Source organism: Artemia franciscana, chromosome 13 (genome assembly GCF_032884065.1).
Source record: "Artemia franciscana chromosome 13, ASM3288406v1, whole genome shotgun sequence".
Lineage (NCBI taxonomy): Eukaryota > Metazoa > Arthropoda > Branchiopoda > Anostraca > Artemiidae > Artemia > Artemia franciscana.
Genome location: NC_088875.1, coordinates 35,399,429 through 35,687,786, shown reverse-complemented (window position 1 = coordinate 35,687,786; position 288,358 = coordinate 35,399,429). Strand labels below are relative to the sequence as shown.

At 35.0% G+C, this 288,358-nt stretch overlaps 4 protein-coding genes and 4 long non-coding RNA genes across 15 annotated transcripts in view; 2 read left to right on the top strand and 6 right to left on the bottom strand.

Annotated features, from left to right (window-relative positions):
* The window catches only part of LOC136034308 (protein anon-73B1-like), a 15,071-nt gene extending 5,574 nt beyond the window's left edge, over positions 1 to 9,497 (bottom strand). Inside the window, exon 1 of the mRNA XM_065715444.1 lies at positions 9,299 to 9,497. Coding sequence (XP_065571516.1) covers positions 9,299 to 9,430 — 132 coding nt within the window. The 5' untranslated portion in view covers positions 9,431 to 9,497. The remainder of the gene's footprint in view (positions 1 to 9,298) is intronic.
* Positions 9,498 to 18,136: 8,639 nt separating this feature from the next.
* LOC136034866 (uncharacterized) lies at positions 18,137 to 93,966 on the top strand. Its single transcript, XM_065716339.1, has 16 exons — positions 18,137 to 18,161; positions 26,373 to 26,526; positions 29,180 to 29,273; positions 31,730 to 32,209; positions 34,232 to 34,422; positions 44,943 to 45,248; positions 48,894 to 49,161; positions 58,522 to 58,683; positions 63,026 to 63,268; positions 71,903 to 72,075; positions 76,219 to 76,570; positions 77,655 to 77,972; positions 83,502 to 83,807; positions 85,527 to 87,281; positions 89,851 to 90,028; positions 93,158 to 93,966. The coding sequence occupies exons 2-16, from the start codon at positions 26,426 to 26,428 to the stop codon at positions 93,574 to 93,576; spliced, it is 5,346 nt and encodes a 1,781-aa protein (XP_065572411.1). The 5' UTR covers positions 18,137 to 18,161; positions 26,373 to 26,425; the 3' UTR covers positions 93,577 to 93,966.
* A 15,209-nt stretch (positions 93,967 to 109,175) lies between these two features.
* LOC136034865 (uncharacterized) lies at positions 109,176 to 118,239 on the bottom strand. The gene is made up of 2 exons (XM_065716338.1): positions 118,083 to 118,239; positions 109,176 to 109,644 (listed from the first exon to the last, which is right to left on the bottom strand). Exons 1-2 carry the CDS (start codon positions 118,095 to 118,097, stop codon positions 109,267 to 109,269), a joined length of 393 nt encoding a protein of 130 aa, XP_065572410.1. The 5' UTR covers positions 118,098 to 118,239; the 3' UTR covers positions 109,176 to 109,266.
* A 6,546-nt stretch (positions 118,240 to 124,785) lies between these two features.
* Positions 124,786 to 192,701, top strand: LOC136034864 (uncharacterized). Of its 2 annotated transcripts, none has more exons than XR_010619261.1 (3): positions 124,786 to 124,872; positions 180,812 to 180,916; positions 191,545 to 192,701. It is a non-coding gene; the product is annotated as an uncharacterized LOC136034864 (long non-coding RNA). The 2 variants fall into 2 exon arrangements; XR_010619262.1 differs by having other exon boundaries at positions 124,822 to 124,897.
* Positions 133,986 to 137,561, bottom strand: LOC136034860 (uncharacterized). The gene is made up of 2 exons (XR_010619256.1): positions 137,269 to 137,561; positions 133,986 to 134,282 (listed from the first exon to the last, which is right to left on the bottom strand). It is a non-coding gene; the product is annotated as an uncharacterized LOC136034860 (long non-coding RNA).
* LOC136034862 (uncharacterized) lies at positions 158,043 to 161,691 on the bottom strand. The gene is made up of 2 exons (XR_010619259.1): positions 161,530 to 161,691; positions 158,043 to 158,316 (listed from the first exon to the last, which is right to left on the bottom strand). It is a non-coding gene; the product is annotated as an uncharacterized LOC136034862 (long non-coding RNA).
* Positions 172,915 to 178,261, bottom strand: LOC136034863 (uncharacterized). The gene is made up of 2 exons (XR_010619260.1): positions 177,662 to 178,261; positions 172,915 to 173,206 (listed from the first exon to the last, which is right to left on the bottom strand). It is a non-coding gene; the product is annotated as an uncharacterized LOC136034863 (long non-coding RNA).
* Positions 185,679 to 266,635, bottom strand: LOC136034861 (calpain-A-like). 7 transcript variants are annotated; one of them, XM_065716336.1, is made up of 6 exons: positions 266,218 to 266,635; positions 263,710 to 263,888; positions 260,150 to 260,240; positions 254,516 to 254,675; positions 232,769 to 232,882; positions 224,714 to 224,942 (listed from the first exon to the last, which is right to left on the bottom strand). In XM_065716336.1, exons 1-5 carry the CDS (start codon positions 266,335 to 266,337, stop codon positions 232,788 to 232,790), a joined length of 645 nt encoding a protein of 214 aa, XP_065572408.1. In that variant the 5' UTR covers positions 266,338 to 266,635; the 3' UTR covers positions 224,714 to 224,942; positions 232,769 to 232,787. The 7 variants fall into 7 exon arrangements, 5 of the variants coding, with proteins under 5 accessions (XP_065572406.1, XP_065572405.1, XP_065572408.1 ...); XM_065716337.1 differs by having other exon boundaries at positions 224,714 to 224,939; XR_010619257.1 differs by lacking the exons at positions 224,714 to 224,942; positions 254,516 to 254,675; positions 260,150 to 260,240; positions 263,710 to 263,888; positions 266,218 to 266,635 and adding exons at positions 185,844 to 185,955; positions 186,803 to 186,894; positions 193,334 to 193,613; positions 207,804 to 208,086 and having other exon boundaries at positions 232,769 to 236,887.
* Between the last annotated feature and the right edge of the window lie 21,723 nt (positions 266,636 to 288,358).

Sequence of the window (288,358 nt, the reverse complement as noted above, 5' to 3'; positions counted from 1 at the left end):
ATCATCTCTTTGAACTGGTCTGTAGAACAAGTATTGTGGTTACAGGAACTATCCAAGACTAGATCACCTTCTATTTTAAAATATACATAATTTCTTTGAAGATGTTTTGTTAGATTTAAGGGGAGAAATGGTGATTAATAACCGCAAAGAAGTTTTCTTAGATTTTTATACTTCAGCAATTATGTTTCACAGCATTAGAATATCATCAAGTACTATCACAAATACAACATGCTGATTTTTTTTTTCTTGAGACTAATAGAAATTATGGTAGAGAGAACGGTGATGTAAGTCCAGCTAAAAAATCATTTTGGCCCCCAAACTCGTTTTAAGATAAGTAGGAATTAAGAAATCTTATATTAGAATTACAGAATCAACAATGGATTGTATGAAGACGGAAATTTTCAGCTTTTATCATCTGAGATGTATGTTTTTCAAAATTTAGCTGAGTCAATAGTAGAAAAAATCTAGGTTAATAGTGGAAAACACTTTAGTTTAGCTTTGTGCAGGTGGAAGAGTTGACTGGGAACCTCTTTTGTACCATATTTTTATCCTATTTGGTGTAGGTATGGATCCAGAATTGTTGGAGGGGCAGAGAATAAAATTTGAAATGTCATTTTCTTTTGCTTGAGAGATTTAGGCTAAAATTTGGATGATTTTTTTTTTTTTTAGATGGGTGATCTCGACTTTTGAGTACTAAAGGGACGTTGATAATTCATGGGACAATGGATTTGAACTATGAAACGATGAAAAATTTAGAAGGGCCATACAAAAACTGCTGGGACATGCTGGCTTCAAGTGTAGTGTTGTCAAACATACTGGCTGAGATGGATGAGACCCCTCTAACCCTAAACTGTGGTCATATCTAAGGAATCCAGTCATTATAACACCTCTACTCAATAGTAAACCCTGCTGGGAAACCTCAGATCAGATCTGAAGCCACACATTGTCAGCTAGAATGTCTTCTTTCTGCTACAGAGGGTTTTCTGGAAGTGGAGCGGAATCCCAACATGGAGGAAGCTCAAAGTGCATGAAGCTATGGTTCTCTCTGTTCTCCTGTATGGATGTGAAACGTGGTCACTGAGAGCAACCAAAGCACTGATCTTGAATACAGTAAACCATAAATGCTTGCATTATATCCTGAGTATCCTCTTCTCAGATAAATTTCGAACAATAAAGTCAGGAGAAGACATGGGGATCACCTACTTGTCTCTAATATTAACAAGCAGAAGAGACTAAGATGGTTTGGCCACACAATGCACAAACCAGATGATCAAATAAGCAAAAGATGCTTCAAATGTGAACCACAATCAGTATCCAAGAAGACAACAGGAGGCCAAAGGAAGACATGAAGCTTCATCTGCAGCCAATCAGAGGGTTTGGAAAATGTTGCCATCATTGAGATTGTCAGTGGCTGGAGAATGTAGAGCTTGCTACCTTCAAGCAAAGCCTCTGGAAGGAGACATGTCGTTGTATGCTGGGCGCCATGATGAGTCTGGATGTGGCTTCAATTTACAACAAGTGAGCAAGCAAGTAAGTTGTCATACCTTAGTGATTGACCTCATACTCTCCAAGTGGATAAGGACCTTCTTGAACAGTTCAATAAAATTGTATAACAAATTTTCCAGTAAAAAAAAAATTTAATGCCCGGCATAATGTAAAAAATCCCATCATAATGTAAAAAAGCACAAAATTGACAGAGTAAGGAAAAAAAATACAACGAATATAAAATCAAAACTTGACCAATGACAAGCCTATAGAAAGTTCAGAAAACTAGAATCAAAATTTAGCCGCTTTTGAAATGACCCAGTTCTTCTTCTTTTTTTTATAGCATCTAAGAGGCAAGTAACTCTGTATCTGGCCAACACAATGTTGTAGCTATTCCAAAGGGGCAGCCAAAGTAGGTATTTTACATATTTGTAAGAATGCTTTCAAATATCAGCAATACCACTTTGAGAACTCCCTTTCCGAAACCGTTCTTAATTGTTTTGTTTTTTTATTAAGTTCAATAAAACCAGGCAATATAGCAATCTTAACTCTAGCATTCAGCTTCCTATGCATATCACAAAGAGCCTCTAAAACTGAAGAGTTCGCACCATGTTTGTAAGCAATCAGTAAAATATGGGTATGCATACCAGAGTTCATGCTGAGTTCATGGGTATACATACCAGCAGAATAAAGCCTTTCATCCTTTTCAGCTGCACATGCCAACAAATTAGCAATAAAATAAAGGGCATAACCATGGCTAATACCTTTCGTAAACACAAACTGATTATCTGGTGTATAACACTCAATTGTAATTTCATTAATAACATTTTACAAAGTACAGGGAAAACAGTAATCAGTCTCAACAAAGAGCAGGGGTTGGATGGTTTGCCCTTTTTCAGGACAGGACTAATTATACCAGTACTAAATAAATCTGGTACCATATCAAAAATGATTTGACAAGGTAGTTTAAAGTACTGAACTCAAAAAGAGGAGCCGGGTTCAAGATGCTTAACAACATATACCATCAATACCATGTAAATTCTTTTTACAAAACTTAGAAATACAGTAAATCACCAAAGAACAAGTGGCAATAAAACTGAGGTTATTGCTAGACTTGAGGAAACATTTATCAAGCTCATTTCCATAATTGCTTTTCAAAACCACATCATGTTCCAAAAATTCAGTGCTGAAGTAAATACAGTAGGCTACTGGTTACTTGTACTAACAGATTGCGACAAGACTTGGATTTCCCAACATTAATATTTTCCACAAAAAGTTTGGGTCGTTACGTGCCTTTTAGGAGATCACAGCTATAGAATGTGCTGGATTTTGTTTCAGATCTTCTGTGATGCATCTCTTTATATAAAACAAGGCATTAAATAGCAGCATATCAGATACCTTTAAGCTGGTGCCATGAATATAGCAATAAAAAAAAGCAGACATTGTTCACTGCACCAATACATGGCACACCACACTCTTTCCAAATATTAAATCAAAATTTTGGCTTTTCATTTGACTTGGTGAGCTCCAGATTACTGATCCATCCTGGCTTTTCTGCACCAGCCTAGACTCTACAGGCTAGGACACTTGCCTTTTCAGCAACATGTTGGGCATAAAAATTTCAGCATTTTACATTTTGAGCTAAATCTGACTTTCAGAAACACTTATTCCAGGCTTCTGAGACAAGAGCCAGAATGGTACTTCATTTTTTTTCAAGGATACCATCCCTTATGCTTTGAAAAGCAGGCAGGTTAATTTTACCCCAGCCACAGATTTCATGCCACTTGCTTGTAAAACTTGATGTGAAGGGCTCAATTGGAACTAATATGATGAGAAAAAGTGTTCCTAAGTACCAGATGATCTAAAGTTTGGAATGTAGCAATAACCAATGTGTTTTAGTTTGACAGCATTTCAGATCAGCAAAACCTGAAATCAAGAGAAGTATGCTGCCAGAGTTGTGGTTGTATTTGAAGCTAAGTTCATTTTCTACTGGAACAAGCTGTAGACAGGTGCTACACAAAATATTTGCTCTACAGCTTGAATCATCAAACATATTGCAGTTCAAGTCACTGGCCAAGTGCTCAATTCGCAATCAGCAGCAAGAGTGCTAAGAGCCTGGCACATTTTATCAAAAAGCACATCAGACCTAGAATTGTAATAATTGATGGGAAAGTAAACTGAAACCAGGAAAGGCAACAAATGCAGTTCTGTATTTAGACTACCACAAAATAGTCCAAGCCCTAGAAGGGCTCTGGCAACCACTTGTTTTACAAAAGAATGACAGTTGCCACTGCTAGATTGACCAACACCAGAGTGTTTGGTGGCATGGCAGTAAGTAGCAGTAGGTGTCAATGTTCAATAGGTTAGATTGTTCATAATTAGCAAGTGCTCTTGCAAACATGCCACACCATTTGGTTCACATAGTGTTTGTATAAATAAGTGTTTCAGATTTACATCTCTGTTTATAATCTGTGATGCTATTTTAAGTCACATATTCAATTAGCAGGAGGCAAAAGGTTCTGTGCTAAAGAACATTTATAACTACAAGATGGGTGATCAGCTTGAGAGCAGAGAGCACATTTGAGTCTTTTGGCAAGGGAAGTTATGGTTATCAAAAGCCCCCTTTTGCACAGTGGGATAACACTAAGTATTTATCAGACTTTCTTTAGAAGTGGTCACCCAAAAAGTGATACCAAGCCTTACTATGGCATAAAACCCAGCCGAAATATGTTTTTTTTTAAATTCAAATAAGTATAGACATATCATATATGCAATCTTCTAAGCCCTAAAAAAACGGAAAGGGCAGACAGTAGGCTGGCAACACCTTCCAAGGGTATATTTTAGGTCCTTAATTCATTCCTGAAAGTTTAATTTACATTAAACTCTCTAGTGGAAACTAGACTAGGAAGCTCCTAAATCAGTATGTGGATGGTATTGGGCAAAGCTAAACTAGTTGTGATGTGCTGCAACTTGTCATACTCTATCATCTAGTAATGGTCAATCCAAAGTTTCTGAAGCCTAGCTTCAAATTTAGACCATTAGAGTATGCCTAGTGCAGACCTGGCAGACACATTTGATGGTAGCTGCTAATAATGGAATAAATTGTGGAGCCCAATAAATGTCTAGCTAACGCCATTCATAATTGTAGACATGTTTCAAGCCAATCTTGTGTTTAGTTTATTTATTCATTGTGTCCTGGTCATTACCTAGTGTAGTGTCTATAGATACCTTGTATGCTTTACAGGTACAGTTTCACTATGTAATTTGCAAGTGCAATTTAAGGTAATAACTTAAAGTAGGGTTAGTTATGCTACTTTCTAAGACACCAGGAAGCCCCTCAACCAGAACTTTACAAATGTGTCAGTAAAGTATAAGAATTGGACCTCTGTGGAAAGAGACATGCTAGAACAGAAGGAGACATTTTTAGGTTGCTAATTTTTTGCTTATTTTCATGGTTTGGTTTGCATTTATGACAATGGTAAAAAAAAACATGGTCTTATGGCAATGGTCTCATATAGCCCTAGGCTATGTAAAGAGAGTAACCAAAAAGAGGATAACTGCAAAAAGATCTGGAGGTGTTGGTTGATGATAAGATCAAATTCAATTCACACACACAGTCTGTTGTACCCGAAGCCAACTAAACTTTTGGCATAATAATGGAAACATTCTGCAGTAGATCCCCAGCAGTGATTACTAAGCTCCTAAAGGGTCTAATTCAACCTAAATTAGATTTCCTGATTCCAGTTAACAGCAAAATCTATCAATTCTGGAATCTGTACAGCAGTGACTAACTTAATACATAATGGTTTTAAGAAACTCGTCATATTCTACATAACTCCAAAGGCTCAAAATATGATCTCTCACATACCAATGTATACATGAGGATGTTTTAATGGCATCTAGATTGATCTGAAACCATATCATCCAAAACCTGGTCCAGATAGACAATTTTTCAAGAACAAGAGGGTACCCCCTGAAGTTCGTTCTTTCATATATTCAATAGTTGTATCCAGAGTAAATTCCATTTTGACCCCTTAATGGGGCCCCAAAAGGTAAAACAGTCTATAGTAACCAAAAGCTTAAAAATACAATTCTTAAAAAAACTGTCTAGAGATAAAAATATTAGAGCAAATATTATTTTGAAAACAAATTTGTAGGAATTTTTTAAACAGACTGAAATCCCACAAAAATGATGTCACTACAAAACTGACATTATTTTTGAGGTGTTTCTAGCTCTTTCCAAAAATCTATGTAAATTTGTTTTCAGAGTAGGATTTCACTGTTAAGACTAGGGGAAATAAAAATTACTATTGCTGAATCAACAACAAATGACAAATTTTCTTACTAGGTAGTTCTTTAGAAACATGGTTTTAAACTCTGACAACTATGGGCTGTTTTGAGCCCTTTAAGTACAGTGGAATTGCAGTAAAAATGTGCTAACTACATTTTTCTCCATATAATGAAGTAACAATCCTTTTTTTAACATGTTACTTTATCAGTAGCCCAATTCTAGGATTATACTACTCACTAAGCTGCCTAGTTCTTGATTTAAGCACACAGGGCCTAGACTGAATCAATTTAGGACTCTTATGAGCCTTTTTTAAAAGCTTTTTTTTAGTTAAGCTGATTCAGGAATGGTAGTTATTATTTTCATTATTCTAAATAGAAAACTGTTATATTGAAAACAAACTTGCAGGCATTTTAAAAAGGGCTAAAAGCCCCTAAAAAATGATATTAGTTTTGTTGCAATGTCATTTTCAAGGGGTTTCATACTCTTTTTAAAATTCCTAAAAAATTTGTTTCAAAATAGCATTCTTTTTTTTTATTAAGACTTAGAAAATAATAATCAAACAGTTTGTGATAACAATCTGTAAATAAGAAGTAATGCAGCTCAATGGTAACCAACATTCTAAAAAACGGAATTTTGATATCAATATATATATATCAAAACAATTGACTTATTATACTGATTCCAACTATATATGAGATTCATCAAGTTTAGTGTTACTTGTCAGAAGCTACAAGCCTGTAAAAATTTGCCCGATTTTCAAAAAAGGAGGAGGAGCACCACTAGAATCAAAGGTATCCTAATGGAAATCAGATCCAGTATATCCAAGAACCCTATAGTGGAAGTCTCTAACTCCATCTGCAAAAATTTGGAATTCTGCATTTTTTGCCAGAAGAAAGATCATGGATGCATGTTTATTTGTTTTTCTAGAGGTGATTACATCAAACCAATAATCCTCGAATATTGGGAAAGGGCTCATTTGAAATTCTAGTTACTTTTTTAAGTTACCAAAAAGATTGGAGGACAACTAATCCCCCTTCCACCCCTTTTTTCCTCAAGGTTGTCTAATCAAATTTTTTTTTCAGCATAGCTAAAAAGTCCAGTAACAATGCTTTTGGGGATAACGTGACACTACAGCCCCTGAGGAAAGGTCTGTAAGTCATCAAACATTCCCATTGCTTTCAGCATTTGTTATTTGGAGGCAAACCATACCTTCATCCATTTGAGAGCTTTAAGGTCTTCTTGACCTGTAGTGCTCAGACATTTTTGATGGGGGGGGGGGTGAATTTTCTACTGGGGCAATTTTCCATTGGGAGAATGTTTCAGGGAAAATTTTGCACTAGGAGAATTTACCAGAATTCATATACAAAATTATTTTTATTTGTTTTACTTTCTCTTTGTCAACTCAATTTTACATGTGGACATGTTATGGAAGAGGGGATTTCTGACAGGGTTTTAGAAACAAATTAGTCTTTTTTAAATGAAAGTGCAGTAAAAAAAAATTCACCTGGAATTGGGTGTAAGAAATTTTCATGGGGAATTTTCAGCTAGAATGGAATTGTCTGGGGGGAATTTTTCTGGTGAGGTGGGGGGTGTATTTTACATGCAAAGAACTTTTCATGGAGAGATTTTCTGTAGGGGGGAAGAAATTTTCTATTGAAGGGGAGCTGGATTCCCTGACATTATTTAAAAACAATAAGAAATTATACAGAAAAGAGAAATGTTTTTTTCCTGAAACTAAGCAGCAACAACAAAACACACAAAAATTATTATGTATATGAGGAGAGTTCCCCTCTCTTCAATACATCACTAATTACACTAAAGTTTGACTTTTTGTTCTAATTCCTCAACAACAACTTCTGAAACACAAGGGCAATTTAATTAGAATGACAAGCCTTTTTAAAACTCCTAAAAGAAACTTTAGCATAAAGAGCAAGGTATTGAAGAGGGGTCATTTACACTGGGTAAAAGACCTCTTTGGATAGACCATTTTTCTTAGGCATTCCAGAAAAATAGAGATGGGTTTTTGGATGACCCCTATTTTACTATAGCATAATGCAATGGGAGGGTAGTAAAAAGAGCCCTGCCCCTCTTGGTGAAATTTTCACCAACAATTTGTCAGCATAAATTAAAAATGTGGTATCTGTTTTGATAAGCAATGAAAAAGAAAACGAAAATAATGTTTAACATTTATTATTGATTCAATAAATATTAAGCAATAGAAGTTACATTTTCATTATCAGAAGAAGTGATATATATATATATATATATATATATATATATATATATATATATATATATATATATATATATATATATATATATATATATATATATATATATATATATATATATATATATATATATATATATATATATATATATATATATCAAAATTGGTATTTCCAAAAAGAGGTCCTTGTAGGTCAGTCAATGAACTAGTAATTTTAAGTTTTTCATCTTAAATAACTTTAATCATAACCATATTGATGCATAGCTTAGGTTTTAAGCTATTCATTGATGTATTCAATTCTTTGCAATTTTTCTTTGGTAATTAGTATTACATAATGCTCAATTGGATACTGAATTTTTACCCTACTTAATAATTTTGGTAAAATTGGTGCTAATAGTATTACTGGCTTTCATATAAAGTAAATATACCACTCAATGCCTTTTTTTGTGCTCTTTACAAATATAATAATCACTTCTACTGCAAATTCAGATTTAAGTACTTTTTGACCTTTTAAAAATGACCTATATATGGGTTCATTACAAATCTGTAAGGTTTAGAAACAAATTTGGGCTAGCCTATATATTTACACATCAGGGGGGTGGGGGTAAAGCATAGCATATACTAAATACGTAAACTAACCATTTTTTTAATGTGTTTGTGCACATCAAATTTTGATGAGAAGAGAGATCACCAGTGCAACAGCACCAACAAAAAAAAAGCAATGGTTAGTTTACATAGGCTATTTAATATATGCTATTCTTTACCCCCCTGATGTGCAAATATATAGCCCAAATTTGTTTCTAAACTATTACAGATTTGTAATGACCCCATATATAGGTCATTTTTGAGAGGTCAAAAAGTACTTAAATCTGAATTTGCAGTAGAAGCAATTGTAAAGAGCATAAAAAAGGCATCGAGTTGTATATTTACTTTATATGAAAGCCAGTAATACTATTAGCACCAATTTTACCATAATTTCTGTTTGTTTTAAGTTTATATGTACTGTCAGATGAAACTTTTGGTTACTATGTAACTTTTTATCTTATGATATGGCATTAGGGGTTTAAAATGGAATTTACTCCAAAAAATGATCATTGAACAATAAAAGAGCATAGCCTAAGAAAAGCCATCAAATGATAGGACTACCTCTTCCATCCTAGCTAAATTTATGTTGTAAACTGCAAATTTGCCCTATTACCTTTGTTAAATACTTTGTATATGCAAAACTGTCAAAATCAATAATATTCAAGCTGCAAATTACCGATGATGCAAGTTAACATAAAACAGCCTACCCTACTGCCTTGCAATACTGGTTCACTATTTCCCACAAAAACTGCGCCAATACAAGCCAGTTGAAATGCTGCACCCAAGTACAGACCATAACGCAGAATCATTTCCATGGTAGTTTCGGTTGTATCTATCATGGTCAAAGTGGCCTGCTATGAAAAGAATCAAAAGGGTAAGTTTCAATTTTTGTGTTAAACTAGGAAACTGCCATCTATTTGATTTGTAAACATTCAACATAGATAGCGCTGAAATCTAATCTTTCTGCCTAGTCATTTTATTTGTTATTTTTTCAGAGAAATTCGCTGAGTAATTCTCAAATACAAGAGGTTGTTCAAGCTCATTAAGAATTCAAAATAAAAATACCGTGTAGAAATCTAGAATACTCCACTTCTCCATGATGTAAACTTGAGATTATGGCTGAGATTTCATTGGTGAGTCTTCATTTTTGCCCAAGGTATGGAGATGAATAGAATGATTTATTCCTTTTATTTGGGTTTTTGTAAGGAATCAAATGATTGAGTATGACAATTTTCGGCGTTTCTGGAAAGGTGGAATTAGTAAGCATTTTACAAAGTGATGTACAAGTGATGTAGATTTATATAGGAAAATTTACAAAGTGATGAAAATTTATATAGGATAAAAAAGTGAATCCGACAGTGAGTCTTCAGTTTTGCCCAATATGTGTAGATTGGTAGAATGTTTTAATTTATTTTTTCAGTTTTTGTAAAGAATTAAAAGGATTGGGGGTGGCTGAAAAAGTGAAATTAGCAGGTATTAAATGAAATGGGGAAAATTTATTTTGGACAAAGAAATTCTACAGGTTGGCTGGTTTGGTGTGGCAGAGAAAGATCCTTTTCTTTAATTTATCTATTTAGATTGGAACTAAGTGCCTGTTTTTACTTAAAAACTTATTTCAAAAAAAGTTAGTATATTCATTGTGATAATTTTTTAGAACTGGAACTGGCGACCCATAAATGAAATACAGCCGAAACACGATTAGAAATATTAAAACTCTCATATAAACAAAAGTACTAGAACAATAATAGCTTTCCCTAAGCATTATTCATTTGTTCAAGATTTCTTATTTTTCATATATTTGACTCTTCCATTTTCAAAATTCAGAGCTATTATTTTTCATTTTTCCTTCTTTTGTTTTCCTACATTTATTTTTTCCTGATTTCTAGGCAAAACCCATAATTTCATCTGTTACTGCTTTTATAAGATTACGGCTTTGAAATTTGTGCTCCCCAAAAAATTTCTGGACAGGTTCTTAGAAATTATGTCGTAAGGTCGACAAAGTAAATTGTCGTACAGAGCTCAGAAGAAATGAAAAAAACATAAAAATTCTTATAAAAAATGATTTTATGCTACATGGGAAAAACTAAATTTATCCTATTAACTTTCTCTATTTATTTTGACGTTTATTATTTTATTCCAAGTACTGTATTTTGCTACGGAATATATGTTACATTTAAATTAAATACTCCTGAGTTCAACATTGTTGCTAAGTTTTAAAAAACCCTTTATTTAGAGCTTCTTAGCCAATTTCTCAGAAAATTATACAAACCGAAAATGGCTCAGCACAGTATTTTATTTTTTCTAAACGAAAAAAAATTCCTGAGTAGCTTCTTCAGAAAATTGGAGTGGAACTCAAAATATCTCTTCCAAAATCGTAAAACTAGTAAAAATGGATTATATTTTTTATTTTTCATTTTTCTTCCGAAACTGTCTGAAAGAAATGGTAAGGTTCGTAGTCATAACCAATAATCATCTTTAAAAAAAGGACTGATAATACAAAAACGATTTTAATTCTAATCTGAAACGACGATTATTTATGCTTAAAAGAAATTATCAATTAGAAATTTATATGACAAGGATTAGATCTCGTAGGTCCTTAAATTTTTTTCAGCTTTGTTTTCTATTTTTTTCTAGAAAATTTTGATATCATGCCTGATGCTTTTATCTTCCATCTCCAAAATACATTTATATGTAACCCCTTCCTGCCCACTAGATTATACATTAACTATGGCTCTAAAGATGACATGAACCCCAGGAGCCACCAGAGGAAGGGCCGCAAGTTATGAAATTTGCCCATTATTTATATGTCGTTTGTTACAATGAATTATAGTGTCATTTCACAGAGTGGGGGTATTTTCCACGGGGAGAACTTCCCATATGGATGAAAGTTTCTAGGGGCAAACTTTCCCAGAGAAATTTACGCGGAAGGGGGTGGGTGGGGTGGGGTTTAATCACCAGAATTTGTATACAAAATTTGCTTTATTTGTCTTACTTTCTCGTTAGTGACCCCAATTTACATGTGGAGATGATTCAGGGGAATAGTCTGGGGAAAAATTTCCAGTTTAGTTGAATTGTCTGGGGAATTTTTACGTGGTAAGACTCCCCATGGGAAACATTCTTCATTGGGAGAATTATCACCTGGAGAAATTTTTCATGGATAAGTTTTCTGTGGGAGAAACTTTCCATCGGGGGGAAGGGATTTACCGTAATGTTTTCCACACAAGATGATTCCCCCATGATCTTCAAAAATGTCAGATTTTAAATAAAAACAAGTTCTTGTTCAAATTAAAGTAAGGAGTAGGGCAAAGTATACCAGGGAAGTTATTATGTTGGTAGACTCCAAGAGGAGAACTTGAGAGAAACTTTCCAATAACAGTTTAATACTAAACTGGAGAGTTCAAAATTTGACAATGTGGAAGATAGATAGAATCATTTCTATCCATCTTCTACATCGACCAAAAACTTATTGACCCAAAGCACTTGGGTAATCAACGTGGCCTTTCTACTACTCATGATCTTGTAAGCTTACTTGATACAATCTATAAAAATTTGGAAAACCCTGATGTTTGGCTAAATCTACTTCTAATAGACCTCCAAAAAGCTTTTGATCTGATTAACCACAATGTTTTAGTTGAAAAACGCCTAAAAGGGTTTCATGTTAACCCAAACCTTGTTAGAATATTAACGTCTTTCCTCTCCAGTAGAAATCAATGTGTAAACTATAAAAATGTCTATTCACATCTCCTTCCACAGTAGGCTGTACGAGAGGTGTGGTTCAATTCCACTTTCTAGGGCTCAAATGAGACAAGGTTGAGATTGTCTGGGCACGTTTTGCGGATGAAAGATGACAGATATCCGAAGATTGTCATTTTTGGCCAGCCATAACGGGCTAAACGGAAAGCAGGTCGTCCACAGTTTGGGTGGGAGGATATAATTAAGAAATATTTAAAGAAAAAGAGAACTTCCTTGGAAGGTGTAAAGAGGGGGATTTGAATAGATTGGAGGAGGAGTGAGCCTATCTACGTTAGTCTCAAGTGGCCTGGTGTTGCGTTGAGTTGTTAGTAGTAGCATTAAGGAGCAGGACCATATCCAGGATATGGGGGAAGAGGCTTCGAAAATACTCAAAAACGCATAAAAGTATGTTTATGTTCATTTTTTTACGTTATTGCGAGTCGAACAAACATTTCTGGCGGGGCCCTCTTCAATACCCTACTCTTTACGCTAACGTTCGCCCTTTTGTCTCAATTTTCCAAGAACAATTCCTGAAATGCTAGGACCATATAATAACAATTCGAAAATTTTTAAGCATTCTTAGAAAACTTCAGCGTGAAGAGAGGGGTATTGCGGAAGGGGAAGCATCCCTTTTTTACGAAATAAATTCTGTTCGTTTAAAATTTTAGCATTGCTCCTTACTTCCAGTAGAAAAAAACTTGTTTTTTTATTTAATCAGTTAGTAAAGGAATAGAGCTGCTGCAAGTATTTATTATATTTTGAGGATGCATTTGACGAAACTTTTACATAAAGGTTATATTGAAGCTATTGTAGAATTGAAGAAATTGGACAAAAAATCCAAAGAAAAGAGGAGAGGCATCATTCCCCTCCTACATAAGTAAAGTCATGGAAATGATAGCTGTCAACGGTTGGCCTCGCATTTTATTTCAATATGTTGAATATTTGGAAAAAGAAACAATAAGTACTCTCAAAGCATTTGTATTTTCGGAAGTATTTTAGCTTCTTTTAAGTAAAACTTAAGAGAAAAGATCATGCTATTTTAAGAGAAATAAACACTAATAGACCCATTTCTTGTCAGGAAAGTGTAATATTTTTTACTGTTAAAGCAAGTTTGCTATTTCTTATAAATTTCTTTTGTGCTACAAATTGTCCCAATCATTTAATATAGGTCATTTAGCTGTGCACAAAAAGGATTCTAATATCTGTTTTTGCTTTGACAGAAAAGATTAATGTAACGTAAATAGAAGATCAGAAACACTCCTTTTTACTTCAGCCATCCAAGCCTCATCTAAATTTTCTTAAATCACTTTGTTTGACAAGATAAAAATGATCCTGCAAAATCGCTGGTCATTTATCGACCAGTTTTTGACCTATTTTTATTAGTTTGAGACCATGGTTTGAACACCAGCTCTTGTCTACGATAATCTTGAGTTTATCAATAGAGGGAGAGTAACAACTTTGTTGACGTGAGGTTTGTTAATCCCAAAAAAAATCAAACATCAAATACCCTCCCTCTGGCTATCAGCCCTGTTTTTTTATTGTTTTCCCATAATTTTTTTTCTTTTCCAAAATAAATGTTTGCTCTGCTTCATTATCGTCGGGAATTCATAAAACCAGAGGGGCTTTTCACTTAAGAAAACAGTATTCGGAAGCTTATAAGCCAATCGAAATGGGTAATCGAGATTCTTGCATCCATCGGCAAATTTTATTACCCGTCTTATAGAAGAATCTTATTTTGCTTATCCCTTATGTTCAGCGAAGTGGCAGCACACATCCTAAATCTTAGCAATGGTCTCACAGGACCTCTATTTAGGTTAGTTATTACTTTAAATGGTCTTTTGAGTACTCTGTGCTAGAAATACTAAAGGTCTGTGAAGTTTTGACAACCATCGTTTGTGAGCGTTTATGGAATTTTGATTTGGGGTCAAAGATCGCTCCTAAGCCTTTTACAGCCACTATAGAGTCAGTTAGTTATAAAAGGGTATCATCTTCGCTCACAAGGACATGGCCTTATGAGTTACGAGTTTACCAATTTTAGCAACATCGAAAATGAATTCAATCTTTTGTCTCCAAACTCCTTGAATATCTGTGTTCTTCATAGATTAACTGGGACATCGTGGCTGAATAGATTGGTGATGTATTGATAATGAAAAGATATGCTGTTGACATTTGTGGGTTATAGCAATATGCCACTTTTTTGTGCAAAATTTTTGTTGTCTGGTTGTTTAAAGAAAAAAATTATTCCCAAGTGCTTTTAAAAGAGCAAAAATTGCACCATTATTTAAACAGGGAACCCAAATGATTTTAATGATTATAGACCGACTTCACTACTACCAACCTTTTCAAGAGTGGCGGAGAAGTTAATATTTGTGATATTTGATAGTTCTTTGTGTAAGAAAGGATTTCTGTTTTAAATCAGCTTGGTTTTCGTAGAGGCTATTGTGCAGAGGATTCTATCCACTTTCTGACTACAGCAGTAAATCATGACCTTGATAATAAATACAAAGCTGGTTCAGTGTTTCTAGATATATTAAAGGCGCTTGATACTTGTGACCATTTGATCTTATTGGAAAAATTAAAAATAGAGGCATTCGCGGGAAAGCACTGCAAATTTTTGCTGTTTATCTTAAAGATCAAGTCCTTTTTTGAAATAAGAGGTCCATCAATATATCATAAAGTAAGATAAGGAGTCCCCATAGGTCCCTTTTGGGACCACTATTGTCTGCGATATATGCAAATGTCCTATACTTAGCAGTTGGTGGGCTGCATATTAAAGTTGGGAGCGCCCAAAGACAACGAGACCCTGATCAATCGTTAGTCTCAAGTAGTGATTTTTAGCTTGTTTTTGTGTTATTTTTTATTTTTAGGGGAATTCATTGATAAGTGATTTTTTTGTGGTTTCGAGAATGGGTACACAAGATTTTTGACATTTTTTATATTGTGTTTTAAAAGAATAGCGGCCAAGTTTACAGAGTCAAAACAATGACTCCCATTCGTAGCAAAGGATTCCCTGCGCGACGAATTTAACTCTCGTCCTTCACAAGCAAGGGTTTGGAGGAATACTGCTTTCACATGATACTTCGGAAGTATTTTTAAGGCAAAAATAATTATTAGAACAGAGATTTGTGGGGTATTTCATTAGATTAGTGAATAAATTTAGACCATTATTGTGTAAGCTATTTTTTATTCCTAGCTGCAATGTTTGGCCATTGCGTTAGTAGTCCTGTTAAGTAGCGTCATCTATTTGAAAAAAATGAAGAAATTTCTTTATATGACAACGTCCTTCCTCCATAGTTAAAATGGCCGATACCTTCAAAAGGTAAACAAAGAACTAAATTTAAAATTTATTGATTTTCAGGCTTTTTCCTATTGGTATGAATTGTAAATTTTAGATTTGTGTATTCGTTAAAAATGTATGACTGTGAAGCTTTCCCGTATTTCTTGTTGTATTTCATATTTTCCATCAAAACAGTTGGCGTGCACTTATAATCCGCTTTTCTGTGTGAATTTAGCTCAGTTGTATACCTTAGGCAACCATCAATAGTGTAGAATACCTTTTGCCGCTCATTTTCATAAATAAGTTTGGAAATATCCCAATTTCAGGCAAATCCCTCTTCTGAAGCAAGCTATAGCCCAGTAAGAAAATAGGCTAGTATAGATGTTTTTTTTTTTTTTAAATCTATGCTAAGATTTGCTAATCAAACATCACAGTACAATGCTCCCTGCTTCCACCTTATGGTCCCTGAAACAGCCCTAGGCTAGGTTGTATGCTAAACTTAAGAAAACATGCTTAGAATATTACCCCCCAATGCTCAGACTGATTGTAATCTTGTACAATATTTGGTAAAGCTCTTGGCTTAGTTGAGGGGCTTCTAATTACCATGAAAAGCAGAATTAAAAAGTATCCAATTAAACTCCCACACCTTGTTACCAAAGAAGAATTATAAATAGGCTATCAACAAATAGCTAAAAATATAAGCTAAGCATCAACATTGTTATTAGTAAAATTATTAGCCTAAGATCAAACACTTGAAATTATTAATCTATTGACTTCTACAAGGACCTCTTTGAAAATATCAATTACCCTATTTTGATATATGCATCCTTATAGTGTTTCAGTTTTATTTAAATGTTAACAGAAAGCTGATTTTCTTCTGATTTAAAAATGTGATTCTTATTGGTAAAATTCTACTGTAGCTACTTTTGGCGATCTTGGAAAGGGATTAGTAAAATGAAACTTTCAGGGTAGTCTAGAGGGTGAAGTATGTCCTGGGAAGATTTTTTGAAGTACCTACCTCTGCCCCTTCCTCTAGAGGATCCTGACCTTTAGAAATCTGTGTTTATAAAAGTGAGACCATGCAAAATAGGTCTTCTGCTGAAATGAAGTACAGCAAAATTATTTTCAGCTTCACAACTTTGCTCATTCCCTAATAATAAGGTTTTTAAAGATATGCAAATACACTTCATAAATTAGAAAAAAACAAACAAAAAACACTAATGTGGCTTAAAATTCTACTCACATAACAGGAATTGTATTTTCAGAACCAAAGCATAAGAAAAAGAAATTGATAATTAAAATTAAGGTAAAATGTTGTTATGTCAAAATTTCAATAGGTACAGACCTGTCATGCAAGCAAATTTAGGATCCTTTAGAGGGAGAACAAGTAGAGATAGGTACTTCACAACACCTTCCCAGGACATACATTAGCCTGTAGATGTATCCCTGAAAGTTTGTTTCCTAATCTAACCTTTTTCCATGATAGTCAAAAGTAGTTAAAGTGAAATTTTACCCTTTTATTGCTTGATATACGCTATGTTATAAATCAGAAATATTAAATATTATTTTTCTGTTCAATTGCTTATCAAAACTGAGACAACTTATTTAATTTATGCTGACAAATTATTGGTGAAAATCTCACAAATAAGGCAGGGCTCCTATTACTACCCTCACATTGCATCATGCTGTAGTAAAATAGGGATGGTCAAAAACCCATCTCTTTTTTTCTGGAATAGGGCTTTTCCTGAAATGAGTTCTTTTGCCCTACCTGACTTGGGAATGGATCCAGGGCCTAAAATAATAATTAGAAGGTGTTGCCAAGCCACCATCTATCCTCTTCTTAGTCTTGGGGACATGGCTAGATAAAGGGCAATTGGGTCCAATTATTCCTTGCAATTGAAAGGGCCCCATGTTACCATCAAAATGAATATATTTTTTTAGTTTAAAGCAAATTATTTTTTATGGTAAGGGATAAATTGCAAGTTAAGTTTACATTACTAGATAAGATTTATTAATCTATTTATTATTATACATACTTTTCAATATAGTTGACTGATACCCACAGAAGCTCATGTTAAATCTGTTGAAGTTAATAAGGATAGATTTTAGACTATGTCCTTGAACTACTTTATATGCATAAACCTCTATATATGTACAGGGTAAAAGACCTCATTTTGGGAAATACCACTTTTCTTTAATATTCTGGAAAAAGGAATGTGTTTTTGGACAGCCCCTATTTTACTACAGCTTGACACAAAGCAAGTATAGACCCAATCATCTCTCTCTAGAGCCAGCCTAGTGGGAGTAATTGGTCATTGTAAATTCAAAATGTGGTCTTTGTTTTGCCAAGTAATTAGAAAGAAGAAACATATGTAATATTTGTGATTTATACAAAATAAATATCAAGCAATAATGGTTGCATTTTTAGAATCAGAAGACTATCAGCTTTCTTTTAATATACAAATAAAATTGAAGAACTGAATGGGACAATTCAGTACATACATCAGAATACATATACATCAAATAGGACAATTGGTATTTCCTAAAAGAGGTCCTTCTAGGTAAGTCAATAAACTAATAATTTCAAGTGTTTGGCCTTAAATAATTTTAACAATAACCATAACCATATTGATGCATAGCTTAGATTTCATTTTGCTATTCATTGTCATATACAATTCTTCTCAATTCCTATTTGCTGACAAGATGTGAAGGTTTGAGTTTTACATAATTTTGCTTAGTTGAATACTTGATTTTCCATATTTTGTTTAAATATTTTAATTTATAGAGAGGGTCCTGCAAAAAAGATTCTCTTGGGCCTAGCACATATTCAATTTGGTTATGTTTAGGCATTAGGAGATTGCTTAGATAGCAAGTTTCTCATAAGACTGTCTAGATTCTGGCAAAAGATGAATTTTTTAGTTCAGTAAGATAGCTAATACATGGACATACCCTACATCTAGAATGACAATCTTGTCCTGAATCCAAAAATATAATTCATCTGTAAATTATCCTGAAGATTGTCTTGATGGACAAATTACTGTTAAACCAATTTGAAGAAAAACATATGTATAGGAATTTTTGTGTATTTATTTATGGTTCAGAGTGTATATTTGACTGGGGAGAATGAAGTACATTTACAACAGAAATGAATATTATATTTAGATTCGCAATTAGACTGGTTCTATAGGTATGCCTATTTCTGGCTTTCTCAATAATCAGTGAATTACCTTAAATTGCAGCTTGGAGAGAAATCTGAGGATTCTTCCTTGTGAAGCTCCAGAGCTGACAATTGAAGCTGTTTTGATTATTGTTCAGTAACCAAATGGAGTTGGATGATCAAAAGTTTCTCAGTCAAATTTCCATTCCCTTGATGACTGCTCAGCATCCCACTCATGTTTGAAAATGTCAATGGATTCAGCAGTTATTGTCCAGAAAGTTTATTCCAGTTGTTGACAATTCTTGATAAAAAGGAGTGATTGTGGACTCTGGTTAGGGTAGATGGCTTTATGAGTTTCAGTGCATGACCTATGGTTCTTGAATTAGGACCAGCAGTAGGAAATAGTTCTGGAAGTATATTGGCCTTCATTAGCCTGTAGATTAGAAGGAAATTGCCTCTTCTTCTATATACAAGTGTTCAGAATTTCAGTTCAGCTGGTCTTTTAGGGTAAGAAAGTCTCCACATGCTGGATATCATTCTGGTAGCACATGTCTTTATGTCTTCTAAAACTTAAATGATTTTTTTTAAATATTGGGAGACTGAGACATTCTATCTTCAATATTTGGTTGAACTAGTCCATTGTACAGAAGAGTAATTGCTTTGGGGGAGCAAGTGGAAAGGCTATGCTTCATCAGCCCTTGAGCTAAACTAGCTGTAGGTTTCTTAGCATTGGTATTGAATTTTAATTCATTGTCTATAGTGAAATCAAGATTTTGCTCATCATTTATGAAGGAAATGTGATTAGATGACTACAATCTTCACATGAGATTTTTAACATTTGAATTGGACAGAGTTTACATTTAAAACATAGTCTATTTAAATATAATTATTCTATTTCACATCAATTGTTATTGTAAATATGTCCAAGATGGAGTCTGTATATGACATAGGTACAGTATCAGTGTATATAAAATATTCAGCATTGTATATTGCTAAAATATTCAAGCTTACCAGATTCTTATTAAGGCAATTTTTGGCATATTCAATGGTGAAAGTCTAATTTCTAAGGGGTGCAATAGAGATTTTACAATGATTTAAATATTGAAATGATGATTAGTTGTCTGACTATTGTATGTTTTCCCCTTATACTTTTATTAGGATGTTTTCTTCAGAAGAGGCTAACCACTAAACATTACCATTTAAGGATATATTTTCAAATCTGTACAACTTAACACTTATCATCTGCCTTATTTGGGTATTGCTTGTATTTTTCAAGGTTATGCTTTCATAACACAAAGCTTGTAAAACGTTGGTGCCATATGGAGAGTTAAGGGGTGGAGGTAGCTATTTCTAAATGTCTTCACAGGGAATAATTGATGGTCTGGATTTGTTCCTGAGAATTTCAGTCACCTAACTCAATTGCTATCCAAGAAAGATAACAACCTCTCATTACCTTATATAATCTTAAACATTTGCCAGAAACATGGTGTGGGTGATCCTCATGTAGAACATTGCTGGATGGGTGATATTATGGTGTTGCTTTCTTTGTGTGGACTCAGGGGCATCCCTGCTGAATTTCACTGCATGTCTCTATAGTCACCATCCACTGACTTTGTGAATGATTTAGTGGATTTTGCCTGGAATCTTACTTCACTAGGAGAGTTCAACAGGGGGACACCTCAAGCAGTGTTTGTGGGTAATCCATTACAGCTTCTGAGAGTGTCCCCTGGTGATTTCAGATTCAGCTGGATAGAAAGAGGCATTTCTTGCATCAAAAGTTTTTTTTTTGTCTTTACTGCATCTCTATGCTTTCTCTTGTTGGTCAAAATTGACCATTTCAGTTTTCTTTAGGCATTTTTCATACTCTAGGCTTTTAAAGTTGTTCAGTTGTAAAGGATCTTAGTAGCTCGCCTTTGGACTTTTCTACAGTGCAGGATTTTCCACTTTATAGTGAGAATGGGCCACTATAGAGCCAAATTCAAGTAATGAACATACTAATGCTAGGTACAGCTTCTATATAATTTTAAGTTTTCTAGTGGTGATGGTTCTTTTATCAGTTCAAATGCCATTTTTGTCTCTGTGTGAACATGTCTGTAGAACTTAAATGTGCTATCTACAATAACACCAAGATCATGCTCTTATTTGACACTTTGAATAATTGTTCTGGTGCATGTGCTGGACAGCATGGAATATTTGTGTTATAAGTCACTTGGACCAAGGTGAATGACTTAACTAAATATTTTAATTTTGCTTTTTGCAAAGAATAAAAGATTATAAATTCCTTTTATTTGGTGGGATTGTGACTTAAAATTAGCCAAATTGCACATTGCTTTCAAGCAACAGAATTTGAAAAATAGCTGAAAATAAGTAAAATTAATAATTGAAAAAAGTCAAAACATCTTTCTGAAAATATGCCAAGTTGTACAATGTCTTTAAGCAACAAAGGTAAATTTATTGTGTTGGAAAGAAATTGAATAGAAATCATATACCATTCAATGGTCCATTCATTATCTGGAAAGATGTAGTCCTATATTATTCACAATAGCTTGGTGTTTTTTTTTGTACTATGAACCAACTATTGGAGAAATAAGACCATAAAATTATACAAACCCACAAACTAGCAAACTTTTGTGTGTAGCCAAGGGCAAGAACTGGCTCTATTAGAGGAGTGGGGGTAGAATAGAATTGCAGCAGCAGTGACTGTTATGTTTGGAAAAAGTATTGGACAGGAAATGAATGGTATATGTTTTTTCTCTCTGATTTCTGTTTTACAGCATAAATTTATTATTGCAAAATTGAGTATAATGGAAAAAAAAGTTGAAAAAGACTGAGCAAAATGGAGTTAAAAGCTCCTTTTGGGGCTCAAAATGGAATATGCAATGGTAGCAATTGGTAAATTTGGAAAGGGGGTCAAAGGGTGCATTACCTAATGTGTCCATCTGTTAGCTATAGCAAATTCATCAGAACAGTCCCTTATTCATCTGATTGCCTCAGCTATAGCTAAAATGTTTTTTCCTTAATTTCGGTTTGAGTCTGCTTCTCCTTTAATGTAAGTTTTGGATGCAAAACTGAAATAATTTAGATAGGGTGTTCTTATTAAATCATGAGACATTAAAATGATTTGTCTATTTCTCAAAGTATGACCTGATGCCAGAAATTCCTACAAATCTCATTTGTTGTAAATAGAGGCAGCATTGTGACAGACAATTCCCTCTAAATGTCTGACACAACTGTCTTCTAAGGTAGAAGACCTTGTATGAAAAAAAAAACAGATATGGCAATGCAAAGACCAGACTGATATACATAATAATGTAGCTGTAGAGGGTTTGTTTTCATGGCTAAGCTATTCTTACCTCTAGTGCTGTTCTGCAAGGAAACAACATACATTTAAAAAGTATATGGGTTCTGCTAAATTAAGAAAAAAAGGTCACCAGATAAGATTTTATTGTTGGAGATCAATTGAAAAAACAGCATAATTAGCTTTTATCCTCTCCATTTTTAGCATAATCTAGGTAATAAATCCAGGATGCCAAAAAAACGAGAAAAGTACTACTCTAACTGCATAAATGTACAAAATATGTACATTTTCACTCTTATTTCAAATCCCAACCGGATCCAGTGACATTGGGGGGAGTTGGGGGGGACCTAAAACCTCGGAAAGTGCTTAGAGTGGAGGGATCGGGATGAAACTTGGTGGAAAAACTAAACACAAGTCCTAGATACGTGATTGACATAACCGGAACGGATCCGCTCTCTTTGGGGGAGTTGGGGGGAGGGTTAGTTCTGAAAAATTAGAAAAATGAGGTATTTTTAACTCACAAAGGAGTGATCGGATCTTAATGAAATTTCATATTTAGAAGGACCTCGTAACTCAGATCTCTTATTTTAAATCCTGACCGGATCCAGTGTCTTTGGGGGGAGTTGGGGGGGGGACTGGAAATCTTGGAAATGGCTTAGTGGAGGGATTGGGATGAAACTTGGTGGGAAAATAAACACAAACCCCAAATACGTGATTGATATAACTGGAATGGGTCCGCTATCTTTGGGGGAGTTGGGGGGTATTTGAAAAAAAATAGAAAATATGAGTCATTTTTAACTTATGAAAGGGTAATCAGATCTTAATGAAATTTGATATCTAGAAGGATCTTGTGCTTCAGAGCTCTTATGTTAAATCACGGCCAGATCTGGTGACATTGGTGGGAGTTGGAGGGGGAAACTGGAAATCTTGGAAAACGTGAAAATTGATGTTTCTTTTTCTTACAAATGGGTGATCGGATCTTAAAGAAACTTGATATATAGAAAGGTCTTATGTCTCAGATGCTCCATTTCATTTCGAATCGGATCCGGGGACATAGGAAGTTGGAGGGGGAAACAGAAATCTTGGAAAACACTTAGAGTGGAGAGATGGAGAGAATAAGCACAAGTTCTAGATACGTGATTGACATAATTGAAACGGATCCGCTCTCTTTGGGGGAGTTGGGGTGGGGTGTTAATTTGGAAAAATTAGAAAAATTGAGGTGTTTTAACTTAAGAACTGGTGACCACATCTTAATGAAATTTGATATTTAGAAGGAACTCATGTCTCAGAGCTCTTATTTTAAATCTCGACCAGATCTGGTGACATTGGGGGGAGTTGGATGGGGAAACCAGGAATCTTGGAAAACACTTAGAGTGGATAGATTGGGATGAAACTTGGTGGGTAGAATAAGCAAATGTCGTAGATACATGATTGACGTAACCGGAGTGGATCCGCTCTTTTTGGGGGAGTTTGGGGGGTCCAGTGCTTTGGTGAGTTTGGTGCTTCTGGATGTGCTCGGACGATGAAAATTGGTAGGTGTGTCAAGGACCTGCACAAATTGACTTGAGAAAGTTGTTTTCCCCGATTCAACCATCTGGGGGCGTTGAAAGGAGAGGGAAAATTAAAAAAAGAGGTATTTTTAATTTACGAGTGGGTTATGAATTTTGATATTTAGAAGGACCTTGTGTCTCAGAGTTCTTATTTTAAATCCCGACCAGCATTCAGCCTCTGATTTTCAAATCTATTGATTCTTAGAATTTTGCTAGAAGTCATGCCATATGAGCTCTTGGCTCTTCTGACCTCGTCACAAGTGCCATATTAGCTCTTAGCTCTTCTTTTCCCTTTAAGTCCCAAATTTCTAAGATGTATGATTTTTTGCTTTTTTTATGACATTGTGTCCTGGTACATGGGAATGCGTCCTTTTGATGTAAAAAGTTTCCGATTGGCAACCTTGTCTGCAACCACGATATTGATCTATGTCACGCAGGAACAAGCCTTCGGTTTTCCAAAAGATATTTGTGTTTCGGGTACCCAAGATCCGACTTTAGTTATACTGTATCAGTAAATCTCTTAAGTTATTTTTCTTGTTGCTCTAGATAGGGGACTGTAATTTAGGTTTTCTCCTATAGTTTTTCCAATGATCCTGTTTTAATTTTGATCTGACACATTTTTTTGGTGTGTCAGACTATTTTTGTAAATTCCTATAAATTTGCTTTCACAATAAGCTATTACCATTAAGACTATTCGAATTAAAAGCTGCCACTTCTGAGTCATCTTCCCATGATAATGCTTCCCCGCTGGACATTTTTTTCAAACGCGTTTTTAAATTTTCGGTTACTATGAGCTAAGGTTAGCTTTACTAGTTTCCCCTAAGGAGACAACACAAATGTCCGGGACTGTTGATTTTAATTACGTGTTCAACATGTATTAGTTTCTCCTTATATCTTGTGACCAATTGCAGCACCCTCGTTGGATTCAGCCACCAACTACACTGAGTTTCAGAATAGAAGAAAGAAGATAGGGAGTCAAAAAACTCTTTCAAAATGTCAGCTTGAATCGACGATTCCCTGCTCTCTGGAATAAGATAAATGGAAGAAAAAAATTCATTTTTTGTCAAGAAAATGACATACAGTAAAGGCAAAAGAAGACGTAAAGGCCGAGTGAAACGTCACCTTGTTAAAAATATCTCATTTTCTGAACTTGTCATAAAATTCTAACAGAGGTATTAGTAATTATATTAGGCTTTCTGAAAAAGAACCTTTCAAGGCTTTGAAAGCTGCTACAGAAAACTCACTTCAGCAGTGACGGGAACTTTTACTGCATTTGATCCCAATATGGTCAATAACATAGTCATAAATGGAACAGGCCCTAAAAAATTATATTTTATCACGCTTTGATGGCTGGGTTATAATGCCAATTTATATAATGTTTTCAGTGATAATTGCAGCCTAGCAATGAGCGAATCCCAGCCCGTTGTACGGTAACCAGAATTTTAATAACGCACTTTCAAAAAAGGTGTCTAGTGAGGAATCATTGCCCTTGAAGCTAACAGATTTTGGTTAAAAGCGTGTAACATTAACAGGCCTACTAATTCCATTATTATCCCCTGTTTTCCAACTACTGGACAAAGCTGCTGAACAAAATAAAGTTTTTTTTTTTACTCAATTTTTGCTTCTAAATAGTGGTCATCAATATAATAACACTACCTGATGTTTGTTTGACTTGCTCAATTTTGTTCTTCTTTGCTACCTTTTTATGTTTTACAATATTTTTTCTTTTTTCCTTACTCATCTTTTCTCTCTCCTTGCGTTGATATTCCTTTGAAGATGAACTAGCTTGCTGATTGGTTCTGTTATTGTCCACTTTAACCTTGATTAATTTTACAAGCCCAAAAAGCCTAAGGGGTTTTCTTCGAAGGAACTACAAAAAAACGAACTACGATGTCACCCAAGACACCCTTTTAAGTATACCATCATCTTGTAAATGAAAATGCAGTTTTTCTGTAAAAATTATTTTATTTTAAATATTATTTTTGTTAATTATAAAAACGACTATATGTAGCAATTACCTTTAAAATTAGTCATTAAATAACTCACTATTATGTTCCAGTCCCCAGCTAGCTGCAGAAAAGAAATAACCAAAAACAGATGCTTATCATGGAGAGTTTGGTAGGTTGCAGTGGCTTTCCTTGTTTTTCAAACCAATTTATCAGCCAGTGCAATTCTAATGTGGTCCTTTGGGTTTTGATTCGTAACCCTTTTTAGGGGTTATTTACAAGTGTATTAGTGCTTATTTACAAGGTGTCTCAATGGTTTGCTCCCATCTCCTTTTTCCAATAAGCTGGAATTCTGTTATGTTGTTATTGCTCCAGCTTTAAGGAATTCAGGCGTCTTTCCAGTAAGAAAATCTCAACATTTATGTCTCATCTTAGTCTCTCTTGTATATGCATTAGAGCAGAAATTGTGTTATTAAGGTCTTAAAATGTTTATGGACTTTGTACCAAGAAACAGTTAAATGTTTTCTGAAGAGGGGAGGGGGTACACAGTAACTCCTTTTTTATATTCTGCAGTTTTAAATCATAATTTTACTTTTTAGACTTTGTAGTTTCAATTTTTTTCAGTCTCCTCTAAATAAGTGTTTATGTAATAGGTTAACCTCCTCATCACCCAGAACTGAAGTACAGTTAAGACTCTGTGCAATAATAGGCCTGTTTCGTTCGTATTATTACCTTTGTGGACTAAATAAATTGTGCGTTATCTTTGCATACACAGCTGATCAAGTAAATAGCTTTGCATAATAATTGCTACTTTATTTTAGGTTTGCATAACATAATAAAGAGTAATGGTGTGGAGGAGTTTCAAGTTATAAAAATGTACCGTCAGCCTGTTAGCCTGAACAGGCCAGCATCCATTTCAGTTATGGATGCTGGGCCTGTTATTGAAGTACATGCATCCCACCAATTGGACAAACAGTAAGTGTTTTAGTCTTAATATTAGTGGGTTTTCCTTTTAACTATTTTTCTTTTTAACACCAAGGATTCGTCTCTATTATAATTTTTCTTTTTTTTTTGTAGCAAGATTTTTTTCCGAACAGTAATGCTACCTCTAAGCTAGCCATAATATTGGCAATATATCAGCCAGTTCATTGATAACATGCATAGTACTGTTGGTAATATTGTGGTTGCAGCAGTAGCTGCAGCCTAGTAAATATAAGTCTAGAACAGTAGGGGGGAGGGTTTACATATCTACCAAGAGCAAATATAGACTGAAATATTGAAAATATTATTTTTTTTACTTGCATAAGCTTACACGGGTCTGACCCTCTTGGGGGGGGGAGGGGGCTCTATTTTTTGCTGTAAATAAAATACTTTAGCATCTCTGTTTGGGTACATTCACCTCTTTCTGTTATATTGAAAGTAAGAGTATTGGTTGTATTGGACTTAAAGTATGCAAAGGGCAAGTTAAGGCTAAATAATGACAATATTATGATTAGGTGCTTGCGTAGCTGCACACAGATCTGACCCTTAGGGTGGGGTGGTTCAATAATTTTTAGTGGGGGAGGGGGCTGTGGCCAACCTGAGCTGAAACTGCCCCTCTTCCCTTAAATGTAGGTATGGCCGCTTGGACTTTCTAATATTATTTGCATTTCTGGTTTTAGGCTTTTAATTAATGGCAAAATGCATGTATACGGAGGGAGAGATGTGGTCCGCATAAGACTTATAGATCGTGATTTGATCATCTGAGATGTCACTATAATCTTTTAACCAATATCTTGTCATAATACGTTTTTTTTCCCACTAGAATGTCTTAAAATGTAAACGTACAGATTGTATCGTTGATCCTTTTAAGTTGTTGCGCCTCAGATAGGGGCGCTAGGGCCTTTTAAGGATTATAAAAGAAACAAACTCTTATTCATTTGATTGTGAATAATGAGAACCACATTTTGTAAAAAAAAGGATACATGAGAACACCCACTTTACAAAGCTATGATGCATGCATTCCCTGGGTTTAGTCTAAAGAAAGGTTTAAAAGGACTATTGGGGTAAGTATATATTCAGGGGGTGTCCAATGGTGGTGCAGTGGGTTTGACCCCAGCTTGGTAATGTGGGACCCAGAGACCTGTAGATAAGTAAGTATGACGACCCTTAAGGTCCAAACCGGCGGTGCTGATCTCTGTTTCGTGCCCTTCAGCCAGGAAGTTGGGGCCAGCCATCCTGTGCTTTCGCACACCTTAGATATTGAACCTGACTCAAGCTACACACTTTAGGGCTGACACAAGGACCTGGGCAGTCAAGATGCGTGGTAAATTCAATGTAAAACAGTACCATATTTTGGGGGATGACAGCACCCATTTTATTGCAGACAATTTTTGTTGCACGCTTGTCATGTCTCTTATTATATATTTTTTGTCTAAAATCGCGTTTATTTTAATATTTCGGTCATTATGTTTCGCGTTTATTTCAATGTTTTGGTCGTTCTTTACTGTGAATTTCACTTTTGGTTTAATAATTGAGAGGTGCCTGTAATGTATATTGTTCACTGGAAAAAGTCTTCGGCCTTTTATTTAGCAGGACTAGTAAAGAACGAACTACCTTGTCATCGGTACCCAGGACACCCTTTAAAGTATGACTTTGTTTATCGTCTTGTATACGAAGATGGAGCTTTTTTGTCAAAAAATTGATTTTGTTTTAAATATTGTTTTTTTATTGATTACAAAAGGAGTAGATGTAGCAATTTGCTCTATCATGACCCCTTATGCAGCTTTCTATGATGTTACAGTGCCCTGCTAGCAGCAGAGAAGGAAAGAAAATAAGGCCACATAAGTGCTTACCATGCAAAAAATGATTTTCCTTATTGTTCAAGTTTCATGTATAGGGTTTTCGGCCATAATTCCAATGGTGTATCCTGTATTTCGATCTGATATGGTTTCAACGTAATTAATTTTGGGTTTCTATTGGACGAGCTTCGCCGCTTTCTAGACTGCATTTACTGCTGCAACCACGATTGAATATGTCTTCTGATGGCGTTATGCAATTAGCATGACACCATTATAGGCTTAAGGTATGAGTTGCCAACAATAGCCAGTAAAATGCAGAAGGAGCTTGCAAAGAACCTTTAAAATAGGCTTTGCTAGCCAGAGTGGGCTTAGGGAGGAGATCTCACTCTGAAAACTTCCAATAGAAAAATTGAATGGTTCTAGTAATCCAGTGGGATGTTTAGTCATTTTCAGTTATAACCGTCATTAAAATGATTCATAGCTAAACAAAATATATAATCCGCACCTATTAAGGCCTATTGTAGTGATAGATTCCCTTAATTGTTGGGCTGGACAAAACGGGAAAAAGTTTTTTCTTTTAAGAGGTATAGTTTCCTTTATATTTGTACCTTAAAACGTTTTTAGCTCTATCTTGTGTCAAAAGCAGCAAAGGCTTTATAAACTAATACAAAGGAAATACAATTTTGTTTCATGTTTTTCAGACCTTGGGTTAGGGGTAAGTTATTAGGGTACTGACACTATGGGAAAGTACCTTTATTTAGGTTTGTTCTATAGAAAACCAGATCTGGCTATTTTAATGCATACTTTTTTCTGATATATGATTTACTGAGCCACATTTTCTCTTTCAGACTAGCTGCAGCCAGAGATCCATTTGGAAAAGATGGCTTTATTGGTCAACAAATTGTTTCCAATCGAGGGATCTACACCCCACCAGAGTTTCAGGTATGATATTGTCTCATTGCAGTTTAGTTTTTATAGCTTTCTTGCTAGGTTTTTGAAAAGGGCCAAACCAGGGAGTACAGGGGAGGTATTTCCGTGGTTGAAGAATCTCCTTTTCGAGAGTAGTCTAATGACTCCCAAGGAAGCATGTAGTAGCCTACCTTGAAATGTGTTTTTTTTTTCTGTAAATACGCAATGCAGAAACTGGTTTTGGCATTCTGATTTTTAATAAATATTATGGAATAAAATTATTATAAAGATGTGTATATTTTTCTAATTAATTCAGTAATTTATTTAGAAACCCGTCAAAAAGCCATAAAAAGAACAGAGCACAAATGAAAAAAAGACCAAAAAATGGACAATTCAATTTTAAATCAATCAAGAACACTAAAGCAGTTTTGTCTTAGTGATGATGCCAGATCTTTTGGTTTTAGATTATATGCAAGATTACATACCATATGTATTAAATATTTATTATGTTAATTTTTCTTTTTTTAAATGAAAGTCAGTGGGGGGGGGGGGGCAAAATTGGAGTGAATTTTCTCAAATCAAGTGAAATGACAGTGGAAGCTGAAAAATGAGACATATAGTACCATAAGAGCAAAGATATATTAGAGGAAACTGACCCATTTCTCTGGATGCTGGAATTATGCTGGCTTATCCTAGTTTTGACAAGATTTTTGAAGAAACCAAATTTCAGCGGGGGGGGGGGGGTGGACAGTTGGCCCCCTTTCCCCTGCCCAATAACAAAATACGCCCCAGATGAAATTTAACTCTTCTTGAAAATTGGAGACGTTATTTCATGTTGCACAAATGCTATTGACAGTGCCTTTTTCCCGATTTTAAATTTGGCTGAGAAGAGTCTTTTAAACTAGCCTACTGAGTCAATTGATTACCCTCCCCATTACCCAAAAGGGTACCATTTAAAATGGTGCCCTTTTAAAATGACAACAAATGGTTACCCTTTACCAAGAATATCCTTTTTCCAACTTGTAAGCTTGGCTGAGAAGAATTGTTTATAGACTAGTTTACTAAGTTTATTGATTACCATTAAAATGATCACATCTCAAAATGACAACAAATGGTGGCAATTAACCATCCTTTTTCTAACTTGTAAATTGTTGTTTATAAACTAGCCTACTAAGTGAAATGGTAACCATTACAGTGGTTAAATTTAAAATGGTAACAAATTGTAAACCATTAATGTTTTTTTTATCTATTTAAATTTGGCTGACAAAGACTAATTTTGTAGACTAGCCAACATAGGGGATAGGTAATCATTAAAATGATAAAAAATTGTGCTGAAGAAAAATAAGAATAATTCTAGCCAATGAAATAAGGAATGATAAATATGCAGTTTTTGAGGTTTGTTTTGTTTTCATTTTGCCTTGGGTTTTTATCCATATATTTTTTATTCTTTATTTACTTTTGGGCATTGAGGACGGTCAAGTGGAGTTCTCGACCAAAAAATCTCCACGTTTATCTCTTCTTTTTTTTATCTGGCTGGAATTATCCTCGTTTTTTTTCGGCTTCACAATCTGAAATGATTTAAAATGGCAGCACTTAACCATTAATGCCTTTTTTCCCATTTGTAAATTTGGCCTAGAAGAGCTATTTATAAACGACTCTTTTATAAAATGCAAAACTTACTCTTTTATGTCTTACTCTGTCCTCTTTTACTTATAAACCACTAAATATTTCAACCATCCTAGCCAAGTGGTTAGCACGATAGAATTGAAGTTCTTTGTCTGTGAGAGCAGGGGTTCGAGTCCTGGCGTCGCTGATTATCTAGTTTGGAAGGGGGGTCAGTGGGGTGACTGTAAACTCAGCCAGAGTCGACCCAGCTCTAAATGGATGTCTGGAGAAATCTGGCGAAGGTAAACAGCAATGGTGTGTGAAAGAACAGGATGGCTGGCCCCCAACCCCCCATTGCACTTCCTGGCTGAAGGGGCATGAAAGGAGATCAGCACCGCCGGTAGGGACTGTAAGCTCCAATTCTGTATTTTTTATCTCGTTTCAATACTCTATTCTTTATCTCAAGTCAAATGGTACCATTAAAATAGTAAAAAATGGTAAGAATTTACCGTCCATGCCTTCTTTTCCACTTGCAATTTTAGCCAAAAAGAGTTATTTATGAACTAACCAAGTCAAATGGTAATAATTAAAACTGCCAAAACAAAGGACAAATTCTGTAAAACAGAAATATTTCTAAATTATATCACAATATATCACTTAATAATGTACGATTGTCAAAATTAATGAAAGTAACAAAATCTACTTGAAAATGTTGTTTTTTAGTATTGATATTTGTCTTGCTTTCCTAATCAAATATTTTAGGCGTTTCTTCGTTCTGTCATTAAGCTTTGGGTTGAAATTCAAAGAAATCTCGAGTTGGTAAACTGGTTTATTGTGTCTGAGATGTATGGAAACTAAGTTTTCTAAATGAGCTTCTTTTTCAGTTCGTTCTTCAAGACCACAATTACGTGGCACCCTATCCAGCAACTTCTCCATGCTCTCCCAAAAGAGAGCGCCTATATGATGACCACAGCTACGATGAAGATTGGACAAAAACTTATTTAAATACCAGTGCTATGCAAACGTCAAGAAAGCCACCGCCCCTTCCAGTACAAACAAATGCAGTACCACCGCTACGAGATTCCAGCCGTGGACGAGGTTCATCCCGTGGTGGTACACGTGGCAAAAGAAGTGCTTCATCGTCTGAGGGAAGAAAGTTGCCTCCTCTCCCAAATATGAAAAATTCTGGCACTACAAAGTTAATGCCACAAGGAAAGGTTTCAAATAGTCGCATGCCGCCAATCAAAGCTGATTTACCATCACCAGGTCTTCCTTCGCCAGATATATTGAGTCAAAGTGAAATGTTTGCTTCGTATAAAACTCCAAGTCCTGAGCCGTCACCCCTCCAAAATGGTGGATTGAAGGTAAGTTTAGGAAGAGGGCTTTAATTTAATTAGGTTAACCATTTTTTTTTTCTTTTAACAAAAACTAATATCCAGCAGAATGAATGAATACCTGAACTATTGCATCGTAAAAGAATCATGAGGTTTTGAAACTGTATCTTTTCAATTTTATGATGCTTAAAATTTTAATTTGTATTAAAAGTGAGTCTGCACCAACAGTAGTGCAGCTTGACCAATAAAGGCAAAGCTTTTTTTTGCAATGCAAAGGGAACATGAAAATACAGAATCAAATGTGCCTATTCAGATAAAAGTTTGCTAGTGGGTATTCAAAGGGGAACGTTGATATAGAAAAGCCAAGAGAGAAAGGTAAGAGACGTAAGTTTCTTTTCTCTAAAAACTAAAGTTTCGGCTTTTGGTCCTGTTCAATGGAGGGCACGATAACTTTTGAACCAGGACAATAGAAGTCATAATTTTCAGTTGAAAAAAAAAAACAACTTGTTTTTCTATTTAATTTCTGATCGTTTTTCAAATAATGCCGGTAAATCTGACTCACCCTTCACGAAAAATTCCCTCTTCTTATGAGAAGCTCCTCCTTGGATAGTTCATCACAACTAAAATACACCCCCCTAAAAATTCCTCCTTGACAACTTTATCGCCGCTGAACCTCTCCTCCTTAAGATTTCTTGCAGAAGATTCAGCCTTAAAAATTCTCCTTTGTGTGCTTTAATTTGAAAAAGAATTTCAGCTCTAATCTTTTTTCCGATCACTCTGGATATCCCATAAAAACTAAAGTTTCGACTTTTTGATCCTGTTCAATAAAGGGGAAGACAAGATGGCTTTTGAACCAGGGCAATAGAGGTCATAATGTTTTGTGCTACTATCCTAAAAAAATTGTAATTCAGAAAAAGAAAAGATTTTTTCTCTGACGACGAAAATTCAATTTTTGCTTATTTTGAAAATAATCAATCGGTTTTAAGGTGTTATTTATTTCTCAGGTTCTTTCTGCATTTTAGCTATGGGGGCTTTATAAATCTCAGTACATTGATTTAGTGCGAACAGTTGAGCGGTTTATCTGTATATTTTGCGCTCTAATGCTGATAACATAGACAAGTCTAGTCCAAAACTGAAAGATAGTTAATATATCAATTAAGCAGGAATTTTGTTCAGGAGTAGAACTGTGTGATCTTTCAAAAGACCAATTCCACACATTCTGAGTGTATGTTTCTTTTTACTTTGGATTGGCATATCATACAATCATGACATTACATTTCCTAAACAGGATTTTTTTTACCAGCTTTTTGGGTCTATTTCTCGTGTACGATGTTTTGTGTCCTCAATTTCTTTTACGGTTCAAGATCATTTATACTTTTTTTTTTACCAAAAAAAAATATAATAATATCCCAAAAAAAATTATATCCTTCAGTAGCTGATATATGTTCAAGCTCTTAGACTGAAGACCTCTAAGATATTTAAATCATTTTCCCCCTAAAAACGCTCATTCAAAAAACCTAAATTTTATAAAGGTGTCTATGGGCATAACAAGTACTGAATTCCTTAAAAGGAGCTAGTGTCTTCACTTTGTGCTAGATTTTGGCGAGGGTTTGCTAACCTCAAGAAATGAGGTGTACCTGACACGTAAATGCGATTTGACTTTCGGGATCGAGAGCGAAAGAGTCGGAGTCTAAAACCTATAGCCTCGATTCTCGATTTCTTAAATCCCTAGTAAGGACATCAGGGAACATGTATTTAGTGCTAAAACCCTATCGCCCCGACTCTCGACTTTTAAAGTCCCTAGTATGTACATCAGGGAACATGTATTTAGTTCAACTAAATCGGAACTTAACAACATGTTACTTTGTAACTCCACGAACTTTTTTTTTATTTAAACTAGTATTTTTCTAATTTAAGTTCGTATTTTCATGATTTTATTTTCAAGATATAAAAACAGTATATACCATACGCCTGTCATATTTTTAATTGTAGTTCACGTGGCTTCATCGTAGCCCCGGTTTGGAAACTCTGGTTTAGATACTAATTTTATAGGATACTCATCGCCTATGGGAAAGGAAGTCTTCAGTTTTGCCATCAGCTCTTCACGAACCAATTTCTTCAAAGATGTCAGATGACGATGATAATTCTAGTAGAACTTGCAGTGCTCCAGAGAGGGATGATGATGATACGGAAACCGCACCAGAGGCTGAAAATTATTCTGATGCGATCACGCGATGTGTTTGGTATGTTGACTGCTATTAAATCATCTTTTTGCTAGTTTTATAGAGCATTTCATCGATCAAAATATTGTTTATTTGCCCTGAATCAAAATTAAACATCATGATTTTTTGCCTAACCTATTGAATTTAAGCTGGAGTTTCTCAGAACATTTTTATGTAGAATATCTTTTAATGTCAAACTATTGGGTTCTGATTTAAATAATAAATTAAAACACATTTTTGATCATAGATTTTGTTCTTTGTTGTTAACCTGATAGTCTTTTTTCATCTTTCATTAATGGTGAAAATTATCCTATTTTAGATATAGATTTAGCCATAAATATAATCCCCATAAATAAAGACGATTCAGTGGTATAAATAAAGCTTTGAATAAGTAGACTATCTACAGCAACATCCCAGAATCGATTATTGGTAGTCTGTTTGGGCTTTATCATAAGGGAAGCTCCCTTGGATCTAACAGTGTGTAGTACCTGGCTCTCATCCAGGGATATTACTCTACTAAACTTTTCCTCTGGTAGGAAACTTTTTCCTCTTTGCTGTGGAGTTGCTTCCAGATTAGGCCACCACAACTGCTCTAACAATTCAGGGCTTTTGAAATTTCATTTCCTGCAATAAATATAACTTGCCTCTCTCGGGACTATAAGGTCACAAGTTCTATGCAAAATCAAAATTATATTTATCAAGAAATTCAATTGCGTAACTTCTGGGTACATAACTTCAGTAGTACCTTTTTTATATTTTTTAGTACTTCAATTCTGACGTTTATATTTTTTTTAATTTTTCTATATCGTATGAATTTTGGTTCTATCTCTTGACTTGGCCTTATTTATACTTGTGCCATGTTTTGACAGTTTCCTTTGGCGTTCGTTTTAACGAAAAATTTTGAATTCGGTCCGTCAGAGCTTGTGAAAGTCGATTATACAATAAATTGTGTCGTGCGACTCCTAGAATAAAACCATGTCTTCTTTTTCTTCGTCCTAGCCTAGTGGTTAGCGCGCTGAACTTGGAATCCTTAGTCTTTTAGGGCTGGAGTTTGAGCCCTGGTGTTGCTGATTATTTGATTCGGGATGGGATTCAGCGGCGTGATAAGCTCAGGTAGAGTCGAGCGTGGATGTTTACGCGGAGAAAACTGAGAGAGCAAAACAGTAAGGATGTTCGAAAGGACAGGATTGCCTGCCCCCAAACCCCATTGCGCTACCTGGCCGAAGGACTATTACATGGAGACCAGTACTGCCGATTTGGACTATGGACATCTGGACAAGAGCTGCTTCTTTAAAAAAAAAAATTCCCCGTCTCTTCCTCATCGAAACGATTCAAGCAAATTTACTCAAAAGATATTTTTAGAAATATTTATGTTTATGCAATCGCATAACTTTTTCACATGGTAACAAGGTCTGTTAGGAGATCTACCAGAAAAGTATCTATCCACCTCTAGTGCTACTTTTAAATGCTTAATTATTAGCTCTTCTTTCATTTGAAATCTGAGATTGTGCTAGTGGTAATATTGCATCTTCAGGAATTTGATCATCATGCTATAAGATATTGCTTATGAACATAAGGGTTGTGGGTAGTTGACGAGGGCCTAGGGTTGACTTCGTCAACTTTGCTTGGGTGTTAGCATGTCATCTTGAAATGTGTTCTGTCAAAAAGATTCTTACTCAGCTGTATAGATACCTTAACGTTTCGTATTCTAGTAGCTAGAGTTGGAGTCGCATTGCTATCTCCAAATCGAAGGAGTTGATTCGTCATCTTTGAAGGAGTTGAAATCGGAATAAGAAATGATAAAATTCTATAAGCCATACTAGGAGTCGTTGCGTTGTATTTGCTGACTTTGTTGTATCTTGGTCGTATCAAATAGTCAGGAAATTAGGTTGTAGTAGTAAACTTGCTTTGATGTTTCTTTTTTTGACATTTTTGGATATTTTTCAATCATTAGAAGATAAGCATCTATTTACTTTGCATTTGTGTGGTTACGGATATTCCCAAATATGTGTTTTCTTTGCTGCATATTCCTAAATTTAATTACTATATGGTTCATGTTATCGATTCAAGGACCAGTAATATATTACGGCGTCAAATGATGCACGACTCTTAAGCTGATTATAGAAGTTTATCAGTCAGAAGACTTGCACTCGAAGAAAAACTTGTTATGCATTTTATCAGCCAATTTCCAATTTCTTCTGAAGGGGAAGGCTGGACCCCCTATTTAAAAAGATCTGCTGTAAGACTGATGCTCTAGCCTTAGTTTATAATGCAGAGTAATTTAATCTTTAGTTTGAAGGGAGGAGTCGCAAGTGGAGGACGAAGAGTATTTGCTCACTATATGATTAAATCCCTAGAAATTGAAGTACTCGTATGCATTGCAGGAGAGAGTTTTCCTGCCTTATCAACCAGATAATCCGCCTTCTCATCACGTTAAATTCCCTTATGGGTAATGATTAGGGTTGCCTCCTGTAGTATATAAGTGCTACTTTAGCGCTATTTCATCATGCGTAGCACTGTAGCACTTCTTCTCTTATATGGCCAAATTGAAAACATAGACGTATAAAATGCAATTACATTATGTGTCTCACATTAAAATATATATCAGAACATTTTTTATGCATGGCAATAATTTAAACATATTTCAGGGCTTCAGGGCTCTGATCAGCTACATTTTTATTTCTCTTCATTAAAAAAGATAAAAACATGACCTAAAAACTAATCTAAGTACGCTTAAACAGACCACCATGGCGAAAGTCAGCAAAACATTTTTTTACTCTAGCACCGAGAATTGCTGTTTCGCACACAAATTTGGACAATTTTAGCATTTTAGGAACTAACCGTGGTGGCAACACTGGTAATGATATATAAGTAGCAATGTATTCTTGTTGTGGCCTCAAAGCCTTGATCGTCATCAAGGGAATCTATTTTACTTGAAGAATGAATTGGCGGAAAGAATTTTGATGAAAAGAAGATATTCATTGAAAAAGTTTTGGTACCTTTAAAACCGTGGTGTACTCCATATAATTTTGCTAAAAGCAGAGATAAACTCTTGTTGTGATAATCATATATATTCGGATCCAGGATGGGGGTATAAGTAATAGAAAGGTTGGTTGACTTTTGCCCGGCCATTCATGAAAACATGTAAATAGTTCGGAAAGTTATTTTAACACAAGCTTCGAAAAGTGTCTGGACTTCTTGACTGATACCATTTCCTGTGACAGAGAATCTACAAAGGATAAATTGTCTATAAAAAGACGATCTGGGAAATCTTGAAATCTTCATTAATTGTTCAGAGAAGATACTGAACAATTTGACAGAATATAGTGATTTCATGGTTGGATGTTTATCAGTGACGTTTTGGTATTGAACTTGTCAGCTACCATGTGCTTGTATTTTAGAGAAGTAGCGTCTTCTCTGAAGCAAAACCGGGTCAGTCACTGGGGCAATCCACAATAAGAATTTCAGTTTATTTGTTGGAGCGTGTTTATTAATTCCCAACCAGGGTTGCCTCCAAGGTTCTTTCCTAAAGTGGTATAATTGCTCGAATGTGCTTTCTGCACAGCGATTTTGGGTGCTACAGTCAAAAAGATTTTTGCCGGCTTGCGCCACGGCACTCGCGTGGTCTGTTTAAGCGTGCTTGGATTAGCTGCTATGTCCATTTTTTAATAATTTATAATGTAGACGAATAACAATTTCGCTGATTAGAGTACTGAATGAGAAATTGTATGTGCACTTGTATATCCCATATATAAATATATTTAGATTATTGCCATGCATAAAAAATGTTCTGGTATATATTTTGATGTGAGACACATTCTATAATTGTATTTTACTTGTCTTATGTTTTCAATTTGGTCATATAAGAGAAAAAATTGCTACGGTGTTACACATAATGAAATAGTGCTAAAATAGCACTCTCGTGCCACAGGTGGTAAACCTGGTCCCAAGCAATTTGGATTGCTGACTGTCGCAATGTCTCCTAAGTGGTTCCTAAGTGGATAACTGTGAAGAAGTATTAACAAAGACCTGAATGACTTGTTATATTTTTGGCTTAATCTACACTTCACAATTTACATAAAACATTAAGCAACACAATTTTGAGTTGGGCCATTTATTTAACAAAATGATTAACAACTGAGAATGATAATGGGCAATGACTATTAGTTTTGTAGTTGCACTATGAAGCGAAGCTTGCGCGCCATAGGGTTCTATTGGATTAGGCTATTTTAAGCATTCCACTTATTTAGTGTGATTTTGTCATGCAGAGGGAGAGTTGCAATCAGTTTTAAAAACGAAACAGTACACTTTTAGAAGTACATTTGACATAATTGAAATGATTGTTAGCCAATTTTTGGAAAGAATGCTGTGAGAATAAGGGAAGGCCTGTAAGCCAAGGCTACCTGAGATATGAGGAGAATAACCATGGACTGGGCCATTTTGCTCTGCTGTAGGTAGCTTGCTCACTGGAGAGGGTCATTTTTATTGATCGAGGATAGGTGGCTTCACGGGATAATGGTATCTATATAGTAGCAGTAGGAATCTTTGTATTAAAGGGAATGATCTCAAACAGAGTGCAAATTACTTAGTGTTAATGTATTTTATGAAAATCTTTTCCGTATATAGCTTTTATGAAAGCTCTTCAATACATATTATATAGAAAACATATATTTATAAATTAAACAGTCTTCCAAATGACGGTTTAACAATTAAGTTGCTATTGAATAATATATTCAGATATAATGGCTTTACTGATAAATTATCGCTATGGTAGGACTTCAGAGTCCACATCAGAGTCCACATCAGAGTCCACATCATAAGGAGAAAGATGTTAAGAGAACATTTTATGACAGTATCTGTCGATTTTTTTCTTCTATTTTTAACTCAGCTAATTGGACGAATATAGACAAATAGGACTTCTGTAATCAATTCAGCGTGTAAAAATCTGATCCAAAAAGTGTTTATAACCAATTTCCCATTTTTGGATTTCTTCCCCTATTAGCATTGATTAGGCGATATATTTGCAAAGCTATAGACTTACTCAACAACAACAACAAAAAATATTTGATGTTTGTCTTATGGTTATTATTTATTTTCGGTACTCATTTATTATTGAGAACACACTCAGTAAGTGAAGTTAGGCTCTTTCGTGAAACAAACTACGATGCGGGTACATTTTAAAAATATTTCATATATAAAGGTGGTTAGGTTAAGGTAGGTATTTGATATAATGCACCCCCCCCCCTTTAGTGTACAAATATATTGCCCAAACTTTTGATAAAGCTAATGAAATAAAACAAAATATGATGAAAATGTAATACTTTATTAGGAAAATTATAACTTAGAATTCTAACCTAACCTTTTGTCTTTGTGGCTATGAAACCGGATTTTCTCATAAAATGTACCTGCATCGTAGTTTGTTTCACAAAAGAACCTAACTTAACTAATTGAGTGTGTTTTGAATAATACATAAGTACCTTATTTTCTGATGATAAAATATGTCTGAACTACACCAGTAAATAGCTTCAACTGGCCTCGTTGATAATTCCACGATCTCTCAACCATTAGTGGGAATCCACTGTATAATTCTTTTATTTTGCCCTTTTTTATTTGTCGTATTTGTATAAGTTTTGAACATATATTTGAACTCAGCGTTAAAGATATACAGAATGAAAGCATAAATTTTCCAATTGCATTCGTAGAAGAAAAATAATCAGCAATAAAAGCGTTTGCAAATTTTGCAAAAAAAGCCAAGCTGAAAAAGAAGATACTATTCTTTTGAAAATACTTGAATAAAGTTTAATTTTCTTGATTTATGATGTTTCATAAGATATCGTAAGAAAATGCAGTCGATAGGATTGTTCTGAGCATGCATTTTAATAGTGTTTTTCTTCTGCGGCAATTTATGTATTTGTCAGTGTAATTTGTCTCGACTGAGCATGCCAAAAAAGATCCAAGCAATTTGTATCAGTCCAAGGTCAGTTGCGTAATCCAAGATGTGCTTTTTTGTAATATTGCTCACTGTATTGTCTAAAATATTTTGGCAAATGAAACAGTGAACATGTTGAGCATGGAAATGCAACTTTTTCAGCGTTTTGATTAACGACTCCGTATTGGTTCAAATTAATGTTTATATGATTCGATTTTACCACTGACAGGGGTGCCAATTTGGAGGGAACAGGCGGGTGAGGGGCAGTTGCCCTCTAGTTTTTGAAAAAACAATCATTTCCAGTAAAAAAAATCGTAGAAAAACTAAAAAGCCCCCCCCCCCCCCCGCGCTAGGTTTTGGAAAATATCTATTTTATATCTTCATAACCCCCCCCCCCCCCATGAATTGGTGTATCAGAGCCCAGACCTGATACATATTTTTGTTATAAAAGTATCTCGTAAAACGTTGAAATTTTTGTTACATGGCTTCTAAAATTTAGGTCTTGTGTTGAATGCGTAAAATCTTCAAAATTGGTATATTTTCTATACCAAATTTAATTTGAAAAACAAAAACGCCACCTTTTTGCTTCTATTGCCGGGTGATCTTTGTTCTCACAAAATCTTTGATTTACCGTTACATTGCTTCTAGAATTTGTGGTCTTGCATTGAATGCTTTCAATTTGAAAATCGGTGCATTTACAGTTGGATTTTAGTTTGCGAGAGAAAGAAAGAATCGCCATTTAAACCTTATTCAAAAATAGTAACTCATTTAGACCTTAATGATAGAAGTTACCTGTAAAAAAAAATCTATGAAAATGTTGTAAAATAGCCTGAAACTCCTCAAAAATTATGTTAAATCGTAATGATAACTGGCACCATTTGAGTCACTATAGCCGACAACCTCACGTAGAAAAATTGCAATCCCCTATCTTGACCAACTGAGTGACTCCGCTGCCTGAATTTTTGGGGTTCGTTCTTTTTTAGATCCAGCTAAGAATAAGCCGAAGGTATTTTCAACGGTGTTGTGTGTTACCAGAAAAGATTGCGTCGATACAGAGCAGCATTTTATGCGATGTGGCATGAAACGACAATTTTAGCCCAAATGGTGCCAAAAAGCCATCAAGTGAAAATTATGAGATATACAATCATATTTTTTTTATTTATAAGATGAAAATGTATAATATATTTTAAATGAACTATCTTGATGGACATAAAATAAATCTAAAATTTACGGATAGTTAGTCACAATTAACAGCTAAACTAATTCAGAAAAAAAGATGTACAATGCTATTACATTATGGAGTATCGCAACTTTTTTGCATTTTTTTCTTTTCTATTATTTCGTAGTTAGTGTTCTGTAGCCTGGTAAGTGAAAGAGATGGGGATTTGAAACTTGTTTTGTATGGGGATTTGAAACTTGTTTTGTATGGGGATTATGAAACAGAAGAGACTAGTCTACCAATTAGTATAAACAAGCAGCAGCACGAAAGTATTGCTGCTTGACTATTGTGGAACTTTTGTGGAACGCGGAATATCTATTTAAGACAAGGAATGAAAAATTAAGTGTCTAATCTAGATTTCTTAGAAGTAATTCTTGAAGCATCATTTTTGAATTCCTAAATTCAGAGTTTTTTTTTTTGAAATTTGTGATTTCGGTTTTTCCTAGTTCTTGTTATTTGTGTCTCTACCAGAAACAGTTGTCGCACCTTAGCCAATCTTGACAGGAGTTAGAAGCTAGTATTATATCTATGCTTTGGGGTGTCCGGCTCTCTAGGGTAGGGGTCCTGGAATTCCAACAGAAGATATTGTTGGATCTCTACTGGATTTAGTTGGAAGTAATAGCAGACATCCTAGTTTTACTTTTTATCAACTTAGAACACACTCTAATTTCTAGAGGATGAAAGGAGAGAGTAGGCTTACGATTTTGGCATCTGAAACATGTTTCGGGACAGCAATGAGAAGGGTCGACTAAATCAACTAAACTTAGTCAGAAGTAACGATGTGTTAGTTTTGTCTTTTGAAGCCAGGGATTTATTTCACCTCTGTGGGGAAAGAGGAAGGATGATTCTAGTTGTTCTATTTTGTCCTTCTGGGTGTATGTACCTGATCCGATCTTTCTGAGGGATGAGTCTCTCAAATCTTGTTGTAACATCTACAAACACAGTTTTGACAGATATAAATAAAGATTGAAGGGAAGTGCTTCTTGTGAGTCTTGAGTCAATACTACCTCTTTGGTAAATAGGTGAGGGTGGGGGGGGGCAAATTTTAATGATCAGGACATATACCACAGTGGATTGTTTGGTTTCAAAAAAAAGAAGGAAAGTGGAGCTTTATTTCCACGTTATGCCGTTTGGGGTTAACCACGATCAGGGTTACCACCTGTAGCACAAAATTTCTATTTTAGCACTATTTCATTATGTTTAGCACATATTTTGATGTGTCTCACATCAAAATATATGCCAGAATATTTTTTAATGCATTACAACAATCTGAATACATTTAAATACGGGATATGCGTGTGCGCGTACATTTTCCCATTCAACCCTCTTGATTAGCTACAATTTTTTTCTTCTACATTTAAAAAAAATTAAAAAATTGACCTAAAAACTTGGACCAGAAACGGACCATGCACTTGTCACGGCGAGAGTCAGCTAAATTTGTTTAATCATAGCATCGAAAATCGCGGTGTAACACACAAATTTGGGCAATTATGGCAGTTTAGACTGTGGTGACAACCCCGACTTCTGTTAGAGGAAGGGGCCTTAAATTGCTATAATCAGGACATTACATGCACCTCAGTTACAATCCGAATTTGATGAGGGCTATTAGTGTAAGTCCTAGTTTTGACTCTCGGGACCTGGCTCCTGGATAGGAGAAGATATAAATTCTTGTCATCAATGTATCTAGCAAAATAAGTTAGGGGATCTCAAGTCAACCCAGTCAGAAATAATTGCGAATGCCATACCAATACTTTTTCAGAGTTCAGGATCAATTTAACCTCTGTGGAGAGGAGAAAGGGGAGGGGTGCGTGTTTAAATTCCTTTGTTATAAGCACCTTGGGCGGCTGAAAACCGTCCAAGTGTATTAAATCCTCTAACTGCAGTGTAAAATGTACCTGTTACTTCCACATCGTATTTCGAGTTCATATAAACTGTTTTTTTCTTGAAGGATACGTTTAATTAACAAAAATGTAATAGTATAGAGGGGTGGGTTGAAAACCATCTGAGGCTATTGGAACTTTATAACTGCATTGCAAAATGCACTTGTTATCGTTACTCATATTATGTTGAGTTTAAATACTTCATCATTCTAATGTGAATGGTGCACAGTTTTTCTGTGGCCGTTTTTTTTTTTAAAGAAAGGAGATCATTTTAATAGTGCATCTCAATTTATACTTAGACATGCCAAACGGAAGTTTTCATAATATTGCGGACGAAACATGCGGACCTAACAACAATTAAATATCCTATCGCTGTGAATACAACCTAGTTGGACCTTTTCATGGATACGAGGAACCATAATTTCTATCAACAAAAATGGTTCGTAGTTTGGCTAAGAGTCATACTACCATAATGAATATTGTCTCAGCTAAATTATGAACCATCCCTGTTCATTGAAATTATTAAAGGCCGTATATACTCTATTTACGTATTTTTCTACGTATTGCTCATGATAAAAGGTAAAATAGCTAAAAAGATTCTATTCTACTAGGTTTTAGTAATTAATGTTTTTATTAGATAAAAAGAGACATAGAGAATAATGAGTAACACATCTAAAATTTTGTGTGGATGTCCGACTACGAAAAAAGTAGGAATGAAGAATAAATGTGCCCCGCCCCTTAAAAAAAAGTCAAATTACTCACAGCAATGCATAGCTGGTTATAGGCACATACGTACGGTAGCGTCTTCGAGCCTATGCCCTATCTGTAATCTCATATATATTTCTGTAATCTCAGTATATTTTCTATATAACACATGTTTTTTCCTCTTTGCCGACATGCAAGTCCCGTACAAAATAATTTTCAGCGTCTGTTCCCGGAGGGATTGTAAGAAGATAGTACAAATTTTTTAAGCATTCAAAAATTATTTCCAATTCTTTTTTTTACATGGTCTTTTCAATGATGTTAAATGGTGACTTGAGAGCGAGCTTGTACTACAGCTCAAAATCTTACCCGAAAAAAAACTAAAACGATTAAAGATTTGAACGGTCCATACTCCAGTTAACACGTCTGTATTAGGTCATTTTTTTTCGGCCGTTAAAATGAAATCGAATAAGCAGGATGGGATAATTTTACTATTAGGAAAAGAGCAGAAGTGTCGATCGGAATAAAATTAAATTTTCTGTTGCTTAGCGACAGAAGATCGTACTTAGTCCCAAAATAGCGCATTCGAAGGAGTAAGTGATGTTACATCGTAGAATATCTGCAAAATTCTGACTACTTAAGGAATAGAATAGTTATGTTGTCAGGTGGGATATGTTGTTTAGGTTTTTATGGTTTTGGATCACAGAAGTCTAGGTAATACCATCCCGCCTTTTTTCAAAGGTTTTCCTGGTCTTTGACATTGACTAATGTAAATGTAATATTTGAAATCAAAGGAACGTTTTCTTTTTAGTAATTTTGACCATGATGATGGCTACATGATCTGTTGCGATCGATGTTCGGTGTGGCAACATGTCGACTGCATGGGTCTCAGCCGAAATAATATACCAGAGGAATACCTTTGTGAATTGTGTGCGCCGCGCCGCATTGATAGAGCTCGTGCGAGGGCGCTTCAACAACGAAAGAGGATTGAATTTCGTCTCAATTCATCTGCTTCTAGCTCAAGTGACTCTGGTGATGAAAGTGATGCAGAATCCCGAAAAGGGAAAGTAACAGCTCCGAAGACCGTTGCAAGGGTCCCTGGAAGAAAAATGAAAAAGTAATTTTACTAATTATTTTTATTTGTTTTAATACAGTGTAGAATCTGAGTTCCAGATCAAGTGGACAAGAGAAGATTATTGGGGATGATTTTAAATAGGATTTCTTTACAGGCCTCCAACATGATGGACATATGAAGTACTGTCTAGCAAAAATCTTGTAGCCGACTTTCAAGGGGAAATTAGATTTTGTTACGACTAAAATGGGAACAAATTTTTAAAATGACTAGGAGTTATTCCTAGTGTTGATTGCCTTACAGAAAGGGTTAGGCTAGTTGTTTTTTGCAGCTATACAGAAGCCAAATTCAAGATATTCTTTTTTTGTCAGGTTTTAGCATCAAAGTACCAGCAACTTGTACGTTTGTTCTGTAAGCTCCTCAAAAATAAAAGTTTAACGAAGAAATTGAATAGGCCCTTAGTAACACACACTAAAACTTATTCTCCTTGCCCATTCACAAACACACAAAAAAAGAAGATCTTTCTAAATATTTTTCCGTCAAAAAAGTTAATCAATTTGGATTCTGGATGTCTCACTTTTGACTAAGGTCATAAGATAACATCTTATGGTATATTTTGCTGCACCATTCAAATAGTAAGGGCAACCTTGTTATGAAAAGCTTATCCGATTATTGATTTTTAGTTTCTTTAGCTCTACAATGATGTGTTTTTAAATATCCTCTGTTAATAAGTTTAATTTCCCTGTGTATTTTTTTCTTTATTTATTTTATTTTTGTAGCACTTTTTATTACAACAGTGAACTTTGGATTTTCTCTCTCGACATGTTACCTGACCGCCAGGCCTACCATGATTTCCCAATATCCAACTAGGCTTCTGTCCAGTTCAATCACTGTGTTTTTGAATTTGTTGAACCTTTGCCTAAAGGAATCGCTAGATGGTTTTGATGGAATAACTATCTTAGGGAGACAGTTCAAGATAGAAATGCCACGTTGGGTAGATTTTTTCAAGGATTTCTTCGTAGATGTTTCCTCCTTTAAATAACCAGAAAGAGGATTATGCCTACGTTTTTGCCTTGTGGCCTTGATAAATGGTGGAGCAAGAAGAGAAAACTCCTGAAGGAGGTGAATGGATGTTCGTTGATGGTAAATCGTATTTTTTGAATTGATCGTTGGCATTGAGAGGAATAGAGGTTTTATGGTCTTGAATTTATGCTCAGCAAAGGTGGCATAATGGTTTGGACTCATGATTTTGAGCTTATGCTCAGCAAAGGTGACATGGTTACCTATAGCCTACACTCTGCAGTATCTACAGTGGTGAAGCAATGCAGACAGGGTCGTCAACCTGCTTGCGTGTGACCAATGCCATGCTTGAAAATAACGATCGATATTATGTATGTGCAAAATGGGTATATGGGTCCATAAGTCAGTCACAGACTCTGACATAGAAATTTAAACAAATTAATATGGGTCATTCAGGAAAAACTTTATTCAGCTTTATTTCCAACACCTTTAAAGTCACCAAGGAATTCAGTACAAGGGGGAGGCTGTTTTACATGCTAACAAAAACAGCAGTTATGTATATTTGACCTCACAAAGAAGTCAAAATCCCACATGGTATGATTCAGAGAAGATTTCCTTACAAGCATTTACCACAGCGGGTTCTTATTTTTCAAGTCTTTTCACATTTTTCACGAGAAAAAACGTACTCTTTCAGAATTGGAAGCGATTTGTTGATATTCAGGGAAGAAGGGTGCGATTTAAAAGGAGGTAACCCAGATTATAAATTCTTTTACTCAGTACATGAGATCCTGCAATCTCATCTTTAGCTGCATTAGTATTGGAAAGTCAGCAAACACAACAAGAACAATCTTGTCAAGATTAGATTTAAATCCTGACACGAGTTAACTACTTAATATTAAGCTTTTACAAAAAGAAGAAAAGTATTAGTTCGCAAGATTGTTCACCTGATAAGATATGATGATTTTAGTTCAACTACATGATTGCTCTGACTCTAACTACCTTAGCTTGATTAACTGTTACAAAAAAAAAAAGAAGATGAAAAGTAAAGTGTTGACAGCAAAATTCCTCTGAACTCGAAGGAGGGCTGTGTTAGATTCTAATGCAGTTTTTAGTAGAAGAAGGAGATAATTATAACTTTTTGAAAGAGGTTCACTCAGGTTTGGAGTGGAGTGGAGTAAGCATAAAAAATATGAGACATACTGACCTATCAGAGTTGGTGCATGAGTTGATGTCTCATTTCTGGTATATCAAAATCACAAGTCTTCACGTCTAGCGGAGAAATTTTACAATAAAACTAAACAATTCGCAATATCAAAGGCATAGGAGGCAGAAGTGATCTGGGCATAATTAAATGGTACCCATTTCTTTCAGAAATGGACTATTGCATTATCAGAGAAATCTACAGTTTGAAAGTACAGTAATAGCTTTTTTTTCTTCCATTTATAATTCGTTTTAGCTGCTTTAGTCGACTGCATTGGTATAGTTAAACGTTCGGGTTTGTGTTAGAACCCGTCAGTATGACCTTAAACTTAAGATGGCTTCTTGAGTTTGAGTTAGTTCAAACGCTTATGTTTTGCATTCATTGTGGTTGTAGTTATTTGAGAATTCCTTGTGGTGGGTAATTTCCATTTAACCTATTTTATTATATACTTTCTGGCTTTTTAGAGTATTAGTGTTGAAATTACTATAATTTATCTTCCAGAAACATTTCACATTGTATCACTTATAGCAGGGAGATTCTGGGCCGATAGGCTACTGTGATGAAAGTGGTCAAGTATGGCCCTAAACGTGGTCGCTTTTAAAGATGGAGGAGGGTTCTGTTAAATGTTTTCCAAGAAACATCTTAGAGACCTTTGAGTCTCTAGTTGCACTTGTCTGACTGACTGTATTTCAAACAGTAAGCTGTGCAAAAACTGGGCTTCTATCCCGCTTTTTAAGGCTATAATGAGAAAAGTTGAGGTGGTTAAGACATGTTTTGCGTTGAAGGATGACAGATTGCCAAAGATCGTCCTTTTCGGCCAACCATCTAGGGCCAAACGAATAGCTGGTCGTCCCTGAGTAGGCCTGGAAGAGGGGGTAAGAAAGGAAGTATAATATTCATTTTGCTGCTAAAAATTTGATATAGGAAAAATATTAAACTTCTTTTTCTTGTTATTATTAACTTTAGTTTTTCTACATATCAAAAATAGTCTACATTGCAAACATATTCTAATGATATAATGTATATAACCAAATGTGCACCCATCTGGAATCTTAGACAAATGTTGTGTTAGAAGTTTTTCGGTGGGATTAGACTTCCTCATCCCTACGAGATTGGAATCTTATGCCGAAATGATTCTCTGTAGCTATGTCAAGGGAAGCTGTGTAAGTCACTATCTGGTTATATACCTTTTAAGAAGAGTGTGATGTGGATAAGCGATTTTTCCATTTCCTAAGTTTGCATCTCTTCTCTAAAGAAGAAGGAAAAAATTTGTTAGAATATGTGAAAAATCAGATATTTGTGTTTTAATACGCCTTTCTTGGAGTATCAAATCTTATGTTTGGAAATAATCTATGACTCCCCTTCGTGTCTACCATAAACATAAATTAGGATGGATGCCAATCTTAATAATTTCATCTACTTAAAACATTATCTAATTCGGTCTTCAAAAAATTGTATTTTTCTTTTAGACAAAGGCCAAAGAAAATGCAGAAAAAGCCAATGAAGAAAAAGCCAGAACCAAAGAGAAGCGTTTTAGATGTTGAGAGGATAATAAATGTAAGAAAACGTCGAAAGAGTCAACCTTCTAAAGCGCCAGAAGATATACCTGAACCGATACCACTTCCTGAATTGAGTGAGGAAGAGGACAATATCCCGGGAGATATAAACTCTACTTTGTCGGAAAATGGGTTGTCTCCTTCACAAAATAACTCCCCTGCCAAGTCGCCACTTGCTTCAGTAAGTTTTTATTAATCATTAACATGTATTTATTAATTTTTAATCTATAAATGCTAATAATAAACTTATTATTCAGAAAATCAACTGTTATTAGACAGCGTAAATAAATCAAATGCAGAAAAAAAATGTTAACATCCCGTCTTTTTTTGTGCAACGACTACTTTATTTATTATTTCACCAAATGTAACCATGTTCATCACACAAAATGTAGCTTTTTTAAACTATTGACTAATTTTAGTTATTTTAATTGATAAAATAATAGATTTATTAGTTTAAACTATTTCATTATCTTGATTTAGAATTATGGATTAGTTATAGAAGGAGGATCAAAGGAAACAATGTAAAAACTGTAATATCCCATTCCTCTTATGTTTTTTTTAAAAAAAAAAAACGCGCCCAAAAATGACAATTTTAAATATTTAAATTTTGAGACTGGTTCAGTGTTACTACAATAAATTAGACAAGCCAGATAAAATTTATTATATTTGAAATAATAATCGCGAATTGGTTCTGTTGGTTTTTGTTATTATGGTTAGATACAGTCTTTAGGGAATAGGCATCCTTCCGAAAATTTTTCACGTTTTTTAATTACAGAAAATATTAGTATTCAGGAGAAGATTATGTATAAAATGTATTGCAGAAAAAATTTTGGTATAATGGACTTTTTTTTCATAATTTTACATTGTCGTCAGGGGATGATCATCCTACCAAATTTTTTTTTTGTCAGAATATATTAGTATTAAGGGGTAGATTAGGTACAAAATATATTGCAGGAAAATTATGGTATAATGGAATTTTTTGTATTATCATCATACAATAATAAAAATATAATCCGTAATTCAAATCAGTTGATTTTGAATTAAAATCAAGTAGTTTTGGGCATCAAGTCATGGCTAATTGTGGAAATAGCAAAGACAGATAGTCCGAGTGAGTGAAAGGCAAATCTGGCTTAAGCCCTTATTAGGATTGTATAAAAACGATGTCCGTTTATTTGTTGATATACAAGTCTATCTATCATCCGTCCATGCGTCATTCCTATCTGACATTGTCGTCAGGGAATGGGCATACTATTAAAAATTTCACTTCTTTATGACAGAAAATATTTGCATTTAGGACAAGACTATGGATAAAATATGTTGCAGGAAATGGTTGTTTTCTAAAAAAAGAAACATTTGAAAACAGGATAAATATGCGCACCTGCAAAAAATCAACCGTTTTAAAATATGGTTGTAGTTCCATAAATGATTTTTATTCATTGTATGATGCTGATTTCAGAAATAACGTCGTTTTACTTTTTTATCACGTTAAGTTTGTCTACAAAATAGGGTAAAGGTTTGAGAAAATCATAAAATGGACATGTTTCCTAGGAAGGCTCATTTTGGCTACTTTTCAAACTATTTTCTAGGTGACAAATATGTCATGTGGTTTCTTTAGTTATCACAAGCTACTATTTTATTCTGACAAAAATTGGTATGACGTGTACGTTTTTTTTTAACCCTTTTAAGAGCTCTCCAAATTCATCTTTCAATTAAGTTGACGTTCGTTAATCTTCGTAGTCAAATGGTATATTTTTATAAGAAAAATAAAAAGTAGCACATAAAAAAGCACTTAAAATCGTTTTTTTTTTTAATTTCTTTATTTTTTTATGCTCAAGACGTCCTAGCTTTACATATATAATACTCGAAAGATGTGAGTCCTAATGGCTGGAAAAAGGTTTCTCTTGCCTGAAAGCGATAACACTCTTTCCTGAATTTTTTCATTATTCATGTGTTAAAATGACCCATTCTCTTACGGCACCTAAGACCTAGTCCACATACTTCAAGAGTGTTCATGCTTATCATGGTTTATATTTACCTTAAGATGATGAAAGTGACGCTCCTTCATTTTTCAATAATAAAGAGACGTTATTCGTTTGTTTGCTTATTTATGGTTGATTGATTTATTTTGAGTTGTTTACAATAAATTATAAACTAATTATTATTAATTGCGTATTACAGTCAACTCTCGGTAACTCGAACCTTGATATCTCAAAATCGTCGATATTTTGAATTTTTTTAGTCACTTGGGAAAAACCTGTCTAAGTTGAAGATAAAACCATGTAATTCGAATAATTTTGCTGTTATATTTTACCTCCGTAAGTTGAAGAGACCAAAAAATTACCTCTTCAGTATATAATTATCTTCATTATTCAATTCCTTCCTTCAATTACTCTTCAGAAAATTTCCTTCTCAGTATATAACTCGAAATTCAGTATAGAAATTGTCGTTTAATTTTTACTTTACCTACACAAATCTAAGTTTACTTCTGTTTCTCGAAGTTTTTTCAATCGACCTCTGTTAGTCGAAACCTCGGTATACAAGTTGTAACATGTAAACTTTGATATGTATTTTTTTTTTAACATGTTTTAGTATCAGATTCTGTTAATGTTCGGGTGTCTATTTCCTAGCAAACTAAATTTATTATTGATGTTTGAAAGTTAATCCGTAATATGTCGAGTCTATAATATACTAATAAAGTTATTCTTAAGTGGCTGTTGGGAGTAAATTTAGTAATTTTGTACCTCGATAATTCGAATTGTATGTAGAATGCCCTCTAACTCGAACTATGCATAAGTCGAACTATACGTAATTTGAAGAAAATTCGTGGTCTGGTGAATTTCGAGTTAGCGAAAGCCAATTGTATTATTTTTATTTTTATTTTTTAATAAATGTTAATTTTTTTTCTTCGGTGACATAAAATTTTATAAGCATGGATTAAAAGAAGATTGAAAACTTCATGTGTCGTAAATCTATCTTAAACAATCCCCTCTTGCAGGTTTTACAAGTGTGGAGAAAGACAAGTTGTCAGTTCTATTCTGGAAATTATTTGGTGTTGAATACGCATACTGTGCTCTTCTAACTTAATATTACACATTTTAAATGGGACATAATATAATGTCGTATAATGGAATTTATAGATAATTCTATGAATTTTGCTGAGCCAACTCATTTCTATTCTTGACACTAATTATTAGCCTAGCAGCATAGTCTAATATAACCACATCTTTTAGTGTGCCTAGAGCAAGATTGCTAACTTGCACACTTTTCGTCTGCAATGCATTCCTTTTTTTTCGTTTCACTCTTTCCATCCACGGACCGAATTTTTTTTCCAGGCCACTCAGCGCGTCCCCAGGTGGCGGATTGGGGAACATCCTGCAGATATGTAGGGTACCTCCATAGGAGGCGTGGACCAAGGGGGACCTTGTCCCTCAGGGTCCATAATAGAAACTGGGACACCCTCGCCTGGGGGCCGTAAGTACAGGTGGAGGAGGAGGAAGGCCCCTCAAATGTACACTCAGCAGGGCCCACCGGCGTGTGGACACGTCCCGTGAGTTACAAACCTTCTTCCAGCAACGGGTTAAATTGCATGGTGATGCAGAACACCATCGTGGGAGGATCCTTTATGGGAGGACAAGTGCGGCAGGGTGTAAGATCCAGATCTATGGACAACGGCATCTGCAAAGGGCTGCCTCGCACCTTGGTGTTACCCGCAAGACTGGGGAGCTTACGGTTAACTCTATTCCCACCTAGAAAACATTATGAATACGGCTACGGTGTTCCCGACAAGCGACGCAGTCCCCTCGGCGCGAGTGTCGAGAAGTAAGCAAGCCAACTATACTACGGCGTTCCCGGCAGGCGACGCGACTTCGAATATGGCGACGAAGTCGAAAAATATACAAGCCATATCCTTGGGAAAACCAACTACAGTCATAAAAAAACTAAGTCAAGAATAACTATTGGTTGTTGGAAGTCAGATCTGTTAAACAAGAAGCTACACAAGCTCTACTTGTCCATGACATGGAGAAGTACACTATTGACATATTATGTGTTTCTGAGACCAGAATCTCCGGCTCTGGCTCTACAGTAATTACAGAGCCCGAAACAACAGTTCAACTTTTTCTACTCTGGAGTAAACGATAACTCGGGACTCCATGGCGTTGATTTCTTCATGAACCAAAGAACCAGAAACGCACTTCTTGAGTGGGATCTTATTACTAACCGACTGGCTAGGACTAGGCTTAAAGGAAGCCCTTCAAACGTATCCATTCTCTCCGCATACGTCCTTACTCATGATGCCACAGTCAAACAGTTCGTGGTAACGAACTGTAGTAAGGAGCGACCCGGCTCAATAGTAACCAAAACTCTAAAAAATGGAATTTTGGTACCAATAGCTACATCAAAAGAATAGCATTTTAATGCTGATTTTAAATATATAAGTTTCATCAAGTTTAGTCTTACCCATCAAAATTTACGAGCCTGAGAAAAATAGGGGAAAACACCCCCTAAAAGTCATAGAATCTTAACGAAAATCACATCATCAGATTCAGCGTATCAGAGAACCCTACTGTAGAAGTTTCAAGCTCCTATCTACAAAAATGTAAAATTTTATATTTTTTTGCCAGAAGGCAGATCACGGATGCGTGTTTATTTGTTTGTTTTTTTTTTTTTTTTCCAGGGGTGATCGTATCGAACCAGTTGTCCTAGAATATTGCGAGAGGGCTCATTCTAACGGAAATGAAAAGTTCTATTGCCCTTTTTAAGTGACCAAAAAAATTGGAGGGCACCTAGGCCCCCTCCCACGCTAATTATTTTCCCTAATCCACGCTAATTCTGAGATAGCCATTTTATTCAGCGTAGTCGAAAAACCTTATAACTATGTCTTTGGGGACGACTTACTCCCCCCCAGTCCCCGTGAGAGGGGTTACAAGTTCAAAAACTTTGACCAGTGCTTACATATAGTAATGGTTATTGGGAAGTGTACAGGCGTTTTCAGGAGGATTTTTTGGTTGGAGGCAGGGGTTGAGAAGAGGGGAATATGCTGGGGGAGCTTTCCATCGAGGAATTTGTCATGGGGGAAGAAAATTTCCATGAAGGGAGTGCAGGATTTACTAGCATTACTTAAAAAAACAATGAAAAAATAAATATGAAAAAGTTTTTTTTTCAGCTGGAAGTAAGCAGCAGCATTAAAACTTAAAACGAACAGAAATTATTACCTATATGAGGGGCTCACCTCCTCCTAATACCTCGCTCTTTACGCTAAAGTATTTTTAGTAATTTCAACTATTTATTCTGCGGCTTTTGTGATTCAGGGGTCATTCTTAATGAATTGGGACAAAATTTACGCTTTAGTGTAAAGAGCGAGGTACTGACGAGGGGGCAAACCCCCTCATATATGTAATAAAAACATGAGAATACAAAAGTTCTTTACGTAAGCTAATTTATAAGTTACGTATATCTTTTACTTATAAAAAGATTAAAAAATTACAAGTTCTAGTTGCCTTTTTAATTAACCGAAAATCGGAGGGCAACTAGGCTTCCTCCCCCGTTCTTTTTTCTCCAAAAAATTCGATCAAAATTATGAGAAAGCCATTTAGCCAAAAAAAATAAATATACAAATTTCGTTTTAATTATTCCTCTGCGGAGAGCCAAAATCAAAACATGCATTGATTCAAAAACGCTCAGAAATTAAATGAAAAAACAAGTTTTTTTAAATGAAAGTAAGGAGCGACATTAAAACTTAAAACGAACAGAAATTACTCCGTATATGAAAGGGGCTTTTCCTTCTCAACGCCCTGCTCTTTACGCTAAAGTTTTTTACTGTTTTTAAATGTAGAGTTAAGAGAAAGAGTCAAACTTTAGCGTAAAGAGCGGGGCGTTGAGAAGGAAAAGCCCCTTTCATATACGGAGTAATTTCTGTTCGTTTTAAGTTTTAATGTCGCTCCTTACTTTCATTTAAAAAACTTGTTTTTATTTATTTAATTACTGGTAAGGATGAATTCTATTCGGAATTGCAGCAACTGTCTTCTTCAGTTGCTGCACGAGACTACCTGATTATTGGAGGAGACTTCAACGCGAGAGTTATTCTATCTGATACCTCCACATAAGTCCTTGAGAAGTTCGGACTTGCGTATAGATGCGAAAATGGGCAAAGGCTGGTAGACTATGCTTCGATGAAATATCTTGTCGTAACCAACACCATATCTCATCACGAGTCAAGCCATATACTGACGTGGCATACCAACGATTGTGGTACTAAGGCCCAAATTGACTTCATTCTCGCCCGCCCACGTTGAAGAAGTTCAGTAATAGACTCCCGCTCTTATACCGGTGCAGCCACAGGCTCTAAATCAGGGTCTGATCACAAGCTAGTGCTTGCAAAATACTACTTCGTCTTGCATCTCGGAGTAAGAATAAACCGAAAGCCCGAATCGACATTGGTAAGCTGCAAGATAAAGAAGTTCGGCAAACTCTAAATATGGAGCTAACAAACCGCTTTGATGCCGCTAACTTGAATACTCTAAACTTGAACGAAGAGGAAAACTGCGACCTCTGCGCAAAGATGGGAGACCTTCAAAACAGTGATGAGAGAGACCACTGAAGAGATCCTAGGCCAAACGAAAGTAAAACGACAGCATTGGATTACCACCAGAACTCTGTCACTAGTCGAAGAACGTAGATGAGCGGCCCTAAACATATCACGAAAGAGTAGCGCACACAGGTTAAGTGCTCTGCTCGTCTAGACCGCCGCGAAATATGGGAAGAGACTGCTTTGTCTTTAGACAAATCAGCACGCGTTCATGACACCCACAGACTCTACCAGGTTCTTAAGGAATCGACTGGTAAGTAAGCTGCTGTGTCTGATTTTGTCAGAGACAGGGCAGGAAAAGTCATTAGGTGTCTAAAGGAACCATTGATCAGATTGAAAGACTTCAAACACTACTTAACCAATCCCCGTCATCAGTCCCTGGTTGTTTCCCGCCTGGTGTTAAAAAAGAACCTTACAGTATTGAGCTGACCGCCCCAATGAGAGCGGAAATACTCAAAGTGATTAAGGTCCTGAAAAACCACAAAGCCCCAGGCCAAGATAATCTCCCCCCGGAGCACAAACAGTGATCCGAGATCACAGCAGAGCAGCTCCACGGTATCCTTGGGGAAGTATGGAGGATCAACATTTTCCCAAAGGATTGGAAGACATCAGTTATTCTCCCTTTTTACAAGAAAGCTGATAAAATCGAGTGCAAAAATATCGGGGAATAAATTTAATTGACATTGCAGTAAAAATTATCAGAATTATCCTCCTTAACCGCTTCAAGGGGGCAAGGGAGAAAAGAACTCGTGAAAATCAAGCCGGTTTCCGTCCTGGTAGAGGCTGCACTGTCAATATTTTTGCACTCCGCCTCATTATCCAGCAGTTTGAAAGGTAAAATTTGCCCCTAATTCTGATATTTCTGGACTCCGTTTCCTTCTTCATTCGATCACTCACCAAACGCTTTGGAAGATTCTTGAAAATGATTGAATGCATCTGAAATTTGTCGAACTACTTAAAGCATACTACATGGGCTCTGTGAGCCAAAGTCAAGTTTACGGAGCAGACTGAAATTCCTTTTCAGTCTGCGAGTTTGGAGTAAAGCAAAACTGCTGCCTGTCTCCGACTCTGTTTAACTACTTTATTGATTGGGTACTTATACTATCTGCACTGAAAATGCACTATCTTTTCATCCAGGAGTTCATATTGGACAGAACCTTTCGCTTGGAGACCTTAAGTACGCTGACGATGACGCAATCCTCTCAGACCCAGAGAAAGCTTAAACTATACTCGATGAGGTAGTTGCTTGGGCAGGTTGTATTGGCTTGAAAGTCAGTACAGGGAAGACTTTGCTTCCCTTAGAAAACCGTTGTGGAACCGGCGTGAAATTAGTATAAAAGCTAAAGTTCGAGTCTACCTGGCTTTGGTTCGAACAATCCCTCTTTTTTTGATGCCAAACTGGGTCAGTAAAGCGACTACATGAAAATGCACTGAAGGTGTTTGAGTATAACTATCAGCGTAGCATCCTTAGGTTGAATCTGAATGATTGCATATCAAACGTACATATACGACGAATCTGTGGTATTAAGAGATGCGTTGCCATCACGCTCAAGGAGCGTCGTCTGAAATGGCTGGGCCATGTCTTAATGAGGCCAACAGAGTACTTGCCTCGCCGAATTCTTCTAGCTGAGCCACTTAACTCATGGAAGAGAAGCCAAGGAGGACAGCAGAAAAGCTGGTGGAACTTGGTTAAATTAGACCTTGAACCTATTGGGGGGCTCGGAAAGTTTGGTCACAGATGTGCAACTCAATCGTTCCCATTTGCAAAGCAGCTGACAGTAGACCACACTACATGGTTCAAACAGGTCTCGAAGATCCTTGATACCGGGCAAGGTGGAAACGCCTGATTCCCGCAAGTACAAGTACGGACCGGATTTACACTTCTTTTTGCCAATTATTTGCTCTATGCACTCTTTTACGGAATGATGATTAGCGAAATAAAAAACTTCAAATTAAATTATTCTATTTCAAAAGATAGAACAGCTAGCCGGTGTGATCTCTCTTGTCTCTTCCTATGCCGCCTCCTAGTCGTCTTTCCGGTATTTTCAACCATTTACGAAGAAGTATATCAAAGACTAAATAACAAGTGAAAACGTGGTAATTCAAAACAAAGCTTTCAATGTCTACTCTCAAACTGATAAAATTCTGCAGACTGTAGGCCTATGCACAGTTTTATAGTGGGAATGGCCCATCTCTGCTTGTGATAACCAATTTTCTCCTGGGTAAAAGTCTCATCTTACCTGGCAGGGGCCCAGGAAGTTGCTTTGGGTGGGACCCATACTATCAAAATGACAGAAAAGGACACATTATAAAATTATGGGGTAGCCTAAAGCTGTAATTAAGGCACTTCTTGCTATCTTGGAAAGCAGGTGAGTTACGTGAATGACGCTTTCAGAAATGGATCCAGGGTCAAAAGTAGCCTTTTGATCCTGGATTCAGGGTCAAAGGAGCCAAAGGGACCTTTACCAGGGTCAAAGGAGCCAATTGAAAATGACAATGAAAAATGACCCATATAGTACCAAAAAGACGAAGGTATACTTAAAAAACTGATCTTTTTCTGTGGATGGTTGAATTATGTTGGGCTATCTTAGTTTTGACAAAAAATTAGAAATTTCAGCTGGGGAAGAGTGGAGGGGGGGGCAAAATGTGACCAGGTATTGAATCATCCATATTCTTTACACTTGCTGAATTTTAAGCTGGAATGATCGTAAAATAGCTTTGTCTTTGCCAAGCTTTGTCTATGGACAAAACTCATAATATGTTGATTGACCGAATGGTCAAAGAATAACTGATTGTAAATGATGTAAGAGTGGTCAGAAAAGCATAGAGTTTTTATTTTAATTTTCTATTTTTCTGCTGTTGCGTTTATCAGAAAGAACGAAATGAAGTCCAATAGAAGTAAGTTATATTGTAATTGGTTTTAATTTTTTTATATATTTTTTTTTTATTTTGAAGTGGATTGAACGATATGAAGAAGCTGTGACCAACCATTATTCACCTGAGTTAAGAGCCCGAATAGCAACAATGAAAAACACTGGACATCAACAGGATTTCAAAGGACTATCTTCTTCACTTCCACAAAAATGTCGAGTTGTACTCATGACCTTGAATAAAAAGGTAAAAAAAATAAATGTAATAATTGGCTTCAGCTTGTTATAGTTTTCTTTAAAGTGAATGTTGCCAAAGAGTGCTCTACTCAGGGCCATGTGGGTGGGTGGTTCGTTATGTGCCATAACAGTTTTTATCTGTGCTTGAGTCGGGGGGAGGAATTAGTTTTTCACTAGGTGCCACCAATCCTAGTAACGGCTCTGGACACTAGGTTTGGTATCCCCCCCTCCCCATGGAACAATCTTTGGCCAATTTATGTTTGAACGCCGGATTTTCGAAGGTTTTTCTGTTGGTTGTTTCAAAATTTCGATGATTTTAGAGTAGTGTGAATTTTTGTCAGTTTGCCTATTGAACTGAAAATTAAAGAGAGAGAAAAAAAAATGTTTACTAAGTTTGACAACACTCTTTGTAAAAGTTCTAACATGAAATTAAATCAATAAGTTAAACAAATCAACAAGTTAATTAAAAATTAATATATAAAGTTTGACAACGCTTTTTGTCTATGAAGGTTCAACATGAAATTAAATCAATAAGTTAAGCAAATCAACAAGTTAATTACAGAGTAATTTTTTAAGTTTGACAACACTCTTCGTCTGTAAAAGTTCCAACGTGAAATTAATTCAACAAGTTAATTAAAAATGAATTTATCAAGTTTGACAACAATCTTTGTCTGTAAAAGTTCAAACATGAGATTAAATCAACAATTTAAACAAACCAACAAGTCAATTACAAATCAATTTCTAAGTTCCACCGTTAAAAATCTGTTCATCCCCCAAGAGATGTGTACCTTCAAGGAAAAGCTGTACCTTTCACGTCTGTTTGTTGCCAGATGATTTTAGCTTTTTTACTAATTTTTTCCAACATTAAAAATCTTTTCATCTCCAAGAGATGTGCACCTTTAAGGGAAAGCTGTACGTTTCTCGCTGTATGGTGCCAGATGATTTTAGCTTTTTTACTAATTTTTTCCAACATTAAAAATCTTTTCATCTTCAAAAGATGTGCACCTTCAAGGGAAAGCTGTACCTTTCACGTCTGTTTGTTGCCAGATGATTTTAGCTTTTTTACTAATTTTTCTCAACATTAAAATCTTATCATCTCCAAGATATGTGCACCTTTAAGGGAAATCTGTACTTTTTACGTCTGTTTGGTGCCAGGTGATATTAGCTTTTTTACTAATTTTTTCCAACATTAAAAAATCCTTTTGTCCCCCAAGAGATGTGTACCTTGAAGAAAAAGCTGTAGCTTTCACGTCTGTTTGGTGTCAGATGATTTTAGCTTTTTTACCAATTTTTTCCAACACTAAGAATCTTTTTGTCTCCAAGATATGTGCACTTTTAAGGGAAAGCCGTACGTCTCACGTCTGTTTGTTGCCAGATGATTTTAGGTTTTTACTAATTTTTTCCAACATTAAAAATCTGTTCATCCCCAAGAGATGTGCACCTTTAAGGGAAAGCTGTACCTTTCACGTCTACTTGGTGCCAGATGATTTTAGCTTTTTTACTAATTTTTTCCAACATTAAAAATCTTCTTGTCAAGGAGGCACACTCGTGCCTCTATAAAGAGGCGACACAGACAATGTTAAGCGATCTTCGGTTCCAGTGGTCGCAGAGGGATGGGGAGGGATGCATTTCGTAGCCCGAGCTCCAACTAAGAAACCTGCAAAATTTCATCCCCCTCCAACTTTTCCTTCATGGGGAAAATCTGGCCGAAAGTTTCGACCCGTCAACCCCAGCCCTCCTTTAACGTTGTCCGATCGGGCTGAAATTCACAAGTTAAGGTCCCCTAGGGCCCAGGAGCTTATCCGCGAAATTTCAGCGTGATCCGATAACTCCTTCCCTGTTTTCCAGAAACCACGCATAGCCACTTAAAATTCATTTACTTTTTTTTCCTAGACGCCTACAGGTCACATCCGACATCGGATCTGGGTGTACGAAGACTCATTCGATGCGGAATTCTCCGAGTAATTTTCCTGGAAAGTTTCGTAGGAAAATCTTAACCCCCCGAAAGTTTCGACCCTCCAACCCCCCCTCCTCTTTTAACGTTGTCCGATCGGGCTGAAATTCACAAGTTAAGGTCCCCTATGGCCCAGGAGCTTATCCGCGAAATTTCAGCTCGATCCGATAACTCCTTCCATGTTTTCCAGAAACCACGCATTAGCTATTTAATTAACGGATTTCTGTCCATAAGAGCCCATGTTAATTTGAAATTTTTAAAATTTATTGAGAAGTTATATTTACACACATGCAAGTTATTAGCTCAGTTGGTAGAGCGTAAGACTTTTAATCCTCGGGTCAAGGGTTCAAGTCCTTACGGGCGGATTTTTTTAACAACATCAAAATAAAAGTGTATAATTTTGATAACACCCGGACAGCTTATCAATTGAGAGATAACAGAATATTAGCTTCTTATGAGCAAAAGAAACATTTCGGTCATTCTATCTATTTTTTTTTCTATTTTATACAATGATTTAAAAGCGGGGGGGGGGCGGCAACCATTGCGCCGAAACTAGTAATTAGTAACAATGAAGTCCCCCCACAAAAAAACCTGTACAAAAGAGTCTTTAAAAGCTGGGAGTTTGGGGGGCGGCAGCCCCCCAACTGCCTCTTCTAATTCCTGTACGTTTTAAGGTTCGACTTTGGGACGCAGCCTCTTTAACTCTTTAAGAAAACGAAGTTTTTTTCATATTATCTCCAAGATGTGTGCACCTTTAAGGGAAAGATGTACCTTTCACGTCTGTTTGATGCTTGATGTTTTTAGCTTTCTTACTATTTTTTTCCAACTTTAAAGAATCTGTTTATCCCCCAAGAAATGTGTACCTTCAAGGGAAAGTTGTACGTTTCACCCTGTTTGTTGCCAGATGATTTTAGCTTTTTTACTATATTTTTTCAACATTAAAATCTTTTCCTCTCCAAGATATGTGCACCTTTAAGGGAAAGCTGTAACTTTCACGTCTGTTTGGTGTCAGATGGTTTTAGCTTTTTTACTAATTTTTTCCAACATTAAAAATATGTTCATACCGAAGGGATATGCACTTTTAAGGGAAAGCTGCACCTTTCACTTCTGTTTGGTGCCAGATGTTTTTTGCTTTTTTACTATTTCTTTGCAACATTAAAAATCTTTGATCCCCCAAGGGATGTGTACCTTCAAGGAAAAGCTATACCTATCACGTCTGTCTGATGCCAGATGATTTTCGCTTTTTTACTAATTTTTTTTCCAACATAAAAAATCTTTTCATCTCCAAGAGATGTGCATCTTTAAGGGAAAGCTGTACCTTTCACGTCTGCCAGATATTTTTAGCTTTTTAACTAATTTTTTCTAACATTAAAAATCTTCTTGTCTCCAAGATATGTGCACCTTCAAGGGAAAGATGTACCTTTCACGTCTGTTTGATGCTAGATGTTTTTAGCTTTCTTACTAATTTTTTCCAACATTAAAGAATCTTTTTATCCCCCAAGAGATGTGTACCTTCAAGGGAAAGCTGTACCTTTCACATGTGTTTGGTGCCAGAAGTTTTTAGCTTTTTTTTAAAAAATCTGTTCATCCCCAAGAGATGTGCACCTTTATTCTTTCTTAATTTTGTAAGATACTGTTAATAACCCCACTCTGACATGAAACATTCAAACAGTCAGATTTTGTTTTCTCTATCCGAGGTACATTAAGAAGATTGTATGCTCTTGTTTACTATTAAAACGTTAATATTGTCAAATTATTATTTAAATTATTTATTTAAAATTTATTTAAAGTTGATTGTACCAATTTACTTCCAAAGGATTCAATAATGACTGCATCCAATGCCGTTAATTCGCTGAAATGTAGAGGGGAATGTTTTTTCTAAAATTTAGGGGGGGGGGAGGACCCTTCCCAATTGTCGCAACTGACACCATCAGCAGTATTTGATGGGAGTAATTTCAATGTAATTTTTAGTAAAATAAAAAAAAATTTATTCCATCCATAGACTTTTTATTATTATTATTATTATTATTGTTGGGCTTAAGAGTTTTGGCTTAACTGACAAATAAAACATGTTTTATTGGTGGTTTTCATGGCAAATTATATACAACACCGTCTAGCGTCTAGCGTTTCTTAGAACTTTTACAGTGTAATAAAAAGCAGAATTTGTGTAATCTAGGAAGATTAGTATTAAAAAGAAAACAATTAAGAAGCTTGAAAATTTACCAAGAAATGCCAAATCCTAGATGGCGTATTTTTGTCAGCACTAGCCTTACTCTCGAATCTTACAAGTCGCCCATTTTTTGGTCTAATCTAATATACTATTTAGTACTGAGTTCCAATATTGCTATGTGCTTTTGACATTCTTACTCTGTAAACTAATATAACATTTACTTTTTAGGGATTAGTGTGCAATGCTTCAATAACAGCCAATACTGCTTTAATAGAATTCCGTGGGAAGATGATGCTATCTGCACAATTTCAGCATAAAACTAGCCCCAAAGCAGGTCGGCCAGGGGTGAATGGCTTTATTCCATATGTCTCATTTTATCAGTTGTCAAGAGACATGGAAGTTTGTATTGACTCACGAACGTACGGTAATGATGCTCGTTATGTACAACAATCCTGCTCGCCAAACTCTGAGGTATCTTTCTTTTCTTTTACTCTCTAATTTTCGCTTTCCTTTCTTTTCATTTACTTGACCTTTACTTTTGTGTTACCCTCAATTTACAGATATAACTATTTATCAGTTATGATGAAATCAAACTATTGAGGTCTCTTGGGGTTATCTCTTGAAAAAAATCAAAAAATATTGATTAAGGTAGCTTGGCGCGATCAGTAAGTATAATTGAACCCAGAATGTGCATTTGTAAAATGTGCAGTTAGACCTACAGCCCGCTGAAGAATATAGAAATAAAAATTAGGTAATTTCTGTTCGTTTGAATCTAAAGTTTAACTTTTGTATGCATAGAGTAAGCTCGTTTGTTTAAGCAGATTTTATATTATTTACACAAGTACCAATTGCGAATAGAGATATGGTCGTAAAATTTAGGTTGTGATTGCTGGAAATGGGGTACTTGTAAAATTTAGATTTTCTATTGCTTGGACTCAAGCCCACAGTCTTATTGACACTAGACAGACAATCTGCCTCAGAGCTACAAAGGCATTTTTCACACTTTAACTTAGTATCAAACTCTAAGCCTGGCCAAGAGACTCCTCATAATACACCTCTTCCTAATGTAATTCTGCTGCTCATAGTTTTGCATATAAATTGAATGCATTGCAGCCAAATGGACAACCATATGTCGGTGTGCTGTGCTGCACAACCAGAAAAACATGTTTAATTTTTTCAGACGCAAACATTAAAATGTAAAAGGATTTAGTTAAAATTTTTCAAGGTTCTAATCAGATCAATTGGTTTACTCAACTTCCTACAGTCACAGGAATATCCCCCAAGATAAAGAATAGTACTAGAAATGACTATTTATTTTGACATCCAAGTCAAAATTAACCGACGCCAAATTAAAATGTCATTGGAGAAGGATAAAGAATCCTTCTGAGGTCTTAAGGTATTTAATTCCTCTTGCACAAGACTAATAAATTCCGCTAGGAAGTGCTGATCAAACTTTTAAAAATTTCACCCCATTTTCCTTATTGGTCAAAGTTAAAATGTAAGGCGGGTCTAAATCAACCAATGAAATTCATTCGTAGCTAAAGCTTAGCTAAAGACATAACAAGTGAATTTTATATTTTTACCGACGGGAAAAGAACCCGACGGGTTAATGTGATTATAATTTATGCTAAAAAGAATCTACAAAAAAACTTAAGTTACTTTTTTTCATTGTAGTCAGTGGTCTTTAGATAAATAACCGCAAGAGATTTTTTTCTCTCTTAAACTTACAATTTCTTCTCGGAAATTTACATATGTTCCAATACTCCCCTCCCCCTTCCAGTATTCATAGGCAGACTTTTCTTGCTTACTAAATGGCCAATGGAAAGTAACAAAAAAAGATTCTATTTCTATTTCTCAAATTTTAGAATAATATTAGATATATTTTCCAGTTCAGGGTGTTCAGGGTGCTAAAATAGGCTTGAAAATTAATGTTAAGAAGACTAAGTCACTAAGGTTAGGAATAAGTGAAGATGAACAGGTGACCTTAGGTAACGAAAAGATTGATCAGGTTGGGAGCTTCAGTTACCTTGGTAGTATTATTAGTAAAGATGGTGGGAGCAGTGAAGATGTTAAAAGTAGAATAGCTAAAGCTCAGGGTGTTTTTTCACAGTTAAAAAAAGTTTGGAAGAATAGAAAGATAAGCCTACAAACCAAGATTAGAATATTGGAAGCTACAGTGATGACAGTGGTCAAATATGGCTCTGAAGCATGGACACTCCGAAAAGCAGATGAAAATTTACTAGATGTTTTCCAGAGAAATTGCCTACGGATTGTTCTGGGTACCCGGCTGACTGACCGTATTTCAAACAGTAGGTTGTACGAAAAGTGTGGTTCAATCCCGCTTTCTGGGGCTATAATGAAAGAAAGGTTGAGATGGCTAGGCCACGTTCTACGGATGAAGGATGACAGATTACCGAAGATTGTCCTTTTTGGCCAACCGTCTGGGGCTACACGGAAAGCAGGTCGTCCTTGTCTGGGTTGGGAGGATGTCATAAATAAGGATTTAAAGGAAATGGGAACTTCCTGGGAGGGTGTAAAGAGGGAGGCTTTAAATAGATTAGGTTGAAGGAGGAGCGTGCGTAGCTGTGTTGGCCTCAGGCGGCTTGGTGCTGCAGTGAGTTATTAGTAGTAGTAGTAGTAGTATATTTTCCAGTAAAAAATTACAAATATCATCAACACAACATAATTCACTAATCCATAAAGGCTTTACGTCCTGAAAAGGGGAAAGAATATGAATACTCGTAAAACACTAATAAGAATTAAGTAAAAAATTATAATAATTCAATAAGAGAAAGAGAGGGAAGGATAGATATTGTTGAAAACGTTCGTTTCCCGACGGCTTTTGATAAGACAAACATCAAAAGGCTGTTAGAATTGGAACCGATGACTATTGGGAGACAAGTTAAAAAGATACAAATTTTCTTCTGAAATTTATATAAAGTGTATAATATTCCTGCTCCCTCTCATGGAATATTTTTCATGTCTATTAAATAGCAGGGGGAGCAGTGAAGATGTTAAAAGTACAATAGCTAAGGCTCGAGTGTTTTTTCACAGTTAAAAAAAAAGTTTGGAAGAATAAAAAGATAAATCTGCAAACCAAGATTAGAATATTGGAAGCTACAGTGATGACAGTTGTAAATATGGCTCTGAAGCATGGGTGCTCCGAAAAGCAGATGAAAATTTACTAGATATTCTCCAGAGAAATTGCCTACGGATTTTTCTGGTACCCGGCTGACTGACTGTATTTCAAACAGTAGGTTGTACGAAAAATCTAGTTCAATCCCACTTTCTAGGGCTATAATAAAAGAAAGATTGAGATGGCTAGGCCACGTTCTACGGATGAAGGATGGCAGATTACCTAAGATTTCCCTTTTTGGTCAATCGTGTGGGGCTACACAGAAAGCAGGTCGTCCTTGTCTGGGTTGAGAGGATGTCATAAATAAAGATTTAAAGGAAATGGGAACTTCCTGGGAGGGTGTAAAGACCGAGGCTTTAAATAGATTAGATTGGAGGAGGAGCACGCGTAGCTGTGTTGGCCTCGGGTGGCTTGGTGCTGCAGTGTGTTATTAGTAGCAGTAGTATTAAATAGCAAATTGGAAGCAAAAAGTGTATATTGTACTTCCTGTGTCGAATCATAGAATAAGGAGAAAATATTTAAAAAAAACAAGCAAATATAATTCACTGATACCCATAGAAACTCTATCACCTTATGCCACAAATAATTATAAACAGCAGCTCATAAACATTCAATGGTTGTAATAAATAAATAAAAGAGAGCTAATAGAGAATTTTAGATCCATGGCGAGTTTATAATTCAAACAAAGAGCAAAAAGATTGTCTTATCGTTTTTTTCAATTATTGACCATTAAAACACTAGGTGGAGATATGCGCTGTTGGAAAACGGTTAGAGTTCATGATAACGAACTGTAAGTAAGGAGGTGCTCGGCTAAATAGTAATCAAAACTAAAATGACATTTTGATATTAATAGATACATTAAAAAGTCGACTTATGCTGATTTCAAATAAATACGATTTATTGATACTCATCAAAAGTTATTAGCCTGAGAAAATTCAATTGATTCCTGAAAAAGGGGAAACACTGAAAAATCAAGAAGTCTTATTGAAATTCACAACATCAGATTCAGCGTATCAGAAAACCAGAATCTGATACTGCATTGATTTCAAGCTTCCATCTGCAGAAATATGGATTTTTTTTGCCACAAGAAAGATCACGGATGCGTGTTTTATTTTATATATTTTTTTTTCCCAGGGTTGATCGCATAGGACCAATGGTCCAGAAAAATCAAAGAGGGTTCATTTCAACAAAAATTAAAAACCCTAGTACTCCTTTTAATTGACCAAAAAAATTGGAGGGCGCTTAATAATAATTTATTTTTAACCCATTATAAATAGCAAGAAAAAAAATGGAGTAATGAATTACAAAAAGAAAGAGATGAAAATAAATAAAAACTATCACTTAGAAAAAAACACGGGATCTTACTAATCCCATTTAAATCAATAGGCTTCGATTTCAGTTGCAAAATTGTATTCCACACCGCGTCAACAGAAATAGGCATAACTTGGGGCTTAGATAAACTCTTCTGAATGACATTTGATTACAACTTTGATAATGATCAAACAAATGTGTAAAATTATCATTTCAGATGCGTAAAAATAGAAGTAAAATGGACAACCTACATAGACTCAATAATCAAACTAACCAAATTATTGCTAGCATCTTATCTGAATTCTACTAATTAATAACATTTCTCAATTAACTTTACCGCGAGAAAAAATTTAAACCCTTATAGCACAAATGTAAAATTACCATACGTAATTTTTTTTCAAATGAATACACAAACATAAATTGGGAAGTGATTAATATCATTCTTATGTAACCGGGTTAAACAGAGTCCGGAGAATTAACTAGAGTTAGAGTAGCGTGCAGACATAAAACTCTTCTGGTTATAATTATATATGAATACCAAAATAAACAAATAAGAAGAATCCCCAGAAATTACCTGTACCTAATACTCGAGATACAATTAACACAACATCAGGGTTAAAAAAAGAGCATATGTTTTATTTCTATAAGAATTATTGTTTTCTGGTTTTTATTTACCTCTAAAAGAATTTCATAGAAATTTATAATATAAATTTAAATTACTCAATCCCCCACAGGCCCAGGGGGGAGAGGCTGCAAGTTACAAACTTTGACGATTGTTTACATATAGTAATTGTTATTGCAAAGGGTACAGCCGTCTTTTCAGGGGAATTTTTCACAGTGGGGTTGGGGTGGGTCGGATCTTTCCAAGGAAGAATGTATCATGAGGGAATAAAATTTCCATTAAGAGAGAGGGGTGGCAGGATTTTCTAGCATTATTAAAAAAATAAGGTAAAAATAGATAAAAAAAAAAATGTTTTCGGCTGGAATTAAGGAGCAGCATGAAAACTTAAAACGAACAGAAAATATTATGTATATAAGGGGGTTCGTCTCCTCCACAATAACTTGCTCTTTAAAGTATTTTTAGTAATTTCTACTATTTATATCGAGGTCTTTGTGATTCAGGGGTTATTATTCAAGAATTGGGATGAAATTCGAGCTTTAGTGTTAAGACAAAGGTATTGAAGATTGGGCGACCCTCCTCATATACGTAATAAAAATATACCAAAATAGAAGTTCGTTAATTTAGTTAATTCGCAAGTTGCGTATATTATTACTAATAAAAACGTTCGAAAAAAAAACAGTTCTAGTTGTATTTTTAAGTAACCACAATTGGAGGGCAACTAGGCCGCCCCCACCCCTTTTTTTAAAAGTATCCATGTCAAAACATGTATTAATGCAAAAACATTCCGAATTAAATTAACAAACATTTTTTTTTAACTGCAAGTAAGGTTAAGTTTTAAGAAAACTTAAAACGAACAGAAACTATTCCGTGAATGAAAGGGGTTTTCCCCTCTTCAGGCAATTAAATAAAAAAAAAAGTTTTTCCAACTGAAAGTAAGGAGCGACATTAAAACATAAAAAGAACAGAAATTATTCCGTATATGAAAGGGGCTGTTCCCTCCTCAACACCTAGCTCTTTACGCTTAAGTTTTTTTTCAAGTTCTCTTTCTCGCAACTCTACTTTTTAAAACAGTAAAAAACTTTAGCGTAAAGAGTGGGGCGCTGAGGAGGGAACGGCCCCTTTCATATACGGAATAATTTCTGTTCTTTTTAAGTTTTAATGTCGCTCCTTACTTTCAGTTGGAAAAACTTTTTTTTTTTTATTTAATTGCCTGAAAGAACTATCAATTGGTCTAAATTGATCTAAAATAATTTATTAGGCCTGCCATTGGCATTGCTCAGCAGTTTTTCGAACTAATCACGCACATGATCAATAGAGTAAGTACATTAGAGTATCCTCTCGTATGAATAACACTGTTCTATGCAAAACTTTTCTAACCGTTTAAGAAAGTAGCCTTATTCTATGGAAATACACAAGTCTGTGACATAAAAAGATTTTCTTGTGCAAAATGCTCGAATGTAGCAAAAAAGAATAGTTATTAAAATTTACAGGGGAGAATTTTATACAGTAGGAACTTTCTCTAATAGGGGTTTTAATACGAGGGGGGGGGGGTGCTCCAAGGAAGCCCCTTGAAAAAGAGGTGGCAAATTTCTTAACAATATTTGGAAAAATGACAAGAAATTAATTAAAAAAAGTAGTTTTTTAAACTGAAAATAAGGAGCAACATAAAAATATAAGATAAACAAAAGTTGGTGTTTTAATAAAATCCTTATCTTAGGCTTGCTCTTTACGCTAAGTTTAACTTTTTGTTCCTATTCTAAAGAACGAATACTACTACTACTACTACTAATAACTCACTGCAGCACCAAGCCGCCTGAGGCCAACACAGCTACGCACGCTCCTCCTCCAACCTAATCTATTTAAAGCCTCCCTCTTTACACCCTCCCAGGAAGTTCCCATTTCCTTTAAATCCTTATTTATGACATCCTCCCAACCCAGACCAAGGACGACCTGCTTTCCGTGTAGCCCCAGACGGTTGGCCAAAAAGGGACAATCTTCCGTAATCTGTCATCCTTCATCCGTAGAACGTGGCCTAGCCATCTCAACCTTTCTTTCATTATAGCCCCAGAAAGCGGGATTGAACCACACTTTAAAGAACGAATCCTGGAACATAAGGGATGTTTATTCGAATAAGAAGCTTTTTCTAAAAATCTTTAGCATGAACAGCAAGGAATTATTATTAACATTGGATTTACCTTTAACAGGATAGACTGAATAATAAAATTATACTACGTACATAATTATAAAACAATAGAGGAGGAAATTAACTTGCCTTCGGAACTGTCCCAACTTTCTCCTTTTATTTAACGCTACTGCTTTCTTATTACCCATTATCTTCTCATAGAACAATATTAGATACAATGTAAAGAAACTTCTTTACAATATTAGATTTAGATACGACCCAGAGATATCAACAGGCAGTTTACAGCTCTGATGAGTAACACCCAATCATATGTGTTCTCTCCCCAAAACCACCCACTGCATTGAATCTCCTGACGATAAACCCAAATTCAGCACTTGTGCGCCCTCTTGGATTCATTGAATATTCTCAATTTTCTGTTTTTTATAGAACTTTAAACTGCGTTTTTAAGACAAATTTAAGCAATATTGTAATTTTAACCACGCAAGTAAATAGATCAAGAAGTTCTGAATACAACGGTGTGTAAATTGTTTTATTTTGATCGAAAATAAAGATATACAAGATTTTTAATGAGACCCTACTTTTCAAAAGTATTTACAAGGTTTTTTAAAGATAAAAAAAAATAAGGAAAACTAAAAAAAAATCTAAGATTGAGATTTTCAAGAACACAGTCTTCGCTATCGAATGGTATCTCTATCTTAATCTTGTGGTGAAGTACAAAGAAATAGAAGCTTCCAGAAATTTAACATGGGAAATCGGAACAGGCATCATAAACCTTAAGGTCTTCTTAATTGAATTTCTAAATTTACAGTTTCGTCAAATCGATCCTCTTCTGTTGTTGCAGCTAGGAAATCTAAGTAGCAGCATTAAGTAGCGCTGCTTACAACTCAGCGCAGCATCTAGCAAAGCCTCCCTCTTTACACCCTCCAAGAAAGTTCCAATATCCCATAAATCTTTACTTATGATATTTTCCGCCCTAACGGAGGACGACCTGCTTTTCGTTTAACCCTAGACGGTTGGTTGAAAAGAACAATCTTCGGCAATCTGTCATCCTTCACCCGCTGAACGTGCCTTAGCCACGTCAACCTTTCTCTCATAATAGCCCTAGAAAGCCTTGATTAAACCGCATTTCTTACAGCCTACTGTTATACACTCAGTCAGTGGGACACCTAAAATAATCCGTAGACAATTTCAATGAAAAATATCTTGCCAATCTTCCTTTTCGTTACCCAACGTCACTTTTTCATCTTCACTTATTCCTAGCATTACCGACTTAGTCTTCTTAGCATTAGCTTTCAAACCTAGTCTAGTGCTATGACCAAATTCTCAGGGAAATTGGAACTTGATGGGAGGAATTAAGGAATAAAGCTTTTAGTTGATTTGGGTGGGTGTTGAATATTCAGTGAAAAAGGCAGCTTTTTGTAAACATTTTGAGTTTGCTAAACATGGAAAGTAAAAATATGAAAATCTGTTTAGTCAAACTATCAAGCAGCACATTGAGTGAGATTTGGTGTGGTTAAACCTGTGTTGTAAACTGTTAACTATGAGGTTGTGTGTAAACTCTTGAGGTGAAGCCTAAGGCTAAACCCATATTGTAAATATTTCTTAAAGTCTTGTATTTCTTAAAATGTTTCAAAACATTCATTTTGATAGTGTCAAACTCTCCAACTTAAATATGTTCACAAAAAAATAACCTCAAAATTGGCATTTATTTACAAATAATTCTTAGTTCAAAAGCTGGTATAAAATATACCCGTAGGTTTTTTGAGTGAATACGGCTGTTCTTACCTTAAAAAACGCGGCTTCTGTGCAGCCCTTTATGACAATGCATACATATAGCTAACATTCTATTAGACGTCTTTTTCGGCACACTTTTTGAAGATTTTTTTTTTCTAGGTCCGTCACGTTATTGAAAAGGGACTTCTGCATTTGTATATAGTATCAACTCGCTCTTTGGATAAAAATGAGGAGGTCACGATCTGCCACGATGCAAAGAACGCTTTGTCCTGTTCTGATTATAATTGCCGGTATAATTCGGTTAAAGAACCCATCATTAATAACAATGTCGAGTAAGTTTCTTCTTCTTCTTCTTTGTCATATTGTAGTCATCGTGTGCATGCCTGCTTTGTTACTTCTGTTTGTACTCCATCATTAAAACACAATAAAAAATACTAATGGATTTTGTAGATTGGCGTAAGAACCCCCAAACTTGGTCCGCGAAGGAAACTGACGAATGATGTCAAATTATGGGAAAATATGATAGCCATCTTAAACATTTTTATAAACCCTTTTTTGGTAGGGAGAAAGGGGGAGGGTAGGCTTCGTCCGCTGCGTGTGGATTTTTGTTTGTCGAAATTTGATCACATCAATCTAGCTTCTCGTTGTTCTTTGCGTGAGACCTTCTTCTTGTCATATTGTAGTCATCGTGTGCATGCCTGATTTTTAAAAATGTGTCCCTAACGGTTTGCGAAAATAGAAAAGAATTAAGCACTATTTTTGAAAAAAGGAAAAAATCTGGAAGCAGTTCGGGTCACTTATATGTAACCAAAAAAAAGCCTTTTAACTAAACTGTCAATAGGCGCCCTAAAAAAGGTACAAAAAGTACGCGTGACTACAACTAATATTCTAACTATTAACTAAAAAGAAAAATCATGACCGATTTCTCATCTTCTCATCGTCATAATAATAATAAAAAAAGGAGTAATAATAAATTAAAAAAAAAAAAAAAAAAAGAAAAAACAGCTAAATATGAGCCTCGATATACAAAATACTTTTTCAGCTTACTTTTAAACGAAAGAAAAAATTTGACCTTGTTTTCAATTTTAGCAATACCAATTATCCCAATCCAAGAATGACTACAGCTATTCATGTCGAGATTGGACAAAGATAAGGTTTATCAAATTGCTCCGTGAATTTGGACAGTCAAAATATTCTCTATTTTACCGTTACGGAAACGCAGAAGAGTTTAGAAGTTCTTAAAACGATATTGCTACTATAGTTGTTGCTCAACTTATGGAAAACTAACTAAACTACTAAAAACAACTCACTGCAGCACCAAGCCGCCTGAGGACAATACAGCTACGCACGCTCCTCCTCCATTTCAATCTATTCAAAGCCTATATCTTTACACACACACCCCAGGAAGTTTGCATTTCCTTTAAATCTTTCTTTATGACATTCTCCCTCCCCAACCGCGGACGACATTCTTTCCGTTTAACCCTTGACGGTTGGCCAGTAAGGACACACTTTGGAAATTTACCATCCTTCATCCGCAGAATGTGCCCTAGCCCTCTCAACTTTTATCTCCGTATAGCCCTAGAAAGCGGGATTAAACCATTCGTACAGCCTACTCTTCAAAATTCGGTTGGTCATCCGGGTATCCAGAACAATCCGTAGGCAATTTCTCTGGGAAACATCTAGTAAATTTTCATCCGCTTTTTGGAGCGCACATGCTTCAGAGCCATGTTTGACTACTATCATCACTGTAGCTTCCAATATTCTAATCTTGGTTTGCAGACTTATCTTCCTATTCTGCCAAACTTTTTTTTAACTGTTCAAAAACGCCCCGAGCCTTGGCTATTCCACTTTTAACATCTTCACTGCTCCCACCGTCTTTACTAATAATGCTACCAAGGTAAGTGAAGCTTTCCACCTGATCAATCGTTTCGTTACCAAACGTTGCCTTTTCATCTTCACTTATTCCTAGCCTTCATCTTCTAAACATTTATTTTCAAGCATATTCTAGCACCTTGAACTCGCAAAACCTCTTAAAAGTTCATTCATTTTCCTCACACTTTCATCTAGGATGCTTAAATCATCAGCGTAATCCAGGTCCAGGAGAGTTCCTCCTCCCCACTTGATTCCAGGGTCCTCCATTGACTTTTCTGTGCTTCTTAAGACAATATCCATCAAAATAATCCATATTAAGGGGATAGAAATCAACCATGCTTAACTGCTGATTAATACGAAACCAGCTGCTAACCTCATTTCCTACCTTCCGCATCAGTATTATTCTCGTACATAGCACTAATTACTTTAATCTATTTTTCTTGTATACCATAGGGCAAGACCTTTGCTAAAGCTCTTCTATCAACAGAATCGAACGCTTGCTCATAATCTATAAACTGAGCCCCAAAGCTGTTTGATAACTCAGACGCTTCTCAATTATTAACCTAAGAGTGAAATTTTGGTTGACACATCCTCTACCTTTTCAAAAACCGCACTGTTCTTCTCTTATAACTCTGTCTTCAGTATCTCTCAGTCTAAAAAGTATCATATTACTAAGTAATTTGCTACCTACAGAGACCAGACTAATGCCTCGATAATTACCACACTCACTCTTATGCCTTTCTTATCCAGTGGTTTAATTAAGGTTCTCCTAAAATCGCTAGGTACTTTCCCTTTTTCAAAAATCATTTTCCTAATCTTCATTAACTTATTTTTAACCTCAGAGCCGCCATATTTAAGAAAACTTATGAAAAACTTATGGATAAACACAACCAAAAGATTTCAAGACGTGCTTGGAGCCGACTTTTCAACTCTACTTACGTTTTTTATAGTTGTATAATAATATTTTGCTTTTTTTGTAGTGCTCTATCATTTTCTTTTTGTATGAAGACGTGTTTTCAGTAAATATTAATAACAATAACATCTGAGGAAGTCCATTTTTGTTCTTTGCTTCCCGTGAAATTAATAAAAAGGGAATTTTTTTTTCATTTTTATGAATAAACACGTGTATAAACAGTATACGAATAAACAGTATACGAGCTGTGCACGTGACATTTTTGTTCATGGAGGCGGGGGTGGACTTTGGGTATGCCTTATAATATTTTCTGCTATTTACTCCATAATATTTTGTGTTTTGTATAGTATTTTTCTATGTTCTTGAAGTCAATGGTAACTCAGATGTATCAATGAGAATTATTGTTCTTTCTATTTATGCCCATAGATTAATTAGGAATGTAGACATCCTTTTGCATTAGGATTGCAAATTAAAAAAAGATATAAATGGGCAGACACAAGAATTGTTTTGGAAAACTTTGCAAACTCAGTCTTTTTTTCCATTTTAAGACCACCCTTGGATACTCTAAAGCCCAAAAAGTAGTTGAACTTTGATGACTTCTGATTTGGGTTCTTATAGTGGTGAAAGCAGGCACGTACAAGGAATTGGGAGGGTTTGGCGATAACAAATGAATTTTATTTGACAATTTGTACAAGAAGTGCCCAGATGTTGGGGGATTAAGTAATTTCTTCAACATGTCTTAGTTTTTTTTATCATATTCATTACTAATATCAGTTTACCTAGCATAGTTGTTTCAACTAGTAGCGATCTCATTAGTAGTTACGTTCGCAGGATTTTTTTTTTGCAGAGAAGATTGATTTTTTAAGGGGGGTGGGCAAATTGAAAGTTAGATGGGTAACACCTTGTTTAATGTCTAAAATGTAATATAGTAGTAAGTATATTAGTAAAATATGTATATACATAGTTCCTTTAAAAAAAAAATCGTTAAGTATTATTATAGGTGCGCATAAATATGTTAATACAAAATATACATTACTTAAAAAAAAGAAATTTATATTTTCAAAATTAAAGATTTATGCAATAAAATGGTCAAGAACATCTTGACCATTGAGAACTTTGCTCTTTTTGAAAACTCATTTCGAATACAATTAGGCAGATTTTTAGTTCTGAAACGCTCCAAAAGGAATATGAATATTTTTCCCATTATATTATTGGTATGTTAATGCTAATATATTAATATCTGAAAGAACTATATATCCTCAATTTTAGTATTCTTTGTATTTTTTCTGTAGACTTGAGTAGATGGACATTTGAATGATTTGGTTTGGGTATTTGAGATATACAATTATTTAAAAACGAATCTTGAATCGTATTAGCTAAAAGGCTTCTATTGTTTTTTTTTTCCCCATAGGATGAGTCTCGCTCAACTTGATAGAACCAGCATCACTGTTATTACAATTAAGGTTTTGTAAAACAATAAACCTCCATGTAACTCTCTTCACTTCTAATATTGACTGCTATCGAAAATAATTCACTGCAACACATATTTACAAAGGTCTGAACCTTGGTGGTTATAAGAGGGTAACCCTTTATTTATAGCTCTGTGTTACAAAAAAAGTGAACGTAAAAGGTTAAGGAAGCAAATAAATAAGCTCATAGAAATAGACTAACGGTAAATTTCCTTTTCTAGGATCGCATCCCAACGTGCCGAGCGTGCTCGTCGCCGTCGAAGGCACACTGTTACTACGGATGAGGAGACCGAATCTGCCCCACCAGCACCACCACCACCGCCACCTCCTCTCATTGCTAAAAAAGAATCTGAGCCTGTTGTAAAGAAAGCTTCGGTTAAAGTGGCTTCTGGGCCTCCGCCTCTCCCCGCTCAAGGATCTAAGCGAAGGAGGAAGACGACAGAAGTGGAAAGTGAGGAGGAGCCAGTGGAGGATAGGCGGCGAAGACGTAATACAGAGTCGGATCAGAGTGATGGAAGGACAAGAACAAAGTCAGAAGCAAATGATTTCCCTACTGAATCTGATAAGAAAAAGGTGTGTTGCGTTTTACCGTAGATCTCCTAAGGCTGGGTCCAGACCATGCTGGTCAACTACCTTTCTGAAGTTTTTTTTTTTTTTTTTTTTTTTTTTTTTTTTTTTTTTTTTTTTTTTTTTCTGCTTTTAACTTTAAGCTAAGTAGCCTTTCTTCCATTCTCAGTAATTTTTTCTAAGTTTGTCAAAAATTTTTTTTAATCTGATCAGAGTGTTTGATCGGCAAACAACATAATGAGGCGATAGTACAGGAATCTATATATATATGTGTGTGGGGGGAGGGGGATGGGGAGATTGGGCCTCAGACTTTCCCTCTAAAGTTCTATATTTCTTTTTTGGTTCATAGATATCCACTGATGGCAGATTTTACAATTTTGTTGAAAGAATTGAAATGAAAGCATTGAAAATTCTAATGGGAGATATTTATGTTATTGAAGTGAATACATGAAGAAGGGTAGCGTCTATTGTATGTCCTTTTGCTGAATGCTTTTAAGTCGACAGATAATCTGTTAAAATAGGGGGGGGGGTAAATTTTGCCTATCCGAAAGATGGTTTGTTAGCTGTGTGATCATTTTCAATACATTATAATTATCAAAACGCCGTAAAAATACTGAATTCTTCTAACTTCTGTACCAATCTTCCTGTCTTATTTAGTTTTTTTCCTTTTACTTTTTTTTGGGCTTTTGAAAGTACCCCCTTGACAATGATTGAACTGTTGTGTGGTGCACCGTACGGGTATGTAGTCTCAATGAATCTTAATCGACCTTAAGCATCAACCCTAGAAGGGTACCATTTCACAAGTACTAAATTTATGTTTTTCTTGTACCAGGAGAGCACCGCAACTAATTAACTCGCTGTGCATATTCCTTCCCTTCTCCAAATTAAAATCATTCCAAAATAAAATTGGTCAAGGCAACCTTACAACCCACCGTAGTGTATACTGAAATAACTTCAGTAAATAAGCAAAAAGGTGAAGAATTTTGTACTAGACTTTATAGTCAAAACCTGGCGGTCCTGAAACCTGTTGCATGGCCCTTTACACATAAAATGTAATGGGACTTATAAATGAGCCTACGTATTTTTTCAGTCACGGGAAGATAGAAAAATGGAGGCCATTATGAAAGCTTTTGAGCGCATGGAAAAACTTCAAGCGAAACATAAAATGCCTTGTCCCGCTAGTTCCCAACTGAACTCGACCAAAAATGAACTCAAAAGTGAGGTTAATGAGAGTCGATCACCACCTGCTGTAAGAGGAAGACGAGGTCGCCGAGGTGGGAGGCAGAGGAGGCCAAGTGAAAAGGCGCGATTTGTCTCTGGTAGTGATGCCACGTCTCATGATGAAAATGAAGAAGATGGAATATCCTCAAAAGATGGTAGTGATTTTAAGCTTCCAGAGAAAAAACAGGTATGGTTTTAATTTCCATAAACCGAAAAATTAAAGGGAGCTTTGTAATTAAAAGTCACCCGTCATGCAGTAAGCGACTTGCAGCGACGTATAGCAGCTTTTAATCGATGTCGATGTTTAGCCATATTCAATTTTTAATTATAAAGTAATCAACATTTAATATTAAGGCACCAATTTCTGTATTTTTTGGTTCAAATATTTTCGGTTTTCTTATGAGGGTGGTCGTATATACTAGTTTTTCTGGCACTGTAGAGATAATTTTTTTTTGTTATTGTTGTTTTTGTTATTTGTTATTTTGGGTCTTCATTATTTACTGTCATCGGACAAATAAGCTGGATTTACAAAAAAATATCTTGTTTGTTTTGAACCGTGTTTTTGTCATTTAGCCCTAAAAATATAAATATAATGTGACCAGTGAAAGGTCTATGAAATAAGGTACATATTTTGTAGAGTATTCATTGTACCTTTTTGTACGGTATTCTTACCAACAACCGTTTCACACACTTGATACCTACTTAAGATTAAAAACGGTTTTACCAAAAGGAGACAAAATATAGACTAGACAGGGAGGCAAGTAGGCTAACCTAAGTGCTAACTGTCAAAGCTAGGCAAACTATCCTTATGAGATTTTCAAAATTAGAGATTTTTTATCTTTAAGAGCAATATTGCTGTATTAAAAAGTGGCAAGATAAAGATAAATGGACTAATTGCATTCATCACTCATTTATTTTATCATCACTCACTCAGAGAGTGAGTGCCGAAGGGCTTCCTTCTCAGACATCCATCTAGGGCGAAGCGAAAAGCAGTTGTCCCCGAATGGAGTGGGAAGAGATCGTAAAGAGGGGATATAGAGGGCAGCTTTGAACAGATTGGGGTGTAGGAGGAGCTTGAGCAGCTGTGTTCGACTTGGTCGGCTTGGTGCCTCAGTGAGTTGTTAGTAGTAGTTGTAGTGACAGTAGTGAGTGATTCAAGAATGGTATCAGTTTTTAATCAGTGTAAGATTGTGAATGTTTAGGTGTGTTTGGTGATTATAGGCGTGGGCTTCAAGTTCCCTTTTAAGCCCTTTGTTGATTGTTTGGCTGGTTTTTATTCTGTGGAGTTGGGTTGGGAAAAGGATGAAGAGGAAAAGAAGATTTTTTTCCTGTTTCGGAAGGAAGAATCATATTATCTTATTAATAAATGTGGTATCTGGATTTATTAAGCGAGATTCCTAAGAAGCTTTTGCTTTAAGAAGCGAGGATATGTTTTTGTCTCATTATTCTTTTTTTATTTTTTATTTCCGTTTATGAGTAAAAAAAGAAAAAAAAACTAAAGATTTACTGTTACGCAGCGTAAACCACTCATGTTTTTTTTCTCCCTGTTACATAACCAGATTCAGGTATTTTTCATTATATTGTTTTCATTTTGGAGAGAGGGGATGAATTGGGGAGAGTGAATTGCTCATAAGGACCCCCCCCCCACACCTATTTCTTGGATATGGCCACTGACATAACTAAAATGCCTAAAGCCTGATAAAACTGACAAGCGGTACAGCGTTTGAGGAGGGTTGTTCGTTTTATTATATCTGAAGAAATGTCTATCTAAATAAAATTTAGCATCCTAAACCATCATTTGGTGAGAAAGAAGTATCAAAAGAATTCAAATCAACAAAATCTGCAGCTTTTGTTACATTTGTTTAGTGACATGTAGCCTTGGAGAAAAAAGGCATTGGCTATTCCCCCTGGACATATGAGTAGCTTGTGTTTTCTAGTGTATTCTTCAAACTCTGTGTAAACAGGTCTGTAGTCCGAACGGTATGTTAATTTTAAATTCTTACGAAAAGTTCTTAAAGCTAATATTCTGTTTATTATTAGTAATAGGGAAAGTGAACTTTTCATTTTTTATTATGTTTTAGTTTATTCTTGTTTTTTTTGAAACTTGATTCTAGCAACATCGTAAAAAGAAAAACCCTTCGATTGCGGAGTAAGAGCTATGTTGTATTGATTGTAAGAAAAAATGACTAATAGAAGTCAATATATATAAATCCACCAATACACAGTGAGCGGAATTTTGCGGCGGTTTTTATGGCACTTGGTATTAACCAAGTGACATATAGCAATCGCCAATTCTGTCGGTCCCGGTTTTGCTACTTTAGACACTTCCAGGTAAGCTAGGACGCTGAAATTTGGCAGGCGTATCAGGGACGCGACAAGCTTAAATTAGAAATAGTCGTTTTCCCAATTTGACCATCTGGGGGGGGGGGGGAGTGGGGGGCCGGTTAATTCGAAAAAAATAGAAAAAATGAAGTATTTTTAACTTATAAATGGGTGATGGGATCTTAATGAAATTTGATGTTTGGAATGATATTTTTTCTCAGAGCTCTTATTTTAAATCCCGACCGGATCTGATGACATTGGGGGGAGTTGGAGGGGGGAACCTAAAATCTTGGAAAACACTTAGAGTGGAGGGATCGGGATGAAACTTGGTGGGAAAAATAAACACAAGTGCTAGATACATGATTGACATAAACGGAACGGATCCGCTCTCTTTGGGAGAGTGGGGGGGGGGTTATTTATGAAAAATTAGAAAAAATGAGGTATTTTTAACTTATGAACAGGTGATCAGATCTCAATGAAATTTGATATTTAGAAGGATATCGTGGCTCAGAGCTCTTATTTTAAACCCGACCAGATCTGGTGACATTGGGGGGGGAGTTGGGAGGGGGAAACCTAAAACTTGAAAAACACTTAGAGTGGAGGGATCGGGATGAAACTTGGTGGAAAAAACAATCACGAGTCCTAGATACATGATTGACATAACCGGAACGGATCCGCTCTCTTTGGGGTAGTTGGGGGAGGGGTTAATTCTGAAAAATTAGAAAAAATGAGGTATTTTTAACTTACGAACGGGTTATCGGATCTCAATGAAATTTGATATTTAGAAGGATATCGTGTCTCAAAGCTCTTATTTTAAATCCTGACTGGATCTGGTGACGTTGGGGGAAGTTTGGGGTGGGGGAACCTAAAATCATGGAAAACGCTTAGATTGGAGGGATCGGGATGAAACTTGGTGGGAAAAATAATCAGAAGTCTTACATACGTGATTTACATAATTGGAACGGATCCGATCTATGGGGAGGGGGTTAATTCTGAAAAATAAGAAAAAATGACGTATTTTTAACTTACGAAGGAGTGATCGGATCTTCATGAAACTTCATATTTAGAAGGACCTCGTAACTCAGATCTCTTATTTTAAATCTCAACCGGATCAAGCGTAATTGGGGGGGGGGGGGGGGGAAATCTTAGAAAGTACTTAAAGCGGTGAGATCAGGATGAAACTGGATGGGACGAATAAAAACCTGTCTAAGATACGTGACTGATATAACCGGACCGGATCTGCTCTCTTTGGTGGCATTGGAGGGGGGGGGGGGGGTAATTTTGAAAATTGAGGTATTTGTAACTTACGAAAGGGTGACCAGATCTTAATGAAATTTGATATTTAGAAGGATCTTGTGCTTTAAAATTCTTATTTTAAATTCCGACCAGATCCTGTGACGTTGGGGGGAGTTGGAGGGGGAAATCGTGAAAATTGGGGTATTTTTATCTTAAAAATAGATGATCGGATCTTAATGAAATTTGATTTTTAGAAAGAATTCATGTCTCAGAGCTCTTATTTCAAATCCCGACCAGATCGTTTGACATTGGGGGGAGTTGGAGGGGGAAATCTTGGAAAAACACTTGGAGTGTAGGAATCGGGATGAAGCTTGGTGGATAGAATAAACAAATGTCCTTGATACGTGATTGACAGAATCGTACTGGATTCGCTCTCTTTGGGGGATTTGGGGGGATGGGTTCAGTGATTTGGCGAGTTTGGTGCTTCTGGACGTGCTAGGACGATGAAAATTGTTAGGCGTGTTAGGGAGCTGCACAATTTGACTTGATAAAGTCGTTTTCCCAGATTCGACCATCTGGGGGGCTAAAGGGAGAGGAAAAATTAGAAAAAATTAGGTATTTATAACTTGCGAGTGGGTGATCGGATCTTAGTGAGTTTTGATATTTAGAAGGACATCGTGACTCAGAGCTCTTATTTTAAATCCTGACCGGCATTAAGCCTCTTATTTTCCTTTTTAAATCAATCTATTGATTCATAGAATTTTATTAGAGCTCATACCATATGATCTCTTGGCTCTTAGCTCTTCTCGCCTCGTCACAAGTGCCATATGAGCTCTTAGCTCCTGTCTTGTTTGCTTGTTCTAGTATACAAATTTTCTTCTGAAAAGCCACTTTTCATGATGAAAATAGAAATTAGTGAAAACTATATATCGGAAATTACCTTTTCACTTTAATTTCTTATAAAATTCATTTACTTTGAAAATATAAGAAAATCTATAAGAGAATAGAGAATCAATTTCGTAACGGTTTATTTTGTCTGAATGTGTGATGAAATTTTTAACCAACTCGGAGTATGGTGTCGAATTTTTCGACTTGATAGCGATCGATTTTTGGAAATTAATATATTGCGACCCTCATCTTGGTAAGTTTTACAAGTACTATGAGAATAGTTCGATATTTTCTTCAAGACGTTTTTCTCGACAACCAGGAAACCAAAACTAACTGAGAAAAAAATTACCAGCCATCCTTTAGGAAGAGTTAATTTATGCTAAAAAAAAAAAAGAAATTGAATCTATAAAGCATATCATAGTCCCCTTCTTTAATATTATCGTAGAATAAAAATACATTTTGATAGTAAAATAAAATATTCGAATTTTTAAATAGCAGTAAAGCAAAATCTTATAAAGAAACAAAGAAAATAAAAAAATGATGAGGAAAGAACATCGGCAAAGCCAACATACAAAGCCATTCAGGTAAAATGAAAAAATTATATTATCTTCCTAATGTAGAGCTATTCTAAAAACAGTAATTTGGAACCTATTCCAAAAACACAGTTAATGGATCAGTGTCGAAGGTGAAGATGAAAGAGAATGAATAAAAATCCACAAAGTAGACTTAAACTAAAGAAAGTAAACAAAGTAAACTAATCTTCTGCCTGTTCTTTTGCACTAACTTCGCAGACTCGGCCTCATATTCAACATGAATATATGTCAACCTTTCAAAGGTGGAGAATAGTAAGTATTCCTTCTGTTTTTCTGTTATTATCAAGGTGAGCCAGCGCTTTACCATGAATCCCAGGGGCCCATACGTTGTTCTGATTAGAAACCTTCTGACCAGCTATTACTTAACGGACAATAATGATTATTTTAGTATATTTACTGTATATATAATAATTGACTACATAATGATTCTCATAATAGATACCAGAGGTGAAGTTGATGAGTTTAACTATTTCAGAACAGACAAGCAAGTTGCAAAGCTTACTGTAAGAAAAAGTGAGTACAGGCTTTTGTACGAGCCATTTACTATCTCTGGGTTGAAGTTCGCTTAGAATCTACACAACTTGTCCTTATCAGTGGCTTTTTATTCTGGGATTTATTCGCTTTTTTGTGCATATATTTTATTATTATTAGAAATTAGATTAGGAGTTTCTTTTTAGGATGAAAATGAACTGGGTCGAAGTGAAACTAATACTGCCAACAATGGGACTTCGTTACCATCGCAATACATCCGAGCTGCCAAAAGCCCAACTAGATCTGGACAGGCAAAAAGGCCATCATTTTCCAATATCCTATCGATACCAGTATCAGAGGGTGAATCGGCAAAAAAGCGATGGCTTCGCCAGGCTATTAGCGAAGAAGCAGATGATAATTCTAGCCAACCTACTGGCATTGGTAGCAGTGCAGGGAGTCCCTCTGTTGGCGATGGGCTTGGGGAACCCTTTGATTACCAGACACCACTGAAGGTAACTTTCTTCTAATAGCGATCATTAAGATTTAACAGGTAGAAAACATACATATTAGAAGAAAATAGAAATAGTCTGATCATAAAGTAGTCGGAACCTTTTTATATATAAAAGAAGAATACTGCTACGAGTATGATTGATGCTACACATCTATGCTACAACAAGTATGTATAGGAATAACCTGCTCTTAGATGATTGCTAAGGGCGAAAGAAACAGCCAAAAACTTGACTGTATCTGCCAAAGAGCCAATGGGAGCCAAGACTACCGCTCAAAACTAATTTACTGGCAAACTTTTTTTTAAGGAATTTGATTATATTGCGGAATAAATATAGTTGCTTATTTGTAAAAAGTGGCAATAGAGAGCTTAGAGAAGAATAATTGAGAGGTCGAACTATAAAGCTATTTTTTATCTTAAGCCATGTCCTGGATAAGTGTGTTTACAGGCATTATTTGCTTATTTGTAAAGAGTGGGAATAGAGAGCTTAGAGAAGAAAAGTTGAGAGGTCGAAATATAAAACTATTTTTTTTATCTTAAAAGAACTGTAATTTTTTTAATTTTAAATGTAAAAATTTAATTTTTTTTAATGTAAACTGTGTTTACATTATATGCTTATTTTTAAAGAGTGGCAATAGAGCTGAGAAGAAAAATTGAGAGGTCGAACTATAAAACAATTTTTTTTATCTTAAGCCATATACTGGATAGGTGTGTACAGTTATTATATGCGAATTTATAGTTCGAAGAGTTAGGTATTTACAGAATATAGATGTTTGTCACATCCTCCCCCCCCCCCAAAAAAAACTGACCAATTAGAAACCTTTGGGAACTTGCTGTTCAAAAATTATTTAAAGGCGTGTCGGGTTTTCTTTTTATTAACAACTTTTTGGCTTTTATGAGAATGGTAAATTTCCCTTGTGCCTATGATAACCAAGTCTTTAGTATTTAAATAACTAAAAAAGAAATCAAAATGAAAAAGGAAGAAAAAAAAAGAAAACAAGTAGGTTAGGGGAATAAAAATGTTTCTGGTAAAGAAGATTTTTTTTTGATATTTTGGTTTAGAGTTCTTGATACTTTCACCTTACTGTTGGTCTCTTGATCTTTACTCTTGGTTTTTTAAATCTTTTTTTATTTGTGTTGTTTTTTGGAATTTGTTTTTCTGTTTTTTGTTCTCAATGTGGACGTGTTATTTTGCTTAGTGTAAATATTTTATTTATTTTTTCAGTGTTTTATTCCCATAGATGTTTTCCGAACTTATTTTGTTTTTTGTTTATCTTAGATTCATTTTTTAGCCTTCTCCCCTCCCCATATATATATCATTTCTAATAATTCGTTTTTTTTCGTTTTTTTTTGTTTTTTTTTTTATAAAACATGCCAGTTTTCGGTCATCTGTGTTCAAACTCTGACATCTTCTTTTTAATGAATGTTTGCACTTTGGATGTCTGGCCAGTGGTACATTATACCGCCTACACATTTGGGGAACCAGCAGACTTTCCAATAAAGGGAAGGAGGGGGAGTAGGCGACAGTAAAGCCTTCTCTGTTGGTTCACATTTTGCTAGAATACAGGTGACCAATCTTAGTGGCATTCTACATCTGTGTAGATGTGTGCTGCATTATGTTTTTTTCTTTGTCTAAGAATAATCAGTGCCAAACTGGGAGGTTTTTGCGCCTTGCTAGTGTCTCGTCATAATTCTTGTGCTTAAAGTCTTTTCTTCATTTCAGAAACGAAGATTTGCATTAAAATCCGTGACTCAGCCAGCATCAGAGTCACCTGCATCTCCTGATATTCTCAAAACTCGGTCTGTAACAACAGAATTGTCTCCAGCATCCAAGGCAATGGCTTTTTTGGACGCTATCTCTAGTGTTAATATGGACGAAGTTAAAAGTGTCAAGAAAGAAATACGCTTTGACATTGAAGAACCCAATTCAATAGTGCCTGAAGCTCTTCTTGAAAAAGATGATGCCAAGGATGACGATGAACTGGAGGAAAAAAAGAAGCATGAAGCGAGCTCGAATGAAGCTGAAGAAGAAATAAGAAAAACCGCCGAAGGAGACATTAAAAATAATGATAATTATAAAAAAGCAGAAAAGGTTGAAGATAAAAACGAATATGTGGATGTAGAAGGGGATGAAGAGAAGCAGGAGATTGACGTGGAAGGTATAAACGATGAGGAGAAACAAGAAATCGATGTCGAGAGAGTTTCTGACAGTAACTTTCTAGGGCAAGTTAGACTTGAAAAAGCAATAACAGATGAAAATGTTGATGTGGAAAACGATCTGGAGGAACCTGATGGCAAGCCACCAAAAAGTGAAAGTGTAATTGATTCAACTGTAAATATTACTTTAAGTGATGGTGGTGACAAAATGGCTCCAGAGCAAGCAAAAGTGGAAGTGTATAGTTCTGATTCTTTGGCAAACGCTATTGAAATTAGTAATAAAGGTTCTTCAAATCTAGAGTTTGTGGAAATTAGTAACAAATTTGTTTCCCAGAAGGACGAGACTGAAGAAGAATCAAGTTTTGAAGTAATATCGAACACCCATGATGTTAGTAAAAAGGTCTTCCCAGATCCCGGTCAGACAAAAAAGGAATTTACAATTTTTAAATCCACTGTGGATACCATTGATATTTGTAACGAAGTTGTTCCTCAAAATGATGTGACTGAAAAGGAGATCATCAGTTCTGATTCTTCTTTGAATACCGGTAATTCTAGTAACATTTGCTCCTCTGTTTTGAGTCAGACACAAAAGGAACTTAATAGCTGTGAGCTTTCTGAAGTTACTACTCATATTAGTAACGAAATTGCCATGGAAGGGGATCAAGAAAAAAGGGAATCTGACATTTTTGAGTCTGTGCAAGACACGGCCGTTATTTCCAAAAAGTTTGCTCCAGATGAGGACGAGGCGAGAAGGGAATCAACTAGCTTCGAATCTGATAAAGAAAATATTGAAGGGCCCGGATCTGCCACTGAAGGAGGTGAATTTGAAAACGAACATGCCTTTGAAAAAAGTAACGAAGTTGGAGCCTCCGAAAGACATGAAGGAGAATTATCAGTTGATAGTAATGCTGATAGCGAAGTAAATAAGCCCGAAGTAGGTAATAGTGTGAATAGCACAAACGATGTACCTGATAGTGGAGTAGAATTTTCTTTAGAGCGAGCTGCCAGTTTAGAGCCATCAATGTCTCCTATTTCAGAAGAAAATAATTCTTTTTCTTCCTCAACTGCCGTTAGTGACCCTCAAACGCCTATACAAGATGAGCCTGATGAGTTGAGTGCTCTGTCATCAAGTTTGGGGATAAAAGTGATGGATTTCAGCCTTCCTCCCAGTCCTCCTCCCCCTGATTTCAGTTTTATGAAGAATGTACAAGAATGGGAGGATACGTTTCAAAGACACGATGGGGAGCCTCTATCAGTGACTCCTGAGCCACCTATATTAGAAAAGCAAGTTGAAGCTGAAGAGCAAAAGCCAAAGAAGAAGGTAATTTAATATTTACCTATTTAGACACGTTTTTAAAATCTATATTTCTGAAGAGAATGGGTATATCGACGTGTTTATAACTACAAGGGTAAAATCTATATTCTTAATGGGGGTGGGGGTCTAGATATTTCTGGGACGTCTCATCCTTGAAAGTGTATTTTTTTCGGGCCAAAGTGCATTTTTTGGGCCACTCACGCATTATAGCATTTTGTTCTCCATCAACCTGCTTATGTTATTTACTGTCCAATCATTGATATAATCATCGATCATTTGATCATTGATCCATCAATCGTGTGATCAGTCATTGTGTTGATCAATTACGCCCAAGACAGCTAAAATTTCAAGCTTTAAAGAACTAATATTGAAATTAAAATGACTGGTTTAATTCAAAATAGGTTAAGATCATTATTAAGCTTTTTATCCCAGCACTCTCGGTTGATCGGTCGAACTTGCTTTTTGCTTAGAAAATAAGCATTTCTTAAAGCCACTTCGAAAAAGTGTTCACTCTAGAATGCACTTCACACACTTGGTTGTTCCAAAGACTTTGTTATGGAAGAAAGAAAAATGTATAATTACCAAATAAGGTCATGGAAAGGAGTTTTAAACCTCCTCTCCTCCCTAAGGATGGATGCAGATTTGTGCAGTTAATAACGTATTCTGTAAAAATAAGGTTTAAGTTCATTTGCCTAATTACTGCCTAAAAATTTACAGTACTCACAAAGTCACAAATCCCACACACACACACACGCACGAACACAATCAAAAATAAACATTTGATCACAAGGACATAAACATACAAATATTCGATTTTATTCGTACTTTTTTTATTTTATGTAATTCACCTTATTCTAATTAATTTAACTTATTTTATGCCAGAGGGCTGGTGCATTAAAATAAGAATCAGTAAATGAACTTTGTTTTGATCCTTATTTTGAATAGTTAATAAGATATTCTGTAAAATTAAGGTTTAATTTCAATTGCCTAATTACAGAGTCAAAAATACCACACACACACGAACACAATCATAAATAAACATTTGATCACAAGGAAACACACAAACATTCTATTTATTCGTTTATTTTTACTTTTTTTATTTTATGTAATTCACCTTATTCTAATTATTTTAACTTATTTTATGCCAGAGGGCTGGTGCATTAAAATAAGAATCAGTAAATGAACTTTGTTTTTATCTTTGTTTTGTATAGTTAATAAGATATTCTGTAAAATTAAGGTTTAATTTCAATTGCCTAATTAAAAAGTCACAAATATCCCACACACACACGAACACAATCATAAACAAACATTTGATCTCAAGGACTTAAATACAACCACTTTTTATTTTATTTGTTTATTTTTTACTTTTTTCAATTTATGTAATTTACCTTATTCTATTTAATTTAACTTTTATTTTATGCCATAGGGCTGGTGCATTAAGATTAGAGTCAGTAAATGAACTTTTTTTTTGGTAGTCAGAACGCACCCATTAGAAGTGTTGAAATTTTCCCTTTTTCTTCTCATTTGTCTCTTTCCCTTTTTTTTTCACTTGCCTAAATTTTTTATATTTTTGAATGCAATAACTTTTTCCCACTGTTTTCTTTAATGGCTTTCATCAAATTGGCCCGTGAGTACAGAGAATGGTCCAGCTGACCTGATTAAATAAATTAAAGCTGATTGTTATCAGAATAGTGTGTATAGTTTACTTTAAACCTGACGTTTAATTCATTGTCTTCTGTCTGGGAAATGGTGCAACTGAACTAATTCAGTAAAATTTTATTTGCACCATTGTAGAGCGTATTAATTTAATTCTGCTAGAAAAATGGTGCAACTTACCCTTTTGAATTAATGAAATATTGAGACTATCATTGTTGATATTAGTTTATCTTAATGCCATAATTAATTTCATTTAGTTCTGTGGGTATAATTATGCAATTGGCCTGGTTAAATCAACAACACTTTATTACCTCCATTCTAGAGCATATATTACTTTCATTTAATCATTTATTTGATTTTAGTCAAGAAAAAGACACAATCCCCTCCCCTAAATTTTGAAAAATACTTTGGGGAAAGGGGGGTCATTAAAAATACCTCTTTTTTGTATTGTTACTTTAATATGCCTTTTTTTGGTATGTGCATAAGAAGAAAAAAAGAAGAGACGAAAAATGGTCCAACTGACCTGATTAATTGAATGAAATATTGTTGATATAATATGAATGAAATATAATTTTGATATAACATAATATCAAATATAATTTTATAATATAAAACGCAATGTTGATAAAATTGAATGTTAGGATTTGTCAGCCAATCCGAGATTTCTATGATAAATCCAATTGGCTAAAATTAGTGCTGACCAAATCTCAACATTACTAAGCCCGGTACTAAGATTTACACCGACACACCGTCTAAAACAACACTGCACCGATCAAGACAGGGTCCAGTAAGCGTCAAGTAAGTCTGACCTACAACGCTTAGGGACTAATCAATACAATATCAATTTTCCTTCGCTCTTTTCTTTTATATTTGAATAATTTATATTCTACTGAAATAATTCTTAATTTTTATTTTATAGTTGTCAATTAGCGAATATCGAAGACGGAAGCATGCAAGTGCGTCTGAAGAATCTGGGCCTGCTATTGACGAATCTCCGCCACTTTTGACTCCTCCTACACTTTCTGATGAATCTGTTAAAGAAGGAAATACGCCGATTTCAATCTCAGATATTTTAGAAGCTGCTGAGGAGCCAGCAGGTTTGTTTTTATGTTGAAATTTGTTGAATTTTTTTTTGAAATTTTTATGTTGAAATTTTCTTATTTGGAAAGGAATATTGCACCTCTAGTAATAAACTGTAGTTTTTTAAATTTGGTACAATATTTCATTCACTTTAAGTCGGTCATTTAAGATTAAGTTCAACTCAACTATAGTATTAAGTATAGTGTTCAGGATTTGTATAATACTTCATTCAGCTAAAAATAAAATATGTTTGTAATTTAGTCTTTTAAATTCATTTCAGTGGATTTTCGCTTTTAACCTAACCTGAAACTTTCTTATTTGGAAAGGGTTATTGTACCTCTAGTAATAAACTGTAGTTTTTAAATTTGGTACAAAATTTCATTCATTTTAAGTTGGTCATTTAAGATTAAGTTCAACTCAACTATAGTATTAAGTATATTTGTCAGGATTATACTTAATACTTCATTCAGCTAAAAAAAAATCTGTTTGTAATTTAGTCTTTTAAATTATTTTCAGTGAATTTTAGCTTTTAAATTTTGTAAAACTATTTCACTCGGTTTGAAGTTGAATATCAGTCCAAGTCAGCCATTTAAAATTAAGTCTTAGTCAGCTGTAGTTTCAAATAAAGTTTATATATAATGCTTCATTTATTTCAAAATAAATGTAACATTAATCTTATAATTTAAATTCATTTTCAGTGAATTGTAGCTGTTAAATTTTGTAAAACTATTTCATTGGGTTTGAAGTTAAATATCAATTTCAGCCAATTATTTAAAATCAAGTTTAAGTCAGCTGTAGTTTCAAATCGATTGTTCGAAACTTCAATCAGTTCAAAATAAATGTGATTTTAATTTTATGATTTAAATTCGTTTTCAGTGAATTATAGCTTTTAATTTTGTATAACTTTCATTCGGTTTGAAGTTAAATATCGGTTTACACCAGTCATTTAAAATTCAGTTCAAGTCAGCTATAGTTTCAAATACAGGCCTAGTCTTCAAAATTTATATAATATGTCATTCATCTTAAAATAAAATGTAAGTGTATTTGAGTCATTTATATTCATTTTCAGCCAACTATATTTTTTTAATGTTGTAAAATGTTTCATTCAGTTTAAAACTAAATGTTAGTTCAATCAATCTTTTTCGTCAAATGACAGTTTTCCAGTTTTGTAAAATACTTCATTCGGTTTAAAGTTAAATTTCAGTTGAATAGTTTTCAAAATTTATATAATATTTCATTCAATTTAAAATAAAATTTGAGCATAACTTAGTCGCTTAAATTCATTTTCAGTCTAAATTTTGGAAACATGTTTCATTTGGTTTAAAACTATGTCAGTTCAGTCAATCTCTCATCAAAGTATAGTTTTGCAATTTTGAAATATTTCGTTCGGTTTGAAGTTTTATCAGTTTTAAGTCATTTATTTAAAATTCAGTTTAAATCACCTATAGTTTCAAGTATAATTTTCAAAATTTGTACAGTATTTCGTTCAGTTTAAAATAAAATGTATGTGTAATTTAGTCATTTAAATTTAATTTCAGTCAATTTAACTTTTTTAGAAATAGTTCTTTTGTTTTAAAGCTAAATGTCAGTTCAATTAATCCTCTTCGTCAAACTACAGTTTTCCAATTTTGGAAAATATTTTATTCAATTTATAATTAAATGTCTGCTTAGGAACGGAGATCAGCACTGCCGGTAGGGACTGTAAAGTCTAATGCCGTATCCTTTACCTTTTACCTTTACCGCCGTATCCTTTACCTTTTACCTTTACCTTTAATTGAGTCATTCATATTCATTCATCATCTAAAGATCAATTTGACATATAATGCCAATTTAAAGTTGTCAAACCAGTTTCTTTCAGTTTAATTAGCTAAAAGCATTAGTTAATAGTTCTTAGGGTATTAAAAATAGCTAATTAATAATTGTCCCAGTTAATGTCAGTAAAGTGGTATTGTTAGTTTGGCAAGAATTTTGCATTCATGATGTAGTCTCTAGTTTTGGCTGTGATATTAGGCCAAGTCTTACCGCTTCTCGGGTCATTAGTGTCTTAATATAAGTTAAGACAAGTCAACTCAACAGTCAAAACCGGGACAAAAATTGCGCCTAGACATTTTATGCCAAAACAATCACAAAAATACGAATTAATTATCCAGTAAAAACTTAACAAAATTTTCTTGCTTGTTCTAACATATAAATAAAACCGTGCTATATAATATTTAAGTTCTGGGTTGAAGTTTGAATCAAGGCAGTGAACAATAAACTAAAAACATTTAAAGCCGGGAAACTTCAATCAGCAAAAAATAAAAAAAAAGCTAAACTAAGCAGCTAAAACATACAAGAAAATAATGTATAGAGATGAATAATGCAAAATACAAATAAAGGGGGGGGGGAGAAAATCTGAAAAACTAGCATTTGAAAAAGCTATTATTCTTGTTTTAGATTTTTCTTTTTCCTTAGCTTGATACTTAGCATTTCTCATCTTTTATGTCATTCTCTTTTATATTTTAGCATTTTACCTTAGTGGTTTTCTTGCTTTTTTTTTATTTTTACTAATATCAATTTTTGGCTATTCAGGTGTATTTTTATACTGCTTTTCATTGTCTTATATAAAAGTTTTTCAAGTTTTAGTCCATTTTTTGTACAAATACCTCTCACTGCGAAAATACAAATAGGTAATTATATAGTATAGCTCTGATCGGCTGAAGGATATGATGCCCTGACAAGACATAAAAAAAATGAGCTCTGATCAATGTTTTAATTTTGCAAAAAGTATTCGACCCACGATTTGTTTGTCAAATCGTGTAATAATAATATTACATTATTAATAATAATATTATTAGTAATAATAATATAACTCATGGTGGGGATTTGTGGGCTGGAAATTGTAAGCGGAGCTAATGAATAAGAGCTTAAATGAGAGACATACTTGCACATAAGAAATCGGGTAGAGGAAAAGTAGATCTAACCAAAGGAGCTCATCCCCTTCGAGAAAGATCATGGTCAAAGATGCAATTTTTCCATAAATTTTTTATTTTACGTAATTCAAATTTACCTAATCACTGATAATTTGGTGGTTTTTTTTTGCTGGTCTTTTTTCGTGTAATTTTTCTTTTATCTTTGTTCCTATATTAAATCGATTGAACTATTAGGTGAAGTTGCTGCACCACCTATCATTGAGTCACCAAAGCCAGTTAGTCAAGAGCGTGTGAAGCGCAGTGGCTTTTTCCTGCGAATGCGAGACTCAACACCTTCCCTGGCATCAAAGTCTACCAAAGGCCCAGTTCCCCAGCCTGTTCCGAAGGGAAAGTGGTTCACATCAACACCTAGGACAGTACTAACAGCACCTCCTCCAAAGGCACCAACAATATCTGTACCAGGTGGTCAAAGGTTAAACCTCCCATTTCCTGTGAGATTTAATTCACCCGATGGTGGAAAAGGGGGAATAAAAGGATTCCATTCTCCGGTAACACCAATGAAGCTTTTAAAATTTCCCTCGTTAAGGTCACAAAACGGTTTAGACTCGTCTAGAGGGTTAGCCAAAGACGTTAAAAGTGGAAAACCGAGCTAGCTGTTTTTTCCCTCTGGTGACCAAAAAAAAGAGAAAAATGTGTAAATATAAAGTGTAAATAATACCTGTGACCGTTGTACCTGTTAATTAGTTCATCACTAGTGAGGCAATGGAAAGTTGTTTTTTCTTGTAAATGAAAAAAGGAATTCAGTTAATAATAAAAGTGCTTTGGGAGGAATTTCGGATCTCTTGTTTTTGGAAGTGAATAGAAAAAAAAATTAATTGGCTGAAATGCGTTACCCCCTCCTCCGTTTTATATTTCTTCTTTTAAAGTTTCGTTTTGTCTTATTAAAGAGTTGTTTAGCAAAGGTCTTAATGTTGTTATTTCAATTTTTATTAATTATATTGATATTAAAAATAATATTAATTATTAAAGCTGTGTTATTTCAATTTTTTTCAGTATTCTGTTTAATATTGAATTGTCTAGAAAGACCCGTGTTCAAACTATAATTTATGAGTGTCGAAATTAATGACATATTTTGCTCAAGTAAAAACCACTGCCACATTGAGGCTCTGTCTAGATGGTTATTTAAAAACAATTTTTATTTTGGAGTGTTGGAGTAGTTTTTATGTTGGCAAATGGACATGTAGTTTCCAGAGGGGAAAACTACACGTGAAACACGTGGACATTCTGTTTCTCTGAATTTGAACACTTGGATAAACATAGTGAAGGCAGCTGAGTTGAAAAAAATAAAAAATAAATGATGAATCAGAGTTAAAAAAAAAGGTCTTACTTAACAATTTTGTTGTCCAACGGTTTTTTGTTTGTCTATTAACTTGTCATCTAGGTATTCAGCCGTCTAGAAGAATAGTTTTCCTCACAAAATATTTGCTGATGTTTTTATATTAGTACTAAAAAAATGCTCTATGTACTTTAAAAAAGGTGAAATATCGAAACGAACCGAATAATTTTATACAACGTTAACTACTTAAAAGCCTCTCTGTACATTGAAAAGAGTATATATATATATATATATATATATATATATATATATATATATATATATATATATATATATATATATATATATATATATATATATATATATATATATATATATATATATATATATATATATATATATATATATATATATATATATATATATATATATATATATATATATATATATATATATATATTTATATATATATATATATATATATATATATATATATATATATATATATATATATATATATATATATATATATATATATATATATATATATATATATATATATATATATATATTATAAAGGCTGGCTTATTCTTTATAATATAAAATGAATATCTATGTGTTTGTTCTGTATACACTGTTTCTCGGAGTGCTGGGAAATTTTAACGAATTGTTGAGAAAAGACTACGAAGGTTTTTGGTATGAATTTTTCGCTCCCCCTTCCCTCGAAAGTCCTCTTAAAAATTTTCGCCCTAACTGAAATTAGGGATCCCTCAATACAAATAATTAACCGTTCCTTTCGTTTATGTTATTCATATTTTTTGGATATTCAATTCAACCTATTTAAATTTTGTTATTAAAATTTATTTAAATTTAAATAAATTTTGGTCATTTAAATTTTTAAATTTTGTTATTTAAATTTTGGATTTTGTCATCTAACATACTTCCGAAATTATTAATTCCCTTTCAAATGATTCTCTTAATTTGGTGTTCAGTCTAATGATTTTGGTGTTCAAAATAATATCAAGAGGGAACAATTTTTCGGGGTTAGTGGAAAATTTTCCCGGCTGGGTATACTGTAGAATTTAAATTTCTTTACTAATCCCCGGGAAACTTTCCACGGCAAAGTTTTTCTTAAATTTCCTTTCTTTTGAGATCGCAGCAACGAGTATGCTGGTTTTTTCGTGATTCAGAGTTTAAACAATCTACATTCTATGGTCATCAGTGGTAGAGATTAATTCAGAAGGGAGGAGCTCAAGCATGAAAAAAAATATACGGTAGATCGCATTATAATCGATATGCTGGATGCTATTGGATAAACAATTGAGATTTAATTGAAGCCTATAGTGGAACACCCTGCTTGTATCTATTAACGTGTTTTATTTCTTTCTTTTTCCTTTTAAAGATGTTCACATTTCAACTTCATTTCTTAAATCATATCCTATTTTTTCTTAAATCAAATCCCTCCCCCTCTGACTGTTCCGAACGCCCCTTCGGAGAAATCCTGACCTGAAAATGCAGCTTCTTTTATATTTTGACGGCTGGGGGAGAAAGAACTGCCAGTTTGGGGGACGGATTCTGGGATTGTTTCCTACATTCTAAGAAAAATCATTTGATTCCCTTGCTTAGAAGGGTTTTACCATCAACGTATGACTGCAAACAGGGGGGAGGTGGAAGTCCACGATTTGTTTATTAGCAATCATACTCTTATGAACTTGGACATAAAATAATCCTGTGTTTTAGTTCCATAATTTCTTACCTTTTTTATTCTGTTTGTCCCTTTTTTTCTTATCTCTCGAAAAACTATATAGCAGCTACGTAGACAAAATTATTGTAAGAGCAGCTCAGAGGCCAAGAGGCCAGTCGACTTTTTTTTAGATTTTCGACTGATTTTCAGCTTTATGGTGATAAGACAAGTTATACCACAATAATGAAAAATATAGACAATTGCCTACTGTTATTAATTTTATGTTGCGGTAGTAATCCCACTACAATAATTTTATGCTGCGACAAAAAAAAAAATGACAACAAAAATATAGAAAATGAAATTAAATAAATACAACGAAGCGAATTTTCAAAAAGTATTTTAAGAATTCGGGGATGAAACCATATACCGAATTGAACAGAAAAAAAACTAACATGCAAAGCTCTTCGTATTTTGTTGGAGAGCTTATTTTTCAGAAGAATAATTTGTAAGATGGAACTCTATCTATCTATTCGGACTCTATTTGTGAGATGGTAACGCATTTTTAGTCTTGAAGTACAAATTTTTCAATGAAATTATTTCTTGGTGTTTTCATGTTTAGCTCCTTAACATGTATATATGTATTATTTTCTCTACGGTTTTCTTGATTTTTCGTTTTCAACATTATTTCTGCGGAAGTATATGCCATAATAAGCTCTTATTATATGATATCTAACAATAGTTAACGTTTATCATGTCTAATGGTAAAGTTATCATTGTTTGGCAACGTATCTTTTTTCAACCGACTTCAGTGTTAGGAATGGCTCGTTTCTTTAGACTTCGGATGCAAAAAGTGTGGCTAATCTATAAGAATGGAAGTTGATGTATTGTCAAAAAGAAAAATCACCAACACCATCTAGCGTTTGGTGAGATTTTTCAACCCAAAACTGCTGCATACTTGTCTTTTCGGGTATTTTGAGGTGCTGGGAGAGTAAGGAAAGTAGAATTTTCCCATTAAGCCTCCCAGCTGAATTTTAACTACCCTACTTGCTATGATTTTCTCAAGCTAACCTAGGCCTGTTTTGTGGAGACTCTTAGTCAAATTTCAGCTTTGATCTTATTGCAATTTGGGTTAATCATGTCAAATACTAAATTTTCTTTGAAAATATCTTCTTTTTTAATGGATTATGTGACACTAGTGGCTTTTAATCTCTATCTGTCTGTATTAAATCGCGGAAGATCCAGCTCTTGTAACTTTTCAGATCTATTTGTTCGGAGGTAGGTTGGTATCGGAGGTGTGTTTATGCTTCCATTCTATTTGTATGGAGGTAGTTTCCCAAATTTGTATCCTCTGGATATCTGTTTTAGAATTACAATTTCAGTTTTAAAGCTTTTCTTTGTCACAAAACTTAATCACTGTTTTGGGAAAAATAGGTGAATTCTGCTTTTCAATGGATAGGTCAAGCAGGCAAATGGCCAGGAATCTATTTCTCGGGTGGGAGGATTTCAAATAAGTACAAAAAAATAGGATACCTATTTGGAAATTATTGTTAAAATATCCAAATCTTCAAAAGGTCCAACCTCCTAGCGTGGTTGGCTAAAGGACACCAGCAATCATCGATATTTTGCCCTTATTTTTGTCTATGTTTGATTGGTTTGTATTTATATTGTGCTCCCTATTATACGTTCAAATATGTGCTTATACCTTTTATGGTGTAAAATTGTGTTAAAGTGTAATTAACCTTGGCAGTTCCTTTATCTTTTAGGGAAGACTGTCTCAGATATATTTTTTTTTCGAGAAAACAAAAAAAAAATTTTTTCTTAGAGTTGAATGATTTTTCTATTGAATGTATAATTAAGTGATTGACGCATAAATATTATCACTTGTTTTATCTTTTATTTCCTTTATTTAGTTTTATGTGTGTGGAATCACGTTTGTCAATAGGAATCAAGACAAAGCTTTAAAGGTGGGAATTTGAATTTCTAACGCTTTTTATTAAGGTTTCCCTTTTAATACTTCTCAAATTTCTTGTTTTCTTGCCTTCATTTTCATCATCTTAATTTTTTCTTTATTAACTTCCTTGGAAAATGAGGATTTTGGCCATTCTGAACTAAATCGGAAGTAGTTGCAGAGAAAGCATCAAAACTACGATAAAAGAGAAAACGGATAAAGACTGTCTTAATCCCCACTCGCTCCCGCCTGCAAAAAATTTAATTATACAATAATCATCTAATTGCTATCTTATTTAAGATGTATCGAAAAGGAATTCATAAGACTGTTTGGTTATACTTGATTTCGGAGGCAGCGGGTCTGTGCTTCGACCCTACATGGCTCCACCCCACAATAAAATATAGTTTATGTAATGTCTCAAATTTATATTGAAACTGTATAAATCATTTATTTTTCAACGTCATTTTTATGTTCTACCGAATGCATTGAACAAACGTCCATGATGACAGTTTTATAAAGGAATCCCTCAATTAGTCAGGTATTTGGGAAAATTGTATTTAACAAAGCCTTATAGCGTTACCTATTTAAATCATGTTTTATTGTATGAGCCATTTTGTACATTTAATAAGAAGATTTTTTAATAAGCGACAAGACAGATTGATTAATATAAAGATTTAATTTATTTTCAAATGATAAACCATGGACCAATAAAATGTTTAACTCGCCTAAATGAGGAGACAATCTCAAATAATTGGTTCAACGTAAAATAAGAAATTATGGAACTAAATTTTAAAAGAATAAATTGATTAGTTATCTAGGCTCATTAGAGAATAAGTCTGAAACAAAACCAGACAATCTTAAATACTGGACAAGGACATTAATGCTGAATTTCTTTTTTTTTTATGAACACGCTTTTTTGCAAGTTGGAGAGAAAAAAAGATCCCAGATAATTCAGATAATTCTTGAGGTTCTCCACTTCTAAAACCTTGTACACCTGGTGGTGCATTCCTTGTGTAGTGAAAGTATGATGGGTGCTTCGAAGTATGGTTGAGTGGGATTTTGCTGCGTGTGGTGAAACGAATAACGCTCAGAGCATCACACCAGGTAACGAAGAATGAGTGACCCCTCGGGTGGAATGGGGCTTTCGGAAAAGCTTATTAGAGTTAGATTTTTGGTACTGCAATATTGTCTATGGTTGTGTCCACGACCGGTTTTAAACTAACGTGCTTGAAATGTCATTGGCTGGAATTTGTAATAGTCTCTTATTTTGGAAAACTGATGCTCCAGTAGCAATAGGGGAAAATGTACATATAGACAATGTCGCTCCGATTGGAAAATTTTGCCTTAGGAATTAAGTGTTTAGACACAATATTATGTTGTATGCCCTTTGAACTTAAAAATGAGTCTGGTCCTTGCACATTGACGGTAAACTGGCACTAAATAATTTCCAAAGCATTTTTCATTTAATTTATATTGCGCAAGTCCTTTAGCCCAGTTTTATTATACATACGTTTACATCTTTTAATACAAGTGTTAACGGAGTCTTTTTGTTATTCGATATTTGCGTGTATTTCTGATCGTTTTATTAGAATATGTATATTTTTCCCCACACGATGTTGAACTTGTAATTTTATTTCTTTCTAATAAACTTAAGGATTTGACGTTCGTTTTCATATCATAGCTCGCATGAGTATAATGTAGAAGTGGTGCTACTTACTGAACTGGTATCTACTTTGAGTAAATGTCTAGTTTTTATGAGAGTACCAGTGTATACTCACTCGGCCATTTATAGGCTTATTTTTGAGTCTGCTTTGTTGAATTCGAGCTAGGTAGCCTTTTGAATTAACGCGGACAATGTCGAGTGGAATAAACCGTAGTAAGGTTAAAACTGCATAATTTAAAAAAACTTAGTGACTGCCCCGCCCCTAAATAAAAGTCGGGATTGAACTGAGGCTCTTTTGTTTTTATTTCTATTCGTAATTCATAACTCTTTGCGCTAAGTTCCTTTTACTGCCTAGACAGATAGATACATTTATTAAACAGCTAGAAATTTAAATAGTAAAAGACAAATAAGTTGCTGTATTCGCCTCTTTAGGGAATGTGGGGTCGCAACTTTCGGTTAGTTCTCTCTCAATGTTTAGGATTTAAAATTCCCCTCCTTGTTATTACGAAATGAAGATTTTCGTCCCCCAGTTGACATTTGTGGTAATACGGGCATATTCCCTTGATAAACCTAAATTTAGTTAAATACTTTTTGGTGGTATGCGTCATTAGTAAAATCTAACAGAAATCGCACGAAGTAACTGAAACCTTGTTTCAAACTTGTTTGCAAAAAGAAATAGTCTTAATAATTAAAAATTCATTAAAAACTCAACTATTAAAAACCAATTACAAAAATAATAACTTTCGTCCCAAACCAGAGCAGAGCAATCGGTACCAACCACAAATCCACTACCACTCAGGGGGGCACATGCCCCCACCCCCTGGATCCGCCACTGTCACTGGGTTTACTGACAGTGTTCTGGTGGAATACCTCCAAAAAAATAGTGATTCAGCCTCAAATTGGTTTTATTGTGACTTCATTTTATAACGGAACACCTGTCTTAAATATGTTGGCTCTTTAGCCAAGGATGAACCTAAAGGTGCCTGCTCATGCTAAAACGCTTCATCAACTTGAAAACACTGACGTGTGAACGAAAAAGAAAATGTTAATGGGGTTTATATAGTTCTTTATGGCATTGAATTGGATATGACATTGCCATTAACCCTGCTGTATCAATTATTGGCATCAGAGATGCATTTGGATTTATCCGGTTCAAGAGACTCGTAAGCTAAATGTCACCGCAAAAATTAAAGTTGTTATCGAAGGACGCATGTGATCGTGATTAACAAAGATTAAACTAAGAAATTTTTTATTACAAGACCACAAAATAATCAGTTAATGCACCGTATGGAGCAATTAAGAGCTAAATATGAAAAGGTCTCTTGGTTGCACCAAAAAAAAGATGATCAGTAATTTTTTTTTAATGGCCAGGAGACTGCCGAGGCCTTGATACCTTTATAAATACCCGATTCAGGGCAGTATCCAGGATTTTGTTCGGGGAGGGTTATTTTTTCGGAGGTAGGGGGGTGGAAAACTTTAAAAAACATATTCGCTTATATGCTTTTTTATTAAATTTTTACAAGTCACCCTCTCCTGGATAAGGCATTGACCAGATTCCTGAACCTTTTTTTTTAGCAACTAAGAGCAAAAAGAATTAGCTTCGATACTCCTAGCCATTAGCTTTCAGAAACAATTAGGTAAGTCTACCCTTCTAGCACTGTAAGTGGACCATGATAACGACATAGATGTCCTCATTAAATTCGACTTGTGAAGAAAAAGAACAAATTAGTTCCATAGAAGTTCAACAATGCCAAAACACCAACGCTTTAGTCCTTAGGTGAGCTATTAAATAAAAATAAAAACAAGTTTTTTTTAACGAAAAGTAAGGAGCGACATTAAAACTTAAAACGAACAGAAATTACTTCGTATATGAAAGGGGCTGCTTCCTCATCAACGCCCCGCTCTTTACGCTAAAGTTTGACTCTTTCCCTTAACTCTGCTTTTTAAAACAGTAAAAAACTTTAGCGTAAAGAGCGGGGTGTTGATGAGGAAGCAGCCCCTTTCATATACGAAGTAATTTCTGTTCGTTTTAAGTTTTAATGTCGCTCCTTACTTTCCGTTAAAACAACTTGTTTTTTTTTGTTTTTTTTTTTTTATTTCTGAACGTTTTTGAATCAATGCATGTTTTGATTTTGGCTCTTCGCAGATGAATAATTAAAACGAAATTTGCATATTTATTTTTTTGGCTAAACGGCTTTCTCATAGTTTTGATCGAATGATTTTGAGAAAAAAGGAGCGGGGGAGGAGACCTAGTTGCCCTCCGATTTTTTGGTTTCTTAAAAAGGCAACTAGAACTTTTAATTTTTTACGAACGTTTTATTAGTAAATGATGTACGTAACTTACAAATTAGCTTACATAACGAACTTCTGTATTCTCTTGTTTTTATTACGTATATAGAGAGGTTCACCCCCTCGCTCTTTACACTAAAGCTTAAATGTTGTCCCAATTTCGTAAGAATGACCCCTGAATCACAAAAACCGTAGAATAAATAGTTGAAATTACTAAAAATACTCTAGAGTAAAGAGCGAGGTATTTGGAGGAGGTGAGCCCAACACATGCGTAATTATTTTTGTTCGTTTTAAGTTTTAATGCTTCTCCTTACTTTCAGTTGAAAAACTTCTTCATATTTATTTTTTCATTGTTTTTTTTTTTTTTTAATAATGCTAGAAAATCCGGCGCTCCCTTCATGAAAATTTTCTTCCCCCATGACAAATTCCTCCAAGGAAAGTTCCCCCAACATATCCACCTCTTATCAACCCCCCACAACCAAAAAAAAACCTGAAAACGTCTGTACACTTCCAAATAACCATCACTATATGTAAGCACTGGTCAAAGTTTGTAACTTGTGGCCCCTCCCACGGGGAGTGTGGGGGAGTAAGTCGTCCCCAAAGACATAGTTAAAAGGTTTTTTGACTACGCTGAATAAAATGGCTATCTCAGAATTTTGATTTGGTGACTTTGGGAAAATAATTAGCGTGGGAGGGGGCCTAGGTGCCCTCCAATTTTTTGGTCACTTAAAAAGGGCACTGGAACTTTTCATTTCTGTTAGAATGAGCCCTCGCAAAATTCTACGACCACTGGGTCGATAAGATCACCCCTGGAAAAAAAAAATAAAATAAACACACATCCGTGATCTGCCTTCTGGCAAAAAATACAAAATTCCACATTTTGTAGATAGGAGCTTGAAACTTCTACAATAGGGTTGTCTGATACGCTTCTATGACTTTTAGGGGTTGTTTCCCCCTATTTTCTAAAATAAGGCAAATTTTCTCAGGCTCGTAACTTTTGGTGGTTAAGATTAAACTTGAATAAACATATATTTAAAATCAGCATTAAAATGCGATTCTCTTGATGTAGCTATTGATATCAAAATTCCATTTTTTAGAGCTTTGGTTACTATTGAGCCGGGTCGCTCCTCACTACAGTTCGTTACCACGAACTGTTTGATGAATGACAGGAACTTGCTTCAAAGAATGTATAAATGGTTTTGGATACAGTAATAATAAAAGATATTATACAAAGTGTCCTAGTGTCCCAAAAAACATTTCGTGAATTCAGGGTTCCCTCTATCAATTAACTCAATTGGTACTTGCTCAGGGTGATAATAGGGCCTGTTTTAATATTTATATCCTAAGTGACTTCTAACACATAGGAAATTAAGAAGAAGGTTTCAACTCTGGTTTTCTGAAGGATTTCTCAACCAGAAGGTTTTCTAGTTGAAGTTAACCCGAGGCGTATCTCACTATCCCCCATCTAAGATGTGTATCTCGCAGCCCCACGTGTGCCTTGGAGTTGTGCCGTTAAACCGTGCCCACATGTGCAAACGACTGGTACAGTTTAGCCACGATTTGCACGTAAGAGGGCTCATTCTAACGGAAATTAGAAGTTCTAGTGCCAAAATAATTGGAGGGCACCTAGGCCTCTCATACGCTCATTTATTCCAAAGTCACTGGATCAAAATTTTGAGATAACTGTTTTGTTCAGCATAGTCTAAAAACTTAGTAACTATGTCTTTTCGGATGACTTAATCCTCCACAATCCCCGGGGGAGGGGCAACAACTTACAAACTTTGACCATTGTTTACATATAGTAATGGTTATTGCGAAGTGTACAGACGTTTTCAGCGGGATTTTTTCACGTTAAGGAGGGGCAAAGGGTCGAGGGGAGGGGTTACGTTTGAGGATCTTTCCATGGAGGAATTTATCACGAGGGAAGAGAATTTACATGAAGGGAATGCAGGATTCTCTCATCATTTAAGCAAAACAATGAGAAAATAAGTAAAAAAAGTGTTTTTCAGCTGAAAGTAAGGGGTTGAATTGAAACCTAAAACGAACAGAATTTATTACCTATATAAGCGGGTCCGTCTCTCCCACAATACCTCGCTCTTTACGCTAAAGTATTTTTAGTAATTAAAAAAAACAAGTTTTTAACTGCAAGTAAGGAGCGACATTAAAACTTAAAACAAACAGAAATTATTCCGTAAATGAAACGGGTTGTCCCCTCCTTAACGCCTCACTTTTCACTGTAAACTTCTTATTGTTTTAAAAAGCAGAGTTGGGAGAAAGAGTCAAACTTTAGCATAAAGAGTGAGGCGTTGAGGTGGGGACAGCCCCTGTCATATATGGAATAATTTCTGTTCGTTTTAAGTTTTAATGTCACTCCTTACTTGCAGTTTAAAACAAAAACTATTGTATCTTGTTCCATTTAATACTATCATTTATATTATTTTAGGTGGCACAGTTGATACTTGGGCATTGTAGATTTATCAATAATTTCTTGTTGCTTTAATGGGCTATTAATCTAGTGACAGATTCGTCATTACGGCCAATATCAATTCAATATAGCGACTGCAGTTACTATAGCCAAATAAATGGGGTTATAAATGATAATTTTGGTATTGATATTATAATAGTAAAATATATTAATGAGGAGGTGTTTATTCTTTGGTCTTGTCTACATGAAACTAGTTGGTGATTTTTCCCAACAATCAAGAAATAGCTCTAAAAGCGGAAAGAAACAACCCATTTTAGCCTATAAAATTTGCTAATATTCTATCCTGGTAAATGTGCTTCTTTGGCTGACTAAAATCTATTTTTGAATATTTTTCCCTAGATTACGTTTTTGGAACAGAACGTGGTGACTTTCACAGCTAAAGTGTTTATATTTACAGTAATCAGCAATTTACAAGTAATTGAAAAAATCATTTCGTGACTATTACTGGCAAAAATATGGCTAGAGTAAATAATGCTTTGGATTTTTCTAAAATGCACCGAAAAGATTAATTGTAAAATAATGACAATTATATGTTTAATGTGTTTCAATGGCTTAACATACTAAAACACGGCAATACGGCTTAAGCAGTCGGCAAAATCATTGTTCAGCTGTTTTTTAAAGTCTTCTACGACCCGGCTCAATCCGTCTTACAGCAGCTAAGTCCCTGAGTATGGACGGCCGTTGTATTCTGCTCCGAAGACGATCCACAATAGGAGTAATAGGTAGCCCCCGGTGCTGTACTGATATTAGAAGGCCAGTGGCGGTGGATGCCAAAAATAGAACCAGTGGCGTGCCAACACCGTGCCACAGGTAACTTTTCCGTGCCGCAACCGATGAGATGTCGGCGGCACGCCACCGGTACGATCACTGTTGACCGAAAACATTTATGTTTTGATGAATCTTTCTCAAATCCCATCTTTAATTTACAACAGATTTGGACCTATTTATAAGTTAGTTAGAAATATTTAAACTAATGAAATACTTACCAAGAAAATTTAGACAGACTTAGTAGAGAAAAATTTATTTTCTTGGTGGTATAATAGATATAACTATTGACATGGTGATTGGGGACTGCTGCATTTGTAGTTTCCTCCTTATTCATTTCTGTCGATGTCTGAAATATGTCTCCCTCTTGTATCTAGACACCTTCTAATCTGCTCCTAGTTATTACACCTCCAGTGCTCTTATGACAAATAAGAAAACAAATTAATTGTCCCTGATGTTAAATTCAGAATTCAACAGTAAGATACGTGAGTATTTTCAGAACCTCCTGTTTCAAGTAACGCTGCTATGTCACGGAATTAAAACCTCAGTATTCATAAACACCTACCTATGGAAAAGACTCAAGGAATATTGGTTCTTTGCTGTACCAAGGTGTCTTGAAATAGAGGTCCTTAAGTATCAATTTCCTACCTTGAATTTAATCTGGTGTCTATTCGAAAGACAATTGTCTATTCAATGGATGTGCTACAAGAATTAGTACTGAGTTAAAACTCACCCTGGAAGCATAAGGAATTCTTGCTAACTATTCGTGTGCGCACTTTTTTGTTTAATTTTGACAGCCTGATTTCTAAGCAGGAAAATCAAAATCCCTAACCACACGATAAAAGAGAAGCTCAAACATTGCCGTTGACGCAATAAACATTTGGTGCAAATTAATTCAAAGCAAGCAGAACACTGCCACCTCGGCCAGTGGTGGCCTGCCGATGTCGGTCAACCAAGCCTCTCGTCAGTGGCGTTCGATGCCTGCACCGGCGTGGTACCGGGATTTAGTAATAGGCCATGTTCAGTCGTTACAGCATGCAACTCTCTACAGTCTCTTAGTGAAAGATTCAGCACAACGCTGATTGTACAAGAACATGAATTGTATATGAACAAGAACTGAACAAGAACTGATTGTACAATACTGAACAAGAACTGAACAAGAACTGAATGAACAAGAACTGATTGTACATGAACAAGAACATGAACATGAAGAACAACGCTGATCCTACAAGAACATGAATTCAGCTTCTTCTATAGAGCTTGAAGTATTGTGCCACTTCTGTCCAGCCAACAATACAGACACGAAGGCGCAAGATTTGGTTCAATTATTTAAACATTGACATGCCAAAAACTGTTTAGTTGAAGAACAGCTTCGTTTGACAGTGTACTTTGATTTAGAGCGGTCGTTCTGGGGATGTTTACCCTAAAAGTTTCTCTATTGATTCCTTCAAACGAAGATTAAACAGTAACTTACAACCTGGTGAAGGAACGAGGTACAAGAATAGTTGCATATCAGGTAATGGGACTAGTGGCGCCACTACTTAAGAGGCTTCGAGAATGTATTCATGGTCTTTTAGTTGATGTGTATAACACAACCAATCTTTTTTTATATGTTCTAAGTAAAACTCCATGCCTCTCATGCGTGTCTGTACGGTGCTCAGACAGTTTGGCACAAAACCATTTTTTTTTATCAGTTTTCTTGTATTTGCCGAAAGTGTCATTGCAAAAAGCCTCACTTTTTGTCGTTGGACAAAATTCTGCTGTATTTTTTCAACCATTTCAAAAAATATCCCCAGACAAAGCGCTGCTGTTTATTCCGTCACTACAAGAAGTCTCAGCATTTTTTTTCTGTCGTCAGCCATAGTGTCATTGCGAAAACTGCCATTGCATCAGGATCTCTACTTCAAAGCGTACTAAATTTTACCACTCTCAGCTGATAGAGTCCTCTAGCTTTATTTTGTGTGATCTATAGTAGGAAAGCTAAGGTGCCATATTCGTAGACCTATTAGTAAATCTTACTATGAAAGGTGGGAAGCATGTAATAGCCCATATTCCTGTATTTAGATTAAATAAAAAACAAGTTTTATTAGCTGGAAGCAAGGAGCAACATTAAAACTTAAAACGAACTGAATTTATTGCGTATATGAAAGGGGTTGTCCCCTCCTCAAAACCTCGCTCTTTACGCTAAAGTTTGACTCTTTGTCTTAACTCCACTTTTTGAAACAATAGAAAAGCTTTAGCGGAAAGAACGAGGTGCTGAGGAGGGGACAACCCCTTTCATATACGGAATAATTTCTGTTCGTTTTAAGTTTTAATGTCGCTTCTTGCTTGCAGTTAAGAAAACTAGTTTTTTTTTATATTTAATTTCTGAACCTTTTTGAATTAATGAATGTTTTGATTTTGACTCACCCCACATGACTAATTATATTGAAACTTGCATGTTAATTTTGTTTTGCTAAATGGATTTTTTATAGTTTTGATTGGACGATTTTGATAAAAAGAGGGGGTGGGGGAGGAGGCCTAGTTGCCAATTTTTGGTTACATAAAAATACAACCAGATTTTTCTTACGAACGTTTTTGTTAGTAATAAACTTGCATACCTTACGAATTAACTTACACAACGAATTTCTATATTTGTGCATTTTTTTGACGTATATGATAAGAGATAAGAGATAATATTTATTTCAACAAAGCGACTATCACAAGCCCAAAAGGGCCGAATTCGCACTTCAGCGTCAGTACAACATCATAAATTGCAATCAATAAAAAGTCAAACGATAAAAACTCGTAAAGTTAAAACAGGGAAAACAAATTTAAACAAAAATGTAGCTAGCAAGAATTACAAAGTTTGCAATTGCAAAATAAACACTCTAACTATAAGATAAGAGTGGAGTGAGAAAAAAAAAGGGGGGGGGGGTATTAATTTAAAATTTCAACTATGTGAGGGATTAATGTTCTTAGATAAGATAAGATAAGATATTTAATTTCAAAAAATAACTATCACAAGCCCCGAGGGACGCATTCCGGAATCATTTGTAAGCAGGATACGCGGGGGGTGCACTAAAGCTTGAATTTTGTCCCAAATCTTTAAGAATGACCCCTGAATCACCAAGGCTGTAGAATAAATAGTTGAAATTACTAAAAATAGTTTAGCGTAAAAAGCAAGGTATTGTGGAGGAAACGAACCCCCTTATGTACGTAATATTTTATGCTCGTTTTAGGGTTTAATGCTGCTCATTACTTCTAGTTGAAAAAAATGACTTATTTTCTCATTTTTTTTAATGATGCTAGAAAATCCTGCGCCCCCTTCATGGGAATTCTATTCTTCATGATAAATTCCTCCATGGAAAGATACTCCCATGTGACCCACTCCCCCAGCCCACCCCCACCCTAACGCGAAAAAGTCCACCTGAAAACGTCTGTACATTTCATAATAACCATTACTAAATGTAAAAAAAGGTCAAAGTTTGTAACTTGAAGCCCCTCCCGCGGGGACTCTGGAGGATTAAGTCGTTCCCAAAGACATAGTGATTAGGTTTTCGACTAAGTTGAAGAGAATGGCTATCTAAAAATTTTGAATCGGTGACATTAGGGAAAAAATATGCGTGGGAGGGGGCCTAGGTGCCCTCCATTTTTTCGGTCACTTAAAAAGGGAACTAGAACTTTTAATTTCCTTTAGAATGAGCACTCTCGCCACATTCTAGGATCACTGGGTCGATATGATCACCCCTGGGAAAAAACATAAACAAAGAAAACAAACAAATAAGCACGCATTCGCGATCTGTTTTCTTGGAAAAAAAATACGAAATTCCACGTTTTTGTAGATAAGAGCTTGAAACTTCTACAGTAGGGTTCTCTGATGAATCTTATATATTTAAAATCAACATTAAAATGTGATTCTTTTGATGTAACTATTGGTATCAAAATTCCGTTATTTAGAGTTTCGGTTACTAATGAGCCGGGTCCCTCCTTACTAAAGTTCGTTACCACGAACTGTTTGACTAAAAAATATTGCCAATTCATCAAGAATAAATGTCACTCTGGCCTTTTTTCTCTATACTTATTATAAACTCAACTAAAAGTACAGTAAAACATAATAATTTATTATCTTATTTCTAACAAAAAAAATTAAAACACAACAGCAATAATATACATCATTATCTTTCTGAATTGTTATCTTCCATACCCTCCATATCCGCCTTGGTTGTACCCTCCTCCATAGCCGCCTTGGCCATATCCTCCTCCTTGGCCGTGTCCTCCTCCATATCCACCTTGGCTGTATCCTCCTCCTTGGCCATATCCTCCTCCATGGCCATATCCTCCTCCAGACTGATATCCCTGATGTCCCTTTTTATATCCTTTTTTGTGTCCTTTTTTATGACCTTTGTATTTCTTTTTATGTTTGTATTTCTTATGTTTCGTCTCTGACATTTCTAAATCTGGACTTGATAGGTTTAATGCTGTAATTTCTCCTTTTGTACCAACAGCATGGTTGGGGACCTGCTCATAAGCAGCTGCAAGCAAAATAGTTGAAACCAAAGTCAAAATCGCCTGAAAAAAACAAAAAATGTTTTAAATATATTCTTGACTCTAAAATGTTTTAAGGCTTATTTGTAGGTTACGTGCCTAGAAAGAGCTTTGTTTGCTCATATTCATAGCATATTTTGATGTACAGGGTTCATGTTTGACAAAATTGGGTTGTTGACAAAATTGGCTACCAAATTTGATATTCGTATTAGTGCTTCCCAAAAACACCTTGTTTGAAAAGTGACAATACCATCTACATATATAACTGTACTTGTCAGTAACTCCCAGTCAATAGCTGTTCTTCTTTGGAAACAATCTTTTGAGATTTTACATGGGTACTTGAAGCCTCAAGCCAAGCGAGTACTTTTTATTTTACAGTCTGTAGGTTTCATTAAAATAGTTATGGATTTTATGCGTAGTTGAAATAAGTTCACGTTTTTGGTCTTAGAGATGTCGTCATAGGAAACTATACAGGTAAATGCATTTGCCACTTATGTTTTCGGAAGCCATAGCAAAAACTATAATTTTTTTTACAAATTGCCGAAAAATTTCAGTGATTTCAATGAAAGTGTGTTCAATTTATCGTTACTGACTCCTCCCCCCCTCCACAGTGAAACTTGTCAATTATTGGAATCATTAACCATTGGAAACTTAACCTCGTCCATCATAATTTGAAAAATTAATGTAAAAATTTCTACTTTTGAGTCATTTTATGTTTTAAAAGACTACTAACACAATTGGATCAAACTTATGCTCCCCTCCTTTAAAGAAGAACCATCTTGCGGTCTATTTAAAAGACCTATTTTAGGTGTATGGTGTTTTTCCATTAATAAGACGTTGCGTAGGCCTCCTATGCTATTCTTTTCTCATAAACATACTGAATGGAGACCAAATAATGTTGGGACTCATAATAAAGGACTGGGTTTTGTGCCTTATCACAAAGCCTTATATCTAGGGTGTAATCCAGAATTCAATTATAATTCATGACAAAATCATTATTTGTTATTATTTTTGTTAGAAGAAAATGGATACCATGAAATTGTAAGCAATCTTTATTACCGTATTTGAAAAACGTAATGCCTTCGATGGAATAACAAGCCTAAATCAGCTCAAAGGTACCACTTGTTTAGTTTATTTAAACACTACGAAAATATTTTAGTTTCTTCGATTTTTTCTTTTCTTTTTTTCGCTTTTCTTTTTCCTTTTTCTGTTTCCGTGTGTAGGATTTGTTGGAGCCGAATTAATTTATTTAGTAGATTTGACTTTTTCTAATTCTCTTCATTTTTTTGGTAAGTGAAATTTTAATCTTTATAATCTTTTTTTGCTTTTGATTTATCTCTTAATTGAAACATATGCCTTTTGATAGGCCTAGGAGCTTTTGGGGGGTAAGCACCATGTATTCATTGTATGCTCAGTTAATAATGAATGAATCTTATCTCTTGATCTAAAATATAAGCATTTTATAAGTTATTTCGGGCTAAAGACAATAATAAACAAGTAAGGAATTTTTATGATAATTGAGTCCTGGAACACCCCTTAAAATTGTTGTGAGCGATTTTTTTTAGTTACATCTAGTACAATCTCCTTCTTATTTTGAGTGCCAAATCCTATATGTCGCATTTCGTCCCGCTTATCAAACCAAATATATCAATTAATCAAGCATTCCAGTAGGAAACACAGAAGAAAGGAAAAACCAATAGTAATTCCTGCCTAGTTTCTGAATTGAAATACTAAAGATGGTTAGAATTTGGTTTTATTAATGATTGATTATATAAGAAATAAAATATACCCGTTTTGCAATGGGATACATTTTAATTTCATTGAATGAAAATATATTCTTGACTTCATCCAATTATATCTGGTCAAATATTCTTCGGTTATATCCATTATATAATTTGTAATACCAAGCAGGTCAATTAGAAGGTTGAGGGGCTCCCCAACCAGATTTTGAAAAAAGACTTTTATTGTTATTTCTGTTGAGAAATACCTCCCTTGACTATTTTCATTGATAAATAACGAAACTCCCCGCCTTGTTCTTGAAAAGTTCATCTCCCCCTACATTTTCATGACTTGACATACTAAGTGACATACTTGGCATGTGGCATACCAAGCTAATCAGTTAATCACTTTAATTACTGGTTCTAATGCACATGCTGGATCTATACTTGAAAAAAATCCAAAGATGGCTTTGATGAAAAGCCATCCGTCAGGAAGGTAATGGGACCCGTCACTTTCCTTTAATGGAATCTTAAAGAACTATATCGTGATCTCTACACTAGATTAGAGACCTAAAAAGAGATATGTTAAAGAATAAAATAGCAACTAGAATAAATAGCAACAAAATGATTTTCATGGCACAAAATGGCTGAAGTTGGTATTTTTAGGGGCAGTATCTTAAATCGTAATCAGAAGAGTCACTAGAACTTTAACTTTTCTTTCTATTGGGCCTCATCTAGACATTATACGACGACTAACTCAATAAGACCAAACCCAATAAAAAAATATGTGAAAGGTAAAATAATACGAAAAATAAGAGCTAAGAGCTCATATAGCATTTGTGACGAGGTCGGAAAAGCCAAGAGCCAAGAGCTCATATGGTATGAGCTCTAGCAAAATTCTAAGAATCAATAGATAGATTTAAAAGGAAAATCAGAGGCTTAATGCCGGTTGGGATTTAAAATAAGAGCTCTGAGTCACGAGATCTTTCTAAATATCAAAATTCATTAAGATCTGATCACCCTCGCAAGTTAAAAATACCTCAATTTTTCTAATTTTTCCTCTCCCTTCAGGCCCCCAGATGGTCGAATCGGGAAAAAACGACTTTATCAAGTCAATTTGTGCAGCTCCCTGACACGCCCACCAATTTTCATCATCCTAGCCGTACAGAAGCACCAAACTCGCCAAAGCCCTTAACCCCACCCCCTAATTTCCCCAAAGAGAGCGGATGATTTCTGCCCCCCCCCCCAATGACACTGGATCCGGTAGGAATTTGAAATAAGAGATCTAAGTTATGCTGTCCTTCTAAATATGAAATTTCATTAAGATCCGATCACTTCTTCGTAAGTTAAAAGTACCTCATTTTTTCTAATTTTTTAGAATGAACCCTTCCCCCCCAACTCCACCAAAGAGAGCGAATCCGTTCCGGTTATGTCAATCATGTATCCAGGACATGTGATTATTTTTCCCACCAAGTTTCATCCCGATCTCTCCACTTTAAGTGTTTTTCAAGATTTTAGGCCCCCCAACTCCCCCCAATGTCACCGGATACACTCAGGATTTAAAATAAGAGCTCTGAGGCACGATATCCTTCCAAACATCAAATTTTACTAAGATCCGATCACTGCTTCGTAAGTTAAAAAACCTCATTTTTCTAATTTTTCAGAATGTACCCTCCTCCCCCAAATCCCCCCAAAGAGAGTGGATCCGTTCCGGTTATGTCAATCACGTATCTAGGACTTGTTATTATTTTTCCCACCAAGTTTCATCCCGATCCCTCTATTCTAAGCGTTTTCCAAGATTCTAGGTTCCCCCCAATGTCACCAGATCCGGTCGGGATTTAAAATAAGAGCTCTGAGACACAATATCCTTCGAAATGTCAAATTTCAATAAGATCCCATCATTCTTTCATAAGTTAAAAAATATCTCATTTTTTCTAATTTTTCAGAATTAACGCTCATCCTCCCCCTCAACTCCCCCAAAGAAAGCGGATCCGTTCCAGTTATGTAAATCACGTATCTAGGACTTGTGCTTATTTTTACCATCAAGTTTCATCCCGATCCCTCCACTCTAAGCGTTTTCCAATATTTTTGGTTTCCCCACCCTAATGCCCCCCCAATGTCACCTGATCCGGTCGGGATTTAAAATAAGAGCTCTGAAACATGGTATCCTTCCAAACATCGAATTTCATTAAGATCCAATCACCCGTTCGTAAGTTAAAAATACCTCCTTTTTTCTTATTTTTCCGTTTTAACCGTCCCCCCACTCCCTCCGCCAGATGGTCAAATCGGGGGAATGACAGTTTCTAATTCAATCTGGTCTGGTCCCTCGTACGCCTGCCAAATTTTATCGTCCTAGCTTACATGGAAGTGCCTAAAGTAGCAAAACCGGGAAAGACAGACAGACCGACAGACAGACCGACAGACCGACAGAATTCGCGATCGCTATATGTCACTTGGTAGATACCAAGTGACATAACAAGAAAAACAAAAAAATAGATAAAAACACATCTATGACTATTTTCCAGAGGAAATTTGGTTAAATTTTTGTTTCCTCAGATATGTAACTGAACCTTTAGCTCGAGACTACCGACTTGATTTGATGGTGCATTTTCTTCAAGGTTGAACTTTTTTTTCGTAAACAATTTTTAAACAAAACTAAAACGATGTGAAAAATATAGAAATACCAGAGAAAACTTTTAATTGAGACACTTAAAACTGTTTGTAGGGTAAGGCAGTTTCCACTGACTCAATCACTAGTTTTGTTTGTTACTAATGTGTTTTTATTTAATCGTGATTTGGTAAGGGTGTTTTCTCCTTGCTATAAAATCTTGTACATATTTCTTATGCTGATAAACTTCGATGGTAGCCTTGAAGCTTATTTTACATGTTCGGCAAGTGTTGGAAAATGGACGAAATTTTGGAGGTTTTGTGAGTTCAGAGGGCAAAAATAGTTTTGAAAGTTAATGTTACGAAGACTAAGTCGTTTTAAAGGGTTTAAAAGACTTTTAAACAGACTGAATTATTTTAAAATTAATTCATACGTGTCACTTGACTTACAAAAGCTGAAAATTAATACTGCAAGAATATTATCAGTATTATTAATATTATTACTAATATTAATGAACATTATTATCGCTAATACTATTACTTTATAAGAGTATTATACTACTATTATTATCATCTTAGCTGAACAGTATCTCGCATGTGATAATTCAAAAGGTGGTATTTGACGCTCATTGTCATGGTGATAGTCATAACTGTTTCAGTTGCTCTCTACCTACACAATCTATTTCTTTTTTTTGCAAGATTGACATCAGAGAGTGAAAAATGCTGTTCAGTCTTTCATTTTCTCTATTTTTAAAAATTACGCTTTAGATCTTAACTCTGATTGGTCAATTATATATTTGCTCTTGAAAGTTGGACATTTCCCAACTCGAGAATTGGCCCTGAAGCGATCCATCATCTGAGTGTTATTCACAAGTGTGACTTTAATATAGCCTGAACATCATAGAAGACGGGAACTTGGTTGTACTTTTGGCAGGAATAATTTCTTCAGTTCTCTCGTGATTTATTCCATTTTCTGTTTTTTGAGGCATGGGGCTTTAATATTCGGCTCTTGCTTCAAATTTTTTTTTTGTTTTTTCTATTCTGCTTTACTCATTTTCTATACATTTCTTCGCTATTGAAAGGTATTTGAGGTGTATTGGATATGATCCATGCCGTCTCTATACATTCACTTTTTGACCTCCATTGCAGTTCCAGGCTGAAGGACCATCAAAAGGAGGCTAGCACCGCCGGTAGGGACTGTAAAAATCCAATGTCGTATATTTTTTACCTTTTTCTTCACAAATTTGTGTTGATAAAAACGGCATTTCAAGTAGAGATTGAATAAAAAAAAAGAAAAAAAAAACTGGCCATAGAGTTTAGAGCAGTGACGATTCATGCTTTGGAGCGCTGATGTAATCATCACCAACCAACGCTGATTCAACCTAACCCGATTCAATCATTATCAGTATTACCAAGGATCCTTTTGTTGACTGGTGTTCAAGGTTCAAGAGCCATAAGACTACAAAATTACCCGAAATGGTGCTTCAATGAAACGATCCATCTAGTCGTGGAGAATTGGCTCTTTGAACTTGCTGTGGCATTGGCACCTTTGTCGTATCCCCCTCCCCAGATCTTTCTCATAGGCACCCTTGTCAAATTGGGCATACCCGAAATTTCGCTCTAGATCAACCCCTGTCGTCCAATTCGACACAAGTCAAGATTTATCTTTTAACGAACGCTACAGGTATTCACTGAGTCATTTCGTTAAACCGGAGGAAGCCCTAGAGTCAAAGGTGTTGCACCAGAATATAACAGAGGAGGGAGGGAGAGGGAAGTTTGCGGGTTGACCAGTTTATCCATATATATGTTGATATCTTAAAACCTATTTAGTTTATAATTATAATCTCTTCTAAAACTTTGGTGCAATTATAATCTAATAGAAGTTAATTAAGGGATGAAAGATAACGATCCTCCAGAGCCACTGGTAGCGTATACGGTCTTGGGTCAAAATTTTACTAGCTTGGTCGCCCAGGAAGCTTGTTTGCCCAGCCTTGCCCTGCAGCAGGGGGGATCTATCCTTGGTCCCTGTATTCCGACGCAGAGCATTAATCCACTGTGCTGCCACGGGGATGGAATCCAATTGCGTATAATCAAACAGTTCGTGGTAACGAACTGTAGTAAGGAGCGACCCGGCTCAATAGTAACCAAAACTCTAAAAAATTAAATTTTGATATCAATAGCAACATCAAAAGAATCGAATTTTAATGCTGATTTTAAATATATAAGTTTCATCAAGTTTAGTCTCACCCATCAAAAGTTACGAGCCTCAGAAAATTTGACTTATTTAGGAAAATAGGGGGAAACACCCCCTAAAAGTCGTAGGATCTTAACGAAAATGACACCATCAGATTCAGCGTATCAGAGAACCCTACTGTAGAAGTTTCAAGCTCCTATATACAAAAATTTGGAATTTTGTATTTTTTGCCAGAAGACAAATCACGGGTGCGTGTTTATTTGTTTGTTTGTTTGTTTATTTGTTTTTGTTTTTTCCCAGGGGTCATCGTATCGACCAAGTGGTCCTAGAATGTCGCAAGAGGGCTCATTCTAACGGAAATGAAAAGTTCTGTGCCCTTTTTAAGTGACCAAAAAAATTGGTGGGCATCTAGGTCCCCTCCCACGCTCATTTTATCCCAAAGTCAACAGATAAAAATTTTGAGATAGCCATTTTGTTCAGCATAGTCGAAAACCATAATAACTATGTCTTTGGGGATGACTTATTCCCCTACAATCCCTGGGGGAGGGGCTGCAAGTTACAAACTTTGACCAGTGTTTACATATAGTAATGGTTATTGGGAAGTGTACAGATGTTTTCAGGGGGATTTTATTTTGTTTGGGGGTGGGGCTGAGGAGAGGGGGCTATGTTGGAGGATCTTTCCTTGGAGGAATCTGTCATGGGGGAAGAAAAATTCAATGACAAGGGCGCAGGATTCTCTAACATTACTATAAGAAAACAATGAAAAATAAATATGAAAACGTTTTTTCAAATTAAAGGAAGAAGTAGCATTGAAACTTAAAACGAACAGAGATTATTACGCATATGAGGGCTTCTAAAAATACTTTAGCATAAAGAGCGAGGTATTTAGGAGGAGATAAATACCTTGCTCTTTATGCTAAAGTATTTTTAGTAATTTCAACTATTTATTCTACGGCCTTTCTGATTCAGGGGTCATTCTTAAAGAATTGGGACAAAACTTACGATTTAGTGTAAAGAGCGAGGTATTAACGAGGGTACAAACCCCCTCGTATACATAATAAAAATATAAGGTTATGAAAGTTTGTTACGTTTTTACTAATAAAAACGTTCGTTAAAAATTAAAATTCTAGTTGCCTTTTTAGTAACCGAAAAATTGGAGGGCAACTAGGCCTCCTTCTCCACCCCTTATTTCTCAAAATCGTCTGATCAAAACTAAGAGAAAGCCATTTAGCCAAAAAAAGAATTAATATACAAATTTCATTTTAATAATTTATGTGTGGAGAGCCAAAACCAAACATGCATTAATTCAAAAACGTTCAGAAATTAAATAAAAAAAAACTAATTTTTTTAGCTGAAAGTAAGGAGCGACATTAAAACTTAAAACGAACAGAAATTACTCCGTATATGAAATGAGTTGTCCCCTCCGCAATCCCTCGCTCTTTACGCTAAAGTTTGACTCTTTGCCAAAATTCTACTTTTTAAAACAATTAAAAGCTTCAGCGTAAAGAGTGAGGGATTGCGGAGGGGACAACTCATTTCATATACGGGGTAATTTCTGTTCGTTTTAAGTTTTAATGTCGCTCCTTACTTTCAGCTAAAAAAATTAGTTTTTTTTATTTAAATAAAGATAACCAGGCCGAAGTTCCATGTATTTTGGAGATGAAAATTATTTATTTTGAAAAACTAAGAAACAGATGGTGTTTTAGATTATAAGACGAAGTCTGTTAGAATTGAAGCATTTTACCCAGAAATAACATCTTTTCTGAACGGATCTTAATAGTGAATAAATACAGACTATAGGAAGAAAAAAGGCTTGAAGAAAAAGATTTTTTTAAAACATTTAATGACTAAAGTACATTCATTCAGATATTTGAAAAAAGAATAGTGATTGCTTATAAATCAGTTTATTACTTTTGTTATCAAATAATAAAAGAAATTCTTACCAAAATAAAGCGCATTTTATACTATATCCTCATTGAAGGTTTTTAAATGACTGACTCAATTTTCATACTTGGTTACTATTTATGTCAATCTGTAAGTCCTCCGGTGGTGTTTGCCCATGCTTATAAGCAATATTAATTGCTTAAACAAAATGCTCGTGGCAGATTATGAAAATATAGTTTTATTACTACACGCTACCTTGATTTCAGTTCGTAAAACGTTCAATTGTCAGCGTTATAATTTATAACTGCGTATTAGGCTACTACCCGGACATCAATCAGTCATATCTGTCTGTTTGGATTAATTCTAAGTCCTATACTTCTTTTCAGAGTGTATTGCAGAAGGGAGGGCGGGTTGGTACTCCCTTTCCTACCTCTGTTTTATAATCATTTCGGTCACGTCTAAAGGACATATCTAACATTTCAACACTTTTAAGATATTTGCTAAAAATTGTCAGTAGTGTAACACATTTTCAATAACCCATAGATCCTCCTTACCTGAACTGACCTTCTGGTCCTCCTTTTGAGAACAGCTTAACGAACAGGTTTGTGTTAATTATGTCATAAGTATAGTACTTCACGTATAACATTTGGGCAAAACAGAGACTAAATATTTTTTTCAGATAAAACTTATAGTTTGAGCTAGCTTTCACTTTCCAGAAGTTCTTATTTAATCACGTTTACCTGTGTCTTATGTGACGGCGTTAAGTACAAAAGATATTTGTCATTTTTGTTGGTTTTTATGTGGAGAGTGATCGACTCTTCTGAATTGCTGAGTGCTCTATCAGTATCAACCGTATCAACCGTAGCCTTCACAGACTCGCGATGGATGAGCCTGTCGATTCACAACAGAGAGTCCCATCCCAAGCGAGTAAAAACTATACCTACGTTGCCTGAGCAACGTGAAGTGTTGCGGCAACCTTTGTCCGGCTTCGCCGAATAAAGTGTTGCGAGACTTTATTTTTACTTTTACTTAGATTTTTTTCACTGAAAATTTTTCAACTGGTTTTTTCTTTCGAGAATTTCAATAATGATGCGTTATTTTGTAGTGCGTAGGGATTCATGTTGTCGGTGAAACAATTCATCAGATACAAGCGAGCGCATATCTTGATTTCCGAGGATTTCTTCGCATGTTTTTGAGAATTTCAAGAATGATACGTTATCTGGTATCGCTTAATCATTCATGTTGTCAGTGAAAAATACAATAAGTTATGTGACAGCCCTCACATCTGGTCCTTTAAGGTAACAACTGAGCAGCCAACTATATTTTTTACACTATTGATCCAACAAGTCATCGAAGATATTATGTTCTTAAAAGTACATTCCAGGCAATGAATTTATCGTTTCTGGGATGCTGGCCAACTGGTATTAAGCGTTACTACATCGTAAAAAATTATTTGTGTAACCGATTTTTCGATTGGATATTTGGTAAGTGCAACCAATGATTTGTTTCCGGTCACCTTTTCGGCATCATTCCGAGAATATGCATACCACGGCGATTTGAGAAGATTGCGGGATAGAAATATTCTTTTGATGGTTAATGAAACTTGTTTCAATCTACAAAATTATAATTACTTTTCGTAATATGATGGTCCTGAGCATATCGGTTTTTCATTACCGGGGCTTGCACATAAGTTTGGGTCCCAGATTCCCATTTAGGATCTCATGACCACCTCCAAGGTCACATTCAGGATCCCATGTCCCCCACAAGGGCCCCAACTCTTCCCCTCAACCATTTTTACATATCTTAAAATCACATTAAAGCTCTTAGAAATACATTCTAAACCAACAATGTATTGTTCTGGGAGGCTGACCAACTGATGCTAAGAGTCACAATATCGTAACAATTTAATTGCGCAATCGATTTTCTCAAAAAAAAGAACAAATTTGAAGTCCTTCTCTGAAATTCTCCCTTGAAGAGAAAAGGTTACAGTTCGACCCTGTATATTTTCAAAAGAAGAGAGAAAAAAAGTTACTCTTACGTTCTGATTTTCCCAAAAGAAGAAAAACAGTTCCACTTCAGTCTTGAAATTCTACAAAGAAGAGAAAAAGTTTCACTTCGAACCTGAATTTTTCCAAAGAGAAAAAAGTTATACTTCTGTTGAGAATTTTGCCGAAGAAGAAGAAAATATCAAATTTCACTTCTGAGTTTCCCTAAAGAAGAGAAAAAGTTACACTTCAGTTCTGAGTTCCCCAAAAGAAGAAAAATAAGTTGCACTTCGGTTCTGAATTTTCTCAAAGAAGAGAAAACAAGAGCTAAGAGCTCATGTGGCACCTGTGGCGAGGTTAGAAGAGCCAAGAGCTCATATGGTATGAGCTCTAGGAAAATTCTAAGAATCAATAGATTGCTTTAAAAGGAAAATTTCGATATATCGGTTATCGAAAGTAAAAATATCGATATATCGATCTATTGTTTAATCAAAATATCGCCCAAGTCTAGTTATATAACCAGTTAAGACCTTCATTTTTGTCATTCTTTGTGTACTAATCATTGAAATTTATTAGAATTTCCTTCCATTTGGGAGCCATAAATGTATAATTAGAGCAAAACTCGAAATATCCAGAGAAATGGGAACCGGGTTTTCCTCCCAGAAAATTCTCCAATAAAAAAAAGAAACCCTCCCTCTGCAGATATTTCCCCCGCACGCAAATTGAGTAGCCACAGAGAAAATACAAAATAGACGCCTAAAAATATCAGTCAGATATCGTAAGGTGCAACAAAAGCGCCAAATATAAAAAAGAAATGGTAGGAAAGGGGCTGGCTAGTCTCCAATCACTTCCAATTAAGAAAAGACTTGAACTTGCATTTCCTGTTCAAATGAGAATCCTCCAAAGTTTCTACGGCCACGATTGAGGGGGTTAAGATTAAGGAAGGATAAAAACCTGTAATAATCTATTTTATAGGCACTTGACCACATAGGTTAGAATTTTTTTTACTATTCTAAAAAGGTGTATTTTCTTCTGACTGTTAAGCAAATTTTCCCTTTTTGTTGTATACTTAGAGAAGGAGGGTGGATTAGAGAAGGAGGGAGTGTCAATTTTTCGAAGAAGCCAGTCATACTCATGTCCTTCACCTTTCACGTTTAATTGTTAAATTGAAAAAAAAAAGGAAAAGTCATTGCACACAAAAGAGTCCTTACGTACACGAAAATCTTATTAAGGTTAAATTTGTTGACAGCAAAATAACACAAGCGGAAAGCACAAGAATGTTTAATAAAGGACATATTAATTAGTCCAACATTTTGGCTTAATTAACGATATATGCGGCAGTTGTTATATAACAAATAGAAGTCATTTTAAGGTTAAGCTTCTTATTAAGTGTAAAGCGACAAAACTTCAGTATAAACTGTAGCGCAGCCCATTGTATATAAAATCTAAGAATTCAATTCCAGAAAAAAGTAGACAGTAAAATAATTGTCGGTATTTCTGGTTGAGAAAAAATGATGCTCGTTATCATTAGCTGTATCTCAAGCCTTCCAGAAGCAAACTAGTTTTTAAGTTAAAAAATCTTCATATGAGGGTTTCCTTACCCTACAGCCATGTACCACTAAACATCATGTTTTATACAGGGTAACAGAAATCCAATTCTTTTGCGCGTATTAGCGTATATTAAACCACAGTGGTGATTGAAGAAATCACGGTTGCAGCTATAACCATGGCCAAGAGTAACCAAAATTTTAAAACATGCTTTGATAAAAACCGTTAGAAAACCGTTAGTAACCGTTTGTTAGAAAAAGCTACCATTTAAAGCTACATGAGGAACGGTGACTATTAGTTTGAATAGTCCTCACCGTAGATGAATAGTTTGAATCACCGTAGATGAGTAGATGAATCACCGTAGTATAGATGAATAGATGAATCATAGTTTGAATAGTCCTCACCGTAGATGAATAGTTTGAATCACCGTAGATGAATAGATGAATCACCGTAGTATAGATGAATAGATGAATCACCGTAGTTTGAATAGTCCTCACCGTAGATGAATAGTTTGAATCACCGTAGATGAATAGATGAATAGATGAATCACCGTAGTTTGAATAGTCCTCACCGTAGAAGTTTAATGCAAAAACAAATCTATGAGGGTTCCATAAAAGATTTCGGAGCTCCTTGAAAATGGCATAGGATCAAAATAAAATTTGCACCGTTGGAAATATGATCGAATACTCTTTATAGGTGAATTAATCTCCCCACCCCTTGAAAGAAGAGGAAAATAACTTTTTGCATGGGAAGAACTCAAAAAGGAGGATTCGCTCTTTTGCATTGGGAAGTACTGTCAGGGTACCTTACTATTCCCCACGGCTGAAAACTCTCTATTGGAGGCTTAAAATCCACTCTTTTGTACACTCATCCTCCCAGTCCCTTAGCAAGCCAAAACTCAAAAACAAGTTTTTGAAGAAACTGCCTAATGAAAAAGATGTCGTTTATTTATTTTAGATTCACGAAAAAAATGGAGTTTCTTCTGTAGAAATATTAAAAGATAGTTTACCGGTGACAACCTACGATTTGTTCTCTTTAGTTGATCGACAAAGTTGCACATTTCTTGAGAGAGAGTTTCAAAAGGATACGAAGTAAATCTATACTTAGTGTCATATTTTATCAAAAAATTATTTTGATCTCCCTTGTTTCAAAGCCGAAATTAAACGAAGAAGGCTTTAATATAGCTTTTATATGATTTATAATAATGTTAATAAATCATTTTGTAAGGTTTATTGGGTATACTAAAACAGCCCAAATAAACTGATTCGTGGTATTTCCTAATATTTGTAGAATTTGGAAAACTAGCCATTTCATGAAAACTAAGCTTGCGTGAGCCTTTTAGAGAACTAAATTTGTATAAAAAAAATTTATCAATACCATGATCGCTGAAAGACTAATCAGAGGTTCATAAAATAATATTACTTTCTTTTCTGCAGGTCAATCATGAAATTTTTGGCTCCAAAGTGAATATCCTGTTTGTGAGTTTGAATTTGTGTTTTCAGCAAAGCGCACATTTCAGAGGTACCACACCTGGTACATTTAACTCACCTGGTACTAACTAAGCATTTGCTTTGCTGGGAATGTCTTCGGGGTTTTTGCTGCCATAGTGCAATTAGCTCAACTTTTGAGGAAGGTTATGATATGTTTCTTAAGGATTTCTGATTACATTAAAACCTTTATTTTCATATTAAAATATCAGGATTTTTCTTACCATTCCAATCTTCATGGATGAAAACTCTTCAGTGGATGTTTACAATCCTTTCTCTTATATGCTCCCTGTCCCAGCCCCTTAGTAAGCGAAAATTAAAAAAACAGCTTTTGGAAATAAAACTGCACGAGGAGCTTTTAGGATTGTTTTCAGTACATCACTAGAATTTCATGAATTTCCTGAGTTTAATAGAGTTTCCTGAAATCTTGTATGAATACAAACATTGGCCTTAGAAACTAGGCTGGAACAAATCTCAATGCTATCTGACTCTCAGGCACGATGGAGAGGCCCCAGAACATCTTTTTTTATCTACCGGGAGGGATTGCTGAAGTTCATCAAAACTTGATAAGTAGTAAGCACTAGTATCTTTGTTTTGCCTGGGTGTCAAGTGACAATCCTACATGTATGAGAAAAGAGAGGGAGGTCCTTCAATCCTTGTCCTTTGTACATTTATGAAAAATGGTTGTTGAATCTTGACCAAAATTGTCAAAAATATTTTTGGCTGTCCTTGCTGTGTATTTTCCGAAACTAGTACCAATTATGTATCCGAGGGAGAAGAGAAAGTGTTTAAATTTTCCTTGTCAGCACATCCATCAGAAGTGGACGTAACATCTCCACAAAACTTGAAGGGAAACATAGGTTTGGCTCTTGGTTTTGCCTTTCTTAATATTGTACGCCAAGGCTCTAGGCTGGTTTGTGGTCCATAGTCAGAAGAAAACTATTCAGGGGAGTTATATAGACAATCAAAGCAGAAAATTTGCAGACACAAGTATCTTGCAGACAAAGTAGATATTGATATTTAATCCCTCTTGATTTCTGGGTGTGTTTCTGGTCTATCTTGTTGTTATGAAAGTAAAGAGCAGGATTAAATTCTAAAATAAGTGGAAATTCTTCCATATAGGAGGAGGCCTCCCCTTCCCTATTCTTAATCCACTTCATCGTGGCCGTAGAAACTTTGGAGGATTCTCATTTGAACAAAAAATGAAAGTTCTAGTCTTCTCTTAGTTGGAAGTGATTGGAGACTAGCCAGCCCCTGTCCTAGTATTTCTTTTTGATATTTGGTACTTTTGTTACACCTTACGACATCTAACTGACATTTTTAGGCGTCTATTGTATTTTGTCTGTGGCTGCTCAATTTGCATTTGGGGGAATTATCTGCGGAAGGAGGGTTTCTTTTTTTTACTGGAACATTTTCTGGGAGGAAAACCTGGTTCCCATTTCTCTGGACATTTCGAGTTTTGCTCTAAGTATACATGTATGGTCCCCAAACGGTAGGAAATGCTAATATATTTCATTAGCACAAAAAGAATGACAAAAATGAAGGTCTAAACTGGTTGTCTAACTAGTTTGGGCGATAATTTGATCAAAGGATAGATCGATATGCCGATATTTTTACTTTCGATAATCGATATATCGATTTCGATATTTCTGATCAGTTTTCTATTTAGATTAACTCTTGGCTTTGCCGAAGTTAAATAAAGAAATTGGGCACTAGTCTCTTAGCCAGTACACACTCGAATATTTGGATCTATAAAATCAGACAGTTGCCAGTTTTATTGCTGTTTGTGTACGGAGACAATTCGCTTCGGCTCAGTAGAAAACTACATTGTAGCTATATTTTAATAAATATTCAGTTGGTATTTATTTAGATAATGTTACCTTTTGCATGCAGCCCCTCTATACTTAACCCTTACCCCCCCCATAATGTCCAAATATACAGCCCAAATTATATATCCTATCTAGCATCTCAGTTGTTTCAACTCCCTACCAGTAGATCCAAGTTCTCGAGAGTGTACTGGCTAACAGATAAGTAAGAAAAATTTTAATAAAAGTGTATTTGTAAAAAAATATATCTCCAACTTTGAAAAATATAAAATCAAGCAATAAAGATAATTTTCGATTACATAATTGAATATAATAAAAATCTAGATTTGAAGTTTCTCGGGCTCAGGATAAAGAAAGATAATCTACTGGCCCCTCTTGGCTGATCACTGGCCACTCTTGGCTGTTCAAACTCAGGAACATGTCTATGGCCACTCTTGGCTGTTCTAACTCAGGAACATGTCAATGCTTACCCCTGAGAATTGATTCTACCTCTCAATGATTAAATAAAAAAATACAAAAAAAACAACAAGTTTTTCCAACTGAAGCATCAAAACTTCAAACGAATAGAAATTATTCCGTATATGAGAGGGATGCCCATCTTATACGTTTTTTTCTAGTATTAAAAAAAAAAAAACTTTCTTATTCTAATTAAATAGCCCTTGTGTTTCAGGATTTTTTCTTAAAGATTTGGGACAAAAAGTCAAATTTTAGCGTTTACAGCGAGATATTGAGGAGGGGGTATTTCCCCTCAAATACGGTATGATATCTTTTTGTTTTAAGTTTCAATATTCCTCCATAGTTTCAGTTAAAAAAAACCTTTTTTATTTAATTTTTGATCGTTGTCAAATAATGCCGGGAAACCTGCCTCTCTCCTCCATGTAAAATTCTCCTCCCTGTAAAGTTGCTCCATGGAAAGTTCCTTCTGCGTAAAATCTCCCTCTCTCTCGATAAATCTGTCTAGGTTGTAAATTCCATCCAGAAATTTCCTTGTTGACAATATCGCCTAGAAAATTCTTTTTAGTCTGCTTTCATTTGAAAAATAAGACTTGTTTTTCATTTGCTTTCTATTTTTTTTTAAATGATGCCTGAAAAACCCCTCAGTGGGATTTTCTTCCTTAAAATCCCATCCTCCGAGTCGAAAGTTTCTCCCACAAAAAATTCTCCCTTGAAGAATTTTTCCAATGGAGAATATTTCTTGTGGAAAATTCCCCCATGACGAATTTTTTCCACTGAAAACTTCCCCATGGAGAATTTCTCCCGTGGGAAATCCCACCCTCAAACGAAAATATCTCCAAAACAGTTTTAACCTTTCTGAAAATTTCCCCCAGACAATTTCTCCGGTATATTTCTAGATGTAAAATTGAATCGGCAAAGAGAAAGTAAGATAAATGTCATATAGGAGTTCTGGAAAATTCTCCCGTATAATATTTCAACTTGTAGGTTCATCTCCGGAAACTTCCTTGCTCATGGAAGAATCTCCCCGTGAAGAATCCCCCTGTGGAAAATTTCCCTTACTAAAAAATGTCTGATTACTTCCAAATAACAAATACCACATGTAAACAATAGACAACATTCATAACTTATAACCGTTCCCCCTGGTACTGAGGGGGGATCGTGACAATTTCCTCAGAACATCTCTACATGAAGCATTGAATCGGCAAAGAAAAAGTATGACAAATTTCGTTCAGGAGTTCCGACAAATTCACCCGTGTAAAATTGGGCTTCCATTATATGCTGAATCTGATGGTGCACTTTTCATTGAGATTCCTTGACTCTTTTGGCTGTTTCTCCCCTTTCTCGAAAATCACGCAAATTTTCTCAAGCTCGTATCTTTTGATGGGAACAATAAACTGAATGGTTTTTATATCTTATCAGCATAAAAAGGCAATTCTCTGTTATATGAGCAAGGCCTATAAGCCTAGAAGGCATTTTATACAGCCGAGCCCTTTTGGAGGTCCTCAGCAACATTTGAAAGTGCCCCCTCCCTAATCGTATTTTCAGTTTGAGAACAGGCTATACCAACTTAAGGATATAGGTATGTATGCTGTATATCAGCATGTATGAGTCAATGGATTAATTACATCATTTTTCTTCTTGTCTGCCATTTCCGAAACACCTATGTTAGATTTTTTCTGCATGACGTTTACCAGTAGATAGCAGAAAAAGCCTAAAATAGACAAAAATTTTCACATATTGTTTAGATATCGATATTTGCTCTGATATATCGATATATCAATATCGATATTGAATACCGCCAAACAATATGTCTAACTAATTTAGCAACCTTGAGAAATGCCTTCTGCATCATCATGCTCGAAAAAAATTGATTGGCATATCTCTATACCAGTCTTGTTCATTGCGGGCAAACCATTCACATTTATAACAAGTTTTTTTGCTGGCATGCTGAACAATTCAAAACGTAGTTTTAAAAGTCTTGCCAAAACGCTTTTGGATTCTTCAAATTAACTTTAATATGGATGCGATCGGGATTTCCAAATTTACAACATTTTGTGCGTTCACAAGAACGGAACTAGAAAGTGTAGTTCTGCGGCTGAATCATTCTTAAAGACAGCAAGAGGAGGGGCGTCTCTCTCTTCTGACGGATGTTATCGTCAACAAGAAGATGAAGAATAATATGAAATTTAAACATCGACTAGTTGTTAAACATAAACTCATGCTAATTTTCTTTTTCGGGAGGGAAGGAAGTACAACTTTAAAGAGAATACCAAAAAATAGGAGTTACGTAGAAAATACAAGGAATGATATATAAAAATCTAGATTTTGGGGAGGGAACCGGGCTCAAAAGTTCCCCATTTCTTCTATGCCTGCTGGTATTCATTATGTAATGGAATCCCCTCAAGATATTATAGTTAGTTATTAAAGAAATGGCGTGTGCTTCCTTGCAATGTTAGCCAAAATTAGGACCTTCTCCGTCATGCATATACCCTTCATCAAGATCCTTTGTCATTGCATCTCCGGTGTACATATACCATATATTTAAGTTATTCATCTACTTAACTCGATGAAAATCTCAGAAGGACTTTATTGTTGTTAGTTTCTTCGACCAAGAGTACATGAAAGTGAAATTTTTACTAAAAGGGACATTTAGGTGACCACCGGTTAGGTTAAAAAGGGGCCTATTTTCACGGAGATGTGAGTTGGACAAATGTTCACCCCGCATTCTCGTGAAAACAACCGTTAATTCACCAAAATATGGATTTGTTCATCCAGTTCTACTGTGGTCGAAAGGCAGAGTTGAACTATGGCTCTTTATCAGGTTCAACATCATTGTTGCCACCCTGGTCAGGAAGAATTTACTAAATCTGAGAGAAAAAATTTACTAAATCACATCTGTTTTTACTAAATCCCCCAAAAATTTTTTGCGTGCGTGGCGTTAAGCCGCGCACACACCATCAGTCTTTCATTTATGCTATAGTAGAATAATCAATTGGAGTCTCACAATCTTTTTTCCTCTTATCCTCTTTTCTCTGTCTGGTTCTTTTTCCTTTCGCTTTCCTTAAAATAAACCTACTGCTGTCTCTTGTCACTCGAATTTTATTTAGTTTTTTTTACTAAAACTACAGATTTGGCTACATAGACTGACAACAACGATTCGTTGGAGTTACAGGAAGTGGAATATTTCTTTACCCTAAAAAGTGTGGAGCTGCTTCTGATTGGTTGGGGATATGAGCACGCTTGCAGAGTACAAAAGCCAAACTCTACTTTCAAGGGTCTTTTTTTATGACTCCTTCGTACGTCTGTTAATAGACTATTTTCGTCCAATGGGGGTCATTCACGACAGTCAGAGAAGGAGAAACAACAACCTGCTGCAAATTTTCACCAGTCATTAAACAACTGTCCTGTTTGTTCAAATCACTTCTTGCAGACTTGACTGAGTCGGACAACAGTTGTCCATTTGCACCAGAAAGAAGTAAATTCAAAAGGGCAACAATTGCCTTACCGCTCCCATGGTATATTGTTGGGAGGAAAGATTCCATCGGAAACGGATTGCGAGCGTCACCCCACTTAGTAAGCCTTGTCTGTCCTTGACGGCTTTTTTCTTGCCACCTCCTTACTGGATGCAGTCCTGGCACCAATGAAGGACCTCGAATACATGAGTCCTTCTGTTGAGTTTTGCAGTTCTGTATATTAGACAGTAATTTACTGCCTGAGTAGACTGCAGTTTAGTGCAATTGGTAGTTTTGGTGCCCTGCAAACAAGAAACTGGCATCAAGGCAAAGCTTCAGATGATTCTAGCACTGTCTTGAGGCGGATACTTCTTTTCAATGATGAGCTTCCGGCAAGAAAATATTAATTTTACTACCTAGAGATCACCATCGTTACAGGAACTTTATTCATTAAAATGATTACCTTTTCAAGATTAATTGTTAGAACGAATCAAAATCAAATTTAGCAAACATAGGAAAATCTTCGAATCCAGGATAAAAAGAGAAGAAAAAAAAGACATGTCCCTTCTGGTAGTTTCCATGAAGACGAAATAAATCCAAAAAACTCCAATAAAAGAATTCCATCTGAGAAAAAAATCTCAGATGATATGATATAGGCGCATCCAGACACCAGATGGAAACAGGGGCAAAGTAGGAAATGTGGGAACTATTTCCTGGTAACCTCGAATGGAAAGGTGGTCGATACTTTTAAATACAGTTGCATCCCTGGACGAACCTCCATCCACATTGGCTATTTTAACAGGGCTGTTCGCTTCGCAAAGGCTCCAAGAAACGATCAGAGGAAAAGAAAAATCTGAACTATTCCTCAATGTTCACAAAATCTATAAACTCTTTCTGAATAGTTAAAGAAATGCGTTATTTACCTACACTGGGAGGAAACAACCATTAGGAAAAACCCATCAAAAGAGTTTTTGGAGGACTCAAGTTTGCGGTTTCTTTCCACCCATTAGAAACACAAAACGCGTCATGGGCCAGTTTTTTCCTCCCCGTGAAGACTTACCAAACCAGTGGGCGCTCTACATCTTTTTTGTTCAGTTTTTCACCACATTTGAAAAAAAAACTGACCTTGCACCCTTGTGCACCGAAAACACGTATTATTGTATTAAAAACTGTCATTAAAAATAGCTTACTAGCTGCAGAATTGATTCCTCAATAAAAATGAAACTTGTTGGTCGTACCCCCGATTCAGGTTTTCAAGACTTTACGCGATGTACTGAAGGTGATGAAGAGGTGGGAGGGACTGAAATTGAAGCCAAAGAATAAAAAATATTAATTCAGACAGAGAAAATGTTCAAATTATGGTCGACAGAATGAAACTTGGCACAAAAATCATTAAGCTTTTTTTTTCATATTTCTGGTAAATTTACTAAGAAACTTACTAAATTTGCAAAATTTGCAAAATGTAGTAAATCTAATCTCGATTTACTAAATTTGCAAACTCTTGTCCGTTTTTGCTAAATTTAGTGAAGTTTTACCAAGGGTGGCTACACAGTTCAAAATACTTAAAAAAACATGCAGTCATTCAAACCCAAGAACACAGATTCACGTTGGTTTGAATCATCGTGAAAATGACCTCTGGATATCGACACGAATTAATTTGTATTCACAGCACTCACATTCCAGTGCGTTGTTCACTTCTACAGGTATCTACTAGACGAAGAAGGTTCATAATCAAACATGTCGTGGTAACGAATTGTAAGTAAGGAGCAATGCGGCTCTATAATAACTGAAACTATATGAAACAGTCTTGATAACAATATGCACATCAAAAGAATCGCTTTTGATGATTATTCAAAATATGTAAAATTCATCAAATTTCATGGTTCCCATCAAAAGTTATGAGCCTGAGAAAATTTGCCCAATTTTTGTAAAAGGGGTAAAACACCCCCAAAGCATCAAGCGATCTTAATAAAAATCACTCCATAAGATTCAGCATACCAAATAGCCCTGCTGTAGAGATTTCAAGCTCCTATATACAAAAATGTGGATTTTTTTTCCAGAAGAAAGATCACGGATTTTTGTTTATCATTTTTTTTCTTCTCTTCATGGGTGATCATATCGAACCAGTGATCGTAGAAAGAGCACCTAGCTTCCCTCCCACGTTCATTTTTCCCAAAGTTACACGGTCAAAATTTTGAAATAGTCGTTTTGTTCAGCATAGTTGAAAAATCTAATAATATTTCTTTAAGGATGACTTAAATCCCCACAGTCCCCTGGGGAACGGCTGCAAGTTATGAACTTCGCTCATTGTAAACATATAGTGTTGGTTATTGGGAAGTATACAACCGTATTCAGGTGAGATTTTTCTGTCGGGAGAGGGGTGTAGTGAGAGGATCTTTCCATGAAGGAATTTTTCATGGGGGAAACGGATTTCCCATGAAGGGGGAGCCAGATTTCCTGACATTATTAAAACAAGATGAGAAATTAAATTTACAAAAAATTAGTTTTTTTCAACTGAAAGTAAGGACCAACATTAAAACTCAAAACGAACAGAAATTATTACGTATATGAGTGGGGTCTCCCCCCTCTCTATACTTCGCGCTTTACGCTAAAATTTGAATTTCGTCCCGTTTTTTTAAGATCGAATGCTGTTACGCAAGGCTCGTTAATGTAGAACAATAAGAAGTTTTTTTTTCTAAATATTAAAAAACTTTAGTGTAAAGAGTAAGGTGTTGATGAGGAGGCAACCTCACTCATATACATAATAATTTCTGTTGTTCGTTTTAAGTTTTAATGCTGCTCCTTACTTTCAGTTGAAAAAAAACTTTTTTTTTAATTGAATACAAAACAGATAGACTCCGAAGAGCAAAGAACAGGTGGCTCCGCCCAAATAACAGGACTGGCTCAGCCTGCCCGTTGCTGCGAGACTAGCTTGTCGCATAGGAATAGATAACGATAATCCAAGTCTATGCACGCATTCTTTTACTTAATTAAATAAAAAAAACGGGGTTTTTAAACGGAAAGTAAGTAGCGACATTAAAACTTAAAACGAACAGAAATTACTTCGTATATGAAAGGGGCTGCTTCCTCATCAACGCCCCACTCTTTACGCTCAAGTTTGACTCTTTCTCTTAACTCTAGTTTTTAAAACAGTAAAAAACTTTAGCGTAAAGAGTGGGGCGTTGATGAGGAAGCAGCCCCTTTCATATACGAAGTAATTTCTGTTCGTTTTAAGTTTTAATGTCGCTCCTTACTTTCCGTTTAAAAAACCAGTTGTTTTTTTTTTTATTTAATTTCTGAACGTTTTTGAATCAATGCATGTTTTGATTTTGGCTCTCCGCAGATGAATAATTAAAACGAAATTTGCATATTTATTTTTTTTGGCTAAATAGCATTCTCATCGTTTAGATCGAATAATTCTAAGAAAAAAGGGATCGGGGGAGGAGGCCTAGTAGCCCTCCGATTTTTCGGTTACTTAAAAAGGCAACTAGAACTTTTAATTTGTTACGAATGTTTTTATTAGGAAAAGATGTACGTAACTTACAAATTAGCCTACGTAACGAACTTCTGTATTCTCATGTTTTTATTATGTATATGAGGGGGTTCGCCCCCTCGTCAGTACCTCGCTCTTTTCACTAAAGCTTAAATTCGGTCCCAATTTCTTAAGATTAACCCCTGAATCACAAAAGCCGTAGAATAAATAGTTGAAATTACTAAAAATACTTTAGCGTAAAGAGCGAGGTATTAGGAGGAGGTGAGCCCATCATATGCGTAATAATTTCTGTTCGTTTTAAGTTTTAATACTGCTCCTTACTTTCAGTTGAAAAAACTTTTTCATATTTATTTTTTCATTGTTTTATTTTTTAAATAATGCTAGAAAATCCTGCGCTCCCTTCACGGAAATTTTCTTCCCCCATGACAAATTCCTCCAAGGAAAGTTCCCCCAACATATCCCCCTCTTCTCAACCCCCCCCCTAACTAAAGAATCCCCCTGAAAACGTCTGTATACTTCCAAATGACCATTACTATATGTAAGCACTGGTCAAAGTTTGTAACTTGTAGCCCCTCCCACGAGGACTGTGGGGAGTAAGTCGTCCCCAAAGACATGGCTATAAAGTTTTTTGACTACGCTGAATAAAATGGTAATCTCAGAATTTTGATCCGGTGAGTTTGGGAAAATAATTAGCGTGGGAGGGGGCCTAGGTGCCCTCCAATTTTTTGGTCACTTAAAAAGGACACTGGATCTTTTCATTTCCGTTATAATGAGCCCTCTTGCAAAATTCTAGGGCCACTGGGTCGATACGATCACCCATGAAAAAAAAAACAAGAAACAAATAAACTCGCATCCGTGATCTGCCTTCTGGCTAAAATACAAAATTCCACATTTTTGTAGATTGGAACTTGAAACTTCTGCAATAGTGTCCTCTGATACGCTGAATCTGATGGTGTGATTTTCGTTAAGATTCTATGACTGTTAGGGGTTGGTTTCCCCTATTTTCTAAAATAAGGCAAAATTTCTCAGGCTCATAACTTTTGATGGGTAAAACTAGACTTGATGAAATTTATATGTTTAAAATCAGCAATAAAATGCAATTCTTTTTGTGTAGCTATATGTATCAAAATTCCATTTTTTAGAATTTTGGTTACTATTGGGCTGGGTCGCTCCTTAATTCGTTACCACGAACTGTTTGATCCACGAGCAAACGATTAAAAATTACATTTTAAATACTAGCACACGTATAACGAAAACAAATCTATTCTTCTAAAAATGTCTACAGTGACCCTTATAATTTCTAAATTGATTGGCTTTATCTTCCGTAAAAATGATTTTTCTTCTTCTTGAAAGTATAAAATCAAGAAAAATGGCCAATGGTATCTGCATGGTGTGAAAAAAAATTGACAAGACAAAGAACGATTATAAAATGACCCAGGGAATTCAAAAAAAAAAAAAGAAGGTCATTGAAGAAACACCTCGACAAAACACATGTGCGGGAGCTCGTTTTGAGAAGTGAAGGGGGATAAGTTCACGGTGGAAGGATGAAACTTCTCTAAAACACCATAAATGGTATAACTATATGGAAATACTTTAAATTGATTTTGGGTTTTCAGGAGGGCAGGGGATACAGTTGGCACGTCTTCTCTTAATTAGCTGCGCATATTTGGAAAGCGATGAATAAATCAGTTCTTTACATAGATCTCGTTCAATAATTAAGATTAAGAGGATCAATGTATTTGAATGAAATATAAATTGTGTATAAAAAAAAAAACAGGAAAAAGACAGGACTTAAAATCAACTGACAACTATAAAATTCATCCCCATTTGTGTCCTTTCTTGTATGATTTGTACGCCTTTTTATAATATTTCTTGTGCTTGCTTTGGGCAGTTTCAAGGTCAGCAGTTGGCTGCTCAAATGGCGCAGTTTCTCCTCTGATGCCCATATCTTGACCTGCAGCGGAGGGCACGAATGTAGCCATCAAAAACGTTGAAATAAAAAGACACGACAACTGGAAAAAAGTCATTTATTTCTATATATCTGCGTATCCTTACTTTATATTTGCTTCGCAAGGACATTTAGTCATGAGTAAACTAGTAATAGAACCTGTTAAATGAAAGGCATAGAAAAAGCATGGGGTGAAACACCGTGGCACATAAATTTTTCTTTGGAATAGTGAAAAAAATAACGCAACTTTTGAGGTCCCCTTAATTCTCCTGTCCTAAAAAAATATTTTCCGGAAGTTTTAACTCAGGTCACCAGCCATGAGATAAAACAAAACTGCCACACAATTTTTGTGGTGGACACACAAAGGCTGCCAATAAAATTCTTCCCCATTTTATTTAAACCTTCTCACTATAGGTAGAATGAGAAATAGTTGATTATCACCAGGCTTCAGGTGTCCGCTGAATAAAGTCACTTGATTGTTATTAGAGCAAAATATTAGTGATTTAGTGGGAGTGGAAACTTACCGATTATTTTCATAATTTTAGTTTTAAACTTACACACATGTGTGAAAAGTGCTAAGCTATAAATTCATTTAATTTATTAACGCTAGTATCAAGTAGGCTTCATTCGTACTATTTCTCGGGAAAAAATCTGTGAGAGAAAATCCGTTTTTTTTGCGAAATTAGTAGTTTCATTATTAATTATTGTATTTGATTACTTATCGTAGCAACTGATGTAGCAACTATGTACTATGTACTATGTACTATGTACTCAGTATGATACTCAGTATGTACTATGTATGATACTCAGAGCCCTTCCTAGGGTCAGTGGTGCCATGAGAAAAATAAATTCCAGCACCCCCTTCAGACTCAGAAGTGTAAGTAAAAAGCTAAATCAAAGTGAAAAATTTTATCAAAGTGGGTGATCCCCCAACTGTGCCACACAGCTAAGGTGTTTGGGGCAGCTGACTCACTTGCCAACCCCCAGCAGGGTGGGCTCTGCTAACGCTATGTACTCTTTGCAAAATAACTTGCGTAATACATAACGAAGTTATTTTTGTCACATTTTTGGTCAGGAGTTTATTTACGTCAATAAATATAATTATTTTTCAGGTTATCTTCTTGTAATATAACCAGCTTTCTATATATAACATTATGCTATGTTTAGTTCAATTCTTTTTACAAAATCACATTTCACAATTATATTGTTTTAACTTCGTTACATATTGCTTTTAAGTGAAAAGTTATAAAGATCTACATATTCACAGAGAGGATGAAAAAATGAAGAAATATTAAAAAAAAATTTCACCCCACTCGTACCAAAAGAACTAGCAAACTGATGAATTACTCATTTATTATGGTGTGAGAAGCAACGAAGTTTCGATATTCAAGGATTCTGTTGATATGACCAATCTTCAGCAACATTTTCTTATAGCCATGAGGGCTGCACATAGTTATTTTCTTAAAAAGGGGATAGGGCGAACTTATTTCAGTCAGGATTTAAAAGTGGGTACAGACCTAGGCGTGGCCTTTTTCGATTTGAAGCATAGACATTACCATATGTCACCCAGTTTAGAGAGTAGTTAGACATCCTAAACTGACCTCTAAGCCTAGTCTTGAGAAAAGAGTTAAGGATTTAAGAGTTACTGACAGGGAAGTTTTTGTAGAGGCGAACGAAAAAGGATGGCAGGAAATAAGTGTCCTCTATACTCCCCCCTATAGCAGTATAACCATTATTTTATTAATAAATATATAACTATTTGACACTAGTTTGGTGAGGTTATATTTTGAAATTTTGTTTTTATGGCGGCTAGCCTTCAACAGGTTGGAATCCCCTTTCCAGGAAGTCTTTAAGTCCTTGCGGTCTTCCTATAATATCCAAGTGTTTTACGTAACTATGCCTCTGAACTTTTTAGAAATTGTTATTACTATTTTTAGTTTTTTTTTTGAATTTTAATTTGTTTAGTTTGCCCATGCAATAGTATGGGCTGCACAAACCACCCAGTTAGACAAAATGCCAAAAACCTAAATTTCTTAGCATTAAATAGGGGTGTCGTTTTTTTTTTGGGGGGGGGGGCAAGGGGGGCGGTCGGTATCCTAATGATATGGAGAAATGATTAGTATGTACCCCATACCCCTTGACTATGCAGATATGGACTTCTCTTGCCCCCCCCCTTAGTAAAAATACTGGAGATTCGCCCCTCATATTAAACTATAGCTCAAAATAGAGTGAAGATTCTGAATTTACAATATGAAGCAATGAAATAAATCCTTATGGGCTATGCAGAGACTATGAGGTTATGGATTCTTCAGAAATCGTTATTACTTATTATGGTTTGTTTAACATTGCATAGGCTGCACAAAACAATTAGTTAGATGGAACGCCAAAAACATAAATGTCTTCGTTTCAACTATAGCCCAGAATAGAGGAAAGATTTTTAATCAGTGTTATGAAACTACGAAATAAATGCTAATGAGGTATGCAGAAACTATGATGTTGTGCATAAGCATAGTGGTGCAGAAACTATGATGTTATGCAGAAACACAGTTGTGTAGAAACTAGGATGAACTGATGTACGCGCACACAATTCAAATCTTTACAAAGAATCGTAAATATTTCTAAAAAGATATATTTTAAAGTGGATAATCCTGATTCATACGTTTACACATATTTACTCAAAATATTCTTGAGTGGAGTAAACCATCAGATCCTAGTTACAGAAAAAAAAAAAATCTTCTTGCTCTATGTATTATTCCTCCATTCAAGAGCATGGTAGGTGCACGCGCAAAAGGGTTTTGAAACCGTTAATTCCAGATCTCTTGATTCTTTGCGTATCTCCCGTTATGTCTTAAAATAATCCTGTTTTTCTGTTCTTACAAACCTACTCCCCCCTCTAGAATGTGAGCTCCCCTTCTCCAAATAGTTTACAGAACACATGTCAAGAATATATATGTTGTTGGTAAGAGGCTATTCTTTTGAACGGTGATTTTACTTATCTATACATCAGTAAGAAGAGTATTGATTGTGCATTTTAAGAAGAATTTTCTTACCAGAATCCAGCGCATTTTTTCGTATTATTTGTTAAACACTTGAACGTCTAACTCAAACTGACAGTTTTACAAGATATTTTACATCTTTTATATTTAGAATGAAAATTCAACATATTGTTCCGCATAGTAGTTTTGAGGATGGCGAAAAAAATCTATGTACAAAGGTGCTGATTGCTGGTCGCTGAACTATATTATTATATAATCGAAGCTTTCGTGACAGTGCAATTCGTCCTGGTGTTTTTGATGATTAAATTTGGCTCATTAAGATATTTTGAACCTTTGGGATATGAATGATCCCGGAATTCCAGAAATTGTGAATGTCATAAATGATATATTGCTTCTTCTTTTTCCACAGTGTAGGTTTTTCATATATATATATATATATATATATATATATATATATATATATATATATATATATATATATATATATATATATCTTCTATATATATAAAAATAAGTTGTCTGTGTGTGGATCTGTGGATGGATCAGGTGACGTCATGTTTCGGCTGACGTCATGAAATTAGTTGCCATCATTTTTGCTTTGAAGGTGACGTCATTCAAGTTATATAAGACATATGTTCGCCGTCATGTTTCGGCTGACGTCATGAAATTAGTTGCCATCATTTTTGCTTTGAAGGCGTGACGTCATTCAAGTTATATAAGACGTATGTTCGCGTAGAATTCTATTAATGCTTAAGTTTATAATGACTGATGAAGATGCTCAAAGAGTCTATGCCAAAAAACTTGCTGCTGATAGAGAAAGTCAGAAAAGAAAGCGTGCCGAGGAACTACCAGAGCAACGCGAAAGCAGACTTGCTGCTAAAAGAGAAAGTGAAAAAAGAAGGCGTGCCGAGGAACTACTAGAGCAACGCAGAAGCAGACTTGCTGCTAAAAGAGAAAGTGAAAAAAGAAGGCGTGCCGAGGAATCAAAAGACCAGCAGGGAAACAGGCTTGAGGCTGATAGAGAAAGAAAGAACAGAAAGCATGCCGAGGAACTACCAGAGCAACGCAGAAGCAGACTTGCTGCTAAAAGAGAAAGTGAAAAAAGAAGGCGTGCCGAGGAACTACTAGAGCAACGCAGAAGCAGACTTGCTGCTAAAAGAGAAAGTGAAAAAAGAAGGCGTGCCGAGGAATCAAAAGACCAGCAGGGAAACAGGCTTGCTGCTGATAGAGAAAGTAAGAAAAGAAAGCGTGCCGAGGAATCAGAGCAATCTGAAAGTTATCGCCTGGCATTCAGGTACAACCCAGTCGATGATTATAGCTTGAGTAGATGTGTTCAAATCGGGACAATGTCTAAAATTTGTCCCTATTGCAAGGCCTTGAAATTCAATGGTGAAACAATGGGAATGTGTTGCGCCTCAGGAAAAGTTAAACTTCCTCTATTGGCTGCACCACCAGAGCCATTGAAGTCTTTCCTTACTGGAACTACGTCAGAATCTAAGCGTTTTTTGTCAAAAATCAGACAATACAACTCATGTTTCCAAATGACGTCGTTTGGAGCCCAAATCGAAAATCCAGATCAATTTATGTCTACTTTCAAAGTAAAAGGGCAAATTTATCATAAAGCAGGGTCCCTTCTACCATTCTCAGGCGAGAATCATAAATTTTTACAATTGTACTTCATCAGTGATAGAAATTCTGAATTGAATGCACGTTGCGAAATTTCTCCCAACGTTGAAAGGACAATCGTTTCCCAATTGCAACATCTTTTCCACGAAAATAATAAGTTAGTGCGTCTGTTCAAAACAGCCATCGATTTGATGCCTACTGATACTCATAAAATTGTTATTTCCGCTGACAAAACGCCTCCTGGCCAACATGTGCGTAGATACAATGCTCCGACTATCGACGAAGTGGCAATCGTTATGGTCGGTGATCAGTTTTTACCTCGAGATATTATTCTACATAAGCGAAACGCTCAGTTGTTAAGAATTGCTGAAACTCATCGATGCTACGATGCCCTACAATATCCTATCATTTTTTGGGATGGAGCCGACGGCTATCACTTTAATATTAAATTGATGAATCCAGCCACTAACAAAGAAACGAATAAGAAATGAAGTGCAATGCATTATTATTCCTATAGACTAATGATTCGGCAGGATGAAGAAAATTATATTTTAAAATGCCGTGAATTGTTTCACCAATTTATGGTTGATATGTATGCTAAAATTGAATCAGAACGTTTGCTATATATCCGCCTGAATCAGACCAAGCTCCGCTCTGAACAATACATTCATTTGCGAGATGCAGTTATAAATGACGGTAATACCACAAACGTTGGAAGATTAACAATTTTACCTTCGTCATATGTTGGCAGTCCCCGTCATATGCATGAATATGCTCAAGATGCTATTGCGTATGTTCGTCTCTATGGTCGTCCAGATTTATTTATTACATTTACATGTAATCAATCTTGGGACGAGATACTGCAGCTTTTACTTCAAGGACAATCGGCGGTTCATAGGCATGACATTACGGCACGTGTCTTCCGGCAAAAGTTGAAATCACTGATAAACTACCTTGTAAAACATGAAGTGTTTGGGTCAGTGCGATGCTGGATGTACTCAGTGGGATGTACACATAAAAAAATTACTTCAAACGAAATTGATGATGTGATTTCCGCTGAAATACCTGATAAAAATGTCGATAAGGGGTTACATGATATTATTGTAAAAAATATGATACATGGACCTTGCGGTGCACTGAACGAAAATTCACCATGCATGGCCAAAGGAAGGTGCACAAAGCAATATCCTCGACTTTTAGTACCCAAAACAATTACTGGCAATGATGGTTACCCACAATATAGAAGAAGATCTACTGAAGATGGCGGTAAAACAGCAATAATAAAGAAGCGTAACGGTACCACCATCGAAGTAGATAACCAGTGGGTTGTTCCATATTCCCCTTTATTATCAAAAACATTTAATGCACACATAAACGTTGAATACTGTAACTCCGTAAAGGCAATCAAATACATATGTAAATACGTCAACAAAGGCAGTGACATGGCAGTTTTTGGCTTGCAGTCCGAAATCAAAGATTTCGATGAAATCGTAGAATATCAGGCTGGAAGATACATAAGCAGTAATGAAGCTGTTTGGCGAATTCTTTCATTTCCGATACATGAACGTAGTCCAGCTGTTGTTCACTTAGCGGTACATTTACAGAATGGTCAACGTGTTTATTTCACGGAAACCAACGTGCAACAAAGAGTCCTGAATCCACCGGATACAACATTAACAGCTTTTTTTTCGCTTTGCAAAAATGATTCTTTTGCGAAAAAACTGCTGTATACTGAAGTGCCTTCGTATTACACGTGGAATACTAAAAATAAAGTATTTGAACGTCGAAAACAGGGTAAGTCAGTCGACGGCCAACCTACCATCTTCAAAGATACCACGATAGGAAGACTCTACACCGTTCACCCCAATCAACATGAATGCTTCTTTCTACGCCTGCTTTTGGTGAATGTACCCGGTCCGACATCCTTTGAGTATTTGAGGACTGTAAATGGTACTATACATGACACTTACCGTAGTGCATGCCAAGCTCTGAATTTATTGGAGAATGACCAACACTGGGATAACTGCATCAATGACGCGTGCGAAACGTCAACCCCAAGTCAAATTCGTGCATTGTTTGGCATCATTTTAACAACTTGCTCTCCATCAGCTCCTACAGATTTATGGGAAAAATATAAGTCAAAAATGTCCGAAGATATACTTCATCGAAAACAGTTAGAGACGTCAGACATGACTTTTGATTTTACACCAGAAATTTATAACTACACTTTAGTTGTTATAGAAGATTTTTGCATAAGTATGGCAAACAAACCTCTTCAGGGTTTGGGAATGTCTTCACCTAACCGTATCGCTGCTGTTTCGACATGTGTAGAATTGGATCGTGAACAAAGTTACAGTACGAGTGATCTATTGTCGTATGTACAAAATAACATTTCCAAGTTAACGTCGGAACAAAAAGACATTTATGATACGATAATGCATTGTGTCGATAACAACGTTGGAGAAATTTTCTTTTTGGATGCGCCAGGAGGTACTGGTAAAACGTTTGTGATAAAACTGATTCTGGCATCAATTCGATCTAAAAATGATATAGCGTTGGCAATTGCGTCGTCCGGAATAGCCGCAACATTGCTGCCTGGTGGAAGAACTGCTCATTCCGCTTTGAAATTGCCTCTGAACTTGCATTCTACAGAAACTCCCACGTGCAATATTTCCAAATCATCTGGGATGGGTAAAGTATTGCAGCAATGCAAACTTATTATTTGGGATGAGTGCACAATGGCACACAAAAAATCGCTCGAGGCTCTGGATCAATGCTTGAAAGATTTGCGAGGGAAGTCGAAACCCTTTGGCAGCACCTTAATATTGCTTGCGGGAGATTTCAGGCAAACATTACCTATAATACCTAGATCAACTCCTGCAGACGAAATGAATGCTTGCCTGAAAAATTCTAATTTATGGGCACACGTAAAAACATTAAAATTAACTACAAATATGCGTGTCCGATTGCAAAACGATGACTCTGGTCAAACATTTTCAGATCAATTGCTGGTAATGGGAAACGGAAAGCTCCCAGTAGACTCAATTTCAGGACGTATACAACTACCTGCTGATTTCTGTAATTTAGTGACGTCCAAAAATGAATTGATTGAAAAAGTATTTCCGAATATTCTAAAAAATTATAAAAATAATAAATGGCTAAGTGAAAGAGCGATTCTCGCACCCAAAAATATAGACGTCCACGAAATCAACAATATTGTTTTGACCAAGATTCAAGACCAGGCAGTCCTTTACAAGTCAGTCGACACAGTTTTGGAACCAAATGAAGCGGTTAATTATCCATCTGAATTTTTAAATTCCATAGATCTTTCAGGGTTTCCACCACACGTGCTACAACTAAAAATAGGCGTACCAATAATATTGTTACGTAACATAAACCCACCAAAGCTTTGCAATGGCACTCGACTTGCCGTAAAAAAAACAATGGAAAACCTAATAGAGGCCACAATCCTGACAGGGCCTTTTGAGGGTGAGGCTGTTCTTATTCCTCGCATTCCCATGATTCCAACAGATCTGCCTTTTCAATTTAAAAGATTGCAATTCCCAATTCGATTAGCATTTGCAATCACCATTAACAAAGCTCAAGGTCAATCATTAGAAAAATGTGGTATTGATCTTAATACTGATTGTTTTTCCCATGGACAATTGTACGTTGCATGTTCGAGGGTCGGTAAACCTGACAATCTATTTATATGCAGCGAGAATTGGACAGCGAAGAATGTTGTATATTCGCAAGTTTTACGCAGTTAATTTGTATTTCGGAACCAAATGAAGCGGTTAATTATCCATCTGAATTTTTAAATTCCATAGATCCTTCAGGGTGTCCACCACACCTGCTACAACTAAAAATAGGCGTACCAATAATACTTTTAAGAAATATCAACCCACCAAAGCTTTGCAATGGCACGCGACTTGCCGTAAAAAAAAAACAATGGAAAACCTAATAGATGCCACAATCTTGACAGGGCCTTATGAGGGTGAGGCTGTTCTTATTCCTCGCATTCCCATGATTCCAACGGATCTGCTTTTTCAATTTAAAAGATTGCAATTCCCAATTCGATTAGCATTTGCAACCACCATCAACAAAGCTCAAGGGCAATCACTAGAAAAATGCGGTATAGATCTTAATACAGATTGCTTTACCAATGTACAATTGTATGTTGCATCTTTGAGGGTCGGTAAACCTGACAATCTATTTATACGCACAGACAATGGGACAGCGAAGACTGTTGTATATTCACAAGTTTTACGTAGTTAATTTGTATTGTATCTATCTATCTATCTATCTATATAAAAACGAGTTGTGTGTATGCATGTTTGTTTGTTTGTAAAAAGAGCGTTTGCATATGACGTCATTATTAGTACATACGGCTTTGTATATGGACAGACAATGGGAAAGCCAAGAATGTTGTATATTCGCAATTTTTACGTAGTTTGAAACACATATATAAATCTATCTATATTCACAGGTGGGACACAGGGACACAACTACAATGGCGCGTAACTAATATGGCGCGTAACTAATATGGCGCGTAACGACTTACGCGCGCGGGGGGGCTTGGGGGGGGCGCGAAGCGCCCCCACCAACTAGGTGTTGGGGTGGTGCGAAGCGCCACCCCAACAGCTAGTATATATATATATATATATATCTTCTATATATATAAAAATAAGTTGTCTGTGTGTGTGTCTGTCGAGTGACGTCATGTTTGTGTGTCGACTGACGTCATGTTTTCGACTGACGAAATTACAGACCGGGACATCGGGACACAAATGACGACCGGGACACCGGCACATAGGGAATATAAATGACGACCGGGACACTCAAAGAGAAAGCGACCGGGACACAAGGAATGTTCGATTAGCAATCACCATCAACAAAGCACCGGGACACAAATGACGACCGGGACACAGGGAGTATAAATGACGACCAGGACATAAGTAAAAAAAAAGTAAAAAAAAGGTAAAAACTAAAAAGAAAAAAAAAACTAAAAACTAATAAAAAACTAAAAAAGCTAAAAAACTAAAAAAACTAAAAAAGAGAAAAAAATAAAAAAAGGAAAAGAAAATGAAAAATAAAGGAGAAAAACAAAACTAAAAAAAAAAAATAAAAAAAACTAAAAAGAAAAAAGAAAAAAACTAAAAAAACTAAAAAAAAGTAAAAACCAAAAAAAAACTAAAAAGAAAAAAAGGGGAAAAATACAAAAATTTATTTCATCATATACCATTTCAAAAACGAATGTATATACAGACCGGGACACCGGGATACAAATGACGACCGGGACACAGGGAATATAAATGACGACCGGGACACAGGGACACAACTACAACGGGGACGCCAGGGGGCACAGGGGGATATATAAATGACGACGGGGACACAGGGAATGTTCGATTAGCAATCACCATCAACAAAGCTCAAGGGCAATCATTAGAATCATGAGGTATAACTAAAAAAAAACTAAAAAAAAGGTAAAAAACTAAAAACTAAAAAAAAGACCAATTCAAAAACGAATGTATATACAGACCGGGACACCGGGACACAAATGACGACCGGGACACCGAGACACAAGGAATATAAATGACGCCCGGGACACTCAAAGAGAAATCACAGACTGGGACACCGGGACACAAATGACGACCGGGACACAGGGAATATAAATGACAACCGGGACACAGGGACACAACTACAACGAGGACGCCGGGGGGCACAGGGGGATATATAAATGACGACGGCGACACAGGGAATGGTCGATTAGCAATCACCATCAACAAAGCTCAAGGGCAATCATTAGAATCATGAGGTATAGATCTGAATACGGATTGTTTTCCCATGGACCATTATATGTTGCATGTTCAAGAGTCGGTAAACCTGACAATCTATTTATATGCACAGACAATGGGACAGCAAAGAATGTTGTATATTCGCAAGTTTTACGTAGTTAAAAACATATATATATATATATCAATCTATATTCACAGGTGGGACATAGGGACACAACTACAATGGCGCGTAACTAATATGGTGCCTAACGACTTAAGTGCGCGGGGGGGCTTGGGGGGGGCGCGAAGCGCCCCCACCAACTAGGTGTTGGGGTGGCGCGAAGCGCCACCCCAACAGCTAGTATATATATATATATATAGATTTATATTGAATTAAAATAATCTTATGATTTTAGAATTAAAATGGAATGGTTGTGGGCATCAAGTCATGGCTAATTGTAGAAAAAGCCTAGACAGATAGATCCAATTGAGCGAGAAGCAAACCTGGCATTAATCCCTCCTTATTAGGACTGTATAAAAATGATGTTAGGTCATTTGTTAATAGACATATCTATCTATTATCCGTCCATGCGTCATTACTAGGGCAGTAGAACCAAGGGAGATAGTCATAGAGCTAGGATAGTGATAGAACCTATAGTTTTCCAAGTGTTTGGTTAATTTGGCTTGGGTAAACGGCGGGAGTAAGTGTGCTCTCTTATTGGACCAATATTTTGTTTGTTATCTTTTAGCAAGTGTATCTTTATGCCTGCCTAGAGCCTTCCTGGAATTCCAGAGATTGTGAATGTCTATTGCTTCTTCTTTTTCCACAGTGTAGGTTTTTCACATTTACTATTGACGCAGACCAAGTTTCAAGTAAAAAATCAGTTCTAATCAAAATGCTGTTCTGTTCGGGGTCCGAAAAGAACCCAACCTCTTTAGGGAGAGAAGTTACTCGCATTCTTGTTATTTACCAGAATAGAATAGATCATTTATCTACCAGAATAGATTGTTGTAACTCAACCAAATTTGATGAGAGAGCAAATAATATCCCAGGGTTAAATTTCAAGTGTCCAGAATCAGTGTAAGCCATGCGTTTTGGAGTAGGAAGAGAGACTGTAAGAGTACTTAAGTTGTTCTGATCAGGGAATTTATAAGACAGGCTGCTGAATATAAGAAACAACAGTTCAGAAGCAAATTCTGATATCCTAGTTATGTATATTAGTGTCACGGATTGACTTGACCTCTGTGGAAAATTTAAAGAAATTTAGGCTCATGATGTTGCAGTAAAATGAAAAAACAGTTATTTGATAAAATTAGCCAGTATTTTTTTTTTTTTGAATTGAGTGGATGAAAAAGTTGAGTCACTATATTTTCTATGATATTTAAACTATCCCAATTTTCCTTATCGAATAGTGGTAATCAAACTGTAAGTAAGAAGTGACGTGACTCAATAGAAACCAAAACTCTAAAATGTAAAATTTTGATATAATTAAATACATCAAAATATTTGACTTATGCTGATTCAAAAAATATAAACGTCAATAACCTTAATGTTACCCGTCATAAGCTACAACCCTAATATTTGTCTTATTTTCATAAAGGGGCACAAAATACACCCTAAACTTCAGTAAACTCTGATGAAAATCAGATTCAGCGTAACAGGGAACGCTAGAGGTTTTAAACTGCCGTCTGCAAAAATGCCGAATATCTTAATGTTTTGTAGGAAGAAAGATCACGGATGGGTGTCTGTTTGTTTCTTTTGTTTGTTTTTCCCATGAGGGATTTTATCGAACCAGTAGTCCTAGAATATCGGGAGTGGGCTCATTCGAGTGGAAATCAAAAGTTTGAAGTGCGTCCTTTAAGTGATCAAAACAGGGCTACTAGCTCCTTTCCCAGTTTCCATTTTTTCCAAAGTTATTTTATAAAATTTTGTTCAGAATTTAGTTCAACATACAAAGATCCAATAACTATGCCTTTGAGGATAAAATGACCCCTTATAGCCCCTGAGGAAAGGTCTGTTTGTCTCGAAATTTGTCCATGGTTTATAGGTGTAATATTTGTTATCTGGAACTGTAGAGATATTTTTCGGTGGGGGCGGGGTGATAATTTTCTGTTGGAGAATTTTACTCAGGAAGAATTTTATGTAGGGTGGAAAATTTTTGATGGGTGGGCTTTGCAGGGTAAATGATACATTGGCGGAATTTGCCGGAATTCCTATGCAAAATTCTTTTTATTGGTCTTACTTTCTCTTGGTCGAATCAATTGTACATGTGGAGATGTTAAGGACCAATTTTCACCGTTTCGGAGTTGATTAGAGGATCTTTCCTTGGGTAGGGGGATTTTCCAACGGCAAAAATCTCCATAGGGGAGTCTTATGCGAGATAAATTCTTCAGGGGGAATTTTCTGTGGGAGCAACTTTCTACTAGGGAGTGAGGAGAGATTTGCGGAAAAATTTTCCAAAGAGGGTGGGGAGGGGTTTCGGGCATAATTTCAAAAATAGTCAGAAATCCAGAGCTTTTTCAAAAGAAATCATCCGCCGGATATTTTCCGTCGGGAGTTTTCAGCTAGAATGGAATTGTCTAGTGAGAATTTCTACGGCAGGGGGTATTTTATGTGGGAGCAGCTTTCCCTGGAGAGTTTTTCCCTGGAGAAAAGGAATCTCCATGGAGGAGAGCCGGATTTCGTGGTGTTTTTTGGAAAATGGGAAGAAATTGAAATAAAAAAAGTTTTTTCAACTGAAAGTAAGGGGCAACATCAAATTCTGAAAACAAACCGAAATTATTATGTATGTGAGGGGGTAGCACCCTCTTCAATGCCTCACTGTTTAAGCTAAAGTTTGACTTTTTGTCCCAATTCTTTAAGAACAACTCCTGAAACACAAGGGCCGTTTAATTAGAACACTAAGAAGCTTTAAAAAATACTAAGAAAACTTTAGCCTGAACAGCGAGGTACTAAGATGGGGCACTCCTCTCATATACGTAATAATTTATACTCATTTTAAGTTTTGTTATTGTTCCTTATTTTCAACTGAAAAAGCTTGTTTTCTTTTATTGAATTTGCTCTTGGAGCTGGACTATTTTCTAAATAGTTTCTATAAACACTCATATAAAATTCTCCTTCCCGTTGTGTGTAGGCACCCCTTGCTGGCTTTTTTGATTTCCTCACGTGCACGTTTGCACAGAGTACACCTTCGGACCTGCGAGCACACCGTGGGAATTCCCCGTCTAGGATTTTAAAAATAAAAGTGTATTTGGAGCCTGGCGCTTTGCCAACTCCGGGTAGATGGACTCGTTCCAATTGGTATAGTCCATTCAAGAGCTACTGCGCATACAATTTTGCTAATCATCCAAATCCAACACACTGTGTGTTCTTACTTTTAACAGGCGTGAATCGATATCTCCATAATGCACTTGAACTTGACCCTCCCCCGGCCACTGTAGCTTGCACACATCGTAATAAAATTCCAAAGCGAGTTTCTTAGTTATTTTCAAAATGACACTGCCATTGGCAATGTTCTTATTTAAGACAACATTTCTTTTTTTCTATGTAAAAGGACCATACTGGAGTCTATGATCGTGAAGGATGTAAAATTCAGATCGGCATTGATTCGAGCACCCTCTTATAGGTTGCTTACAGCTTCACCACGACTCTTATGGTGCACACTCTCACACATATTACTGAAAGCTGAATTTAAAATAAGCTTAAAAATTTCTTTTTCAACCTCCGTCTTTGCTTCAGAACGTTTACTGACAAAGGTGTCATAAAACCTCTTAATGCATGGCTTTTGATCAAACTGAAGGGCTCTATAAATCTTTGTGGCTCTGAAACCGTTGGCCAGCATCCACCACAAATGTACGTAGTGTACAACACTATTCTGTTTGGGAAGACCAGTGCAGATCCCCATCTACCACCAAAAAGTATTATATGGATTCAGTGAGTCCTTAAACTCCGATCTGTTTATGCACGGGAAAAATCTTTTACCGATTCAAGAAGTTCTACTGGTATTTTACCCTCAATTTTGTAAGACCATCCTTGTGATCCATTCTCCTCAACAGTGAAAAGGCCGGGGAACAAGGACCACAAAGAGTGTCCAGCCAATTGTAACTCCCACATGACAATGAGTATAGAGACATTACAGACAGATAAAAGGAGTTCATACCTAACAACCGGTACGTTTTCAAGTCGGGTCAGTTTCCAGGATTCACTCTCCATTAAAAACATACTCTAACCTCAGGGATCCTTCTAAATGTAAGTGCTGATCTACGTCGGTAATTAGACCTATTTTCTCTTTGGTAATTTTAGTGATAGAATGCATCACATCCATCCAACAGAACTTCCTAATTGATTTTGTCCGTGTTTTTACATACGATATACAATGACATCAATAAATTACTTGCCAGGTACATTTTACAATAATCCTCTCCATTTTTACACCCTCCCTTGGTCAAAACTTTTTAAAGCAAATTCATAAGCGATAGTGGTCCATTGACCGTGGTCGTGAAGTTAATCATAACAAGCTTCGATGGGTGGCAATTTTTCCTCTCAAAGCCTCAAGGCAGAGCTTTAGCACCCTTATGGTTATTTACCCTTACACGTCATAAATAAAAAAAACATGTTTTTTTAACTGAAAATAAGGAGCGACATTGAAACTTAAAACGAACAGAAATTACTTCGTATACGAAAGGGGCTGCTTCCTCATCAACGTCCCGCTCTTTACGCTAAAGTTTGACTCATTCTCTCAACTCTTCTTTTTAAAAAAGTAAAAAATTTTAGCGTAAAGAGTGGGGCATTGATTAGGAAGCAGCTTCTCTCATATACGAAGTAATTTCTGTTCGTTTTCAGTTTTAATTTTAATGTCGCTCCTTACTTTCAGTTAAAAAAACTTGTTTTTTTATTTAATTTCTGAACGTTTTTGAATCAATGCATGTTTTGATTTTGGCTCTCCGCGGAGGAAGAATTAAAACGAAATTTGCTTTTTTTGGGGGGGGGGTAAATGGATTTTTCATAGTTTTGATCTAATGATTTTGAGAAGAAAAGAAGCGGGGGAGGAAGCCTAATTGCCCTCCGATTTTTTGGTTACTTAAAAAGGCAACTAGAACTTTTAATTTTTTACGAATGTTTTTATTAGTAAAAGATATGCATAACTTATAAATGAGCTTACGTAACGAAATTTTGTATTCTCATTTTTTTATTACATATATGAGGGAGTTCACCCCCTCGTCAGTACCTCATTCTTTACATTAAAGCTTAAATTTTGTCCCAATTCATTAAGAATGACCCTTGAATCACAAAAGCCGTAGAATAAATTAGCCGTAGTTGAAATTATTAAAAATACTTTAGCGTAAAGAGCGGGGTATTAGGAGGAGGTGAGCCCCTCATATGCGTAATAATTTCTGTTCGTTTTAAGTTTTTATGCTGCTCCTTACTTCCAGTTGAAAAAACTTTTTCATACTTATTTTTTCACTGTTTTTTTTTAAATAATGCTTGAAAATCCTGCGCTCCCTTCATGGAAATTTTCTTCCCCCATGACATATTCCTCGATGGAAAATTCCCTCAACCTCTCCCTCTCTTCTCAACCCTTCCCCCTAACCAAAAAATTCCCCTGAAAACGTCTGTACACTTCCCAATAACCATTACTATATGTAAGCACTGGTCAAAGTTTGTAACTTGTAGCCCCTCCCACGGGGACTGTGGGGGAGTAAGTGGTCCCCAAAGACATAATTATAAGGCTTTTTTACTACGCTCAATAAAATGGCTATCTCAATATTTTGATCCGTTAACTTTGGGAAAATAATTAGCGGGGGAGGTGGCCTAGGTGCCCACCAATTTTTTTGGTCACTTAAAAAGGGCACTAGAACTTTTAACTTCCGTTAGAATGAGCCCTTGCGCAACATTCTAGGACCACGTGGTCGATACGATCACCCTTGGGAAAAAAACAATAAAAAAGCAAAACAAACAAACAAATAAACACGCATCCGTGATCTGCCTTCTGGCAAAAAATTCAAAATTTCACATTTTTGTAGATAGGAGCTTGAAACCTATTCAACAGGGTTCTCTGATACGGTGAATCTGTTGATGTGACTTTCGTTAAGATTCTATGACTTTTAGGGGGTGTTTCTCCCTATTTTCTAAATTAAGGCACATTTTCTCAGGCTCGTAACTTTTGATTCGTAAGACTAAACTTGATGAAACTTATATATCTAAAATCAGCATTATTTACGATTCTCTTGATGTAGCTATTGGTATCAAAATTCCATTTTATAGAGTTTTGGTTACAATTGAGCCGGGTCGCTCCTTACTACAGTTCGTTACCACGAACTGTTTGATCTGGAAAGCGCGGTTTAACGAAGAAAAAACTATTAAAATCGTCGGTTTTCTATACTTGAGTAAATTTATTTAACGATTTGGGGGAAAAGTATAGGAACTGAAAAAATAGATTTATTTCAAGCACGTTTTACCGTTATCTATTATTTTCCATTTGAAATTTAAAACTCGCAGCTTTTCAGATGATTTGAGCATGATATTGTAAGAAAAAAAACATCTACCTATGTGTCATGTACAGCTTCAACTTTCTGCAAACGTGCCAACGCTGATAGTATGATTTCCAAATCATAGTTAGAATTGTGAATGTAAACCGGTAGAAAATATGGTTACTGAACATTTAACTTACAAGATTTATAGGCCAGTCCACAAAAGTTACTCCTCCCGATAAAATTCGATTGTTCAAATCGTCCTGGCTGCGGAATGGCGTTTCATCAGTACCCAGAACAAATTCTCCTTGTAAAACCGACACATTTTCTTATCTTTAATAGCCAAGATGCCTCTGGCGATAGACTCAATGGGTGATTTGTATTGTGCAGCCGTGAAATTGACTTATTTGCTGTTTTAATAAGTGCTGTCATGGCTGCACCTACACAATCGTCACTAGCCAACGTCTAGTGACGATGTTAAATAATTATTTAACACGATTCTAGTTCAGTTAATTCTATGCCCAACGTCATCTTGTCACTCTGTAACAGTTAATTTTGAAAATTCTTGATTTGCAAGATGGCTTATCCCCAAAACCCTCTCTGCAGACTGGAACCATGTCACTTACTGTGCCTCAAGAGTGATGCTTTAATTTTAATTCTGTTTTTAAACATAATGGACACATTGGACAATAATAACGAGAAGTTTTCTATTTTCCTTGACATAATACCTGACTAATATCTGTAGTTAAAAAAAAATATCCGATTGAAACAGGTTCACTAGAAGGTAAATAAAGAAGCGATACCAGTACTTCACAGTACTTCACCGATTCAATCGACGGCGCACTCACTGAATATATTACTCCCTTATTATCTGTACATTCTGCCTTGTCAAAGTCTGTATCATACAGTAACTCTGTAATATCTATCTTTAAATGTTCTTTAGACTTCTAAAAAATATCCATTCCTTTAAGTTTTACAGGGATATTGTCCATTTAAACAGTTAAAATGTATTTTAGACAACTCAGTCTCTTCTCCATCCCCATTAACCATCAAATCATCCAAATATGTCTTACTGATACCATTCTAGTTCCAGGGCTAATGATCTGTCACTAGAACCACGTACTTGAAACACTGAAGGCCTATCTTAAAACGAAAGCATTGTACACCTCTAAAATCCTTTAAATTTTCATTATATTGTACACCCCCTCCCCCTTCCACCTCTTAAACAAAACCAGATACCCACTCCCTTTTTCATTATAGCTATCTACTTTATTTAAAATAATTCAGACCCAATCTGAAAAAACACCCTTAAAATTATGTAGATCTGGGTGAAGTGTTTGCATTTCAGTTTCAATACAATGTGGATACACTTCACCTGACATTTTTGTTTAAGTAAAACAAATGCGCGCGATGGATGCCTTAGTGCTATCCCTTCCCTAAAATATGTCTTTCAAGAAGGGTTCAAACCTTGCCAACGTAGAAGTGCAAAATATCCGAAGGATCTAAAAACATAATATCCCCTGCAAGGCTGTTAAATGGATCTTGAAACTCAGCTCTAAGAAAATAAATATTACACAAGGCAGAATTTGCAAGATAAAACTCTGACAATGCAGGGCGAAACGACTACTGCTTTGCCCTACTCCCCCTAACCCCTCCTCATGGTTACTGTAAGTTTTGAGGGGGTAGGTGCTCTCAGGTCTTCTAGCACCCTCTCGACTTTGTTGAGTGGAAGTTTGTTTAATTAGCCGATCTAAAAATTTAGCGTCAAGGCTTAGATAAAGAGCAAAACTGTCTAGGTTGAGATTTGAGGGAGCACACTACTTAGATTCACCCCCTCACTAGATAAATTTACCCCCTCCTGTTCACTTTCCTTAGGGGCCATGCTGGCACAGAAATTGTCACGAAATTGTAGTGTTGGTGACAGGATAAGTGTCTCCATGCCACCAAAAGACTGTTGTCCCCTTGGGATGGTGGCTGCGATAGTATCACTAGGTGAAGCTAAAAATAATATTAACTAATTTTCTTTTGAAACAGTTTTGATTTTAACCTGCAAAAAATATACTTTTATCATTAACATTGTAAAAAGAGTACATCATTAATAACCTTTAATATTTTAGGGCCATACCCCCTCCTAGCGGCATCGAACAAGGCGCTCAACAGTTCTCACTTATTAACCTGTAATAGCCTATAAATCTATTAGGGCTAAACTCCCTCCCATTACCATTGAACAAGGCTCCCAGCAGTTCTCAGTTATTAGCCTGTAAAAACTTATAAATCTTTCTTGAGGGCTAAACCCCTCCCAGCACCATCAAACAAGGGTCCTAACAGTTCTCAGTTAAAAACCAAATCGTCCAAATATGTCTTATTGATACCATTCTAGTTCCAGGGCTAATGGCCTGCCTATAGAGCTCTTAATAGAGACACTGAAGAAACTTCTCTAAGTCCCATTTATGACAAAATTATGAATTCTGATCGTTTACACATATATCCACAAATCTTTGTTGCACAATCAATAAAGTCTCTGATAATAATCTACCTGGAAAGCGATTAGCCTTTAAGAGTGCTGTAAGTAAGATTAAATTGTGAAATGTCATTTAGAATTGTGTTTTTTATTCAGTTACCCTTTCACCGTTACTGAAAAAGGGTCATCACATTTTAGTTTTGTGTTTTGTCTTAAGGTTTTTTTTTGTATTTTTATCAGTTTATTCTGCACTGAGGACGGCCAAGCGGAGGTCATAACCCAAATATTTGCATAGTTTTTTCACTGGCTGTTTACTGTCCTCGTTCTTCTTTTCTTTGCGATTTTATGTTTTGTCATGATTAGCCTGTGTGGTCTCAGAAATTATTTAAAAATCTTATATGCCCTCTAGGTATAACTTACAACCTTCGCGCTGAGGCCTGTGGGGCTGTTATCTTCAAAGACATAATTTCCAGACGCTGAACATAATTGCTATCACCAAAATTTGATTAAATATGTTTTCGGAATTGATGGCCGTAGGAGAGTTGCTTGTTACTCTCCAATCATTTTTGATTATTAAAAAAGGCCCTTTCAATTTCTAATCAAATGAACCTTTTTTGGAGTTTCTACGATAACAAATATCGTCTCAGAATTTCTATAAGATACATTTTTTGGAAAATGTGAGGTGTAGGGCGGGGGGGTTCGTCCTCCGATCGCTTTGGATCTCAAAAAAGGTATTTAAGCGTCTGACTACCAATCTAATGAGCCTTCTCCAAAGCTTATACGACCACCCTATCTATGAGAGCCTTATAGGCCCAAATCACTTTGACTATTAAAAGGGCAGTAGTCTTTTCAATTTCAAACCAATTGGGCCTTTTTTGATTTTTTCCCACAACAAATGATCATTTCAAAGTTTCTATTAGATGCATTTCGATAAAATACAAGGTGTGTGTGTGTGTGGGGGGGGGGGTTATCCTCCCTACGATCACTCTGAATCTTAAAAAATGTACTAGAACTTATGATTACCAATCCAACAATCTCCCTCCAAAGTTTATACTATCACCCTTTTCTATGTAAATCTTGTATGTCCCCAGGGTATAACGTACAACCCTTGTCATCAATGCTGTGGGGTGGGGACTGTCATCCTCCAAAACATAAAATATGAGCTTTTCAACTATGTTGAACCAAATGGCTGTCTCAAAACTTTGTTTGGATATGTTTGAGGAAATGGAGGGCATGGGAAGGGGGGGTTAGTTGCCCACCAATCACTCTTAACTATGAAAAAGGGCACTAGCCCTTTCAATTTCCAAGTGAATGAGCTCTTTTGTAAGTTTCTACGACAGCTCCTTCGATACGAAGTGCCCTGGTCTAAAACAAACCAAACAAACAAACAAAAAAAACACAATAAACTTATCTCACATCGCTCTTTACTTTGACAGCACTATTGTACTGCCTACGCACTACTAAGGTAAGTGAAGCTGTGCCCCTGATCAATCTTTTTGTTACCCAACATCACCTTTTAAGTTTCACTTATTCCTAGCCTTAGTGACGTAGTTTTCTTAACATTAATTTTTAAACTTATTCTAGTACCTGGACTCGCAAAACCTTTAAAAATTCATTCCTTTTGCTTCCATTTTCATCTAGGGTGCTTCTTAATCTAAGTCCAGAAGAAATTTTCCTTCCTGTTTGATTCGGTGGTCTCTCATTGTCTTTCTTATGCTCCTTAAAAAGCTCCTTAACCTCATTTCCTCCCTTAGCCGCAGCAGTACTGCTCTCAAACATAGCACAAATCATTTTAATGTATTTGTCTGGTATACTCTCATATTCCTCCCGATATTCTTGTCACCCTTTATTACTCTTTTATTTACCCATATATCTCATACTGCGGATCTGTCTGAGGCAACACTTTTCCTTCAGTTACCACTAAATTAAAATCTGCCCAAAACCGTGCCGTCAAAGCAGTTTTTTGGCTGCCCCGACTATATCCCACACAGGACTTGTACTCCGATTTTGGTATTATCCCTTTTGAACAAATTATCAAAAATTAAATCTATCCCTTGCATACTCCGCTTACCATAAAAATCCTCGATTATTATTTTATTTTAATATTAATAATTCTGAAGGCCTCTGTCTCCGTACATCCAACCGTTCCTTCATTGTCCCCAAGTGTGTCTGTAGTTCTGCCTAGCGATCCCCCATTTATAAATCTATATTTCAATGGAATATAATACCCTCCAGTGTCGAGCTATCAACAAGTTTTCGCACGCTGTATAACAATGTACTAAAATTTTGATATTATAATTCTCTAAATTATTCAGTTTGCTTTAATTACCCATGTTTTCTCTTTTATTTTTTTCTCTCATCTTCATTTCCAATTTTTTGTGGTTATGGTCCTCAACAAGTTCGCTTCCAGGATCTTTATTATTATTGGTGTTATATATTTTTTTTGAATAAATTGAATTGAATTGAATATACATAACAATTTCTGTTCGATCTAAATTTCAAGCTTACTTTCAGTTGGAAAAAATTTATTTATTTGATTTCTGATGACCCTAGCTTGACAGTCATATCAGTACGATTCAAGCTTAAATAAGGACTGTAAATTATGTTATATCAAACAGTACGTGGTAACGAACTGTAGTAAGGAGCGACCCGGCTCAATAGTAACCAAAACTCTAAAAAATGGAATTTTGATACTAATAGCTACATCAAAAGAATTGTATTTCAATGCTGATTTTAAATATATAAGTATCATCAAGTTTAGTCTTATCCATCAAAAGTTACGAACCTGAGAAAATTTGCCTTATTTTAGAAAATAGGGGGTAACACCCCCTAATTGTCATAGAAATCATACCATCAGATTCAGCGTATCAGAGAACCCTAATGTAGAAGTTTCAAGCTCCTATCTACACAATTGCGGAATTTTGTATTTTTTGCCAGAAGGCAGGTCACGGATGCGTGTTTATTTGTTTTGTTTGTTTTTTTTCCAGGGGTGATCGTATCGACCCAGTGGTCCTAGAATCTTGCGAGAGGGTTCATTCTAACGGAAATGACTAATGCCCTTTTTAAGTGACCAAAAAAATTGGAGGGCACCTAGGCCCTCTTCCACGCTAATTATTTTCCCAAAGTCAACAGATCAAAATTCTGAGATAGCCGTTTTATTCAGCGTAGTCGAATAACCTTATAACTATGTCTTCGGGACGACTCACTCCCCCACAGTCCCCGTGGGAGGGGCTACAAGTTACAATCTTTGACCAGTGCTTACATATAGTAATGCTTATTGGGAAGTGTACAAACGTTTTCTGGGGGATTTTTTGGTTGAGGGGAGGGGTTGACAAGAGGGGGATATGTTGGGGGAACTTTCCATCGAGGAATTTGTCATGGGGAAAGATAATTTCCATGAAGGGAGCGCAAGATTTTGTAGCATTATTAAAAAAAAAAAACAATGAAAAAATAAATATGAAAAGTTTTTTCAACTGGAAGTAAGGAGCAGCATTAAAACTTAAAATGAATAGAAATTATTACGCATATGAAGGACTCACCTCCTCCTAATACCTCGCTCTTTACGCTAAAGTAGTTTTAGTGATTTCAACTATTTATTCTACGGCTTTTGTGATTCAGGGGTCATTCTTAATGAATTGAGACAAAATTTAATCTTTAGTGTAAAGAGCGCGGTAGTGACAAGGGGGTGAACCCCTCATATGTGTAATAAAAACATGAGATTACAAAAGTTTGTTACGTAAGCTAATTTATAAGTTACGTTTATCTTTTAATAATAAAAACATTCGTAAAAAATTAAAAGCTCTAGTTGCCTTTTTAAGTAACCAAAATATCGCAGGGCAACTAGGCTTCATCCACTGTTCCTTTTTTTCTCAAAATCATTCGATCAAAACTATGAGAAAGTCATTTAGCCAAAAAAAAATAAACTTGCAAATTTCGTGTTAGTTATTCCTCTGCGGAGAGCCAAAATCAAAATATGCTTTGATTCAAAAACGTTCAGGAATTAAATAATAAAAAAAACAAAACAAGTTTTTTTAGCTGAAAGTAAGGAGCGACATTAAAACTTAAAACGAACAGAAATTACTTCGTATATGAAAGGGGCTACTTCCTGATCAACGCCCCGCTCTTTACGCCAAAGTTTTTTACTGTTTTAAAAAGCAGAGCTGAGAGAAAGCACATATTACATATTATAAATGATGAGTATTATAATTTACAGCATAGATTGTAGTGTACTTCGTTAAGTCTATGGGAAAATTATTTATCACAGTGGCGTAGCTAGACGGCAAGATCGGAAGGCTGTCCCGGGTGCAGCGTCTGAGGGGGAATCAATACTTAGTATTTTTTGGTTTACATTGTGGTTGTGATGATGAGGAGGCAACATTGTTCCTGGGTGCTGACACTGACAACCCTAGCTATGCCTCTGATTTATAGCCTGCTTTAGCCAAACCTTCGATATGTATAGTTTGGGAAATCAGCCTGTCTTAAGTTTTATTAAATACTTTTAAGTCAATTTATTTGAATGAAATAAAAATTCCGAATAAAAAAGAATAAAATACGACACTTAAAATCCAATAGCAACTGCCGAGTTTAACCCGACTTGTGTTTCTTCTTGTGTGATTTGTGCGAATGTTTGTGCTTGCTTTGAGCAGTTTCAAGGTCAGCAATATGCTGCTGAAATGCTGCATTTTCTCCTTTAAAACCAATGTTCTCAGCAGCTGCAGAGGGCACGGCTGCTGCCATCAAAAGTGCCGAAATCAAAAACAATGCGAACTGCAAAAGAAAAATGTATGATTTACTGCAGATATTTCTGTTTTGATTTCCTCGCATTTTCTTTTTGTGGGGAGGGGGTGAATATGAAACTAAACAAAGAAAAATAGATCCATACACGTTTAGTCATAGATAAATTAATTTGTAAACATATGATTTGTTTTCGATTATTTTGCCGTGAATAGACAAAAAAAGACTGGCTAGGAAAGACATTACAACAGAGTAAGTAACAGTAAAGCTATGGCAGCCAGAAAAAGAAACACAACAAAGATAAATACGAGACAACAATACAATTAAAAAGAACGAGTATAAACAAAGCTACTGGGCCGAAATAAGTACCGACAGTAATAAATTATGCCGAGCGGATTTTTTCACTAGTACATATAAGTAATCAAATTTAGCGCAACCAAAGATCAGAGCAAAGAAGACAAATTCAGAAAAAAATGGATAAAAGATTCAAAGCTAGGTCACTTAGTCGAGCTATCATTCTTAAGTTTTAAGTTTGATTATAAAAACTAAAATAATTTTAAAGTCACAAGGGAAAATTATAGTTTATGGGTTTTTACTACTTTAGAACATAGTTGAGTTAGCTAATCCAAACTTTCCCTAATGAATCCAGGGCTAAAAATGTTCCCCTTGAAGGTTCTGTCAAGCTATTATTCCTACCCTTTTTTTATTTCTTGGGCTTGAAAGACTGAGCATTAAGAAGTCTATATCTATCTGATATCTGATAAAAAAAACATTTTTGCTTAATTTGACTTTTTTTCTAATCTCTTTTTCAGAGGCTTTATTTTCTGAATATGAAATCCCTTTTATTTCAGTCGAAGTTTAAGCAATATCAAGGGTTCTGTCCTAATTTAACAAATATATTTAAAGATCCTTAAAACCTTATGACTTGGGATTGAGGAGAGGTGTGAGGCTCAAAACGCTATTACTGTGCCCCATTTGAGCAGGGGATCTATTTTGGAAGGTGTTACTTGTATAATACAAAGATTGCTGAAGGTTATCAAATGTCAGCACTCTCTGGAAGGAGAAGGAGTGAAGATATATGCTTTAAAATATCTTCTCAGGAAATCATTAAAGTTCTGGATTCGTTCCTGAAATTTTCATTGACATCACTCAACTACTTTTTAAGATAGCATGAACCTGCCCTAAACTAAAATTTGCTACAACTAGCATAATATACTACTGGTATGTTAGATGCAAGTATAGCGGAGAACTTTTTCTTACATAAAGTACTTAAAACAGTTTTAAATAATACATATAAACAAACAAAAATAATCCAACAAACAGCAAGTTAAAAAGTATGATAAGTAGAGAAGAGCCAAAAAAGAAACATTTTCCTAAGATAGACTTTTTATTCTAACCTCGATGATTGTGCTTAATGTTACAGTTAGAAATATTCAGTTAAACTGTAACTATAAAAGATAACTTAATCAAAGTTTATTAACAATGATTGGGACCAAGCTTACTCTATATGGCACAATTGACAAGATATATATATATATATATATATATATATATATATATATATATATATATATATATATATATATATATATATATATATATATATATATATATATATATATATATATATATATATAAATCAATCTTGAGAAAAAGTCAAATCAACGTCTCAGTTGCAGGTTGTTTCAGCTTAAAGAAGTAGGCCTGGAAGCAAGGAGAATCTGGCAACAGCAGGCAAGCGTGGCAGCGAAAGGCATCAAGCCTGTCGCCCAGCCTTGTGGCAGCGCAAATCAAATTCAAGGTCCCGTTATTGCCAAGAAGAGCATCAATCCAATTTGCTACCCCAGGGTTTGAGAAGATAAATTGTGAAGAAAATATATTACATAGGTCAGAGTTTGGAATGCCACGGATTTTCAAAAACAATTTTAGTAAGTGAAGAGACAACCACAGGCAGACAAATTTTTCCGCCCTCTACGGATAATATACTCAACCTGAACTTATCCTAAAAGAAAGGATGTGAAAAAGCTGTTCTTTCGAGGTTTTCACCAGAGGTATGTGAACAGCAGAGTCGGTGCTTAATTGCTATAGTGACTCCCTTATGCTTCAACCCAAAAATAAGACAGCTCGAATCTCTCAGACTAATTACGTCATTATTTTATGAAGGTAATATGAAACTTTGATCCTACTCTGTTTTCGGAAATCTTCCTTACTGTCGTATAATATTCAGTCGCATGACTATCCATATAACCATACATTTGATACGTATGTATGAATACGGATGATATATGCACATCTTGAAATTAAACGAATTATAGGTTAAAAAAAATAATTACCAAAAATTGATTCTTGTTTTTCTGTGCTTTTCATTTTGTCCAGATCAAGTTAAAGTAATATGTTGTAAGTCAACTTCAATACGAAAGCCATAATATATATATATATATATATATGTATATATATATATATATATATATATATATATATATATATATATATATATATATATATATATATATATATATATATATATATATATATATATATATATATATAATGTCTGACAACAGTGCTCTTGTCAAGCTGCTATGAGGGATCCAAGTTGTTATGATATACAAGTTGTCAATTCAACCATGTCGTTACAAGGTGTTCTTGATTATAGGAGACAGGGGAATGTAGCTACTCTTAAGAAATCTAGATTTAAGCCAAATTTGTCAATTCCCATCAGTTAGTTAAAATTATTCATAAGAAATTTTTTGATGAGATTTTTTTTTATCAAAATTATTATCTGAGTTGAAAGAGGTCCTAGGTAAACGGCACTCCCTTTAGGGGGGAATTATGGTTGTTTCCTAACTAGACGTACGTATTTTTATGGGTATACAAAAAGAATTAAACTCAATCCAGGGACTTAACATTTCTGAGAGGGCGAGATCGTCAAAAACACGAGAAGAATAAGTGCATCTATCCTATCCTTTTCTATCCCTTTCTTACCAGAATACAGCGCATCTATCCTAACCTTTTCTTACCTGAATGCAGCGCATCTATCCTATCCTTTTCTATCCTTTGCTTACCAGAGTACAGCGCATCTATCCTAACCTTTTAGATCCTTTTCTTAGCAGAATACAGCGCATCTATCCCATCCTTTTCTATCCTTTTCTTACCAGAATACAGCATATCTATCCTAACCTTTTTTTATCCTTTTCTTACCAGAATATAGCGTATCTATCCTATCCTTTTCTATCTTTTTCTTACCAGAATACAGCGCATTATCTATCCTTTTAAAAAACTCAAAGTTTCAGCTTCAACTGATGTTTTCTTAAAACTTCCTAGGTCTTTTTATATCAAAAGGCACTTTATTTTTCCGGATTGTATTTATAGAAACTGGTTTCCAAAAAACTTTTATACTACACGAAAAAGTACCGAAGACTGGTCGGTGAACCATCATAATTAAGTTTTTTGAACCTGCAAAACCTGAATTATTGCGGAATTCACGAGAAGTGTCCAAATGGTCTTAAAATAATACGACCACTTTAGGGGGAGAAGATCCTCAAATTCTTGTCTTTCGTGTAATCTACCAGAATAGGCCGCTGAATTTCAACCAAACTTTATAATGTTTATGCATCATAATCTAACGTTAAAGTTAGTCTCTGGGCACAGAAAACCCAAGCTACGCCACTTATTTATTTTCTGCTTTAGACAAACCTTCCATACGTGGGGTTTGGCAAATCGACTAATCTTAAGTTTGTCTATTAATGCATAAATACTTTTAGACCAATTTACTCGAATAAAATAAAGTTTTACATAAAAAAAAGAAAATACGACACTTAAAATCGAATATCACCTGTCAAATTTAAGTGCTTGCTTTGAGCAGTTTCAAGGTCAGCAATTGGATGCTCAAACTTTGCATTGACTCTTTTGAAACGAATATTCTCAGCGACTGTAGAAGGCACGGCTGTCACCACCAGAAGGGTCAAAATAAGAAAAACAGTGCCAACTGTAAAAACAAAATTAATTATTTCATTAATTCAAGATTGGGTTATTATGTTTTGATTTTGGCACATTTTTACTTTATGAGTGAACATTAAACTCAATAAAAACATATACATGAATAAAAACTTGATGGTGGATTAATTTGTAAACAAATGAGATATTTCATGAATTTGCCGTAAATAGGCAAAAAATATTTGCTTAACGAAGCCATCATAACAATGCAAGTAATAACAAAGCAACTATCAAGTGTCAATGAAACAAATTACGGGACAACAATGATATTTCAGAAGACGAATAGGAATGAAGCTGCGTGGCTGAAATCCAAAAGCAAAAATTTATGGCAGAAAGATATTTTTTTGACAAATACAAATTTTTAAACAAATTTTACATAAGCGAAGATTAGAGTAAAGAGGAAAACACTCCCTCTCTGTTAGTTTTCCCATCCTAAAAGAAATTTTTCTCAAGAGTTTCAACGCAAGTTTCCAGCTTGAGTCAACACACAAAAGCTACTCATAAAGTTCTCTTCCATGTTAATTAAACCTAATCACTGTATGTATATTGAGAATTAGTCGCATATCATCAGGCTTCAGGTGTCCGTTGAATAAATCTAGAGGAAAATATTAATGATTTACTAGAAGTAAAGCATTAACTATTATGTAGGTAGACAATTTAATAATTTTAGTTTTACGTTTATGCTTGAGTAAAAAGTACCTAGCTCAAATTCAGATATTCATAAATGCTTGTATCAAGAAAGTTTCGTACATACTACCTCTTAGAAATAGGCATAAAAATTAATTTTTTCTTGTGAAAGTATAAGTTTCATCGTTAATTAATATATTTGATCATTTATCGTATATGAATCTATTAACTATGAATATCTTGCGTCAATATATTATTACTCCCGAAGAAGGCTCGATACATACATTAGGATACAATTTTCCACAAAATCTCATTGTATTTTATGATTTCTCTCTGCGTTTTCTTAGTGGCCAAATACTGTTTTTTTATAGTCTCACTTTATCTGTGTTTTGACAATACTCCGCCCCCCTCAGAAAATATTTTGGGTAAAGGGCTTAAAAGTGTCTAAATTAAAAAAAGACACTTATACTTTTGCATACTTGATACTACGACGGAATCTTAAGATGGGATTAGCAAATATAATATAATATTTTGCAACTAATACTCAGAGTCGCTCCTAAGACTGGTGTTTTTCGGAGAAAAGTAACTTATAGTTCCCCTCCCAACTATAATATAAGAAAATAAGCCAAATAAAAGTGGAAAATTTAGTATAAGTTAAAAAAAATCCCAAGCAGTGGTGCCCCCCCCCCATCTGCAGTGCCCGAGAAAACGGGCCGACTTCCCTGCTCCCCTTCCCAGGAACAGCTCCGCTAATATTACATGCTCTTTGCATAATAACTTGCATAATAAACATCTTTAATAATAATATTGTACTCAGCAAAAAACAAAGGTGGACGAAGTTACTTTTTTCAAGTTATGGTTAGGAGCTTTAATTCCGTCAATAAATATAATTATTTTATAGGTTTTCTTTGCGTAATATAAACTAATATCTATACCTAACATCATGCTATATTTACGGTATTCAAATCTTTTTACACAATTATATTTTATAATTATTTTGTTTTCATTTTGATACATATTGCTTTTAGGGGATAAGCTTTTCAGATCAACAAATGCATAAAAAAAAAATGAAGAAATACTTTAAAAATTGTTTTAACCTGCTCGTGCCAATGAAGCATTAGAAAATGATGAAATTACAGATTTATCATTGTTTGAAAATAGAAGAAGTTTCGATATTCAAAGATTCTGCTGATATGATCAATCTTAATCTACATTTTCTTATTTCAAACAGGGCCCTACCTAGTTATTTATTTTAAAGAGGATGTGAGGTAAACTGAAATCAGACCGGTTTAAAAGTATGTGCCAAATTGGATGTGGCCTTTTTCAAATTGAAGCAAAGATACTACCATATGCCACCCAGTTTAGAGAAGTTAAACATCCCAAACTCACCCCTGAGCTTGATTTCGAGAAAAGAATTAATGATCTAAGAGTACCTGGCAAGGAAGTCTTGCTCAGGCGAACAAAAAAGATATCAAGAAATAAGTATCCCCCATAGCCACCGCCCTAACTTCAAGTAAAATCGTAATTTTCCGAATAATTTCATTGCTGCTAGACCATAGCTTGATCAGGTTATGTTTGAACATGTAGTTGTAGGGGCTGTTGGCCTATAAATGGGTGAAAATCCTCTCTCAAACAAGCTTTTAGATCTTTATGGCCTACCTGTAATCTCCAAGCTTTTTACATAACTGTCCATGAAGCCTTAGGTCTTTATAGCATTTCTGTAATCTCCAAACGTTTTACATAACTATCCAAGAAGCCTTTAGGTCTTTATGGCCTTCCTCTATTCTCCAAGCGTTTTACATAACTATCCAAGAAGCCTTCAGGTCTTTAAGGCTTTCCTTTAATCTCCAAGCATTTTACATAACTATCGTAACTAAGTTTATCATAACTAAGCATTTTACATTACTAAGTTTTTGAATATGTATTATAAAACTATGAAATAAATCCTATCGAGTTGTGCAGAAACTATGATGAACTGACGTAAGCGTTCTGAATCCAAATCTTTATGGAAAATCGTAGAGACTTCTAAAAATTATATTTCAAAAAGGATAATCCTGACTCCTACGTGTACAAACGTACTCCTGTACACGTGTAAACGTACTACGTGTACTCCTACATGTATTTGACTTAAAGTATTCTTAGGTGGAAGAAACTATCAAATCCTTTTTACAGAAAAAAAATCTTCTTCCTCTATGAATTGCTGCTCCATTGCAGAGTATGGCACATGCGCACGCAAAAGGGGTTAGAAGCCTTTAATTCCAAATATCCTGACTCATTTATTTCTTCTGTTATTTCCTAAAATAGCCCTCTTTTTCAGTTCTCACAAACCTACCCCCTTCCAGAATAAGAGCCTCACCCTTCCCCAGATACAGAAGACTTGTCAAGAATATATTTGTTATTGGTAAGAGGCTATGCTTCTTATATGGGGATTTTTATTTAGTTATCAAACAGTTCGTGGTAACGAACTGTAGTAAGAAGAGACCGAATAGTAATAGTAACCGAAACTCTAAAAAAAACGGAATTTTGATATCAATAGTTACATCAAAAGAATCAAATTTTAATGCTGATTTTAGATATATAAGTTTCATCAAGTTTATCAAGTTTAGTCATACCCATCAAAAGTTACGAGCTTGAGAAAATTTGCCTTATTTCACAAAATAGGGGGAAACACCCCTTAAAAGTCATTGAATCTTAACAAAAATTACACCATCAGATTTAGCGTATTAGAAAGCCCTGCTGTATAGTTTTGAAGCTCCTATCTAAAGAAAAAACGGGAATTATGTATTTTTTGCCAGAAGATAGATCACGGATGCGTGTTTATTTGTTTGTTTTGTTGTTTTTGTTTTTTTCCCAGGGGTGATCGTATTGAGCCACTGGTCCTAGAATGTTGCAAAAGGACTCATTCCAACAGAAATTAAAAGTTATAGTGCCCTTTAAAGTGACCAAAAAATTGAAGGGCGCCTAGGCCCCTCCCACGCACATTTTCTCCCAAAGTCACCGGATCAAAATTTGGAGATAGCCATTCTGTTCAAATTAGTTGAGAACTTAATAAAAATGTCTTTGGGGATGACTTAATCCCCCACAGTCCCGGAGGAGAGGCTGGAAGTTACAAACTTTGACCATTGTTTACATATAGCAATGGTTATTATGAAGTGTACGGACGTTTTCAGGGAGACTTTTTCCCGTTGGGGTGGGAGTTGGTCGGGGGAGGGGGTTACGTGGGAGGACCTTCAATGGAGGAATTTATCACGAAGGAAGAGAATTTCCATGAAGGGGGCACAGGATTTTCTAGCATTATTTAAAAAAAAACAATAGAAAACAAATAAAAAAAAACTCACCTGGAAGTAATGAGTATCATAAAAACTGAAAACGAACATAAAATCTTACGTATGTAAGGGGATTCGTCTTCTCCACAATACCTTGCTCTTTATGCTAAAGTATTTTTGGTAATTTCAACTTTATTCTACGGGTTTTCTGATTCAAGGGTCATTTTTAAAGATTTGGGATAAAATTCAAGCTCCAGTGTAAAGAGCGAGGTATTGTGAGGGGGAAAACCCACTCATATATACGTAATAAAAATACACAAATATAGAAGTTCGTTACGTAAGTCAATTCACAAGGTACGTACGTTTATTACTAACAAAAACGTTCGTACAAAAAAAAAACTCTAGTTGCATTTTCAAGTAATCAAAAATTGGAAGGCAACTAGGCCCCCCCTTTTTTTTATCAAAATCATCCGATCAAAACTATGAGAAAGCCATTTAAAAAAATAATATGCAAATTTCGTTTTAATTATTCATGTGCGGTGAGCCAAAATCAAACCATATATTAATTCAAGAACTTTCAGAAATTAAATAAAAAACAAGTTTTTCTAATTGCAAGCAAGGAGCGATATTAAAACTTAAAACGAACAGAAATTATTCCGTATATGAAAGAGGTTGTCCCCTCCGCAAAGCCTCGCTCTTTACGCTAAAGTTTTTTTTTATTGTTTTAAAAAGTAAAGTTGTGACAGAGTCAAATTTTAGCGTAAAGAGCTAGGCGTTGCGGAGGGGATAACCAATTTCACAGACGGAGTAATTTCTGTTCGTTTTAAGTTTTATTGTTGCTTCCTACTTGCAGTTGAAAAAACTTGTTTTTTTTATTTAATAGAGAAATAAGACGAGTACTGATTGTGTGATTGATGAAAAATTTTCTTTCCAGAATCCGGCTTATTTGTCTGTACTTTTTGTTAAACATTCAGACGTTAAACTCAAACTGACACTTTTGTTAGAAATTTTACTTCCTTTATATTTAGAATGAAAATTCAACATAATTGCTCTGCATAGAACTTTTTGAAGATGGCAAAATAACTGCTGATTGATGAACTATTTTATTACATAATCGACACTTTCGTGACACTATAATCTGTTCTGCTACTATTTTTTTGTATTTAAATTTAACTCATGTTATTTTGAACCTTTGGGATATGAATGATCCTGGATTTCCGGAAATGGCAAGTGTCATAAATGATACATAGATTTTTCTTTTTCTAAAGTGTAGGTTTTTCATAGTTAGATTTAACACAGTCGAAGTTTCAAGTAAAAAATCAGTTCTAATCACTGTGCTGTGTCTTTTCGGGGTCCAAACAGAATTCAACCACCTTAGGGGAGAGAGTGTCTTCACATTCCTGTAATCATAGGCAGTGCTCAAATAAAGAACGATGCAGGCAAAATTTATCATTTATTTATTTGTTAGTTTGGTTTGTCTTAAACCAGGGCAATTCGTATCGAAGGATTTATCGTACAAACTTTAAAATGGACTTATTCGATTGGATATTGAAAGGGCTAGTGCCCTAATTAATGATTTAAAGTTATTGAAGGGCAATTAACCCCCCCTCCCACTCCCACCATTTCTTCAGACACATCATACCAAAATTTTGAAATAGTCGTTTTGTTCAACGTAGTTGAAAGGTCAGAAAATTATGTCTTTGAACATGACAATCCCAAATAGCCATCAAGGCCAAGGTTGTAAGTTATGCCCCGGGGACATGAAAGATTTTTAAAGAAAGCGCTATCATAGAAACTTAGATAAGGCTTCATTTGATTGTATATTGAGAGGGTTATTGCCCTTTTTAATAGCTAAAACTGATTGGAAAGCAACTAACACCCCTCCCACGCCCACCATTTCTCCAAACACATCCAATCAAAATTTGTATATGGCCATTTTGTTCAACATAGTTTAAAGGTCTGGAAATAATAACTTTGAGAATGACAACCCCCCATTGCCCTTAGGGTAAAGGTTGTAAGATATAACCTGGGATAAATAAGGTTCTTATAGAAAGCATTGTCACAGAAACTTCAAAAAGGACTCACTCAATCGGAAATTGAGAGGGCTAGTGTCCTTATTGATTGTCAAAAATGGTCGGAGGGTCAATGGCCCTCCCGCGCCCATTATTTCCCCAAACACTTCTGATCAACAATTTTATATAGTTGCTTTGTTTAAACATTCGGAAATTGTGGCTTAGAGGATGACAACCCCCCCCCTACACCCCTCAGGGCAAAAGTTGTAAGTTATACCCTGGAGCCATATAAAGTTTTTATGGAAAATGTTGTCGTAGTAACTTCAAAAAGGGTTCATTTGAGTGGGAATTGAGAGAGCTAGTGCACTTTTAAATAGTCAAAAGTGATCGGAGGGCGAATGCCCCCCCCACGCCCTTCATTTCCCAAACACTTTTGATCATCATTTTAATATAGCCATTTTGCTGAACTTAGTTGAAAGGTCTGGAAGTTATGTCCTTAAGGATGACTTTCACAGCCCTCAGGACAAGTGTTGTAAGTTATGCCCTTTGGGTATTTAAGCTTTTTATAGAAAGAGTTGTCATAGAAACTTCAAAAAGGGCTCACTCAATTGAAATTTCAGATGACTAGTGCCCTTTTTATTAGTCGAAAGTGATCGGAAGGCAAATGACTCCCCTTCCTTCACTCCCATCCTTTCCCCAAACACTTCCAACGAAAGTTTTGAGATAGCCATTTGTTCAACGTGTTTGAACTGTACGGAAAATATTCTTTAAGCAAAACAAATCGCCGAACCCTCAGGCCAAGGGCTGTTATTTATGCCCTGGGGCACATATGGTTTTTATAGAAAGCGTGGTCGTATAAACTTTGGAGGGGGCTCATTAGACTGGTAATCGAAAATTCTAGTGCTCTTTTTAGGGTCATAGTGATCAGAGGGCAGCTACCTCTCCCAACCCCCACACACACAAGCACCGTATTGTCCCGAAATGCATCTACTAAAAATTTTGAGGTGGCCATTTTACTCGAAATAATCTAAATCTCATATAACAAGGCTTTTGGGGTTTAAACAAACCTCAGAGCCTGGGTGCAAGGGTTGTTAGTTATGCCCAAGGGTATTTATGGTTTTTGTGGAAAGGATGGTTGTATATAAACTTTAGAGGAGGCTTATTTGATTAAAAATTGGAATTTCTAGTCCCATTTTGAGAGTCAAAAGTAAGAGAGGGCAACTAGCCCCCCCTGCCCTCCACGGCTGTTCTTCTTCACCAAGCTAATCTGATTAAATTGTGATATAGCGATTTCGCTAAAAATAGCCCAAAAACACATAATAATGCCTCTAGTGTTAACATAACCCTCAAGTGCCTTGGGGATAAGGCTGTAAGTCCTGCTCCAGGGCCATATAAGGTTTTTATGGAATGGGTGGTCCAATTAACTTCAGATGGAATTCGTTTAATTTGAAATTGAAAGTTATAGTGCCCTTTTAAGAGTCAAAAGTGATTTGAGAGCAACAAGTCCCCCCCCCCAAGCTAATCATTTCCCCAAAGATATCCAATCAAAATTTGGAGAGAGTAAGTTTAGTCATTGTAGTTGAAGGGTCCAGAAATTATGTCTTTGAGGAAGACACCCTTCCCCTACAGCTCTCAGGGCAAGGGTTGTAAGTTACACCCCGGGGTATATAAGGTTTCTATGGAAAGGGTGGTTGTATATACTTCGAAGGAAACTCTCTGAATTGGTAATCTGAATTTCTAGTCCCCGTTTTAGGAGTCAAACTGTTCAAAAGGCAGCGACCCTCCCCTCCTCCAACACGTTGTGTTTTCCTGAAATACAATCGAATAAAACATTATGAGACAGTAATTTTATTCAAAATAGTCCAAAGATTATATAACAAGGCATTTGGGGTTGACACAAACCACCAGGGCCAAGGGGCGAGGGTTATAAGCTATGCCTCGAGGAATTTAAAGTTTTTGTGGATAGTCTTAGGATAGTTTTTTAACTCTAGAAGAGGCTCATTCGGTTTAAATTGGAAGGTCTAGTTCCTTTTTAAACTTCAAAAGTGATGGAGGGCATTCGGAGCCCCCTACACCCCTTTACCCCCCAAACAACCCCTCTCTTCACAAAGCCCATCTGATTGAAATTATGCAGTAGTTATTTTGTTCAAAATGTCTAAAGAACATATAATAATGCTTTTATGGCTGACGCAACCCCACAGCGCTCTGAGGATTGACATGAGGGTATAAAAGGTTCTTATAGCATGGGTGGTCGTATAAACTTCAGTTGCAGCTTATTTGACTTGAAATTTGAAGTAATACTTCCCTTTTTAAGAGTCAAAGTGATTTGGGAGCAACCAGCCCTCCCCCTCCCTGCTCCTCAGTTCCTTTAATACCTCCAATCGAAATTTTGAGAAAACAATTTATTCACCGTAGTTGAAGGTCTTGGAAAAATATTTCTATGAGGAAGAAACCCTGACACCTACAGCTCTCAGGGCAAGGGTTGTAAGTTGTGTCCTTAGGACATATAAGGTTCTTAAAAAAAGGGTGGTCGTATATGCTTTGGAGGGGACTCATTGGACTGGTAATCAAAAGTAATCAGAGTTAATTAGAGTTCTAGTGCCCTTTTTAGAGTCAGAGTGATCAGAGTGCAGTTAACTACCACCATTCCCCCCCCCCACACACACACACAAACGCGTCATGCTTTCCCGATGCACATCCAAAGATATTTTAAGGCAGTTCTTTTGTTCAAAATCGTCCAAAGATCATTTAACAAGGCCTTTGAGGCTGATACAGACCACCAAAAGCTAAGGGCGAGGGTTGGAAGCTATGGCCCTGGGGCAATTAAGGTTCTTATGCAAGGTATGGTTATGTGAACTTTAGATGCGGCTCATTTGGTTTAAATTGGAATTTCTAGCTCCCTCTTAATAGTCAATAGTGATAGATGTCAACTATCCCCCCCCACAAATACCCTCTTTTCGCCAAATGGCAGTGCGATGGCAATTTTATTAAAAACAGTGCAAAGAACATGCATCAATGCCTTCGGCACAACCCCCTAGATCCCTGGGGCAATGCCTTTAAGTTATGCTCTGGGGGCATATCATCAACTTTGTCTTTAGGTATATAAAGCACGTCAACCAGCCACAACTATGCAATTGGCCCATTATACTTTAAAACTAAATGTTGCTTTAAAATTAATCAAAATGCATAGTATTTATGGTTCTTAATAAGACACCTCAGCAATATATCGAGAACGACTGGGGGGTATTAAGTTGAAACTTTTGGGGATACTACTATTACCACATCTGTTTTTACAATTTGAATAAATAAAAAGAATATAAGTGTATCCAGGTTGTCAAAGATTATAAATAGAATCCTTTGGGAATGATCTTAAGTTTTATTTCTTAGGTCAACTTCAGAAGCTATGAAGTTAAATATAAAAAATACTGTTTGTGTCAGGATTAAAAATTGTGAAAAAGTTTCTGGAACATACAAATAGCAACCAATACTATAGATTCCTACAGAACAAAACTGAAAAGATATAAATATTGTTTTTTTCCATGAAGAAGACTATGTCAATAAAAAACGAATAAAAATTAATCTAAAAACTTAATCCACAGAACAAGTTTTTCAAAGAAAAGTAAAGGGCTCCATTAAGCCAAGGAAGAGCAAACAAAATGCTTTGAAATGTTTTCACTTTTCTTACTTTCATCAAAACTTCAAGGAATTAATATCAGTATATGTCAATTAAACTGACAATCCACGGTCACTTGTTTTCTGTTTTTTTTAGTAAAGAGCAAACTGCGTTTTTGTATTTACAATGTATGGGGGTTATCAACCCTACTCATGTTATCTTTTGCTCGTTTTGAGTTTGATTCAGCAATTTTTTGTAAATTTCTGTTCGTTTTGAGTTTCATTTATTAATTGATAGCGATTTTTGGTAGTTTTGTGCTTGGGAGCCATACTATGGATTCCTATAGAACAAAACTGAAAATATATAAATATTGTTTTTTTTTTTCATGAAGAAGACTATGTCAATAAAAAACGAATAGAAATTAATCGAAGAACTTAATCCACAAAACAAGTTCTTCAAAGAAAAGTAAAGGGCTCTATTAAGCCAAGGAAGAGCAAATAAAATGCTTTGAAATGTTTTCACTTTTCTTACTTTCATCAAAACTTCCAGGAATAAATATCAGTATACGTCAATTAAACTGACATTCCACGGTCATTTGTTTTCTGTTTTTTTTTTAGTAAAGAGCAAACTGTGTTTTTGTCTTGACAAGGTATGGGGGGCTATCAACCCTACTCATGTTACCTTTTGCTCGTTTTGAGTTTGATTCAGCTTTTTTTTGTAAATTTCTGTTCGTTTTGAGTTTCATTTATTAATTGATTTGTGCTTGGGAGATTATATGACTTTATTTTTGCTCATTCTTGGCTTAATAGACCCCTTTGCTTTTCTTCGAAAAACTGGGTTTGTGGAAAAAGTTTTTTAGATTAACTTCTTAAAAATGGCTACGCTCCTTCATCCCCTTCGACCAAGAACATCTTGTAGCAAAATGGGCAGACTGGCAACTTGTATATCCTTATATCAGCCTGGATCTTGGATCCCTCTTAGCAGCTTGAATTGAGTGCACTGTTGTCGAACAATCTTGTATATAATTTTTTTTTTAAAGAATGCATATTTAAAATTTCGCACTACTACAATGCATTTTTCTAATTTTTCTTCGATTCTGATAAATAAAAAGCCTTACTTAAATACTCATAAGTCAATTTATTCGAATGAAATAAAAATTCCGCATAAAAAAAGAACAAAATACGACACTTAAAATCAGATATCAGCTGCCAAATTTAACCCCATTTGTGTCCTTTCTTGTATGATTTGTATGACTTCTTGTAATACTTCTTGTGCTTGCTTTGAGCAGTTTCAAGGTCAGCAATTGGCTGTTCAAATTCTGAATTTTCTCCTTTGAAACCAATATTCTCAGCGGCTGCAGAAGGCACGGTTGCCACCATCAGAAGTGTCGAAATAAAAAACAATGCCAACTGTAAAAACAAGTAATTATTTCAAGATTGGGTATTTTGTCATATTTTTACTTTATAAATGGACTTGAAACTAAATAAAGGTAATTAAATAAATTAAATAAAGGCAAATAGACAAATACAAGCTTAGTGGTGGATTGATTTGTTTACAAATTAAATATTCCATAAATTTGCCTTAAATAGGCAAAAAATATTTAGTTAGCGAAGCCATCATAGCAAAGCAATTAATAACAAAGCGACTATCAAGTGACAATAAGAAAAATTACGAGACAACAAAGATATTTTAGAGGACGAATAGAAATGAAGCTGTGAGGTTGAAATCAATACCAATAGTTACAAAATATAGCAGAAAGATGTTTTTTTAAATAAACACAAATATTTAAACAATTTTTAAATAAGCAAAGATTAGAGAAACGAAGAGAAAATTGGAACAAATGATTTACATAATTTTAGACGAAAGTCAAAAAACGAAATCATTTTGTGGAAGCAATGTTTAAACATTTAAGTTTTATTTTAATGTTTAAATTAGTTTTAAATTCAATAACTGATTTTTATAAAAAGCTTCAAATTTCTCTGGAAATATTTCTTGAGGAAAAACAGACCTGTGATGCTAAGAAAAAAAGAAAAAAAAAGGAATATAAACAAAGTAACTAAACAGTTTAAAAAAACAAATCACACAAACATAATACAACAAAGTACTACTTTAAAAATATCAAACAGTTCGTGGTAACGAACTGTAGTAAGGAGCGACCCGGCTCAATAGTAACCAAAACTCTAAAAAAGTTAGATGGAATTTTGATACCAATACCTACATCAAAAGAATCGCATTTTAATGCTGATTTTGAAGATATAAGTTTCATCAATTTTAGTCTTACCCATCAAAAGTTACGAGCCTGAGAAAATTTGCGTTATTTTAGAAAATAGGGGGAAACGCCCCCTAGAAGTCATAGAATCTTGACGAAAATCACACCATCGGATTCAGCGTATCAGAGAACCCTACTGTAGAAGTTTCAAGCTCCTATCTACAAAAATGTGGAATTTTGTATTTTTTGCCAGAAGGCAGATCACGGATGCGTGTTTATTTGTTTTTTTGTTTTCTTGTTGTTGTTTTTTTTGTTTTTTTTTTCCCAGGGGTGATCGTATCGACCCAGTTGTCCTAGAATGTTGCGAGAGGGCTCATTCTAACGGAAATGAAAAGTTCTAGTGCCCTTTTTAAGTGACCAAAAAAATTGGAGGGCACCTAGGCCCCCTCCCACGCTAATTATTTTCCCAAAGTCAATGGATCAAAATTCTGAGATAGCCATTTTATTCAGCGTAGTCGAAGAACCTTATAACTATGTCTTTGGGGACGACTTACTCCCCCACAGTCCCCGTGGGAGGGGCAACAAGTTACAAACTTTGACCAGTGCTTACATATAGCAATGGTTAGTGTAATGGGAAGTGTACAGGCGTTTTCAGGAGGATTTTTTTGGTTGGGGGAGGGGTTGAGAAGAGGGGGATATGCTGGGGGAACTTTCCATCGATAATTTGTCATGGGGGAAGAAAATCTCCATGAAGGGAGCGCAGGATTTACTAGCATTATTTAAAAAAAAACAATGAAAAAATAAATATGAAAAAGTTCTTTCAGCTGGAAGTAAGGAGCAGCATTAAAACTTAAAACGAACAGAAATTATTACCCATTTGAGGGGCTCACCTCCTCCTAATACCTCGCTCTTTACGCTAAAGTATTTTTAGTAATTTCAACTATTTATTTTACGGCTTTTGTGATTCTGGGGTCATTCTTAATGGATTGGGACAAAATTTAAGCTTTAGTGTAAAGAGCGAGGATCTGACAAGGGGGCGAGCCCCCTCATATATGTAATAAAAATATGAGAATACAAAAGTTCTTTACGTAAGCTAATTTATAAGTTACGTAAATCTTTTACTAATAAAAATATTCGTAAAAAATTAAAAATTCTAGTTGCCTTTTTAATTAACCAAAAAATCGGAGGGCAACTAGGCTTTCTCTCCCGCTCTTTTTTTCTCAAAATCATTTGATCAAAATTATGAGAAAGCCATTTAGCCAAAAAAAAAAAAAAAAATACAAATTTTGTTTTAATTATTCCTCTGCGGAGAGCCAAAATCAGAACATGCATTGATTCAAAAACGTTCAGAAATTAAATAAAAAAAACAAGTTTTTTTAACTGAAAGTAAGGAGCGACATTAAAACTTAAAACGACCAGAAATACTTCGTATATGAAAGAGGCTGCTTCCTCATCAACGCCCCGCTCTTTACGCTAAAGTTTTTTACTGTTTTAAAAAGAAGAATTGAGAGAAAGAGTCCAACTTTAGCGTAAAGAGCGGGGCGTTGATGAGGAAGCAGCCTCTTTCATATACGAAGTAATTTCTGATCGTTTTAAGTTTTAATGTCGCTCCTTACTTTCAGTTAAAAAAACTTGTTTTTTTTATTTAATATCCAGTAGAAGAGTACCAAACATTTTTCATTTTTGAGGTCAGATTCTCGTCTTAAAAATACTAAAATAAGTTATAAATATTAAAGGAATCTTCAATAGCAGTTCTAACCTCTCTTGTGCCCGGGACAAAATCTTGATTAGCAGCCCCCTCCCCCTGTCTCCAAAAAAATTTCCATTTACCGGTGAAATTGTTTTCAACTAATTAAGGCGTAAATAATTGACTTTTTAATATTTTTATTTGTGATTTAATTATATAATTACTATATCTATTTTTATTTATTAATTATTTATTTTCATAACCGGTAGACTACTAATTTGAAATTTTACACCCCTAAGACTTCTGCATCCGGGGCATATACCCTCTATATCCCCTCTCCTAAACCACCTCTGCCAAACTCAATCAGAATGGAACACTAGCGATCGGGACGAACTTGCTCTATCGACTAAGGTTGAGAAGATAAAAAAGATAAAGATACTCCAAAGACATAGATTGTGCATACGGGTCGCATCGACTGTTCAGTTACTGGGTATCACAGCTTAGATATACAATACAGTTATGAAAACTCGATATATATTTGGGACACAGTGCGCTGGCAGTCTGAATTTAAAAGATCGGAGCAATTGGACAAACAAAACAAAATTGCGTTCCCGCCTACGGTATTGTAGTACGATCTAGGAGGCGCCAAGTTCAGAGCTCTGTACCAAAAGCTTCTCATGGGCAAGATAGGAGTTTTCATAACTGTATTGTATATCTAAGCTGTGCTGGGTATTTGTTACAGGGACAGGTAGTAAGCATGTTGCTCAATTTTATGGAAGCTGAAATTAAAACCCAGGTCCGGTATTGCTGAGCCAAGCATCAATCCACAGTGAAACCCCAGGGTTGGCAATATAAAATACGAATAAAACATACTGCATGCGTCAGAGTTTATATTTTTTAAAAGCAAATTCTTAGTATGTGAAGAGGTAATCAGAAGCAGACCAATTTTTTATCCTCCGCGAAAGATATAGGCTACACACCCTGAACCCAGCCTAAAGGAAAGGAAATGAAATAGCTGTTCACATGAGGCTTTCAAAAGAGACATGTGAAACGAGAAAATAAGTTCTTAAATTTCCTAAAAATGTACCCCCCCCCCAACTCAAAGAAATAAATTGGCTTTATCTCTGGTAATGATTAAGCCATTATTTTATGAAGAAAATATGTGGTTTTTTCCTATTGCTGTCGTATGATTTTCAGTGGTATTGCAATCCGTATAGCCGTACGTATGATCTGTGTGCACGACTACACAAGATATATGCAGACATTTGAATTGGACAAATTGTAGGTTAAAATAAAGAACAACTACAAACAAAAACTGCTTTTCAGGATTTTTGTTTTATCAGAATACAGGAAAAATTAGATAAATTATAATAGTACGAAATTTCAAATATGAATTCATTAAAAATATCATATACAAGATTGTCTGACAACAGTACACTCAATTCAAGCTGATAAGAGGGATCCCAGATCCAAACTGTTATAAGGATATACAAGTTGTCAGTCTAACCAAGCTGCTACAAGATGTTCTTGGTCGACGCAGACGGAAAAGTGTAGCCATTTTTAAGAAACCCCACTACAACTTAAATTTCCTGATTCCTCTCCATATTTTCAAATTTTTCTGAATATGTACTGAGGCGGAGTAGTTCCCAATTCCTCGAATGTTTCTTCTCTGCGGAATTGTGACTGCTGCGTACCTAGGTATACATATTTTCTCATGAATTTATGAAAGGTGAATTAATCTCTTTCTGGGGACACATCCTGGTGGGGCGGGGAGATTGTCAAATCCCATAAATAAATAGATTGATGAAACAGTTATAAATGAAACAAATATTTAGGGGTGTTAAGACTGGCATGGGATTGAAACGTATGTTCTTGTTTAGAATGTTTCATATTGTTATTTTTTTATTGCATTATAAGAAAAGTAAATTTCAATCAAAACAGAAAGGAATATAATAAGAATTTTCTTACCAGAATACAGCGCATTTTCTATCTGTTTTTCAAATTCAAACGTTGAATTTCAACTGATGCCTTTTTAAGAAATTGCAGGTCTTTTTATATCAAAATTTAGTTTATTGTTACGGAGGATGTTTTAAGAAACTGGTTTTTGAGAAAATTGTATAATACACTCAAAAGCACCAAATACTGGTCGGTGAACTATTATTATTATATAATCGTAATTTTAGTGACAGTGCAATTTGTTCTGCTATTCTTGATAACTAATTACCACTCATTAAGTTTTTTGAACCTGTGGAGCTTGAATCATCGTGGAATTTACGAAAAGTGTCAAAAATGATGCATTGTTTCTTCTTCTTCCGCAATCCAAATTTCTCATACAGTGAAGCTTTATATTACACTTCTATGAGTAGTCAAACTTAGGTAAACGTTGCCATTCCTAAGGATTTATCAATGTCTGGAAAAAAGTGAGGATTTTGGGGTTACTCCCGGGCTGAATGCAAGACATGATACATTTTTGAGATGACATTTTTGCTCCTATTTTCCTTCTTACAAAATAGCGAAGAAGCAGAAACATAATCTCTACAAGTCTGCTGAAATTAGTTCTTTTATATACTTCTGAAACAAAAATATCAGGAAATTCGTTTTTGTTAGAAACTTATGTTTTCGGTTGTCAAAATTTTGATAGAGTAAACTTGATGCAAGCAAAGAGTAAAAAATCTGAAACTGAAAGTATAGTCGGTCTATTGTTCAGAAACTCATTAAAAAAAAATTGTTGAATACTTCTTTTAGCGCACTCCCTAGTCCAGCTAATAAAATTAAATCAGTTTATTTTTATCTTCGGCCGTTAATAATACTAAAAATAAATTAGCAGAATAAGTTTTAATAGTTTCCTTCGTAGGGTAACTTTCCTCTCACTGAAAGCCCAGACGTGATAATTAAAACAAAACTTAATTTTCTTTTGCTAACTAACAAAGGGTAGTGCTGAGTTGTAACACAAACCATTTGAAAGAATAGAAAAGGCTATAATAAATAGTAATTGATCTCGTAAGTTTTAGTTTCTAACGGGATAAGATAATTTTGCTCTAAATATCATTTCTAAATATCCCACAACAAAAAAATATGTTTTAATGAGCAAAATTCTACTGAAGAACCATACAGATAACGCGTAGTGGGCTCAAAATCAATAACATAATAACTTAGCAACAAGACTTCGTGGCCGATGAACGCAACGATTACCATATAATCTCACTACTTCGCTCTTACGCCCATTAAACTCCTGACTTATGTAGCCATATTCTTCACTCAAAATTTTAATAATTCTCTTCAATTTGAGCCAAAGTTTCCTCAAATTTAGATTGTCGTCCGCACAATTCAGTACAGCCCACAGAAAATAAAATTTGTTTGGAATTTCTTTTTTTCGCAGATATAAAACTACTATTATAATAGTTAAATATTTTAATATAATATAATATATTTAATATCAAATAGTTCCTGGTAACGAACTGTAGTAAGAAGCGACCCGGCTCAATAGTAACCGAAACTCTGAAAAACGGAATTTTGATACCAATATTTACACCAAAGGAATCGCATTTTAATGCTGAATTTTTATTTCTTACTAATGAAAAGTTACGATCCTGAGAAAATTTGCCTTATTCTAGAAAATAGGGGGAAATACCCCCTAAAGGTCATGGAACCTTAATGAAAATCACACCGTCAGATTCAGCGTATCAGAGAACCCTTCTGTAGAAGTTCCAAGCTCCAATCTACAAAAATGTGGATTTTTTTTATTTTTGCCAGGAGACACGGATGCGTGTTTATTTATAAATGTTTTTTTTTCTCAGGGGTAATCGTGTCGACCCAGTGGTCATAGAATGTCGCAAGAGGGCTCATTCTAACTGAAATTAAAAGTTCTAGTGCCCTTTTTTGAGTGAACAAAAACTGGAGGGCACCTAGGCCCCCTCCCACGCTCATTTTTTTCCAAAAGTCACCAGATCAAAATTCTGAGATAGCCATTTTATTCAACATAGTCGAAAAACCTAATAACTATGTCCTTGGGGACGACTTTCTCCCCCCCAGTCCTCGTGGGAGGGGCTGCAAGTTACAAACTTTAACCAGTGTTTCCATATAGTAATAATTATTGGGAAGTGTACAGACGTTTTCAGGGGGATTTTTTTTTGGCTGGGGGAAGGAGTTACGAGGGGTATCTCCCCATAGAGGAATTTGTCATGGTGGAAGAGAATTTTCATGAAGGGGGTGCAGGATTTTCTAGGATTACTTAAAAAAAAAATGAAAAAATAAATATGAAAAAGTTTTTTCTACTGAAAGTAAGAAACAGCATTAAATCTTAGAACAAACAGAAATTATTACGCATATGAGGGGTTCACCTCCTCCTAATACCTCACTATTTACGTTAAAGTTTTTTTTAGTAATTTCAACTATTTATTCTACGACCTTTGTGATTCAGGGGTCATTCTTAAGGAATAGGGACAAAATTTAAGCTTTAGTGTAAAGAGCGAGGTATTGACTCATATACATAATAAAAACATACAAATATAGAAGTTCGTTGCGTAAGTTAATTCGTAAGTTATATGTTATTCGTAAGTTTACTAATAAAAACATTCGTAAAAAATTAAAAGTTCTAGTTGCCTTTTTAAGTAATCAAATAACAGGAGGATAACTAGGCCTCCTCCCCCGCTCCTTTTTCTCAAAACCGTCTGATCGAAAGCATGAGAAAGCCATTTAGCCAAAAAAAATAACATGCAAATTTTATTTTTAATTATTCATGTGCGGAGAGCCAAAATCAAAACATGCATTAATTCAAAAACGGTCAGAAATTAAATAAAAAAACAGTTTTTAACTGAAAGTAAAGAGCGACATTAAAACTTAAAATGAACAGATATCACTCCGTATATAAAAGGGATCGTTCCCTCCTCAACGCCCCGTTCTTTACGCTAAAGTTTTTTACTGTTTTAAAAAGTAGAGTTGAGAGAAAGAGTCAAACTTAAGTGTACAGAGCGGGGCGCCGAGGAGAGAATAGCCCCTTTCATATACGGAGTAATTTCTGTTCATTTTAAGTTTCAATATCGCTCCTACTTTCAGTTAAAAAAAAACTTTTTTTTTTATTTAATAATATAATAGTCTGATGTGATATTATTATAACAGATGGAGAAGAAATCGATGGTGAAGAATTTCAACCTGACACGAACGTTCTACTGATGAATGTACATTTTACCGCTTTTTACTTTTCTGTCGGGGAATCAGAGTCGTGTAAGTATTTTGTTTTATAGTTAAGCTAAACAAGAAGGACATGGGTGTAATATGGGTGTAATGGGTGTAATATGGGTTCCAAAAGAAGGACTCTATTAACTATATTTCCATTGTAAACTTTTCAGAAAGCTGAATATCCATTGTTAGTTACACCAAAAAAGAGGCTGAATTAAGAAGTTGCTCTTATGTGGGAAATTAAATAAAAAAAACATTTTTTTCAACTGAAATTAAGGAGAAACATTAAAACTCTAAGCAAACAGAAATTATTCCTTTCATGAAGGGATTACCCCCTCCTCAATACCTTGCTCTTCACGCTAAAGTTTTTAGCACTTTTAAAAATGCTTCCTATTCTAATTAAGCGGCTCTTGTGTTTCATGAGTCGTTCTTTAAAAAATGGGTCAAATTGTCAAAATTTAGCGTAAAGAGCAAGGTATTGAGTAGTGGGGTAACCCCTTTATATGCGGAATAATTCCTGTTCGGTTTGAGTTTTGTTTCTCTTACTTTCAGTTGAAAGATTATGTTTCTTTTTAATTTAATTTCTGATTGTTTTTCAAATAATGCCTGTAAGTCTGGCTCACCCTCTATGAAAAATTCCCTCTCCTTCCGAGAAACTTCTCCCTGAAAAGTTCCTCCAACGAAACATCTCTTTCTCTTAAAATTGTTTCTGAGCAATTCCATTCTTGCTGATGATCTCCCCATTCTGTAAAACTTCTTGCCTGAGATTCAGCCTGATAAATTGTCCTTAGCTTACTTTCATTTGAAAAAAAACTTTAATTTCTAATCATTTTTTCTGATCAATCAGGAAATCCCCCTTCCATCGATTTTTTTCCTGGAAATAAAAACGCACTAAAAATTTCCCACGGACAATTTTTCCGGGATTGCAAAATTAAGCTGCCAAAGAGAAAGTACAAATAAAAAGAATTTCGTATAGGAATTCTGTCTAATTCCCCTAGTGTAAACTTTCCCCTTGAAATTTCAAACCCAGAATTTCCCCTCTTCACTGAAAATTATCCCCATGGAAACCCACCCATAGCAAAAAATTCCCCCACCCCGAATAATGTCTGTATACATCACACTAACAAATACTATACGTAAATAAAGGGCAAATTTTACACAAAGACCTACCCCTAGGGGTTCTGGGGGGTCATGGTATCTCCACATGGATAGTATGGGGATCTTTCAACTATGCTGAACGAAATGGTTATCTTAAAGGTTTGATCAAACAATCTTGGGGAAAAAAGGGACGTAAGAGGGGGGCTAGTTGCCTTCCAATCTTTTTGGTCACTAAAGAAGGGCACTAGAATTAAAAAACAATTCAAATGAGCCCTCTCTCGATGTTCTAGGGCCGTTGGCTCGATACGAACATCCCTGAAAAAAACAAATAAATACACATCCACTATCTTTGTTCTGACCAAAAATACAAAAGTCCAGACTTTTGTAGAGAGGAGCTACAAACCTCTGCAGTAGGGTTCACAGATACGTTGAATCTGATGGTGGGGTTCTTATGAAAATTCTTTGACTATTTTAATTCTTTAAAGATGGTGTTTTCCCCCTTTCTTGAAAATTCGGCACATTTTCTAAGGTTCGTAGCCTTTTGTGGGTAACACTAAGCTTAATGAAAATATTATATTTCTGGAATGAGTATAATAGGTCATTTCTTTAATATATCTATTGGTATCAAAATTATATTTTTTAGAGTATCAGTTACTATTGAGCAGTGTCGCTCCTCACTTACAGTTCGTTTGACTGAGTGGAGTTTTTGACTGAGTGGAGTGAACTGTTTGAGAGTCGTTTTAGCTACACTGCTTTCAGAGGGGAAGGGGGCATATTTGACTTTAGCTTATGCTGTTTACGTTATAAATTGAAGCAGTTGTTAGAAACACTTTTACAGTAAAAAAAAAGAAAAAAAATACTGAGATCCAGGCAATATTGAAATATATACTTCAGGATGGCCAAAAGAAGTAGCCAGCCGCAATTAACGTCTCGACAAATATTGACAAATTTCGAAAATTCCATCAAGAAAGTTCTGAAAAGCAGAAAATTTTTCTTAGGGCTTTGGTGAAAAAAGCCAATAAAAAGGTTGCTTAGTATAAGATAAGCTTTATGAGATTGGGGGAAGGGGTTTCAAACCTTAATTTAATTTTATAATAGTAAAAAATAAACTGTGAATAATTTTTCAAATTAACCGGTGGGATCACTTCGAAATGAAAGCTTCAGGCTTTCTATCGTGAATTTTTCTAAAAGTGTTATATATTTTAATAGTTCCGACGTAAAATCTAAATGAAAACACAACTTCTATAGGTTTTCACAGTCTTCAGTGCAGGGAGGGAAGAGATCCAATCTTTAAGTATACGCTATGGCGTGAATATCAAAACAAAGTTCCAAACTTTCATATAATTCTTAGTTTTACGAATAAAAAAGTTGCAATTGAAATTATTCCACCTTGAAAAATACATATTTTTTTATCTTGAACGGAGCGAAAAGCCAAAAGTCTTTAGATTATTTTGATAAAAACAGATAGATCAAGCAGCTATTCAAGCAACTAAATCAAACATCTAATCACGACTAACAACTAATCAACTAATAAACAACTAATGAAATAAAAGACTAATCGAGCATCTAAATAAAAACAGCTAATCAAACAGTTTTAGACTTTTGTATTCCGTTGTTGACGAATTTTTCTACGACTTTGGTCTTTAAATATACTTTTTGTTAAAAAAAGGGAGGGAGAAATTGGGAAGGGCAAATTTTGGAAGTGAAAACAAGAAATGAACATAAAAATAGTTCATTCAAGAAATGAATAAAAATAGCAGTGATGCTATTTTACAGTTTTTTTCTTTTGTCGGATGATTTATAAAAATAATCATTTGACCAATGGCAACCTTACCTAGGACTGATATATATGGAAAGATAAAAGCTAGAGTTAATCCTTACAAGGGAATTTATCACAGACAGCGCAATAGCGCCACCTAAGTAAAGAGCGTGGCGGGTATATTAGATTTTTTCTTAGATTTAGACCAGAACACTTCACATAGAAGGAATTGTCTTTGAAACTTCAATAGAGGTTCATTCGATTAGAAATTAAGAGGGCTAGTGCCCTTTTTAACAGTGAAAAGTTATTAGAGGGCAACCAGCTCGCCCACACAAATCATTTCCCCAAATACATCCAACCAAAATTTTGAGATAGCCATTTTGTTTATTGTAGTTGAAAAGTCCGGAAACTACGTTTTTAGTATGAAAACCGCTGACAGCCCTCAGGGAAGGGTTGTAAGTTATACCTTGGGGGCATATAAGATTTTTATAGAAAATGCGGTCGTATAAACTTCAGAGGGAACTCATTGGATTTTTAATCGGAGGTTCCAGTTCCATTTTCACAGTTAGTCAAAGTGATCAGGGGGCAGCTATCCCCTGACCCTATATTTTCCCGAAACGTATCTGATAGCAATTTTGAGATAGCCATTTTGTTCAGAGTAGTTGAAAGGCCCAGTAATTATGTCTTTGAACATTACAACCCCCCTCCTTCACACACAACCCTCAGGGCAAGGGATGTAAGTCATGCCCCGGGGGCATATAAGATTTTTTATGGAAAGGGTGGGTGCATGAACTTTGGAGGGGGCTCATTGGATTGGAAATCAGAAGTTCTACTGCGCTTTTTAATAGTCGAAAGTAAGTGGAGGGCAGGCAACCCCCCAAAAATACAAATTACATTTCAACAAAATACATTTCAAATTTGTTCACTTTTTTGCTTAATAAGTGAAAAATTATTAAAATTCTTAGGAATAAATGTCTATATGTATATTAAACCGACAATCCATGATCATTTGTTTTTGCTTTCAGTGAAGTGCAAATTGTGTTCTGGTCTTGAGAAGGGATGGGGATTGTCAGTCCTATTCATGTTAATTGTTGCTCGTTTTGAGTTTGACTTGGTAATTTATTGTAATTTCTGTTCGTTTTGAGTTTTATTTATTTATTGATGGCTAGTTTTAGTAGTTTTACGTTTGGAAGATTTTTTCTTTATTTCATCTCATTTATGGCTTAACGGAGCTCTTTTTATTTTCTTTGAAAAACTGGTTTTGTGGAATTATTTTTTTTAAGTTTTTCCTTACAAGTTTCAATTTTTGGGTATGCCCATAATTAAAACTGTAGCTGGTCAGAATGCATAGAATCAAAACCAAAGTTTGATTTTTTGTCTTGAAATTTTTAAGGAAAGACTACTCAAACACAAGAGCCGTTAATTTTTATTGAGAATTTTTTTTTTGGAGAACTTTAGGACTTTAGCGTAAAGAGTTATGGCTGAAAAAGGGGCAACTCCTCTTATTTACAGAATAATTTCTGTTTGCTTGGAGCAGCCAACTATAGCAAGTAAAAAATTAAAAGAAAAATCTAATTTTCCGTTTATGATAAAAAAAAGCATGAAAAAAAAAATCCTTGAGGGGCCAAACTCACTATCCAATAAAAATCCCTGTGTGGCTTGAACTACAAAAAATGTAATAAAGTGCAATACTAAGACAATTTTAGTAGTACAGGCAATTTGTATTGAGCGTATGTATAACAAGGTATACGACATAAAAAAGATTATATAGTAATCTTTGATATAATCATAAGAATTGTTTATCCTTGAAACTATTAGGGAAAGCAAAGTGAAAATCCTGAGATGAAACTAGGTCTAGGGGGCGTAAATCCTCCCATGACGTATAGTAATTTTTGCCACTGAATTTTGCCCTACTTGATAACCCAACCAAATAACATTAATAAAGAGATATTTCTAAGAGCATTTTACCTACATCGGGATAAGCCTTCGAGCTTAGGAGCCTCGTTTTGACTTTAAACTTCCCTGTTCAATATTGTACGTTTACACTTTTCTTCAGGGTCTTCATCTGTTCGTTTCTTATAAGAGTCAGGGCGGACAATAAGTGAGCTGGTGCGAGGTGTGGAGTCACCCCCTTGCCGACTACCAAATAAACTTAGTTCAGGGACCCTTCGTGTTCCGCTTCCATGTATTCCACATGATAAGATACAGGCTAGCCACCTCTTAGCACCTTAAAAGAATAGAAAAAATGTTTGGTTTTTGCTTTTTATTTTTTTATTAGCAAAGACCAGCGCTTAAATTTATACGAAAAAAATAGCTAATCCGCACTATGAAAAGAGAGTAAAATGTGAAAATCTAACTTAATTTTATTTGTGATTGTTTGTGCCAAATTCCTCTTTCCTTTTGTGCCAATTTCCTCTCTTTTTTTGCCAATTTTCTCGCTCTTTTTTGCCAATTTTCTCTAACAAGTTTCTCCTTCTCTTTGGTCAATACAGTAAATTCTGGGAGTTTAAACAAACATGAAATCAAGCACTTTGTACAATCTAGTTCAAATTAGAAATATAAACTCTGGAATAATTACTTGTGTAAGAAATTACAAAAATAATATATTAAATAAAACAATCCTACAGCTAAATTGCCACATCACAGCTAAGTACTATATGCATCAGCTTTTATATATGCCTGTTTCATCTTAATCACCACCGGACATTAAATCAGGTTTGCCACTCATCAGGTTTTTGGTACCACTTTGGGTGGCAAAATAGTGTCACTTTCGTATAAAAAGGGTCATTTTCCAAAAATTTGCCACTCGCAATGTTTCGTATTGCTCGTACTGGTACCAACAAGCTTTTCAAATTGAAAATATTGGCCAATCCGTTTGGGATCAACTCCGTGCGATTTTCTGCATAAATTTTCAAACATGAAAACTCGTCTTTAATGCTATTTATCAACTATAAGAAAGCAATAGTGATTTTACTTAGGAGGTGCTAATTCTCCACTTTGCACCACACCTCCATTCTTGTCAAATGTTTAGCCCCCCCCCTCTTAAAACCCCGTAAAGTGCAAATGGTGCTTACCGTATAAACTGGAATTCGTCCCACAGAGTACTGTTTTTCTCCTTTTTCTTCGAGGAGTCTTTACTCCTCGTGTAGTCTTCGAGGAGTCTTTACTGTGTGAAAAAAGGAACAAAAAATAAAAGAGAAAAAGCAGACCGAAATTTTTTATCTTTTGAGAAAATGGAAAAAAGAGACAGTAACACTCGTTTACGTTGAGCGTTTTCCATCCATTTTTTCCACATAATGGAGCATTTGGATTACTGCAGTGAGTTTGGATACTAGAAACTTTCCTTTTCTCTGAAAACACTGAACAGATTGCCGTGAACATAGATTGTAGCTATTGGTAACCTTTTGATGAATACAACTAATAGTCGATCAGACACTAACTCTTTCAAATAATTTATTTGGCAAAAACTTTGGGATATCCTTCTGCTGAGGTTAGGATATCCTTCTGCTGAAATTAGGATACCCTTCTGCTGAAGTTAGGATATCCTTCTGCTGTGGTTATGATACCCTTCTGCTGAAGTTAGGATATCCTTCGACTGAGGTATATGGGAGACAAAACTTAAGGAAATTAAGACGTATTACACTGAAAACTTCGTGACCAGGAAATCGCTAAAAGGAGGAAGTGCGTCCAATTCTTTTTTTGGTGGTGACTAACCAGCAGGTTTCCAAAATGACTGTTAATTATGATTAATGCGATCATTATGAAGCATTAGATTTTGTTTAATACGAAGGAGCGTAGAGACAGCAATAGAACGTTTCTGAATATGAAAACAGAAAGACTGAAAAATGAAAGATAAAAGGATATCGATGCTTCTACAATGAAAACTTTCCTACCGTTTTTTTAAAATTATTTTTGATAAAAAAACGCTACGTTGAAAAAATGCCACTTTTGATAAAAAGTGTCAAAATAGTGTCATTTTTTCCGAAAAGTTACACTTTAAAAAAAAGTGCCAAAAGTGACACGAAAGTATCACCCGTGGTAACCCTGCATTGAATGTCAAAATTACTCAACCACAAACGACTTTTATTCTTGAAACTCTAAAAACCAGTTTTTATCAAACACTTCGTGGTAATCAAACAGGTCGTGGTAACGAACTGTAGTAAGGAGCGCCCCAGCTCAACGGTAAACGAAACACCAAAAAATGGAATTTTGATACTAATAGATACATCAAAAGAATTGGATTTTTATGATGATTTAACTATATGAGTTTCACCAAATTTAGTCTTACCTATCAAATGATACGAGCCTGAGAAAATTTGCTTCATTTTGGAAAATAGAGGGGAAACACCCTTAAAAGTCATAGAATCGTAACGAAAATCACACCTTCGCATTCAGCGTATCAGAGAACCCTATTGTTGAAAATTAAAGCTCTAATCTACAAAATGTGGAATTTCGTATTTTTGCCAAAAGACAGATCACGGATGCGTGTTTATTTTTTTGTTTTTTTTTTTCCCAAGGGTGATCGTACCGACCCAGTCCTCCTAGAATGTCGCGAGAGGGCTCATTCAAAAATAAATTAAAAGTTCTAGTGCCCTTTTTAAGTGGCCGAAAAATTGGAGGGCACCTAGGCCCCCTCCCACGCTCAGTTTTTTCTCAAAGTCAACGAATCTTACTCCCCCACAGTTCCCAGAGGAGGGGCTGCAGGTTACAAACTTTTACCGGTGTTTACATATAGTAATGATCATTAGGAAGTGTAAAGACATTTTCAGGGTTTTCTTTTCTTTGTTGGGGAGGAGGTTGAGGGGAGGGGGTTAAGTGGGATGATCTTTCCATGGAGGAATTTTTCATGGGAGAAGAGAATTTCCATGAAGGGGGAGCAGCATTTTCTAGCATTATTTAAACTAAAAATAATGAAAAAATAAATATGAAAAAGTTATTTCAACTGAAAGTAAGGAGAAGCATCAAAACTTGAAACGAACAGAAATTATTACACGTATGAAGGTTGCATCTTCTCCTGAATACCTGCTCTTTACGCTAAAGTATTTTTAGTAATTTCAACTATTTATTCTACGGCCTTTGTAATTCAGAGGTCTTTTTTTAAGAATTGCGACAAAATTTAAGCTTTAGTGTAAAGAGCAATGTATTAATGAGGGGGAAAACCCCCTCACACAAGTTATAAAAATATACGAATATAGGAGCTTGTTACGTAAGTTAATTCGTAAGTTGCGTATATTTTTTACTAATAAAAAATGTTTGTAAAAACTAAAAGTTTTAGTTGTCTTTTTAAGTAACCAAAAGATTAGAGGGCAACTATGCCTCCACCCCACCCCTTTTTTTATCAAAATCGTCCGATCAAAACTAAGAGAAAGCCATTTAGCAAAACAAAAAATTAATATGCAGATTTTGTTTTAAGCATTAATATGCGGAGAGCCAAAATCAAAACATGCATTGATTCAAAAACGTTCAGAAATTAAATATAAAAAAAAGTTTCAGTTTTTTAAACTGAACATAAGGAGCGACGTTAAAACTTAAAACGAACAGAAATTACTCCGTATACGAAAGGGTCTGTTCCCTCCGCAACGCCTTGCTCTGATGAAGATGAAGATATTATTTGCTGTATAAGGTAAAGATGCTGGTTTCCTAGTATGGACATACATGGACATAAAGATTAGACTAGGAGATTTTACAGATAACATTCCGAATTTCTCCAGTTTTTATCGACTTCTTTCTTTGTTCAGCCTAGTTTCACTGGTTCCCTTTGGCGAGTACCTTGTATAATATATATTCACCAAGCAACTGACGATGGTTCAGAAACATAAGTTTTAAAACTATGTTGCTTAATGCATTTTGTATGAAATTTTTTACTTTAAATTTTATTTCTTTTTCTTTATTCTTATTGGATTTTTTTTATTTCCTCATTGTGCTTTATTTCATTCATATATAATAGAAATAAAAGCCTGGAATGCTTTAAAATTAGATATAAATCACTAGTATAATCCACTCTATAAAGTGAATACGGTAAATTAAGAATGTTCGTATATTAAATGGCACTAAATACGTTTGATGTAATTTATCATCCAAATATTAAATACCCATTCTAAAGTTAACTTTGGAATTTATATTTCTTCTAAATAAATCGATTTCTCATTGAAACATAAAAACTGCTACGCCCTCTTCTCCCATGAAATTTTGATAAACACTGTTTGACAAATTTGACAAATATCTATGTTTTGGGCTAATAGATGGCGCTTCTTGAGAATTGTCAAATTTTGGGAGCTGGGGATTCAGGATGTAACGTTCTGGCAGAAATACATTTAGTGCTGTTTAAAAACTTAAAAAATATTTGTTTTCTTCGAGCTTTTAACCGTGGAAATACAAAAGATACCTGCCCTAGAGAAGCAAAAAATATCAGTGTAATTTGTGGCCTCTTCTGAATTAAAGACTGTAATAGCGACACTTACTTTAGTAGATTCAAAAAATTTCTAATTATTGGATTTTCATAGTTAGTTATAGTTTGACTGCAGCAATTCCCCTACCTCTTAATGCATGAATAATGCAAATTTTAGCTTATTTTGGTTTCTATTCTTTTTTTGTGTGTGAGTATATCTCATCAAAAGTTCATTCATAAGGCCAATTTGAAAAAAAAGTCAGGTTTTGAACATTACTTTTAGTAAAATTTCGTTTTAATTATAATAGAAAGGCAGTGTGGAATAAGAATCAGTTTTTTTTATTTTGACGAGGTGGAAAAAAAAATTATTCAAGAACAAAATTTAGATTTTTATTGTAGTCGTTGCGTCAAGCAATTAAATTCTATTTGGGTAAACTTTATTGGGCTGACCAACAGAATTGTAACTAAAATTCTTGTTCTACAAGAACCATTTTGATATTTCCATCGCTTCAATTAAATTTTTATGGAACGGGAAATTCATATCCTTGCGTTACCCTGAAAAAATAAATTTGTTTCTCAATGTTACTCCAACTGTTAATAAAAAAAAACTAAATAAATAACACGGGCTAATCTCGATTGAAGTTTTATATCACTTACTCTCTGAAACAAGAATAAAGTAAGCATAAGATTTTGTTTCACTATCTCATAGTTCTTCTTTAAAAATAAACAGAAATATAAATTAATTCCTTCCCTGATTCATTTGTATTCCTTTATTGTTCGTTTGCAATTGCTGTTGAAGAATATTAAATACACATTTCAAATTTTTACTGGGAATAATTTGAAAATGGGAAAACATTCCCCTAACAGAATTTCATTCCCTGCTAACTTTTCCAGATGTATATTTATTCAAAACGAGACAAGATAGACATACCATAATTGGGACGGTTAGTCCGTTTGGTAACTAACTTTTCCAGATGTGTAGTTCTTTAATACGAGGCAGGGTAGACATACCATAATTGGGACGAAAACGTTTGGCAACTCCTCATTAAATAGTCCCCTAACGTGTCGATAATGTGATGTGTATTAAAATCAAGACACCCCAGTCAACAACACACTATAAAGTCGAGGAGTTTTTTTTTTTAAAAGGTGTCCTTGAAAAACACCTAAAATGTGTTTTTGCTTAGCTGTAAAACTATGAAAATGTAAGCTACAAATAAAATAAATTACAACAACAAAAATTTACAGAACAACCGTTTTCGATCCCACAAATTAAATAAAAACGTATTATAGCATAAAGGTAAGAAAACCTAGAAAACATTGCAATCCTTACATGATTTGACGAAAAGATTTAAGTAAAAATATTGACTATTCTATTGTTGGGTATTACACGGTAAAATGTTACTCGCTTAATTTTTTTTTCATTTGCAGATGCTGAAATGCAAATTCTTGCTGATCTACTATAAGTTTGGCTTGATTTTAAAAATCTTCAGTCCACTAAGTAAGTCAACCAACACTATGGCCTAAGAATATCTTTTTGTTTTTGCAGCGTCTCAACTGAGTTACTGATGTTTCGTTGCTATGGACACAAATAATGTCAATACTCTCAGCTCTCCGAGTTTAAATGTTGGCGGGGTTTATTTATGAAAGTCCTAACCTATGATAATGTATTTTAAAAAACTAATAATTTCTTAGACCAAACTGCTTTTCAATTACGAAAAAATTAAGAGATATTTTGGTTCCACGTCCAGGAGCCGTTCTCAACGAAACAAAAAAAAAAAAATTAAACTTTAAAGAAGAGAAAACAGCAAAAAAAAATCATCTGAGAAAACGACAAACTAAACACACGAGAAATATAGAGAAATATACAAGACAAAACGTAAGTCTATTGTGAATAAAAGGTAATTCTCCTCTTTACGGTTAATGGATGAATTGGATCTCTTGTAAATAGAGACTATATTTATTTGAATTTTTTTATTATTATTATTATTTTTTTTATGTGTTTGTGCTGTTGCATTGGTGATTTCTTTTTTCATTATACATGGCACCAGGTAAGAGAAACTTGTGCATTAAAAATTGAATGAATTTTTTTAGTTACTAGTTTAACTGTAGTCACTCAACCCTTGTAAGCTTAGACTTCGTCCCGACTTCGCTCGCAGGGTTGTCACTTTTTCAGGAACTATTTTGCAAATCCCTGCTGTTAGAAAATTAGGGTGCAGGTCAAATTTTCCCTGATTATAAAGAGGAGAATCACCTTTATTTTACTATTAACATTTGTTTTTGTCTTGTTTAGTGAGTAACAGTAGTTCTGGAAGAGCTTAGAGTGTGAGCTGTAATGTTTTTCTCTTGACTTTAGTTTTTTTTTCTTTCTTTTTCTCGTTTGTTTAGTTTGTCATTTTTTTTAGATAGCTTTATTTTAAAAGCTATGTTTTCATCTTTAAAGTTGTTTTATTCTTTTCGTTCGGTTGAGAAAGGCCCCCGGATGTGAGCCGAACTATTCAGATTTTTTTTATTGAATAAGGTTTTTTTATTATTTTGCTTTTTGTTTCACTGCTTTATTTAAATTAAACCCATTTAATATTTTCGTAAAAAACGAAGCTTTGCTAGTATATTTTTAGTTTTTTACTACTTTTATTAACTAAATAAACTTCTATTAAAAATTCGTTTCATTACTTTTATTAAACTTTTTTTAACTGCTATATTTAAATTTTATTTATTTTAACAGTTCATTTTAGATCATTGGGATGTACTTTAACTAAATTACAGATGCTTACTATCACTATGTTAAAACGCAAGAAATTATTGAATCGGCCATTTCTCTTTTCACAAGATATGATTTTCAAACATGATATTTTTTATTCTAAGAAACTTAATTTTTAGTGGAATTGTCAAGGTATTATTCATTATGAAAGGGATTTGACACTAAGGATACTGCATACGCAGCCCTGTTTGAATGTAAATAACAGGAATATTGATTGTGTTTATATTATTAGTCCTTTTTACTACAGATACTTCTGCAAAATCGTTTAATTCTGTAACCTTTATTACTATTCATTCTCCCCGTGCTTAAAAAATGACACACAGAACAAAAACTGTTAATAAAGTATTAGCTACCAGCGACGAAGAAAGAGTTTTCGCCGTGGCAGCCAGATTTATGCTGTGGCAAGTCTGCAGTCACATTTGTTTTGTTAAAACAAGAGGTTAGGACACCCTTCCTTACCTTTTCTGAAGTTTTCATTCAGCCAACAATAGATGAATGGATTGTAACAGACACTGGACATTGCCCACCAGTGGCAAATGAAAAATAAAGTTGAATTATGGCGATGAATACTTGGTTCAATAATGACATCGCTTACTAAAAAGTAAAGATTTAATGGTAGCCAACAGATGGCGAATATGAGAACGACCAAAATTAACATCTGGATTGTTTTTCGTTTTGACCTTGTCTGGGAAGATGCCTGACCTTGAGTTACTGCACCCAATGCTGAACGGCTCCATATCTAAAAAGAAGTAGAAAAGGATTTGCTGCGGGAATCTGAATTGAATTTATCTGAAATTAGAACATCAAAGCTAGGGTATATGCCATTGCTTTAAATAATTTTAGTCTTCTCTGTTCTTCTTCTTCTTGTTTGACCATGTGGATACACTAATACATAATCTCCAAGCCATCCCACGTTAGCTAGAATCGAATTCCTGGCTTCTGCATAATCAAGCAGAGGTCAATCTGACCACACTACATATACATATATACATACATATTATGATAATAGATATAGACTAATCCATTAACAAATAAACTGATTTTTTAAATACAATCCTAATAAGGACTTATCCCATATTTGCTTCTTATTCAATCGAACTATTTGTCTTGGCTTTTTCTACAATTAGTCATGGCCTGGTGCCCAGAACTACCTGATTTTTAATCAAGTATTTGAATTAAAAATGAAGTCTCTATTCTATTCCCGATTCAAATACTTGATTTTAATCAAGTATATGAATTAAAAATCAAGCAGTTTTGGACACCAGGCCATGGCTATTTGTTGAAAAAGCCAAGACAGATAATTCAATTGAGTGAGAGGCAAATGTGAGAAAAGCCGTTATTAAGATTGTATAAAAAATTCAGTTTATTTGTTAATAGATAGTTCTATATCTTCAGTTTATTTGTTAATAGATAGTTCTATATCTATCATCCGTTCAAGCGTCATTCCTAGGGCAGAACTAAGGTATATAGTCATAGAACTAAGAAAGTCATATAACCCTATAGTTTTCTAAGTTTTCAACGATAATGCTGTCTCTAGACGCAAAGGATTGTAGTGCCCTTCTCTCCAATACAAAAATTTTTTACCTCTCTGACTCACTTCTAAAAGTGTTAACACTTCTTTTGCTGCTGAAGACTACAATATATTGGCAGATGATGTCAAGACTCTCATCTCTTCGGGTTTTTATTTGACTGGGTTTCTTTTATGAAAATCTCTACCTATTACAGTAAATAAGAAAGAAAAACACTAAAAACAAGTTTGGCTGATGGAAGTAAAGAGCAAAATTGAAACTTGAAACGAAAAAAAATATTGCTTCATAGTTTATGCTACATACATCGGTAAAACCGGTTCAAATAAACTGACACATCATAGTTCACTATACTTGTGAAATTTTGAATAACTAGCACTTTACTGAAACTGATTTTTTTTATAATCCAAGTCAAACACTAAAATTTATTGATTTCGTGGTTGTTGACAGATCGTTGAAAGCCATTTAAATTAGTACTTTATCTCCAGCAGGCATTTACTTTTCTACTCCCAATTCTATGCCGTTGTTTTGATGTTGTATTTTTGTAAAGAAGTAGTTTTCGGAATTCTACAATAAGAGAGTTATGACGGGAAAATAATGTAAGTTAGTTTATTTGAGCCAGTAGTAGCATTTAAATGAGCCATTACATACCTTTCTCCGATCTTGTGATAGCCTGCAAGTCCAGACAGAAAAAAAATAAATATAGGGACGTGTGCTAACTCTATACAAAAAATTATTTTCTGTTTTTTTCAGAGGAAGGGAGGAGCTTTTAAACTTCCTGTTATGGATTTTAGACCATGAAAAACAGATTAGAATTTGAATTTTCAAGCATTTTCACCCTATTTGCTCAAAAACATGTTTTCCGGAACAAAATGACTGAAAAAGCCATTTGCTGTACCACAATGTCTTTGGTCATAGGTAGCGCTACCTAAGTGAAGAGCAAGATATTGTTTATCTATTTCTTATTATTTCTCTTTTTCCCTGGCTACTTCATGTTGAAGGAGTTGTAGAAAATTTGTACAGGACTGATTCAATTGAAAATTGTAAGTCTTAGTGCTCACTTTAAGAGTTAAAAGTGATTGAAGGGCAACCAGTCCCCCTTCCACACTCTTTTGAAACTCCCGCCTCCTTTTCAACCTCCAAAGACATCTGAACAAAATTTGGGACAACCATTTTTGCTTTCGGAGATAAATTATTTACATGTAACTTCTACTATACAGAAAAGAGGAGCATCTTTGATCCGGGTTGTCCAAAAACGCTAAGGATACTAAGGATAAAATTCTAATAAGAAAGAAGAATCAAAGAAGAAACTTTTAGAGAAATTTGAGGATGATGTTGAACTAAATCGAAGGATACTACGCACATACATGCGGTCAAAAGGGTGTATCTATAATATCTCAGGAACGGCTAAGAGTATCTTGTTGAAATTTTCCACCCATGTTGAATTAAACAAAAATACAATATGGGCATCCATATAGTCAAAAGAGTGTACATTCAATATCTCGGAAATGGTTAAGGGTATCAAGTTGAAACTTTCAGGATATACTGAACCGAACCAAAAGACAATAAGTACATATACAGGTTGTCAAAAGGACGTACCTACAATGTGTAAGGAACTACTAGAGGCGAAGGTAAACTGGCACCGCAAGGAGGGTGCCAAGTTTGACCTTTAGAGGACACCTATGAACTCCAAACATCATAAAAAGAGGGGATCTTCCCCAAGGAAAAATTTGATAACTCACCACCCTTAAAGCATTTTTCAGGCAACTTCTGCACTCCCGGAGCTTATACAAATCTGTGCGTTTTTATAACAGTTTTTAATAAATACTTTTGTGAACAAACCGAATACTCAATTAGGCCTGCTTAAAAGTCCACATTTGTATTTGTGTAGATTTACTGTTTAGTTGTACAGTATTATTTATTTATTTATTTATTATTACGAATAGCGGTAAGCATCAATGCTTGTCGCAAAAACACAAAAACACAAAATCATAATACTAATCTAAAGGAAATTAGCAACGACAAACTAAACAGCAAAAACTTCTAAATAACACGACACTACACAACAAAAGCGTCTAAATAAAAAGGTGTATTTACTAATGCACTCTTAAAAATTCGAAAACTCTCTGCCTCGACAACCTCCAAAGGCAAACCATTCCATGGTCCGGCAACTCTACTAACGAAAGATAATTGACCAATTTTTTCAGTGGTTTTGGGGGATATAATTTATAATCATGCTGACGAGTAGAGTGATAATGGCCAAATTTAAAAAATAAATTTGGATCAACATAATCCGCTCCTTTAATTATACGAAACACATTTACAAGGTCATTGCGACGTCTACGAAACTTCAACGACAGGAGTTGAAGCCTAGAAAGTCTCTGCGGATAGGAAAGGCGCTGAAGGTATGGGACCAATCTAGTGGCCCTTCTCTGAACCTTTTCTATCCTATGCTCATCTATTAGATTTAATGGAAACCAACCGACATATTATACTCAAGAAGAGGGCGGACCATTGATTTGTATAGTGGTAAGAAATTACGAAGGTTTAACCTACTAAAGCTTCTCTTTATAGACGATAAACGATAATTTGCATTCTTTACAATTTCCGAAACTTGCTTATCAAATTTCAATTGGGTATCAAAGTAAACGCCAAGGTCACGCACTATTTTGTTAGAAGGGATTCGTATGCCAGACAGCTGGTAAGTATGCATAGGTGGGAGTTTACGAGCATAGTGTAGAACAACACAATTAGAAGGGTTTATGAACATGGAATTAGATTCGCACCAATAAGTTAGAGAGTCAAGATCCTCCTGTAAAAGTTGCACATCGTTTTGGTCTCATACTGGTAGATAAAGTTTTACATCATCTGCAAACATCTTGACAGTAGAATGCTGAAAATGATGCTTTTTAAAACCCTTTATTTCTATTTGCTATGACATTAATGAAAAAAAAAATATAATAAATGACCAACCAAATTTGTCTACTACAGTCTTAGATGTCGGCATACACTGAGCACTTGATATACTAACCTTTGAAATAAAATTTTAACGTTTCACAAAGGGGACTGTTTCATGACGGTAGTTTCAAAATTAGAAAATTTGTGTTTTTTGTTTTTTCATAAACAATATGCAAAGGAATCCTTGACTCCTTTTTTTTCTTCTATGGTGGTTCAATCACAGTCAGCCAATCAGTTTAGTTTGAATAAAGAAAAAAGCAACAAAGTAATTTTTTGCTCTGACTGCATCTTTGAGCACATAGGCTATATAATACAGGATGCTCTAAAACCCTTTAATAGTCCAACATAGGATTCTTTAGGTAAGAAAAACAAAAATCTAGCAACTTATTGAGGGCTCAAAAAGTTTGAAACACATAATTCTTTCCTTAGTAAAGAAAAAAAAATACGAGTGGGTATAACCGTCATAATCGTCAGCAAATCGAAACTAACCATTGCTGACATCTCCATTCAATCCAGAAACACAAAATGACGATTAGTATCAAAAAATGGCTGAGGAAAGAAAACGAGGAGGGATCGAAAGTATTTCAAACAACGTCCACCGAACATTACCCGGTTCGCCCGATTCGGTGGTCAAGCTTCCTTGTATTGTATTAGTTACACAGAGCTTGTGTCCTGGAAATGCTGCGTTAATGGCAAGAGGTGCGATGTTATTGCACCTAGTCTTTAGCACATGAAACATCACCATTGCACCATTTCAGTGATATAATGAATGTCATTAAAGTGGCTCTATTGCAAGGATTTCTAGGAGGAAAACTAGTTTAAGTTTGACTAAAAAAATTAAAATACTATTTTTCTATTTTTCCACTTTTTTCTGTCCTGAGGGAATCAAGTACCAATTTTCTTGAGGGCCCACCTGTCAGGTGGTAAGCAGACCAGTTTCCCAGTCCATTCCTAATTAAACTAATTGAGTTGAAACTTTCAAGACGTGCTGAGGAGAATGGTAAACTGAATCTAAAAACAACATGCGCATCCAAGTTGTCAGAACGCATCATTTGCAATATCTCAGGATTGGAATAGGGTATTAAGTTGAAATTTTCAGGGCATGTTGAGTTACAAGTTAAACGAAATCGAAAGACACTATGGTCGTTCAGGCTATTCAAATTCCGTATAAGCAATGCTCATGAACAGCTAAGAATATTAAGTTGAAACTTCCCGGGATTGTTGGACTAAGCCGCTGGACACTCTGCACATCTGGGCTGTCAAAGGGCGTATCTGCAATATCTGCCTGTTAAGAAAACTTCATCCGGTATGCTGTGCCCACCAGCGGTTAGCAAAGAGTTTTGCACCTAGTTTTGGAAAAATGTGCAACGAAAATGAGGAGGATTGATTAGTGTTTTGTTTTCTTTCTTTTCTTTTTTTTTGTGTCGCTTCTTAATGTGACTATACCAAAGAATTTTGGCACTACCATGAAAATTTCGGTGAAAATAAAAGTTTATCTGTCTATCTATCTCAGAAACTACTGCTACTACTGCAACTAAGATCTTACTACAGCACCAAGCCACCAAAGTCCAGCACAAGTGTAAACACTCCTCATCTATCCAAATCTATTCAAATCGTCCCTCTTTCCGCCCTCCAAAGAAGTCCCAGTTTACTTTAATCCCTCTCTTACAACCTCTTCCCATCCCATTTGGTGACAACTTGATCTTTGTTTGGCTCAGGTTAGTTAGCCGAAAAGGACAATTTCTGGCAATCTGTGATCTTTCATCAGTAGAGCGAGTCCTAGCCATCCCAACCTCCTTCGTGTTTCAAAGCGCTCAAGTTTCAGAGCTTTCAATACACTAATCTTGGTTCGTAGACTTAAATTCCTACTCTTCCAAACTTTCTTCGATTGCTGTGAAACACCCTATGCCTTGGCATTCTACTTATAACATTTTTAATGAATCCACTGTTTTTAGTAATAATATTACTTAAGTAAGTGAAGATCGCCTGATCGATTTCCTCATTCCAATTAACCTTCATTTATTCCCTTTTGAAGTGACTTAATCATCTTAACATTATTTTTGAAGCCTATTCCTGTACGCCGAACTTTCAAAACTTCAAAAAGTCATTCATTTTTCAAAAATTTTCATATCGGATTTGATTCCATGCTTTCCCATAGCCTTTGCCTTGTTCCTTCAGAAAAAGTCCACCAAAATGAAGCATATAATTGTGGATAGAAGACAACCCTGCTAAGTCCTGATTCAATACGAACCTATCTACTAACCTCGTTTTTCTGTAACCTTCTACATGTAGTCCTTGCAAATAGCATTAATCAATTCAATGGATTTATATAGTCTACCATACAAGGATAGGACCTTCGCCAAAGCTCTCCTAACGGTTAAAAGAAACACTTGTTCATAATATATAAGACGGAGGACCAAAGAGGTATGAGTACTTAGGCACAAGTCCAGATAGACTACTCTCCCCCCTGATTTTTTGAACATACCAACACCCTATATTACTATTTATCCGTCAGGCTGCATCTTCCGAATCTTTAGTAATATTATCCATGACCCCTACTTCACACCTTCTTAATTCACATTTTAATATTTTCTCTACTTTCCTTACAATTTCTCTTATTCTCATACGATCCGTGGCTCAAACAATTCTTGTACAAGCCCTTCCTCTTTCCTACTAAACTTAGGCGTTTCCACTAATATTCCTCACAGCGTTTTTCACTTTTCTTTCACCATCTGCTACTTCACAAGCTATTTTAATAAAATTAATCTATCCATATTCTACATTGTCAAATTAATTGGATTATCCAGTTTAATATTCAACTGTTCCTTTAAAGTTTCTCTCAAATTCTCATTCTCGAGTCCACCAACGTATTAAATGTCAGCTTACTAAGCGTCAGCTTTAGATTCATCCTAGGCGTTACAGGATCATGACATTTGGTCCGTGCCTCCTATGGAGATACTATACATATCTGTAGGGCATTTCCCTATCTGTTTTCATCTACAAAACCTAGCATGATTATCTAACAATTAACTAACTATTGTAACTAATAAATAGTTGCAGTAAATTGCAACTTTACTTTTAATTTAGACTGTAAAGTAAAGGATAAAGATAACAAATACAAGCTCTGTTGTCCTCTGCCAAAACCTAGAATGCAAACTAATCAATAACTAACTAATGCAACTAATTAATAGTTGTAATAAATTGCAACTTTCCTTTTAATTCATACCCTAAAACAAAGAAAACAGATAACACAAAAAAGCTCTACTGTCCTCTACCAAAACCTAGCATGTTAACTAATTATAAACTAACTAATTCAACATGAATAGTTGCAGTAACATGCCCGATTTTCTTAATAGCATATACCATATTGAAACCATGAACGAATTGTCTAACTTACAGCCCTTGCCCTTATAACTGTAGGGATTTGTCATGCCCAAAGGCATATTTACTAGACTTTTCAACAATGTTGAACAAAATGGCTGTCTTAAAATTTCGATTGGATGTGTTTTGGGAAACGATGAGCATGAGAGGGGGGATGGTTACCTTCCTATCACTTTTGAATTTTAAAATGGCAGTAGAACTTCCCATATTTCTGATCAAATGATCCACATCCGAAGTTTATACGATCACGCATCCCTTAAAACCGTATCTGCCCTGGGACATAACTGACAACCCTTGTTCCTGAGCTCTGGTGATTTTTGTCAGCCCTGGGGGTATTGTAACAGATCTCTGGACTATTTTGAGCCAATTAGCTATCTTAAAATTTCAATCAGGTGCTTTTGGGGAACAGAGAGCTTCGAGGAGGGGCTAGTTGTCTTCCATTACTTTCTCTTGAAAGGAAACTAGAACTTTCAGCTTTCAATAAAATGAGCCTCCTCTAAAGTCTGTACGACCTTCCCTTCCATAAAACGTTACATGTCCTAGGGGCACTACCTAAAACCGTTGCTTCCAGGCTCTGGGGTTTGTTTCAACCCAAAAGGCCTTGTTATATGATTTTTGGACTATTTTGAATAAAATTGATATATGAAAGTTTCTATCACATTTTTTTGGGTAAAAGAGAATGTGGTGGGGGGGGGGCCTAATTGACTTACAATCACTTTGACTCTTAAGAAGGGAACTGCAACTTCAGATTTTCAATCAAATTAGCCACTTCCAAAGTTTATACGACTAACCCTTGAATAAAAAACCTTATATGTTAATAATGAGCACCTAGTATAGCTTTTAGCCCATACCTTGAGGATTGTTGGTGGGTTTTCATCCCCAAAGACGTAATTACTGGACCTTTCAACTATGTTGAACAACATGGCTATCCCAAAATTTTGATTGAATGTGTTTGAGGAAATGATGGACAGGGGAGGGGGGTCTGGTTGCCCTCAAATCATTTTTGACTCTTCAAAATTGCACTAAAAATTTCAATTTTGAATCGAATGAGCCCCTTTTGAGCTTCCTACGACAACTACTTCTTTAGGAAGTGCCCTGGTCTGAACAAAATAATACGTTGTGTCAACATCGTTCTTTACTTAGCCAGGGCTATTGCGCTGCCTTGGATTCTGCTTGTTTTTGGCAGAGTCTGCCAGAGTCTGCCAAAAAATTTCTGTTCCTTTTAAGCTTGAAGTATTATTCGACTTTATATCTGCTCGTCTTAGGTTTAATTTACCTCTTTACCTTTTTTTGAAAAACTAATTTTTGTTCCAGTTTTCTGTTCGCTATTAATTTACAATGTTTTTTTATTTTCTGATAAAAGGAATACTCATAAATTCTTTTTGGTCCTGCTTAAGAATTAAGATTTTGACTTGCTATTTATATTCTTAAGAAATTCATTAGTTAAAACTAATTCATATTATTCAAAATTTGCTATTGCCAAAACAAAAAAGCTCTTATAACAGCATTTCAAGAATTTTTCATTCAAGACAAATTATCAAACATGAGATATGTTATCGGCCTCTGAAATGACACCATTACTAACAATTTCCACTTAAATCGCCCATCTGCTCTGCATAATGTTCGTGTTAGACAAGGTTCACGATACTTAAGTAATGCAAAGAGGTAAAAACATGGGATAGCACTTAGCACGTGGTGCAATAAAAATGGTGAATTGGCACATTTTCTTGAGATATATAAACTTATTGACACAGGGACTTTTGCCAATTGTTAAAGACATGACAGGACTATGTGGAGATTCAAATATTTGGGTGAAAATTTATGTGACGATGTTCAATCAAAACCATTTTACACAGAAACAATTTCTATGGGTTGGCGAGGGCAAGGCCGAATGCAGTGAGCTAAAAGTTTTGACCCTCCCCGAAATGTTTGTCTAACTCGTGAAAACATAGCAATTTAAATATAAACCAGTTTCGTATGCATATAAAAAAATTGTTATATTCCCCCGAGCAAATCCCTTCGTAACCCCCCTCCCGAATAAAATCCTGGATCAGCTTGGATGAGGGTATGGGTAGATTTGGATGAGGGTAAAAGGGCCACCCTCATAAGTTTTAGACTTACCCTAAGAGGCAAAAATACAAATGGGGCACCCAAGTTCCTTCGGTGTTCCCCGAACCTAAATTCTGTATCAGCACATCGATGGTGTCGAATAAAAAATCCAGTAAAAAGCGAAGTATCTAGAACGTTGGAAAAATATTACGAAATATTATATTTACTATCCAAATGACTAAGTTTAATATTGACAACCTAGCCCAAGGTTGAATGGAATTTGGTACCCGAATTATAAAAGACCAAAAGGTCTTATCAGAATACTCAAATATAATTAGTTAGATTAGTCTTGTGTCTTATACATCCTAAGCAGTGTTCTACCACAATACTGTTACACATCCTATCATATTTTATGCAGTTTGACGTTCATACTTACGTAAACCTGAAAAATATTAGAAAGGAAAGTGAAAAGCTCAAAATCTTAAAAGATATCAGAGTCAATTTGCCATTTTTAAATATTGACCAATTAATATTTTTTTTTTAAATACTGACCCAACTTTGTCCGTGGTGCTGAGTATTTTTATTACTTCCCAGTAGGCTATATTATACTACAACAACTGCCGCTACTTCTATCAACTCCAAGCTGCACCAAGCCGTATGAAACCAACACAACAGTACCTACTCTTCCTCTGCCCCACTCTATTTAAGACTACACTCTTTACCCCCTCTCAAAATTTCATTTTTTTTTAATCTCTCCTTATCACTTCTTACCATACTATTCGGTGACTATCTGCTTTTTGTTTGGTTTATTATTTCCAGTACATCACCTTTACACCGACACTATATCCTGAGCATTACTTCTGAAGCATAATACATAAAACACATCCTGAACCCAGCGTATAACCGTACCCGAAACATGTATCCTAACCCTATATCCTGAGCGTTGCTTTTGAAGTTTAACACATGAAACAGACATACCAAGATCTTTTTCGACGGGACCAAAAAACAAAAAAGAACTTTGAAACAAACAAAAATTAATTGCCTCACAATCTATATTGTGAATCAATCTAATAAATTAATTAAATTTAAATTAATTTATAAAACTAGCTTAAATAAGCTGATCAATGGTAATTTCCCAAACGAAACCATACTAAGGGTGTATGACTGAAGCCTCCTCTCTCGCTCTTTTTTTTCTCAAAATTTTCCGATTAAAACTATGAAAAAGCCTTTAACCCCAAAAAATAATATGCAAATTTTGTTTTAATTATTTATGCGCGGAGAGCCAAGATAAAAAAATGCATTAATTCAAAAACGTCCAGAAATGAAATAAAAAAAAGTTTTTTAAATAAAAGTAAGGAGCAACATTAAAACTTAAAACGAACAGAAATTACTCCGTATATGAAAGGGGCTTTTCCTCCTGAACACCCCGCTCTTTACGCTAAAGTTTTTTTTTACTGTTTTAAAAGGTAGAGTTAAGAGAAAGAGTCAAACTTTAGCTTAAACAGCGGGGCGTTGCTATAAAAAATACTTCATCGCCCGATTAAAGTTGAATTTTTTCAACTGTGCGAAGTTGCTCAAGAGAGCAACTAAAATTGCTCAAACTGGCAACTAAATTGCGGTAATGGGTGATTTTCGCTCCTGTGTGAACATGTGTGCGGACCCAGAGTTGGAGCATTTTAGTTTAGTTAGGTTTCCCCTCAAATTATCTTGAAATCTTCAACTTAATACTATTAGTATTAATAGTAATTGCAATAAAGTTAGTAGGTGAAGTAGCAGTAGTAGTAGTAGCAGTACTAGTAGTAGCAGTAGTTGTAGTAGTAAAAGCTATAGTAGGAGAATTATTAATAGTAGCAGTAGAAGCTGTATTATAGCGTGCAGATGTTGCCTTTTGGTGAATTGATCAACTCCACAATTATTAGCTGAGAGTTCCAACTTAATATTCTAAGCCAAACCCAAGGTAGGGCTTTTTGACAACCTGCATGCACATAGTGTTTTCTTATTTAGTTTAAGCTTCCCCTCAATATTCTCTGGAATTTTTACTTTTATTCCCTTAGTGTTTGCAGTACTAGTATCATAATAATAGCAGTTGTATTAGTAGTAGAAATCTCAATAGTAGCAGAAGAAGTATACGCATATTGCCTTTTTAGAAGTTGAAAATCCCCCTCATCATAATCTGGACGTTTAAGCTTGATAATCTAGCCCATTGCTAAGACATTGCTAATATGCTATTTGACAATCTGTATGCACATAGTGCGCTTTGCTTTCTTCCAGCTTTCCTCTCAAAATTTCTTGAATGTTTTACCTCAGTATCATCAGCTTTAGTAGTAGTCGCAATCGAAGCAGTAGTAATAGAAGCAACAGCAGTAGTAGCAGCAGTAGTAGTAATAATAATAATAGTAGTAGTTGTAGTAGTAGTCTTTTAAGGTGCACATACTGCCATTTGGTCGATTGATAATCTATCTAATCGTTCCTCGAAAGCTTCAACTTAAAACTACTATAATCACTACAGTACTGAACCACCTGAGGTGAATAGACTTGTGCACACTCCTAGTCAATGTAAATCTATTCAAAGCCTGCTTCTTTACATCCTCCTAAAAAGTTTTCATTTCCTTTAAATCTTTCCTTGCGACATCCTCCCAACCCATTCGGAGACGAACTGCTTTGATTTGGCTCGAGACAGTTGGCCGACAAGGACAATCTTTGACAATCAGTCATACTTCATCCACTGGATGTGTTCTAGCCACTTCAATCTTGTTCTCATTATAGTCCTAGAACGTCGGATTGAACAACATTATTTGTACAGTCTACTGTTTGAGATACGGCCAGTTAGTCTGGTACCCAAAACAATCCGTATGGAATTTCTCTAGAAAATATCTAGCAAATCCTCCTCTGTTTTCCGGAGCACTCATGCTTGAGAACCATACTTGACGGCTGTCAAGACTGTAGCTTCCAGCATTTCAATGGTTTTTAGACTTGCCTTCTTGTTATTAAATTTTTTTTTAATATGAAAAAACACCCTTGGCCCTGGCTAATAAGAGTACGTAGGGAAGTGAAACTGTCCACTTGTCACAAAACGTCTAACATTCCTTCATTATGCTAACATTTTCATCTAGGATGCTTCAATCATCAGCATAATCTAATTCTTGTGGAGTTTTAATTCGTCAATTGATTCCGGGTTCTCCCAATGACTTAATAGAAAACCAGGTACTAACTTCACTTCCTAAGTTAACCATAGCAATATTATTCTCGCATATTGCTTTAATTCCTTTATTGTATTTATCTGGTATACCATACAAGGATAGAACCTAAAGCTTCTTTACCATCTAAATCAAATTCATGCTCATAATCTATAAAACTATGGTCTAAAGGGGTTTGATGGCTCAGACACTTCTCAATAATTAATCTGAGATTGAAAATTTGGTCGACTTTCCCTCTCTCCTCATTGAAACGAGACTATTCATCTCTTACAACCAATCTGATGTCTCCATAGATTGCTTATAAATTGCCTACGAATATTAGGCTACTACAAGGAAGCAAACCCATCAAAAAAGCGCAAAGCCAGAAAAATTATATCTTGTGTTGTTTACTGGGCTATGATTTCATCGATGGGTGCCACTTCTCAAGATGACCCTGCAGCACCGATAGCCGTTATGGTTGGGGTAAGGAAGACTTGTGAAAGGTCCATGCTGTTGCGACTATGTGGCCACACAAGCAGGATTTTCGTGTCAGGAATAGGGACAGAAAAAGAAACTTATGATGGAATGGAGATACCAAACAATCTCACAGGATCAGAACAGTTCTAACCTTTTATACCCAGCTTATCCTCATCAGATATTTGTTGGGTTAAAGAGGGAACTGGAATTTTCAATTTCCAATCGAACTAGTCCCTTCTATAACACGATAACTTCTTCCATACACAGCGCTTTGGTGAAAAAAGAAGAAAAAAAAATATATGAATAATAAATTGAACCCACTTTGCTCTTTACATAGGCAGCGCTATTGCGCTGCCTATGATGGGAGGCTGTTTCACATGGCAACTAATCGCCACTTTTTTACGTAGTCTATGCATAAAAACCTCGATAAAGCTAAAAAGAACCAAGTTTTTCAAAAATAATTCCCATTGTCATCCCAACTCTGGCAAGTATTATACAAGACATTTCCATGTAACCTACCGTTCACACAGGCAGGTGTGTTGCAGAAAACGCAATACCGTGCATATTCTACACTGTATCACTGCAGCAGCGAAACTGCACAACCTGTTCACATCAAAAAATTTAGAAAAATAAAAGAAATTTAATTTGAAAAATGCCGACGATTCCATTTATTCATGCACTCGGTATCCTTTTTATGGTACGAAGAAGAAGAAAGCTTATGGTACGAAGAAGAGTAAGTTAGAAATTTCTAATATTTACTTTTTAACTTATATAAAAACATATCAAGGTTAAAAGACAAACTTGCCTTTCAGTTAATTGTGAGTTTTGGTCATACTTTCGTGGACAGCTTGCAGTTAAAACAGTCCACTGTAGTGTTCACCACATCCTTACCTGGCAAATTTGTCTCTCTCAAGATCTCCTCCCAAGCCTTCTGAATTAAAATAGATGTTTTATTCTCAGGATGACTTTTGTTATAGATTATTTGATAAAATTTAACAGCTAAATCAGTCTTTCAATGGATCCGTGTTCTTTTTGTCCGTAATCCACAAGCATTTTAACCACATGTGCTGGACACTATGTGTTTGCTTTTAGAATCTGACGTAGTTACCGCATTAAATGCACACAAACAAACGTGGATATTTTCTGAGGCCCAGACTTTTTTATGGTAATGTAAGGAGACAAAATAAACCATCAAAACAGAATAATTACACCAACAATAAGGAAGTTACGGAGAAAATTAAAAAGAAACTGAATTTTCAAGGGATAAGCTGGCTCAAAGGCCTTCTTGTGGTAGCTTCCGATAAACTTACGCAAGATTGGCTGCAACTAAAAAGTCCTTACTGGACTAGAGAAAAATCTTACCTTACTGCAGATCGAAGCATAGGCAACTCCACTCACCGAAATAGGAACTACATATTGAGTCAACAAAGTAATAATAGTGAGCCATTTTGCATATTCTGTAGCTGGCTCAGGAAACTGAATTCGACAACGCTGGAGATGTCGGTAGGTGAACGTTTCAATAACGTTTCCATAAACAGCGTAGGGCAGTGCTGCTACTGTGGATGTGAGCCAAATTGATACTACTATCAAAAATCCATGAGAGATCCTTAGCCTCGGCTTAAGTGGTTTCATTATAACTTGGTACCTGAAGTTAATGAAAAAATTTAGTTAATCTTTTCAAAATTTACCTATTGACAACCAAAATGATTTAAGAAGTAATTCCGGTAATAAACACTAGAATTTACTTAGGGACATCGGCCGGGTAATGGGCATAACAAGAAAATCTAATAAATAGGCAAATTACATAGAAAACAAAATAAACTATTGGAGAATCGTAAGAGTTCTGAGATTTCAGGGTTTCTCCTTGCCCGAAGGGCCTTTAGCCTAAGCCTACCTGACTTGTTTTACCACTCGATGAATCACAAGTTGATCAAATGGGAAACAGGTTCGAGAAACTGCTTGTTTTATAAATATTGTATGATTTTTCTGCACGGTTGAATCCTCCGGAGTGATACAAAAAAAAAAAAAAAAAATCAGAAAAAGTATGGAATAATGGCTACAACAGCGTTTATAACAAATAGTTATTACATTATAAATACATATCTAACACTTGGTAATCTCTTACCTCACAGACAGATGGACTTAACTACGACGATGCTTTAAACTTTTAAAGGTACTTGTCTATTAAACGGAATACACTCAAAAATTACGCTGTCTAAGATGTATGAAAAACCTGTTGCCTTTCCTGAAGTGGTTAGGATTTGGGTTATTTGGAGTGAAAAAACTATGATACAGGTATATCTTTACTAAATATTGAATATTTAGAGGGGGTTATGGGTTAGATTAAGTTAGGTTAGGTTAAGCTAGGTGTTAAATATAATGCGTTCTGTGCAGTCTACTGTCTATAATTCTGTGTCGTAGTTTCCATGATTTTGTTTCTAAAATATTATTACCATTATGTTTGGTATATTTCATTAGGATTAACCTAACTTCACTTCTGTGGTGTGGTCCGTTAAATAGACAAGTAGACCCCTTCCCCGTTTCAATAGACCCCTTCCCCATATAAACATGGAATTACAACTGTGACGGATCTTATGACGCGTGCATAACATAACGTATGCGTCTTTTTAAAGACCAGTTATTGTTACATTTATACACAACTGAATGACAGCTATCTGTTGAATGACACTAGCAGATGAATAATGAAGAAAAATAAAGATGTAACATTATGAATAGACATTTGAAAGATTGATTGGGTGCATTTTGTTAATGTAACCTTCTCGTTGGCAACTGGAAAATGACAGGTAATTCGTCAACGACAATTGCTGGGGTTTACAATAGCGAAAATCTACAATGAAGAGGTGTTAAAAGTAGGTAATTAAACACTATAGAAGCAGGCGAGATGAAATGCAACTTCTTGAAATGGGTCTACGGAAGCGCAGGTACACGTGTTAAAACTAGTTTCCCTCGAGGATAAACTGGAAACTTGGGCTTGAGAAGAATAAAAAGATGATTTCTTTCTAATGAATCATCTCTTTTTTTTGACAGCCCTATTTCAGTATCTTACTTTTATAGCCTATTATGTAAATTACCGACGTATCTCAGTAACCAATTTGGAAATCGTAATTTAGATTGTTTGATCGAAGTATAGCACCTGTCTGGCCATTTGTAGAGCATGACTTTAGATGAAACAGGTCGAAGTAACTGTAGTTAGGAACGACCTGGGCCAATAATAACCGAAACTCTAAAGACAGAATTTTCGACAGGAACGGATGCATCAAAAGAATTTGCTTTTTAGGATGATTGCCAAATATATTAAATTCATGAAGTTTAATGTTACCCACCAATAGCTACGAGCCTGAGAAAATTTGTCTGATTTTCAAAAAAATGGGGGAAATACCGCCAAAAAGTCAAGGAATCCTAATGAAAATCACACCGTCTAAATCAGCGTATCAGAGAACCCTGCTATAGAGGTTACAACCTCCCATTTGAAAAAATATAGAATTTCATCTTTTTTGTCAGGAGAAAGATTTTGGATGCATGTTTATCTGTTGTTGTTTTTTCCCAGGGTTGATCGTATCGTACCAATAGTCCTAAGAGATCGGGAGAGGGCTCATTCAAATCAAAATATAAAGCTCTAGTGCCCTTTTTAAGTGATCAAAAGCATTAAAAGCCCATTCCCATGCCCATTTTCCCCCGAAGTCGTCATATCAAAATTTTCAGGCAGCCATACATTTCAATATGGTCAAAAGGTTCAATAATTACACCTCTGGAGATTTCAAGACCCCATATAGCCCCCGGAGAAAGTGTTGTGAGATATACAATTTACCCATTGTTTACATATACAGCCAATATTATATAGCCAATATTATTTGGAAGCATACAGACATTTTTTCAGCATGGGGGGGATTTCTGCGGAGAGATTTTCCACGGGAAGAATTTTTTGTGGGACGAAAGTCTCTGGGGAGGAGTTTAAAGAGGGAAATTTAGAGGGGAGTAATTTAAATTTACTAGAATTCCTATATAAAATTCTTTTCACTTGTTTCACTTTCTCTTTAGCGACTCAATTACTTAAAAACTTCAGCGTAAAAAGTTAGGTATTGAAGAAGGGGCAACCCACCTAATGTACGGGATAATTTCTGTTTGTCTCGAGTTTTAATGTTGTTCCTTGATACTACTTTTAAAACTTGAAACTTGTAAGTAACACATCCTCCTAAACAGGCGACTCATCGAAGAACAAGGGTTTAGACATGTCACATAAAAACCAAGGTATGAGTTGTCACATACACAAAATAACTTGTCCCGGGCAAATCAACAGGCTCACTAGCACCTTTATAAAGTGAGAAAAAACTATCTAAACTGACCATGACTTCGGGAAAATTCAATCTGAGCCTTAACTTTGGAAAAATATCATTCATGCGAATACATATATTATTACTACATTTGCATATACATTGATGGTTATTTAACTGGGATATTTTAGATTCCCCTTGCTTTTTTTGCACTTTAACTGGGTCTTGCCCTCCTTTCCTTCCTGTCAGTATTCTCACCAAGCCATTTGGCCTAATTTTGCGATTTCAAACTTGTGAAATCAATCCTCGTAAGGTATATATATAAGCATTTGTTGGAGGAAGGGGGTTGTAAATAAAAGATTTAAGGCTAAATGTACCTTCTTTGGCAATGCTAAAAAAAAGTCTAAGAAAGGAGACTCTAGGTGAGTGAAGTCAAATAGGAAATGCATAAAATGCACAAATTTTAATAGAATAAACAAGGCATATTTTAGCGGAAGCAATTAATCAAACGCTGAAAATTTGAAAACAATGTGAGCTACAAAAGAAAAACCTAGAAGTTAAAACACGAAATTCATCCAAAAGCTAAACAAGATGTGCAACTTCAACAATCAGTCCTTTGGATTACACTATTCTGAATCAGCCAATGTCCAAGTAGTGGGGCCAAGATGGGTTTAACAATACCCATAGCCGCTAGTCTTTTTTCGAGTTTAACAGCAATTTCCTCAAGACGCAGGTGCTATTAATTTTCTTCAAGATGCAAATGTTTGTTACATAATTGGGAATGTATTTTATTTGATTGTTTAAAAACCTAAGTATATAGGAGAAAAGCCTCAGGACCCCACCCATCAAAATGTAATCGTAAGAATTAAGTAATAGTCGTTTTGATTGTTAAAAGTCTAAAGAACCTAAGGATGTAGTGAAAAAGCCTCAGGGTTTCTGAGTAGGGACACAGTCTAAATTGGTCATACTGAAATATTATACATATTTTTGTCTGTTTTACGCACAGACTTTTTGTTTCCTTTGTTGCTTGCAGACAAAGAAATTTCCTGTTAGGTATTGATTTAGAAAAAGACCAAAGGCGAACTAATATATAGTCTAGACTGGATTTTCATAAGACTTTATTTACTCGCATAGCAGGACCGGATAATTTTCTTTGTCCTCGGGGGCCTAAAATCTAATGTCGGAGGGGAAACTTTATAACTTTTACTTTTGAAATGAACAGTACAACTCACTTTTCTAAAATGTATATTGCCAAAAGACACAAACAGGTAGGCCTCTATATGTATTAAGGATACCCCCTCCTTCCACAGAAAAGGGGGCGAGATTATGCTCAAATAGGAGCTAGTGTGATTCTCTATATGGAATAGCAATTAAAACCCTGTTCCACTATCATTGCACGGCTCTCTCGGGTCATATATTAATTTTATTTTTTCGCATTAAATATGCTTTACTGTAAAATTATTGTCCCCCGATTAAAACGCCTAGAAGCTTATTCCAACAGCCTTATAAACATGAACTAAGAATATACTGGGGTTAAAGTCTTTAATTATATCGATCAGCCACAGTTACTCAATTTTGTAGGGGGGTCATCCATTTGTCTCGTAAATAAAATCCTCTATTAGCACCTAACCTGGACAAGCAATTTGCAATTTAGAAATATCTTTGCATTCAAATTGATTGACTTATATCTACAACAAATCTTTGATTTTTGAGAAGGGGTGGTCGATTTTTATATTCAAAATTTTGATAGCTCCATTTTAAATGGTAAACATCAGCTATGATACGTTAGTTAATTGTCAAAAGGGTTGCTTTTAGAACATCTGCATTGTACGTTAATTTGTCTGCCTAAACAAAATGATTCTTCACGTCCAATATTTACGTAAAAGCGGCTTATGGTTACGCAATAAATTTGGGGCGCGGATAATATTATTTCCTTATAGTAAAAACAAATAAAGAAACAAGCTTCTTTTTCAATATAATAATGAATTATTGTGTAAGGCTTCTCCTCTCTTACATAGGGGCTATACACTCATTTTTGGTTACACGTAGCTTAGTAAATTCATATTATTCATCAATTTCAGAATATTTTGCTTATCCCGTTTAAATGGTGTTGTATATAACTTTTATAGGTCATATGCAAAAAAGTTTGAAGAATAGAATGCTTCTCCCTTAGTATTGCTTAGTATGGAAAGAATTAAAAACAGAAATTTCACCAGGGACTAAAAATATTTACGATTGATGGTACTCATTAATCATAAGTTTTCTCTCAAAATATTCAATTTTGAGGTTTAAGATAAGATAAGATAATATTTATTTGCAAAAGACTATCACAAGCTCTATAGAGCCGAATTCGCTTTATATGTCAAGTAAAAGCTAATAAAAAAAAAATTCAAAACAATAAATTATGTCAGACACTTAAAATTAAAAGGAATTAAAAATGCAAAATCATCAAAGATAAAGGGCAAATCAGTAAACTTAAAAATTAAATTACAAAAACATTGCAGTAAATAAGAAAAGTATAAAAACGGCAATAGAGGAAAAGGGGATTTGGCAATTACATAATCACGAATTATTTTTAAGGTGTTCCAGAATAAAGGGCATAAAACTTTTGCGAAACCTTTCTGTAACAGCATGGATCGGAGAGTAAGTTGGGATTGCTAAGGAGGCTGACCGGGGGAGTCGGAGTCTAATGGGATTGTGAAAATCAGGGAGTAAGTCCTCAGCACGGGGATTGGAAATGACTGATTTAGCGAAAAGCAGGCAAATTTTTTCCCTCCTTTCTTTTAAGGTGGTAATGCGTGCAGCTTTAAGGAGGAAGGAGTATGGAATTATGCCTTCTTTGTAAATGATCCTAAGCGAACGTTTTTGGACCGACTCGATTTTGTCACTAAGTTCATTTGAATGTTGCGAATGCCAGACCGGACATGCATATTCCAATAACGGCCAGATAAAGGATAAGTGAACACGGAGGGAATGTATCTTAGGACAATTAAATTTGTTTAATAGCTTAAAAATGGATAGTGAAACATTTGCTTGTTTAACAATGTTGGAAACATTTGTGTCCCACTTAAGATCATTAGAAATTGTGACACCAAGAAGATTAATATGTTTCACTAGCATTTCACTTGGGATCGGATCGCAAAAAGCAGGACTAGATTTCAAGAAGTTGATCGTCATTATCTGTGATTTAGTGGGATTTACTGTCATATTTAGATTCTTGGATTCATCTGAATATTAGGTTAGGATTTCAACGGGGTCACTTTTATTATTCCTATGACATACTTCAAGGATCGACAAAACATCAACATATTTCCTTATTTGGGGGAATTCCTTGCCAATTTCATAGTTTCAGCCGCCTTCATTTAGCTACATTATTTGATTCTATTTTTGCTCATGTTTAGTTTAATGGAATTTTTAAATTTTCTTTGAGAAAAGTTTTTTTAAACTTAATTACAGAAAAGATGCAATTCTATGCAATCATAATAACACTGTTTTTAGGGTCTGTTCAAAAAAATGTATCATGTCAAGTCAATGCTTTCACTCTCTGTTTCGCAAGAAGCACTTCCGAGCTTAAATACTGAAAAATGATACAGAAAAAGAGGAAAAGGAAACAGTCAGGAGGGCATGAGAACAAAGGAAATGATTTATTCGAGTTAAATTTAACAAGAAACTAAGGTTTTAAAGCTCAAGCTATCTTGAGAATGAAGATAATATTTCTATTTCAGAAAAACTCTGATCAAGAACTTCCTCCCAGAAAGAGGGCACGGATTATGGCTAGCGCCAAAGATCCGGTCCCTTCATCAACCATGCAAAGCGGTGAAGTCAAGGGGGCTTCAGAGGCAGCCATGCAAAGCGGCGACAATGTGCCCTTCATTATTCGTGCCTGGTGGTAAGGTTGTGGGGGCTTCAAGACTTGTTACACCATGGCAAGGCAACATTGATATTGCCAGCTCTTTCGTAAGCGTATATTATTTGAAAAATCCTGGATATTCTTCTAAAAGCATATTCATTAAAAGTAAAAACTTAATATTTCTTTAGCATGGTAATACCATTCTCTTAGAGGCTAACAAAGGGGGGAATAACTAGGAAGTTTTGGGAAGTTATGTTTGATGCTAGTGGAAGAGGGGATAATATTGCCCATTCTCATCACTGCTAAAATAATACTTTCTTTTGAAGATTAGCTCTAGGTTGTGAAAATAAGATGTTTTTAGGTTCACCCACAGCTATTCTTGTTAAACAATCGTGTTTTCTGGGGTTAACTTGAAATTTCACCCCATGTCATTTTTCAAGAAAGCATAACTATGAAAAATGTTTTAGAGGTTTTTACTCTTGAGGGAACCTTCTTCGAAAGGGGAATTTGGGGGCATTGCCCAATAGTTTTTTTTTTTCATCCAAATAAGAATATCACATTGTTTGTTTTAAAATGGACAAATCCATATCAACTCAAGTGGCTAGAAGCTTGTGCTTAATAATATATTATTTCTTATGGCTGAAAATTATAAGTGTTTCAAAGGAATAATAAATTTCATTCTTTTCCCAGATACCCAATTAAGATTATCCAGCATGGATCGATCAGCTGCAGAATAACTTCTTCAGGAAAAGAGTGGAGCAAGCCCTAAAAATTGAAAGCATCATCCCCTCCATAACATTATTTGTAAAAATCATAATTTTAAGAGAAAATTGTGCCATAACTGAAGCGTAAGGGACCCACATATATGTGATACTTTGTAGTCCCTACAATTTAAACTTTCAAAGTACCCCTCACCATGTCTGAATGGCTACTTCGCCCCATGTATGCAATAACTTCTAATTCCTACACCTTCAGAAGGTAGTAGAGGGTTTCCACGCCCGAACGAGTACTTTACCCCCTCAATAAATTGTAGGCCAATAATATGTTTTATTTCAGCCTAATATAAATTATTTTTTTCAGGGTGATATCTAAAGTGTTTCAAACGGATAATAAGTGCATATTTTTGGCCATCTGTGGCCAGTGCCATCTGATGATGATCCTATCATCATCACTAGGGGCTGAAAACTCTATAAGGATATGGAATCGTTAATTTGGATGGAAATGAACACAGATGAAAGTGAATATGAGGGGGATTTTAGTACGGGTTTAACCCTATTGGAGGAGCTTTCCCACAATTTTGATTTAGATGCCTTTGTGAGGAATCTCGGCCTAAAAAAGATTTGAATAATAGAAAAGCCAATTACCCACCACTAAGACCGAAAAGGTTCCCATCGTACAAATTGAAATTTATGAAGGGGAAGCTGGACAAAATGGAGTAGGTTCACGCCCCCTGTTTTACCTGATTTATATTCAGCTGATTCTGCCTTGGATAATGTTTATGCTTGTGGGATTGAGTTTGGAGACCCCTTCAATACCCTTACAAGTAGCAATATTAATATGGATCCAGTAGGCATTATCCATACCTAAATTGGCAAGATTTGGGCCCTTTTTTGAAAAATAAACTCGGGAGGAGGGAGGGTGGGACAATATAAAACAATCCATTGTCCACAAATATTTTCTAATGGAAAATAGAGTGATTTGTACTTGCATTACCTACAAAAGGAAATACAGACACCTCATTCGGACTTTAAATTCTTAGGGTGTTATTCCAAATAAATGCCAAGTATTTAAATAGGGTAGAAAATTACAGTGAGATGGGGAGTGTTTAAGTAGTTTTGTTTATAGAAAGGTTAGATTTAAATGTAATAAAATTTAAAAAGAATTTTTTTTAATGCTGCAGTGGGAAGTGTAATTTTATAAAATTTTTATTTAAAATTTTAGTTATATATTTGAACTGTTTCAAGGATGTAGAACACTTTCGTTTTGATAGGGACTTAGAGTGTTTCAAACATACTATTCTCGTAACTGAACAAACACCCCTTTTCAGTGATGCCAGTAAGACATATTTAGATGATTTGGCATTTAATGGGAGGGGGGTGAGAGGGCAGAGTTTCGTAGTGGATTTTAACTGTTTTAATGGGCAATATTTTACAACACTTAAGGGGATAGATATTTTTAAGAAGGCTAAGGATTGTTTAAAAATAGGTGTTTGAGAGTTACAGTACTATACAAAATATAAAAAGGGTGAACGTAAAGATAAATAGATGGTAAATATTCAGTGAGGGATCCGTCCATTAAATCCGCAAAACACTGGTATGGCTTCTTTATGACCCTACCAAAGAGCCCTATTCAATGGGACATTTCTTTCCTATCTTCCACATTAGTCAGGAATTCAGTGAGGGCTTAAATATTGGACAACTACTGTCCAATATTTCCTTCAAGATTCCTAACCAAAAAACAAAATTAAACCATTTTTTAAGGTACTGTAGGCGTTCTGGATATCAGTGAAGTTGTACCAGTCTCAGAAAGGTGAAGTTGTAGATGGGATATGAATAGATGGATCTTTTTCATATAACATTACACTTAAATCGTTTGAGAAATTGCTGCTCTTCAAATTTGAATGGAAGAAAATCAAAAATGGTAATATATACTTGAACAAAAATTTGTATTTTAGATTCTTAAATTTTTCCCAAAATCTGAAATTCATTTAATTTAAGTATGAAAAGTGATAAGTTTAATAGTTTCCCCCACCTTAAACATCACTTTTAAATGATGAAATGCGTGATTTTTAGAATGTGTAGTACTGGATACCCCTATGAGTACTGGAACTGTGCCTCAAGGCTACGTGAGGAAAAATTACCACCCATCAAAGCACCTTATGATTCAGTTCACGGGCGTCAATGCACCACTGCCGACTATAAATTTTCTTAAAAAGTTTAGTTCTAGTGAGGTTGTAAAAATAGAAAGGATATTGTAAATTGTACTCGGCAAGTGATGTATTGGCGTGTCTGCAAGAAGATGGATAAAATCTATAGGGAATATGGGTGGGATTTCGAGTATTATTTTTCAACTCTTGATCTGGTGATGGATTTAGTTATTAAAATCAGCAAAGAAAAAATAAGGTTGATCACGGACGTGGATCAGCATCTATTTTTAAAGAAATGCGTGCGAGAGGATTTTTTACGTGGAGATCGTATCCTGGAAACTGATCTGACTGGAAAGAGCATCGGTAAAATTTCAATAGTAGTTTTTCTGGATATGAACTCTTTTTATCTCTGGGGAATGTTTCACTACTATTTTTCATGCGTTGAACAACCTTCGTGATCCAAGTTTCCCCAACATTACCACTGTTGAGGATAATGGAGCGCTAGGACTGTTTTTCGAAGTTTATGGTGAAATATCAGTGGAATCTCATGATTTGGTAAAGGGATTTACAATAGCCAGCTGACCCGGTCTACCGGCCACTCACACCTTGAATGCCACAGTGGGACCATGTATTCTGGCCACCATGACTTCCAGATGGTGGCACAATGCCTTTCAGATGTATTTTAAGTGCCTATTAATTTCTATGTTGTTAATTTTCACTGGCCGTGTAAATATGTTTGACGTTCAAATTCTGTTTTAAGTGTCCAAATTTCCGTGTTTATGTAAATATATAAATATGCTAATATATATGTATGGAATTAAATATGTATACATGTTTATATAGATTATATATGTAAATATATAAATTTGAGAGTTTTGTAGTGCATCGATCTATATTATAGAAGAATGAAAATTTTTCTTCTTGGGTATTTATCCAACAGACTGAGGTTAAGCTCGGTTAGTTGTATTTTTAAGAGGAGTAATTGTATCAATTTAAGACTCTATTCAGCTCATTTTTTTTCGGTCCATCAATGTCCGGCAAAACAACACTTAAAAAGATTCAAAAACGTAACTAAATTCTTATAGAAAACTGAAAAATATCTTTTAATGCTACATTGAGTTGCAAGAGTCTCACGATAAAATAAAGACTTTTGCACCAGACATAATGTTCAGACTAGAACTTGACATCTTCAGTATTATCGAACCAAAGTCTTTGTTGAAAATTGATGATTTAGCTGATTCCATTGAAGAAATATCACAGAATATGTCAGAGTTATTCACGGTTCATGAAAAAATTTTCATAACTGTTGTTTTCCACAATGTCTTTCACCAGAGCAAATGTATGAGGACACTTGGTTTAAATCTTACCCACTAAAGGTTGTTTGTGATTCAACTTCTCTCATATGTTTAAACAAACAGATATACACCGTTGAATTGAAATTTAAACTTTTGGAATACAATCGGGCTACAATTAAATCCTCCGGCTATATTCTTTTGGATCTCAATCAAAGCTCACCCGAGGACTTACATATAGTCACAAATCGTTTTGGCCAAAACTTACCGTATATCTGTAAGTGAACGGAACAAGAGTCATTAGATGCCATCATGACACTGAAGAAATTACATGAAAATGGACCTTACTTGAATAAAATTATAGAAAAATGAAAATTTTTCTTTTTGGGCATTTATTCAACAGACTGAGGTTAAGCTCGGTTAGTTGTATTTTTAAGAGGAGTAATTGTATCAATTTAAGACTCTATTCAGCTCATTTTTTGCGGTCCATCAGTGTCCGGCAAAACAACACTTAAACAGATTCAAAAACGTAATTTAAATTTTTTATAGAAAACTGAAAAATATCTTTTAATGCTACATTGAGTTGCAAGAGTCTCACGATAAACTAAAGACTTTTCACCAGACATAATGTTCAGACTAGAACTTGACATGTTCAGTATTATCGAACCAAACTGTTGGTTGAAAATGGATGATTTAGCTGAGTCCATTGAAGACATATCACAGGATATGTCACAGTTATTCACGGTTCATGAAAAAATTTCCATAACTGTTGTTTTCCACAATGTTTTTCGTCAGAGCAAATGTATGAGGACACTTGCTTTAAATCTTACCCACTAAAAGTTGTTTGTTATTCAACTTCTCTCATACGTTTAAAAAACAGATATACACCGTTGAATCGAAATTTCAACTTTTGGAATACAATAGGGCTACAAATAAATCCTCCGGCTATATTCTATTGGATCTCAATCAAAGCACACTCGAGGACTTACATATAATCACAAATCGTTTTGACCAAAAATTACCGTATCTGCAAGTGAACGGAAAAAGAGTCATTAGATGCCATCATGACACTGAAGAAATTACATGAAAATAGACCTTTATATTTTGTACTAAATAATTCAAAACCAGGGCTTAGAAAGGTAAAAATGAAACAAGGCATTGACAATGAACTTGCTAATATCCTTTCAAAGCTTTGCTTTAATTTAACTGAAGGCAATGTTAAACTGTCAGAAGTGGTTAAACAGCGGATAAAACAATATCTTTCACGTGTACGAATGCAATATACGTGTCCTAGGAAGCAAAAATGGGTAAAATAATTTTAAAAGAATACGGCTTGTTCAAGCAGGTGCTAGCTTCTTTTCATTCTTAATACCAGTAATTACGGAGCTTGTAATCAGTGTTATCTTAAGAAAATAGGTAAACAATACAAATTGACTCCAATACATGTCACCCTTTCAAAAGGAGTGCAGATTGAGGATAACCTTGATAAAGTTAATACTAATGGGAAAATTACCGAAGACGAAAAATTAATCTGCTTCATGCTACCCTTCAACGTGTCAATAGGTGTAAACCCTAGCGTGAAAGACCCCTCAAAATAAATATCATTGATCACACTCAAAATTCTGAAGAATCAACTTCACCGTCAGCATAACCACCAGGGCAAGAAGAGAAAGGTTTTTCTAAGGCCTCATTAAGTGTTATTAATAAATTGTTAATTAAGTGCTATAGTAAATTGATGACAAAAAGAACGAAGTTACAATCCACGGCAAAACTGCAATCTAATTCAATTCTGTATCAGATTTGACTACACATCATAAAAGCTTTTAATCATTCGATAGTTATTAGTATAAATTTTTAAAGTCATCAGACTTCCAAAATTTTTTTTTGGGAATGAACATATGTTAAATCGATTAAGAGAATATAGAGAAAAATCAGTAGGTTTTTCAAATCATTATCGGAAAAATACTAGCACAACAAGTGGAGGTAATAATTTAAAGGCTATCAAACGAAGGTGTCTTAATATAAGCACATAACCTATTGCTATTGAAAATGGTAGTGGATACTTAACTCCTCAGTTAAGTTTAAAATGTCTCGAGATTTGAAACTTCTTTATGCGATTGTTGGTGGAAAAGGAGATTTAAGTCTCCTTCACTTGTTTGAGTCACTGGGATTGAAAAGAGGCTGAATACTGAGTATTTAAGGGGTGAGCTGAGCTACAATCTTAATAGAAATAAAAAAGTTCTCGGTAGTTTTTTCGAAAAACTAAAGTTTTGTTCCCATTGAATATATTAAAGCAGACATTTTGACTTTAAACGAGATTCAAAGGTGTCACAATAATCCATTAAAGTATATGTTACTTGAAATCAGTGTGTTTAGTCGTTATAATTATGGCCCTTCTTTGCGGTGAAAGAAAGGGCGATGAAGCTGCTAAAGCTCTTAAATCAATATCTGAACAAGATTGTTATGGGAAAATTCAAACAGATCGGGGAACCGAATTTGCTAATCCACATGTAAAAAAGGTTTAATTGAAATATAATACAATGCTCTACAATAGGCATAGTTCAATAAAGGTGGCTTTGGCTGAAAGTTTGATAAGAACTGCTCTAAATTTAATCTCGAGATATTTTACGTTGAAAGATACTGCTACTTTTATGTACGATTTAAATAAAATCGTGTTGATCTATAACCAACGCTCTCATCAACCCCACTCCAGTCATAGTCCTCCGAAAGTTCATCATGGTAAAAATACACTTGACATTTTTCTCAAACCATATTCCTATGAAAAACAAGAGAAAAGAACAATTTCAAATCGTAGTTGTACAATTCGAATCAATCGAACAAGTAATATGTTAGAAAAGGGGAATTACTTGTCGCCCACTGAATTTTTTAAAGTACCAAAAATCTTAGACACTAAACCTGTAACGTTTTGCCTACGTTATATTTAAGATAAAAAGATTCATGGCGGTTTTTATGAGTATACATTACTAAATTTTAGAACACTGGAATGTATCAGATTGAAAATATATTGAAGAATCAAACTAGAAGAGGAAGTTGCTTTTTCGTCTGCTAGGATACAACTCTGATTTTGATTCTTGAATTACCACTGAAAACGTTCACAACAGTTAATGGTTTCTGTGTGACATTCATTACCAATGTCTCTGACCTCCTCTATGATGATTTCAATAAAACAAGTGTTTTTGGACAAAACTCTCCCCACAATCAAATTTGAAGAAAAGTTAGAAGGTTCTCTTGTTGATTGTATTCTCAACAACACATAAGATATCCTGAGATAGAATTGTATATGTGACATAAAAGTTAGACCGAACGATATTCCAGTGTATGGTAAGGAAGAAGAACGGATAAAATCACTTACTCAGATATACACCCACATCTCACTCTAAAATACCAAGAATATGACAATATGACTGATTTATTACGTCCAGTCAATAGAAAAATGTCATAAGAAAAATCTCATGCTCATAAGAAGGATAAGTTCAGCTTTAGCTATTCAATGCAACATGTTTTGGTTTACATTACGTCTCTCATCGAGAATGAAATGGTTCATCTCAACGATAACCTGAGAAAGGTTCTTGGTTTTAAAGGGAGCATGATCAATGTTGAAAGTGCTGGTGCTATCAGCGGGATAGAACTTTGTGTTTTTGGACATTATCCAACCGGAATCTAATCATAGAATCCTATATTTCATTATGCATCCTTTGTCGAGACAACAAGTGTCAATAATACCAATATATCCCTCCTGTTTGATCTTAAGCGAAACTAAATGAGAAATACTAGCTTTTTTATCTGAAAGTAAGGAGAAACATTAAAACTTAAAACGAGCAAAAATTATTTTTTATACAAAAAGACTGTCCCCTCCTAAGCACCTTGCTCTTTACACTAAAGTTTTTTATTGTTTTTAAAAGTAGAGTTATGAGAAAGAGTCAAACTTTAACGGCTTGGGCAGTTGGTTTTCGAAGTTGTTTCGCTCTGCACTACCCCTTGTTACAGAATATATTGCACTGTTTACCGCAAATTTTCTTTTCCTCCACACTACACGATTAGGGGTCTGGGAAGGATATTACTAAAACTGTTTCACAAAATATCAGGTCATGCGTACGATCCCTTGGCAAGCAATTAAAATTATGTCAAATCGGAAAATTTTGAAAAAAGGGAAGAAACACCTCATTACTCAGCAGTCCCTCTTCAGATTAGAAGCGAGAACCCTCACTCTTATCAAAGAAGAAAAATAAACGAGGTCTAAAAATTGTTAGATCGGAGAAGGATTCATTTTACTGGAAATAGCATATTTACCGCATAAGGAATCACATCCCTCTCCAATCTCATATCTGAATCTATTCAATGCAGAAAATGTTCATATTAGTGCAAAAAATGATCACTATGAACAATGTTTTCCCCAACTACCACACTGAAAGCATGTATTTTCAAGTTTATTCGAGTGAACACAATTCCATAGATTTGACTTCCACTTTTATAGATTTGCTTGTCATTGTCAAAAGTCTAACAATGGAAACAAAGTGCTGCCGAGGGCTTAACCTATGAAAATTATGCACATTATAATTTGTTTAGACAAATTTATGTCTACATAACTGAAACATTGATGAGCACAAGCAACACTCGATCGAACTATGCAAGTCCTATAAGAAATTGGGAGGTTTAGCTATAGGATATGACTTTAAAATGGAGACAAATACTACCAATATACTTAAATGGGTGACACCCAGTGCTATACACTTGGTTAGGAAAATAAATCATGAAACATTTAATATACTCAACGGATACATCCCGGTTTTAATATTGATATGAAGTTACATCCTGCTCCGTTCCGTTTTATTTTGTGAAAAGTACTTGCCACTGCATTTAATACAACAGTATCTCTAATCTCAACACTACTTCATGTACGGAAACATCAGGTTAAATGAGTTCTGTTGATTTGACATTTGAAAAATTATTGGCTGGTGGAAATAATATCAAGCTGCTCTTTCTGCATGCTACGTATTCACATACCTACACCATCTCTTCATTTATCAGTGGTAAAATTCGTTCAAGATTTGCTTTGGCGTTTGTAAAGAGTGCTGGCGTAATCGGATCATGGACAAATTCCCCACATAAATTTGAAATGTTTTGATTTTCACCTCTTGTGTATAAAGTAGATAGATTTTCACTTTATAATTTATCCTTTGATAAATTCTATAGAACTCTTCAAGAATCAACAATTTAATATCTAGATAAAAAATCATAAAATTTTGAAAATTTTATAAATGATATAATGTTTTCAAAAACTCATGGTATCATTGAATTGCCTTAGGCTGGCACTCAAGATATGAGTATTGCATGATTGGACACAGTACGTTTAGATTGTATCTTTGCTAAACCATTGACGAAGAGTATAGCATTAATCTCATTAAATTAATTTAAAACCTATTAACAAATTACCGCTGGTGCTAGTTTTCTATTAGACTCGGCACCATGAACAAAAATCAAATAATTAATGTATTCAATTTGGACCCTTAAATGTCTAAATACAAATCCTATTACTTATCCTTGGATTTCCTTGAACATACTCTTAGGGTAGACAATACCCTTATCATTGTTAGTGGGAGTTCATCAACTCTAAATACAGGACATTGGTTATGCATCTTTCATGCAAAGACGAATATTGATTTTTTGATCCTCTTGGCTTGCCGTATGCATTATACACGCCTCACTTCAAAACGTTCTTTAGCAAAGTTGAAAATCTATTATTCAGAATTGTATGCAAGTACAAGTTTTATAAGCCAAAAGCCGTAGTTTTTCATACACTATTATATTTTCTTAGGTTTCATGGATATACTTTCAGTGAATTTCTCAGCATTGTGTAGACATTGTATAGACAATGCTCAATTAAACGATTTACTAGTTGATAATACCCTTCCTACATGCATAACATAAATCTCAATGCCTTAAGAGTAAAATGCGTTAAAAATGTTTATGAATTTGTTTGTTAACAAAAATTGAATATAAAAAAGAGGCTTCATTCTTTAGAATTCATCTTGCACATAGAGGTTACCATTGGAAACTGTATATGGTTAGCAGCTCGTCAGGCTTCAGCTGGTACTCATCTTGGCATGAAAAGTCATGGTATTGGTATTTTCGGTATTGACTGTCCCACTTTCAAATTGAAACTGACTTGCGATCGATCTTCTAGGAGGAATAATCAAGTTACGTCACATATAAATCCATTAAACCTGTTTAGACAAGGCTTTTAAAAAATGTCGACTTACTTATTTTTTGAATCTAGATAGCGTTAAAAAGTAAATCTAGAATATGATTTTGAATTCTTTTGATTAGTATGTTAATAAAATGAGTAAATACATATGGCCCAAAACGTAGCAGTTTCATACAATAATTCAAAAATGGAGAATCTTTTTTGTTATATCGTTCAGAAATTTTTGACAAAAATATTTTCCTTTAAAGAGATAATTCTGGATAATCATCATTTAGAATCAAACATTTTTTCAAAGTCACTACATTCCCTTTGATTCTCTTTTTCTCAAATCCTATCACTATTAATCTTTATATTCTCACTAGCAATTATAGGTAAACAAAGAATGCAGATTATTTCTACTTTCTCATCGTCATTTCACAATTATTTGAAATGGTAACAAAGATACTCTTTTTATATATTAATTCCAATTTTTGTATTAAATATATTTCACTAATGCATTTAATATTTCTCCTGTTTTGTAACTTTTTTATATCTATTATATCCACCTTTGCTACAAAACATAATTGTACCTTTAACTTGACTTTGCTCAATGATATTACGTATCCTCCAAACATCTTGTCCCATTCCAGGGTTAGCTGACAATTCATTGTTATTTTTACTGCTACGTTAGATACATTAAATTTTTTTTCGCCATTGCTAAGGCCTTCAATATCCAATAATCTAAAGGCTTCCACCGCTATGGAAAATACCAAGAATAATATCCTCAATGTTAACACACAGAACTCTTTTTTCAATACTGAGCTGAGTGAAACATATAATCTTAAAATTCACATGTTGTTGGCCTTCCAAATCAGATTTTGCTGGATTATAAGGATCTACTGGAACCATAACAAGTCACGCGAGATTACGTCATCCTCACTTACAACAGGGGCTTCCCTACTTGACTGGTGAACTTTGATGATTTCTTAAAGATTTAATTATCAAAAAACTATTACTTAACGCTTAAGTTTACATGATAGTTATAAAATCTTGAAGGTTCCTCACTGACAGGGCCATGAAGATTTTTCCCTCCACGTTCCAAGGTTTCTTAAACAATCAAAATACAAACATTCCCTATTAAGTAATAAATACCTGCATCATAATGAAAATCAATAATACCCTTTGGCTTCAAAAATCGCCGTTAAACTTCTTCGTAATCTTAAACTATTATGGAGGAAAAGAGTACCGGCTATGGATGTTGTTAAACCCGTATTGGCCTAACTAGTTATACAAACTATTAGGATTGCGGTCTGTATTCTCAACATAATTGTTTGGATTTATTATTACTGTTGATTTTTTCCAAACTGCACACTAGCGTTTTGATTTCTCCTTTGTACTTTTAATTTGCCAACTAATTTTAACTTGTCAATGTTAACAATTCAACACAAAAATACTTTGTAGTTTTGCTTATTTTAGCTTTTATTACCTTCGGCTTTCAAATGATTCATCTGAGACTTCTGTTATAATGAATCATATAGTTTTATTATACATTCAATTTACAAATATATTTTGAATCTCCCTGTATTTCTGTATATTGACAGACAGTTGGAATATTCTTTATAAGACTCCGTCTGTGGCCCGAGACGCATTGACGTTTTTACCAAGCTCTTGTTTTACCGAGCGTTTTTTCTTTCTTTTACATAGGTTTTGCTGGTTCGAGTGTTTATTTGCCGTTGCTATCCAAGAGCGTACACACTAGGCGGTAACCATTCTGCCGTCGGAATATTTTACCCTCGCATCTTCTTCAACTGGTGCAATTTCCGTGGTAAGTTTTTTCGAAGCAGTTGCCTGATCGGCAGGTGCTAGTTTCAAACTAATCATTCTGTATTTGATCAGTGAACAAAGCCTTTTTAAAAATTGAAATAATGGAAAAATTACAAATTTGCCCCTTTCACATTGAAAAATAATATGTATGCCCAGCCCCCCCCCGCTATATAGGTAGGAGTTTATTACACGTAAAGACATTTTAGGGGTAGTTGAACTAGAAAATATTCTGAAAACCAGTAGGTTGAACGTTTCTTAATGTAAACAAATCCGAACTTTGTTAAAATAGCGTCTAGTTCAGGGCACATAAATTAGATTAATATTCTTTTTTTATGTATGAAAAATAGGCTTTAATTTTACTAGGGTTTAAGGCAGGGGCAAATTTGAGCTGAACCCCTGACACTTCAAACTTGCTTGATTTCTTGGCACTTCCCAATCAAACTATCTATCTTCGTTTAACAATCGCCCTCTCTTCCCAAAAAAATTTTTTTTTTTTTACTTCCAATTTATTTTTTTTTAAGATGTAATCTCCAAACACACTCTCTCATCAACAATCGTCAGCGGTAAAAAACGCTGAGACGCCGAGTCTGTACGCTTCGATTTAGTTCCATAGGCTACAGTCTCGGCGTAGGCCTTAGATTGAACGACCAGTCATTTTGCTTTTCGCTTATTATAGTAACAATGGAAGGCTGCATTGCTTCCGTCAAAGTTTGTTTTACCGAACGTTTTTTTTTCAACGCCCAATATATGCCTCACAATACTAAAGAAACGCTCGGTTAAAAAACGCCAAGTGTCTCAGGCCTTTGGTACACAGGCATTTACTCTTTGAGATCTAAAACCGGGGTAGCAGTTTGCTGGATTTGTAAAAGATAGTCGGTGTAACATATTGTTAATTCCAATATATAAAAATGGGAAATCAAAACATTTTAATTTGTTTCTGAAAGATGGTATTTTTGCGAAATTTTCTCTCAGTTAAAGCATAAGAGTGTCAATTCACAAAAACTCATAGGGGGACGAAAGAAGTGTATTTTTTAAAATCCAGAGTGGCATTTTATTGTTTATTTGATTTTCTCCAATAAAATGCCCCCCAAAACCAAATTTTTCAAAAAGAGTGCCAAAAATTTATGTTTTTTAATTTAGTGCCCCTCCTTCAATTGAAGCCTCTATTTGGGCAGCCATGAAAACTTCCAGCAAACATGCATTTTTGTGGCAATTGGTATCTACCAAGTGACATATAGTGATCGCAAATTCTGTTGGTCTGTCTGTCGGTCTCTCTGTCCCGGTTTTGCTACTTTAGGCACTTCCAGGTAAGCTAGGACGATGAAATTTGTCGGGTATATCAGGAACAAAACCAGATTAAATTAGAAATTGTCATTTCCCTGATTTGTCCATCTGGGGTGAGGGGGGGGACGGTTAAATCGGAAAAAATAGAAAAAATGAGGCATTTTAAACTTACGAACGGGTGATCGGATCTTAATAAAATTTAACCTTTGGAAGGATATCATGTCTCAGAGCTCTTATTTTAAATTCCAGCTGGATCCGGTGATATTGCAGGGATTTTGAAGGGGAAACCAAAAATCTTGGAAAACACTTAGAGTGAAGGGATTGGGATGAAACTTGGTGTCAAAAATAATCACAAGTCCTATTTAGAAAAAATAAGGTATTTTTAACCTACGAAGGAGTGATCGGATCTTAATGAAATTTGATTTTTGGAAGGATATCGTGTTTCAGAGCTCTTATTTTAAATCCTGACTGGATCTGGTGACATTGCGGGGAAGCTGGAGGGGAAAACTGGAAATCTTTTTAGGGGAGCCTGGGGTTGTTAATTTGGAACAATTGGAAAAATTGAGGCATTTTAACTTATGAACAGGTGACCGGATCTTAAAGAAAAATTGGATATTTAGAAGGAACTCATGTCTCAGAGCTTTTATTTCAAATCCTCACCAGATCTTTTGACATTTGAGGGAGTTGGAGGGGGAAACCGGAAATCTTGGATAACGCTTAGAATCTGAGGGATTGGGATGAAACTTGGTGTTAAAAATAATCACAAGTTCTAGATACGTGATTGACATAACCGGAACGAATCCGGTCTCTTTGGAGTAGTTGGGAGGGGATTAATTCTAGAAAGTTAGAAAAAATAAGGTGCTTTTAACTTACGAAAGAGTGATCGGATCTGAATGAAATTTGATGTTTGGAAGGATATCGTGTTTCAGAGCTCTCATTTTAAATCCTGACTGGATCTGGTGACATTGCGGGGAGTTGGGGGTGGACCTAAAATCTTGGAAAACGCTTAGAGTGGAGGGATCGGGATAAAACTTGGTAGTAAAAATAAGCACAAGTCCTAGATACATGATTGATGTAACCGGAACGGATCCGCTCTCTTTGGGGGAGTTGAGGGGGGGAGGTTAATTCTAAAAATTAGAAAAAATGAGTTATTTTTAACTTACGAAGGGGTGATCGAATCTTAATGAAATTTGATGTTTGGAAGGATATCGTGTTTCAGAGCTCTTATTTTAAATCCCGACTGGATCTGGTGACAATGCGGGGAGTTGGGGGGGGGGTCTTAAAATCTTGGAAAATGCTTAGAGTGGAGGGATCGTGATGAAACTTGGTGGTATAAATAACCACAAGTCCTAGATATCTGATTGACATAACCGGAACAGATCCGCTCTCTTTGAGGGAATTGGGAGGGGGAAGGTTAATTCTAAAAAAATTAGAAAAAATGAGGTATTTTTAACTTACGAAGGAGTGATCGGATATTACTGAAAGTTCATATTTAGAAGGACCTCATAACTCAAATCTCTTACACTAAATCTCGACCAGATCCATTGTCATTGGGGGGGGGGGCGGTGGAAATCTTGGAAAACGCTTAAAGCGGAGAGATCAGGACGAAACTGGGTGGGGAGAATAAGCGCAAGTCCAAGATATGTGACGGAAATAACCGGACCAGATATGCTCTCTTCGGTAGAGCTGGGGGGGATTAATTCGGAAAATTAGAAAAAATGGGGTATTAGGAACTTACGAACGAGTGATCAGATCTTAATGAAATCTGATCTTTAGAAGGATCTTGTGCCTTAGAACTCTCATTGTAAATCCCAACCAGATCTGGTGACATTGGGGGAAGCTGGAGGGGAAAACTGGAAATCTTTTTAGGGGAGCCTGGGGTTGTTAATTTGGAACAATTGGAAAAATTGAGGCATTTTAACTTATGAACAGGTGACCGGATCTTAAAGAAAAATTGGATATTTAGAAGGAACTCATGTCTCAGAGCTTTTATTTCAAATCCTCACCAGATCTTTTGACATTTGAGGGAGTTGGAGGGGGAAACCGGAAATCTTGGATAACGCTTAGAATCTGAGGGATTGGGATGAAACTTGGTGTTAAAAATAATCACAAGTTCTAGATACGTGATTGACATAACCGGAACGAATCCGGTCTCTTTGGAGTAGTTGGGAGGGGATTAATTCTAGAAAGTTAGAAAAAATAAGGTGCTTTTAACTTACGAAAGAGTGATCGGATCTGAATGAAATTTGATGTTTGGAAGGATATCGTGTTTCAGAGCTCTCATTTTAAATCCTGACTGGATCTGGTGACATTGCGGGGAGTTGGGGGTGGACCTAAAATCTTGGAAAACTCTTAGAGTGGAGGGATCGGGATGAAACATGGTGGTAAAAATAAGCACAAGTCCTAGATACGTGATTGATATTACCAGAACGAATTCGCTCTCTTTGGGGGAGTTGAGGAGGGGGGCTAGTTAAAAAAATTGGAAAAAATTAGGTATTTTTAACTTACGAAGGAGTGATCAAATCTTAATGAAATTTGATGTCTGGAAGGATATCCTGTTTCAGAGCTTTTATTTTAAATCCCGACTGGATCTGGTGACATTGCTGGGAGTTTGGGGCTAAAATCTTAGAAAATGCTTACAGTGGATCGGGATGAAACATGGTGTGAAAAATGAGCACAAGTCCTAGATACGTGATTGACGTAACCGGAACGGATCTGCTCTCTTTGAAGGAGCTGGGGGGGAAGGTTAATTCTAAGAATTAGAAAAAATGAGGCATTTTTAAATTACGAAGGAGAGATCGGATCTTAATAAAATTTCATATTTAGAAGGACCTCGTAACTCAGATCTCTTGTTTTAAATCTCAACCAGATCCAGCGTCATTGGGGGGGGGGGTCTTGGAAAACGCTTAAAGCGGAGAGATCAGGATGAAACTTGGTGGGAAGAATAAGCACAAGTCCGAGACATGTGACGGAAATAACCGATCCAGATCCGCTCTCTTTGGTAGAGTTGGGGGGGGGGGGGAATAATGCGGGAAATTAGAAAAAATGAGGTTTTAGTAACTTACGGACGGGTGGTCAGATCATAATGAAATTTGATAGAAGGATCTTGTGCCTTAGAACTCTCATTTTAAATCCCGACCAGATCTCGTGACACTGGGGGGGAACTGGAGGGGAAACCGGAAATCTTGGAAAACACTTAGAGTGGAGAGATCGGGATGAAACCTAATGGGAAGTATAAGCACAAGCTATAGATATGTGATTGACATAACTGGAACGGATCCTTATTCTTTAGGGGAGCTGGGAGTTGTTAATTTGGAACAATTAGAAAAATTGAGGTATTTTAACTTAAGGACAGGTGACCGGATCTTAATGAAATTTGATATTTAGAAGGAACTTATGTCTCAGACCTCTTATGTCAAACCCCGATCTGATCTGTTGACATTGCAGGGAGTTGGAGGGGGAAACCGGAAATCTTGGAAAACGCTTATAAATGTCGTAGATACGTGATTGAAGTAACCAGACTGGATCTGCTATCTTTGGGGGAGCTAGGGGGTGGGTTTAGTGCTTTGGTGCTTCTGAAGGTAACTTGACTTTATACTCTTACTAGAAGGAACATTTTTGGAAATGTAACAATAGCTTTATCAAAAGCTATATATCTGGACATTAGGGGGTGGGGGTGGGTGCATTACATTTTAATCATATATTTGGTAATTGTTCATTATTCAATTGATTCAATTCAGAACCTAATTCCACTTATTGAGTGTGTTCTGAATAATACACAAGTACCAAAAAAAAATCTGTAGCATTTAATCGAATTACAATCCAAATTATTTTAAAAATTATAGGCTATTTCCTAGCTGTATTTTACGACGCTTTTTCTTTCTTCGGATCTTTTCCGCTGTACCTATACAACTATTTATTCGTGGACTAAGTTGCTTCAATTAACGGGTATTAAATTGAAACAAAAGAGTGACGTATAACGAAATACATGGCAAGTATGTAATTTGGGCTATATAATTCCGAATTAGGGAGGTTGAGGGAAAAGTAAAGTGAAGCGATTTAGGAACGATAGACAATTAGTTATGCCATTCCTAAAATCACTTCATTTTAACCCCCCCCCCCTCTAATATATAAAAAAAAATTAGCCCAATTAAACATTATCCATGCAATTTGCCATAAATCACTCTTTTGTTTCAACTTATATCGGTAAACGACAAAAAAATACATTTTAAATAGTGGTTTAAAAAAAAGATCCATTTCTTCTTTAAACGAGAAAAAATCAAGAATTTGTTGAATAGTCTATAGTCTAGCAGATGGTATAAAAAATGGCTCTTGACCATAATTCAAATTGAAATTAACCTTAATTTAAGTACAAAAATTACCAAAAATAAAAATAAATAGATACCAACAGATTTTGCCACAAAAATAGCTTTGCATATAACATATATGATTATAATTTCAGTGTGGCCAATACTTATGCATGATATTTTGGTTTATAAACATCATAACATGATTATTATAGATATGATTAATATTATTCATTTGCTTAACCTTGGATTATTTTCACTAGTATGTTGTCATAGCTTATGGATTAAAAGCGCAAATTATTGATCACTTATTTATCAATTTTACGTGCAAATTATCGATACATACGTGAAACCTATTATATAATGTGTTTTTAGTCCGGCCTAGATTGATGATCAAAATTGCATACCTGTCTATTGCAATACAAGTCATCGTAAGGGTTGAAACATAAGCTGATGTGACTTGTACATGCGGGACAAGCTGACACATAAAGACGCCAAAAGGCCAGTTGTCTGATAACAGTCTGATCAAGTTAAATGGTATATTTAAGACAGTCATAAGTAAATCACTAATTGCCAAATTGGTAATAAATAAATTGGTAACAGTTTGTAACTTTTTGTGACGAAATATGACATAGCACACTAAAGTATTTCCAAAAACTGACACTATAACTATAATTGAGTAAGCTATTATTACACCTTTATATTTTTCGTAGTAATTGTCGTCACCAATTGTGGTGCTATTTATAGTAAAATTTACTAATTTTGTCATAAAGTCCCAATACGTTTCCTCGTTTTCATCAAAATAATCATCGTTATTTATGTTCATTTCATTCACAGATGACTGTAGTATTTACTTAACAGTATTTCGAACGTAACTACAGTGCGTTCTATCTTGACTCCCGAGAAAGTATTAGCCTATTTTTGACATGGAAACTTTTCTTGAGACCACCCCTTTTTGGAAAACCTGAAAAGGGATTGGTTAAAGATTTCTTTCTGGTAAATTTAGCATTAAAATTGAAGAGCCTGAGACAAATAGCTTTTTTCAGGAAGCAACTTCAGCAACTCAGTGGGCTAACGATAGTTGTTTAAAAACAATGCCCTTTTTACGGGATTTTCAAATCCAAACATCGTGGATACCAATAAACAACTGCAGATTATCTATAGCATGATTTATTTTTAACATATTAGTTAGTTCTTTCGTTATTATTACCAACTTCTTTTATTATCGAAATTTTTGTTTAAAATTTCTATAGTTTGAATTTTTGCTTCATTAAAAATATTTTAACGAAATTCTAAATTCTTACATGGTACTTGTGTACCCCTACATCTCAAGAAGGGAAGTTAGGGTAATCCTAATAAAATATACTTTAGTATGAAAAAAATATACGCTTTGGAAAAAAATTGGGCTACATATTTCAGCATTATGGAGGTAGGGGTAAAGTATAGCCGGGCTGCATACATAATGTGTTAGCAGCAATGGCTCTGATATTATGAAGTCAATCAATCAATCAATTAAGTTAAATTAGTTTTTGACTTCAAACTGTCCAAATATTTTACCCCCACCTCCCTAATGTGCAAATACATAGCCAAAATTACACATTTCCCATGTATTCTGTCGATTCTCTTTTTCTTTTCTTGCACCAGTTAAAGTAACTAGCGAAAGAAACCGATTTACAGTACGTCAATTCATTAGCAGCCTGATATTGCAGGGGGTATATCATACAAGTACCTCTATCATTACTAAATTATTAATGATTTTTTAAATCGTTTGTAATCGTTCGCCAAAAAAAAAAAGAAATCAAGCTGAAATCAACGCTGTTTTCTATGCAAATCAGCGCCAAAAAAGCTGCATGTGTCCGGCCCTTGAAGGAATATCAATCTTAAAACCAAAGAATATTGGAAGCCAAGGTTACCGCTACTTTGTTTTTCTGGATGGGGATTTCAGCCCTGAGCTTGGGATCTTGGGAAATACCTTTAATAGTTTCTCTATTTTGGGGTTTTAAAATCATGCATTACATAAGATTTTTGTCCCTGGAAAAGTACAGGTTTGCAGCAAGTCTTCGGCTGTAGTCTGCACCAAAAGGACAAGAAACTTGACAAATGAAAAAAAAATCGCAGAAAAACAACGATATTAACAGAAGAATACAGAAGAAAAGACGAATACTGTGTAAATATTTCTGTTGAGAAATCCGCTCGACCGTCCTTGAAGCTATGAATAAGAAATGCAGGTAAAAGTTTACAAGACACTAGAAAAATAAAAAACCTAAAATAAAAGTGGTCCTTGCCATCTCTTGAAAAAGGAATCATGCGGTGTATAGTTGGTTTATTCTTATTTTTTTCTTTGGTATTACTTTTATCTCATTATCAAATAGTTCGTGGTAAAGAACTGCATTAAGGAGCGACCCGGCTCAATAGTAATCGAAACTCTAAAAAACGGAATTTTCATAACAATAGCTACATCAAAAAGATTGAACTTTAATGCTGATTTTAAATATATAAGTTTCATCAAGTCTAGACTTACCCATTAAAAGTTACGAGCCTGAGAAAATTTGCGTTATTTTAGAAAATAGGGGGAAACAACCCTTACAAGTCATAGAATCTTAACGAAAATCGTACCATCAGACTAAGCATATCAGAGCACCCTACATTAAAAGTTCACGGATGCGATCACGGATCACGTGATCCGTGATGAAGACAGATCACGGATGCGTGTTTATTTGTTTTTTTTTTCTGTTTTGTTTTTTTTCCCAGGGGTGATAGCATCAACCCAGTGGTTCTAGAATGTCGCGAGAGGGTTCATTATAACAAAAATTAAGAGTTCTAGTGCCCTTTTGAAGTAACCAAAAATATTGGGGGGCATTTAGGCCCCCTCCCACGCTCATTTTTTTCCAAAGTCACCGGATCAAAGTTCTGAGATAGCCATTTTATTCAACATATTCAAAAAACGCAATAACTATTTCTTTGGTGATGACTTACTCCCCCACAGTCTCCGTGGGAGGTGCTGCAAGATACAAACTTTTACCAGTGTTTACATATTGTAATGGTTATTGGGAAGTGTACAGACGCTTTCCGGTTTTTTTCGGTTGAGGGGAGGGGGGAGGGTGTGGATTTATGCAGGGGAACTTTCCTTGAGAAATTTGTCATGGAAGAAAATTTTCATGAAGGGGGCACAGGATTTTTTAGCATTTAAAAAAAAACAACGAAAAAACAAATATGAAAAAGTTTCTTCAACTGAAAGTAAGGAGCAGCATTAAAACTAAAAAAGGAACAGAAATTATTACGCACATGAGGGGTTGGCCTCCTCCTAATACCTTGCTCTTTACCCAACCTCAAAGCCCTACCCTTTACGCTAAAGTTTGACTCTTTGTCACAGTTCAACTTTTTAAAACAATAAAAAGCTTTAGCGTGAAGAGCAGGACGTTGAGGTGGGGACGTCCCCTATCATATACGGAATAATTTGGCTTTTTCTCTAAAATATACTTTTTAAAACAGTAAAAACCTTTAGTGTAAAGGGCGGGGCGTTGAGGAGGGGACAGCCCCTTTCAAATACGGAGTAATTTCTTTTTGTTTTGAGTTTTAATTTCCCTCCTTACTTTCAGTTAAATAACTTGTTTCTTTATTTAATTCTATTAATAACTATATTTCCTGTGAAACATATGACTTAACGACAGCCTACAGCTATAGACCCAACTCTCACTTGAATAACGAGATACCTGTGGTATTAAATTTATTAGCTTCTGATCTATATCCAATGGACGAGCAAGAATTACTAATTCGCTACTCTTCATTTAAAAAATCATCTAAACTTGCCTTAAAAATTGGAAAATTGTCTTTTTCCACGCGTTTCTGTAACCTTTTCAAGTTTTTTTTTTTTTTTTTTTTTTTTTTTTTTTTTTTTTTTTTTACCATAAGCTATGATTTCCAACGTGGAGTACAGGCATGTTGGATCATAGGCTGGACGTATACCCTTTGGCTCTATGGTTTTAATGTTTCAACGCACGACAACAATAAGCAAAAAAAAAAAAAAAAAAACGTTCTTCATGTGAATGGGAATCAACATTCATGTGCATTTAAAGGCTAACAAGGGAGCATGATAGGATTGCAATGACGTCATACATTGTATAAAAGGCGCTGTCCTAAAAGAGATAACATGACCCTATAAAAGATAACAAGAGACGACCCCTGAAAAGATAACAAGCTAGTTGCCTTTTAAGGTTCCTTTAGGTAGATTCACACACAATTTTGAATAGCTAAATGTAAATATTACGAGGGGGTATCAAGATTTTAGAGCTGCCTAAGCATGGCATGCCCCGAAATTGGTTGGGAAAAATTAATCTAAAATAAAGTGGAGAACAAGTTTTAAAAATTTGACCAAATAGATGGATAGTGCTGAATCTCAGCTACCAAATGGTTGCTTATTGTCGTCGTGCGTTGAACCATTAAAACCATAGAACTGCAAAAAAAGAGAAAAAACTCAGAAAGTTACACAGGGAATACATTGGCGTAGGTAGTGGGACAAAGGGGCATCTTTATTACTTGTATTTTTTCTTTAATTATATTGCAATAGTGATAGGGGTGAAGGTGAGGTGAAAACGTATCTTCGGGCACTGATAACCCTAGCTACACATCTGAGGGAACTTAGAATAAATTACACTTTTTCCTGTTGATTGTTCCACAAAGTCGGGGGAGGGGGAGAGTGGTTTTCACAAAGTGGTTTTAACACACTGTTGCGAGTTAAGGTTCCCAGAGTTTTACATTGGTATGTGCTTGCCAGCCATTTGTATTCTTTATAAATCACGCAGTTAGTTTGTTATTTTGCTATTTAGAAGTACTTCTAAATAATATAAGTTCCTATGTTACTCAGAGTATTAAAAGACCAAGAAAGTTCATGATTCAGAAAGTAACTGATACTAAGAGCAAATTGTAAGATAGTGGTGTCTCGGGAAAAATTAATTACAGCCCATCCCTCCCGACTCAAATATAAGCAAAAAAGCCGAATCAAAGTGAAAATTTTGATCAAAGTTTGTAAACCCCCTGTTGTTATTCCATCAGAGCCACAGCACCCGGAGCAGCTGCCCCGGTTGTTCCCTTCTTTCAATAGATCTGCTGACACTTCCTAAACCAGATTGCTGCCTAACAAACAGTGACAATTTTATAATGGCAGTTTAAATTGAGTTAAATCGGTTATATTAGTCAATTAATTAGTTATATATATTAATTCTCCTTTTCTACGTGGAAGACACAAAGCTCTATCGTGTCATCTCGTCATGTGAAGACATTCACCACCTGCAGGCGGATCTCCAACGAATCGATGACTGGATGAAGAAGTGGATCATGGAAATCAATACCCAGAAAAGTCATATCCTCACTCTGGGTCCACAAAACTTTTCGTCCTCATACTCTCTTGGTTCTGCTGCACTCACTCTTAGTAAAGAAGAAAGAGACCTAGGCATCTTAGTGGATTCTGAACTGAACTTCAGTAGCCACTATGAAGCTGTCGTCAAGAAGGCCTCCAAAGTTGCTGGTATGATCAGAAGAAACTTCTCGTGCGAGGACGACAAAATGCTTGCTACGCTCTATACGTCCCTTGTCCGCCCGATGACTATGGACATTGTTCTATAAGACCATATTACAACAAGGACATAGATACTCTCAAAAATGTTCAGAGGAGGATAACTCAATTCTCTCCCTGGTTACGCTTCCTTCCCTACGAAGAGCGGCTTAGAAAGCTTGAAATCCCAACCCTCGCCTATAGATTCCATCGTGGTGATCTTATTGAAATGTATAAGCTCTGCAATGGAGCCTATGATAACGTACCAGCCCAGAAAATCGTGCAGATCAATAAAAATCATCTCCGAGGACATCAGTACAAAGTGAGTAAGGAACGCTTTTACAAGGCCATGGGCCGATGAACTTTCGGCAACCGAGTGGTTCAGCATTGGAACAACTTACCAGAAAGAGTAATCTGCTCCACAAACCTACTGACATTCAAGAAGAAAGTTGATGAATATTATTCAAGTGACGTTTTCTCCTTGTGCAAATTTAGAAGAAATGCAAATTAAGGTTTTTGTTTTGTAGAGGCTTAACGGCCTACCATCAAATTTGCGAATATATTTATTTATTTATTTAACTTACAAAAGGGTGATAAGATCTTAAGGAAATTTGATGTTTAGAAGGATATCGTTTCTTAGAGCTCTTATTTTAAACCCCGACCGGACCTGGTGACATCGGGTGGAGTTGAAGGGGGAAACCTAAAATACTTGGAGTGGAGGGATCGGGATGAAACTTGGTGGGAAAAATAGGCACAAGTTAATTCTGAAAAATTAGAAAAATGAGGTATTTTTATCTTACGAAGGAGTGATTGGATCTTAATGAAATTTGATATTTAGTAGGACCTTGTAACTAAGATCTCTTATTTTAAATCCCGACCCGATCCAGTGTTATTGGGGGGGGGGGGCTGGAAATCTCGGAAAAAGGCTTAGAGTGGAGAGATCAGGATGAAAATTGGTGGGAAGAATAGGTTGAAAAGCAAAATATTCACTTCTTTTTACTTTCAAAAATTTGTTTTATATTTCATATAAATACAGATTTTGTATAAGATTCGGATGGGGTTTATGTGATTAAAAATTCTAAACTATAATGCATTGCTTAAGAGTCAAAAGTGACTCAAGGGAAAACAGTCTCCCCCCATGCCCATCATTTCTCAAAACAAACATCCAATCAAAATTTAGAGAGATATGCATTTTATCTAGTATTTTTTTAGTAGTAGTATTAATTTATTAACCAAAGGAAATAACACAGACAAAATCAATCGGTAGCACACCAAAAGTGTGCTTGCGAGGGTGTGTTACTAACAAAAAAGAACAAAAAATAGACGAGAAAAAAAAACAAAAAACAATGAGCAGAAAGGTGAAACCGTGTAGCGAGAAAAAACATAAATAATTCCTACACAGTCAAACAACATAATATCATGATCCCGAAGCAAAAAAATAAAACAAAAAAAAACAAAAAACAATAAACAATTATTTCCAATATTAAATCAATCAATCTCAATCTATTTCGAAGGTATACCTACCAAGCAACCCCACACGCAGCACGGTTTTAAATTGATTCATGGGCAATTCTTTGGTACTTGGAACAAGCTTATAACACAGCTTAGCCCCTCTATAAATAACTGAGAAAGCAGTCCTACTTGAAACTAGGCGAGGAATCTCAATATCTCCACTTGTTCAAGTTCTGTGACCATGAATATTAGATCTATCCCGAAAAATTCCTGTAAAATATTCTAGAACGCTCCCATAATAGTACTTATACATAAAAACCAGTGTATAAAAATCGCACAATCCGGCTGCAGGCATTATATTTATCACACTGTACATTGACCTGACCGAATCCCGGTTCCCTATTCCACAAAGTGATCTAATGGCATTATTCTGCAGCACGCGGATTGGGCAAAGTATTGAGGGGAATGTCCCAAGCCATACAGACGAGCAATACAAAATATATGGATGAATCAAAGAAAAACATAATAGCCGTATAACATTTGAAAGAAATAAATGTTTTAATTTACGGAAAATCCCTAAATTCCGCGATAATATTCTATTTATAGCTTTTACATGGCACTTAAGGTCAATCTCCGAGGTTTGAAGCCAATGCTATTTTCCTATAGCAGTGAAATGCGTATTAACAGCAGACACGAGCAGATTCTTTCATGAACAAATTACTGTGGCTTCATTGAAAGCTTTAACATGAATAGGCCGAGCAAATTTGTATTTTTATTCTTTAGAGCTTCATAAAAAATAAATTAGTGGGGACACCTCTAATTTTTAAAAGTAGTAATAAAATTACTTTTAGAAGATGTAGAGAGTGTAAAGTAGCCTCTCGATTTGCCACAAGATTTCAAAATTTTTGGCCGTGAATTTTTTTTTTATCATCATCAGTTTCCTTTAAAATTTGCCATTTAAGATATTCTTCCTTTACTATTTAAAAGAGTTGTACTAATCATACAGCCTTGATTTTTGTGTCGTTTTGTAGATCTTATACTGATTAACAATCCAATAGATTCTTAAGTTTGTAGTTATAAGAGATGACTTTTAGCAATAATTCTTAATATTCAAGATTTTCTCCTTTCTTATTGGCTTAAGCACTCCTTAAGGGGTTTGCCAGAATATCATTAAGAATGTTGACATCTCCTTAGCATTACGACCAGATTTAAAAGGAAGTTGAAAACATGTATAATTGGCAACAACACCTTGAGGCAATATCATTTTTAACACCTCATACGAATGGGAATTTGTTAGGTTACAAAGCTGTTACAAAGCAGATAACATTATTGGCCTAAGTAAAGAAACATAGTAAAGAAACTAGTAAAGAAACAGTAAAGAAACGTAAAAGAAAATAGAAAACATAAAAGAAAGTAAAGAAACTAAGTAAAGAAACACCGATTGTAGGCCTATAAAATGTATGAGTATTATTTTTAAAAAGAACATTATTCTTAAAAACACATCATTTTAAACATTATTGGCCTTTAAAAGTAAAGAAAGACCGATTGTAGACCTATAAAATGTATGAACGTTATTTTTAAAAAGAACATACTTAAAAAGAAGATTATTCTTAAAAACACATCATTTTAAACATTATTGACCTTTAAAAGTAAAGAAACACCGATTATAGACCTATAAAATGTATGAACATGATTTTTAAAAAGAACATTATTCTTAAAAACACATCATTTTAAACGTTATTGGCCTTTAAAAGTAAAGAAACACCGATTGTACACCTATAAAATGTATGAACGTTATTTTTAAAAAGAACAATATTCTTAAAGACACATTATTTTAAACATTATTGGCCTTTAAAAATAAAGAAACAGTGATTGTAGGCCTTTAAAATGTATGAGCATTATTTTTAAAAAGAAAATTATTCTTAAAAAGAACATTATTCTTAAAAACACATTATTTTAAACATTATTGGCCTTTAAAGGTAAAGAAATAGCGATTGTAGGCCTATGAAATGTATGAACATTATTTAAAAAAAATAACGTTATTCTTTAAAACACATTATTTTAAACATTATTGGCTCTTAAAAGTAAAGAAACGCCGATTGTAGGCCTATAAAATATACGAACATTATTTTTTTATCTAAATTTGTAGGATATTCGTCCATTTTAGTTCCACGGGATCTCATTTTATTCCCAAAAGTGCCGTATCTTAGAATATTTTGGTTTTTCCCCAACATCTCATATAGTTGTCGATTTATAGGCTCGTTCATAAATGACTGATTACCCCGGTTTGGAACCGCGGTAGGTAAGGTAGGTAGGTAGGTAAGTTTTATTTTATCCACAATACAAACATAAATAAAAAAATGACAACACTAATAAATTGTTGCAGCAAAAAGAAAGTCCTAAGGACTTGTGCTGCAATTTCATAATATGATTTACATCTTATAAATAAATATCTAAACATAACATCTCATGATTAACCACCTAGCCTATCTTATATATAAAAAATAACAACACATACACATGAACAAAATACAACAAAATAATCATATTAAATATCATTTACCGGTATTCAGTCCCCACCCCACATCAATAAACTGCATAAAAAAAAAGACATCAAAAACCTTCTGCCCTTCAAAACCTATTACTTAAATAAAACATTTTCAATTTATTTTTAAACCCATATAAAGTGACAGACTCCCTGATGCCAGCCGGCAAACTATTCCAAACAGAAGGCCCCAGATTCCGAACCACATATGATGATCGAACTGTTTTTCTTTGTTCATGGCTTAAAAGTTGTGAATTTCTTGTATCATAATTATGGTACTCCTGATTCATGGAAAAATAATCATGAAAATACTCAGGGCATATATGTTTCATGCTCTGGAACACAAAAATTGATGCCTGGTAGTCACGAATCTGACCAACATTTAAAACATTACACCGGGAAAAGCTAGCAGTAGTTTTGGATTCAACCTGCTCTTTTATGTCCGCAATCAATCGAATGCTTTTATTTTGCAAAATCTGGATCCTTTTATAATTAGAGAAGAAATTACTAGCCCAATGAACACAACCATAATCTATATAAGGATGAACAAGGGAAAAATAAATGATTTTTAAAATCTTGAACGGAAAAGTTTTTTTTTACACGTCTCAAAATTCCTAGACCCCTAGCCATTTTAGCACCAATAACACTGCAATGCTTTTTCCAACTAATATTATTATCTAAATAAAACCCCAAATACCTAATTTCAAAAACTTGTTTAATGGGTAAATGTCCAAAAAAAATGTTATTATTATCATTAAGTAACCTACCTGTTCTACTAAATATAATGTAATTTGTTTTAGATGCATTAACTGCTAGGGAACTACCTATTGTAAAACTGCGCAAACGTTCAAGTGCCAAATTAGCCTTATGTGCAACCTGCACCAAACAACTACCAATTACTGTTATCGCAGTGTCGTCCGCGAAAGAGGTCAGCGCTTCAACTCCAACATGTGAAGCCAACGAATTAACATAAATAAGATAAAGTAGAGGTCCCAGCACGGAACCTTGAGGCACTCCACACTTAACACCGAACTCTCTGCTTGATATATCTGATAAAGCAACTTTGATAGTCCGGCCATACAAATACGATGAAAACCACTTTACACAAGTACTACCTAACCCAAGCCCACTTAGTCTACTAAGAAGAGTATTAAAATCAACAGTGTCAAAAGCCTTACGGAAATCTACAAAAACAGTTAAAGGAATCATATTATTTTCAAATGCATTATCAACAAAACTTAAAAGATGGTGTACTGCATGACTAGTGGAATGTTTACTTCTGAAACCAAACTGTCCATTATACAAAATTTTCTTCGAATCCAAAAAATCATACAATCGTTTATAAATAACTTTTTCATAAATTTTACTAAATAAAGGTAAAATGGAAATTGGTCGCCAATTACAGGGTTCTGAGGGGTCCCCACCTTTATGTAAAGGTATGATTTTAGATTGTTTCAGTTCCGACGGGAAATGCCCTTCAACCATTGAGAGATTAATTAAATGAACCAGTACCGGTAAAAGATACACCGACACATAATTAAAAGCCTTTAGGTTCAATCCATCTACACCAGAAGAATTTGATTTAAGGCTACAAACAATTTTTTCAACTTCTTCTACATTACATGGTACAAATTCAAACCCATTCTGCATGCTTGAAGGATTTACCTTAATGTTGACGGCACAACTACCTCTAGACACTTCATTCTGTATAACACTACCAATTTTCGAAAAATAATCACCCATGTAATTTGCTATTTCCAATTTATCATGAATAATTCTATTACTAGTTTTTAAATTGGTTATACACATATCTTTTTTTTCACATCCTATCACTTCACGGACAATTCCCCAAGTATCTTTTATATTACCTTCCTTAATCTTCAAACGGTTTAAATAATACTCATTCTTTGCATTTCTTTTTGAATTATTTACATAATTTCTCAACTCTTTAAACTCATTTAAAATCATTTCAGATGGATTATCAAGATATTGACAATACAACTTATTTCTTTGTCTTATTAAACTCAAAATTTCATCATTTATCCACGGCTTTCTCGGTTTAGCTTTCTTGCAATTAATTTTATTCAATGGGCAATTTTTCTCAAACACAGGGTAAAGAATATCTGAAAAAATGTTAAAAGCTTTTGAAGCATCATCCTTTTCATTGTAAACCACCTCCCAATCCAACGAACTAACTTCATTTTTAAATTTAGCCAGATTAACTTCTTTCATGTCACGCCGAAGAATCTTGTTTTTTCTTTTAATTTTACAATGTGATAACTTCTGCAACAAACAAAGAAGCGGTAAGTGGTCCGAACCAGAATGGATTAATACATCACACATGCTATCTTCCACCATAACTTCAGTGACGAAAACATTATCAATCAAAGTTGCAGAATGGTCTGTTAATCGGGATGGGATAGAATTTAATGGGAAAAGACCAAATGAAAGCATGACATTAAGGAAATCCAAATTTTTGGCTTGAAGATCTAATAAATCAAAATTAAAATCACCTATGATTACAATTTTATCAAAATTTCGATTTATTTCAGATATTAAAATTTCAATTTCCTCTAGGAAAAAATCCGGACTAGCACCAGGGGGTCTATACACCGATGAAATAAGAAGTGGATTATTATTACTTGTCACTATTTCAATAGCAAAAGTTTCAATCTTACCTTCAATCCATAAAGATAAATCTTCCCTTACTTTAAATTTTATATCATCCTTGATTATGAATGCTAAACCTCCCCTTCCCATCAATGACCGGTTCTTGGAAATAAGTGTGTAACCTGGAAAATTAAACAACGAAGCAGGACATTGTTCACTAATAAATGATTCACAAATACCTATCACTTGCACCTCACTGTTAAGTTTATTAATTATATCAACTACATCTTCATGTGAAGTAGTTAAATGACAATTCCAGTGGAGAATCTGGAATCCGGACAGCATAACGGGTGCACTCACATCATCTACTGCAACATATTTACTAAGCCTTGCAGGCTGTTTACCCGAAAATTCCGACCGGCTACCAACATCACTCGACAAAATATTATCCAACGAAAAGCGATTTTTTTCTAACTGAAGTAATCGTGAAAACATTCATAAATAATTTATCCTACTTCCTATTAAAGAACTATTACTACGAAAGAATGTAAATACTAAAGTACACATTTATAACTACTAAAACGAAAAAAAAAAAAAAACTCAGATTATATGTCGTCACAACTCCACAGTCGGCGTGTCCGAGCGTCATTTCCAGATCGAGCGAAAATACGGCCGTGATCGGACCATACGTTGTGGTTACCTAACCTATCACGAGCCAGTTGCAGAATTTCTCGTCGCTTCTTAGTTAAACTTTCAGACACAAATATACCAGATTTGGCCAGTTTGCTCTTAGCAGCAAATACCTTTCTAGCCACATCCTTAGACGAAAACTGGGCGAGTACCGGTGCAATCGTATCAGGCCGCGTAGGATTCTCTGGAAGGGTAAATCTATACACTTTAGTTAGTTCCGAAACATAAACTTGTACGCCCATCTTGTCCGAGATAATATTATTAATACACGATTTTACATCAGCACCCGGAGCTTGTTTGACACCACTGAAAATAAGTGAATCCAGCCTATTTTCCTGCTCAATATCGTCAAGTCTACTTTCGATCTTTTTCACTCTCTCTTCGAGTATCATGAAGCTGTTTTTTAGTGATTTTAGTTGCTTTTCGATAAAATCAAATTTTGGCGAGTATTCCACCATCAAAGAATCATATACGTCAGATATCATTGATTCAGCCGAGTGCGGGAGTTGATTTTTTATGCGATCGGAAACTTTACGTGAGATTTCATCCCTGAGATTCGCTTTTACAGCTTCCAATTCTTGTTGAGTCTGAGTTAGTCTCATGTTCAGGTCAGAAGATTGGTTGCCTATATCCGGGCTTGAATTTGACGGATGATTTTTCGAAAGATGTCCTGGTTGTTCAGTGCTGTTAGAAACAGTGCCCTTGCGCTTAGGACGGGACGACATCGTAAACTACTAATTAGTAACTCTAATTAACATGAAACAAAGACTTACACGCAAGGGGGGCTTTTTTACGACCCCCCAGCTTCAAATAGTGCCAGATATTATCCAATTAGGTTTGCAGCAGGCTAATCCAAATCAATTCATATACTTTGCTTTACGGAGTAATACATATACTCCTGATGAGCCCTTGTGTTGGGTTGTTGCTTCTGAATTATTTGTCTTTAATGTTTTTTCTATTGTTTGGTAAATGACGACTTATACTTATTGACGACATGACTGCCTGTCCATGGATTATTCTTTATGGTTGATTGTGTATGGCTATGCTGTTTGACCTATGTGATTGTATGGATGAGTAGGGTTAAGGCCTCATTCAAGTGCTGGTCTATATTAATCACTAATTTAGGAAAACAGTCTACCTTTTCTCCTTCTGTCTCCTTTTTTTTTTTTTTTTTTTTTTTTTTTTTTTTTTTTTTTTTTTTTTTTTTTTTTTTTTTTTTTTTGTGTGTTTGTGCTGTTGCATTGGTGATTTCTCTTTTCATGATACTATTAAATTAATGTCATTTAAAGTCATATGTTCCTGAAGGTACATAATAAACATTGAGCAATCTTGCCTTGGGGTCATAAATACAGGTAAGGGAGGAAGGAAACCCCTTAGGGGTATTTAATAAATTTTTGAATCTACTTATATTTATATACTATTCGTCAAAAACAAGAGCTAAGAGCTCATATGGCACTTGTGACGAGCTCAAGAGGAGCCAAGAGCTCATGTGATATGAGCTCTAGCAAAATTCTAAGAATCAATAGCTTGCTTTAAGAGGAAAATCAAAGGCTTAATGCCGGTCGGGATTTAAAACAAGAGCTCTGAGACACGAGGTCCTTCTAAATATCAAAATTCGTTAAGATCCGATCGCCCACTTGTAAGTTAAAAATACCTCAATTTTTCTAATTTTTCCTCTCCCTTCAGCCCCCAAGATGGTCAAATCGGGGAAAAACAACTGTAAAGAGTCAATTAGTGCAGCTCCCTGACATGCCTACCAATTGTCATCGTCCTAGCACGTCATGAAGCACTAAAATCACCAAAGCACTGAACCACACCACCTAAGTCCCCCAAAGAAAGCGGATCCAGTCTGGTTACGTCAATTACGTATCTACGGCGTTTATAAGCGTTTTCCAAGATTTCCGGTTTCCCCCTCCAACTCCCCCTCCCCCAATGTCAACAGATGTGGTCGGGATTTGAAAGAAGAGCTTTGAGATATGAGTCTTTTTCTAATTATCAGATTTTATTAAGATCCGGTCACCCATTTTTAAGTTAAAAACACTTCAATTTTTCTAATTTTTCCAAATTAACAACTTCCAGCTCCCCCAAAGAGAACGGATCCATACCAATAATGTCAATCTGGTATCTAAAGCTTGTGTTCATTCTTCCATAAAGTTTCATCCCGATCTCTCCACTCTAAGCGTTTTCCAAGATTTCCGGTTTCCAAGGTTTCTGTTTTTCCCTCCAACCCTCTATATCCTTGGATCCAATTCGAATTGAAAATGGATTATCTGAGACATAAGATTCTTCTATATATTAAGTTTCATTAAGATCCGATCACCCATTTGTAAGATACCTCGATTTTCACGTTTTCAAAGAATTCCTGTTTCCCCCTCCAGCTCCCTTCAGTGTCATCGGATCTGGTCGGAATTTTAAATAAGAGTTTTAAAGCACAAGATCCTTCTAGATATCAAATTTCATTAATATCTGAACACCCGTTCGCAAGTTACCAATACTTCATTTTTTATAATTTTACCGAATTACCCCCCCCCCCCCCCAACTCCACCAAAGAGAGCAGATCGAGCCGGTTATGTCAGTCACCTATCTTGGACGCGTGCTTATTCTTTCCACCAAGTGTCATCCTGATCTCTCCGCTTTAAGCGTTTTCCAATATCCCCCCCCCCCTAATGACACTGGACCTGGTAGGGATTTAAAATGGGAGATCTGGGTTTCAAGGTCCTTCTAAATATGAAATTTCATTAAGGTACGATCGCTCTTTCATAAGTTAAAACACCTAATTTTGTGTATTTTTTTAGAATTAACCCTCCCCCCCAACTCCCCTAAAGAGAGCAGATCCATTCTGGCTATGTCAATCCCGTTTCTAGGACTTGTACTTATTTTTACCATCAAGTTTCATCACGACCCCCATACTCTAAGCATTTTCCAAGATTTTAGGTCTCCCCCAAATTCCTCTTCACCGGATCCGGTAGGGATTTAAAATAAGAGCTCTGAGACATGATATCCTTGGAAATATCAAATTTCAATAAGGTACAATCTCTCCTTCGTAAGTTGAAAATACCTTATTTTTTAATTTTTCAGAATTAACCCTCCTCCTCCCAACTCTCCCGAAGAGAGCAGATCCGTTCCAGTTACGTCAATATCATATCTAGGACTTACGATTGTTTTTACCACCAAGTTTCATTCCGATCCCCCCACTCTAAGCGTTTTCCATAATTTGTGGTTGCTCCTTCCAGTTTCCCCCCAATATCACCGGGTCCGGTTGGAATTTAAAATAAGAGTTATGAGACACGATATCCTTCCAAACATCAAATTTCATTGATATCTGATGACTCTTTCCTAAGTTAAAAATACCTCATTTTTTTCTAATTTGTCAGAATTAACCCTTCCCCCCCAACTCCCCCAAAGAGAGTGGATCCGTCCAGTTACGTCAATCACGTATCTACGATATTTGCTTATTCTACTCACCAAGTTTTATCCCGATATCTTCACTCTAATCATTTTCCAAGATTTTCGGTTTCCCCTCCGCCTCTGGCTAATGTCACCGGATCTTGTCAGGGTTTGTAACAAGAGTGCTGAAGCACAAGATCCTTCTAAATATAAAGTTTCATTAAGATCTGATCACCCGTCCATAAATTACAAATACCTCATTTTTCTAATTTTTCCGAGTTACCCCCCCCAACTCTCCCAAAGAGTGCGGATCTGGTCCAGTTACGTCGGTCACGTATCTTGGATGTGTGCTTATTCTTCCCACCAAATTTCATCCTGACCTCTTCACTCTGAGCGTTTTCCAAGATTTATGCCCCCCCCCCCAACTCCCCCCAATGAAACTGGATTCAGCCAGATCTAAAATAAAAGATTTGAGTTGCAAGATCCTTCTAAATATGAGATTTCATTAAGATTCGATCACTCCTTCGTAACTTAAAAATACCTCATTTTTTCGAATTAACCGTCCCTCCACTACCCCCTACAGACGGTCGAGTCGGATAAATGACTATTTCTAATTTAACCTTGTCTGGTACAGATTTTTGTCATTTTTCACAATTAACCCTCCTCCCTACTTCTCCAAAGAGAGCAGACCCGTTCCGAATATGTCAATCACGTATCTAGGATTTGTGCTCATTTTTCCACCAAGTTTCAAACCGGTCTTTTTTTCTGAATTAACCGTCTCCCTACTCCCCACAGATGATCGAATTGGGGAAACGACTATTTCTAATTTAATCTAGTCTGGTTCCTGATACGCCTGCCAAATTTCATCATCCTAGCTTATATAGAAGTACCTAAACTAGCAAAACAGGGAAAGGCAGACAGATAGACTGACAGAATTTACGATCACTATATGTCACTTTGTAAATACAAAGTGCCACAAAAACTTGCTAATACCACAGAAATTTACGAAACTTTTTCTAAGACCTTTTAAGCCCTGGAAGCAAGAGATAAATTAGGGTCTAACTCGGTGTCTTCAAGTATCGCCCTGATTTACGAACAATTAGCTACAACTGAAACCCAGCTGGAGAAAATAAAAAGTCATCTGCTGGAAAATATAACCAATCAAACAGTTCGTGGTAACGAACTGTAGTAAGGAGCGACCCGGCTCAATAGTAACGAAACTCTAAAAAATAGAATTTTGATACCAATAGTTACATCAAAAGAATCGCATTTTAATGCTGATTTTAAATATATAAGTTTCATCAAGACCAGTTATACCTATCGAAAGTTACGAGCCTGAGAAAATTTGCCTCATTTTAGAAAATAGGGGGAAACACCCCCTAAAAGTCATACAATCTTAACACCATCAGATTCAGCGTATCAGAGAACCATAGTGTAGAAGTTTCAAGCTCCTATCTACAAAAATGTGAAATTTCGCATTTTTTGCCAGAAGACAGATCACGGATGCGTGTTTATCTGTTTTTTGTTTGTTTGTTTGTTTTTCCTTTTTTTTTCCAGGGGTGATCGTATCGACTGAGTGATCCTAGAATGTCGCGAGAAGGCTCATTCTTATGGAAATTAAAAGTTCTACTGCCCTTTTTAAGTGACCAAAAAATTGGAGGGCACCTACTCCCCCTCCCACACATTTTCTTCCCAAAAGTCACCGGATCAAAATTCTGCGATAGCCATTTTATTCACCATTGTCGAAAAACCTAATAACTATGTCTTTAGGGACGTCTCACTCCCCTGCAGTCCCCGTGGGAGGGGCTGCAAGTCACAAACTTTGATTTGTGTTTACATATAGTAATGGTTACTGGGAAGTGTACAGACGTTTTCAGGGGGATTTTTTTTGGTTTAGGGGGGAGATTTGAGGGGGGAGGGTTACATGGGAGGATATTTCCATGGAGAAACCTCTCATGGGGGAAGAGAATTTCAATTAAGGTGGCGCAGGATTTTCTAGCATTATTTGAAAAAACAATGAAAAAATAAATATGAAAAGTTTGTTTTTACTGAAAGTAAGGAGCAGCATTAAAACTTAAAACGAACAAAAATTGTTACGCATATCAGGGGTTTACCTTCTCGTTATACCTCACTCTTTACGCTAAAGTATTTTTAGTAATTTCAACTATTTATTCTACGGTCTTTGTGATTCAGAGGTCATTGTTAAGGAATTGGGACAAAATCTAAGCTTTAATGTTAAGAGCGAGGTATCGACGAAGGTTGAACCCCCTCATATACGCAATAAAAACATACGGATATAGAAGTTCGTAAGTTAATTCGTAAGTTACGTATATTTTTTACCAATGAAAACGTTTGTAAAAAATTAAAAGTTCTAGTTGCTTTTTTAAGTGATCAAAAACTTGGAGGGCAACTAGGCCTCCTTCCTCGCTCCTTTTTTCTCAAAATATTCCGATTAATTGCAATTAATTCATATGCAAATTTCGCTTTAATTATTATGTGCGGAGAGCCAAGATCAAAACATGCATTAATTCAAAAATGTCCAGAAATTAAATAAAAAAAACAGGCTTTTTTAAATGAAAGTAAGGAGCAACATTAAAACTTAAAATGAACAGAAATTACTCCGTATATGAATTTTTTAATTTATATTTATTTTATATATTAACTGATAGTATATTGATTATTATTATTATTTTATTTAATTAATTTTATTGAATTATCTTTATTTTTTTATTTATCTATATTTTATTAACTAATTGACTAATAATTTAATAATTACTTTCATTTATTAACTGTGCCTCTAATTTGTTTTAGTAATAATAAAGTTTGAAAAATTGTAAACCATTAGGTAGTTTATTTTATATTTTGCACCCCTAAAATTTCTGTACCCAGGGAAAGTGCCCCTTCTGACCCCCCCCCTAAGGCTGCCTCTAGCTAAAGGCCCACAAATGTTGTCAAAAGTAAAAAAAAAGAATATTTGTTTACTTTTCCCTCTTTTCGTTAATATAAACTAAAAAAAGTGTCATCGTAAGTAATATGCATCTTGACATTGGGAAAAAACAATACGGCTAATGTAAAATCAATAAATTGAGTGAATTTCAAATATGCAACTGAAAATATGAGACTGAAGAGAAGCGATTTATTTGACTTTTGCACGACAAATATCTTTTTCTGCAAAGGGCGTGCGTCTTTTTTTCATTGGCTCCTGGGAAAAAAATAAAATCGCCAACTCTTAGCACATTATTAACTAATTCTTAGGTAATTAAACATACAATATTTAAATATTTCTAATAATAATTTTATATTTAATTTAATATATGAAGCAGAAAATACGAAGTGAAGAAGATACAAAAGTGCACAGAATTACCTTTAGGCACTTTAGCAAAGCTTTTATTGAAATTAAAAAAAGTATAAGTTCGAAATAAAACCAAAAAATTAAAATACTTATTATATTTCGAATGTGTCGAAATATATTTCGAAATATAATATTTCGAAATGTTTCGAATAATATTTCGTGCTTATTTACTATAATAGCTTGAGGCTAAAAATAACAATGGCTATATTAAAAAAAACAACAGAAAAACAGAAGTATTATTCAATCCTAGATAAGTTTTGACCAAGGAACTTTATGTTCACATACTTAATCTATAAGTAAACAATAGAAACAAGACCTTCACCATCCCCCAAGACATATTTACAGGACTACTTTATAAGTTCAATCGACCCTTAATTTAATTTCCATTTTCGGGGCTCTTTGGTCACCAGATTGTGAGCTTTTATCTCCAGTCAGAAAGAGAAGATGTCACATACTGATGCATGAAAAGTTGCCTTTTTATCTCCTTTGGGAACAAGTTCTTCGGCGAGTCTTTCTACTGAGCCATCGACGGCGGTCTTCGCCTTAGATGGCTTCGGCTGCATTCCATTCATTGATTATGTGTTAGCCCTATAAGTTTTTGCAGTTTTGTTCGGTCGAGGATGATGTGTTTAAGCCTGAAGCTTTGGAGAAGCTAAGTATCGGAGATTCTATTTCGGTAATCTAGCTACTAAAAGATAATATTTCTTGTTCGTTTTTTCTTAGTATCAATTGGCTTTAGCAGGTTACTTGGGTTCTTGTCCGAAGCCTGTTGTTACAGTCCATAAATAAAGGATATTTTCCGTCCAAATAAAATTCCAAACTCCTTTATTTCGATTCAATATAGTTATTTCCGTGAGTTAACTAACAACAACGACTGTAGCACAATCTTTAAAAAATATAAGTAAGTATTATTAGGAGACGCTGGTAGTAACTTCTTAAAATTCATAATTACTAATAGGTGTGATCAGTTCGCATTCCAGGCCTGGGATCACGTACTATCTAAGTTAAAATAAGTAATTTTCTCAATGACAAATCTCTTTCTAAGTGACTCCCTATCAGAACTATCGCAAATTACAACTGGCATTCGTTCCATGACTTTATCAATGGTTCTTCTCAAACAAAAAATGTCCTGGGCTAACAAAGAGAATCATAGTATTTTCTTATATAGATAATAAGTACTAAGACGGATGGAAGTGATGAGCTTTCTTAAGACTTTTCATTCAAAAAGACTGACAACCGAACTTTCTTTAGTCCCTTACTACCGACAAAGAAAACAATAAAAAACTTGAAATACTGAACGAAGGTTTAAGATGGAATCAGCACATTGACTATCTGACTAAAAAGGTGTCTCACTTTTAAATTCTTTTCCAACCTAAACTGATTTGATATACCAACTGACGTTTTAAAGTCTGTATGCTGCAGTATGTTAAACCTTCTCTTGAATACGCATGCTCAGCTTGGCATCTGGCACTGACGAAGGACCAATCAGGCAGACTGGAGATGGTACAAAAAAACGTGTAAAAATTATACTTAGACATAGGTACTCAGCATACAAAGATGGATTGAAACAGCTCAACTTGAATTCCCTTGATAGTTATAGACGTGAAATGGCATATCGATCTGGACTAAAATTCTCGAAATATCCAACTCACTGTGCTTTATTAATTGACCTTAAGAACCGTTCTACTAAGGGATAACAATGAAGTCCAACAAATCGAAAAGAATTACTCACAGTTACATGTGTACCTAAATTCTAGTACCGAGAGAAAGCTTAAATCGTTCGTGCCTTATTTACACGGTATTTTTATGATAGCGCTTTAGGAAGTACTGTATATACGTAGTTTATGCCATAGATTGCATGTAAGTGTTAAATTATCGATTTCAGTGTATACACGACGTATCTATGCTGGTGTTAAAGCATGTCATCTTATATCTTCCATGTCATCCATCAGTAAAGTAAAAGATATCAGTGCAAGATGGAATATCAGTAACATAAAAATAATATTTGTTTTTTAATATAAGCTAGATTTTAATTATTATTGTCCAATTAAGATTAAGACTTTTGAAATTTAGCAATTTAAAGATTTTATCTTATAATGGGGATTTTTTCAATAAACCCATAATTATTTCGTTTTAATGTATAGTTGGTTTTGTTCTGTAGAGATAAACATCTCTGAACATATTACAATATTCATGAGATAATAGTTGACAAAAAAACTTTATCCATTTTTAGCTATTCATCAATGTTCTTATTCATTTGTTAATAAATAACGAAGTTATTTATAACGAACGTTTTGTTAAATAACGAATTTTTTTTTATATTTACCTACATGACCATTTTAATCCAACCTACCTAATTCATTTGAATAAATGGGTAATCACATTAAGTAGAGGGACATAGATTATAAGCCATATATATAGGGAAATAAAGAGTCCAGCACTAAAGTGAACAAAGTCCTTTCTTTTCATTGTTAAAGCACCGAAGTCAGCATAAGGTTGAAGCTTGATTCACTCTATTATCGAAATTTCTTCTGTCCATAAAAGGGAAATTAAAATAACCATCTTACGCAAATTGTTGCGGCAACCAGCAGTTGCTCCGCGAACCCAAGCTCCTTCAAAGCTGTTTAGCTCCCACTTTTTCTTGCACTCCTCATCTTCCACTACCTCGTCGTATATTTCGGGACTTAAGTGGACTATCTCCATCCGGGAGAAATATTTTTTGCAGTCCTGAAAAAAAAATTAGAATAGCCTATATATTTTATCAAGTGCCTTTAAACTGTCATGTTTATATCAACCGTCATTCCATTCTAATTGTACCGTGAGCCGAATTTGAGCCTGTGTTAGCTCAGAAATAATAAAAAACCGTTTTTTTAAGTGAAAGTAAGGAGCGATATTAAAGCTTAAAACCAACAGAAATTGCTCCGTACATTATACAAAATGAAACAGGATTTACTGACTAGGCATTTTTGTTGGTAAAACAACCTGAGCTTGTGAAAAAGCCTAGACAGTCATATCCAAGACACAAGCACAGACATTTCGTTTTTTGTTAGTCCATCTGTTTTAGCTTATAATTGGGTTCACTTGCATAGCATTCGAGGCAGACAGGAGGGTTTTGTTGGCTTTAGACGTTTATTCCCCTCGTAATTTCAGTCAACTTGTTGTTCAACTAACATTAAATTAACTTTGTTATTAGTGCAAATGTCTAAGTTTTATAAATTGAATCAATTGCCTTGCCTGACACTCATTGCAGAATGGCCCCGCCCCATTTTGACTCTAAGACTCGATTTTGACTCCCTTGACTCCATTTTGACACTCCTCTGATTCTAGGCAAATTAATGGCCTCATGTTTCAATTCTAAATTCTTGGTTCAACCTGCTAAAGACCATAGGTTAGGTGTCCCTTGTTTACCTCTCATTCCAGGCAATCTAATAGTCCTATGTCAGTGTTAAATTCTTGGTCAACCTGCCTGACACTAGACAGGCGTTACTTGATAAAAAAAAAAAGAATAACAAACAAATACTGATCCAATAAGAGAGGCACACCTACTCCCACCATTTGCCCGTGCCAAATTAACCAAACACTTGGAAAACCATAGATTCTATCACTATCTTAGTTTATGACTACCTACTTTTGTTCTACTGCCCTAGGAATGAAGCATGGACGGATAGTAGATAGACAAATGAACTAAAATCATTTTTATACAATCCTAGTACAGAGGGGAATTAATGCCAGGTTTGCTTCTCACTCAACTGGACTATGTGTCTTGGCTTTTTCTACGATTAGCCATGATTTGATGACCACGACTATTTCCATTTTAATTCAAGAAATTGAAAATTAAACAGGATTCGTACGTAAATTTGAACATGTATTTCATACATTTTCCGTTTCTTTTTTCTCTGCTCCGATAAAGTACGAAATACACCGTGATGTACTTATCGGTTAGTTGAGAATAGCAGCAGCTCTCCACTCCCACTCAGCCCCCCAATATCTGGTGTTTATGAACACCTCCTATACCACCTACCCATTGTGTGGAAACTTTTGCTCGTCTTAATTTTTAGTCACTTTTTACTACCATATGTAAAAAAAGGCTGGTCTGAAAAAAATTTCAGGCAAAGGCGGTAGAGTGAAAATGGCTTTTCATTCGCCTGGTTTAGCTTTTCGTGAAAAAAGCCACTTCAAATGCTCTTCATTTGCCCTTTGTAAAAAGCCTCAATTGACACCAAAGCCATCGGAAAAAGTAAAAAAGCCCAGAAAACTCCTTTTACAAAGCTATAATGATGACACAGCTTGGAAGAGTGAGAATGGAGTGAATCTTGGAGTGAAATAAAAAAAAAGACTGTGGATTGTCAGTTTAATTGACATATATTGATATACAAGTTTTGATAATTTTTTTATTTACGAAAGTAAAAAAAGTGAAAACTTTTCAAACTGATTCAACTTTTCGCGAAAAAAGCCACTTCAAATGCTCTTCATTTGCCCTTTCTAAAAAGCCTCAATTGACACCAAAGCCATCGGAAAAAGTAAAAAAGCCCAGAAAACTCCTTTTACAAAGCTATAATGATGACACAGCTTGGAAGAATGAGAATGGAGTGAATCTTGGAGTGAAATAAAAAAAAAAGACTGTGGATTGTCAGTTTAATTGACATATATTGATATACAAGTTTTGATAATTTTTTTATTTACGAAAGTAAAAAAAGTGAAAACTTTTCAAACTGATTCAACTTTTCGCGAAAAAAGCCACTTCAAATGCTCTTCATTTGCCCTTTCTAAAAAGCCTCAATTGACACCAAAGCCATCGGGAAAAGTAAAAAACCCAGATAACCCCTTTTACGAAGCTATAATGACACAGCTTGGAAGAGTGAAAATGAAGTGAATCTTGGAGTGAAATCAAAAAAAAAGAAAAGACTGTGGATTGTCAGTTTAATTGACATATATTGATATACAAGTTTTGATAATTTTTTTATTTACGAAAGTAAAAAAAGTGAAAACTTTTCAAACTGATTCAACTTTTCGCGAAAAAAGCCACTTCAAATGCTCTTCATTTGCCCTTTCTAAAAAGCCTCAATTGACACCAAAGCCATCGGGAAAAGTAAAAAACCCAGATAACCCCTTTTACGAAGCTATAATGACACAGCTTGGAAGAGTGAAAATGAGGTGAATCTTGGAGTGAAATCAAAAAAAAAGAAAAGACTGTGGATTGTCAGTTTAATTGACATAAACTGATATTTATTCCTTACAAGTTTTGATAATTTTTTATTTACGAAAGTAAGAAAAGTGAAAACTCTTCAAACTGATTCAACTTTTTGTGAAAAAAGCCACTTCAAATGCTCTTCATTTGCCCTTTCTAAAAAGCCTCAATTGACACCAAAGCCATCGGGAAAAGTAAAAAACCCAGATAACCCCTTTTACGAAGCTATAATGACACAGCTTGGAAGAGTGAAAATGAGGTGAATCTTGGAGTGAAATCAAAAAAAAGAAAAGACTGTGGATTGTCAGTTTAATTGACATAAACTGATATTTATTCCTTACAAGTTTTGATAATTTTTTATTTACGAAAGTAAGAAAAGTGAAAACTCTTCAAACTGATTCAACTTTTTGTGAAAAAAGCCACTTCAAATGCTCTTCATTTGCCCTTTCTAAAAAGCCTCAATTGACACCAAAGCCATCGGGAAAAGTAAAAAACCCAGATAACCCCTTTTACGAAGCTATAATGACACAGCTTGGAAGAGTGAAAATGAGGTGAATCTTGGAGTGAAATCAAAAAAAAAGAAAAGACTGTGGATTGTCAGTTTAATTGACATAAACTGATATTTATTCCTTACAAGTTTTGATAATTTTTTATTTACGAAAGTAAGAAAAGTGAAAACTCTTCAAACTGATTCAACTTTTTGTGAAAAAAGCCACTTCAAATGCTCTTCATTTGCCCTTTCTAAAAAGCCTCAATTGACACCAAAGCCATCGGGAAAAGTAAAAAACCCAGATAACCCCTTTTACGAAGCTATAATGACACAGCTTGGAAGAGTGAAAATGAGGTGAATCTTGGAGTGAAATCAAAAAAAAAGAAAAGACTGTGGATTGTCAGTTTAATTGACATAAACTGATATTTATTCCTTACAAGTTTTGATAATTTTTTATTTACGAAAGTAAGAAAAGTGAAAACTCTTCAAACTGATTCAACTTTTTGTGAAAAAAGCCACTTCAAATGCTCTTCATTTGCCCTTTCTAAAAAGCCTCAATTGACACCAAAGCCATCGGGAAAAGTAAAAAACCCAGATAACCCCTTTTACGAAGCTATAATGACACAGCTTGGAAGAGTGAAAATGAGGTGAATCTTGGAGTGAAATCAAAAAAAAAGAAAAGACTGTGGATTGTCAGTTTAATTGACATAAACTGATATTTATTCCTTACAAGTTTTGATAATTTTTTATTTACGAAAGTAAGAAAAGTGAAAACTCTTCAAACTGATTCAACTTTTTGTGAAAAAAGCCACTTCAAATGCTCTTCATTTGCCCTTTCTAAAAAGCCTCAATTGACACCAAAGCCATCGGGAAAAGTAAAAAACCCAGATAACCCCTTTTACGAAGCTATAATGACACAGCTTGGAAGAGTGAAAATGAAGTGAATCTTGGAGTGAAATCAAAGAAAAAGAAAAGACTGTGGATTGTCAGTTTAATTGACATATATTGATATACAAGTTTTGATAATTTTTTTATTTACGAAAGTAAAAAAAGTGAAAACTTTTCAAACTGATTCAACTTTTCGTGAAAAAAGCCACTTCAAATGCTCTTCATTTGCCCTTTCTAAAAAGCCTCAATTGACACCAAAGCCATCGGGAAAAGTAAAAAACCCAGATAACCCCTTTTACGAAGCTATAATGACACAGCTTGGAAGAGTGAAAATGAGGTGAATCTTGGAGTGAAATCAAAGAAAAAGAAAAGACTGTGGATTGTCAATTTAATTGACATAAACTGATATTTATTCCTTACAAGTTTTGATAATTTTTTATTTACGAAAGTAAGAAAAGTGAAAACTTTTCAAACTGATTCAACTTTTCGTGAAAAAAGCCACTTCAAATGCTCTTCATTTGCCCTTTCTAAAAAGTCCCAATTGACACCGAAGCTGTCAGAAAAAGTAAAAAAGCCCAGAAAACTCCTCATGCAAAGCTATATGATGACAAAGTTTCATTCAATGACAGATTGAACATTATAGGAAATCAAAAATTAAGAAGGATCCGAATATAAATTTCTGAATCTAGTACATTCTCCGTTTCTTTTTTTTTCTGCTCCAATAAAGTACGAAACACATCATGCTGGACTTAGCGGTCAGCGAAGGATAGCAGCAGCTCCCCAACCCCCTCTCAGCCCCAATATCAGGTACTTATGACCACTTCCAATGCCACCACACCCAATAAGAGAAAATTATTACTCGTTTTAATTTTAGTCACTTTTTACTTCATCAGTAAAAAGAACTTGTCACCCAGATGTCTGTCTGCATAAGGGTTTCAATCAAGGGAAAATGTATTTGTAACATTTTTCAGATTTCAAGCAGCGGGATTGTGCATTTTTATGGTTAAAGTTAATACAAGTATAAATAATAAAACTGGAGTTCTTTGGAGTAAGAAAAAAATGATGTAGATGGAAATTTCATTTAATATATAAAAAAATTCATCAAAAGCAAGGCTTTTCTGGATTTTTTAAAATATATAAACAATAAATGGCAAACCTACAACTATAAAATTCTTTATATAATAAATACACACATTAATATAGGCTAGATGCTAATATAGGGGCAAGAGTTTTTAGGAGTCTTGGGCTAAATGGCATAGTTGTGAACTAATTAGTAACAAATATTTAATAAATTGGTATACAAATTATTAGTATACAATAATCATTAGTATAATTAGTAACAAATTAGTAACAAATATGGTGACTTGCCCCTTATAAGCACGCCCCTTTATTCAATGCATCCTTAGGTCACTGTTTATAAAACAATGTGCTCACATTATAATGTGATATGTAGGTATTATACGCGACACCATGTAATTACAGGATAATGTATAATAATGTGCACACATTATAAAAATAATGTGTACAGACTAGCACAAATGCACTACCCCTGAAAACCCTTTGAAGGGTTTTTGAAGGTTTGAGTCTAGAAAGTTCCAAGTCTTTTGTCATTTCTTCCTGGCGATTTGCACATACCTTAAAGCTCATCCAAAACTCCCCGTCAGTGTTGAAGGTCAGGCCGATGCTTTCTTTTTCTTCGTCTGGTATATATTGCCATTCTGGTGATCTACGGACATTCAAATAATAAGGAAAAGATAATTGACAACTAAATGATATTAACTGTCTCTCTTTTTAGCACAACTTTGAAGTGAAAAAATAACACATCAGATAGTAGGCGTATATATAACAAAAGAGGGGCCTGAGTGATTATCCTGGAATAACTAATAAAGGAAAAACTTTTCTTGAGGCTAGGTATCCCTTGTTTCCCCATTCTTTTTATTTTAAAAACAGAGAGGGGAGGAAATGTAAGATTAAATAAAAAAGATTGCAATTTTTCCGACGTAAAAGGAAGCCAATAATACTGACTTTTAAAAACATATTTGGTTCCTGTAAGTTATCCCAATAGAAAGAACAAAAATTAAATTCAAGCTAATTGGCTCAAGTATGTGAAATTTTAAGCCAATAAAAACAACGAAACAAAGGTTGTGTTAACTAATTTCTACAAATAAGTTAATCTGTAATAAGTTAATCTGTAATAAAAATAGTCAATCTGTAAAAGCCTGAAGTTTCAAAATTTTATGAAAAACAAATATTTCAACATTGTCAACATTGTCATTGTCAACATTGTCAACAGTGTCAGAAAGTTGAGCTTTCTGACACTGACTCAAATCGTATATGCCTTATCAAATTTGGAATTGACTATTAACAAAATTTTATAAAAGAATGATTTGTAAGGACTCATCTTTTTCATTAATTTCATCTTTTACTTTATTTCTAGCTTATTTCTATTCCATTATTTATTTCTATTTTATTAGTATATTTTTCTTCTATAGTTTGTTCTTAGTCTAACAGATTATTTTAGTCGTAAGAGTAATACATTAAGACTCAATAAAGAAACTCATAAAGAAAATTACCCCCCCCCCCCCACACTGTTAAACAAAATGACAAAAATGACAAAAATATAATTTGTTGTCTACTAAATATAATTCATTTTTTTTTTTTGATCTTAAGAAATGAAAGTAAAACAAGACAATTTATTCCACAGTGAAGCTATAGGCCCATTTTTGATGAGCCATCGATGGTTTGGGCTATATAAATGAGCTAAGTTTTACATTTCAATTCCTTTGTGGGTTTGAAAATGTTTACAATATATAAAAGCGAAACATTCTTTTTTTTTTTTTTTTTTTTACAAAAGACGTAATTTTTTCTTAGTAATCTGTAAGTAATTGATGTATTCAGTACGAGTTGCTTCTTTTTTCTTTTTTTTACAGAAAGAAGGTTTTCCTTATAAAAAAAAAGAAAAAAAAGAGGAAAATATACCAAGTTTGGATTCTATAGGCCAAGCAGACAAATTGTCAAGTGCTCACATCAAAATTATGAATTTTCATCAGCACGTTTTTTTCTTAAATTTTGATTATTTTTAGTAGTTTTTTCATATATTTTCCTTGGGGGGGGGGGTAAGCAGGCGGGAACGTAGGCAAAGTAAAAAAAAAAGAAAGGTAGACTAAGTTCAAAGATTTTCCAAATTTCTAGCAAATAAATTCTGCATTATTTATCCCATGGAGATACGTGGAAAGAAAGATTGATTTTCAGCTTGAGATTAACAAATTGTCGTAGTCCCTACAAAATAAAGAAAAAAGATGAAAAAGAGTAACAATTTCTGATGAGAGTACAGGGCAAAACAACACAAAATTCACGCAAAAATAAGCAACCAAGAATAGAATACCGATATCGACATTGCAGGACATTGACTTTCCATTTACGTGATATCGACGATCTTTACCGTGATTTACCGTAAAAAATATCTATCGATCTTTACCGTAAAATCGATATATCTATAAAAAATCGATCGATATATCTATCGATCTTTACCGTAAAAAATATGAACAAAGTAAAGTCCAAAAGAACTCAAATGAATGCAACTAAAATTCGTTTCAAACTCGAGCAAAAAAAAGAAAAAATGTTATTTTAGTAGCCGAAAAGTCATTAAGCAGTCTATATAAACAAGTGACTCATTATAAGACAATTCTTCTGACTTGACAGCCCTGGCCAAGATATTAATAGCTCGTACTATTAAATTTTTAGAATAAAAATAGATAAAGTATAATCCAAGACAAAGTAGATAAAAAAAATTATAATTTAACTAGTTAAAATACTGATTCATTTTTTTTTAAAGTGTAATTAAAAAAAATGCAAATTAAAATTAGATGAAAATAATAAAATACAATAAAAAAAAATAGTTAGACAAACATATCTAATAGATAATTAGAAATAGATCTTAGTGTTCGTTAAAATCCAGAAATAATGAACCATTATTTTTCCTTTAAAAGTTCAGCTATTTCTGTCTATTACGGACAATTTCAAACTTTGATGCGACCCCATGAAGGAGTTAGTCTATTGTTCTTGCATTACCAAGACACATTGACTTCGAATTTGTCAACAAAATCATCATGAATTATCTTTGACATAAAACCTACTTAACAATTTAATTCAAACTGAAAATAAAGCCTCTCATTGGACTCATTTTGCATCATTTAAAGACCCTACAATTCTTTATTTTTCTAATTTATAGAAAAAAAACGAAAGCAAAAATATCCTAAAGCGAATAGCATATTAAGTGCCTTACGTTTCTAATGTACAAAAATCCTGTGCTATTATATGTTTTCAGTAAAAGCTAAGTTTTTATAATCCTACAAACTAAAGAGAATGCCAGCAGAGCCATTCCTAGGATTGGTGGTGCCCGGGGCAAATCTAATTACAGCGCCTCTCTTCGGACCCAAATATAAGCGAAAAAAGACGAATCAAAGAGAAAAAAGTTGATCATAATAGGCAGCCCACAGACGCCACCCCCCCGCACACATGGCATGTTTGGCATATTCCCTGATTGTCCCCTTCCCATTTGAACAGCTCTGAATATTATCGCTCTTTGCTTCCACCAGAAGGACTTTTTTCTTCTTTTTCTTTTGCAAACTAGGCATGGATTATTGTAGTTAATGAAGATTTATATCATTTTTAACGAAAACTTGACTTTATACATACTAGGATAGTGCTTAAATACATTGCAGTTTAACTAGTGTTAATAGTAACGTCTGCTCACTCTTTAATTATTATAGCAACTAGCAAAAGGCAACATATACAAAAAAAAACTGTAAATTTACCCTTTTGTGAAGATCTGATAAAAAGTACTCTTCCTTCCGTCAAACACAAACCAAAAGTCCCTTCAGTCCTTCGAAAAAAAATTCCCTGGAAGTTTCAACTAATTTCCCCCACCTTGCAACAAAACAGTTTAGACCCTTGTAAGGATTAGAAAACAGCAGAATCGTGATTGCAAAAATATCCTACGGTGATGATGGCTTCAGCAAACCATTGTTTAACCACACGCTATTGGCTAGGTGTACAGATACTTACCAATTATGAAAAAATAACAATACAATATAATCAAATATAAAAACACTACAAATATGTATTGAACACCTTTTTGAGCGACAACCTGAAAAAAGGGTTAAAAGGGTATAAAGGGTTAAAAGGAGACTCACTTGTCACTCCAAGCTCCATTCCACTCAGCCTCGTTGCCCCATGGATTTCTTATTCGTACCATGGGGATCTTACCACTCACACGAGGAGTTTGAATACTGATTAGCCTGACGTCAGTAATACTGTAGGCGTGACCTTTGATCAATCCAACTGCTGTTTCTGCTTCGACGTTTGGGTCTGGCTACAATTTCAAAATATTGTTTTTTTTTGTTACGGCTTGTTTCAAGCGAAATCACCACATAAGGAAAAAAAAAACCTTCCTAAGGCCTAAAGAGCCAAATAGACGGTCCTCACAGAGTAAGCAATTGAATTCCCGATTATTAGACTCTCTCACTCCCCTCCCCTCCCAAAAAAACATCAAATTTCTAACAACTATTTCTACTAAGCTTCAAACTTCACACACAGGGAAGATAAATGACGACCGGGACACAGGGACACAACTACAACGGGGACTCCGGGGGGGGGGACAAAATATACTGAAATATTTGTGTAATCACTAGTTTTTTACATTTTAAGCAATTTAATAAAATTTAAAAAGAGCCTCAATTTTTTGAGCTAGTGTAACGGTAATAACGGTCATGTAACGGACACTACATTCATATATATATATAGATATATAAAATCCTAAAGGAATCCCAAATATAATAAATTCTAAAGAATCTCCAAACCCATCGCTACACATCAAGAAATACTTCTTCTTATTTTTAAAAGAAGTTTCACTCTCTGCCATACAGGTGCTTTCAGAAAGACTATTCGAAACCACAACACGCACATGCCTAAATAGAACTAGACCTAGCAGTATGTCGCAAAACAAAGTATACAAAAACACGAGTACGAGAATATAAAAATAATACAGAAAAAAACACGAAAATACCTAACAAAAAACAGCCACTTTCTGCCCAAACAACTAAATATTGCTCCAAATGGGACCCATCAACCGTCAGATAGAAATGGATTGTAACTGACTTTAGATTTATCAGACTATAAAAATACATTCACGCATCTTTGGGAGCATATAATGTAGCACTTGCGACCTTGTTTCATCACGATCCTAACAAAATTTTCAATTTAGCAATCTTTTTAGTTTTCAGTAAGGCAGAAATGGAACTCTAAATTAGGGGAAATGAGGTGAGTTAATATCACGTTAAGTCAGGCTAATTTCTTTTTCCTTCAAATTTGAATGTTCGTGTTCATAATAATTTCTGTTCGTCTTGCGTTTAATTTGTTTATTCAAAGCAATTTCTGCTTATTTTAGAATTAACATCATACATTAGCTAATTTGTGTCCGTTTTAAGCATCCAGTTCGTTCTTATTTTTTTATAACCAATCTCTGTTTTTCAAAATTCAAAATTAGATAATACAGAGCAACAGAATTATGAAAACAGATTACTGAAGTCTGTCACCATTTTTCAATTTAACCAACGCCAAACTTAAGGCTAGGCTTTTCTTACTGCTAAATTAGATTTACCTCCATTTACCAGAATTTACCTTAAAGCTAAACCAAAGCTAAATTTACCAGCCATTAGTCTTATTACTTAATTTTGTCTGATCGATTCTGTTGAAACGGGTTTCATGATTACATTAATTTACCACGAATGTAAATCTACCATTACTTACGAACATTTACCTTAAAGCTAAATTTACCAGTCACTAGTCTTATTCTTTAATTTTTTGTGTCCGCTTTAGTTCCCCTCTTGACGGTTTTCATAGCTACATTAATTTACGTCAATTTTGCCTAAATTACCGTCAATTTAAATTTACCTTAATTTACCAAGATTTACCTTAGAGCTAAATTAAGCTAAATTTACCAGCCACTAGTCTCATTATTTAATTTTATGTGTCCGCTTAGGTTCCCCTCCTTGCAGATTTCCTAGTTACATTAATTTACCTCTACTTTACCTAATTTACCATGAACTTAAAATTACCTTAACTTAGAAAATTTATCTTAAAGCTAAATTTTCCAGCCATTAGTATCATTATTTAATTTTGTGTGTCCGTTTAGGTTCTCCTGCTTACGAATTTCCTAGTTACATTCGTTTACCTTAATTTTCCCTAGTTTACCCGAAACTTACAATTACCTAAACGTACGAAAATTTACCTTAGAGCTAAATTAAACCTAAATTTACCAGTCCCTAGTCTCATTTTTTTTTAATTTGGTGTGTCTGTTTTAGCTCTCGTCCTAGCAAATTTTATAGTATATAAAATCTAAGATTTTATAGTACATTTTAAAGTATATTTTATATTATAGTTACAATTGCAAAATCTTTCTTCTTTTTTCTTTTTGTTGCCCAAAATATTCCGGAAGAAATTTGTCCCATATCAAATTATATTCTACCAATTGAAGTGCAATATAGACCTATTGCCATTTGTTTCAAGCCATTCTCAGGGTATCTCCAGAAAACTTTCATTGCGAGTAACCTTAAGGAGGAAAAATCTGTAAAAAAAAAAAAAATAATAATAATATAATAGATATAAATATAAAATAATAATAATAATATAAGCAGGCTTACCTCAATGGCACAACTCATAAGAGATGATCTTTCAAAAGATTTGACCATTATTTTGAAAAGGCTCATATCCGCATTGTTTAGTTCATACATTTCTGCCACTCCCCCAGTAAAGTCCTCCATGGCTTCGGAGGTGGTGCCACCTTTAAGGGCTTCATAGCTACCATGTAATCTAAATAAGAAAATAATCGGTTACATTTTGATTGATAAACCAGTTTTAGTGCTTATTCTTGCGTAAATTAATTTGTGACTTGTGAGTCTCATATGAAGAAGATTTCATCCACAATGGATTTTAAATTAAAAAAAAAAGTTCAAAAAAAATCAAGAACGATATTGGAAACTGTTTTAAGATAAACAAAAAATTAAATTTTTGAAAAAAAAATTACTTGTTGTGATGAAATGTCAAGACCACTGGATAGAACTTTACCGGTTAACAAAGGAGCAAGGCCAGGTGTCATTACCTCACCTTGTTATTTCAATAATTACGTTCTCGAAAAGTGTTCTCATTATAAAACTCACTTGTGAACATTCTCATTTTCGATCATATAACCGGGTGATATGTTTTTATGGACTTGGTCAAATTGGTCTTTCAGATATTCAAAATTAGTTTGACTAAATATCAAATAAACTAAATGTTTTAGAAGGCATTGTGAATCAGATCCACTCCAAAATGCACTTAAAAATATTCTCTATTTTTAAGTACATAACTACACAACTAAAAATTTTCACGATTTTTGAAATTAAAACCAGTAGGCTAAGTTAAAACAAGCGAGACTGGCTGAAAATCGAACCATTAAAGAAAAATAAAAAATACGATGAAAAATAAATTACTTATTGTGATGAAATGTCAAGGCCAATGGATAAAACTTTACCATATAAGAAAGGAGCAAGGCAAGGTATTTTTGCCTCACCTTTTTATTTTAGTAATTACGTCCTTGAAAAGTGTTTCCATTATAAAATTCAAATTTGTCTTTCAACTATTCAAAACTTTTTTTTACTAGATATCAAATAAACTAAATATTTTAGAAGGCAATGTGAATCAGGTCCACTCCAAAATGGACTTAAAAATATTCTCTATTTTTAAGTACATAACTACACAACTAAAAATTTTCACGATTTTTGAAATTAAAACCAGTAGACTAAGTTAAAACAAGCGAGACTGGCTGAAAACCGAACCATTAAATAAATGAATAAAATACTTATGAAAAATAGATTACTTATTGTGATGAAATATCAAGGCCAATGGATAGAAATCTACCATATAAGAAAGGAGCAAGGCAAGGTATTTTTGCCTCACCTTGTTATTTCAGCAATTACGTCCTTGAAAAGTGTTTCCATTATAAAATTCAAATTTGTCTTTCAACTATTCAAAACTTTTTTGACTAGATATCAAATAAACTAAATGTTTTAGAAGGCGATGTGAATCAGGTCCACTCCAAAATGCACTTAAAAATATTCTCTATTTTTAAGTAAATAACTACACAACTTAAAATTTTCACGATTTTTGAAATTAAAACCTGTAGACTAAGTTAAAACAAGCGAGACTGGCTAAAAACCGAACCATTAAAGTTTGTGCAGTAAAATTCAAACAAGGAAATCTTTTTCTCTATGTATGCTTTTATGGACTTGTTTAAATTGGCTCTTCAATGATTCAATTTTTTGACTAGAAATCAAACAGAAAATCTCTTCTAGAATACAATTTAGATCAGGACCATTTCAAAATGCACTGGAACACATTCTTCACTTTTAAGAACAAAACTAGGTAGCGAAAAAGTATAGACAATTTGTCTTGACATTCTGAGAATTAGAAAATATTACTTGCTAGTTTAGTTATGCTTTAAAATTAAAACCAAAGAATATTTTCATTTTTGTAATCGTTTCCATTGGTTGTCTTGTGGATTTGGTCGCATTGGAGGTTAAATGATTCATTTCTTTAAAACATTTTTATATTTGAAATGTGCATCAAAATGCCATATTTAACGAGAAAGAAACATTCGACGATATTCAATAAGATAGAAAATTTCAAAAGGAGTACATTCTAAAAGCAAAACTAGATCTACGTTGCATGGGCAACGTGAGGTATTGCGGCAACCTTTGTTTGGCTTCGCCGAGTTAAGTGTTACGAGAGCAACACTTTGGTTTTGTTTCCTCGCTTCGATTAAACGCTGAACTTGTTAATCTGAAAGATTCTTAAAATAAATACTAGGTACACCAACTCGCAAAAGTTGCAAACCCCTCATTGCAACTAGCAAAACTTTCGAAAGCCTCATCGGTGAAGAACAGTTGATTATTACTTACAAGTCCCCTGCATGTCTTACCACTGGAACCAAATTAGAAATTACCACTGGGACTAAAAATAGAAGAAAAAACTACAAAAACTAAAAAGATTAAAATTAAAAAAGAGAATAAAAAAAAAACAAAAAAAGAAAAAAAAAAGAAAAAAAAAAGAAAAACGAAAAAACTAAAAAAGAAAAAAATTGAAAAAAGAAAAGAAAAAATGGGTTTCCACCACATGTGCTACAACAAAAAATAGGCGTAACAACAATCATATCGCGAAATATTAACACATCAAAGCTTTGCAACGGCGCACGAATTGCCGTAAAAAAAAAAAACGAAAAACCTAACGGAGGCAACAATCTAGACAGGGCCTTCCGAGGGTGACTAAACAACTAAAAATTTTCACGTTTTTTGAAATTAAAACCAGTAGGCTAAGTTAAAACAAGCGAGACTGGCTGAAAGCCGAACCATTTAAGAAAAAAAAGACTTATGAAAAATAAATTAAATGTTAAAATGAAATGTTAAGGCCAATGGATAGAACTTTACCATACAAGAAAGGAGCAAGGCAAGGTATTTTTGCCTCACCTTTTTATTTTAGTAATTACGTCCTTGAAAAGTGTTCCCATTATAAACTTCATGGACATGGTCAAATTAGGACTTGGTCAAACTCAGTAGACTAAGTTAAAACAAGCGAAACTGGCTAAGAACCGAACCATTAAAGTTTGTGCAGTAAAATTCAAACAAGGAAATCTTTTTCTCTATGTATGCTTTTATCGACTTGTTTAAATTGGCTCTTCAATGATTCAATTTTTTTGACTAGAAATCAAACAGAAAATCTCTTCTAGAATACAATTTAGATCAGGACCATTTCAAAATGCACTGGAACACATTCTTCACTTTTAAGTACAAAACTAGGTAGCGAAAAAGTATAGACAATTTGTCTTGACATTCTGAGAATTAGAAAATATTACTTGCTAGTTTAGTTATGCTTTAAAATTAAAACCAAAGAATATTTTCATTTTTGTAATCGTTTCCATTGGTTGTCTTGTGGATTTGGTCGCATTGGAGGTTAAATGATTCATTTCTTTAAAACATTTTTATATTTGAAATGTGCATCAAAATGTCATATTTAACGAGAAAGAAACATTCGACGATATTCAATAAGATAGAAAATTTCAAAAGGAGTACATTCTAAAAGCAAAACTAGATCTACGTTGCATGGGCAACGTGAGGTATTGCGGCAACCTTTGTTTGGCTTCGCCGAGTTAAGTGTTACGAGAGCAACACTTTGGTTTTGTTTCCTCGCTTCGATTAACGATGAACTTGTTAATCTGAAAGATTCTTAAAATAAATACTAGGTACACCAACTCGCAAAAGTTGCAAACCCCTCATTGCAACTAGCAAAAGTTTCGAAAGCCTCATCGGTGAAGAACAGTTGATTATTACTTACAAGTCCCCTGCATGTCTTACCACTGGAACCAAATTGGTCTTACCATCAAGATATACCGGAAACAAAAAATGGGTACACTAACTAGCAAAAGTTGCGAACCCCTTATTGCCGAAGATGATTATGATCTAACACTCTTTTTTACAACTCTACGTTTTAGAACAATAAAAAAAATAGCGTAAAGAGCAATGTGTTGAGGAGGGGATAACCTCTTTAATATACGGAATAATTTATGTTCGTTTTAAGTTTTAATGTCGCTCCTTATTTGCAGTAAAAAAAAAACTTGTTTTTTTAATTTAATTTTGGTAAAAACTTGATGATAAACTTATGATCTTGGTTCTAAAATACACTACTGTCAATAAATTGTTATTTCAAATGCTTGTTATTTCCTATGATCTTGGTTGTAAAATACACAGCTGTCAATAAATTCTTGTTTCAAATGACATCAGCTGTTATAATTGATTACACAAATCACTATTTGAATAAATCCTAGAGTCATGTACCTCGTGATAGTACAGTGGATACGTTTCTGCCGTTCGATTGAGAGCGTTCAGGTTCGTTCCCTGCTGTCGCGAGGAATCTCTATCAGCTTCAGTTTATTGATAAATTTTTGGTATTATTTTTGCAACAAATTTTCTTAAACTTAGAAAAAGCCATTTAAAGTAACAATCATAAAATATTGTTAGGAACGTACTCGTGCAAGAATTGAGTGATTTCTTCTTTGAAAATTTCTAAAATTGCAGCCAAACATTCCCCCCCCCCATACGATAAGAATAGATAACTTCGAAGACCACACTGCCTTTCCATGACGAAAGTAAAAAAGTTGAAAATAGGGATGAAACCTTTTTATTAGGTATAAATTTTGTTTATTTTTATTCATGTCTTTTAGTTTTACTGCTGATGATGAACACTGTATATGTGTTCAAAATATCCAGTTAACAAATTTTATATCTATTCACTGTCAATAAAAAGGTTTCATCCCTATTTTGAACCTTTTTACATACGATAAGAAATAACCGAAAACCTCACAAGTGACCGTAACTAAAAGAAACAGTCTTATTAACAACGAACATATCAAAGAATCAAATATTGATGATTATTTAGAATATACATATCTCATCAAGTTTAATGTGACCCATCAAAAACTACCCGCCTGAGAAAAATTTCCATGATTTTCGAAAGGGGGTGACGTACTGTCCGTCTGTATATAAGGCTTTGTATATGACGTCATTATAAGTATATAAGGGGGCAATTCAAAGAGAAATTTCAGTATAAATCCTACAATGGCAGAAGAAACAGCCGAGGAAGCGGCACAAAGAGTTAATGCCAAAAGGCTTGCGGCTAAAAGAGAAAGTAAGAAAAGAAAGCGTGCCGAGGAACCACAAGAACAACGCGAAAACAGGCTTGCGTCTTAAAGAGAAATAGAACAGTTCGTGGTAACGAACCGTAGTAAGGCTCAATAGTAACCAAAACTCTAAACAATGGAATTTTGGTACCAATAGCTACATCAAAAGAATCGAATTTTAATGCTGATTTTAAATATATAAGTTTCATCAAGTTTAGTCTAACCCATCAAAAGTTACGAGCCTGAGAAAATTTGCGTTAATTTAGAAAATAGAGGGAAACACCCCCTAAAAGTCGTAGCATCTTAACGAAAATCACACCATCAGATTCAGCGTATCAGAGCGCTCTACTTTAGAGGTTTCAAGTTCCTATCTACGAAAATGTGAAATTTTGTATTTTTTGCCAGAAGGCAGATCACGGATGCGTGTTAATTTGTTTTTTTTTTTTTTCCAAAGGTGATCGTATCGATCCAGTTGTCCTATAATGTTGCGAGAGGGCTCATTCTAACGGAAATGAAAAGTTCTAGTGCCCTTTTTGAGCGACCAAAATAATTGGAGGGCACTTAGGCCCCTTCCCACGCTAGTTATTTTCCCAAAGTCAACGGATCAAAATTCTGAGATAGTCATTTTATTCAGCGTAGTCGAAAAACCTAATAACTATGTCTTTGGGGACGACTTACTCCCCCACAGTCCCCGTGGGAGGGGCTACAAGTTACAAACTTTGACCAGTGCTTACATAAAGTAATGGTTATTGGGAAGTGTACAGGCGTTTTCAGGAGGATTTTTTGGTTGGGGGCAGGGGTTTGAGAAGAGGGGTATATGCTGGGGGAACTTTCCATCGAGGAATTTTTCATGGGGGAAGGAAATTTCCATGAGGGGAACGCAGGATTTACTAGCATTACTTAAATAAAACAATGAAAAAATAAATATATAAAACGTTTTTTTTTCAGCTGGAAGTAAGGAGCAGCATTAAAACTTAAAACGAACAGAAATTATTACCCATATGAGGGGCTCACCTCCTCATAATACCTTGCTCTTCACGCTAAAGTATTTTTAATAATTTCAACTATTTATTCTACGGCTTTTGTGATTCAGGGGTCATTCTCAATGAATTGGGACACAATTTAAGCTTTAGTGTAAAGAGCGAGGTACTGACAAGGGGGCGAACCCATTCATATATGTAATAAAAACATGAGAATAAAAAAGTTCTTTACGTAAGCTAATTTATAAGTTACGTATATCTTTTACTAATAAAAAGATTCGTAAAAAATTAAAAGTTCTAGTTGCCTTTTAAATTAACCGAAAATCGGAGGGCAACTAGGCTTCCTCTCCCGCTCTTTTTTTCTCAAAATCATTCGATCAAAATTATGAGAAAGCCTTGTAGCCAAAAAAATAAATATGCAAATTTCGTTTTAATTATTCCTCTGCGGAGAGCCAAAATCAAAACATGCATTGATTCAAAAACGTTCAGAAATTAAATTTAAAAAAACGAGCTTTTTTAAGTGAAAGTAAGGAGCGACATTAAAACTTAAAACAAACAGAAATTACTTCGTATATGAAAGGGGCTACTTCCTCATCAACGCCCCGCTCTTTACGCTAAAGTTTTTTACTGTTTTAAGAAGAGTTGAGAGAAATAGTCAAACTTTAGCGTAAAGAGCGGGGCGTTGATGAGGAAGCAGCCCCTTTAATGTACGAAGTAATTTCTGTTCGTTTTAAGTTTTAATGTCGCTCCTTACTGTCAGTTAAAAAAACTTTTTTTAAAAATTTAATTACCAAAAAAATCGTACCGAGGCATCACAAGAACAACGTGAAAACAGGCTCACGGTTATAATACCAAAAGAAAGCGTGCCGAGGAATCACAAGAACAACTTGAAAACAGACTTGAGGCTCAAAGAGAAATTACCGAAAAAAAACATCATGACGAGGAATCACAAGAACAACGTGAAAACAGGCTTGCAGCTCAAAGGGATAATGCCAAAAGAAAGCGTGCCGAGGAATCACAAGAAAAACATGAAAACAGGCTTGCGGCTCAAAGAGATAATGCCAAAAGAAAGTGTGCCGAGGAATCACAAAAGTAACGTCAAAATCATCACCTGGCATTCAGGTACAGCCCAGTCAATGATTGTAGCTTGAGTAGATGTGTTCAAATCGGGACTATGTCTAAAATTTGTCCCTATTGCAAGGCCTTAAAATTTAATGGAGAAACAATGGGAATGTGTTGCGTGCCAAAAGAAAGCGTGACGAGGAATCCCAAGAACAACGTGAAAATAGACTTGCGGCTCAAAGAGATAATGCCAAAAGAAAGCGTGCCGAAGAATCACAAGAGCAACGTCAAAATTATCGCCTGGCATTCAGGTACAGCCCAGTCGAAGATTATAGCTTGAGTAGATGTGTTAAATCGGGACTATGTCTAAAATTTGTCCCTATTGCAAGTCCTTGAAATTTAATGGAAAAACAATGGGAATGTGTTGCGCCTCAGGAAAAGTTAAACTTCCTCAACTGGCTGCACCACCAGAGCCACTGAAGACTTTATAACGTTACAGACTGGGACACCGGGACACAGATGACCACCGGGACACCGGGACATAAGGAATATAAATGATGACCGGGACACTCAAAGAGAAATTACAGACTGGGACACCGGGACACAAATGGCGACCGGGACAAAAGGAATATAAATCACGACCGGGACACAACTACAACGGGGACGCCGGAAGGGCACAGAGGGGATATATAAATGACGACGGGGACACAGGGAATATTCGATTAGCAATCGCCATCAACAAAGCTCAAGGGCAATCATTAGAAAATTGCGGTATAGATCTGAATACAGATTGTTTTCCCATGGACAATTATATGTTGCATGTTCAAGAGTCGGTAAACCTGACAATCTATTTATATGTAGAGACAATGGGACAGCGAAGAATGTGGTATATTCGCAAGTTTTAAGTAGTTAAAAACATATATATATCTACCTATATTCATAGGTGGGACACAGTGACACAACTACAATGGCGCGTAGCAACTTGCGGGCGCGGAAGGGTCGGGGGCACGAAGCACCCCAACCAACTAGTTGTTGGTGTGGCGCGAAGCGCCACACCAGCAGCTATTATATATATATAAGAAAGCTTTCATTTTAATACATGAAAATAAAAAGAAAAAAAGAAAAACTAAAAAAAAGAAAAAACTAAGAAAGCAAAAAAAATAAAAAATAAAATAACTAATAAAAAGAAAAAACTAAAAAAATTAAAAAATAAAAAAAAACAAAAAAAAGAAAAAACTAAAAAAGAGAAGAACTAAAAAAGCAAAACTAAAAAAGAAAATAACTAAAAATGAAAACAAAAAAAATACATATAAAAAATAAAAAACTAAAAAAAAAACTAAAAAAGAAAAAAACTAAAAAAAAGAAAAACTAAAAAACTATCTACCTATCTATATAAATAAAAATGTACTGTCTGTCTGTCCGTTCCACTATCTTCTATAAAAAAAAGGGAAAAAACTTAAAAATAAAGAAGAAAAAGAAAGTTTTTTTTTAGAAAACTAAAAATAGAAGAAAAAACTACAAAAACTAAAAAGATTAAAATTAAAAAAGAGAATAAAAAAAAAACAAAAAAAGAAAAATGAAAAAACTAAAAAAGAAAAAAATTGAAAAAAGAAAAGAAAAAATGGGTTTCCACCACATGTGCTACAACAAAAAATAGGCGTAACAACAATCATATCGCGAAATATTAACACATCAAAGCTTTGCAACGCCGCACGAATTGCCGTAAAAAAAAAACAAAAAACCTAACGGAGGCAACAATCTAGACAGGGCCTTCCGAGGGTGACTAAACAACTAAAAATTTTCACGTTTTTTGAAATTAAAACCAGTAGGCTAAGTTAAAACAAGCGAGACTGGCTGAAAGCCGAACCATTTAAGAAAAAAAAGACTTATGAAAAATAAATTAAATGTTAAAATGAAATGTTAAGGCCAATGGATAGAACTTTACCATACAAGAAAGGAGCAAGGCAAGGTATTTTTGCCTCACCTTTTTATTTTAGTAATTACGTCCTTGAAAAGTGTTCCCATTATAAACTTCATGGACATGGTCAAATTAGGACTTGGTCAAACTCAGTAGACTAACTTAAAACAAGCGAAACTGGCTAAGAACCGAACCATTAAAGTTTGTGCAGTAAAATTCAAACAAGGAAATCTTTTTCTCTATGTATGCTTTTATCGACTTGTTTAAATTGGCTCTTCAATGATTCAATTTTTTTGACTAGAAATCAAACAGAAAATCTCTTCTAGAATACAATTTAGATCAGGACCATTTCAAAATGCACTGGAACACATTCTTCACTTTTAAGTACAAAACTAGGTAGCGAAAAAGTATAGACAATTTGTCTTGACATTCTGAGAATTAGAAAATATTACTTGCTAGTTTAGTTATGCTTTAAAATTAAAACCAAAGAATATTTTCATTTTTGTAATCGTTTCCATTGGTTGTCTTGTGGATTTGGTCGCATTGGAGGTTAAATGATTTATTTCTTTAAAACATTTTTATATTTGAAATGTGCATCAAAATGTCATATTTAACGAGAAAGAAACATTCGACGATATTCAATAAGATAGAAAATTTCAAAAGGAGTACATTCTAAAAGCAAAACTAGATCTACGTTGCATGGGCAACGTGAGGTATTGCGGCAACCTTTGTTTGGCTTCGCCGAGTTAAGTGTTACGAGAGCAACACTTTGGTTTTGTTTCCTCGCTTCGATTAACGATGAACTTGTTAATCTGAAAGATTCTTAAAATAAATACTAGGTACACCAACTCGCAAAAGTTGCAAACCCCTCATTGCAACTAGCAAAAGTTTCGAAAGCCTCATCGGTGAAGAACAGTTGATTATTACTTACAAGTCCCCTGCATGTCTTACCACTGGAACCAAATTGGTCTTACCATCAAGATATACCGGAAACAAAAAATGGGTACACTAACTAGCAAAAGTTGCGAACCCCTTATTGCCGAAGATGATTATGATCTAACACTCTTTTTTACAACTCTACGTTTTAGAACAATAAAAAAAAATAGCGTAAAGAGCAATGTGTTGAGGAGGGGATAACCTCTTTAATATACGGAATAATTTATGTTCGTTTTAAGTTTTAATGTCGCTCCTTATTTGCAGTTAAAAAAAAACTTGTTTTTTTAATTTAATTTTGGTAAAAACTTGATGATAAACTTATGATCTTGGTTCTAAAATACACTACTGTCAATAAATTGTTATTTCAAATGCTTGTTATTTCCTATGATCTTGGTTGTAAAATACACAGCTGTCAATAAATTCTTGTTTCAAATGACATCAGCTGTTATAATTGATTACACAAATCACTATTTGAATAAATCCTAGAGTCATGTACCTCGTGATAGTACAGTGGATACGTTTCTGCCGTTCGATTGAGAGCGTTCAGGTTCGTTCCCTGCTGTCGCGAGGAATTTCATCAGCTTCAGTTTATTGATAAATTTTTGGTATTATTTTTGCAACAAATTTTCTTAAACTTAGAAAAAGCCATTTAAAGTAACAATCATAAAATATTGTTAGGAACGTACTCGTGCAAGAATTGAGTGATTTCTTCTTTGAAAATTTCTAAAATTGCAGCCAAACATTCCCCCCCCCCATACGATAAGAATAGATAACTTCGAAGACCACACTGCCTTTCCATGACGAAAGTAAAAAAGTTCAAAATAGGGATGAAACCTTTTTATTAGGTATAAATTTTGTTTATTTTTATTCATGTCTTTTAGTTTTACTGCTGATGATGAACACTGTATATGTGTTCAAAATATCCAGTTAACAAATTTTATATCTATTCACTGTCAATAAAAAGGTTTCATCCCTATTTTGAACCTTTTTACATACGATAAGAAATAACCGAAAACCTCACAAGTGACCGTAACTAAAAGAAACAGTCTTATTAACAACGAACATATCAAAGAATCAAATATTGATGATTATTTAGAATATACATATCTCATCAAGCTTAATGTGACCCATCAAAAACTACCCGCCTGAGAAAAATTTCCATGATTTTCGAAAGGGGGTGACGTACTGTCCGTCTGTATATAAGGCTTTGTATATGACGTCATTATAAGTATATAAGGGGGCAATTCAAAGAGAAATTTCAGTATAAATCCTACCATGGCAGAAGAAACAGCCGAGGAAGCGGCACAAAGAGTTAATGCCAAAAGGCTTGCGGCTAAAAGAGAAAGTAAGAAAAGAAAGCGTGCCGAGGAACCACAAGAACAACGCGAAAACAGGCTTGCGTCTTAAAGAGAAATAGAACAGTTCGTGGTAACGAACCGTAGTAAGGCTCAATAGTAACCAAAACTCTAAACAATGGAATTTTGGTACCAATAGCTACATCAAAAGAATCGAATTTTAATGCTGATTTTAAATATATAAGTTTCATCAAGTTTAGTCTAACCCATCAAAAGTTACGAGCCTGAGAAAATTTGCGTTAATTTAGAAAATAGAGGGAAACACCCCCTAAAAGTCGTAGCATCTTAACGAAAATCACACCATCAGATTCAGCGTATCAGAGCGCTCTACTTTAGAGGTTTCAAGTTCCTATCTACGAAAATGTGAAATTTTGTATTTTTTGCCAGAAGGCAGATCACGGATGCGTGTTAATTTGTTTGTTATTTTTTTTCCAAAGGTGATCGTATCGATCCAGTTGTCCTATAATGTTGCGAGAGGGCTCATTCTAACGGAAATGAAAAGTTCTAGTGCCCTTTTTGAGCGACCAAAATAATTGGAGGGCACTTAGGCCCCTTCCCACGCTAGTTATTTTCCCAAAGTCAACGGATCAAAATTCTGAGATAGTCATTTTATTCAGCGTAGTCGAAAAACCTAATAACTATGTCTTTGGGGACGACTTACTCCCCCACAGTCCCCGTGGGAGGGGCTACAAGTTACAAACTTTGACCAGTGCTTACATAAAGTAATGGTTATTGGGAAGTGTACAGGCGTTTTCAGGAGGATTTTTTGGTTGGGGGCAGGGGTTTGAGAAGAGGGGGATATGCTGGGGGAACTTTCCATCGAGGAATTTTTCATGGGGGAAGAAAATTTCCATGAGGGGAACGCAGGATTTACTAGCATTACTTAAATAAAACAATGAAAAAATAAATATATAAAACGTTTTTTTTTCAGCTGGAAGTAAGGAGCAGCATTAAAACTTAAAACGAACAGAAATTATTACCCATATGAGGGGCTCACCTCCTCATAATACCTTGCTCTTCACGCTAAAGTATTTTTAGTAATTTCAACTATTTATTCTACGGCTTTTGTGATTCAGGGGTCATTCTCAATGAATTGGGACACAATTTAAGCTTTAGTGTAAAGAGCGAGGTACTGACAAGGGGGCGAACCCATTCATATATGTAATAAAAACATGAGAATAAAAAAGTTCTTTACGTAAGCTAATTTATAAGTTACGTATATCTTTTACTAATAAAAAGATTCGTAAAAAATTAAAAGTTCTAGTTGCCTTTTTAATTAACCGAAAATCGGAGGGCAACTAGGCTTCCTCTCCCGCTCTTTTTTTCTCAAAATCATTCGATCAAAATTATGAGAAAGCCTTGTAGCCAAAAAAATAAATATGCAAATTTCGTTTTAATTATTCCTCTGCGGAGAGCCAAAATCAAAACATGCATTGATTCAAAAACGTTCAGAAATTAAATTTAAAAAAACGAGCTTTTTTAAGTGAAAGTAAGGAGCGACATTAAAACTTAAAACAAACAGAAATTACTTCGTATATGAAAGGGGCTACTTCCTCATCAACGCCCCGCTCTTTACGCTAAAGTTTTTTACTGTTTTAAGAAGAGTTGAGAGAAATAGTCAAACTTTAGCGTAAAGAGCGGGGCGTTGATGAGGAAGCAGCCCCTTTAATGTACGAAGTAATTTCTGTTCGTTTTAAGTTTTAATGTCGCTCCTTACTGTCAGTTAAAAAAACTTTTTTTAAAAATTTAATTACCAAAAAAATCGTACCGAGGCATCACAAGAACAACGTGAAAACAGGCTCACGGTTATAATACCAAAAGAAAGCGTGCCGAGGAATCACAAGAACAACTTGAAAACAGACTTGAGGCTCAAAGAGAAATTACCGAAAAAAAACATCATGACGAGGAATCACAAGAACAACGTGAAAACAGGCTTGCAGCTCAAAGGGATAATGCCAAAAGAAAGCGTGCCGAGGAATCACAAGAAAAACATGAAAACAGGCTTGCGGCTCAAAGAGATAATGCCAAAAGAAAGTGTGCCGAGGAATCACAAAAGTAACGTCAAAATCATCACCTGGCATTCAGGTACAGCCCAGTCAATGATTGTAGCTTGAGTAGATGTGTTCAAATCGGGACTATGTCTAAAATTTGTCCCTATTGCAAGGCCTTAAAATTTAATGGAGAAACAATGGGAATGTGTTGCGTGCCAAAAGAAAGCGTGACGAGGAATCCCAAGAACAACGTGAAAATAGACTTGCGGCTCAAAGAGATAATGCCAAAAGAAAGCGTGCCGAAGAATCACAAGAGCAACGTCAAAATTATCGCCTGGCATTCAGGTACAGCCCAGTCGAAGATTATAGCTTGAGTAGATGTGTTAAATCGGGACTATGTCTAAAATTTGTCCCTATTGCAAGTCCTTGAAATTTAATGGGAAAACAATGGGAATGTGTTGCGCCTCAGGAAAAGTTAAACTTCCTCAACTGGCTGCACCACCAGAGCCACTGAAGACTTTATAACGTTACAGACTGGGACACCGGGACACAGATGACCACCGGGACACCGGGACATAAGGAATATAAATGATGACCGGGACACTCAAAGAGATATTACAGACTGGGACACCGGGACACAAATGGCGACCGGGACAAAAGGAATATAAATCACGACCGGGACACAACTACAACGGGGACGCCGGAAGGGCACAGAGGGGATATATAAATGACGACGGGGACACAGGGAATATTCGATTAGCAATCGCCATCAACAAAGCTCAAGGGCAATCATTAGAAAATTGCGGTATAGATCTGAATACAGATTGTTTTCCCATGGACAATTATATGTTGCATGTTCAAGAGTCGGTAAACCTGACAATCTATTTATATGTAGAGACAATGGGACAGCGAAGAATGTGGTATATTCGCAAGTTTTAAGTAGTTAAAAACATATATATATCTACCTATATTCATAGGTGGGACACAGTGACACAACTACAATGGCGCGTAGCGACTTGCGGGCGCGGAGGGGTCGGGGGCATGAAGCACCCCAACCAACTAGTTGTTGGTGTGGCGCGAAGCGCCACACCAGCAGCTATTATATATATATAAGAAAGCTTTCATTTTAATACATGAAAATAAAAAGAAAAAAAGAAAAACTAAAAAAAAGAAAAAACTAAGAAAGCAAAAAAAATAAAAAAATAAAATAACTAATAAAAAGAAAAAACTAAAAAAATAAAAAAATAAAAAAAAAAAACAAAAAAAAGAAAAAACTAAAAAAGAGAAGAACTAAAAAAGCAAAACTAAAAAAGAAAATAACTAAAAATGAAAACAAAAAAAATACATATAAAAAATAAAAAACTAAAAAAAAAACTAGAAAAGAAAAAAACTAAAAAAAAGAAAAACTATAAAACTATCTACCTATCTATATAAATAAAAATGTACTGTCTGTCTGTCCGTTCCACTATCTTCTATAAAAAAAAGGGAAAAAACTTAAAAATAAAGAAGAAAAAGAAAGTTTTTTTTTAGAAAACTAAAAATAGAAGAAAAAACTACAAAAACTAAAAAGATTAAAATTAAAAAAGAGAGAAAAAAAAAAAAAAAAAAGAAAAAAAAACGAAAAAAAAAAGAAAAACGAAAAAACTAAAAAAGAAAAAAATTGAAAAAAGAAAAGGAAAAATGGGTTTCCACCACATGTGCTACAACAAAAAATAGGCGTAACAACAATCATATCGCGAAATATTAACACATCAAAGCTTTGCAACGGCGCACGAATTGCCGTAAAAAAAAAAACGAAAAACCTAACGGAGGCAACAATCTAGACAGGGCCTTCCGAGGGTGACTAAACAACTAAAAATTTTCACATTTTTTGAAATTAAAACCAGTAGGCTAAGTTAAAACAAGCGAGACTGGCTGAAAGCCGAACCATTTAAGAAAAAAAAGACTTATGAAAAATAAATTAAATGTTAAAATGAAATGTTAAGGCCAATGGATAGAACTTTACCATACAAGAAAGGAGCAAGGCAAGGTATTTTTGCCTCACCTTTTTATTTTAGTAATTACGTCCTTGAAAAGTGTTCCCATTATAAACTTCATGGACTTGGTCAAATTAGGACTTGGTCAAACTCAGTAGACTAAGTTAAAACAAGCGAAACTGGCTAAGAACCGAAACATTAAAGTTTGTGCAGTAAAATTCAAACAAGGAAATCTTTTTCTCTATGTATGCTTTTATGGACTTGTTTAAATTGGCTCTTCAATGATTCAATTTTTTTGACTAGAAATCAATCAGAAAATCTCTTCTAGAATACAATTTAGATCAGGACCATTTCAAAATGCACTGGAACACATTCTTCACTTTTAAGTACAAAACTAGGTAGCAAAAAAGTATAGACAATTTGTCTTGACATTCTGAGAATTAGAAAATATTACTTGCTAGTTTAGTTATGCTTTAAAATTAAAACCAAAGAATATTTTCATTTTTGTAATCGTTTCCATTGGTTGTCTTGTGGATTTGGTCGCATTGGAGGTTAAATGATTCATTTCTTTAAAACATTTTTATATTTGAAATGTGCATCAAAATGTCATATTTAACGAGAAAGAAACATTCGACGATATTCAATAAGATAGAAAATTTCAAAAGGAGTACATTCTAAAAGCAAAACTAGATCTACGTTGCATGGGCAACGTGAGGTATTGCGGCAACCTTTGTTTGGCTTCGCCGAGTTAAGTGTTACGAGAGCAACACTTTGGTTTTGTTTCCTCGCTTCGATTAACGATGAACTTGTTAATCTGAAAGATTCTTAAAATAAATACTAGGTACACCAACTCGCAAAAGTTGCAAACCCCTCATTGCAACTAGCAAAAGTTTCGAAAGCCTCATCGGTGAAGAACAGTTGATTATTACTTACAAGTCCCCTGCATGTCTTACCACTGGAACCAAATTGGTCTTACCATCAAGATATACCAGAAACAAAAAATGGGTACACTAACTAGCAAAAGTTGCGAACCCCTTATTGCCGAAGATGATTATGATCTAACACTCTTTTTTACAACTCTACGTTTTAGAACAATAAAAAAAAATAGCGTAAAGAGCAATGTGTTGAGGAGGGGATAACCTCTTTAATATACGGAATAATTTATGTTCGTTTTAAGTTTTAATGTCGCTCCTTATTTGCAGTTTAAAAAAAACTTGTTTTTTTAATTTAATTTTGGTAAAAACTTGATGATAAACTTATGATCTTGGTTCTAAAATACACTACTGTCAATAAATTGTTATTTCAAATGCTTGTTATTTCCTATGATCTTGGTTGTAAAATACACAGCTGTCAATAAATTCTTGTTTCAAATGACATCAGCTGTAAATTTTTGGTTTTATTTTTGCAACAAATTTTCTTAAACTTAGAAAAAGCCATTTAAAGTAACAATCATAAAATATTGTTAGGAACGTACTCGTGCAAGAATTGGGTGATTTCTTCTTTGAAAATTTCTAAAATTGCAGCAAAACATTCCCCCCCCCCCATACGATAAGAAGAGATAACTTCGAAGACCACACTACCTTTCCATGACGAAAGTAAAAAAGTTCAAAATAGGGATGAAACCTTTTTATTAGGTATAAATTTTGTTTATTTTTATTCATGTCTTTTAGTTTTACTGCTGATGATGAACACTGTATATGTGTTCAAAATATTCAGTTAAAAATTTTTATATCTATTCACTGTCAATAAAAAGGTTTCATCCCTATTTTGAATTGTTTTACATACGATAAGAAATAACCGAAAACTTCACAAGTGACCGTAACTAAAAAAAACAGTCTTATTAACAACGAACATATCAAAGAATCAAATATTGATGATTATTTAGAACTAGCTGTTGGGGTGGCGCTTCGCGCCACCCCAACACCTAGTTGGTGGGGTGCTTCGCAAACCCCCCCCCCCCCCCCCCGCGCGCGTAAGTCGTTACGCGCCATATTAGTTACGCGCCATTGTAGTTGTGTCCCTGTGTCCCACCTGTGAATATAGATAGATTTACATATGTGTTTCAAACTACGTAAAAATTGCGAATATACAACATTCTTGGCTTTCCCATTGTCTGTGCATATACAAAGCCGTATGTACTAATAATGACGTCATATGCAAACGCTCTTTCTACAAACAAACAAAAGTGCATACACACAACTCGTTTTTATATAGATAGATAGATAGATAGATACAATACAAATTAACTGCGTAAAACTTGCGAATATACAACATTCTTCGCTGTCCAATTGTCGCTGCATATAAATAGATTGTCAGGTTTACCGACCCTCGAACATGCAACGTACAATTGTCCATGGGAAAAACAATCAGTATTAAGATCTATACCACATTTTTCTAATGATTGACCTTGAGCTTTGTTAATGGTGATTGCAAATGCTAATCGAATTGGGAATTGCAATCTTTTAAATTGAAAAGGCAGATCCGTTGAAATCATGGGAATGCGAGGAATATGAACAGCCTCTCCCTCAAAAGGCCCTGTCAAGATTGTGGCCTCTATTAGGTTTTCCATTGTTTTTTTTACGGCAAGTCGCGTGCCATTGCAAAGCTTTGGTGGGTTGATATTTCTTAAAAGTATTATTGGTACGCCTATTTTTAGTTGTAGCACGTGTGGTGGAAACCCTGAAGGATCTATGGAATTTAAAAATTCAGATGGATAATTAACCGCTTCATTTGGTTCCAAAACTGTGTCGACTGACTTGTAAAGGACTGCCTGGTCTCGAATCTTGGTCAAAACAATATTGTTGATTTCGTGGACGTCTATATTTTTGGGTGCGAGAGTCGCTCTTTCACTTAGCCATTTATTATTTTTATAATTTTTTAGAATATTCGAAAATACTTTTTCAATCAATTCATTTTTGGACGTCACTAAATTACAGAAATCAGCAGGTAGTTGTATACGTCCTGAAATTGAGTCTACTGGGAGCTTTCCGTTTCCAATTGCCAGCAATTGATCTGAAAATGTTTGACCAGAGTCATCGTTTTGCAATCGGACACGCATATTTGTAGTTAATTTTAATATTTTTACGTGTGCCCATAAATTAGAATTTTTCAGGCTAGCATTCATTTCGTCTACAGGAGTTAAACTACGTAAAAATTGCGAATATACAACATTCTTGGATTTCTCATTGTCTGTGCATATACAAAGCCGTATGTACTAATAATGACGTCATATACAAACGCTCTTTTTACAAACAAACAAACATGCATACACACAACTCGTTTTTATATAGATAGATAGATAGATTCAATACAAATTAACTGCGTAAAACTTGCGAATATACAACATTCTTCGCTGTCCAATTGTCGCTGCATTTATATGCAGATTATATAGATTGTCAGGTTTACCGACCCTCGAACATGCAACGTACAATTGTCCATGGGAAAAACAATCAGTATTAAGATCTATACCACATTTTTCTAATGATTGACCTTGAGCTTTGTTAATGGTGATTGCAAATGCTAATCGAATTGGGAATTGCAATCTTTTAAATTGAAAAGGCAGATCCGTTGGAATCATGGGAATGCGAGGAATAAGAACAGCCTCACCCTCAAAAGGCCCTGTCAAGATTGTGGCCTCTATTAGGTTTTCTATTGTTTTTTTTTACGGCAAGTCGCGTGCCATTGCAAAGCTTTGGTGGGTTGATATTTCTTAAAAGTATTATTCGTACGCCTATTTTTAGTTGTAGCACGTGTGGTGGAAACCCTGAAAGATCTATGGAATTTAAAAATTCAGATGGATAATTAACCGCTTCATTTGGTTCCAAAACTGTGTCGACTGACTTGTAAAGGACTGCCTGGTCTCGAATCTTGGTCAAAACAATATTGTTGATTTCGTGGACGTCTATATTTTTGGGTGCGAGAATCGCTCTTTCACTTGGCCATTTATTATTTTTATAGTTTTTTAGAATATTCGGAAATACTTTTTCAATCAATTCATTTTTGGACGTCACTAAATTACAGAAATCAGCAGGTAGCTGTATACGTCCTGAAATTGAGTCTACTGGGAGCTTTCTGTTTCCAATTGCCAGCAATTGATCTGAAAATGTTTGACCAGAGTCGTCGTTTTGCAATCGGACACGCATATTTGTAGTTAATTTTAATATTTTTACGTGTGCCCATAAATTAGAATTTTTCAGGCAAGCATTCATTTCGTCTGCAGGAGTTGATCTAGGTATTATAGGTAATGTTTGCCTGAAATCTCCCGCAAGCAATATTAATGTGCTGCCAAAGGGTTTCGACTTCCCTCTCAAATCTTTCAAGCATTGATCCAGAGCCTCGAGCGATTTTTTGTGTGCCATTGTGCACTCATCCCAAATAATAAGTTTGCATTGCTGCAATACTTTACCCATCCCAGATGATTTGGAAATATTGCACGTGGGAGTTTCTGTAGAATGCAAATTCAGAGGCAATTTCAAAGCAGAATGAGCAGTTCTTCCACCAGGCAGCAATGTTGCGGCTATTCCGGACGACGCAATTGCCAACGCTATATCATTTTTTGATCGAATTGATGCCAGAATCAGTTTTATCACAAACGTTTTACCAGTACCTCCTGGCGCATCCAAAAAGAAAATTTCTCCAACGTTGCTATCGACACAATGCATTATCGTATCATAAATGTCTTTTTGTTCCGACGTTAACTTGGAAATGTTATTTTGTACATACGACAATAGATCGCTTTTACTGTAACTTTGTTCACGATCCAATTCTACACATGTCGAAACAGCAGCGATACGGTTAGGTGAAGGCATTCCCAAATCCTGAAGAGGTTTGTTTGCCATACGTACGCACAAATCTTCTATAATAACTAAAGTGTAGTTATAAATTTCTGATGTAAAATCAAAAGTCATATCTGACGTCTCTAACTGTTTTCGATGGAGTATATCTTCGGACATTTTTGACTTATATTTTTCCCATAACTCTGTAGGAGCTGATGGAGAGCAAGTTGTTAAAATGATGCCAAACAATGCACGAATTTGACTTGGGGTTGACGTTTCGCACGCGTCACTGATGCAGTTATCCCAGTGTTGGTCATTCTCCAATAAATTCAGAGCTTGGCATGCACTACGGTAAGTGTCTTCAATGGCGTAATGTCATGCCTGTGAACCGCCGATTGTCCTTGAAGTAAAAGCTGCTGTATCTCGTCCCAAGATTGATTAAATGTAAATGTAATAAATAAATCTGGACGACCATAGAGACGAACATACGCAATAGCATCTTGAGCATATTCATGCATATGACGGGGACTGCCAGCATATGACGAAGGTAAAATTGTTAATCTTCCAACGTTTGTGGTATTACCGTCATTTATAACTGCATCTCGCAAATGAATGTATTGTTCAGAGCGGAGCTTGGTCTGATTCAGGCGGATATATAGCAAACGTTCTGATTCAATTTTAGCATACATATCAACGACAAATTGTTGAAACAATTCACGGGATTTTAAAATATAATTTTCTTCATCCTGCCGAATCATTAGTCTATAGGAATAATAATGCATTGCACTGCATTTCTTATTCATTTCTTTGTTAGTGGCTGGATTCATCAATTTAATATTAAAGTGATAGCCGTCGGCTCCATCCCAAAAAATGATAGGATATTGTAGGGTATCGTAGCATCGATGAGTTTCAGAAATTCTTAACAACTGAGCGTTTCGCTTATGAAGAATAATATCTCGAGGTAAAAACTGATCACCGACCATAACGATTGCCACTTCGTCGATAGTTGGAGCATTGTATCTACGCACATGTTGGCCAGGAGGCGTTTTGTCACCGGAAATAACAATTTTATGCGTATCAGTAGGCATCAAATCGATGGCTGTTTTGAACAGACGCACTAAATTATTATTTTCGTGGAAAAGATGTTGCAATTGGGAAACGATTGTCCTTTCAACGTTGGGAGAAATTTCGCAACGTGCATTCAATTCAGAATTTCTATCACTGATGAGGTACAATTGTAAAAATTTATGATTCTCGCCTGAGAATGGTAGAAGGGACCCTGTTCTATGATGAATTTGCCCTTTTACTTTGAAAGTAGACATAAATTGATCTGGATTTTCGATTTGGGCTCCAAACGACGTCATTTGGAAACATGAGTTGTATTTTCTGATTTTTGACAAAAAACACTTAGATTCTGATGTAGTTCCACTAAGGAAAGTCTTCAATGGCTCTGGTGGTGCAGCCAATAGAGGAAGTTTAACTTTTCCTGAGGCGCAACACATTCCCATTGTTTCACCATTGAATTTCAAGGCCTTGCAATAGGGACAAATTTTAGACATTGTCCCGATTTGAACACATCTACTCAAGCTATAATCATCGACTGGGCTGTACCTGAATGCCAGGCGATAACTTTCAGGTTGCTCTGATTCCTTGGCACGCTTTCTTTTCTTACTTTCTCTATCAGCAGCAAGCCTGATTTCTTGCTGTTCTTGTGATTCCTCGGCACGCTTTCTTTTCTTACTTTCTCTATCAGCAGCAAGCCTGATTTCTTGCTGTTCTTGTGATTCCTCGGCACACTTTCTTTTTTCACTTTCTCTTTTAGCAGCAAGTCTGCTTTCGCGTTGCTCTGGTAGTTCCTCGGCACGCTTTCTGTTCTTTCTTTCTCTATCAGCCTCAAGCCTGTTTCCTTGCTGTTCTTTTGATTCCTCGGCACGCTTTCTGTTCTTTCTTTCTCTATCAGCCTCAAGCCTGTTTCCTTGCTGTTCTTTTGATTCCTCGGCACGCTTTCTTTTCTGACTTTCTCTATCAGCAGCAAGTTTTTTGGCATAGACTCTTTGAGCATCTTCATCGGCTTTTGCCATT

Bases quoted from the DNA above. Each gene is read 5' to 3' on its own strand.
- LOC136034866 (XM_065716339.1), top strand. From the start codon at position 26,426: ATGTACCGTCAGCCTGTTAGCCTGAACAGGCCAGCATCCATTTCAGTT. The intron at 49,162-58,521 runs GTAAGTTTTTAT...TTTATTTTGAAG, and splicing joins CCAAGTCGCCACTTGCTTCA to TGGATTGAACGATATGAAGA. The intron at 87,282-89,850 runs GTAATTTAATAT...TTTATTTTATAG, and splicing joins AGCAAAAGCCAAAGAAGAAG to TTGTCAATTAGCGAATATCG.
- LOC136034861 (XM_065716333.1), bottom strand. From the start codon at position 233,187: ATGAACATAAATAACGATGATTATTTTGATGAAAACGAGGAAACGTAT. The intron at 208,087-232,768 runs GTATGCAATTTT...CATTAACTTCAG, and splicing joins ACTTGTATTGCAATAGACAG to GTACCAAGTTATAATGAAAC. The intron at 193,614-207,803 runs GTAAGATTTTTC...ACTTCTTTTTAG, and splicing joins ATGCTTCGATCTGCAGTAAG to ATATGGAGCCGTTCAGCATT.